Genomic DNA, 251,671 nt, shown 5'->3' with positions numbered 1-251,671 from the left:
GGGGTAGGAGACTGGCCGTGACTCAAAGCCGGGGGGCCCTGTGCCCACCCCCCCCCCGGGGCTGCCCCCCCGCGTCACCCCCCAGCGCGCCCAGTGCAGGCAAAACACCCACAAAGTAAAGTTCTCGAAACTGGAGCGTGGGGGGGGGGGGCTCCTTCGTCAGCCTAATGCAAGGAGAGGGGGGCGCCCGCCTCCCCGCCTCGCGTTCCCCCTAATTGAATGGCGTGGGACTGGCAGCAGCTGCCTCTCAGATGGCGGAGGCCGCGTTATGCTAAGCAGGCGGCTTCAAAGCCGGGCCGAGGCGGCGCGAGCAAATTGGACCCGTCAGGCCGGCGCGGCGCAGGGCCCCGGGGCCCCGGCACCCCCCGATCCGCACCACGCGGCTGCTTCCTTCCATATCTGTCAGCCGGGCGGCAGGAGACAAGATGAAACACGGGCGGGGGGGGGGCACGGCCCGTGCCGGGGCCCCCCCAAGCTGGCGCTACTTGCTGTTGGGCTGCAGCCGATCCCTGGGTTTCCCGGGCAGCTGGGGTGGGACTTTGCAAAGATTCGCTGGGCCGGGAAACTTTCAGTGCCAGGGAGCTGGGGGGGGCGGGGGGCGGGGTCTGGCAACGTGAGCAGCTGGGAGCCCTCGGTGACGCTGGGGCTGGGGTACAGCGCTCTCCTGGAAACCTGAGCACCCCCAGGCCTGCCCGAGTCCCCCAAGCCTGCCAGGCCAGCCACCCACATGGACACGTGCCAATACCCCTCACTCCCGCCCCGCAGCCCCTGCCGGCCCAGCCCTGCCCCCCAGCCCTGCCGGTGCCCCTCACTCCCGCCCCGCAGCCCCTGCCGGCCCAGCCCTGCCCCCCAGCCCTGCCGGTGCCCCTCACTCCCGCCCCGCAGCCCCTGCCGGCCCAGCCCTGCCCCCCAGCCCTGCCGGTGCCCCTCACTCCCGCCCCGCAGCCCCTGCCTGCCCAGCCCTGCCCCCCAGCCCTACCAGTGCCCCTCACTCCTGCCCTGAGCCCCTACCAGCCCAGCCCTGCCCCCCAGCCCTACCGGTGCCCCTCACTCCTGCCCTGAGCCCCTGCCAGCCCAGCCCTGCCCCCCAGCCCTGCCGGTGCCCCTCACTCCTGCCCTGCAGCCCCTGCCTGCCCAGCCCTGCCCCCCAGCCCTGCCGGTGCCCCTCACTCCCGCCCCGCAGCCCCTGCCGGCCCAGCCCTGCCCCCCAGCCCTGCCGGTGCCCCTCACTCCCGCCCCGCAGCCCCTTCCTGCCCAGCCCTGCCCCCCATCCTGCCGGTGCCCCTCACTCCCGCCCCGCAGCCCCTTCCTGCCCAGCCCTGCCCCCCAGCCCTGCCGGTGCCCCTCACTCCCGCCCCGCAGCCCCTGCCTGCCCAGCCCTGCCCCCCAGCCCTACCGGTGCCCCTCACTCCTGCCCTGAGCCCCTGCCGGCCCAGCCCTGCCCCCCAGCCCTGCCGGTGCCCCTCACTCCCGCCCCGCAGCCCCTGCCAGCCCAGCCCTGCCCCCCAGCCCTGCCGGTGCCCCTCACTCCCGCCCCGCAGCCCCTGCCGGCCCAGCCCTGCCCCCCAGCCCTGCCGGTGCCCCTCACTCCCGCCCCGCAGCCCCTTCCTGCCCAGCCCTGCCCCCCAGCCCTGCCGGTGCCCCTCACTCCCGCCCCGCAGCCCCTGCCGGCCCAGCCCTGCCCCCCAGCCCTGCCGGTGCCCCTCACTCCCGCCCCGCAGCCCCTTCCTGCCCAGCCCTGCCCCCCCCTGCCGGTGCCCCTCACTCCCGCCCCGCAGCCCCTTCCTGCCCAGCCCTGCCCCCCAGCCCTGCCGGTGCCCCTCACTGCCCCCCCCCAGCCCCCCCCTGCCGGTGCCCCTCACTCCCGCCCCGCAGCCCCTTCCTGCCCAGCCCTGCCCCCCAGCCCTGCCGGTGCCCCTCACTCCCGCCCCGCAGCCCCTGCCGGCCCAGCCCTGCCCCCCAGCCCTGCCGGTGCCCCTCACTCCCGCCCCACAGTCCCTGCCGGCCCAGCCCTGCCCCCCAGCCCTGCCGGTGCCCCTCACTCCCGCCCCGCAGCCCCTTCCTGCCCAGCCCTGCCCCCCAGCCCTGCCGGTGCCCCTCACTCCCGCCCCGCAGCCCCTGCCGGCCCAGCCCTGCCCCCCAGCCCTGCCGGTGCCCCTCACTCCTGCCCTGCAGCCCCTGCCGGCCCAGCCCTGCCCCCAGCCCTGCCCCCAGCCCTGCCGGTGCCCCTCACTCCCGCCCCGCAGCCCCTGCCGGCCCAGCCCTGCTCACCAGCCCTGCCGGTGCCCCTCACTCCCGCCCTGCAGCCCCTTCCTGCCCAGCCCTGCCCCCCAGCCCTGCCGGTGCCCCTCACTCCCGCCCCGCAGCCCCTGCCGGCCCAGCCCTGCCCCCCAGCCCTGCCGGTGCCCCTCACTCCCGCCCCACAGTCCCTGCCGGCCCAGCCCTGCCCCCCAGCCCTGCCGGTGCCCCTCACTCCCGCCCCGCAGCCCCTGCCAGCCCAGCCCTGCCCCCCAGCCCTGCCGGTGCCCCTCACTCCCGCCCCGCAGCCCCTGCCTGCCCAGCCCTGCCCCCCAGCCCTGCCGGTGCCCCTCACTCCCGCCCCGCAGCCCCTGCCGGCCCAGCCCTGCCCCCCAGCCCTGCCGGTGCCCCTCACTCCTGCCCCGCAGCCCCTGCCGGCCCAGCGCTGGGCCCCCCGCACAGCCAGCTCTGCTCGAGTCCCTGCTGCAGCCCAAGCTACGATATGAGGCAGGGTGAGTCAAGGAGCCCAGTGGGAAACTCCAACCCATCCTGGCTGAGAAGTCTCCAATGATGGGGACCTGGGATGGACAGGCCGAGGCAACAGCCCCACCACACCCCAGCATCAGGGCTGGGTCCTGCTGGACCACAAGCCACCTACGAACGGTCAGATCAGTGGTCCCCAGCGCAGGGCCCGTAGGCGCCAGGGCACCCGCCGGGCCATTGATGTGCCCCGGACGCATGGGACCCCTGCCCAGGGTCGCAGCACATGCCTGGCCCCGCCCCCATACGCGCGACGTGTCAGCGGTCCCGCCCCCAGGCGCCCAGCAACCCCAAAACGTTGGGGACCACTGGGTCAGATGAACACCCAGGAGCACCAAGGGAGGGGCGGACAGACGGCGAGTAGCCGAGGGAGGGCCGGCCGGCCGGGGAGTGGCCAAGGGAGGGCCGGCCGGCCGGGGAGTGGCCGAGGGAGGGCCGGCCGGCCGGGGAGTGGCCGAGGGAGGGCCGGCCGGCCGGGGAGAGGCCGAGGGAGGGCCGGCCGGCCGGGGAGAGGCCGAGGGAGGGCCGGCCGGCCGGGGAGAGGCCGAGGGAGGGCCGGTCGGCCGGGGAGAGGCCGAGGGAGGGCCGGCCGGCCGGGGAGTGGCCGAGGGAGGGCCGGACGGCCGGGAAGTGGCCGAGGGAGGGCCGGCCGGCCGGGGAGTGGCCAAGGGAGGGCCGGCCGGCCGGGGAGAGGCCGAGGGAGGGCCGGCCGGCCGGGGAGTGGCCAAGGGAGGGCCGGCCGGCCGGGGAGAGGCCGAGGGAGGGCCGGCCGGCCGGGGAGTGGCCGAGGGAGGGCCGGCCGGCCGGGGAGTGGCCGAGGGAGGGCCGGTCGGCCGGGGAGTGGCCGAGGGAGGGCCGGCCGGCCGGGGAGTGGCCGAGGGAGGGCCGGTCGGCCGGGGAGAGGCCGAGGGAGGGCCGGTCGGCCGGGGAGTGGCCGAGGGAGGGCCGGCCGGCCGGGGAGAGGCCGAGGGAGGGCCGGCCGGCCGGGGAGTGGCCGAGGGAGGGCCGGTCGGCCGGGGAGAGGCCGAGGGAGGGCCGGCCGGCCGGGGAGTGGCCGAGGGAGGGCCGGCCGGCCGGGGAGAGGCCGAGGGAGGGCCGGCCGGCCGGGGAGTGGCCGAGGGAGGGCCGGCCGGCCGGGGAGAGGCCGAGGGAGGGCCGGCCGGCCGGGGAGTGGCCGAGGGAGGGCCGGCCGGCCGGGGAGTGGCCGAGGGAGGGCCGGCCGGCCGGGGAGTGGCCGAGGGAGGGCCGGCCGGCCGGGGAGAGGCCGAGGGAGGGCCGGTCGGCCGGGGAGAGGCCGAGGGAGGGCCGGCCGGCCGGGGAGTGGCCGAGGGAGGGCCGGCCGGCCGGGGAGAGGCCGAGGGAGGGCCGGCCGGCCGGGGAGTGGCCGAGGGAGGGCCGGCCGGCCGGGGAGAGGCCGAGGGAGGGCCGGCCGGCCGGGGAGTGGCCGAGGGAGGGCCGGCCGGCCGGGGAGTGGCCGAGGGAGGGCCGGCCGGCCGGGGAGTGGCCGAGGGAGGGCCGGCCGGCCGGGGAGAGGCCGAGGGAGGGCCGGCCGGCCGGGGAGTGGCCGAGGGAGGACCGGCCGGCCGGGGAGTGGCCGAGGGAGGGCCGGCCGGCCGGGGAGTGGCCGAGGGAGGGCCGGCCGGCCGGGGAGAGGCCGAGGGAGGGCCGGCCGGCCGGGGAGAGGCCGAGGGAGGGCCGGCCGGCCGGGGAGTGGCCGAGGGAGGGCCGGCCGGCCGGGGAGTGGCCGAGGGAGGGCCGGCCGGCCGGGGAGTGGCCGAGGGAGGGCCGGTCGGCCGGGGAGTGGCCGAGGGAGGGCCGGCCGGCCGGGGAGAGGCCGAGGGAGGGCCGGCCGGCCGGGGAGTGGCCGAGGGAGGGCCGGCCGGCCGGGGAGAGGCCGAGGGAGGGCCGGCCGGCCGGGGAGAGGCCGAGGGAGGGCCGGCCGGCCGGGGAGTGGCCGAGGGAGGGCCGGCCGGCCGGGGAGTGGCCGAGGGAGGGCCGGCCGGCCGGGGAGTGGCCGAGGGAGGGCCGGTCGGCCGGGGAGTGGCCGAGGGAGGACCGGCCGGCCGGGGAGTGGCCGAGGGAGGGCCGGCCGGCTGGAGAGTGGCCGAGGGAGGGCCGGCCGGCTGGAGAGTGGCCGAGGGAGGGCCGGCCGGCTGGAGAGTGGCCGAGGGAGGGCCGGCCGGCTGGAGAGTGGCCGAGGGAGGACCGGCCGGCCGGGGAGTGGCCGAGGGAGGGCCGGTTGGCCGGGGAGTGGCCGAGGGAGGGCCGGCCGGCCGGGGAGAGGCCGAGGGAGGGCCGGCCGGCTGGAGAGTGGCCGAGGCAGGGCCGGCCGGCCGGGGAGTGGCCGAGGCAGGGCCGGTCGGCCGGGGAGAGGCCGAGGGAGGGCCGGCCGGCTGGAGAGTGGCCGAGGCAGGGCCGGCCGGCGCCAGGGGACTGCAGGGCACTAGCGGAGTGCAGTGGATCGGCCCGGTGGCACCTCCCCTTCGAGGCCTGGGCACTGACCACGTACGGAGCGTGTGGGTAAAGGCAGGAGCTGTCAGGCCTGGGCAGCCCCTCTCTCCAGAAGCCCTGAGGCGGGCGAGAGCCCCCGGCACGTCCAGGCACCTGCAAGCGCGGCCGGGGTCTCCCAGCCCAATGCCACAGCATGGCCAGCCGGGAGCCAGCCCTGAGCAGGGAGCCCCGAGGGTGGTGCCCCCCGGCCGGCCCAGCAGGGCGAGCGAGGGGGCTGGGGTGCGGGGGCTGGAGATGGGGGGCAGGAAGATGGGGGGCAGGAAGATGGGGGGCAGGCCACATGGGCTGGGCAGGGGCTGAAGCTTACGCAGGAGGGAGCTGCTCTCCCCTCCCCTGCCCAGGGCACCCTCCCTCCTCCTCTTGTGCCGGGGATGGGGGGGACTTAGCAGTTGTGCCCCCCCCACTGAATGGAGACTCCCCCCCCTTTCCTGCTCCGGCCCTAGTGGCTTGGGGACCTGCCCCCAGCCCAGGCCCAGTGGGCTGCCCATCTCAGACTTGCTCTGGTGGAAATCAAGGACCCGCCAGTGTCAAGGGGCGGGGGAGGAGCCAACAGGTGAGGGGGGCCGGCTGGACAATCCTGCCTGGGTGCTGTTCTGAACCTCTTCCATCGAGGGGAGGGGGCCAGGTGAGGCAGGGGGCAGGGGGCCAGGGGAAGGGGGGCAGGGGGCCAGGTGAAGGGGGGGGGGCAGGGGGCCAGGTGAAGGGGGGGCAGGGGGCCAGGTGAAGGGGGGGCAGGGGGCCAGGGGAAGGGGGGGGGGGCAGGGAGCCAGGTGAAGGGGGGGCAGGGGGCCAGGGGAAGGGGGGCAGGGGGCCAGGGGGGGGGGCCAGGGGAAGGGGGGCAGGGAGCCAGGTGAAGGGGGGCAGGGGGCCAGGTGAAGGGGGGGCAGGGGGGCAGGGGGGGGGGCAGGGGGGGCAGGGGGCCAGGTGAGGCGGGGGGCAGGGAGCCAGGTGAAGGGGGGCAGGGGGCCAGGTGAAGGGGGGGCAGGGGGCCAGGGGAAGGGGGGCAGGGGACCAGGTGAGGCGGGGGGCAGGGGGCCAGGTGAAGGGGGGCAGGGAGCCAGGTGAAGGGGGGGCATATTCACTGGCAAGACCCCCGGGCGGAGGGCAGCAGCAGGCACATGGACAGGGCTAGAGCAGAGACCAGAGTCCTCCGAGGTTTGGCAACCCCGCCCCCCCCTCACTTCGATGGCACCTCCCGCGGGGAGCACGTGGGCCGGGGCAGCCTGAGCCCCCCGGGCCAAAGTCAGGTCCCATCCCGGCTCCGTGACAAGGGGGGCGCGTCTCATGGTCAGAGCTAGGACGGAGCCAGGACTCCCGGGTTCTGTCTCCCTCCGGATAAGATTGGGGGGGGGGCGCTGCTCCTTCCCCCCCCCCCGCCCTGGCATCAGCTGTCCCTGCCCCAGCTGTGGGGGGCCCGGGGTGCGGGGGGGGGTGCGGGCTGGTGCTTTGTTGCAGCAGTTCAAAGCGCCGTGCGGGTTGTTTGCACTTCAAAGGGCGCAGCTGGGCCCGCGTGGGACACAGGAAACCGGCTCGGAGTAATTAACAGCTGGGCTGCCAGGGACCCCCCGAAAGAGCCCGGCCCCTGCCCCCCCCCAGCAACTGCACGTGCCCGCGCGCAAGCACCAATGCACACAGCGGCTGCAACTGCGCACGCACCCGCGCATGCACCCACACCCCTCTGGTGCAATTGCACACACACACCTGCTGCAACTGTGCTCGCACGCACACACCACACTGGTGCAAATGCACACACGCACACACCATTGGTGCAATTGCACCGACATAGACACATACACACACTTCTGGTGCAATTCCACACACTGACTGCTGCAACTGCACACACACAGGCTGCTGCAATTGCAGTCACACACAGCTGGTGCAACTGTGCACACACACACACACACACACACACACCACTGGTGCAACTGACCTATGAAGCCAGGCTTCATGAACTGGGCTTGTTTAGTTTGGAAAAAAGAAGATTAAGGGGGGACATGAGAGCGGTTTTCAAATATCTAAAAGGGTGTCACAAGGAGGAAGGAGAACATTTGTTCCTCTTGGTTTCTGAGGACAGGACAAGGAGTAATGGGCTTAAAGTGCAGCAGGGGAGGTTTAGATTGGACATTAGGAAAAAATTCCTAACTGTCAGGGTGGTCAAATATTGGAATAAATTGCCAAGGGAGGTGGTGGAATCTCCCTCTCTGGAGATATTTAAGAACAGGTTAGATAGACATCTGTCAGGGATGGTGTAGACGGAGCTTGGTCCTGCCTTGAGGGCGGGGGGCTGGACTCGATGACCTCTCGAGGTCCCTTCCAGTCCTATGATTCTATGAACTGCACACACACTGGCTGCTACAATTGCAGTCACACACAGCTTGTGCAATTGTGCACACACACACATGCACCCCACTGGTGCAACTGTGCAAACACACATATGCCACTGGTGCAACTATGCACGCATAGTATCACACACATCTCTGGTGCAACTGCACACACACTGGCTGCTGCAACTGCGCACGCACACACATCTCTGGTGCAACTGCACACACACTGGCTGCTGCAACTGTGCACGCACACACCTTCTGGTGCAATTGCACACACATTGGCTGCTGCAACTGCGCGCGCACACACTTGTTGCAGTTGCGCACTTACACACACTCCACTGGTGCAATTGCACACACACTGACTGCTGCAACTGCAGTCACACACAGCTGGTGTAATTGTGCACACACACACACCTCTGATACAACTGCACACACACACACCGGCTGCTGCAACTGCAGTCACACACAGCCAGTGCAACTGTACACGCACACCCCTGGTACAACTGTGCGTGCACACATGTGCAATAATTCTACAGACACATCCTGCTGCAACTGCACACGCCGACCTGCACATTTGTGAACACAGACACACACACAGCTGTCACTGTACACTCTCTCTCACACACACAAACACTTGCCGCTGCTCACACACAAGCACACCTGCAGCTGCCATCACAAATTCTCCAGGTTGAAGGAGGTGTGTCTTGGACTGACTGCATTTGACAACCACACACACACACACACACACTGTGGCAGAGCTGTGCACACACACTGGTATAGAAAACTCACACACCCCTACCATTGCTACACACACCCCTGCCACTGCTGATACACACACATGTTCATGCCAGCTATTGCCACACGTGCAGTGAACAAACACACACTGCACAAATACACACTGCACACACCTACTGCACATACATGTGCTGCACATGTACTCCACCACTACAGACACTGCACAGACACCCGCCTGTGCACGCACTCCCCCGTGCATGCACACACACACACACACATCCGTGCATGCACACTCATTCAGGCATCGCATATGTGTCACTGGCTTGTACACACACACACACTACCACACCCACCCACTTCTGCCTTGGGTTACTGTCTCTTGGGGGACACGAGGCCCTCTGGCAGCACCCCCCTCCGCCCCGATAGCCCCAGGCGCACTGCCCGGCACGGATGCCAGGCCCCATCTCCATGCGAGGGATGGTTCCCTGCACATGGTGCCCAGGGCCCTGTCACCACCCCGACCACCTGCTGAGCTGCAGGGTCCCCCAGGCTGTAGCTGCCCGAGGCTTTTGCAGAGGGGTGTGGTGCCATTTATGCTAGGGTTGTGTGAACACATTGCACCCAGGCCTTGAGTGACAGTGGGGGGGGAGGAGAGGCCCTGGCACATACCAGAGGGCTGGGGGAGGGGGTCAGATGGCTCAGAACCCGCCCCCCCATGAAACCCACCCTAGTGTTGCAAAGGGCCAAGGGAGGGTGGCTGGCTGGAGGGAGTGGGGAGCCCAGAGCCAGGAGATAAGGCAGCACAATGGGTCATTTGCATACAATGCCCCACACCCAGCGGGGGAGGAGGGCTCATCCCCTGAGCCTGCTGCAAAGGGCAAGGCTGGGCCCAGCTAGTCCCAAAGCCTGGGGGGAGGAGAGCTGGGGGAGGGGCAGGCGAGTGGGGGGAGGAGGATTCTAGTATTGCTGACACAAGTCCCCTCCCCCGCCAGGCTGTGGCCTGCACCTCCTGTCCCCGCTATTTGCTCACCCCATCTCACCCACCGGGCAGCAGGGGCGGGTGCCAGCCCCTGCCTGGCTCCAGCAGCCATAGCCAGGCCCCTGCCAAGCTGGAGACGGGCATGGACACAGCAGGGCTCCACACCCCAGGCCGGACACACGGACGCAGCAGGGCTCCACACCCCAGGCCGGACACACGGACGCAGCAGGGCACCACCCCCAGGCCGGACACACAGACGCAGCAGGGCACCACCCCCAGGCCAGACACACGGATGCAGCAGGGCTCCACACCCCAGGCCGGACACACGGACACAGCAGGGCACCACCCCCAGGCCGGACACACGGACACAGCAGGGCACCACCCCCAGGCCAGACACACGGATGCAGCAGGGCTCCACACCCCAGGCCGGACACACGGACACAGCAGGGCTCCACACCCCAGGCCGGACACACGGACGCAGCAGGGCTCCACACCCCAGGCCGGACACACGGACACAGCAGGGCTCCACACCCCAGGCCGGACACACGGACACAGCAGGGCACCACCCCCAGGCCGGACACACGGACACAGCAGGGCACCACCCCCAGGCCAGACACACGGATGCAGCAGGGCTCCACACCCCAGGCCGGACACACGGACACAGCAGGGCTCCACACCCCAGGCCGGACACACGGACACAGCAGGGCACCACCCCCAGGCCGGACACACGGATGCAGCAGGGCTCCACACCCCAGGCCGGACACACAGACGCAGCAGGGCACCACCCCCAGGCCGGACACACAGACGCAGCAGGGCACCACCCCCAGGCCAGACACACGGATGCAGCAGGGCACCACCCCCAGGCCGGACACACGGACGCAGCAGGGCACCACCCCCAGGCCAGACACACGGATGCAGCAGGGCTCCACACCCCAGGCCGGACACACAGACGCAGCAGGGCACCACCCCCAGGCCAGACACACGGATGCAGCAGGGCTCCACACCCCAGGCCGGACACACGGACACAGCAGGGCTCCACACCCCAGGCCGGACACACGGACGCAGCAGGGCACCACCCCCAGGCCGGACACACGGACGCAGCAGGGCACCACCCCCAGGCCGGACACACGGACGCAGCAGGGCACCACCCCCAGGCCGGACACACGGATGCAGCAGGGCACCACCCCCAGGCCGGACACACGGGACGCAGCAGGGCACCACCCCCAGGCCGGACACACGGACGCAGCAGGGCACCACCCCCAGGCCGGACACACGGACGCAGCAGGGCACCACCCCCAGGCCGGACACACGGGACGCAGCAGGGCACCACCCCCAGGCCAGACACACGGATGCAGCAGGGCACCACCCCCAGGCAAGACACACGGACACAGGCCCCGTCTGCCTGAAGCCAGTTCCGCGTGGAAGGAAGAGGCCGGCTGGCCAGCCGTGGCCAAGCGGCACCTTGGCAGGCTGGGGGGGATGGGGAATGTCCATCTATCCTGCAGTAACTGTTCATCTCACAGGCAGTCTCTCGCTTTCCCCAGGTGCCCATCACCGGGGTATCTGGGAGGAGATGCTAATAATGTCACTGGCACCCAGCAGGGCTCTGACTCCCCCTCCCTTTCCCAGGGGGGAATCTGGGGGGGGGGGTTGGGTGCCCTTCCCTGGGCCTCACTGCAGAGCAGTGGGGGCGTCCCCAGCGTGTCCAAAACACCTGGGTGTGTCCCAGGTGAAGTGAGCGCCCAGCGGCAGTGGGTCCCCAACCACCCAGCAGCCAAACGGGGCCCCCTGACCCTGGGGTGCCAGGCTGTGGGGGTGCATGTGGGCCTCTCCCTGCCAGGTGTCTGGGTGGCCATAAAGCAGGAAGGGGCAGGCTGGGATGGGCACTAGAGAGAGGCAGGATGGCCCAGTGGTTAGAGTCAGGGGAGGTGGGGGCTGGGCCCTTGAACTGGCTGCAGGGGGCCTCCTGGACCAAAACCTCCCTGCCCGGTCCTAGATGCAGCCAGCTCTGGGGTGAGTCCTGCAGGCCAGAGGAACCATTTGCTAAGCTCAGCCCTCCCCCCTCCCCCCGCGCTGTACCTTTAAAGAGATAAAACGAGCAGCCGGGGCGCTTCACACGAGCCCAAGCGGCCCCTTTGCATCCATAACAAGCGGCCCAGCGGGGGAGCCCGGCGCTTAAAGGAGACCCAGCCAGACCCCTTTGAAATCCCTCCATCTATTTTAATGATTGGTTCGCTCCCGCACTTCAAAGGAGGCCTCCCCTCCGCACTCCTGATTGGCTGAGGCGCAGCCCAAAGTTTGCGCGCAGGAGGAAAAGCGAAAAGATGCGGCCGGCGGAGAAGCGGCGGCACCAGGCGCCGGAGACGCGGAGAGACGCTGCGCTCCATAGTGCAGCCCTGAGCTCGCCGTGGCCAACCCGGGCGCAGCGCGCACGGACCCCGGCTCCCGAGCCCTGCTGCAGGTAAGGGGCTTCCCTCCCGGCCGGGAGCTGAGGGGGGTCTTCCGCCCTCCCCCCAGCAGCCGGAGCAGGGGCCCAGCAAGGGACCCCTCCCTCCTTCCCAGCTGGAGCGCGGCGTGCGCTCTTGGAGAGCTGCGCCCTGCGCCGTGGAGAGGCGACCCCGCGGCGGGCGGGGAATCTAATACTCTGGGGGCCCCGATGCTGAGCACGCCTAGCTGGGAGGCAGATCGCTGGCCCGAGCCAGGAGGGGAGGGGCTGGGGGGAGCACAGAGGCGATTCCCCCCGGATGATTCTCTCCTTGCGCTTTGGGTCGCCTCCGCGTAGCTTGTCGCGCGAGCTGCGCCCCAGCCCTGGGCGAACGCCTTGCGCTTTGCCCGTGTGAGACCCACGCCCCTTGGCTTCTTCCTGGCCAGGGAAACCGGGCTGGTGGGAAGCCCCGGCCGGCTGGTGCCAGGGCCCAGCCCCTCCAAGCGCCTGGGATTTGGGATCAGGGCTGGGCCGCACACACGTGCCCAGCTAGTGCGAACCAGACGCCACGGCGGGGCTGCTGGGTCCCTCGGGCTGCAGGGGAAGGGGTGTTTGTGTTACACTTTTTAGACTCCCCCCTCCGCCTTCGCAGCGCAGGGGCCTGGGTCACTTGCAGCCTCCTTGGGGACCTCTCTGCTCCCCTCTGCACTTCCCCCAGGGCAGCTGCAGCCCCTGCCACGCGCTTCTGCCCCCTGGTCCCAGTAGAATGGAGGGGGCTGGCTCACCCCTTGCCCACAGCCACATGCCCTTGTGCACAGCACCTGCCGCGTGCCCCCCCCCCCCCCGCCCACGCCCAGACCACCGGGGAGCCAGGCCACAAGGGAGTCTCTGCCCTCTGGGCCCAACTCTGCCCCTCCATACGGATGGTGGGGGGCAGCGGTACAGCCGGGCATGGCACGAGCTGGGCTCAGCTCGCTCGCACCCCGGGGCAGTGGGCTGCTCTGCTGGCCGGACCCGCTTGGCATGTCGGGGTGTGGGGGCTGAGCCCCGTCCCCTGCGCCAACCTGTGAGCCCGGGCACCAGGCACCCGGAGGGTGGAACAGACGGCAATTGATTCCTGCTCTGAGCCGCTCCAGGCCGGAAGCTGGGAAGAGCATCAGTCCAGGAGCCCGGAATAGGGGCTGGGAGGTGTCAGAGGCTAGTGAGCAGCTGGGCCTCTGGGGTCTGTTCTGTGGGTCCCTGGAACCCCCTGTGGGGAGGACCGGTGGCGTTAGGGGGTGCCCGGCCCAGCCTGACTCTGCCTCTCTCTGTCCCAGGACAGGATCCCGGGCTCCTCTGCCCACCCCTCCTTGGTGTTCCTGGCAGCGGCCAGGGGACCCTCCTCCAGGCCCTTGGCCCTGGCCGCCTATGAGGCCACGGGTGGCGCTGCCGGCATGTTTCAGCTGTGGAGCAACGAGATGCCAGTCAGCTCTGGGCTGGGTGCCCACGCCGCCGCCTTCGGGCTGCCCAAGGCGCCGTACCCCGGGCCCCCGGCATCCGGCTCACATGAGCTGCCCCTGACCCCGCCGGCTGAGCACACCTACTCCTTCGAGCTGTCGCCCCTCAAGGGCCTGGCTTCCCAGGGGCCGCCCGGCGCCTCCTACCCCTTCCCCGAGGCTCAGGACTTCCCCGGCTTCCTGCCGAGCGCCTTGGGCCCCGGCGCCCCCACGGCCACCCCCTCAGGGGGCCCCGCAGAGGAGGCCTCCTGGTGGAGCCTGCAGCCGCAGGCTCCGGGCACCCTGCCCGCCTTCCCGCTGAGCCGGCCTCTCGTGCTGGGGCCGCAGCCCCCGCTCGCCGCCCTGCTGCACGGCGCCCCCAAGGGGCTGCTGGGCCCTGCCCGGCGCTGCCGGCGCTGCAAATGCCCCAACTGCCAGGCGGGCCCCGAGGAGCCGGGCCGGAAGCGGCAGCACCTGTGCCACCTGCCGGGCTGCGGGAAGGTCTACGGGAAGACGTCGCACCTGAAGGCCCATCTGCGGTGGCACGCGGGCGAGCGGCCCTTTGTCTGCACCTGGCTCTACTGCGGGAAGAGCTTCACCCGCTCCGACGAGCTGCAGCGCCACCTGCGGACGCACACGGGCGAGAAGCGCTTCGGCTGCGCGGGCTGCGGCAAGCGCTTCATGCGCAGCGACCATCTGGCCAAGCACCTGAAGACCCACCAGGGCAAGCGGCCCAAGGGCAGCGGGGCTCCGCTCGGCCCCGTCAAGCAGGAGTGAGGAGGCGGCGGGCAGGCGGGGAGGGACCTGCCGTAAGGGGGGGGGGGAAACTGAGGCAGGATGGAACGGGCCCAAATCCGGCTGGCGAGGCCGAGCGAGGAACGTTTCGCCCCCAGCCACGTGCTGAAAGGACCCAGCTGGCCCGGCCCACGCAGCGCGGACCTGGAGCGGGTTTTCCCCGAGCTGCAGCCAGGGCCAAGGAGACGGAGCCCTCGCTCCCCATGGGAAGCCAGGCCGGTCGCTGCGAGATGTTTGGCATTTCCCGGCAGCAAACCCAGCCCTGGGAAAACGTTGCCTCCAAGAGACACCCCCCCCCTGCAATCGCCCTGGGCACCTGCAGAGACAGCCCCTCCGGAGTGCCCCAGAAACACCTGCCAAGGCCCCCTCGGAGCGCCCCGCACAGCCGAGACCCCGCCCTGCCCAGAGCCCGCTGGACGCCTGCGGGGACGCCCCCTGGAGGGTGCCAGATAACCATGGAGAGATCTGTGCCCCCCAAGTACCCTGGACACCTGCAGCAACGACCCCTCCCTCCCCAAGCACCGTGGACACATGCGTAAAGTTTGACCACCCCCCCCCCCGGAGCACTCGGGTACCCACCCCTCCCCCATCAGACTGACTGCCCCGGGGGCTGCTGCCAGGTCCCCCTCCCCCTGCCCTGTGACATCATAGCTGGGCAGGCGAGGTCACGCGCGAGTTTCTGACCTCACTGGGGGGCTCAGGGTCAGCGTGGAGGGGGCCGGGCTGCGGGGGGGCCAGGCTGCCCTTGTGCTCGCCGCCCATTAAACACCTGCCACCGCTCAGCCACTGGTCACATCCATTCTCTGGGGCCCCGGCGGGAGGGCGGGGACCTGGCATGGCCCAGGGGAGCCGGGCGGCCCCAACACGATGCAGCCACTTCTGGGGTGGGGCCCATGTGACCCCCCCACCAGCTCCCACCCTGCCTTGGGGGGATGGAGGGGGCTGAGCCTTCCCCCCCCCCAGAGTTTGGAGGCATATCAGAGCAGAGCCCCTACTTTGTGCCATGGCCCGAGAGGCTGCTCGAGGGAGCAGGGGGCGGGGATCCCTCAGACTCATTCCTGGGGGCACTGTGGAGACTGGCTGGGCCAATCCCCACATTAACCTGGGGGGGCAGCTGGGGGTAATCACCCCCTTCCCCTGCAACCTGGAGAGCTGACCCTCAGGCGGGCTGGCTTACTGACCCCCCCGGGGCCCATATGCAGGAAAGTGCCCCCCCACTCCTGACCCACAGCCCCCGCCCTGCCCCCCAGATCTGCCAACGCTCCATCTCCCCATCCTGCAGCCCCCTGCTAGGACACCCTCCAAGCTAGGCCATGAGCAGGGCCATGAGGCCGTAGCCTGGGCACTCCGGGGTCCCCCCCAAGGCCCTGCTGGGCCCCTGTCCCTCAGGACTCTGCTGCCATGCCGGCTGATGAGCGGGGAGAGGAGAAAGTTGGGGGACAGGGTGCCCCCCCTTCAGCACCAGGCCTGCCCTTCATGGGGTCAACACCCCCAGCAGGGGTGTGAGCTGCCCTGGAGCGGAGCCTCACTCCTACAGATGGGGGGCTGGGGGGTGCAGAGGGGCTGTGGCCCCCTAGAGGCAGCCGGGGAGGGCTCCAAGCTCAGAGGCATTTTCCCTCTTTGATAAATCAAAACCTTTATTATGAAACAAAGGAGTGGTCCCCGCTCCGGGCCGGGCCCAGCATGCATACACGGGCCCCCCGGCGCCTCCCGGGCCAGGAGGGGGCCTGGCCAGGCCAGGTCGCACACCCTGGGGCCAGAGATGGGGGGGCAGGGCCCCGAGAGCCCAGGGCTGGCTGCTTCATGCCCCCAGTGGGGTAAAGGGGGGTCTGGCAGCTGCCCCCCTCCCAAAACAGGAGCCAAGGGGGCAGGGGTCGCAGCTGGGGGGCAGGGCGATGGGTTGGGATGGATCACGGAGTCCAACCCAGCTCTGAGGCCCCATGTGCCCCCTTTCTGGCGCCCACTGCCCGGCCCCAAGGTGGCTCCATGCACTGAAGAGTCCTGGGGGGCAGCCCCCCTCAGTACGAGGGTCCCTTGGGCAGGAGGACGCTATTCAAGGCTGCGTCCACGTTCCCTCCTCCCGCGGGGGGTGCGGGGCCCCACGTCTCCCCGGCTCACTCCAGTTGCTGGGGGGGGGTGCAGGCGTTCCCGAGCTGGGGGCAGGAAGGGTCACAGCTCGTCCTCGTCAAGTCTGGCGAGCCGGGCGCTGGGGGCGAGGGAGCCCAGCTCGGGGGGCAGGCAGCCGGTCCCCCCCAGGGCCTGCCAGGGACAAACACAGCCAGGGTCAGCAGCACCCCCCTGCTCCGTGCCCCCCCTCCAGCCAGACTGGCCCAGCCCCCTCTGACCACCCCAGGATCCCAGCAGGCCTCAGCCACAAACTCCAGGGCCGGGGAACCACCTCCGGTACTGGGTGCGGGGGCTGCAGGTTGGGAGCCAGGGGCACGGGCAGGGCTGGGGGGGGCTGTAGATTGGGACTGGGGCACTGGCTGGGCGGGGGGTGGCAGTGGGAGGCAGGAGTGAGGGGCACCAACAGAGCTGTGGGGTGTAGGACTTGGCTGGGAGGGGTAGGGAGGCAGGAGGGAGGGGCAGGGCTGTGGGGTGGGCCTGGGGCCCAACGGGGGGGGGGAGATTGCGGGGTGCAAGGGAGGGGCGCTGGGGGGGTTGCAGGGCGGGACAGGGGCCCGGCAGGACTTGGGGGAGGCTACCGCAGCAGCATGGGAGTAGGAGAGACAGGCAAAGGACATTCCCATCTACCTTCCCCCCCTCCCCCCCCCGCAGCTCCAGGCCAGGATGCAGCCCTGGGGCTGCCCCCTCCTCACTCACCCCGGAGGGGGGGACCTGGGGCTGGAGGCCGGGGGGGAAGTCCAGGCAGACGCGGGCTGGGGAGGCCGTGCGGGGCGCGGGGGAGCTCTGGCTGCAGGCTGGCTGCAAGGGAAGCGCGAGGAGAGATGGGCCCCAGAGTCCCGGCTCGGGCCCCACCCTGCCCCCCACAGCAGCTGTGCCCCCCCCAGATCTGAGCTCCATGCCCCCCCGGCATTCCCTGCCCCCGTACCTCGGAGGGCGGCGGGCGCGCAGGGCCGCTGGGCAGGTGGAGGGCGGGCAGGGAGGTGTTGCAGGCCCTGAGGCTGGGCCCCCGGCTCGGGTCCGCGGAGGAGAGGGGCCGCAGGGCGCCCGCCCAGCCCAGGCTGTGGGACTTGTTCTCCCGCCGCTGGTACTCGATGGGCGACTGCAGTGCTGGGGGGGGGGAAACCACACACGTGCTCACGCCTCGCACGCCTGCTGCACGAGAGTCCCACGGGCCACTCCCTCCCCCACCCTGAGCATGGCCCTAGGGCAGGGCAGACAATGGAGGGGGGGAAAATCCAGTCCAGGGGGAGGGGCCGGGTCCCAGGGCAGCCCAGGGGGAGGGGGCGGGTCCCAGGGCAGCCCAGGGGGAGGGCAATGGGCCCAGGGGGAGGGGGTGGGTCCCAGGGCAGCCCAGGGGGAGGGGGATGGGCCCAGGGGGAGGGGGTGGGTCCCAGGGCAGCCCAGGGGGAGGGGGAGGGGGATGGGCCCAGGGGGAGGGGGTGGGTCCCAGGGCAGCCCAGGGGGAGGGGGAGGGGGATGGGCCCAGGGGGAGGGGGTGGGTCCCAGGGCAGCCCAGGGGGAGGGGGCGGGTCCCAGGGCAGCCCAGGGGGAGGGGCCCAGGGGGAGGGGGTGGGTCCTAGGGCAGCCCAGGGGGAGGGGGATGGGCCCAGGGGGAGGGGGTGGGTCCCAGGGCAGCCCAGGGGGAGGGGGAGGGGGATGGGCCCAGGGGGAGGGGGTGGGTCCCAGGGCAGCCCAGGGGGAAGGGGATGGGCCCAGGGGGAGGGGGTGGGTCCCAGGGCAGCCCAGGGGGAGGGGCCCAGGGGGAGGGGGCGGGTCCCAGGGCAGCCCAGGGGGAGGGGCCCAGGGGGAGGGGGTGGGTCCCAGGGCAGCCCAGGGGGAGGGGGATGGGCCCAGGGGGAGGGGGAGAATCCCTGGGCAGCCTGGGGGAGGGGCCCCGGGGGAGGGGGTGGGTCCCAGGGCAGGGGTCCCGGGGGGGGGGGGCGCCTACCATTGAGGAAGTTGCGCTGGGTCTCCAGGATGAGGCTGACGTCGGCCGCCCAGGCCCGGGCGATCTCGGGGGCCGCGGCCTGGAGCACGTAGCGGACGCTGCTGCGGTTGGCGCCGCGTGAGGTCAGGGCGAACTTGCAGGGGTCGTTCTCCACCCCCTCCTCCAGCCCCAGGCAGCTGACCTGTGGCAGGGAGCCCGGCCTGAGGGGGGCGCCACCCATGGGCCACAGCCCCCCCCACCGGCTGCAGCCCCCCCACCGGCGGCAGCCCCCCATGGACTGCACCTCACCACTGGCTGCACCAGGGGGCCTTGCTGGAGGGGCAGACAGAGGCATTGCTGGGCGCTCAGTTCCCCTCCAGGGCCCCCCGGCTCCGGTTCCAGCCCCCCCCAGCCCCAGCTCCAGGGGGCGGCGAGCGGCGGACGCCGGCGGGGTAGGGGACATGCAGCTTGGCACCCCTACTCCAAAGCCTGGTCCAGCCCCACTGGTGGCCGGGGGCTGCAGGGGGCGACACTTGGGCATGGGGGGGCGGTGGAGTGGTGAGACGCTCTGTGTGGGCGCCCTGGCTGGGGGCAGGGTGAGATAAAGGAGCCCCCTGGGTGGGGGTAGGGCCTGCTTGAGGTGGGGGATCCCATGCGTCTTGGGGGCGGGGGTCCGTAGCTGGGAGAGGGGGTCTGTTCCTTGGGGGTGGGGCTCCGTAGCTGGGAGAGGGGGTCTGTTCCTTGGGGGCGGGGCTCCATGGCCAGGGTCTGTTCCTTGGGGGCGGGGCTCCGTAGCTGGGAGCGGGGGGGGGGGGTCTGTTCCTTGGGGGCGGGGCTCCGTAGCTGGGAGCGGGGGTCTGTTCCTTGGGGGGGCGGGGCTCCATGGCCAGGGTCTGTTCCTTGGGGGCGGGGCTCCATGGCTGGGGGCGGGGCTCCATGGCCGGGGGCGGGGCTCCATGGCCGGGGGCGGGGCTCCGGCCGGTACCTTGATGCTGCTCTTGAAGAGGTAGGCGGGCGGGGAGAAGGCCTTGCGCCGCTCCAGGGGCTCGCTGAAGATGACGAGCTGCTCGAAGAGGAAGACGCGTCGCTCCCTGGCCCGCGGCAGGAACCCTCCGTCCTGCTCCGTCACCCAGAAGGTGTCCTGCTGCAGCAGCTTCCCCTGCGCCGTCAGCTTGCCCTGGGGGGGCAGAGGGGGGCGCATGGAGGTGAAAAACATCCCCACTCGACCAGTGCCTGCCCCTCCAGCCCCCCACCTTCCATTTGCTCCTTTGCCCACCCCCCCAGCAGCTTCCCTGCCCCACCAGTGCCCCGCCCCCCCAGGGGCCCTCCAGCCCCCCACATTCCATTTGCCGCTTTGCTGGCCCCCCCCAGCCCTTTCCCCACCCCACCAGTGCCCCCATCCCAGCCCCCAATCTTCCTGCCACCCCTCTGCACCCCAACGCCTGCCCCAGCCCCCAATCAGTGCCCACTCTGCACGGCCAATCGGGGAACAGTCACGGCCCCACGGGGTGCTCAGGTTCGGGCCCCAGCTCTAGGGAGCCGTGGGGGGTGAATCGGTGCCCCCTGGTGGCCATTCAGCTCCCCAGAACTCTGGGCAAAGAGCCAAGGGACCCCTTGGCTGCTCCAGCAGGCACAACCCCAACCCCCACATCCCTGGGTCTCACAGTGCTCCCAGGGGGCCGGGCCCAGGCATGGGGGGAGATAGTTGATCGCCCCCCAGGGAGCCTCCCCCCCCCGACTCCTACCTCAAAGCCCTGCAGCCGCCCCACGTTCATCATGTCGTTGCAGCGCTTGGGCACGAAGCACATCACCTCCACGGCTTTCTGTGGGGCACAGCAAGAGCCCTGGGTCCCCGGGCCTCCCGCACCACCCGGGCTGCAGGAGCTGCAGATACCTGGGGCGGGGGGGGGGGTGGCAGGGGCTGTGGGTCAGGAGTATGGGGCACGGGCAGGGCAGGGCTGGGGGAGGGGCTGTGGGTCAGGAGTGTGGGGCACCGCCAGGGCTGGGGGGGCAGAGGCTGTGGGTCAGGAGTGAGGGGCACCGCCAGGGCTGGGGGGGCAGGGGCTGTGGGTCAGGAGTGAGGGGCACCGGCAGGGCTGGGGAGTAATTTTCAGACCCCCCCCCAACCCTTGTGATGACCCAGCTGGTTTCGTTTTCCTAATGGGCACTGAGCCAGCCGCAAGATGAACCCCCAGCTGCCCCCTCCTCCCCCATGTCCCCCACAGTCTCCATGGAGATGCTGCCCTGCGCTCCCCCCCCCCCCGTCCCCATGGAAACATGCAGGCCGGGGCGTCGGCAGGGGGCGACCCCCCAGCCCAGTGGGGCCCCCCAGCTGGCACCGCCCCTACCTCCAGCTGCGCGGTGTCCCTGCCGGCCTTGCTGGAGTACTTCAGGAAGTCCTGGGCCAAGAGAACAGGGCCTGAGCCTGAGGTGATGGGGGATGGTGCCCCCAGCTACGGCCCAGGGACTGGCAAGGGTCCCGGTGCAGCCCCACGCAGAGTGGGTGGCTCCCAGCATGGGGCAGGCCGGAGGGAGAAGCCGACGGCTCATGCCCCTGGCAGGGACCAAGGCAAAACGCCAGGCCTGGGAGTCCGGGTCAGAACCATCCCGTCCCACTCGGCTCGTAGGACGGAGCCCCCGAGACGCTGGGTCCGCCACCTTTCACGCCAAGCCTTCAGCCGCCACTGGCGGGGCTAGCAGGGGGGCGGCACGCCAGAAGAGAGGTGCGAGGGGGGAGAACCCAGGGCTGGGGGGATGTGGGTCGGGGTTGTGGGGCACTGCAGAGCTGTTGGGCTGGCTGTGGGGTGGAGCGTCCCAGCCCTGGCAGAGCAGAGGGCAGCTGGCTCTGGGGTGGAGTGTCCTGGCCCTGGCAGAGCAGAGGGCGGCTGGCTCTGGGGTGGAGCGTCCCAGCCCTGGCAGAGCGGAGGGCGGCTGGCTCTGGGGTGGAGCATCCCGGCCCTGGCAGAGCAGAGGGCAGCTGGCTCTGGGGTGGAGCGTCCCAGCCCTGGCAGAGCAGAGGGCGGCTGGCTCTGGGGTGGAGCGTCCCGGCCCTGGCAGAGCGGAGGGCGGCTGGCTCTGGGGTGGAGCGTCCCGGCCCTGGCAGAGCGGAGGGCGGCTGGCTCTGGGGTGGAGCGTCCCGGCCCTGGCAGAGCGGAGGGCGGCTGGCTCTGGGGTGGAGCGTCCCGGCCCTGGCAGAGCGGAGGGCGGCTGGCTCTGGGGTGGAGTGTCCCGGCCCTGGCAGAGCGGAGGGCGGCTGGCTCTGGGGTGGAGCGTCCCGGCCCTGGCAGAGCGGAGGGCGGCTGGCTCTGGGGTGGAGCGTCCCGGCCCTGGCAGGCCCTTCTCACCTTGAGCAGCAGCTGGTATTTCATGATCCTCTGCACTGGCTTGATGAGCAGATCATTCAGCTGCAGCCTGTGGCCCAGATCCTGCTTGAGCTCCTGGGGCAACAGAGGCAGCGTTCAGCCCCCCGGCTTCCTCACTGCCTGGCCCTGCCTCCCTCCAGCGGGGAGGGGAGGGGAGGGAACAGCCCGAGTCTGGGCTGGGGGGGGCGACAGCTGGAACTGGAGGTCCCACAGGGAGGTCAGACAGGGCAGGTTGTGCAGGGCTAGGAGGTGCAGAGGGGGGGTCGCATGGGGCGAGAGGGGGAAGCCTGGAGCAGGCTGCCCAGGAGAGGGCCGTGGGGGCCCAGCGGGGGGGCTGCAGATGGGCCGGATGGGGAAGCCGGGGGGCCCCTCACCTCAAAATAGGAGTCGATGTACTCGGAGACGATGTGCTCGGATTTGGGCTTGTTCTGGCAGTAAACGACGTACATGTGCAAACGGCGCTCCTGGAAGGGAACGGGGGAGGTGACCATGGTCCCAGGCACACGCCAGTGGCATGCTAATATGCAGCAGGGCACGTTAGTGCATGCCCGCACTCGCCGGTGATCACCCGCACATGCTTGTGCACCTCCGCACATGCCAGTGACAAGCTAATATACAGCAGGGAATGTCAGGGCACACCCGCACGTGACTGTGCAGGTCCGCACACGCCAGTGACATGCTGATGCGCAGCAGGGCACGCCAGTTCATGCCCACACGTGCCCGTGCACATCCGCACATGCGAATGGACACTAGTGCAAGCCCGCACAGACTGGCACACGCCGGCACATGCCAACACACACCCACACATGCCAATGCACACTAGTGCAAGCCTGCACACACTGGTACACACCTGCCCATGCCAGTGCGCACCCCATAGCACGTGCACAGCCCCCAACCTATGCCTGCCATGTGACTATACTCTGGGCCGGGCAGCTAACTCCCGCTAGGACCTGCGGCAGTGCCCGGAGGAGCCGGGGTCCCTACCTCACCACAGGAGAGATGCCAGGGTCCCTGCAGCACCATACGGCAGCCAGCCCTCCCACTGGGGCGCAGCACAAAGCAGGTGTGAAAGGGCGGGGCCCTTGCAGGGCGATGGTAGTAGGGCATGGGGGAGCAGAGGCTTCCTGGCCTGAGGGGCACATGGGTGAGGGGGCAGCCCTCTGGGTGTGACAGGGCAAGACCGAGTGACATGGTGGGACTTGGGGGCAGGGCCCTGGCTGCAGACTGGAATGGGGCCTGGGAGACACAGCAGGATGGGGTGGAGGGGCAGAGCCTGGTGACAGGCCTGGGGGTGCGGCATGGCTGGGAGGTGGGCCCTGGGGGTGGGGGGAGACAGGGGCCGAGCCTGGTGGGATGGCAAGGCCAGGCTGGGGATAAGATATGGCTGAGAGGCGGGTCTGGGGCGGAGCCTGGGGAGGGGGCGGGGCCTGTCAGACTGGCAAGGCAGGGCTGGAGGTGGGGTACAGTTAGGGGACGAGGCCTGGGTCTGGCAGGATAGTGGTGGGATGTGGCTGGGAGGCGGGGACAGGGGCGGGGCCTATGGTGGGGGCGGGGCCTGCTAGGGTAGCAAGGCAGGCCTGAGGGGCAGGGCCTGAGGGTTAGGGGCGGGGGATAAGATACAGTTGGAAGGCGGGCCTGGCAGCATGGCCAGGCTGCGCTGGGGGTGGGGTGCGGCTGGGAGGCGGGCCTGGGGGCGGGGCCTGTGGTGGGCGGGGCCTGGCAGGATGGCAAGGCTGGGATGGGGGTGGGGTGCAGCTGGGAGGCGGGCCTTGGGGCGGGGCCTGTGGTGGGCGGGGCCTGGCAGGATGGCAAGGCTGGGATGGGGGTGGATGCGGCTGGTAGGCGGGCCTGGGGCCGGGGCCTGCAGTAGGGGCGGGGCCTGGCAGGATGGCAAGGCAGGGCACATGCAGCGACGCCCGGGACTCACGTGCTTTATAAAGAGCTGCGCCAGCAGGTCCGGGTGCTGCAGACATTTCTCCAGCTCTTTGAGGAAGTAACTGGGGGGGGGCAGAGAGGGCTGAGAACCCAGGGGGAGACCCCCCAGCCCTCCGCCCCAGCCCCACAGGCAGCTGGTCTCCCAGGGGCTCAGCGCGCCGTGTGGCACCACGTCCGGGGGGAGCAGCGGGGGCTTCTGATGGCTGGGAACCGGGAACTCCCCGGATCCTGCCGGTACCCAGGGGATGCCCCTGCAGCGGGCGAAAAGGGGTCCCGGCAGAGGTGTCCAGGGTCTCCACATTTCTTCAGCCTGACTGCGGGGGGAGGAGCCGGCCTGGCCCAGGCAGCCCAGGGAGGCCCAGCCCAGGACAAAGCACAGCGGGAAGTGGGGGGGGGGTTGTCCCTGTGACCCATAGGGGGACCCGTCCCCTGACTCACTCCTTGTGCCAGTCGTAGATCTGGTGGATGTTCCCGAAGATAATCTTGTCCTTGCCCTCCATGTCCTCAGGGACGCCCCGGGCCCGCATAGCGGCCATGTAGCCCTGGGGGCAGGGGCAGGTCAGTAGGGAGGGGTCCCGGGGGGGGGGCTATGTAGCCCTGGGGGCAGGAGCAGGTCAGTGGGGAGGGGTCCCGGGAGGGTGCTATGTAGCCCTGGGGGCAGGGGCAGGTCAGTGGGGAGGGGTTCCGGGGGGGGTGCTATGTAGCCCTGGGGGCAGGAGCAGGTCAGTAGGGAGGGGTCCCGGGGGGGTGCTATGTAGCCCTGGGGGCAGGGGCAGGTCAGTGGGGAGGGATCCCGGGGGGGTGCTATGTAGCCCTGGGGGCAGGGGCAGGTCAGTGGGGAGGGGTCCCGGGGGGGGTGCTATGTAGCCCTGGGGGCAGGGGCAGGTCAGTGGGGAGGGATCCCGGGGGGGGTGCTATGTAGCCCTGGGGGCAGGGGCAGGTCAGTAGGGAGGGGTCCCGGGGGGGGGGGCTATGTAGCCCTGGGGGCAGGAGCAGGTCAGTGGGGAGGGGTCCCGGGAGGGTGCTATGTAGCCCTGGGGGCAGGGGCAGGTCAGTGGGGAGGGGTTCCGGGGGGGGTGCTATGTAGCCCTGGGGGCAGGAGCAGGTCAGTAGGGAGGGGTCCCGGGGGGGGGGGCTATGTAGCCCTGGGGGCAGGAGCAGGTCAGTGGGGAGGGGTCCCGGGAGGGTGCTATGTAGCCCTGGGGGCAGGGGCAGGTCAGTGGGGAGGGGTTCCGGGGGGGGTGCTATGTAGCCCTGGGGGCAGGAGCAGGTCAGTAGGGAGGGGTCCCGGGGGGGTGCTATGTAGCCCTGGGGGCAGGGGCAGGTCAGTGGGGAGGGATCCCAGGGGGGTGCTATGTAGCCCTGGGGGCAGGGGCAGGTCAGTGGGGAGGGGTCCCGGGGGGGTGCTATGTAGCCCTGGGGGCAGGGGCAGGTCAGTAGGGAGGGGTCCCGGGGGGGGGCTATGTAGCCCTGGGGGCAGGAGCAGGTCAGTAGGGAGGGGTCCCGGGGGGGTGCTATGTAGCCCTGGGGGCAGGGGCAGGTCAGTAGGGAGGGGTCCCGGGGGGGGGGCTATGTAGCCCTGGGGGCAGGGGCAGGTCAGTGGGGAGGGGTCCCGGGGGGGTGCTATGTAGCCCTGGGGGCAGGGGCAGGTCAGTGGGGAGGGGTTCCGGGGGGGGTGCTACGTAGCCCTGGGGGCAGGGGCAGGGGCAGGGGCAGGTCAGTGGGGAGCGACCTGCCAGGGCTGCCAGGCAGGGGAAGGATATCGGGGGGGGGGGATCCCAGGGTGGAGCTGGGTTCCCAGGGCCAGGCTCAGGGCTGGGGGAGCTTGGGGGGGCTCTAGGGCTGGTGTCGCCCTGCAGGGGGGTCTCGGGGCAGGGGGCCGTTGGGGGAGGGGAGCCGGGGTGGTCGGGGGGGGTTCACACCTCCACTATCTGGCCCAGGTCCTCCACGTACATCTTCTCCGTCTCCAGGAGCTCCGCGAGGACAAACCTGCCGGCGGGAGGGAACGGCCGCGTCTGAAAGCGGGGAGGGGACGTGGCCCCTTGTGAGACCCCCCATCCCCCCATCCGGCCCTGGGCTGCCAAGGCCAGACGCCAGGGCCCCCTCTGAGCTTATGGGCCAGGGCCTTAGGTCGCCTGTTTCTGGCCTTGCCGGTCCCTCTGCTCTGCATCCGGGCCCAGGGCCAAGCTGGCTCCCCCCTCAAGGACCCCCAGCACTGCTCCCAGCACCCCTCAGCCAGGAACCCTGCCTCTGCCCCCTGGCAGCCCCTCCAGGACCCCCAGCCCCGCCCCAGGTACCCCTCAGCCAGGAACCCTGCCTCTGCCCCCTGGCCCCCCTCCAGGACCCCCAGCCCCGCCCCAGGTACCCCTCATCCAAGAATCCTGTTGATAACCCCTGGCCCCCCCTCCAGGCCCCCCAACCCCGCCCCTCCCCCTGCCCTGCCCTGTCCTGCGGGCGCGGGGCTCCACTTACATACTCTTTTCTAAGGCACTCTTCCTCTCCTCCTCGCTGGTGGCTTCCTCCAGGGGGGAGCCATGGAGCTCGTCAGAGGGGGCCAGGGCTTGGGGGTCACTGGAGACGTGAGAGGAGCTGGGGCCCTGCCGGGGGGGGACACAGTTAGGAGGTATGGCACAGCCCTGCCACCTCTCACCCGGGCACCAGCACCCGCCTCCAGGCCCCTGGGCACAGAGCTGGGGGAGACCCTGCCAGGGCAGGGCAGGCCCGTAGGGGGGCCCTCGGGGGAGCCATGGAAAACTCCAAGTCCCTCCCCCCAGCAATGCAGCTGCTAAGCCAAGAGGGACAGAAGGTGCACGGAGGGGGGTGTCTGTGCACGCAGGGCATCTGCAATGGGCCGCCCGCAGGAGGTCTCTGCGTGTGCATGGGCGTGTGCGCGGGGCGTGTCTGCATGTGCACGGGCATGTGCTGGCCGGCACATCTGGGAGTGCACTGGCGTGTGTGCGGGGCACGTTGGCATGTGCACTGCTGTATGTGCATATTGCATGTTGGCATGTGCACTGGCGTGTGCCAGGGGCGTGTCTGCAAGTGCACAGGAATGGTGTGAGGAACCAGGGGTTTATTCACCTTGTTACATTACACGTGAGTTCTCCGGGCGTGTGCCTCAGTTTCCCTGGGCACGGCACCGGTGCCTGGCTGGGGAGGGGAGTTTTGGGTGGGACCTACTGAGGGAGCACAGACCCAATCCCCCCCCCCACCGCTCTCTGTAACCTGAGCCTGGGTGGGGGTGTGACGAGGGTGTGACAAAGGCAGGGGCGGGGCTGTCTAGAGGCAGAGATGTGTGTGTGTATGTGAGGGAGTCTCTCTGACAGGGGGGGGGGGGCAGAGATGGGGGGCAGGGCCCTGGCTCTGGGCCCCACTCTCCCCAAGCTGAGCTGCCCTGGCTGCTCCTGGTCCCTGGGGACCAGGAACCCCCCGTGCACCCTTGGCACTGCCCAGAGCACAGCACTAGGCCCCCCCCCGGCCCCCAAAGCTGCGCAGAGCCCTGTGCCCTGGTGGCAATTCCAAGGAGCTTGGGGCTCCGGCAGCTGCACTAGCATCCCTGGCAGCCTGGAGCGCCGGGCCTCTTGGAAACACGCGGCCGTTGCCCCTTCCCCTCCCCGCCATCCACAGCCTGTCCGCCTGCAGGCTGAGTCACGTGGGACTGCTCCTGGGGACTCCCCACCCCTTGGTGACGCGTGTGGGGGGCATGTTTACATGTGCACACACAAGCACGCCCATGCACACACCAGTGCGCACAAGCACACCCCATGCACACACCAGTGCACATACAAGTGTACCCATGCACACACCAGCATTCTGTGTGCTAGCACGTGTGCACAGACATGTCTGCATGTGCACAGGCATGTGCCAAGGGAGTGTCTGCGTGTGCACCGCTGTGCGCGTGGGGCATGTTTTCATATGCACTGGTGTGGGCATGGAGTACATCTGCATGTGCACAGGTGCGAGGGGGAGGGGTCTGCATGTACACTGGTGTGTGCATGGTACTGGCATTTGTGCAGGAGCATGTCTGTGTGTGCACTAGCATGTGCATGGAGACACTGTTGCATGTGCTCTGGTACGTGAGGGCTGTGTCTGCATGTGCACTGGCATGTGCGTGGGGGCATGTCAACATGTGCTCTGGTAGACACACCCATTGCACACACATGTGCATTCGTGGGTGTGCTGGGTGTGCTTGTGTGTGCACTGGTGTGTGCATGGCTGTGCTTGTGTGCATGAGTGTGCTTGTGTGTGCATGTGAATGCTTGTGTGTGCATGGGTGTGCTTGTGTGTGCAGTGGTGTATGCACTGGTGTGTGCATGGGTACGCTTGTGTGCACTGGGGTGTGCGAGGGTGTGCTTGTGTGTGCACTGGTGTGTGCATGGGTGTGCACTGGTGTGTGCATGGGGTGTGCTTGTGCGCACTGGTGTGTGCATGGGTGTGCTTGTGTGTGCACTGGTGTGCGCATGGGTGTGCTTGTGTGCGCACTGGTGTGTGCATGGGTGTGCTTGTGTGCGCACTGGTGTGCGCATGGGTGTGATTGTGTGCGCACTGGTGTGCGCATGGGTGTGCTTGTGTGTGCACTGGTGTGTGCATGGGTGTGCTTGTGTGCGCACTGGTGTGCGCATGCGAGTGCTTGTGTGCACTGGTGTGTGCATGGGTGTGCTTGTGTGTGCACTGGTGTGCGCATGGGTGTGCTTGTGTATGCACTGGCAGGTGCACGGGGTGTGTTTGCACATGGACTGGGGTGTGTTGCCGAGGACACTCCTGTGCTGTGGGGACGCCTGGGGTTTCTCAGGGAATCCCAAATGGCCAGAGATGCGGTTACTATGGAAACTGCAGGCCCTGCGTGGGATGCCCTGGGAATGGAGACTCCACCGATGGGGCCGGAACTCAGCCCCTGGGGGGGCAGCAGCAAAGGCAGCCTGCCAGCGAGTGACCCCCGCAGCCCCCCCTCGGGCCCCGGGCCCCCAGCAGCATCGCCCGGTCCCTGCTCCCACCCCCCAGCACCAAGCAGATCCTGCTAGCTGGGGAAGAGGCCCCCCAGCGTGGGCGGGGGGGGGGGCCCTGCTGGGTCCCAGCCAGCCTGGCAGCACTAAATGCCCCAGGGACCGGCACCTGCTGCCCAAGAACAAGGCCTGGCCTGGCGCCCGCACCAGGAACTCAGCTCTGTTCCAGGCGCTTCCAGAGCATGGGGGTGGGGAGAAGGGAGGGTCCCCCATGGCCCTGTCCCCTCGCTCTGGTGCCCCCGCCACGCCCAACGCCCCCACCTCACCTGTGGGGTTGCCTCCGCAGCGCCCCCCTCCAGCAGGCTGCAGAGCAGAGCCAGGTCCGGCAGCCGCCCGCCCTCCGTGGGGCCCGATTCCTGCACCACACCGGGGCAAGGGGTTAGATGGGGGCTAGGGCCACAGCCCCGCTGGGGGGGGTCAGATGGGGGCTAGGGCCACAGCCCCGCTGGGGGGGGTCAGATGGGGGCTAGGGCCACAGCCCCGCTGGGGGGAGGGTAGCCCACGGCAGACTCTTCCCCATGATCCCCCGCCCGTGTGGTGGGCGCAGGCGTGGGGGGAGGAAAAGGCCTGGGGAGCGAGGGGGACAGGGATTACAGAGGGAGTCGGGGGGCGCATAGGCTGCTTCCCCTCTAGGGCTCAGGCCCCCCCCCCCCCCAGGGCATCGTGAATTCAGGAGGCTGTTTTCCTAGACGCCTGCCAGGACGGGGGTGGGGCAGAAGTGGCCCCAACTGGGGGGCAGATTGTGGCTGCTGGGTGTCCCGGGGCCACCCCTGGATCTGCCAGGCAAGGGCACCCTGGGGGAGCCAGCCCCCACCTTCTTGGCAATGTTAGTCCATCGCCCAGAACCCTCGCCCTGCGGTTCCCCCTCCCCCTGGCACCCCCGCCCTGCGGTACCCGTCCCCCCAGGACCCCCGCCCTGCGGTACCCAGCCCCTCGGGACCCCCACCCTGCGGTACCCATCCCCCCGGGACCCCCGCCCTGCGGTACCCAGCCCCTCGGGACCCCCGCCCTGCGGTACCCGTCCCCCCGGCACCCCCGCCCTGCGGTACCCAGCCCCCCGGGACCCCCGCCCTGCGGTACCCGTCCCCCCGGCACCCCCGCCCTGCGGTACCCAGCCCCCCGGGACCCCCGCCCTGCGGTTCCCCCTCCCCCGGCACCCCCGCCCTGCGGTACCCGTCCCCCGGGACCCCGCCCTGCGGTACCCATCCCCCCGGGACCCCCGCCCTGCGGTACCCGTCCCCCGGCACCCCCGCCCTGCGGTTCCCCCTCCCCCGGCACCCCCGCCCTGCCCCCTCCCCCGGCACCCCCGCCCTGCGGTACCCGTCCCCCCGGGACCCCCGCCCTGCGGTACCCAGCCCCCCGGGACCCCCGCCCTGCGGTACCCAGCCCCCCGGCACCCCCGCCCTGCGGTACCCAGCCCCCCGGCACCCCCGCCCTGCGGTACCCGTCCCCCCGGCACCCCCACCCTGCGGTACCCAGCCCCCCGGGACCCCCGCCCTGCGGTACCCAGCCCCCCGGGACTCCCGCCCTGCGGTACCCATCCCCCATCCCCCATAGCAGTGCCCAGCCCCCCCCCCCCCGTGCTCACCATGGCCTTGGGCTCCCGAGGGGCGGCCAGGGAGTCATCGGCTTTGCCCAGCAGCCCCAGGTCGATGCTCTTCCTCTCCTCCTGCCGGCCGTGCCGCCTGCCCTCCCGCCGGGGCCGCCCCTCCGGCTTGCGCTCGCCCTTGGCCAGGCTGCCCGTGCTCAGCTTCCGCACCGGGTTGGTCAGCCACTTCTTGAGGGTGCTGACGGAGTGGCGGGAGCCGGGCGAGCTGGGCGCCGAGCCGGACGAGGGCTGCGGCTGGATGGAGGCCACCGAGGCGGAGATGCTGCCATCGCTGTCCGCCACGGAGTAGGCCTCTGGGGGAGAGGAGAGGCCGAGGGGTCGGGGCCCTGCGGATCCCAGCCCGGGGCCCTGCTGATGCCTTCCAAAAGGCCCCGCTCCCAGCGCTCGGGGCCCCCAGGGATCGGGGCCTAAAGGGGAGCAGGGGTGCACAAGAGCGTGCGAATGTGGGCACGTGTACATCTGTGCGTGCACTCGTGTCGGTGCACGCTCAGCGGGGGGGCGGGGAGAGAAACGTGCAGAGCAACTAAGTGGCCTTACGGTGTGAGAGAGGCAAAACACCAAAGGCCACCGCCCAAAGCACCACCCAGCAGGGAACCTGAGAGATGGGGGCCAGGGGGCTTCCCCGGGGGGGGGCCAATGCAAACCCTGGGCTGGGGATCATTTGGGGGGAGGGGCGTGGAGAGAAGCCGCAGAGAAAGCTCGAATCAGCAACCCAAAGCGAGAGCTTTTGGGCACAGCGCTGGCTGGGAAGGGGCTTGGGACTGGGCCTCGCTCTGTTCAACTCCAGCTCTACGGGGAGAGGGGGCGAGCTGGCAGTGAGCCCAGCTTGCCCTCCTGCTTCTCACACTGGGGACCCCCTCCCCTCCCTCCACGCGTACCCCAAGATTGGCTCCCACCGCCAGCCCCTGTAGAGCCCCCACATTTCCCAGCCCCATCTCCTGGGAGGGAGGCACCTCCCCAAGGCTGGGGGGAGAACCCACACGTCCGTGTCCAGGGTTCCCAGCAGCACCCCCTGCTGGATGCTTTAGGGAAACTGAGGCATGCATTCCAGAGGCAAGAAGTGTCCCTTCCTGCCATCCCTCGGGGGGGCTGGCCCTGCGGGGTGCCTGCTCTCACCCAGAACCTGCCAGTAGCAAAGCCCTATACCAGGCAGGACAGGGGGAGGGCAGGCCCCCCCCAGAAAGGGCCTGGCGGGGGGGGGGCACGTGGGCTGGACCAGCGCCTGGCAGGAGGTGATAATCCCATGCAGCGAGACGGCACCTTCTCCTGAAATAACCTCGCCTGCCTCGGGAGCCCGGGAGCTGTCAAGCCGCTGCAGCAGGCGCCCCCGCCCACGGCCGTCCCAGCCGTGCTGGGGGTCCATGCAGCCCCCTCGCCAGAGGGCAGGCCTGGGGCGCGCAGCGTCCTGCCCCCAGGAGACCCCCCCCCCAGTGCCAGGACGGAGCTGGGCTGTTCCTGGGGCGGTGGAGCCTGGTGGCTGGGGGGCAGGGGATTAGTTTGGGGTCTTGATCGTTTTTTTTAAAGTGCCTAAGGAAGAGGGGCCTCTGAGCTCATGCAGCAAACCGGCCAGGGCTGGAACACGGGGCCCTATGGGGAGGGCGGGTGCCCCCTTCCCAGCCCCTGGGCCGGAGCGGAGCCGGGTGATGGGGGGCCCCTGCGCCGGCCAGCAGGCCCTTGGATTCCCTGCAGGGTGCTGGCACCGGGGGCAGCCAGGGCAGTGCCCAGGTTTGGGGGCCGCTGGCAGCCGTGGCCGAAGGGGCAGCTCCAGCGCTGGGCCTGAGGCCGGTGCGGAGCGTGGCTGGGCCGGCGGCCAGGCGCCCGAGCTGAGCACAGACAGCTGCGTTCGCTGCATCCCCAGCCCTCCCGCGCCCGGGTTGGCACCGGGCACCATGGGCCGGGCCGGCAGCAGGCGCCAGCCACGCCCCGGGAGGGCCGTGCTCAGCAGGGCTGCGTTGACTGAGCTCCTGAGCCCTGGACGGCAGGCGGGGAGAACCCGGGGTCCTCCTCCCATCCCCTCCCTCCCGCTGTAACCACTACCCCCCACTCTCCCTCCAGAGCCGGGGATAGAACCCCGGGCTCCTGGCTCCCAGCCCCTCTCCCCCTGCCCTCCAACCCAGGGGAGGGCCAGGCACAAGACTGAACCCAGAACAGAGGGTGCTGGGGGTCCTGGGTGGAGAGGGGCCACGTGGGATGGGGGGGCCATCTGGGACCTGCCTCAACGGGAAAACACCGGAGGGGGAGTCAGGTCCCAGCGGGATGGACTGCTGGAGGGAGGGGGCGGCAGGCGTGGAGGGGGGGCTTCTAGGCAGTAGCCAGGGGGTTAAGTGCAGGGCTCCCCCCCCGCCAGTCCAGGGCCCTGCCAACATTTTTCCCATTACGCTCTGTTTATTTGAATGAGGCTGACAAAAAATGTGGCTTTTATTATTGTATAAACAGGCTGTGTTGGGGGGGGGGCAGAGGGCCTGGGAGGAAGGGGAGGAGCAATAAGCTGGGGGAGGGACCAGAAGGCTTGGGAGGTGGCGTGGGGGGGGGTGCACTGGAGAAATCATCAAAGGGACGGACTGAGGGGGGATGTCGGGGGAGATGCAGACAGAGCAGCCCAGCTGCCCGGGGGGGCTGGAGGGGGGCCCCAAGGGGGCTCGGGTCAATGTGCAGGACGGACCTTGACGGACCCCCCCAGCCCCGAGAAGCCAGTGACCCCCCCCGGAGCTCAGTGCAGTTACCCTGGGACCCCCCCTCACCGAGCCATGGGGGAGCCCAGGCCTGACACAACGGAGGGCTGTGGGTGAGGGGCACCGGCAGGGCTGGGGGGGCTGGGCTGGCAGGGGCTGTGGGATGGGGGTGAGGGGCACCGGCAGGGCTGGGGGGGGCTGGGCTGGCAGGGGCTGTGGGATGGGGGCGAGGGGCACCGGCAGGGCTGGGGGGGGCTGGGCTGGCAGGGGCTGTGGGATGGGGGCGAGGGGCACCGGCAGGGCTGGGGGGGGCTGGGCTGGCAGGGGCTGTGGGATGGGGGTGAGGGGCACCGGCAGGGCTGGGGGGGGATGGGCTGGCAGGGGCTGTGGGATGGGGGTGAGGGGCACCGGCAGGGCTGGGGGGGGGATGGGCTGGCAGGGGCTGGGGGCGAGGGGCACAGGCAGCCTGGAACATGCACTCTGCTGGTAGCTCCGCACTGTCACTGGGAAGCCCCCCTCCGCCCCCCCCCCCCCCCCGGGCCGCCGCAGGGAGACGCAGAGCTTGGGAGCAACGCGAGGCTGCTGCTGACTCGGCGGCTTTGCCAGGCCTGGGGGGGGCCCTGTGCGGTGCCCCCCCCCCCATGAGCTCATCCTTCCAAAACACCCCTCCCAGGGCACTGGGAGCTGAGCCCTGCGGGACAGTGGGGGGGATCCCTGGGCTCGGGGTGGGGGCAAGTCCTGTGGGCAACCCAAGGCTGGAGGGGGGGCTGAACCCCAGGGGGACCCAGGGCTGGGGGGCAGCTGGGGTCTGTCCAGCGCGGGGGGAGGTTTCCCTCGCTGGCTGCCCAATGGCTGCATTTCAGGACAGGTCCCATGAGGCAATTGGGGTCCTGCCCCAGGGCTGCCCCCCTTCCTGGCCACCCCCCTCCCAGAGGGCCGCTCAGCTGGTTGAGCCCCTCCCGCCACGGACAGTCAGGCTCCTGCCACACAACAGCATCCGTCAATAACAACCCGGCTGGGCGGGAGACCCTACAATAACAGAACACAGTCCACAGCCCCACACCCTCCGGCAAGCTGCCAACAAAGGATCCCACTTTGCCCTGTCCCGAGCTCCTGGGAGACCCTACAATAACAAAACAGGGTACGCAAGACAGACAACCCTACAATAACAAAACAGGGTACGCAAGACAGACAACCCTACAATAACACCTCGGAGCCAGGTACAGAAAGGCTTCTCAGCAGGGACAGAAATCTCAGGGCCAGGTTTCGGAGGGGGGCTGAGCAGGCACTGAGCCCTGTGGGGGGAGCAAGGGGCTGGGGGGGCAGACTGTAGGTCCCAGGCAAGGGAAAGGCTAGCCATACACCGAGCAGAGCTGTCCCCCAATCTTCCAGAGCTGGGGGTAGAGTCCTGGCTCCCTGCTCTAACCCCTAGACCCCACTCCCCTCCCCAAGCCAGGGAGAGAACCCAGGAGCCCTGGGCTACCAGCTGGCCCCTCTTTGCTCTCATCCAAATTTCTGCCATTGGCTGGGTGAAAGCAGGGCTGGCTCAGCCTGGGGCGGGGGGCGGGGGGCGGGTTGGCAGAGGTCCCTGCCGGGCACCAGCTGGGGCAGGAAGCTGTGGGGCTAGTGACCCTCTGGACTCCGGGAGCCGGCCAGGCCAGTGCCAGCCCAAGGGGGCAGGCGTCAAGGGACATCGGGAGCTTGGCTGGCACCCCCTCCCCCACATTAGGTCCCACACCTGGGCACCCCGGCACTGGGACTCTCCCCCACCCCTGGCACTGAGACCCACAGCGCTGGGGCACCTGCCCCTGCCAGTGACCCGGTCCTGCAGGGAAGGGGCAGAGATCTCGGCAAAGGGGGATGTGGGTCTGCCCTGTGCCCCATTAGCCTGCTCTGCCTTCAGCCCAGCCAGGAGGGGGTGCTGTCCGGAGACTCAGCAGAACCCCAGGGCTCCTGCCTGGGACCACCAGCCTACACGGCCCCCAGACCTGGGGGAAACCCAGGAGTCCTGGCTCCCAGCCCCCATGGGCCCCCAGAACTGGGGGGAACCAGGAGTCCTGGCTCCCAGCCCCCATGGGCCCCCAGAACTGGGGGGAACCAGGAGTCCTGGCTCCCGGCCCCCATGGGCCCCCAGACCTGGGGGAACCAGGAGTCCTGGCTCCCGGCCCCCCCTTCTGACCCAGAGCTGGGGGAAACCAGGAGTCCTGGCTCCCAGCCCACATGGGCCCCCAGAACTGGGGGGAACCAGGAGTCCTGGCTCCCAGCCCCCATGGGCCCCCAGAACTGGGGGGAACCAGGAGTCCTGGCTCCCAGCCCCCATGGGCCCCCAGAACTGGGGGGAACCAGGAGTCCTGGCTCCCAGCCCCCATGGGCCCCCAGAACTGGGGGGAACCAGGAGTCCTGGCTCCCGGCCCCCATGGGCCCCCAGACCTGGGGGAACCAGGAGTCCTGGCTCCCGGCCCCCATGGGCCCCCAGAACTGGGGGGAACCAGGAGTCCTGGCTCCCAGCCCCCATGGGCCCCCAGAACTGGGGGGAACCAGGAGTCCTGGCTCCCAGCCCCCATGGGCCCCCAGAACTGGGGGGAACCAGGAGTCCTGGCTCCCGGCCCCCCCTTCTGACCCAGAGCTGGCAGCGGGACCCAGGAGTTTTACTAACGTGCCCCTCACTCCCGACCCGCAGCCCCTGACAGCCAGGCCTTGGGCTCTGCCCCAGCCCCAGCTCAGCTGGGTGCCCCCCAACACAGAGCGCCCCCCAGGAGACGAGAAGTGGGGATACCAGGAGCCCAGCATGGGCAGAGCTGTGTAACTGAGTGGCTGGGACAGGGCACCCCCTACTGGCCAGTTCTGGGAACTGCAGCGCAGCCTGCCCAGGCCAAAGTGGGGGTCAGGGGCAAACAGGCCCCCAGCCTCACCCCTCCCCCAGCAGATCGCTGAAGCAGGAGCCCAAATCCTCCTGCAGTGTCAGGCAAGACGGCTGGGGCTCAGGATAAGAATGTGGGGGGCACAACAGACATGCTGGGGGGTTCCTCCCTGCCCCCCACCCCAGTGCAGGCATGGGGGGTTCACCCCCCCTCAGGCCAGTAGAAGGGGCAGGCCCCTGTCCCGAGTGTGGGGCTGCAGGCCCCCCAGCCCCCCCTCCGCAGATGGTGACTGTTGGGGTCCAGGCACAGCATGTGCCCCCCAAACTGTGGGGTGCCCCCCAGATTCCCCCTTGGCTGCCCACACACCGCCCACAGGCAGCTGCTGCTCGGTGAGCCGTGCCCCAGAGAGGTGCCCACAGGGTTGGTGCCCCGGAGCTGGGGAGGGCGACACGGCCCCCACCCGGGGGGCAGGGAGGGGAGTCACTGACCTCGCACTTGGGTGTCGCAGCAGCTGCACTTGGCGAGGACTTTGCGGAACAAGTGTTGGCAGGAGCAGCCCCGCTGGTGCCCCCCTTTCATGGTGCTGCCCGGCCGCCCTGGGCACCGGCGCCCGCTGCCCGAGAGGTGCCAGCCATAGACCGGGCAGCGGGGGCCGGCGGGCGGCAGGAATCGGGGCCGGGCGCTGGGGGAAGCCGTGGGGCCCAGGGCTCCTGCCCACAGCACGCTCAGCGCTGGAATAACAGGGCTGGGCGCAGCTGAGCTGCCAGTGGGAGGAGCTTGGGGCTCTCCCTCCCCCCTCCGCCTGCCTCCAGCCTCCCCCCTCCATCCCTCCATCCCTCCCGCTCCGCCTGCCTCCATCCCGGGCTCCCTTGGGTTTTGGATTCTCCAACCCGGCTGCAGCCAGACTGCAGAGGAGGAGGCTGCAGCCGGGCGCGCTGGGCAGCGGGGGCTCCGGGCGGGGCGTGGGGGCAGCCCCGGCTCCCTGCCCCCCTCCCGTGAGGAGGCTGCGGTGGGAGGGGGGACTCAAGGCTTGTGGTCAAATCCCCCCTGGGTGAGATGGGGAGGGAGCTGGCAGTGGGGGGAAGGGTCCTAGGCCCAGAGCAAGGGGGCTGTGTGTGCTGGATCCCCCCCCACTATTAATCACAGCCCCCCAATGCAGTGCGGGGGAGGCGCCATCTGCCCGCTCTGCGATGCCATCTGCTGCCCGGCGCCCCCCAGCCTGGGGCCGGAGCCAGCGCCTGAGTCACGGCCCGGAGCCTGGCACCAGCTCCGCCATTTCCGGGGCTGGAGCTGGGGGGGAAGGAGCCAGCGCTGAGCACATGGGGGGGGGGGCAGGAACCTGGGTCTAGGAGTGTCTCAGCACTGCCCCCCCCAGCACAGGCCCATCCCACAGCACCCTCAAGACAAAGCCCAGGGAATCTCTCTCAGACCTCAGTGGCCTCCCAGCCCCATAGCGCCATGTACCCCAGTCCTGCCCCCCGGGGCAGAAAGTTATTGGGCTGGTGGGGGCTGCAGGTCAGGAGTGAGGGGCAGGGCAGGGCGGGGGGGGGGGGCAGGGCTGGGCTGGCAGGGGCTGCGGGGTGGGAGTGAGGGGCAGGGCAGGGCTGGCAGGGGCTGCAAGGTGGGAGTGAGGGGCAGGGCAGGGCTGTGGGCGGGCAGGGCAGGGCTGGCAGGGGCTGCGGGGTGGGAGTGAGGGGCAGGGCAGGGCTGGAGGGGGGGGCAGGGCTGGCAGGGGGCAGGGCAGGGCAGGGGGGGCAGGGTGGGGGTGGGAGTGGGGAGGGGTGGGGCGGGGCGGGGGGGGCCGGGCAGGGCTGGCAGGGGCTGTGGGGCAGGAGTGAGGGGCCAGGCAGGACTATGGGGGGGCAGGGCCGGGCTGGGGGGCAGAGTGTCCAGGAGAACTGGGTGGTTCCCCAGGGTCAGGCCCGTTTCCCCTCTAGGGGCGCTGGCTCTCCCCTCACCCCTAGGGAAAAGAATTGGGGGGGGCTTGGCTCAGCCTGTGGGGGAGGGACAGGCCCAGCTGGGAAGCAGCAGGCCCCAAGCGGCCCTTGCTGGTGCAGTGGGAGGCCGGGCCCTGAGCGGGTGGGACTGGGGACGGGGGAGGGTCTCGCAGGGTTCCTCCAGCTGGGTCATGACAGAGCCTTGGATGGCTCCCAGCCCCCCAGCATGTCGGGGGGGCATAGTCCGGAGGGGAACCAGGGTTGGCTGTAACCCCTACTCCTGCCCTCCCCCCGCGACCCCCAGAGCCCTGACCCCTTCGTGCCAGCGTGCAGCCCAGGGCCAGTCCAGGGGCGCTACCCTGGGCTCCGGGCTGCTGCAGCCGCATGGGGCAGCTGGGGATGCAGAGCTGCAGGCAGGGGCCCGGCCCATGGGCAGATGGGTTTTTTTTTGGGGGGGGGGCACCAGGATGGACTCACCTTCTTCTGAGGGGCAGGGATCAGGAGCCTGGTCCGTACCGTGGGCCTCTGGGGGGGCTGGGGCCCCGTCCTGGGGGCCCCCGTCATGCTGCTCCCTGTCCCCCGAAGGGGCCTCGGAGCTGCCATGCTCCGGCTGCATCTCGTCCTCCAGACCCTCCAGATCGGGCAGCTGGAAGGGAAAGGGACGGGCTGAGTGGGGAGGGGAGCAGCCCAGCCCTGCCCCACAGCCCTGGCTCCCCGCCCCACAGCTCTCCGTGCCCCCCACTCATGGCGGCTCCAGCTGGAGGCAGAACCCGGCCCCTGGCTTTGCTGACGTTTCCTGGCTCTGCTGGAGCAGCCGGGTGCCGACACTGGCCATGCCCGGCCCGTCCTGCGCCCTCGCCCCCCATCACGCCTCACCCGCTGTCCTGCACAGGCTGGGCCCTGCCCAGGGAGGGGACCCCGCTCTGAACCCCTGGAAGAGGAAAGGGCTTGTTAGGATAGGGGGTGTCAGCACTGGGAGGCATGCTCCGGTTTGCGGGGGGGTGGATCCCGTTTGCGGGGGGGGGGGGTCGTTCTTTGCGTTGGGGCTGCTGATATTCTTCAAAGGAAAAAGTGTTTGGAAGCATCGTGCCCAACCCCCCCCCCCCAAAGGCAGGAGACTGAGAGCCACTTTGATGGGGGGTCCCAGCAGAGGTGCAGGCGGGGCGAGGGCCGTGGGGGGGGGGGCAGACTCCCTGCACTGTGGCCCCCGCCTGCCGCTCCTCCCTCCCTCAGATGTGGCCCCTGGCATGCTGGGGAGGGACAGGCTGGGAGTCCATGACATGGAGGGTCCCTGGCTTGAGATTCCTCACGTGGCACATTTCAGAGCGGCTCATACAACAGGCAGAGAGCTTCCTGCCATGCAGCATGATCGACCCTACAATAACAAACCTGCAGCACAGCCCCGTGCCCCCAAAGACCCTACAATAACAAACCTGCAGCACAGCCCCGTGCCCCCAAAGACCCTACAATAACAAACCCTCAGCACAGCCCTGTGCCCTGAGAGACCCTACAATAACAAACCCGCAGCACAGCCCCATGCCCTGAGAGACCCTACAATAACAAACCCGCAGCACTACCCCGTACCCTGAGACCCTACAATAACAAACCCGCAGCACAGCCCCATGCCCTGAGAGACCCTACAATAACAAACCCGCAGCACAGCCCCGTGCCCTGAGATACCCTACAATAACAAACCCGCAGCACAGCCCTGTGCCCCGAGATACCCTACAATAACAAACCCGCAGCACAGCCCCGTGCCCCGAGAGACCCTACAATAACAAACCCGCAGCACAGCCCCGTGCCCTGAGATACCCTACAATAACAAACCCGCAGCACAGCCCCCTGCCCCGAGAGACCCTACAATAACAAACCCGCAGCACAGCCCCATGCCCTGAGAGACCCTACAATAACAAACACACAGCACAGCCCCATGCCCTGAGAGACCCTACAATAACAAACCCGCAGCACAGCCCCATGCCCTGAGAGACCCTACAATAACAAACACTGTCAAGGGACGCTGCACTAACAAACTAAGCCGTCCGCAGTGCCTCTACAGGGAGGACTTTTACATCCCCCAGCTCTGGTTCTGTACATGCCCCACACCTGGCAGCCCAGCCCCTGGCAGCCTCTTTGCTGGGGGGCAGGTCCCAGCCTCCCCCGGAAGCTCCGCTCTAACCAGTCTCACCCTTTCCCCAGGAATGGAGACTCGGGGCACACACCCAGGGGAAGGGGGGGGATGCTGCTGGAATCCCCCTGCCTCCCCCCCCCCGCACATGGCCCCGCAGGGACCCCCAGCTCCTCTGCCCTGTCCCTGCATAGACCTGGAGGGACCCCCCAGTCGCCTGGCCCAGCCCCCACGTGGCCCCACAGAGCCCCCCAGCCGCCTGGCCCAGCACTCGGCAAGGGCCCCCTCCCTGCCTGGCTAGTGCCGGGGCCCAGCTCCCCAGTCCCCGCCCCACCTGCTCCCCAGAGGTGCCACGTCGCTCCGATACCCCCAGGAGCCACCCCCGCCCTGCCCCCTCGCAGGCCTCACCCACTGCTGGCTGGGGAGGGCCATGGAGGTCAGGATGTCGGCCATGGCCCCCAGCATCTGGTCCGTGCGCCCCGCTGCCCGCTGGGGGGCCTTCATGGCCCCGGGCCGGGGCTGGGGGTCCCGCTCAAGCCTCGCTGCCCCCGACGGCTCCCTGCTCCAGCGCGGCTCTGGAGACGTCTGGAGGCCCCATGGGCGCCGGGCGGAGCCGCGGGCACCCTGCCCGTGTGGCAGCCGAGCGTGGCTGGGATTGCTAAATAGCTTCAGACCCTGCGTGGCTCCGAGCCCAGGCCCCCGCCCCGGCCCCCCGCTCCACCGCAGCTACCATAACTTCCCTGCTACAGGCGGCTGCCCTCTGCCTCCGCCGTCTCTCCCGCCTCCTCCGGGCCCGCGCCCGGCAGGGCAGGGGGCCGAGGGCCCAGGGCAGCCGTGAGAGGAGCCGGGGGGAGCTCGGGGCAGGCCTGTGCTTGGGGTGAAAGAGGGGCCGGGGCCGGAGCAGGGTTTTTGCATTCACATGTGACACGGCGAGGCCAGGGACCGCAGGGGCTAGGAGCCCCCGGGCCCCGCAGTGCCAGCCCTCAGCCCTGCCTCCCCGGAGCTGCCCTGCCCGGCACACATGGGGCAGGGCGGAGGGTGGTCCAGCCCCCCCCAGCCCCAGGTTGGGGGGGGTTCTGGAGGGTTTTCCTTTCTGTGTCTGCAGGGGAGCCGCAGACTCAGCCCCATGGGTGTCCTGGGCTGCAGCGGGGATGGGACAGGGGTGACCCCTAGGAAAAAAGGGGGCTGGTTCCAGGCCAAGGTCAGGAGCCAGTGCCATGGGGCAGGGAGAGGCTCAGGCCATTGAGTGCTCGGGAGAGAAATTCCCTGACTGTCCTGCCAGCCACAGAGACCCTATGGGCTCCACATTCCCCCATAACCCAGTAATTATGGTAGGAGCTCCCCCGCCCCAGAGCGGGGCCACCCCACGGCCCCTCTAGCCCAGTAATTACGGGAGGGGACTGCCCCAGAGCCGGGGCCACCCCCCGGCCCCTCTAGCTCAGTAATTACGGGAGGGGACTGCCCCAGAGCCGGGGCCACCCCGCGGCCCCTCTAGCCCAGTAATTACGGGAGGGGACTGCTCCAGAGCGGGGCCACCCCGCGGCCCCTCTAGCCCAGTAATTATGGGAGGGGACTGCCCCAGAGCCGGGGCCACCCCGCGGCCCCTCTAGCCCAGTAATTACGGGAGGGGACTGCTCCAGAGCCGGGGCCACCCCGCGGCCCCTCTAGCCCAGTAATTACGGGAGGGGACTGCCCCAGAGCCGGGGCCACCCCGCGGCCCCTCTAGCCCAGTAATTACGGGAGGGGATTCCCTTGGGACGTTCCTTTCCTGCCATTTCTCTCCCACTTTCCAAACTCAAAACACATTTCTGCAGCTCGGAGGAGCCGCGTCCAGAGCCTGAGCCAGACCCCGCCCCCTGCCCCGCAGGACCCCCCCCCGATGCCCCGCCCCCCAGCCACGCAGGACCCTCCCCCTGTCCCGCCCCTCCCCCCATTCCGCCACGCAGGACCCTCCCACAGTCTGTCCTGCCCCCCACCATCACTCAAGACCCGCCTCCTCACCCTCTGGCCCCTCCCACCCCTATTCCATTGGGCCACACAGGATCCTGCTCCGCACCCCCCCGCCCCGCCCGTCGGGCCTCAGCGCCCCCACGGCAGGCTCCCGCCCCACCCACGTGTCCATTTTCCTCGGTCCCCCCGCACCCAGCCTCTTGCTACGTCCTCTCCCGCACCCCCATGCTCCCTGCTATCAAACCCAGTCTCACCTGACCCCGGGGCAGCCGCTCAGGCCCCCCTCCCCCAGCCCTTCCCCCAATAAACCTGAGCATCCAGCTCCTGTAGGGACCCCACCAGGGCTCCCTGCGGGTTTGTTATTGTAGGGTCTCCAGGGGGCACTGGGGCCGTGCCTGCGGGTTTGTTACTGTAGGGTCTCCAGGGGGCACTGGGGCCGTGCCTGCGGGTTTGTTATTGTAGGGTCTCCAGGGGGCACTGGGGCGGGGCCTGCGGGTTTGTTATTGTAGGGTCTCCAGGGAGCACGGGCCGTGCCTGCGGGTTTGTTATTGTAGGGTCTCCAGGGGGCACTGGGGCCGTGCCTGCGGGTTTGTTATTGTAGGGTCTCCAGGGGGCGCTGGGGCCGTGCCTGCGGGTTTGTTATTGTAGGGTCTCCAGGGGGCGCTGGGGCCGTGCCTGCGGGTTTGTTATTGTAGGGTCTCCAGGGGGCGCTGGGGCCGTGCCTGCGGGTTTGTTATTGTAGGGTCTCCAGGGAGCGCTGGGGCCGTGCCTGCGGGTTTGTTATTGTAGGGTCTCCAGGGAGCGCTGGGGCCGTGCCTGCGGGTTTGATATTGTAGGGTCTCCAGGGGGCACTGGGGCCGTGCCTGCGGGTTTGTTATTGTAGGGTCTCCTGTGCTGCATTCCCCCCCCCTCCCCAGCTACAGCTGACAAGCTGCTCCTTCCACATGGGGTCTTAGCCCCCTGCCTGCCTCTGCTCTGCCCTGGGCCCTCGCTGGGAGCGCTGGACCCCAAAGAGGGACCCAGGCCCTCAAACTCCCCCGGGAAGTCTCCCAGCTTGCTGCAGCCAAGCCCCGTGCCGGATCCCTGCCAGGCCGCCAGAGCCTGCAGCTTTCCAGCCGGGAACTGCAGCACAGCATGAATAATTCACTGCGCTCCAGCTGGCGCGTCCCAGATGGCCTGTCCTGGGGCAAGTGGGGGGCCGGACCTGCCCACGCTCCCCTGCTCCTGCCCGGCTTGGTGTGCAGAAGCGAGGCGCGCTCAGCCCGGGGAAAGCACCCTCCCCTGACTGAGCCATGGCCACGGGGAAAGGCAAGTGGTGAAAATGCAGCCAGCTCGGGGGTGGAACAGCCCACAGGAACAGGCTAAGGCATGGACCTGGAGCGGTCAAGCCAGGCAAGGAGGCAAGGGTTGATTTTTTCCCCAGGCTAGGTGAAGCCGGAGCCTCACCCCACTGCATGGGGCAGAGGCCGGGCCTGGCTCCCAGGCACGCGCCTGCCCCCATCGCGCAATGTCCCATGTGCTTGTCTGCAGCTTCCCAGCCCAGGAGTCTGTGGGTCTGACCCCACGCAGCCTGCCCGCCGGGCACAAACCTGTCCCGGACCCTCCTAGCCAATCGGCACCCAGCTGATGGGCAGCGCCCCATGCGCAGAAAGCTTTTTATAACCACTGCCGCGGTATTTATAGCGCCGGCTTGTCTGCTGCGGAGCGCTGCCAGCTTCACCCCACTGCCCCCCGGCAGCGCCCTCCCTCGCCTGCCCCATGGCACCGGGGGCCCAGCTGGCCTTGGTTGCGGCCGTTGCTAACCCTCCACACACAGCCCCTTCAGGGCCACTAGCAATGGGGGGTGGGGGAGGAGAAGTAGGGGGTTGGTTGGATGGACAGTGGGGGTCCCCGCCTCGCAGAGCAATTGGGGGGGGAGCAGCCAGTGCTGCCCATGGGGATGGTCTGGATGAGTCCAGCTGGGCCATGGGGAATCTGCCCCCCACTGCCCCCTGACCAAGAGCAGGGCGTGGAGCTGAGCGCGACCTCTCGGCTGCAGGGTGGCGTGCTCAGGCTGCGGGCACAGAGGGGGGCAGGAGGCCAGACGGCCTGGCCTGCATGCTGGGCTTGTCTGTCACACCAGGGCCCTACATCCTCCAGGCCCAGCTGTGCCATCGATAGCCGGAGGCTCAGGGCCGGGCCACCCACAGCCTGGCAAGAAACAAAGGCCCAGCACCCTCCTGCGGAACGTCGTCTTTCCCCAGTGGGGAAATTGAGGCACAGAGCTGGGGTGTGAGGCCAAACGTCCCCCAGCAGCTCAGGACCGGAGAACCCAAGTGGCTGGGCGCCCAGTCCCCCTCCCCCACTCTGGACGACGAAGAAGTTTGCTCTGGGTCCCGCTGTCCCCAGGGGCCCGGCTGGCGCTGGAGCCGAGCCCGTCCTTGAGGCACGGCGGGGAGGAAGTGCCCCGAGGCCCTGGGGCTGCAGCAGGACCAGCATATTTGGCCCCAGTCTCCTCCCAGGGACTCCTCTGCCACCTTCCCATACTTGGCCATTTCCTGGTCACTGGAGCCCAGCGGGGATCCCCTCCTCCCCGGCCAGCTGGCTCCGGCCAGCTCCAGCGTCCAGCTGCAGCTGGATAGGGGAGGGGGTTCTTTGCAGGCGCCCTGGGGGAGGGCGAGGAACGCAGTGAGAGCAATGCTGGGTCTGCCAGACTCCTGGGTTCTGTCCCCAGCTCCGGGAGGGGCGTGGGGTTCGGGGGGTTACAGTGGGGGGGCTCTAGGAGCCAGGACTCCTGGGTTCCACCCTGGCTGTGTCCGACTCTCAAATCCTGTTGCTTCCTTTACGCCCAGTGTAGCCTATGGGGTGGCTGGGTTTTTTCCCTTGGCTCGGTCACTCCCACTGTCCTTTCAGAGCCCCAAGCCACCGGCCCAGCCTTTCCTGGGTGTGTGTGTAGGGGGGAATTCCAACAGAGTCCCCCCGGGATCGCTCAGCCTGAGCTGGTTTCTCTGCATTTTGAGCAAGAAACTGAAGGATGACAGCTCGGCCTAGTGGCTAGAGTGCGAGCCGGGGAGTCAGAACGCCTGGGATTTCCAGCCTGGCTGGACAGGCAACCTCAGCAGCCTTGCTCCCCCCGCTCGGGGAATTGCCGATGCATACACAAGAGTGGCACAGTCCACGCCAGCCTCAGTTTCCCCTCCCAGCCCTCCTGTTTTCAGCCCACGAGCTCTTGGTGGCGGGGCCTGCGTGGTAAGCAGAGGGGAGCTCCTTACGGGTATTGCAGCCCAGCCCGATAAGACCCTGCTCCCTCCCCGAGCCAATGCCAGTGTGAGCAGCCGGCTCCGGGAGGCCCAGACTGGCCTGAGCAGGGGGCCGGGGCTGCTGGGCAGAGCCGCATGGGGGCGACTTAGGAGCACTTAGGGCCCGGCCTGCTGCCAGCCCAGGGGCCTTTCCGGCCCTAGTGCAGTGGGCCGGCACTCAGGTGGGGGCCTGAGGCTACCAGAGCCACCCTACGGCCAGCCGGCGCCAGCACGGCACAGAGGCCCCGGGGGGGAAGTGGAGGGCAAATGAGGGAATCCTGTCCCAGGGCAAGCGGCTCTCGTGCAGCTCGGTCAAGCCGCTGGCCTGGCGCTGGCTGCCCCAGCGGGGCCCAGCAGTGGTCTCATGGGACGGGGCAGGTTCTGTTTGTACAGCACCTAGCTCAGCAGGCTCCCAGCGCTACCGTAACACACCTAATAACGCCCAGCGCCCAGCTCAGCAGGCTGCCAGCGCTACCGTAACACACCTAATAATGCCCAGCGCCCAGCTCAGCAGGGGACAGGCTCCCAGCGCTACCGTAACACACCTAATAACGCCCAGCGCCCAGCTCAGCAGGCTCCCAGCGCTACCGTAACACACCTAATAACGCCCAGCACCCAGCTCAGCAGGGGACAAGCTCCCAGCGCTACCGTAACACACCTAATAACGCCCAGCGCCCAGCTCAGCAGGGGACAGGCTCCCAGCGCTACCGTAACACACCTAATAACGCCCAGCGCCCAGCTCAGCAGGCTCCCAGCGCTACCGTAACACACCTAATAACGCCCAGCACCCAGCTCAGCAGGGGACAAGCTCCCAGCGCTACCGTAACACACCTAATAACGCCCAGCGCCCAGCTCAGCAGGGGACAGGCTTCCAGCGCTACCGTAACACACCTAATAACACGCAGCACCCAGCTCAGCAGGCTCCCAGCACTACCGTAACACACCTAATAACGCCCAGCACCTAGCTCAGCAGGCTCCCAGCGCTACCGTAACACACCTAATAACGCCCAGCGCCCAGCTCAGCAGGCTGCCAGCGCTACCGTAACACACCTAATAATGCCCAGCGCCCAGCTCAGCAGGGGACAGGCTCCCAGCGCTACCGTAACACACCTAATAACGCCCAGCACCCAGCTCAGCAGGCTCCCAGCGCTACCGTAACACACCTAATAACGCCCAGCACCCAGCTCAGCAGGGGACAAGCTCCCAGCGCTACCGTAACACACCTAATAACGCCCAGCGCCCAGCTCAGCAGGGGACAGGCTCCCAGCGCTACCGTAACACACCTAATAACTCCCAGCGCCCAGCTCAGCAGGGGACTGTCTTCCAGCGCTACCGTAACACACCTAATAACACGCAGCACCCAGCTCAGCAGGCTCCCAGCACTACCGTAACACACCTAATAACGCCCAGCACCCAGCTCAGCAGGCTCCCAGCACTACCGTAACACACCTAATAACGCCCAGCACCTAGCTCAGCAGGCTCCCAGCGCTACCGTAACACACCTAATAACGCCCAGCGCCCAGCTCAGCAGGGGATGGGCCATGCTCAGGGGCTCTAGGTGCTACCGTAACACACCTAATAACGCGCAGTGCCTACCTCAGCGGGGGACAAGCCATGCCGGGGGCTCCTGGAAACACAGATAGCAGCAGCCCTGTGACTGCCAGAAACTCTGCCCCGAGCAACCTTATCCCCCCCAGTAGCCTCTTGGTTCCCCTGTGGCTCCTGCCACCAGGCTCGGAGAGGGGGCTGCGGCCGTGTTGCATACTTTTATTCAACCAAAGCTACAGAATCCAAGACAGACAGGTGGGGGAGGGGGGCAGAGCGACTCGGTTTCTCTTTTTAACCAGCAACACCCCCCTCGCCCCTGTGGGAGACGTCGGGCACATCTCCCCAGCCGGCAGCGAGGCGAGGCGCAGGGCAGGGGGTGTTAGCACAGGACAGAGCAGAGTCTGCGCCCAGAGGGCGGCGTATTGTCTCTACCGCACACGGGACACGCTGCACGGCCGCAGCGACATGCTGGGAATAGGCAATAGAAACAGGGCCCTGCGCCGCCCGGAGCCCGCGGGAGAGGCCGGTCGGCACTTGGCAGAGTTCAGTTCCCAACGATGGCGCCGGCTCCGGCGTTGCTGTGCCCAGGATCAGGCCCCGGCAGAGTCTGCGTGGGCTTCGTGGGGGTATGTACAGGAGACGTGGGTCCCAGGCGTTGTCCACAGCCAGGCAGGGGGCCCCCGCGGCGCTGGCTGGCCAAGGCAGGTGTCCGCTGAGGTGACGTGGCAGGCGTCCCGGCGGGGCTGCGCCCTCACGTGGGTCCAGAAAGCAGAGAGGAGGGGGCTGGGGCCGGGGCCAGGCCGGAGGCAACACAGGGCGGTGGGCGCGGGCGGGAGCCAGGCCTCCTCTTACACAAACACACGTCTCATACGGCCCCCCCACTGTAACCCCTCTGCGCGCACAGCCCCGACCCCTCCTGTCCATCCCCCCCACCCCTCTGCGCTCTCAGCCCCGACCCCTCCCGTCCATCCCCCCCACCCCTCTGCGCACTCAGCCCCAACCCCTCCCGTCCATCCCCCCCACCCCTCTGCGCGCACAGCCCCGACCCCTCCCGTCCATCCCCCCCACCCCTCTGCGCACTCAGCCCCGACCCCTCCCGTCCATCCCCCCCACCCCTCTGCGCACTCAGCCCCGACCACTCCAGTCCATCCCCCCCACCCCTCTGCGCACTCAGCCCCGACCCCTCCCGTCCATCCCCCCACCCCTCTGCGCTCTCAGCCCCGACCCCTCCCGTCCATCCCCCCCACCCCTCTGCGCACTCAGCCCCGACCACTCCAGTCCATCCCCCCCACCCCTCTGCGCACTCAGCCCCGACCCCTCCCGTCCATCCCCCCCACCCCTCTGCGCGCACAGCCCCGACCCCTCCCGTCCATCCCCCCCACCCCTCTGCGCACTCAGCCCCGACCCCTCCCGTCCATCCCCCCCACCCCTCTGCGCACTCAGCCCCGACCCCTCCCGTCCATCCCCCCCACCCCTCTGCGCGCACAGCCCCGACCACTCCAGTCCATCCCCCCCACCCCTCTGCGCACTCAGCCCCGACCCCTCCCGTCCATCCCCCCCACCCCTCTGCGCACTCAGCCCCGACCACTCCAGTCCATCCCCCCCACCCCTCTGCGCACTCAGCCCCGACCACTCCAGTCCATCCCCCCCACCCCTCTGCGCACTCAGCTCCGACCCCTCCCGTCCATCCCCCCCACCCCTCTGCGCACTCAGCCCCGACCCCTCCCGTCCATCCCCCCCACCCCTCTGCGCACTCAGCTCCGACCCCTCCCGTCCATCCCCCCCACCCCTCTGCGCACTCAGCCCCGACCCCTCCCGTCCATCCCCCCCACCCCCCCTCTGCGCGCACAGCCCCGACCCCTCCCGTCCATCCCCCCACCCCTCTGCGCGCACAGCCCCGACCACTCCAGTCCATCCCCCCCACCCCTCTGCGCACTCAGCCCCGACCCCTCCCGTCCATCCCCCCACCCCTCTGCCACTCTGCCCATCTGCAGTCTTGACCCTGCCTGCCCCCCCGCACAGCCCGACCCCTCCAGACCAGCCCCCCATCTGTGCAGTCTCAACCCCCCTGCCCACCCAACTCCCCCCCCCGCACAGCCCCGACATCTCCTGCCCAGCATGGCTACACCTTTCTCCCCTTGCTCAACCCCTGCAGACCCCACCCGCCCAGCCAGGCCACACTCCCCCTCATCCCACTGCCCACACAACCCCCGAGACCCCTCCTGCCCTGCCAAACCCCCTTCCCCGGAACACAGCCGCCCAACCCCCCTACCAGGGCCACGCCCTCCCCCCTCTGCGCGCACAGCCCCAATCTCTCACTCACACGCTTGACCCGTCACACACGCACCCCCCACAGCACCGCCCGTGGGGACAGGCTCCGGCGCCGCCAACGCGGGACCCTCGACCGCAATCCGGGGCGGAGCCGGCAGAGCCCCTTGCCTGGACGGACGTGTGGCCACCCCGGGCACAGCTGGACAGTAGACGCTGGGGGGCTCTCCTGGCCCCCCCCCCGGTCGCCCCGGCAACCCAGCAGGAGCCACAGCAGAGAAAGGGTTAATCCTCAGTGAGGCCTTTGGCTCGCAGCTCCTCCTGCACTCGGGCCAGGTAGGTGGGGTCAGGGAACCCGAACCTAGGAGAGACACAGAGGAGACGTCAGCCCCGCCCCCGGCCTGCCCAACTCCTGGCACTGTCCGGCACCGGGGGGGCCCGGCCCCCAGGGTCTGAGGGTGCTCGGCCAGGGCACGGGGCGGGGCATGTCCCCAGCCCCAAAGAAAGGGCCCAGGAGCTGCAAGAGTCAGGAGAATCTTGGCATGCAGCACCGGGCCCAGCTGACTGCTGGGGCAGAGCGCCCCCTGCTGGGCCCCACCGTGCGGCACAGCGCCCCCTAGCGCCACACTGAGGAATCAGGGCCAGTGCGGGATGCAGGGCAGAGCGCCCCCTGCTGGGCCCCACCGTGCGGCACAGCGCCCCCTAGCGCCACACTGAGGAATCAGGGCCAGGGCGGGCTGCAGGGCAGAGCGCCCCCTGCTGGGCCCCACCGTGCAGCACAGCGCCCCCTGCTGGGCCCCACCGTGCGGCACAGCGCCCCCTAGCGCCACACTGAGGAATCAGGGCCAGGGCGGGCTGCAAGCCAGAGCGCCCCCTGCTGGGCCCCACCGTGCGGCACAGCGCCCCCTAGCGCCACACTGAGGAATCAGGGCCAGGGCGGGCTGCAGGGCAGAGCAGAGCGCCCCCTGCTGGGCCCCACCGTGCGGCACAGCGCCCCCTAGCGCCACACTGAGGAATCAGGGCCAGGGCGGGCTGCAGGGCAGAGCAGAGCGCCCCCTGCTGGGCCCCACCGTGCGGCACAGCGCCCCCTAGCGCCACACTGAGGAATCAGGGCCAGGGCGGGCTGCAGGGCAGCGCGCCCCCTGCTGGGCCCCACCGTGCGGCACAGCGCCCCCTAGCGCCATGCTGAGGAATCAGGGCCAGGGCGGGCTGCAGGGCAGAGCGCCCCCTGCTGGCCCCCCCATGTCACAAGTGGGCGCAGGTAGGCCCAGCCCTCCCTTGCGCCCCCGACCCCCCGCGGGCAGCGGCTGCCTACAGCTGGGGCCCCCCGGTGCAGTTGGTTTTGTGGTGGATGTCGTTCCACGTGATGACGTTGGCTCTGCCCGTGGTCATGGAGGTGCCGATGGTGAAGGTGAGGCGCTGGTCGAAGGCCTTGCGGAACAGGGCCAGCACCTTGTTCCCCTCGGGGCAGTCGGGCAGGTAGGCCACCCGCGTGGTGCCCGGGTACCGCACGCCCGGGTTGGGATGCTCCACCTGCAACGGGGGCAGGAGAAGAGACCAGTGAGGCTGCGGAGCCTGGAGTCACCTCCCGCTCTGCACCAGCCCTGGGGCTCCGCCTCGGGGGCCTCACGCCCCAGCAAGAGGCACGGGGGGGACCCCCACTCACTGACACTCACATGCCAACCTGCGTCCGGCCTCCTCTGCCCAGCCGCTCTCAGCCAGAGGGGCCAGGACAAGGCAGGGCTAGACTGGGCTGCCCCTCCCCCCCACCCCACCAGCAGTGCTTCCTCTAGGGCTGTGCCCAGCCCCCTGCCATGCTCCAGGTAGGGGCTGGACATGGATGGGAGGAGTGAGATCTACCCAGGAAAATTAGCAGAGTGCAGGGGGGGGGGACAGGAAAGAGGGGAGGACATCAGAGGGTCAGCACAGCTAGGGTCACGGCACATGAGACTGGGCTGGCAGGGGCTGTGGGGCAGGAGGGAGGGGCACCTTAGCAGGCCTGGGCTGGCAGGGACTGTTAGGGGGTGAGGGGCAAAAGCAGGGCTGGAGGGAGCCCAGGGCTGGGCTGGCAGGGGCCGGGGGTCGGGATTGTGGGGCAGGGCAGGGCTGGCAGGGGCTGTGAGGCAGGAGTGAGGGGCAGGGCAGGGCTGGGGGGAGGGGGGAGCGCAGGGCTGGGGCAGGGCTGGCAGGGGCTGTTAGGGGGTGAGGGGCACTGGCAGGGGGAGGGGCAGGATTGTGGGGCAGGGCAGGGCTGGCAGGGGCTGTGAGGCAGGAGTGAGGGGCACCGGCAGGGCTGGGGGGAGCCCAGGGCTGAGCTAGCAGGGGCCGGGGGTCAGGATTGTGGGGCAGGGCTGGCAGGGGCTGGGCTGGGGGGCAGGGGGGCTGGCAGGGGCCAGGGGTCAGGATTGTGGGGCAGGGCAGGGCTGGCAGGGGCTGTTAGGGGGTGAGGGGCACCGGCAGTGCTGGGGAGGCAGGGAAGCTGAACAGGACACGCCTCCCTCTTGCAGCTGGCTGCCCCACAAGCTCCCTGCAGTAGCCGGGGGGAGGGGGAGGGCGTGTGGCCGTGGCTGCAGGGCCGGGCCGGGGGTGGGGCCGACTCACCCCCTGGATGCCGGGCGGGAAGACGTACTGGATGATGATGGTGCCGTATTTCTCGTAGCCGGGGAGCAGCAGGCTCGAGTCCTTGGACACCAGCATGCGCCCGTTCTCAGGCTGGTTGCCCACCAGCTGCCCGTAGAAGCGCCCGCACATGGGGCAGGCCTTCTTGACCTGCAGCGCCCGCGTGATGCAGGCCTCGCAGAAGGAGTGCCGGCACTTCTCCAGCGTCTTGGCGTTCTGGATCTCGCCCAGGCAGATGGGGCACTGGCTCTCCTGCTCCTCTTCCCGCGAGCCGCCCGCCGCCCCCAGCCCCCCCGCCCTGGCGCCGGAGCTCTGCTGAGCCCGGGAGAGCAGGCTGGCCCCGGGCTTGTCCAGCAGGGCCATGCACCCCACCAGCTCGCTGTGCCGCTGCGCTTTCTTCAGCTCCTTCTCCGTCTCCTTCAGCAAGGCCTTGAGGGCTTTGCGGGCCAGGTAGAGGCCGTTGCCGGCCCCCGGGGCCGGCGTGGAGAGCTGCAGCACATAGATCTCCGAGGTCTCGCCATCGATCAGGATGCTCACCTTGGTCTCTTCCTTCAGCTTGGCCAGCTTGGAGGGGGCTTCCTTGGTCAGGAAGTCCCAGACGGGTTTAGAGACCGTAAGTTTATTTTTAGCAGCGCCCCCGCACGCTGCCATCCTGGATAAAACAAATGACACTGAAGAGAAAAGAACAGTCATCAAAGCCGCCGGCATTGCCTCCCAGGTGGGCTAGAGACAGACAGACAGACAGACCCGGCCGCCGCCCCGCTGGCACCCCCTCCCAGCCTGGGCTCCCGGAAGCACTGGAGAGGTGGACCCCTCCAGGAAGGGGCATTCCTCAGTCGCAAGGGCGCTGTTCTGAGGGGGGGGGCAGCCTGGGCGACCATCATCGTCCTCTCTGGCCTTTACAACTCCAAGCCGGGCCCCGCCCTCCTGCAGGTGGCTCCTGCCGCTTTGTGCGTGGGGGTGAATTAGCGCCCGTCCCTCTCTGAGGGGGGCAGGCGGATTGTGCCCCACAGCGAACGCCCCCTCCCCAAGTTCAGATGACTCCCCCCCTTCCCTGCAACCAATCAGTCGCCCAGCACAAAAACCACGTGCACAAGACAAAGGTTGAATCCATAACACAATTAAACTCATTCCCAGGCGGGGGTGGGGGATAAATGCTTGTTTGGGGGCTGAAAAAAGGGGGGGTGATTGCTGCAAACCCCCCCACTTTGTGAGCCTTAAGGCTGCACACACACACACCCCGGGGGCAGGGACAAGTCTGCAGCTGGGGCAGGGCTATTCCATGGCAGGATGGGGAGGGCAAGACACAGACCTGCCTCCCCCTGGTCATTAAGCTTCTCCCCCTCCAAGAGTTGCTCCGGCAGTGGCCTCCTCTGCCGGTGAAGTGGGGCCAGGCCCTGCCCTGCCCAGCGCTGTGCCACATCTGGGCAGAAGCCCCCTACTTATCCCAAACTGGGCCCCACCCCAGTAAGTGCCAGGAATAGCTCCCCTCCCCCATCTACCCTACTGCAGCCTGCGCCCATGGCTAGGCCCATACATCTTGCTCAGGAAGGATAGACAGGGGAAAATGGGAGGAGGTGTTGCCTTATATATTCAAAATACACACACTTGGGCGGAGGTGGAGATGGACATAGGAGACGGAAGTGCTGAGAGTCTCTGGGTTAGGCTAAAAGGGGTAAAAAACAAGGGTGATGTCATGCTAGGAGTCTACTACAGGCCACCTACCCAGGTGGAAGAAGTGGATGAGGCTTTTTTTAAACAACTAACAAAATCATCCAAAGCCCAAGATTTGGTGCTGATGGGGGACTTCAACTCTCCAGATATATGTTGAGAAAATAACACAGCGGGGCACAGACTATCCAATAAGTTCTTGGACTGCCTTGGAGACAACTTTTTATTTCAGAAGGTTGAAAAAGCTACCGGGGGGAAGCTGTTCTAGATTTGATTTTAACCAATAGAGAGGAACGGGTTGAGAATTTGAAAGCGGAAGGCAGCATGGGTGAAAGTGATCATGAAATCGTAGAGATCACAATTCTAAGGAAGGGTAGAAGGGAGAACAGCAAAATAGAGACTATGGATTTCAGGAAGGCGGCTTTTGGTAAGCTCAGAGAGCTGATAGGTAAGGTCCCATGGGAATCGAGACTGAGGAGAAAAACAACTGAGGAGAGTTGGCAGTTTTTCAAAGGGACATTATTAAGGGCCCAAAAGCAAGCTATTCCGCTGCGTTGGAAAGATAGAAAATATGGCAAAAGACCGCCTTGGCTTAACCACAAGATCTTGCATGATCTAAAAATAAAAAGGAGTCCTATAAAAAAAGGAAAGTAGGACAAATTACACAGGATGAATATAGGCAAACAACACGGGAATGCAGGGGCAAGGTTAGAAAGGCAAAGGCCCAAAATGAGCTCAAACTAGCTACGGGAATAAAGGGAAACTAGAAGACTTTTTATAAATACATTAGAAGCAAGAGGAAGACCAAGGACGGGGTAGGCCCACTGCTCAGTGAGGAGGGTGAAACAGTAACCGGAAATTTGGAAATGGCAGAGGTGCTTAATGACGTCTTTGTTTCGGTCTTCACCAAGAAGTCTGATGTAGGAATGGCCAACATAGTGAATGCTAGTGGGAAGGGGGTAGGTTTAGAAGATAAAATAAAAAAAGAACACGTTAAAAATCACCTAGAAAAGTTAGATGCCTGCAAGTCACCAGGGCCTGATGAAATGCATCCTAGAATACTCAAGGAGCTGGTAGAGGAGGTATCTGAGCCTCCAGATATCATCTTTGGAAAATCATGGGAGACAGGAGAGATTCCAGAGGACTGGAAAAGGGCAAATCTAGCGCCCATCTATAAAAAGGGAAACAAGAACAACCCAGGAAATTGCAGACCAGTTAATTTAACTTCTGCGCCAGGGAAGATAATGGAGCAAGTAATTAAGGAAATCATCTGTAAACACTTGGAAGGTGGTAAGGTGATAGGGACCAGCCAGCATGGATTTGTAAAGAATAAATCATGTCAAACCAATCTGATAGCTTTCTTTGATAGGATAACGAGTCTTGTGGATAAGGGAGAAGCAGTGGACGTGGGATACCTAGACTGTAGTAAGGCATTTGATATGGTCTCACATGATATTCTTATCAATAAACTAGGCAAATACAACTTAGATGGGGCTACTATAAGGTGGGTGCATAACAGGCCGGATAACCGTACTCAGAGAGTAGTTCTTAATGGTTCACAATCCTGCTGGAAAGGTATAACTCAGGCATGTCCAAAGTCCGGCCCGCGGGCCAATTGCGGCCAGTGTTCCGGTTTAATACGGCCCCACAGGTAATTTGCCAATATCTATCTTTTATGGCCCCCAACGAATCCATATGTATTGAGATGAACACATTGTAAAATCTCAGTTAATGTCAGTTGGTCTAAATCAGTTATAAATATATTTGGACACAACATGGATACTTGGTGTTATGTTCCTGTTCATATTTTTTGAACTTAAAAGTTGACAGACAACCTTTATTACCAATAATATGTAATGTACTTTACAATGTTCCTGACATATATTTCAGCTTCCTGGTTTTTTTTTCATCTGGCCTTCAGATATGAAAGGCAGAGTGATTTAACACCTGTTTAGATTTGTCATCCATGTGCCGAAATGAAAAGTATGCCGTTTGCAATAAACTTTGCATAAAATAGTTAATTTGCATTTAATTGTAATGGTTCAAAGAATGTCAGGCAAAATGGTCGGCCCTCACGCATGTTCACTTCATCAAATCTGGCCCTCTTTGAAAAAAGTTTGGACACCCCTGGTACAACTAGTGGGGTTCCTCAGGGGTTTGTTTTGGGACTGGCTCTGTTCAATATCTTCATCAATGATTTAGATATTGACATAGAAAGTACGCTTATTAAGTTTGCAGATAATACCAAGCTGGGAGGGGTTGCGACTGCTCTGGAGGATAGGGTCATAATTCAAAATGATCTGGACAAATTGGAGAACTGGTCTGAGGTAAACAGGATGAAGTTTAATAAAGAAAAATGCAAAGTGCTCCACTTAGGAAGGAACAATCAGTTTCACACATACAGAATGGGAAGTGACTGTCTAGGGAGGAGCCATGCAGAAAGGGATCTAGGGGTATAGTGGACCACAAGCTGAATATGAGTCAGCAGTGTGACGCTGTTGCAAAGAAAGCAAACATGATTCTGGGCTGCATTAACAGGTGTGTTGTGAGCAAGACCCGAGAAGTCATTCTTCCGCTCTACTCTGTACTGGTTCGGCCTCAGTGGAAGGATTGTGTCCAGTTCTGGGCACCGCGTTTCAAGAAAGATGTGGAGAAATTGGAGGGGGTCCAGAGAAGAGCAACAAGAATGAGGAAAGGTCTAGAGAACATGAGCTATGAGGGAAGGCTGAAGGAATTGGGTTTGTTTTGTTTAGAAAAGAGAAGACTGAGGGGGGACACGAGAGGCGTTTTCAGGTATCTACAAGGGTGTCATAAGGAGGAGAGAGAAACATTGTTCATCTTGGCCTCTGAGGATGGAACAAGAAGCAATGGGCTTAAACTGCAGCAGGGGAGGTTTAGGTTGGACATTAGGAAAAAGTTCCTAATTGTCAGGGTGGTCAAACACTGGAATAAATTGCCCAGGGAGGTTGTGGAATCCCCATCCCTGGAGATATTTAAGAGGAGGTTAGATAAATGTCTGTCAGGGATGGTCTAGACAGTATTTGGTCCTGCCATGGGGGCAGGGGGCTGGACTCGATGGCCTCTCGAGGTCCCTTCCCGTCCTAAGTATTCTAGGATCTGCTCCATGGGGTAAGGCACCAGCCAGGGCCCCTGCCAGCCCAAAGCGCAGGGGGCACCCTATGGGGGCAGGGGAGGCCTCTCTCTGTCCCCACCCCCCACTGAGGTGCAGGCTCCCTCTCCCCCAGCCACTTCAGCTAGAGTCAGCCCAGGCCACCCTCTGAGATGTTGGGGGGGGGGGCGTCTAATGCTCCTGTTGGTCCCTCAGTGGGAGATGGGGGAGCTGAAATGGGGGGGGGGATTTTCGCGGGAGGGGGGGTGTTCCCCAGACCAAGGCCACGCCCCCAAGTCCTGGCCCCCTCCGCCCCTCGCAGGGCTGGGAACAGAACCCAGGAGTAGGGACTCCCAGCCCGACCCCCCCCCCCCCAGGAGCAAAGCCGCAGCAGGTGTAGGGAACAGGCTGCTCCCCACGGGGAGCCACACACCTGGAACGGGGGGGCACTGAGAGCCCCCCCGTGGATGCGGGGGGGGGGCCTGTACCGCGAGGGGGCGGGGAGCCGGGCTGTTCCCTACAGGGGGGCCGTGCATTGGGGGGCTCCGGGGGGGTGCAGCGGGGGGGGCCGTGCAGCGGGGGGGGGGGGGGGTGCCGGGGGGGCCGTGCAGCGGGGGGGGGGGGGGGCCGTGCAGCGGGGGGGCCGGGCCGCACTTACCTGGCGAGCCCATGGACCTGCCGGCAGGAAACACCCGGAGCGCGGAGTTCAGCGGAGCCGCGAACCAGGAACTACAAAGACCGGGGGGGGGGGGGGGGGGGGGGGGGGGGGGGGGGGGGTTAAGCGCTGCAGCGGCTGCCCCGCCCCCGCCGATCCTCCCCCCCCCCCCCCCGCCTGCCGGAGTCGCGGCTCCGGGGTGCCCCCTCCCCGTGCGCGGCGACAGCTGATCGGCCCGGCTGGCGTCAGCGCGCCCTCGCTAGCCCAACCCCCCCCCCCAAAGTTCAGGGCTCCCCCTCGCTCAGCGGCCCCCCAAGCTTCAGGACTCTCCCCATGCCCCCCCCCCCGCTAGCTCAGTGCCCCCACTTTCCTCCCAGCTCAGTCCCCTCCCCCCACCTTCCAACCTTCAGCGCTTACCCCCCCAGCTCAGCAAGCCCCCCCCTCCGGAAGTATTGCCCCCCTCCTTCTGTGACCCCCCCCCCAGCGGTTCAAGGCTCCCCTTGTCCAGGCCCCTTCCCGGGGGTCTGCCAGTAGCTGGCCAGGTGGGCGCAGGGCAGGTCCAGTCTGTGTCTGCCCCCCCCCCACTCAGAGTCCATGCCCCCCAGCACCATGTGCTGCAAACACAGCCCCTTTGTGTGGAGGGCGAGGGGGGTGGCCGTGCCCGTGGGGTGGGGGCTTGCGGGACGTGGCAGCCAGCCGGGTCTGCCTCCCACCCGCCCCTCTGCTCGGGCAGCGTGTGGGGGGGGGGCAGAAGGGCCCCGAGGGGTCTCAGGCCCAGCCTGGGGGGCACCTTGCGCCCATCTTACCCAAGGGGCTGCTCCCAGTCGGCCGGATCCCTCGCTAAGGTCAGAGCCCAGCACCCACGGCGGAAGGCGCTGTAGGCGGGGGGCGGGGCTGGCCGGACCTCAGCGTTTCTGGGTCGGGGAAATGTCAGCGTTGGGTTTGGCTCCGATTCAGACAAATCCCAATTTTCCTTTTGACCCCCCCGTACGCCCCATAGTCGCTCCCCGGGCCTGGCAGCCACGGACTGAAACCCACCCTTTGGCAGCTGCTGGGCAGCCAGAGGCCCTTGGCCTGCGGGCAACACACCCTGGAAAACCCAGGACTTCCAGCTCCACAGGGAGGCTGCGGACGGGAGGGGTGTGAACAACCCCCCCCATTGGTTTCCTTTGAAGGGCACAGACTCCCCACCACCACCCGAGGGATCCAGCCCAGTTCCTCCCTGGGGGGTGCTGATGGAGGAAGATTTCTCCTCACCCCAGAGGACTCAGGGTTCGGTCAGTGCCCCGGGATGGGGCAGTTCATGCCCATGTTGTGTTGAGCTGCCTGTGAAGCTGTGCACACCCTCACTGGGCACGGGCCCACCCAGCCAGTTTCTCGTCTCCATACCTGTTCTCGGCCTCAGTAATATCCTGTGGCGGTGAGTTCCGCAGATCTGTGAGCTAAGAATCCTCTAAAAGCTGCTCTGCCAGGCAAGGGTCATCCCTGGAGGATGCGAGGGGGCACTTGGGGAGGCAGCTGGCATACAGAACCGAGAGGGCTCTGGCTCGCTGGGCCCTGGGGGCATGTTCAATTGGTGCAGAGGGTGGAGGGGATGGTGGTTTTGCTCCCAGTCTGCTGGAAGAGACCAGCATCTGGAGGAGGAAGTGCTGAGTCCCACCGGGGGCTGCCTCCAAACAGACCGGCTGGCTCTAGCTGGTTCCAGTAGGCCCCGACCGAGCCCTGGCGTCTCTAGCACCCAGGAGCCCCATGAGTTGTGGGTGCTGCCCTGCGAGGTCGTGTCCCAGCGGGAGTTGGAGGGGTCTGTCACTGCTCAGTCCCGGAGCCTGCAGCCAGAGCCTGGCTTTGCATCGGGGCAGAGACCTCCAAGCTCAGTGCTGCCCCACCCCCACCCCGCGCGACAATGCCATGTCCGCCCCAGGGCTCCTAACTCGACAGCAGGGCCTGGCGATGCCCCCTCAGGCTGAACCCCTGGGTGGTTTGGTGCCTGGTAACTCTTGGCTCTGAGGGGCCCCGGGGTGCAGCCTGCAGCCAGATCCCTGTGTCCTGGGGTCCTGCCTCCACCAGCAAGGTCTGTGCTGGGCTGGGGGGCCCTCCAAGCCCACCCAGACACTGCAGAGGACCTGGAGTGGGGGGCTCGGGGTCAGGGAGGTGTCACTTGGAGGTGGTGTGTGGCAGGGAGCAAGGTGGGTGCTGGAGCTGGTATCTGCCTCCACTCCAGACCCATCCCACGGGCCCGGCCTCAGTGTTGCTCCCTAGCCAGGGTGCCAGTGGGGAAGATGGGGGGCGCCCCCCAGATGCCATTGGCAGTCACAGCACAGCCAGTGTGCACCGCCCCATTCGCTGCGTTCAAGGGCAACAGGGTGTCGTCCCCCCCGCCCCGCCCCAGTGCTACATTGCAATAAACACAGGGCACTGCCCCCAGGAGACCCTACAATAACAAGCCATCCAGTAACCAGCCAGGCTGCTGCAGGAAGGGACCCTCACCTCCCACCCGTCGCTCTTGTGTGGGGCTCCCGGGTAGCAAACCAGCTTGGCCAGCTGCCTGCGTTGGGGTGAGAGGTGCCAGGTTCAGGGGCTCAGCCCTTGAGGCCCCTCTGCAGTGTGCGTGTGGGGGGCAAGAGGCAGGGTGAGGTTTGCTGGCAAAGACCTTGGCGTTCCCAGCCTCGGGCCGGAGCTCCCGATCCCAGCTGGGCCCTGCCAGCCTGGGGGAGATTGGGGGTCCAGCCAGCCTGGCCACATAGACAGCTGGTACCTCTGTCCTGCCCCCAGGGGTCCGACCCAAGTCTGGCCTGTAGCCAATCCCCCTCTCCCCCCAGCATCCCTCTCCAGAAAGGTGCGTCAGGGCTGGCCCCCAGCACCCCAGTTACGGTCTCCCTTCAAGGCAGGCCCCAGGCCCCATCACTGCTGCTGGTGAGGGTGGGGGGAGGGAGGGAGGGATGAGACCCTGCTGCAGCCCAACGCCCCCCCCCCCCTGCAATGGGCTTCCTCCTAGTTCACAGAGGGGTCGGACCAGGCAGGGCATCAGGCCAGCAAGGGAGATGCAGGAACAGGGATTGGGCCCCATCAGGGCACCAGGCCTGGCATGGCGGGGTTGGGCCTAGCTGGGTGCCAGGCCCATGGGGGAAAGGGGTGGAGGGGAAAACAGCCCAGCCAGGGCATCTCGGGCACAGCACAAAGGAGCGGGTGGGATGGGGTGGGGGGGTATGAGCTGTTCTGAGTCTCCCACACAGGCCAAAACCTGACAGCACAATAACCCTTCAGAACCCCCTCCCCCCTCAGCTCAGAGCCCCAATACCCCCTTCCTTCCCCCCTCAACTGAGAGCCCCCCCCTTCCTTCCCCCAACTGAGCGCCCCCATCACCCCTCCTCTCCCCCCTCAGCTCAGAGCCCCAATACCCCCTTCCTTCCCCCCTCAACTGAGAGCCCCCATCACCCCTCCTCTCCCCCCCTCAGCTCAGAGCCCCAATACCCCCTTCCTTCCCCCCTCAACTGAGAGCCCCCATCACCCCTCCTCTCCCCCCCAGCTCAGAGCCCCAATACCCCCTTCCTTCCCCCAACTGAGCGCCCCCATCACCCCTCCTCTCCCCCCCAGCTCAGAGCCCCAATACCCCCTTCCTTCCCCCCTCAACTGAGAGCCCCCATCACCCCTCCTCTCCCCCCCAGCTCAGAGCCCCAATACCCCCTTCCTTCCCCCCTCAACTGAGAGCCCCCATCGCCCCTCCTCTCCCCCCTCAGCTCAGAGCCCCAATACCCCCTTCCTTCCCCCAACTGAGCGCCCCCATCACCCCTCCTCTCCCCCCCAGCTCAGAGCCCCAATACCCCCTTCCTTCCCCCCTCAACTGAGAGCCCCCATCGCCCCTCCTCTCCCCCCTCAGCTCAGAGCCCCAATACCCCCTTCCTTCCCCCAACTGAGCGCCCCCATCACCCCTCCTCTCCCCCCCAGCTCAGAGCCCCAATACCCCCTTCCTTCCCCCAACTGAGCGCCCCCATCACCCCTCCTCTCCCCCCCAGCTCAGAGCCCCAATACCCCCTTCCTTCCCCCCTCAACTGAGAGCCCCCATCACCCCTCCTCTCCCCCCCAGCTCAGAGCCCCAATACCCCCTTCCTTCCCCCCTCAACTGAGAGCCCCCATCGCCCCTCCTCTCCCCCCTCAGCTCAGAGCCCCAATACCCCCTTCCTTCCCCCCTCAACTGAGAGCCCCCATCGCCCCTCCTCTCCCCCCTCAGCTCAGAGCCCCAATACCCCCTTCCTTCCCCCCTCAACTGAGAGCCCCCATCGCCCCTCCTCTCCCCCCTCAGCTCAGAGCCCCAATACCCCCTTCCTTCCCCCCTCAACTGAGAGCCCCCATCGCCCCTCCTCTCCCCCTCCTCTCAGAGCCCCCATCACCCCCTTCCCTCCCCCTCAGCTCAGACCCCCATCGCCCCCTTCCCTCCTCCCCCATCTCAGAACCCCCAGTCTCCCCTCCCCCACCTGCCCTTCCTCCCCCCAGCTCTGCGCATCCGGCAGGACTCACCCTCCCCCCCCGCTCACACTCGGGTGGGTCGCGGACACGGGTGGGAGGCCGTGGCCCCCTCCCCCACCGCCGGGCTCGACCCTCGTCAATCTGCAGCCACAGGCAGGATGCTGCGCGCCCCCTCCCTTGGCCAGGTCTGTTTCGCCCGCCCCCCCGCCCGCCCCCGCACAATGGCCCGCAGCGCCGGGGAAGCTGCTTTTGTGCATCCGGCTGCGCCCCCCGGTGCAGCCAGAGCCGGGGCCACGCAGCCCCCCCCCCCGCCCTGCGCCCCATCTCTGAGTCCCCGCCCCATTTCTGCGGCCCCCCCCGCCCCCTTCTGAGCCCTCCTGCCCCGCCGATCTCGCCCCCCGGCCGCCCCGTACCTGGCCGCGCAGCCCCCGGGCGCCGCGGGGCGGGAGCGATGGTCGAGGCCATGGCGGGCCCGGCGCGGGCGAGGGACCCACCCGCTCCCGGCTCCTCTTCTCGGGGCGGGTGCTGCGAGCGAGGGGGCTGCGGCGGCGCTATGGAAACCGGAGGGGGGGGGGATGGGTCTAGCGGGGGGAGGGGCAGGAGGCGGCCGGGGGGGGGCTTTGTGCCAGTGCCCACGCCTCCCCCTGGAGTCCCCACTGGGTACCCCCCCATCCTGCCCAAAGCCCCACAGAACCTGGGGGGCAGGGGTGCCAGCACGTGGGGGGCACCAGTGCTTGGAGCCCCCCCTGCATTTGTGCCCCTCAGTCCATCAGTCTCTGCACAATCCATGGGGGGGACCCAACCCCTTTGGGCCCCTCAGGGGACACCAGGCCGAGGACCAGGGAAAGACCCCTCCCCCCCATCACAGGCCCCCAGACTCCTGGGGGCTGGGCCGTGGCACAGAAGGGGGGCAGGAAGCACAGCCCAGCGGGACGGTGGCCCCGGCTGCCAGAGCTCAGCCCAGCAGCCGGGGCCGGTGGCTTTGCAAGCAGCTGGGCTGATGCCACAGCTGGGCTAGGCCAGTGCACTGGCTCAGTGCCAGCGCAGACCCCTCCAGGCCCGGGCTGTGGGGCACATACAGGGGTCCCACCCCACAGGCGATGGGGCCGATAGCAGCAGGCACTGCCCAGGTGGAGCTGGAGCCACGCCCCGACCCAAGTTACAGGCAGGCTCCACAGCAGAGGGGGAAACTGAGGCAGGGACAGGCGTTGCCCCAGGACCCAGCAGGCTGGGGGGAGCTCAGCTGTCATGGGTTCCAGCCTGTCCTACCCCAGCCCTTCCAAGGGGCTACAGAGGATGCCAGGCCCTGGGAGCTGCTTGGCCAGGTGGCTGGGGGGTGGGGGGGAGAAATGCCCCCAGTGCTCAGAGGAGGCAGCACCTCAGTCCCTAACAGCACCATGCTGGGTGTGTATGTGCAGGAAGAGGGGGCACCAAAGGTGGGTATTTCAAAAGGCAGCAACCCAGGGCAAGGGGGCTCCCCCCCCCCCACATTATCTCCCACCCCCGAGTGGCAGAAGCAGCTGGAGGAGCCAGTGTAGACACTGGGGTGCCTGAGTCTCCCCCTCCCCCCAAAGGGCAGTAGCCCCAGCTCATGCTCAGGCTGCAGGGGTCAGGAAGGAACCACCTGTCCCTGTTGCTGCCCCCAAGCCTCAGTCTGTCTCCCTCCCCCACCCCACCCAGCAGGGGCTGGGCACTGCCCCACCCCCCATTTCCACCCCTCCCCCTGTCGTGGGCCAGGTGAAGCAGGGAGCCAGGCAACTGTCAGTCAATAATTTATTTCTAGCCAGACCCAGGGACAGGACCACACCCGCGTGTACAAGAACAGAAGGTGCAAGGCAGGCGTGTCCGCAGCGCGGGCCGGGGGCAGGTGTGAGGAGCGGGCCCGGCCCCTGCAGGCTGCCGGCGCACCATGGCGAAGATCCGCATCTGGGGCTGCAGTCACCAGCCTCCCGCCAGGGAGAGGAGCAGCTGCTGTCTGGGGCCTGGCCAGTGCTGCCTGTGGGGCAAGAATCTCAGAGCACCTGCTGGGACCCCCCTGGGATAAAGGGTTCCAGGCCGGGGCGTGGGAGAAATGCCAGCAGCAGGCCCTCCCCCTCCACGTGACCGTGGGAAGCCTGGGCAGGCACAGCCACTATCCAGCACGGGCCCGGACCTGCGCCAGCTGGTCACACGCTGCCCGAGCGAGCGCCTCCTGCTGGCGGAGAGGCAGAGCTGCACTTCGCGGCTGCCGGTGTCATCGGAGCAGGAGGGAGGGGGCTGCTGGAACACGGGGCAGGTCCTGGCCAAAGCAGCCGAGCTGGGGTCCAAAGCCTGGCCCAGCCGTGGGCCCCAGGGATGTAGTGTGAGAAGAGGGGCGGGGAGCCCAGTGCAAGTTAGTGTTAACTCCCCCGCCCCCCCAGCTGGGAGATTTCCCCTAGGAATACATTACACCGTGGGACAGGCCCAGAGAACCACCGCCCTGCGGGGGGGCAGGGCAGATGCACATGGGGGGACTGGATGGGAGAGGGGATCCGCGGCTATCCCCAGGTTCGGGTAAGGGGGTGGGGTTACTCTCATGGGGGAGGAACCTTTCTGCCCCCCCTAAGGCACGGAAGGGTCAAATCTCGTATTGCATATTGCAGGGCCCAGGGGGCCCCTCTGCCTCAGATGGGCAGAGCTCAAAGGCCCCCCCGCCGGCAGCACCCTCCCCCCCCCCAGCGCTGCAGGCAGCAGGGCAGAATAAGTTAAGGCACTTGGTTTGCAACCGAGCCCACCTGGGCCCCGGGCTCCGAGCTCAGCTGAGCGCAGGTCAGCAAACGTGGTGGGGGGGGGGGGGGGGGCGGGAACGGCACGAGACCAAGGGGTGGGGGGCGGGGGACACCTTTGATCATCAGCTCCCACCAGCCAGGACGGGGGCTCTCCAGGCCGCTAGCGACTAAGCGAAGATGTTGGTGACAAAGTCCAGGAAGCGCTTGGCGTACTGCTCGGGGTGGACAGTGGAGATCTCCGCGCCGGCCTGTGTCGGGGTGGGGGGCAAGGAACAGCGTCAGTGCCAACCGCGTGGAGCCGAGATGGGGAGGGGCCCGGGGCCCGAGCAGCAAGTAACGACTCGATCGCATGGCCCTGCCCCCACAGGGCTCTGTGCTGGGGAAGCGCCCCCCTTCCCCCAGGGGAGACCTTCCAGTGCTTGCCAGGAGCAAAATGGCCCCCCCGGGTCCAAAGGACAGCAGTGCCCAGTGGCAGCTGTGCCCCCCAGCTCTGACCCCCCCCTTGGTTTTCTGCTGGTGGACAGGTCAAGGCCACGCCGCCCGGCTGCATTCGATGGGGTTAATTCTGGTGGGGGGCGCACAGCCCCAGCAGCCGCCCTGCCGGCCCCACGGCCGAGCCCCCTCCCCCCCGTGCGGTGTGCGTTGGACCTACCCCGTGTTTGACCGTCTTGGCGGCGTGCGCAGCCTTCTTCTTGGCATCGTACTGCGTGAGGATGTCGATGAGGCCCATGAAGTACACCTCCGGCTGGGGCCCGCCTGGGGGGGAAGGCCATAGCCTGCCGTAAGCGGCTCCCAGACCTGCCATGGAGCCCTCCCCACCCCCTCGCAGGGGCCCACTAGCACTGGAGGAAGGCGTGGACCGACACTCCCCCCTAGCTCCATCGCCGTCCCCATCCTCTGGACCCCAGGCAGGCTGGGACCCCGGCACGGCACACAACCATCCGGCCCCGAACACGAGGGCTGGGGGCTCCCGCTCCAGGACGCGCCAATGACGACGGAGCCAAGCAGCCAGCTCGCTCCCCCCCCCCCCCAGCTCCGCTCACCTTCCGCGCTCCTGATGGCGTAGACGTCCACGTAGGGGTCAAACTCCCCGGGGCCCAGCGGCCTGTGGGAGTTCAGGTAGCCGCCGATCCCCTCGGGGGACGTCCCGTAGGAGCCCACGACCACCTCCTCCCCCTCCTCCTCCTCCTCCTTCAGGTCCTCGTCCTCCTCCTCCTCGGCCCGGTGCACGTCATGGATGCCCAGCAGCAGGCTGTAGTCCATGATCTTCAGCTGGACCAGGAACTGGGGGGCACAGCGGGCAGGGGCTGGAGCGGGCAGCAGGGCAAGGCCTCGCGCCCACCCTGGGGGCCCGGCAGAAGCCACGTTACCTAGTGGTTAGAGCAGAGCCCAGGGCCCTGCTTGGCTGCGCTGCCTCGTCCGTCGGCAGGGGCAGGGACGTCTCACTCCGTCCGGGCTGTCCAATTTCAAGGGGCTTCCCGGCCAGCACAAGCAGCCCCCGGGACCTGCTACCGCGGACGTGGCCCTCGGGGCCGGGCAGAGCCCTCCCCTGCTTGGCTCTTGCTGTGAAGTATCGCCCGGCACGCTGGGCAGCCTGCAGCAAGGTTCCATGGGCAGTGCCCATCCTTCCCCAGAGTCGTCTGCGGCAGGGCAGAGCGGGGTGCCAGCCAGGGCAGGAGGAACCAGCCCTTCCGGCCACAGCTCTGGCTGGTTTCAGTCCCCGCCGGAAGCCTCGAGGGATCCGGCGCAGGCCCGCGGCCGTTTCGCTGCCCCAAGCAGGGCTGGGCTGACCGGCTCCGGGAGGGCCAGACGCCTGCAGCCTCCCCCAACCGCCTGGGACGGCTGCCCCCCTGGCTCGGAGCTCAGGCATGCTAGCGCCTCCCTACCTCCACGTCCCTCTTCAGCCTCTCCATGAAGTCGCTCTTCTCCCCCTCGCCCACATGCACCTTCTGGCTCATGTGCAGGAAGTCGACGTCTTTCAGCGTGGGCAGCTCCTTGACCTGGAAGGAGCCAGGCAGGTTAGTGGGGCGGAGGACGCGGGGGTCCCAGCTCGAGGGGTGCTGCGGCCTCAGGCCCCCCTGAAATCTGCTCGCTGCCCACGGCCCCTTCAAGAGCCCTGGCAGACCGGGGCAGATGCCCATGGGGATGACGGGCTCACAGGCCATGCAATGCCCCCATCTCTTCCGGAAGGGTCCTAGGGCAAGACAGGCTCCACTCCCACTGCCTGGCAAAACCCCGGCCAAATGCCCCCGTTCACCCCCAGGAAGCACTTCGGAGGGCACCTCCCCCCCCGCCCCGGGTAGACCAGGGCACCTGCCGGCGCGGGAATTCCACCGCCTGGCCAGCGAGCGAACGCAGACCCAGGGACAGGACGCTCAGGCCCAGGGGCCGGAGGGACAGCAGCAGCCCAGCCCCCCAGAGGCGGATTCGAAAGGGCTGGAGGCAGCTCAGCCCCCGGCTCAAATCCAATCAAGCCTCCCTCCCAGGGCCCCCAAAGCTCGTTAACTGGATGCTGAGGCCAGGCTGGGCTTTAGGGCAGAGCAGGCCACTAACGAGATCAGGATTATTTGGCTGACTCAGGTCATTCCCCGCTGGAAGGGGGCGGGCAGAGGAAACCCAGCCCAGCTGGTTAGATCAGGCAGCCAGCCAACCGGAGTCCCCTCCCTGCCCGCGCATCGGCCTTGCTACCCCTTCCCACAGGCCCCCCAGAGCCCGCCACGGCTGGAGGGCTGGCACGCCCCCCCGGCCAGCAGAGCGCTGCAGAGCCCCCCCAGACCCGCGCTGGGTCGTAGAGCGGGGCTGGCACGGACGAGCGCATGGATCGGACAAAGACGTCCCTGGGGAAGGGTCTATTAATAGAGACCCTCCGCGTCCCAGTCAGGGGGAGAGGAGGAAGCACGGCTCAGAGCAGATGAGACAGTCCCGCCAGGGAACGGCAGACAGGGAAACGGGGACATTGGAAAGTGAGCCGCGTGGGGATCCTACGCTCCAGTCCCGAGTGGGGGAGTAGACAGCAGCTCTCCCCTCCCCGGGACGGCCCTGCCTCTCCCCCACGCTGAGTTCCTGCTGACTCTCCTTTCGGCAGGGAGAACCCCCTAAGCCGGGCACAAGGATGCCAAGGGGCAGCCTGCTGCTGCCACCCCCAGCATACCCTCCGCCAGGAAAGCCGCTTTCCTCAGCCTGCTGCCCAATGCCAGAGACCCTGCCCCCGCCAAGGGTGAATCCGGGCCCCTTCCCTAACCGGGGTCATGGGGCTGCCTCCCAGCCGCCACCCCCTGCGTCGTCGCTGCTCGCCCGGCTCCCCTCCCGGCGCAGGGCGGCCCAGCCAGACGCAGCCGTGTGTCCGGCAGGGCCGAGATGCAAGGACCTGGCCCGGCAGCGGGGTGGATCCCAGAAGGGCAGAGTCTGGGGAAGTCGGTGCATGGACCCGAACTCCAGGCAGCTTTGGCCCAGTTCTGCCCCAGCAGATGGGCAGGGCCTGGACTCCAACCCAGCCCTGCCGGAAGAGGAGGGTCTCGGATACTTTGAGGAGCATCTGCAGAGATGGAACCAAGGCTCCTGTGCAAGCAGACCCGACTGCCATGGAGCTGTCTGCCAGGCCTAGCCGAGCAGCTGCCCAGGGCGGGGGGAGGAGGGGGCAGTGCCGCCTGCCAATCAGGGGCTGCTGGAACCTGCAGTTCACACCTCCCCATCAGGAGGCAGACCCTGACCTCCACCGCCCCAAGCAGCCCAGAGGTGCAGTGACTAGGAGCCAGCCCCTCACCCCAACAGGCTCCGTTAGCGCCCTGCTGTCGCCCGGCACAACAAGCTCAGCCCCCAGGAGACGGGAAGCCAAATTCCCAGCAGAAAGATCTCTGGGTTAGACACCCTGCTCGCCCCTCCACCCCCACCAGCAGCCATCCCCAGCTACCTTCTCCTTGTCGCTGGCTTCCCGGGACACCAGGGAGCCCTGCAAGAGAAGCAGGCCCATTAGTCACGAGCCCCTGGCCGCAGGAGGGGTCAGAGACACACGGGAGTCCGCAGGGAGGGACACGCCCGTCAGACGGGCCCAGACCTACGAATCAGCCCAGACCTCCAGAGGAGGGCGGCTGCCTCCCCTCTCCCCCCCCCCCAGCTGGAGCGGGAAGGGGCCAGAGGTTCTGCTGCTTTGCCAGCTGTTTGCAGGCCCCACATGCCAGGGAGAGCTCTGCCCACGTGTGGGGTAATGGGTCCCGAAGCTAGGCTGCCACATGGGGCCAGTATGGAGAGCAACAGGAATGGGCTGATCCCGGTGACAGCCTCACAGGAGACTTAGGAGGGAACAGAGAAAAGGGGACACAGAAGCCCCCCCCCCCAGGCTAAACCAGCTGGCAGCAGGAGAAGCTCAAGCTGCTGCAGCAACTCTCTGACCCGTGTCTCCGCAGGGCCGGCGGGGTGCCCGGGAGCCTGGCTCAGGCGAACACCCGGGGCACTGCCTGCAGGTCTGGTTACCTTCAGGTCGTACTTCCTGTGCACAGCGAGCCGGTGGCTGAACACGTTCCTCATGACCAGCATGTAGGTCTCCTCACTGTCCACGCTGAGCCGGTACATCCCTAGGAACTGGGGCAGCAAGGTGTTTCCGTGACACTTCACCACGTACTGCAGGGAGAGGCGACAGTGTCAGACTGGCGGGGCAGGCCAGAGAGCAAGGTCCGGAGACCCCAGCCAGAAGAGGGGGCAGGGATGTGCCTCCGACCAGCAAGCTGGTGGCAGCGCTGGGATTAGAACTCAGCTCCCACCTGTTGGCAGTTTCGCTCCGGCGCCCCCTGGTGGCGAGGCAGGGACCCCTCAGAGCCCCGCCCCCTGGCCCCCCGTACCTGGTGGTAGTGTGAAAGGAGGCTGTGAACGTCAGCCACGTCTTCGCTGGAGATTTCCTTGATCACCAGCGTCCTGTCGTAAGACGTGAGGAAACGCCGGTCGCTCCCCTCCCCTTCGTAGTGGGGAGGGCTGCGCGTCAGGGAGACCTGGGGAGCAGAAGCAAGCGTGAGAACAGCACCCAGGCCGGCCCTGGGACGTAGGCCTCTGCTAACGGCCGCCTGCCCTGCCCTTGCGAAGGGCCCCCCGACCCTGGAAAGGGGGGCCCGCTTACCTGGTAGTCCTGGTCATCGATCCCAAAGCGCTCACGGAGGTTGCGGAAGACCTGCGGGCAGTACTCCTTGAACTTGAAGTGGCTGGGCAGGTTCTCCCTGGCGGGACAAGGGGGGGGGTTGTCAGTGTTTGGAACCAGAGGCACCAGATCAAAGAGTGCAGGCCCCGCTCCCAGGCTGGGGGCGCTCGCCTGGGACGCAGGGCCTAGTCCAAAGAGGGCTCGGGAGGGCACGGCGCATGCTCAGCGGAGGCTGAAAGAGCGGCTGCCATCCCAGGATCCAGGGGAGTCTCCTGCAGTGGACGCGGAGAGGTGCTTGGCACCTGGCTAACCCCTGCCAGAACCCTGTGACCAGCTGGGGCGCCCCAATGCAAGGAGGTTGCTACAGGAAAGGGGCAGAGAAGAGCCCTGCCCTACAAGAGCAGACTGGGCTCCTTAGATCAGCAAGGCGGAGGTTAAGTGAAGGGAAGGTAACACAAGAATGGCCCAGCAGGGTCAGAGCGAAGGGGCCAGGTGCCTCCCAGGGAACCAACACAATGGGGCAATTTAAAGAATGTGCATCCTGGCTTCCGGAGGGTTAGGGATGCCAAGGCACTGGACTGTGGCCCTAGTAGCTATCAATGGACCTTTCTTCCTTGAACCCAGCTCTGCTTTTGGCCGTCACAACATCCCCTGGCAGGGAGTTCCACAGGTTGTGGGACGTACTCCCTTGTTTGTTGCAAACCCGCTGTCTGTTCGGTTTGTGGGCTGACCCCTGGTTCTTGTGCTGCGTGACGGGGTGAATAGCTCTTCCCTAAACCCTTTCCCACACCCTGCCGGATTGTACGGGCTCATCAATTTAATAGCTACGAACGCTGCGCTCTCCTGATGCGCGACACACTGAGCAGGTGTTTCCAGCAAACCTCAGCTTCTAAGTATCCCTGCGGGGAGCAAAGATTTGAGAAGGGGCAGAGGAAGGAGAGCCAGCGGCTGGAAGGCAAAGCTGGGTGAATTCAAAGGGGAAGAAGGCAGACATCTAACAGGGAGGGGAGTTAGCCTCTGAGGGATCCCCCTCCGCTGACCGTCTAACTCCTGACGGGCCATGCGTGGGGATTAGCAATGGGCAGGGTGGCGCAGGTGTGAGCCAGCTCCTTGCTGGAACGGCAGAGGTCCCCAAGCGAGCCTGCTACAGGGACTGTTGGGCCACGTTTGCTGTTCAGTGTCTGCCTGGGCCCAGGTATGGGGCGGTTCAGACCAGCAGGTAAGGTGGGGAGCAGCAGGGAAGAGCTACCCAGCCAGAACTCCACTCCGCAGGCCAGGAGGGAGGCAGCTTCCCGGCTCAGGACAGGGTGCTAGGTCCAGGAGGGGCAGGGCAGACGGCGGCCAATGCCAAACCCAGCAGGTGGGACAGCGACGCCAAGAGGCTGCCCCCTCGAGGGCACTGCCCCTCCCGTGGGCTCTGGTTCTCCCAGCTCCCGCGCTCCTGCCCCACCCCACGGGGGCGCTGGCCATACGCGGTACTGGGCTTCCACCCACACGGCTGTGGGGGAAGCGGGTCCCATTTTGACGCTCATTCTCCGGGGAGACGGCAGCCCCTTTCCAAGCGCCGGCAGAGCCAGCAGAGGACAGCTTGGGTGCTCCTGCCTGGAGGGATTCCTGAGCAAGGTGTGGTGGGAAGGCAGGCAGATAACCGCTTGGGCCGGCCGTGGGAACTTCCCGTAACACGTGGAGGCGTGACCAGCGTGGCAGTGCTGACCAGGCGTGGGACGGCCACACACGGGAGGGTGGGGCAGGGCAGAGGACACATGGGGCGGGGAGGGGCCTGGAATAGCCTGTATCAAGGGAGGATTGGAAACCCCAGGGACAGAAGAAGCCGCTCAAGGGCAGGACACGAACTGGCGCTTCCCAGCTCTGACCTGGGGCTGACGACAGCAGGCCCAGCCGGGCTCTACAGCCGCATGGCTGGGCAGAAACCCGGCACGGCCCGTCTTTTACCCTTTCCGTCTCTCTGCTCACCCAACGGCTTCCCAGGCTGGGCTGCGGACACCCAAGAAAACCTGCCCTGAAACCCACTGCCAGGAGTCGCGGTGGCCAGCGGCGCTGGACCCGAGGGGGCGAATGCGTCTGCCCAGGTGCAACGCGAAGCAGGAGCAGGGGAGCCGAGGAAGCATGGAGGCCGCGGGCCCAGCCCTTAAGGAAGCGTGAGAGGCATTCGGGGGGGGGGGGGGGAACGGGGGCTGGCTCAGGGGTTTAAGCCCTGGGCCGTAGCGTGGCTCCCAGGGCCCTGTGACGTCCCTGCAGCCGGCTGAGACAGATCAATGCTGGAAACATTCTCCCCTGCGAAGAGAGCCTGGTGATCTTTAATGACCCCTCACGGGCAGGGGAAGAGGCGCAGGAATTTACCAGATCCAAGCTCAGCCTTTTAGACAAGCCTTGCCCCCTCCTCCCCCGTCCCCTGCCCGGCAGACAGGCCCAGGCCCGCTGCAGCGCCTCACCTGCTGAAGAGATGATTGTTCACTTTGATTTTAGAGTTGGCTTTGAAGTCGTCCGGTAGCAGCATCACAGGCAGGGGGACCTGGCTGAGCTCAGCGATCTGGCAACGGAACACAGGACGAGCGGGTGACTCCCTGCCCCGCTCCCATTTCCAGCTTCAGAAGGCAGCGTTCAAACCCCAGGCATGCTCAGCCCCGCCGGGTACCCTGCCAACCTCAGCCAGGCGCAGGGGGGCGGGCAGAGCCGACGTCACATGGGACAGCTTCCATTCGGGGCCAAGGGACTGCCTGCTGACAGCGGGGGGGAGGGAGGGGGCCGGGCCGGGCCAGGGCTCCCAGCACCAAAACCCCCTGGCTCAGAGCCCTTTTAGAAGGTTGCTTGGCAGCGTCAAGGGGGCGGGTGTTATCCGGCCAGGCCGTGGGACCAGCGCGACAGGAGCCCAGGAGAACGCCGTAAGCAGCTACAAAGCTAATTCAAGCAGCAGGCTGGCATTGGAGGGCGCCTGGGGATTCATTCCTAGGGGTTCGCACCAAGGTGCATCACAGGAAAGCAGCAGCTAGGACAAGCCAAGCTCCGGCCTGTAACGGCTCAGTCTCCACCCTGAACCCCAGTGGCGGGGAGCCTGTGGGAGGAGCGAGCTGGCTGGGAGAGGACTTCCCACTTCAGATTGCTTCCCAGAGAGCTGCTCCAGGAGACGCTGCAGCCAGGGGAGTCTGGGGTGCCGCTGCCCTGCGGACGGCATGCATGCAGCTGCGCGGCTGCCGAGCGAGGTTTTGGGACTCTCCCAGCAGATGCTAGAAAACGAAACTGTAGCGGTTACTGGGAGGCTACGTAGCGCACCACACTTCAGAGACCCCCGTCCGAATCCCACCTCCGCTACCTTGGGCCAGGTCCCATCCCGGCCTGTGCCTCAGTTTCCCCCTCAATGGGCGCGCTATGTCCCTCTGTGACGTGCTTTGCAGGCTACGGATGAAGGGTACGGGACAAGAGTCATTCACAGCCAGCTGAGCCCCGTTTACGCGCCTCACAGACGGTGCCCGCATGGAGACGGTCAACGTCGCCCTCCGCCAAGGCTCCGTACCGCTCACAGACCCGCTCCTCTGAAGGGAATCACCCATTCCCAGGGCCAAGCCGCAGCCAGAAAAGGTAACCTGCCTTCGAGACGAAGAGCCACACGACGCACCGCGACCACCCATGCGCCCAATCTCTCTGGAGACCGCGAGCGAGAACGAGCTTAGCGACGCCGGTTCGAGAACTCGGGCAACGCCTTACCAGCCGTGTGATTTTTTTTGAAGCCAAGGCACCAGTGAAACACGCCAAATAACGGGGAGCAGATGAAGCAAAGGTATCCCCCAGCACTACTAGCCAGGAAGGGGAGCAGCTGGTCAGGCTAGGATTAAGGGAAAACCACACTCCATTGCACTAGACTCCGTGCTGCAAGGCCCACGTACCATCCACTTTCTACACTGTGGCGTCTTGGCTGCTCTGGGGCCGGTTAAGCAGGACCACGGAGCTCTGGTATTCTAGGGGGCTGGAGTGGACCGTCACTGACAGCCCCTGGAATCAGAAAACGGGTCAATAAAGGGAACGGGTCAAATTTCAGTTTGGTTTCTGGTCTCTGCTGGCTGCTCCCTCGCACGGGTACCCGGGAGCAGGTCCGGGCTGAGACACCTGCTCCAGGTCCAATTAGCACCACGGAGCTGAGACATTCTCCCTTCTGCAGCTTGACACTGGGCCAGGAGGCTGCCCCCCACCTCAGACATGACTCACCAGGTGCTTTTTGCATTCGGGATCTCGCTAGATCTTGCCTACCGGGACGCCTCAAGCGGACTGTATTGCTGAGCAGTTACAGTCAGGCAGCAGGGCTCAGACGCCAGAGGGAGAAATGCCACGCCCATGCCTCCAAAGGCACAGCTCGCCACTCCTAAACGTCTCCGGGCTCTGAGCAGGGAATTGGGACGCCAGCAGCCCCCCGGGGCCTCCCTGTCATAGCTCTGAGCCCGTTCCCAGAGAATCGCCTTGATTAAATCTGCAGCGTGACCTGGTTACCAGACCCCAGGGTTGTAGCTCTAGAGATCAGGCTATTTAAGAAGCACAAGCGTTGGGGGTCATCAGCAGCAGCAAACCGCTCAAAGCTCACACCACTGCCCAAGGGGTCAGAGCCATTTAACTCCTGCAGAACTAGGACTCTGCCCCTCCACTCACCTGGCCCATCCCTCAGGTGAGGGCTGGGGAAAGGGGCAGCTTCTGCGGAACGCACAAGAACTCATGATGGTGTGGGGTGGGGGTGGAGGGGAAGCAGAAGATGAGACGCCCAGCTGGGGTGGCGGGGGAAATAGCGTGGGCTGGCTCTCCTGATCACGGCTACCCCAACCCAGAAAGACAGCGAAGTCCTGCAACAAGTCACTGGACTCTGGGCTGGGGACAGTATGGGGGGTCCAAGTCTCACCCAGTGCTGAACCCACAACTCACCCCAAGAGGCCGTGAGGTCCTGGGGCGTGAAATCACAGGGCCCCAGTCGGGGGGGGGGGGGGGGGTTGCCCAAGGGCACAGTGGGAGGGAGGTATCCTAGAGCCCCCCTCACTCAACACAAGGGTGGCAGGCAGGTCCCAGAAGCTTGGCGTCAAACTGTCCCGAGGGCCCCACGGTGGGGGGGGGGGGGGGGGGGGGGGGGGGAATCAGAGGGGGGTGGAGGCTTTCAGGGGCAGGATCAGGAGGCCCAGAAAAGCAGAGGAGGGGCAGGCTGGGAGCCAGGCTGTCCCGGGGCCGTGAGGGGTCCCCAGGGCAGGGGGGAGGGAGCGGGGGTTCCAGGGAGGGGGGGCCAGGAGGGTTCACCGGGGGAGGGGGGGCTGGGAGAAGAGGCCCAGGGTGGGGTGCTCCCAGGGAGGAAGAATTGCAGGGGGGATTCCCCAAGACAGGGGACCCAAGCCAGCAGACTCCGTGGGTGGGGGGGGCCCGGGAGAGTCCCCCAGGGCAGGGGAGGAGGAAAGAGAGGTCCGGGGGGGAGACCCGAGGAGCAGGGGCCCCAGGCAGGGAGCTCCAGGGAGGAGGGTCCCGGAGAGGGAGCATTGCGGGGGGAGGTTCCCCAGGGTGGGGGGGCAGGAGCCGGGGGGGGGAGGGGGTCGGGGGGAGGGCGGGGGGGGAGGGGGTCCAGGAGGGCCCAGGGGGAGGGGTCCCGCGGGGGGCCCAGGGGGAGGGGCCCCGGGGGGGCAGGAGAGGCCATGGGGGAGGGGTCCAGGGGGGCAGGGGGCCCAGGGGGGGGGTCCGGGGGGGGGAGAGGCGGGGGGGAGGGAGGCGGAGGGGGATGCGGGGGGCAGGAGAGGCCCAGGGGGAGGGGTCAGGGGGGCAATGCGGGGGGGGGCAGGAGGGGCCTGGGGGGTCCGGGGGGGGGGGGGGGGCAGGAGGGGCCCAGGGGGAGGGGTCCGGGGGGTCCCGGGGGGGGGGGAGAGGCCCAGGGGGAGGGGTCCGGGGGGTCCTGGGGGTCCCGGGGGGGGGCAGGAGAGGCCCAGGGGGAGGGGTCCGGGGGGGGCGGGGGGGGCAGGAGAGGCCCAGGGGGAGGGGTCCGGGGGGGGCAGGAGAGGCCCAGTGGGAGGGGCCCAGGGGGGGCGGGGGGGGCAGGAGAGGCCCAGTGGGGGGGCCCAGGGGGGCAATGCGGGGGGGGGGGAGAGGCAGGAGGGGGGGGGCAGGGGGGGGGGGGCAGGAGAGGCCCAGGGGGAGGGGTCCGGGCAGGGGGCCGGGGGGGGCAGGAGGGGCCCAGGGGGAGGGGTCCGGGGGGGTCAATGCGGGGGGGCCAGGAGAGGCCCAGGGGGAGGGACCCGGGGGGGGGCAGGAGGGGCCCAGGGGGAGGGGTCCGGAGGGGTCCCGGGGGGGCAATGCGGGGGGGGTCAGGAGAGGCCCGGGGGGGGCAGGAGAGGCCCAGGGGGAGGGGCCCGGGGGGAGGGGCCCGGGAGGGTCCCGGGGGGGGCGGGAGAGGCCCAGGGGGAGGGGTCCGGGGGGGGCAATGCGGGGGGGCCAGGAGAGGCCCAGGGGGAGGGGCCCGGGGGAGGGGTCCGGGGGGGGCAGGAGAGGCCCAGGGGGAGGGGCCCAGGGGGAGGGGTCCGGGGGGGGGCAGGAGAGGCCCAGGGGGAGGGGTCCGGGGGGGCCCCGGGGGGGCAGGAGGGGCCCGGCCCCGCCCTCACCTGGTGCTGCACGCCCCAGCCCAGCACGCCCAGCAGGGGGTCGGCGGCGCGCGGGGCCTTGACGCGCTGGGGCACGAAGCGCTTCCGCTTGGTCTTGGTGCGCGGCGCGGCGGGCCCGGCGGAGGCGGCCATGTCCCTGCTCGGCGCGCGCCGCCGCGCTTCCGGCTTCCGGCCCGGCTCGCTCCCCCGTCACGTGAGGCGGGCGGGGGGAGGAGCCTGAGCCGTGACCCCGCCCGGGCCCTCGGGCAGCCGGACACGTGGGGGGGCGGGGCCTGCGGGGGCGGGGCAGTGGGGCTGGGGGGGGATTGTTGGCGGGGGCCGGGCAGTGGGGCTGGGGGGGGGGATTGTTGGCGGGGGCGGGGCAGTGGGGCTGGGGGGGGATTGTTGGTGGGGGCCGGGCAGTGGGGCTGGGGGGGGATTGTTGGTGGGGGCGGGGCAGTGGGGCTGGGGGGGGATTGTTGGTGGGGGCCGGGCAGTGGGGCTGGGGGGGGATTGTTGGCGGGGGCGGGGCAGTGGGGCTGGGGGGGGATTGTTGGTGGGGGCCGGGCAGTGGGGCTGGGGGGGGATTGTTGGCGGGGCGGGGCAGTGGGGCTGGGGGGGGATTGTTGGCGGGGGCGGGGCAGTGGGGCTGGGGGGGGATTGTTGGCGGGGGCGGGGCAGTGGGGCGGGGGGGGATTGTTGGCGGGGGCGGGGCAGTGGGGCGGGGGGGGATTGTTGGCGGGGGCGGGGCAGTGGGGCTGGGGGGGGATTGTTGGCGGGGGCGGGGCAGTGGGGCGGGGGGGGATTGTTGGCGGGGGCGGGGCAGTGGGGCTGGGGGGGGATTGTTGGCGGGGGCGGGGCAGTGGGGCTGGGGGGGGGATTGTGGGCGGGGGCGGGGCAGTGGGGCTGGGGGGGGATTGTTGGCGGGGGCGGGGCAGTGGGGCTGGGGGGGGATTGTTGGCGGGGCGGGGCAGTGGGGCTGGGGGGGGATTGTTGGCGGGGCGGGGCAGTGGGGCTGGGGGGGGATTGTTGGCGGGGCGGGGCAGTGGGGCTGGGGGGGGATTGTTGGCGGGGGCGGGGCAGTGGGGCTGGGGGGGGATTGTTGGCGGGGGCGGGGCAGTGGGGCGGGGGGGGATTGTTGGCGGGGGCGGGGCAGTGGGGCGGGGGGGGATTGTTGGCGGGGGCGGGGCAGTGGGGCTGGGGGGGGATTGTTGGCGGGGGCGGGGCAGTGGGGCGGGGGGGGATTGTTGGCGGGGGCGGGGCAGTGGCGGGGGCGGGGGGGGCAGTGGGGCTGGGCGGGGGGGGGAGTGGGGCTGGGCGGGGGGCGGGGGCGGGGGTGGGCTGGGGGGGGGGGCGGGGCGGGGCTGGGGGGGGGGGGCGGGGCGGGGCGGGGCTGGGGGGGGGGGGGATTGTTGGTGGGGGCCGGGCAGTGGGGCTGGGGGGGGATTGTTGGCGGGGCGGGGCAGTGGGGCTGGGGGGGGATTGTTGGCGGGGCGGGGCAGTGGGGCTGGGGGGGGATTGTTGGCGGGGGCGGGGCAGTGGGGCTGGGGGGGGATTGTTGGCGGGGGCGGGGCAGTGGGGCGGGGGGGGATTGTTGGCGGGGGCGGGGCAGTGGGGCGGGGGGGATTGTTGGCGGGGGCGGGGCAGTGGGGCTGGGGGGGGATTGTTGGCGGGGGCGGGGCAGTGGGGCGGGGGGGGATTGTTGGCGGGGGCGGGGCAGTGGGGCTGGGGGGGGATTGTTGGCGGGGGCGGGGCAGTGGGGCTGGGGGGGGGATTGTGGGCGGGGGCGGGGCAGTGGGGCTGGGGGGGGATTGTTGGCGGGGGCGGGGCAGTGGGGCTGGGGGGGGATTGTTGGCGGGGCGGGGCAGTGGGGCTGGGGGGGGATTGTTGGCGGGGCGGGGCAGTGGGGCTGGGGGGGGATTGTTGGCGGGGGCGGGGCAGTGGGGGGGGGGGGATTGTTGGCGGGGGCGGGGCAGTGGGGCTGGGGGGGGATTGTTGGCGGGGGCCAGGCTGGGGGGGGGTCCCTGGACAGCAGTGACTGGAGAGTAACACGGCGCCACCAGTTCCCGGGGCGGCAGGAGAGGGGGTGGGGGGCTCCTCGGGCTGTGGCTTCGGGTGGCCGCTGGGGGCCGGGACTGGGCCCCTTGGGGGCGAGGGTCGTGGGGAGAGAGCAGGGCGGGGGGGCACGGAGGACGGCTGGGAGCGGGAGTGGGGCGAAGTCCCCTGGACAGTAACACAAGCTGGTGACGAGGGGGCTGATTCGCCAGCGCCGGAGTCTCTGTCTCTTGGGGACCCAGGCCCAGGCCGGCGCTTCGGGAAGGGGTCCCCCACATCGGGGTTAGCGGGTCAGAGAGGGGGCGACGTTCAGCGGCTGGTGTTCACGGGTTGGACGCAGCAGCGGGTTTCAAACTCCCCTTCGTGACCAGGTGGCAGAAAATTGTTCATCCCTCCGCCCAACAGAATGTGACTGGAGTGCAGGGTGGGGCTGAGGGTGGGAGCTTTGGGGTGTAGGAGGGGACTCTGGCGGGGTGGCCAGCTCCTGGTCAGCAGTGGGGGGGGGGGGGAGGAGCTGCCTTAGCGCCCCCACTGAGCTCACCCTGCAGCCACGAGACCCAGGGCCCGACGTTCCATGACCCCTAGTTTGAAAACCACGGGACTAGAGGGTTGAATGGCCCCCCAACTCTTCCCTCTGTGACCCTACCCAGCAGGAGCTGTAGGTAAAGGCAGGATGTTAGGGGCCACCGGCTGCAAAACCCCAAGGCGAAGGTCACGATCTCCTGCCCCTCAGGCCCCATGGATCCAGTGGGGGCTGAGGCTGGTCCCACTCCCGCAGCTGTGCCAGATCAGATCCTGCCCCTGGAGATGCCTCTGACCCCTGCCACCGCATCACATCCCAAGTGGCAGCCCCCCCAGTATTCACGTCACCCCTCTGCTGCAGAGCGCTTGGGGTTCTCTCGTGAGAGCCGGGGGAGCAGAAATCAGAGCTCAGGGATGTTGCTGTGGGCTGGGCACTGGCATCACTCCCAGGGCCAAGCCCAAAACGGGCAGAAGGGGCCATGCTTGGAGCCAGGCGAATGTCTCTTCTATGGCCCACGCAGGTAGAGGCGAGCGACCGCTGGATCTGGGGTTCTTGGCAATACAAAGTGAAATGGATGCAAACCGGGTTGGGAGGAGCCAGGCTCAGGGCCGGCTGAGGCAGGGGGAAGGGGTGAGTTTTGTCCTGGCTTTGTCCTTTCAGGCAGCAAGTTCCCCGCCCCCCAACTTCAGGAGGAAGCTTGCGTGCCCCACACTGGGCGTGTGGGGTCATTTCAGCCTGGGATGGGGGTTCGACTTCCCTGCTCTTTGGTCCTCAAAAATCCCCCGCCCGGCTCGCTCCAAGGCAGGGTTAGAGGCCCGCGGGCTGGCAAAGGTGATTCCCACGGAGGAACCCCCGTTACGGACCATGCTGCTGTGCAAGGTGCTGCACACACCTGAGGCCGAAGGACGGCGCCTGCCCACCAGCGTTTCTTGCTCCTGCCTTGTGCCCGCGTCCCCCCTTCCCCCCCGCGCGCGCTCCCCAGACACCAGGGGACTCACTCGGTCTGACGTGTGTTTTATTGATTGCATTTTTTTTTAAATAAACACTTTTTACTCCAACATGCAACGTTTGGTGTGATCTGAGCAGGGGCGGGTGGGGCCTGTGCGTTCCCATCTCTTGGGTGTGAGGCAGGGCGACCGCGCCGCTGGGCCGCTCTGGGGGCTGCGGCTGTGACGCCGTGGGAGGAGGGGGGCAGGATCTGTGCCCTCCCCTGGGACACACACACACGCACGCACACGCACACGCACACACAAGCTAGAGGCGGCTGCCCACAGGCCCAGGGATCCAGAGACATGGGGGGAAACACACCGACACGGGAGTAGCAGCAGCTTCGGTTTGTTCAGACAGTGGCGGGCAGGAGGGCCTCCCGCTATATAATGGGCACAGGGGGGTGCCCCCAAGCAGACTTCATAACAATGGCAGCACCTCCCCCACTTTTAGCCCAGCATCTCTGCCCCAGGTGCCGGCTCCGAAGGGGAGCCCCGTTCCGCCCCCGTGACGCTGGGGAAGGCGTTCAGAGCGCCCGTGCCCCCGGGGGAGGGGGGCAAAGGAGCAGGCAGGCCCCTGGGGCAGGAGAGGGCCCCGGGGGCAGGATGCACCGTGTGGCTCGCGTACAGGGCCCCAGGCGCTGTCCCGGGCACGTCCGGCTTGCCCAGGAACGAGCCCCCCGGTGGGGCGGGCGACAGCCATTGGGGGGGTAGGAAAGGAGGCCCAAGGCATTGACCTCTCCCGCTGCAGCGCCCCTACAGCCCCACGAGGCTGCAGCTGGCACCCAAGGGTGCTCGCCTCTCCCACTGAGAAACCAGGCTCCCTGCAGCTGGCTCTGCACGGGCGCCCCTGGCTGGGGACACTTTCCTCCGCAGGGCCCGGTATCGCAGGGGAGGGGCAGCACCCGAGGGTGCCCCAGCTTCTGGGACCGGGGTGCAGGCTGATTGCACTGAGGGGTGTAAGGGGGGGGTGAGGGGAGTTGGCCTGGGCCCGGTGCCGGCCATTCCTCATGGCGTCTGCTTAAGGCATTTTAAAAGCAGGGCAGAGGGGCCATAACGCCAGCTCCTCCGCCGAGCCCCAACGCCACCGCGGACAGAGAGCGGGAGAGAGCGGGCGCAGCGGCTGGGGAGCGACACAGGAGACGAGAGAGCAGGACAGGCGGACGGACGGACAGACGGGGGTTAGTAGAGAGGCCCCGGGAAGCCAGAGAGCAGCATGCGGAGCAGAGGCCTCAGGCCCAGTTAGAAACTAGAAGAGAAGAGGCAGGAGGTGAAATCTCAGCCTGCCCCGGACCCCAGAGACCCGCCCCGGAGGCCAGCGCTGGGCTGGGCTGGGCAGGGGGGCTGGGGAAGACCGGCTGGCCCCAGGGGTGGGCAGAGGAGAGAGGAAGCCCCCAGCAGTTTCGGGGGTCGACCCCCGGGACAGGGTTAGTGTGGGAGACAGAACAGGCAGGCGCTGGGGCAGTGCCAGCGCGGTCGGGGGGCTGCGGGAAGGTGGCGCACACAGCACTGAACAGCTTGGGGGGGCAGGAGCAGCACAGGGGGGCCCTGCGGCAGATGCCACCAGCGGAGGTCAGCCCCAGCCCGGGGTGGGGCAGTGAGGGTACTGGGGGGCAGGGGGGGATGTGGACTAGGGGTGCAGCCCAAGGTGGGGGCTCCGGGCAGGCCTGGCAGTTCGTGGGCAGCATGACCCATGGATCAGAACACAGGATATGCCCACGGGGGCGGGGGCCTGGGACCTCCCCCCACCCCTGCCCAGCCTGCCCCGTACCAGGCAGCAGCACAGCGGACGCCCAGGGCAGAGCACACGGCCCCTCAGGCTACACAGCCCTCTCGGTGCCCCGGGCACCCCACTCACCAGCAAGTGCCCCCCCCTTCCAGCTGAGCCCTCTCCCAGCCCTCTGCTCTAGCCCCCCCCCCCCCCCGCCCCACCAAACCCCCCACCTGTTTGTGAACCTTTGGAAGCAAAGCTGGGGGGCTCTCCAAGGCATGCAGCAGGGGCTCCCTAACAAGGGGACAGGAGTTTAGGGGCCTGGCAGGGGCATTACCCAGCAGGGTGGGGTGGAGGTGGGGGATGGGCACGGGGCTGTACCCAGCAGGGTGGGGGGGGACGGGGCAGGGGCACAGGGCAGTACTCGGCAGAGGGCAGGGACTCTACCTGGCAGGGCGGGGGAGGGGGGAGGGGCACGGGGCTGTACCCAGCAGGGTGGGGGGGGGACGGGGCAGGGGCACAGGGCAGTACTCGGCAAGGGAGGGGGAGGGCAGAGGCACAGAGCTGTACCTGGCAGTGGGGGGGGGCAGAGGGCCCATGGGGGGGACACTCACCAGCTGCACTATTAGCTGGCTGCTGTTTCCTGGTGGAGGGGGAACAGCTTCGCTTGTTCGTCAGCCTGGCAGCCGCAGGGCAGCTCACTTCTGAGGGCAGAGCGAGAGCTCAGCCCTGCCCCCCCCACTCTGGCCCAGGAGGCCTCCCCCTCCCCACTGCTCCCACCCTAGGGCCTGTACCCACACCTCCCAGGGGCATGGACAACGCCCTCCCTGTGGTGCCCCCTGGCAGGGGGGCAGGGGAGAGATTCCAGCTGGGCTGGCACGGGGGGGGGTCCCTGGCCTCGCCCCAAACCACGCCCCAGCCCCCTGCCTCACCTGTTATCGTTGATGTCTGTAGTGTTCCCTGGAAAGGAAAGGGCTGCATCAGAGGGGTCCATCCTAGCTCCTGGGGCATCTCCGCTGGGCCACCCCCAGCCCAGACACCCCCCAGCCCCTCGGCTCAGCTGAAGCTGCAGCACCCAAAGGCTCCGGGCCCCTGGCTCCCCGGGTCTGCCCATCTGCCCGCCTCTCCCCCCTCCCCCGGACCCCTCTCACCGTTATCCACATTCAGCTTCTGGTAGGGGACCAGGGAGCCGCCAGAGGAGCCGGTGCCGCTGCTGGACGAGGCGTTGGCAAAGCTGAGCAAGGGGAGACCCGGAGAGACGGCGCCGTGAGAACCGCAGCCCGGACAGCTGCCCATGGGAAGGCCACGGCCCAGGGCCCCGCAGCGGGGGAGAGGGGTGAATGGGGGAGCCATGCCCTAAGAGCTGGCAGTGCCGCCCCCTCCGACTGGCACCTGGGGGGCAGCCCCGTCCCTGGCACTTACTAGGCATCCGAGCCCTGCCCGTAGGCCGCCTGGTAGTTCTGGAAGAGGCTGTTGGTGTAGCTGAGGCAGTCGGCGTGGCGGGCACCGTAGGGGTTGGTGGGCGAGGCTGGGTAATGCCCAGACCGCACCGGCTTGGCTGAAAGGGAGAAATCACCGGTCATGGGGCGCCGGGAGGGGGCAGACGCAGCTTTTTCTGGCTGAACCAGGCCGGCTGGGGACAGGGATGTTAAAATGCGGTTGAGTGACTAGTCGAGGGAGTTTCCACCGACTCATCGACAGGCACGTCCGGGTTCCGCCTTTGAAAGGTACAAGAGTCCCGGCCGGACCCCCGCGGGCCTCTGGTCCGTTTCAAAGGGGGAATGTGGAACTCAGCCTGCAGGAGCCAGGGGGAGGTCCCGCTGAGTCCGGGCTGCACTGCACCCGGGTGCCTGTTTTGAAATGCACAAGAGTCCCCAGCGCCCAGGGTCAGCGGAGGACTCAGAGTCCCCAGCTGACCCCGGGCTCCACTGCCCCTTTGAAACCTGCGGAGGCAGCGTTTCAAAGGGGCAGCCATGGAGCCCGGGGTCAGCTGGGAGTCCTCAGCTGACCCCGGGCTCCACAGCCACTGCCCCTTTGAAATGCCAGAGGGGCAGCCGCTGCACAGCTGATCCACAGATCAGCTGTGTGGTGGCTGCCCCTTTAAAACGCCGCCTTGGGGTTTCAAAGCAGCTGCCACTTTGAAGTACCCCTTCCCCCCCCCCCAGCTGCCTCTATCTCATAAAGGCGGGGGGAGGGGGGAGGAGCAGGAAAATCGACTGGTCAACAGACTCTCCAATAAGCAAATGCTTCTGGGATAGTCGGCCAGGTTTTCACATCCCTACTGGGAAGCGCCCGGCCCTCAGACAGCGGGGGAGCGCCCTGCCCTTGGCTCCGGCTGCACTGGCTCAAGGGGCCGGGGGTGCCAGTCCGGAGGGGGGCGAGGGAGCCATTAAAAGGCACCGCATGGGCCCTGTCCGGCCTGCAGGACCATTTCAAAGAGCAGGCCAAAGCCTGAATTGTCGGCAAGCCCCGCCCTCCGCCGTGTGGGGGGGTGTCCGTGCCTGCTCCCATGGGACGGGGGCCCCCCGAGCTGCCCCAGCCCCCGGGCGGCGCTCACCGATCTGCGCCGTGTGGGGGGGTGTCCGTGCCTGCTCCCATGGGACGGGGGCCCCCCGAGCTGCCCCAGGCCCCGGGCGGCGCTCACCGATCTGCGCCGTGTGGGGGGGTGTCCGTGCCTGCTCCCATGGGACGGGGGCCCCCCGAGCTGCCCCAGCCCCCGGGCGGCGCTCACCGATCTGCGCCGTGTGGCCGCGCTTGGTGGAGTTCTTGTACCGCACGGCCTCCTTGATGCGATCCACCTCCTGCTGGTAGCGCCGCTTGTCCTTCATGGCCCCTTCCTTGGCCTCCCTCAGTGCACCCTCCAGGGCCTTAACTCTCTCAGCTGTAGCCCGAAGCCGCTTCTCCAGCTTCGGAAGCTCACAGCGCAGATCTGCATTGTCACGAACCAGCTGGGGGGGCCCGAGAGACAAGGGGGCTGTCGGCGGAGGCCAGAGGAGACCTCCCCCCGCCCTCCGCAGGGAGCCACGGCACGGCTAGCCCCATCTCCTCCCTTCCCCCCAGCAGCAGGCTAAGGAATTACCTGCCCTAGGGGCTGCCCCCACTGGTTTGGGGCAGGGAATGGGGGGTTGCAGCCCCTCGCGTGCCATCCGGATGTGATCCTACCCCCTCTGCTCCCTGGTCCGAAGCCCCCCAAGCTCTCAGCCTCAGCCCCCTCCTGCAGCAGGCAGTTCCACAGATCCATCCAGCCTCACAGCAGGGCAGGGATTCCCATGCAGAGGGCCGCTGACAGGGCAGGGGTGGCCCAAGAAAGGGAGGCCTGTGGAATGCCAGGGGCTCCAGTGTCTGCCACCCTTCTCTCGGCCTCTGCTGCTGCCCCCACCCTGCCAGCACCATGGGGTCACGGGCACCTCCCCCCGGGCTCTCTCTCCTGTGCCCACGGAGACTTGTCCAGGTTCATACCCCCCTCTCCTGCGCCCATACGTGGAGCCAGACCGGAGCCTGCCACGGGACGGACGGGGAGGGGGGCAGGTCTCTCCTTCCCCCAGGCCGACCCCGCACCCCCCAGCTCTGCCAGGCACAAGCCCCCCGCCCCGGCAGGCAGCGCCAGGGGCGTGTGGCATGCAGGTGGCGGCGGTGAGGGGAGAGCGGAAGCCGAGCGCGTGGCCGAGGGGGATGCGGAAGCGGGGAGCAAGCTGCGGCGGGGTGGAGAGGGACAGGCGCCGTCTGATGCAGCCGCCCGGGCCAGAAAACCTTTGAGACCCTGCCGCAGAGGCCGGACCCTCCCCATCCTGGGTGCCAAGCCTCCTGGGGATTGGGAGAAAGGGGCACGGATGCTGCCAGGGGAGGGAAGGTGCCCGGGGTCCTGATGGGCACTGTCCCGGCCACGGAGAGACCGTCCCGCCTGCGGCTGGGGGAGGGGACGTGTTTGGAGGTGGGGGAGAGGTCCTGTCCCGGCTCCACCAGCAAGAGGGAGGGGCCACCTCTCGCCCCCCCAGTGAGCGCCGCAAACATTTCCGGCCAGGCCTGGCCAGCAAGCGAGCAGGCGGGAGGGGGGTACGGTACCTTGGAGACCCAGAGATCCAGCTAGGGAGAGGCAGCGAGAGGGGACACAGAGCAGTGACTCAACACAGCGCCCCCCGGGGGCAGCCCCCGCCCTGTCAGGCTCCCACGGGCCCCCAGGGGAGTGGGGCGATGGGGCAGGCAAGCAGCCCGGTCATGCCCCATCTTCTGCCCTGGCACTGCGCTACCTTCCCAAGGACCCAGCCCCGGAGGCACAGGGGGCCGGGCGGGCGCCCCCTGCTGGGTGACAGGAGCGTGACACCAACTCCGCCATGATGGGGAGACCCCCCCCCCCAGTGAGGGGGGGATACTAAGGCGCAGTGGGAGCTGGAGGCACACTGAGAATGGATGGAGATGGGCACAAGTCAGGGTGGGGGGCAAAGAAGGGGGCTCAGCAGAGCCAGACGGGGCCTGGGAGGGAGAAGAGGGGAGGGGGCTAGGCAGGGCCAGAGGGGGCTTGGGGGCGGGAGGCTTGGCGAGGCAAGATGGGGGGGAGGCAGAGCTGGGGGTGGGAAGCGCGGCCAAAGCCCACAGCAGGGCAAGCAGGCCCCAGAATGCCCCTTGTCCCCACACCCCCCAGTGCCCACTGGCCAGACTCAGCCCCACAGTGCAGCAGGCCATGGTACCTCCTGCCCTCCCAGCAAGGGGCCCCTCAATCAGGGAAGGCAGCGAGGACCAGCGGGGTCCCCCCCCCACCCCCAGGGCAGCCGCAGGGTGGAAGGAGGAGCAGACTCCGTGCTGGGTGCCCCACGCCCGAGGGTGCCAGGAGTCTGGCGCTCTCAGCCCAGGCGCCATGGTGACGGTCGCTCCAAGGGGCCGGGTTGGGGGGGGGCAGAGGAGGCCTCTGCAGATGCCATGGGGCCGGGGTCAGGGCACTGGGCGCTGTGGGGGGGGGCATGGACTGGGCAGCGGGGGAGGGGGGCTCAGGGCGGGCGCGGAGGCTCACGAGCTGCACACGACACGCGCGGATCAGAAAATAAAACCAGCCGATGCCCATGGGGGCGGGGGCCGGAGCCTCCCGACGGCGGGTGCCCCGTCCCTGCCCGTCTGCACGGCCCACCCCAGCCAGTCCCCGGCCCCGCCGGCGTCCTCCCAGTCCCGCCGCCCTACCTGTTTGTGAACCTTCGTAAGCTGCTCCAGGTTGTTCTCAAGAAAGGAAATTTTCTGCTTTTGAGAGTGGGCCCCCCCGCTGTCCTCAGGCTCCATCTCTGCGCTCTGGGGGGGGCACAGGGCATCAGCTGGCAGGGGGGAGCTCTATGTGGGGCCTGGCACCGGCCCGGCGGGCACGGAGCTGGGGTAGCCAGGGCTGGGGGACCCAGCACCCGCTTCGGGGACAGAGGCAGGGCAGAGCTGGGCAGGGAGGGTCGGCGCCAGCTGGAGGTGCGGGGCCGGGGGGGGCGGGCGGCAGGGCAGGGCAGGGCCGGGCTGGGGGGCAGAGGCAGGGCAGAGCTGGGCCGGAGGGGTGGGGGGGGCCGGGCCACGGGGGCAGGGCCAGGCTCACTCACTTTCTTGACTCGAGTTGTGACGTCTTGAACAAAAAGCTTGCGCAGGTTGTGGAGGGTCTGGAGTTCCCGGGCCTGGGGCAGAGACAGACGGACGGACGGAGCTGAGCTCAGGACACCTGCCCCCTCCCTGCGCCCCCCCACAGCCTCCTGGCTCCAGGGAGCTCCCCGAAACTTACCACAGTCTCCTCCAGCCCCTTGAGGTCCTGCTTCGACTGCTCGTGGCGCTCGTACAGAAATCTGGGGGCAGAGACGGGATCAGGCCTCGGCCGGGAGCACAACCCACCGCCTGGGGGGGCTTCGTGTGGGTCCTGTGGGCTGGGCCCTCAGCCCTGGGCCTGGGGAGAGGGGGCCCTGGTGCGGGGGAGGGGAGATCTCGGTCCCGGGGGGGGGGCTCACGTCAGCTCCTGCAGTTTGATGGTTTTCTCCTGCTCCTCGCTCTTGAGTTTCTCGTAGTCGGCCCGGAGTTGCTCCAGCTCCAGCTGCAGCTTCTGGTTCAGGCTGCGGCGGGATGGACAGACAGAGCCGGTCAGTGCCGGGACCCCGTCCGGCCCCTCCCCCACCTAGGACACCCCCTCCCCCATGGGGGGGGGGGCGGGCACGGCTCACTCACTCCTGCAGCTCGTCGATGACTTTCTGCTTCTCGTTGATCTCGTCCCGCAGCCGCGCCAGCTGCTTGTGGTGGGCTTCCCGGTGCCCCTCCAGCTGCAGCTCCAGGGCCTTCTGCATGACAGGCGTTAGCACCAGCCCCGCCCAGGGGCCCCAAACCGCCCCGCCCAGGGGCCCCAGAGCCAGCCGCCGGGCCCCATCCCAGGGGCCCCAAACCGCCACGCCCAGGGGCCCCAAACCGCCACGCCCAGGGGCCCCAAACCGCCACGCCCAGGGGCCCATCCCAGGGGCCCCAAACCGCCCTGCCCAGGGGCCCCAGAGCCAGCCGCCGGGCACCATCCCAGGGGCCCCAAACCGCCCCGCCAGGCCCCAGAGCCAGCCGCCAGCGCCGGGCCCCACCCCAGGGACCCCAAACTGCCCCGCCCAGGGGCCCCAGAGCCAGCCACCGTGCCCCATCCCAGGGACTCCAAACTGCCCCACCCCGGGGCGCATATCTTCTTCTATTGGAATCTCCACCCCAAACCCCTCCCATATCCCACCCACCCAGCCCTAGGGGGCCCGGACCTTCCCCCTCTTCGCTGAGTCCCTGGATTCCTCTCTACAGGCTTCACTCCCCACTGGGCTCCCCACCCGGTTCGGCCCCTCACCCTGCCACCATGCCCCTGCCCCTACCCTAGAGCCCCACGTCCCCCCCATTGGGCTCTACCCCCCCATTCTGGGCTCACTGCACCCCCAGATGGTTATCGCGCTCCTCCAGCGAGTGGGCCATGCATCGGGGGGCGGGGGGCCGGGGGAGGTAGCCCCAGAGAGGGCAGAGAACCACCCTTCCCCTCCCTGCACAGAGCCGGGCTGGGCCCCACCTTGACCTCGTCAGCGTCCTGGATCAGGTTCTGCTCCTTGTCCTTCCGGGCCACCTCGTGCACGGTCTCTGTGGGGCCGGGAGCAGAGGGTCAGGGGAGGCCGCCCCACAGGCCCTGCCCCCCAACGCCCCACACGCACCTTGGGCCTGCAGCTTGGCCAGCTCCTCGCTCAGCGCGTCGTACGACTCCTCCAGGTGCCGCTTCTTCAGCTCCACGCTCTGCATGTACTCGGTGAGCGACCGGATCTTGGCCTCGTGCTGCGGGGAGAGGGGCCCTGAGCTCCCAGGCGGCCCCGGCCCCCCCACGGCCAGCCCAGTCCCCTCGGCCCCGGCCCCCCCACGGCCAGCCCAGTCCCCTCGGCCCCGGCCCCCCCACAGCCAGCCCAGTCCCCTCGGCCCCAGCTCCCCCACGGCCCCAGCCCCCGCACGGCCCCTCGGCCCCCCACGGCCAGCCCAGTCCCCTCGGCCCCAGCCCCATTCCCACAGTTCTGTCACACGTGGTCCCCCCACCCCCAGCCCCCCCACATCCAGCCCCACAGCCCCACCACACCCAGCCTCATCCCCTCAGCCCCACGGCCCCAGCCCCACCACATCCAGGCCCATCCCCATCACACCTGGCCGACCATCCCAGCCCCATTCCCACAGTCTCATCACACCTGGCCCCACAGCCCTAGACCCATCACACCCGGCCTACACCTCTGGCCCTAGACCCTCGGTTCCACCATGCCCCGCCCCACAGTCCCAGCCCCAGCTCCTTGGTCCCACCGTGCCCTGCCCCGCGGCCCCATGACACCCATGTGACGTGGCAGGAGTTGGATTCACTCTGCTCGCTTTGTTCCGTTGTGTGGGATTTCTGCTGTCCTGGGCTGTTCTGCAAAAACCCTGGGCGTGTGCCTCAGTTTCCCTGGGCACTGCACCGGTGCCCAGCTGGGAGGGGGGTGTCCGCTGGGACCCACTGAGGGAGGCTGCCCCAGCCCAGCAGGGACCCAATGGCCCGGCTCTCTGTAACCCTCAGCAACACTCCCAGCCCCTGCTCCGACGCCTGCCCCAGAACCAGCCCCACGGCCTTGGCCCCAGCCCCATCCCACTCAGCCCCCGCCCAGGGGCCAGCCCCACGGCCCCCAGCAAGGCAACCCACAATGCAATGGCCCCCAGCTGCAGCCAGGGCCCCCCACAGCCCGCGCCCCACGAACCTCGGCTCCGCCCCCCCCCGCCTGGCTCCGCCCCCACCTGGGAGATGAGCAGCTGGCAGGCGGCCAGCTCCCGGCCCGTCACGGCCATCTTGCGCTGGCACTCGACCTGCAGCGCCTCCAGCTGGCGGCACCGCTTCACCACCGCCTTCACCTCCGCCTTGATCTTGCTGATGTAGAGCCGGGCGACCGTGAACTCCTCCTCGATGGCCCCGCTGATCTCCACCGGCTGGGGGGAGGGGAGTGAGAGCCGCCCTCCGTCCCCCCCATGTCCCCCTCCGCTGATCTCCACCGGCTGGGGGGAGGGGAGTGAGAGCCGCCCTCCGTCCCCCCCATGTCCCCCCCGCTGATCTCCACCGGCTGGGGGGAGGGGAGTGAGAGCCGCCCTCCGTCCCCCCCATGTCCCCCCCGCTGATCTCCACCGGCTGGGGGGAGGGGAGTGAGAGCCGCCCTCCGTCCCCCCCATGTCCCCCCCCGCTGATCTCCACCGGCTGGGGGGAGGGGAGTGAGAGCCGCCCTCCGTCCCCCCCATGTCCCCCCCCGCTGATCTCCACCGGCTGGGGGGAGGGGAGTGAGAGCCGCCCTCCGTCCCCCCCATGTCCCCCCCCGCTGATCTCCACCGGCTGGGGGGAGGGGAGTGAGAGCCGCCCTCCGTCCCCTGTCCGCCCCCCACCAACCAGTTCATTCCCCCCCACACTGATCCCCACAAACCAGGGGGGAGCAAAGAGCTGCCCTCCATCTGCGTCCTCCCTCCCTCGCCCCACTTCATGCCCCTCCCTTCCCCCACCCCACTGCTCTCCACCAGGCTGAGGGCTAAGAGCTGCCCCCCACCCCCACCCCCACTCACCAGCTTGATCTCCCCGTTGCCCACGATGACGCTGAACTCGCTCAGGTCCTTCATGAGCCCGTTCAGCACCTCGGCCCCCCGCTTCCGCTGCCGGCTGCCCAGCTCCTGCAGCCGCTGCAGCTCCGACTCCAGGGCCAGCAGGGTGCTCTGGGGGGGGTAGGGGGGGAGCAGCTCAGAACCCAGCACAGGCCCCACCCCCCACGTGCCCGGCCCCGCCCTCCCAAGCCAGGCCCCACCCCCCACATGCCCGGCCCCGCCCTCCCAAGCCAGGCCCCACCCCCCACATGCCCGGCCCCGCCCTCCCCCACCCCCCACATGCCCGGCCCCGCCCTCCCAAGCCAGGCCCCACCCCCCACATGCCTGGCCCCACCCCCCCAGCCAGGCCCCACCCCTCCCCCAGGCCCCACCCCCCACATGCCCGGCCCCGCCCTCCCAAGCCAGGCCCCACCCCCCACATGCCTGGCCCCGCCCCCCCAGCCAGGCCCCGCCCCCCACCCCTCCAAGCCAGGCCCCGCCCCCCACATGCCTGGCCCCGCCCCTGCTCACCACTTTCTGGCCCAGCTCATCCACCAGCAGCTGGTTCTGTTGGCCCTTCTCCTCCGCCTCCTGGGCCTTCTGGTCGTAGTTGAGGGCCAGCTCCTCCAGCGCCTGCAGCACCTCCCGCACCTCCTCCTTGGCCGCCTCGTTCTCCGCCTGCAGGCGGCTCAGCTCCCGCTGCACCCGCTCGCTGTCCCCCCGCGTGGACACCAGCAGCTGGGGAGGGCAGAGCCGGTGAGGGGCTGCTGGGGGGCCCACACTTGACCCACCCGCCCCCGGCCAGCCTGCCTCAGCCACCCGCCCCCCTGCCGCCCCCTGCCCCGCCCTCTTACCTCCTCCTGCTCCAGCATCTGCTGGGAGAGCTTCTCCATCAGCTGGCTCTGCTGGTTGATTTCCTCATCCTGGGGCCAGGAGACAGGGGAGGGTCAGCGCCGCCCGTCCCCCCAGCGCAGGGGGCAGGAGAGGGGCTTGCTGGCCTGCTCTGGCTGGAGAGGGTGGCAGTGGGCACTGGGGGGAGAGGGGGGGCGCGCAGCGGCAGGGGGCACTGGCATGGGAGGGGGGTGCAGCAACAGGCAGAGGGGAGGGAAGCAGGGGGTACCGGGGCGGGGCACGTGGCAGCAGGGCGGGGGGGCACTAGACACGGTGGGGGTCACGCAGTGGAAGGGGGCACCGGGCCAGGAGGGGGGAGTGCAGCAGCATGGGGGCACTGGGGTGGGAGGGGGGTGCACGGCGGGCACCAGGGGCACCGGGCCGGGAGGGGGGCACATGGCAGCAGGTGCCACTGGGGCAGGAGGGGTACACAGTGGGCACCAGGGGGCACCGGGGGGAGGGGGGCGGCGGCAGGGGGTACTGGGGCAGGGGGGGGCACAGTGGGCACCAGGGGGCACCGGGCTGGGAGGGGGGGTGCAGCCGGGGGCGGGCTGGGAGGGGGGTGCACGGCAGGCACGGAGGGGGCACTGGGGTGGGAGGGGGGCACATGGTGGCAGGGGGCACCGGGGCGGGAGGGGGGTGCACGGCAGGCACCAGGGGGCACTGGGGGCACTGGGGTGGGAGGGGGGTGCACGGTGGGTGGCGCACGGCGGCAGGGGGCACCGGCGTGGAAGGGGGGCACATGGCGGCAGGGGGCACCGGGGCGGGAGGGGGGTGCACAGCGGGCACCAGGGGGCTGACCTTGTCATCCAGCTGCTTGTACAGCTTGCGGATCTCCTCCTCGTACTTGCGCCGCTCTTCCTCCGAGATGCGGATGACGATGGAGGAGGAGTTGTCGTTGACGGGCGTCTCGTCACGGGCGTCGGGCACCGGCTTCTCCTCCTCGCTCAGCTGCTCCGTCTCCGGCACGTTCTCCCCTGGGGCGGAGGGGGCAGGGTAACCCCCGGAGCCATCTCAGGGACCCCCCCACCGGTCCCCAGGGGCAGCCAGAAACTCAGCCCTGGAGAACCGAGCCCTCTCCCCGCCTGGCAGGCCGAGCTCCCCATCCCCACCCGGACGCCTGGGCCCCCAGCCCGGCCTCACCGTTCCTCCAGCGGCTCAGCTCAGCCTCCAGCTTCCCAATCGTGTCCTTCAGCGTCTTGTTCTTCTCCTTCTCCTTCTCGTACTTCTTCTTCCACTGCTCGGCCGTCAGCTCCAGGTTCACCGACGCCGTGTTCTTGATGGTCTTGGCCCTGGGGAGGGGCGGGGAGCCTTTCACGGGGGCCCCGTGAAACAGCCCCGCCCCCGCCAGCCCAGCCTTCCCCCCCAGTGCGGCACCCCAGGGACAGCGCTCCGGGGAGCTGGATCCTCCGCTGAGGTGCTGCCCCCACACCTCCCCTCCAGTGCTCCCTGGCTCTGCCCCCGCCCTGGATCCAGGCCCCCCCACCGGCCTTGAGAGCCGAGCCGCCCCAGGCCAGCTCTCACCATCTCCCGGCCGGCACCCACCCCCCAGCTCCTGAGCAGGGTCAGGGCCACTTGGGGACCCCATCCGGGACAGGGTGACTAGGACTGGCTGGCGGATCCAGCCTGTTGCTCTGGGCCCATCCTCGGGGGGGGGGGGGGGGGGGAGATTCACAGTGCCAGCACAGTGGGTAGGGGACCCTCGGAGGGGACCCCATGGAGGGACAAGGCAGCGCCATGGAGAGGGGACCCCTGGGGGGGCAGGTAGTGGGTAGCGCCATGGAGAGGGGACCCCTGGGGGGGCAGGTGGGCAGCGCTATGGGGAGGGGACCCCTGGGGGGGGCAGGGAGCAGGCAGCACCATGGGGAGGAGACCCCTGGGGGGGGCAGGTAGCGGGCAGCGCCATGGGGAGGGGACCCCCCGGGGGGGCAGGGAGCGGGCAGCGCCATGGAGAGGGGACCCCCGGGGGGGGCAGGGAGCGCCATGGACAGGGGACCCCCGGGGGGGCAGGGAGCGCCATGGACAGGGGACCCCGGGGGGGCAGGGAGCGGGCAGCGCCATGGGGAGGGGACCCCCTGGGGGGGGCAGGGAGCGGGCAGCGCCATGGAGAGGGGACCCCCGGGGGGGGCAGGGAGCGGGCAGCGCCATGGGAAGGGACCCCCGGGGGGGGCAGGGAGCGGGCAGCGCCATGGAGAGGGGATCCCGGGGGGGGGGCAGGGAGCGGGCAGCGCCATGGAGAGGGGACCCCGGGGGGGGGGCAGGGAGCGGGCAGCGCCATGGAGAGGGGACCCCGGGGGGGGGGCAGGGAGCGGGCAGCGCCATGGAGAAGGGACCCCGGGGGGGGGCAGGGAGCGGGCAGCGCCATGGAGAAGGGACCCCGGGGGGGGGGGCAGGAGCGGGCAGCGCCATGGGGAGGGGATCCCGGGGGGGGGGGGCAGGGAGCGGGCAGCGCCATGGGGAGGGGACCCCGGGGGGGGCAGGGAGCGGGCGTTGCCCCGGTACCTTTGGCCGAACATGAGGGTGGATTTGGTCTCGGCGTCGTTGTAGCTGGAGGGCGAGCAGCAGATGAACATGGTCGTGCGGCAATTCCCCCCCAGCGAGTCCTGCAGGATCCGCGTCATCTTGCTGTCCCGGTAGGGCACGTAGGTCTTCTGCAAGGGGCGCAGGAGGGCGGTTATGAGGCACCGGGACAGAGCGGGGAGGGTCTGTGGCAGGTCTGTGACCACCAGCGTGCCTCAGTTTCCCCTCCACAGCATGGCAGTTCCCCTCCCACAGCGTGCTTTGCTCTCAGGCCTGGCCAGGAGACACGGGGAGGGGAGGCGACAGGCTGGCGGAGCCAGGCCGCGAACAGCGTCTCTGTGGATCCTCCCCAGACAGTCAGGCCTCAATCACGCTCGCCTGTAGCCCTCCGCAGAGACAGACCAGCCCTTCTCCGCCCCCGAGGGGCCAATGCAGCACATGCCCCACAGCCTGGGACCGGAAGGGACCCCGAGAGGGCATCAAGTTCCTTTCCCAGCCCGCACGGCAGCACCAAGCACCATCTGGACCATCCCTGACAGGCGTCCGTCCAACCTGCTCTTAAACATCTCCAGGGCTGGCCATTCCACAAGCCCCGGGGCAATTTATCCTGGTGTTTCATCCCCCGGAAAGGACGTTTTTACTAACGTCCGACCTAAACCCCCCTGGCTGCAGGTTAAGCCCGTTGCTCCTTGGCCTGTCCTCAGGGCCCAAAGAGAACAATTCCCCCTCCTCCATGTGACCCCCTTTTAGATCCTTGAAAGCTGCCGTCATGTCCCCTCCGTCGTCTCTTTTCTAATCGAAACAACCCCGATTCTTTCAGCCTCCCCGCCTAGGCCAGCTCCTGTTCTCTAGACCGTCCATCATTGGTGTTGCTCTTCTCTGGACCCTCTCCAATTTCTCCACATCTTTGCTGAACTGCGGTGCCCAGAACCGGACACACGTTTCCAACGGAGGCCTGACCCGAGCCGAGCCGAGCGGCAGAATCGTCTCTTGTGTCTTGCTCACCACCCTCCTGTTCATGCCGCCCAGAATCACATTTGCTTTTTTGGCAACAGCGTCACCCAGCTGACTCATCTTTAGCTTGTGGTCCACTATGACCCCTAGATCCCTCTCTGCCCGGCTCCTCCCCAGACAGTCGGGTCCCAGTCTGTAAGAGGGTTCCTCTCTACACAGAGCTCTCTGCATTTGTCCTTCTTGAACTGCATCCTGTTTTCCTCAGACCATTTTGAATGTTGACCCTGCCCTCCAAAGTACTTGCCACCCCACCCAGCTTGGTACAAGAAGGTCATGCGGGACCGTACCAAAGGCTTTCCGAAAGATCCCACATCTACTGCTTCCACCTGGGGAAACTGAGGCACGCACAGGGCTGCATACACGTAGCTACAGAAAATTCCCCACTTTGTTTTTAGCAGACACCCAGCTCCAGGCTTGGGCTCTGGGGAGGGGGAAAGCTGGGGGGGTGGACCCAGTCTCCGCAGCTGTGGGACCCTCCAGCCTGTGAGCTGGTGGGAGCCCTTTTCCCTGACACCTCGGGGCAGGTGGGGCCAGTCGGGGTAAAGGGGCCTATAGGGAGAGGGAGGAGGTGCCTGGGGGGGCATCTCTCACCGTTCCCTCCGCCAGGGCTGAGATGACGTTGCCCAGAGCCGAGAGCGACTTGTTGATGTTCTTGGCCTCGTCCAGCACGGCCCCTTCAGCGCCCGTCTTGCTGACCTGCGGCGAGTGGGCGTCGGTTATGGGGGGAGAGGGGCGCCCCACCCATGCCAGGCCCGGCCCCCCAGGGCAGGAGGGACCCCCCAAGGGGGGCCGTGGCACACTTAAGGTTCGCTCCCCCCCAGGGGCGCAGCTGCAGGGATGAGCCAGCGGCCCCCCGGGGGCAGGGCCTTCTCCCCCCAAGCCAGGCATCCGGGCACAGACCCCCACGCAGGATGGGGCGGTGCCTCTGGAGGACCCATAGGGGACGTCCTAGCCCTGCCTGCCCCCCCCCCGCTTGCTTAGCCCCACCCACACACCTGCTCCTCCCCGCCCCTCACTCAGCCCCTCCCATACTCAGCCCCCCCGCACACTCAGCCCCCCCCCGCCCGCCCTGGCACCTTCTCGCTGCCAGCCAGGTCCACCAAGTAGAGCTTCCCGCTCAGCTTCTGCTCCGTCTCCATGTTCTCCTGCTTGATGTTGATGAGGAAGATGCTGTGGCTGCGGGAGCTGTGCTCGTTCATGTCTGGGGGGAGACACGGCGGGTGGGCGGAGGCACCCGGAGCCCCCCTCCTTCCCCCAGCCCCGCCCCACCAGCCCCGCCCACTGCCCGCAGCCCCACCCCCTGCCCTGCTAGCCCCACCCACCACAGCCCCACGGGTTTCACCCCATGGGCCCCCTGCCCCACCCATCCGCACAGCCCCACCCCCAGAGCCTAGTCCCCTGCCTGGCCCACGCAGCCCTGTCCACAGAGGCCCCCCCCCAACACAGAGTCCACCTGCCCCTCCCGTGCACAGAGACCCCCCAACTTTGGGCACAGCGATCCCTGCCCCCCAGGCACAGGGACCCCCACCACGTACAGGCCCCCCATGCCGGCGCCCGAGTCAGCAGGGCCCCAGCCCCTTGCGTTTCCCCCACCCCAGGGGCAGGGGCTGGTCGTGACACCAGGACTGGACCCCGCCTCATGCCAGGGCCGAGCCCCAGGGAACCCCCCCCCCCCCACAGGCTGGTGCCCCCAGCTGCTCACTGGTGACGGCCACGTGCCGGTTGGATTTGCCCTCGTCGATCACGTCCAGGATCTCCTCTGGGCTGGAGACAAAGCGCTCGGTGCAGCCCTGCGGGGGGGGGGGGAAGTCAGCCTCATGTGGGGGGTCCTCACCCCCCACATCCCCTCCCCGGCCCCCCGCCTCCACACCCACCCACTCAGCACCATCTCAACCCTACGCTGCCTAATGGGGGGGCCACCACCCCCCGTAATCCCCCACCCCCCAGCCGCACAGGGCTCCCCTGCTCTGCTCCACCCCCCCCCCCACGCAGCAGGGGATTCTCCTGCCAGCACCCTGGCTGCTCCCTAGGGCCCCTCCCCCAACCTCGCCCCCTCACCTTGACGTAGGGCACCCGGTTCTTGTCCTCGTGCACCGACAGGTTGGTCTTGGTCACTGGGGAAAGAAAGGGCCGAGCTGGAATGGGGGGGGGGGGCAGCGGGGTCCAGGATCTCACGGGACAAACCCCCCACCTGCTTCCCCAGCTCAGCTGCTCCGGATACAGCAATAACAGCCCCCCACCCTCGCAGGCAGCCCCCTCCCCGTACCCCCCTTCGCCGGGGGCAACTCACCATCCAGCAGATCCCGGATTTTGTCCAGGTAAATTTCAAAGTAAGAAACCTGGGAGGGGAGAGAGATGGGGCCATGTAAGCACAGAGCATGTGGGGGGAGGGTGAACGGGGGGACCCCTACAGGGGCTCTGGGCCCCCAGTCTCCAGAAACCTTCCCATCCTGTTCCATCCCAGAGATCCCCAGAGCAGCCCCCCCCCCCCCCCCCAGTCTTGGGCCTCCCTTAAATTCTCCCAGAGCCTGCAAGTTCCCCAGAATCCCCCAGGCCCCCCCCCCCCGCCCCCAGTTCTGACCCCAGACCAGACCCCTTACCACGGCTCCCTCCTTAGGGCTGCCCCCCTGCTGTCAGCTCCCATCCCAGAGCCCCTCCTCCTGGCTCCGATCTCCAGCATCTCGGACCCCAGAGACCCGCCCCCCCGGCCCCACTCGCCTTGATGTGGAACTCCAGGTTCTCGTCCATGGCGTAGATGTGGTTGAAGATGTCGCGGGCGATGCGCGGGATGATGCCCATCAGCTGGGGGTCGTGCAGCTTCCCCTGGGGCAAGGGGGGGGACAGCAGTGGGCACAGTCACCCTGGGGAGGGGGCCGGCTCCAGGCCCCCAAGCCCTCCCTCCCAGCAGCTTTTAGGGGAGGCCAAGGGGCAAATCCCCCAGCCCCTCTCCCCAAGTCCCGCTTCCCATGGGCGCCCCCCATCACCCTGTCCCCCAGCCCCCCATTCCCATGGGCGCCCCCCATCACCCTGTCCCCCAGCCCCCCATTCCCATGGGCGCCCCCCATCTCCCTGTCCCCCAGCCCCCCATTCCCATGGGCGCCCCCCATCACCCTGTCCCCCAGCCCCCCATTCCCATGGGCGCCCCCCATCACCCTGTCCCCCAGCCCCCCATTCCCATGGGGCCCCCCATCACCCTGTCCCCCAGCCCCCCATTCCCATGGGCGCCCCCCATCACCCTGTCCCCCAGCCCCCCATTCCCATGGGCGCCCCCCATCTCCCTGTCCCCCAGCCCCCCATTCCCATGGGCGCCCCCCATCACCCTGTCCCCCAGCCCCCCATTCCCATGGGGGCCCCCCATCTCCCTGTCCCCCAGCCCCCCATTCCCATGGGCGCCCCCCATCACCCTGTCCCCCAGCCCCCCATTCCCATGGGCGCCCCCCCATCACCCTGTCCCCCAGCCCCCCATTCCCATGGGGGCCCCCCATCTCCCTGTCCCCCAGCCCCCCATTCCCATGGGCACCCCCCATCACCCTGTCCCCCAGCCCCCCATTCCCATGGGCGCCCCCCATCACCCTGTCCCCCAGCCCCCCATTCCCATGGGCGCCCCCCCATCACCCTGTCCCCCAGCCCCCCATTCCCATGGGGGCCCCCCCATCACCCTGTCCCCCAGCCCCCCATTCCCATGGGGGCCCCCCATCTCCCTGTCCCCCAGCCCCCCATTCCCATGGGCGCCCCCCATCTCCCTGTCCCCCAGCCCCCCATTCCCATGGGCGCCCTCATCTCCCTGTCCCCCAGCCCCCCATTCCCATGGGCACCCCCCATCACCCTGTCCCCCAGCCCCCCATTCCCATGGGGGCCCCCCATCTCCCTGTCCCCCAGCCCCCCATTCCCATGGGCACCCCCCATCACCCTGTCCCCCAGCCCCCCATTCCCATGGGGGCCCCCCATCTCCCTGTCCCCCAGCCCCCCATTCCCATGGGCGCCCTCATCTCCCTGTCCCCCAGCCCCCCATTCCCATGGGCGCCCCCCGTCTCCCTGTCCCCCAGGCCCTCATTCCCATGGGCGCCCCCCATCTCCCTGTCCCCCAGCCCCCCATTCCCATGGGCGCCCCCGTCTCCCTGTCCCCCAGCTCCCCATTCCCATGGGGGCCCCCTCATTCCCCTGCCAGTCTCACCTCCATGGTGTGAGTCTTCCCCGACGACGTCTGCCCGTAGGCGAAGATGGTGCCGTTGTACCCGGCCAGCACGTCTGCCAGAGACAGGGCAGGTCAGTGAGAGCTCCCCCCCCCGCGACCCCCCAACCACTGCTGCCCCTCCCCCTGCTCCCCCATCCCATCCTGTTCCCTCCCACCGACCCCCACATCCATATAATTGCCCCTCCCCCAGCACCCCCATCCTGTCCCGCTCCTGCCCGCCACACCTCTCCCCCTCCTGCCCCCCACTGCATCCTGCCCCTGCACCCCCCAACTGATCTCCCCTCCCTCCTGGACCACTGCCCCTCCCCACCTTGCAGCCAGCCCCTCCCCACCCCTTCCCCCCAGCTAAACTCGATGTAGCGCCCCCCCCCACTCCGCTCACCCTTGACGATCTGCATGGCGCAGGCATGGTACACCTGCTCCTGGGTGGTATTGGGGGGGAACACGCGGTCAAAGACATAGGGCTTGCCCTGGAGGGGGGAAACAAGTGGGGGGGTCAGTCCCCAGCACCCCCCCCACAACACACAAGTTTGCCCCACGGACCCCCAGCCCAGCCAGGCAGCGTCATGGCCAGTGCTGGGATCCAACCCCCCGCCAGTCCTGCAATGCTGGGGTGTCCCCATCGCCTCAGAACCCTTCGGGTCTCCCTGCTGACTGTGAGCTGCCTCTGGCTGGGGGGGGGGACTCCCCCCCCCCCCGGTGACTGGGTCACAGGCAGGAGCTCAGGGATCCCTGGCCCGGTTCAGCAGCGCGACCCCCCCCCCCCACCTCCTCAGTGCTGGGGGGACGGGGGCAACAAAGAAGCGGAAGACCCAGGAACGGAGCCTGGCCCAGCCACTCGACATCTGATCCCCCGGCCCCCGTCACCAGCCCTTTCCTGGGGGCTGAACCGGCCCCCCCTACAGCCCTGGTTACCTGGGGGGAGCGGGGAGGGTGGTATCAACATTCAGCTCAATAAGAATTACACCCCTCCGCCCTGCCAGCAGGTACATGGGGGGGGTACACTGTGGGGGGGGGAGGGAAATGAGGCGGGGGGGGGTCGTGGCCTCCTGAGACTAGGCCTGGTCTGGGACACACAGAGGTCAGATGGCGCCGGTTCACCCCCCCGTGGAGGCAGGAGGCCAGGCCACAGCCCAGGCCCAGCTCTGCCAGGACAAGATGGCAGCTCCTTGCCCCCCCCCCCCCCCCCGCCAGGGCGTTTAGGGACAGAAGAGCCGAGGGACTGATCGACCCTTGGAGGGGCCAGAGCCTACCCCGATCAAGAGAGACACGGGACAGGCCAGCACCTCCCCTCTGCCCCCCCCCCCCCCCCCCCCGTTCTGCCAGCACCCAGCCAGCACCTCCCCCCTCCCCCTGCCCCCCTGTTCTGCCAGCACCTCCCCCTCCCCCTGCCCCCCCATTCTGCCAGCACCTCACCCCCCCCTGCCCCCCCCCCCCGTTCTGCCAGCACCCCGCCCCCCCCCCCCCCCTGCCCCCCCCGTTCTGCCAGCACCTCCCCCCTCCCCCTGCCCCCCGTTCTGCCAGCACCTCACTCCTCCCCTGCCCCCCCCATTCTGCCAGCACCTCACCCCTCCCCCTGCCCCCCCCATTCTGCCAGCATCTCACCCCTGCCCCCCCCCCCGTTCTGCCAGCACCTCACCCCTCCCCCTGCCCCCCCATTCTGCCAGCACCTCACCCCTGTCCCCCCCCCCTTCTGCCAGCACCTCCCCCCTGCCCCCCCCCCCCCCCCCCCCCCCCCCCCCCCCCCCCGTTCTGCCAGCACCTCACCCCTGCCCCCTGCCCCCCCGTTCTGCCAGCACCTCACCCCTGCCCCCTAGTCCTCTGATAGTCCAATCCCCCCAGCTCTGCCCCTCACTCCTGCCCCCCCCCCCCAGCCTCCTGCTAGCCCAGCCCTGGGCTTCCCCCCGCGCTCCTGGTGCCCCTCGTTCCCGACCCACAGCCCTGCCCCGGGCTCCCCAGCCCTGCCCCACGCCCCTTCTCCCGCAGTCTGGCTCACTCCAGCGCGGTGATATCAACAGAGCCGAGCCCAGAGGGGAAGTGGCAATCCGCCTGAATGGGGCCTTGGCCGAGGCCCAGCAAACTCACCTCACTTGTGCCCTTGGGACGCAGCAGACAGAGCAGCGAGAAGCCCACGAGGGACCCACACCAAACACCCAGCCCAGCCTGTGGGTCCCACTCCCCAGACACTCACCGCCCCCAGCCCCATGGGCACCCCCCTCCTCCCCCCATGGCTAAGAAACCCCTTGTGCCCTGGGGCAGCGGGAAGGGCCTGGGGGGGCCAGTGATGACTGGCAGCTGCCACCGGAAGCCCCCAGCTGTTCTGGAGCCAAACGTCACAGTTCTGGTCCCAGCTCAGAAGCCGGGTCAGGAACCCAGGCACGGCCCAGCTGCCTTTGTCTGAGCCTCAGCGTGGGGCTGCGACCCCCTCCTCTCTGGCCCACGCTAGCCTCTCCCCTGCAGGGGGCACAGAGCAGGCGTGCCATTCTGCAGCCCAGCCACCAGCTCCTGTCGCCCCGGCCTGGGACTCCGTGCGCCCAGGGCTCTCCAAAGCCAGCTGCCCGGGAGCCACAACGAGCCAGGGGACGATTCAAGCAAGGCCAGTGCTGGCAGCTCCCAGCTCACCCTGGCCCTGCCAGGGCTCTGCAAACTACGCAGCATGCAGGCATAGAGCCCTCCTGCCCGCCTGGGGACCCGGGACTAGAACCTGCGACCTTCACTGCCCCATGAGCTCCAAAGCACCCAGCTGTTACTCCCTTACACAGCCTCTAGGGGGCACCAGGGGGCTGGTCCCCAAGGCAGGGCTGGCCAGACTGGTGCCACCTCCCGTCATGCACCAGGCCGGGCACTTTGGGGGTGCAGTAAATCATCACAAATCCACTCAGCCCCTTGCACTGCGTACCCAGCTGCCTTGTTATTGTAGGGTCACTGGCCGGGGCTGGGCTGTTATGGGAGGGTTGCTCCCTGGGGCGGGTTTGGTTTCAGGGTACCCCGCGAGGGCAGCTGAGGATAAAAGCCCCAGGCTCCGACACTGCGGTGGTGGGGGCTGTGAACCAGCTGCCCCCTCCCCTGACACCCCACCCGGCCCCACCCAGAGCCCAGGACTCTGGTCCAACGGGAGCCTCCAGCCTGGCGCTGCGCGGAGGGACCGGCTGCTGCAGGGCCGTCGCCAAACGCATTCGTCTGGGAGCCGCGGCCGGACCCCCGCCCAGGGGAGCAATTCCAACCAGCTGCTCCCCCTCCGCTACCGACTGCAGAGGGGGCTCCCCCCCCAGCCGCACAGGGGGAGGAAGCAGGAGACGGAGGAGGGGGGATCCGTCCTGGCGTCCGCTGGCACAATGGAGGGAGGGGCTGCAGGCTGGCATTGCTGCTGGGCGCGGGGATGGGCAGGGAAGGGCCGTTATGCGGGGAGGGGAAAGTGCAGGCGTCTCCGTTAGCTCAGCCACAACCCCCCCCCCCCCAGCTCCAGTCAGATGGCAAACGAGGGACAAAGCCAGGCAGGGACACCCCCCAGCCAGCGCACAGCCCCCCCCCCTTCCCAGCAACATGGGGGGGGCGGAGCATCTGCTACAGCCACGTTCGGGGATGTTAGTGGGCCCGATTCTCCAGGGATTGTGCTGGGCCCCAGGTGCAAGTGGGCCCCCAGACGGCCCTGCGAGTCACAACAAGGCCTCAGCCAGCACAGGGACGGGTGGGGTGAAGGGGGGGGAATGCTGGCTACAGGAGGCAGTGTCATCTAGTGGCTAGAACCCTCATCTACCACACAGGAGATCTGGGCTCTGGCCCCAGCTCAGCCCCTGCCCTGGGGTCATCCCCCCCATTGGTGACTCAGTTTCCCCTTCACCCTCATCTCCTCAGCCTGGGGAAGAAGGGATGGTCTCTGCTGCACCCACAGGACGGGGACCCCCCAAACCTTGATCAGGCCCTGCCCAGTATGACAGGGGACCCCGAACCCAGCCAGAGCATCTGAAACACCCCCCCCCCCAATACCTGCACCTACGATGCAGCCCGGCCTCAGCACTTGGACCTCACTCCTGGCTAACCCAAAGGGCCGACCCCCAACCCCCGATTCAGCCCTGGCTCAGCCCTCGCCCGGATTACGGCGGCCGCATGGATCTGAGGACAGTGTGCCGGGGCGTGGACACCTTGAAGTAAACAACCGGCGGGCAGGCAGCTCCCTGCGCCACTTGGGTCCCCAGGCCCAGCCAGCCCCCCAGAGGGCACCCCCACAGGGCATCTGCAGGGCACTGGGGCAGGTAGGTGCTGGCAGGCCCCAGGCCTGGCTGCAGGTAGGGCAGCGCCTTCACCTCTCACCTGGCAAGGTCGAGAGCGGATGAGACGGGGCTTGGCAGGCTAGGGAGGGACAGACAGACAGACGGGGGGGGGGTGTCAGCTGGGGACCCCCACCTGTTCCTGTTTTCTATGGGTCACGCTCCAGTAGCCAAATCCCAGCCCGGTTGGCCACACCCAGCTGTCTCCCTGGGATGGAAGCTCTGCAATGCCTCTCCCCCCCACAACAACCTGCCGGCTGATGGAGCCGGGAGGGGGGGAAGGTTGGGGAGCCCCCCCCCACACACACACACACTAGGCAGCCCCAGTTCTTGGCGCGCTGGGCACCGGGCCGTGCCGATGGCGCAGCGGGGGCGAGGGCTGCGGGGGGGGGGGGGGCACTTACCCCGAGGATGACGCTGTCGTCCCCTTGGAAGAGGGGGATGAATTTGTCCCCCCGCAGGATCTCAGCCTGGTTCAGCGGCCGGAATCGGCACAGCACCTTGATGCTGCATTCGGTGCTGGGCTCGGCCATGCTGCGCGCTGGGCTGGGGGCGATGAACCGGCACGGGGGGGCGCTGGGCTGGGGGGGGCGATGAACCGGCACGGGGGGGCGCTGGGCTGGGGGGGGCGATGAACCGGCACGGGGGGGGCGCTGGGCTGGGGGGGGCGATGAACCGGCACGGGGGGGCGCTGGGCTGGGGGGGCGATGAACCGGCACGGGGGGGCGCTGGGCTGGGGGGGCGATGAACCGGCACGGGGGGGCGCTGGGCTGGGGGGCGCTGAACCGGCACGGGGGGGGGGGCGCTGGGCTGGTGGGGCGCTGAACCGGCACGGGGGGGGGCGCTGAACCGGCACGGGGGGGGGCGCTGGGCTGGGGGCGCTGAACCGGCACGGGGGGGCGCTGGGCTGGGGGGGGGCGATGAACCGGCACGGGGGGGCGCTGGGCTGGGGGGCGCAGAACAGGCACGAATGGGTAGCTGGGATAGGGGGGCGCTGGGCAGGGGGGTAGCTGGGCTGGGGGGGCGCTGAACCGGCACGGGGGGGGGCGCTGGGCGGGGGGGTAGCTGTGCTGGAGGGGGCTGGGGACCCTGCTCGGTCTCTGCTGCAGCCCGGGCTGCTCGGGGCGGTGCCGGGGACGCCGCTGCTGCAGACGCTCCCGCTAGTCCGGCCTCGCCGCGCCCGTGTGAGATGCGCCGGGTCCCGCTCCTGCGCCAGCCCCCGGCCCCGGCGCCCGCCGCCAGCACCAGGCTGGGCTTAGCCACGGCGCCAGCGCTTAAGGTGGAGCGGCCCAGATCGCTTAAGGTGGCCGGGCCCGGCTGGGAGCCAGCAGGCAGGGGGAGGGTAATGGAGCCGCGCCTGACACCCCCCCCCCCCGTCCCTGCTCAGCTCCCGACACCCCGCCAGGCTGAGAGGGAGAGTCACCCACTTGCAGCCAGTAAACCCAGGAGTCCTGGCTCCCAGCCCTTTGCTCCGGCCACTAGACCCCACTCTCCTCCCCGAGCCCGGCAAATAACCCAGGAGTCCTGGCTCTCAGCCCTTTGCTCCGGCCACTAGACCCCACTCTCCTCCCCGAGCCCGGCAAATAACCCAGGAGTCCTGGCTCCCAGCCCTTTGCTCCGCCCACTAGACCCCACTCTCCTCCCCGAGCCCGGCAAATAACCCAGGAGTCCTGGCTCCCAGCCCCTTGCTCCGCCCACTAGACCCCACTCCCCTCCCCGAGCCCGGCAAATAACCCAGGAGTCCTGGCTCCCAGCCCCTTGCTCCGCCCACTAGACCCCACTCCCCTCCCCGAGCCAGGCAAATAACCCAGGAGTCCTGGCTCCCAGCCCTTTGCTCCGCCCACTAGACCCCACTCCCCTCCCCGAGCCCGGCAAATAACCCAGGAGTCCTGGCTCCCAGCCCTTTGCTCCGCCCACTAGACCCCACTCCCCTCCCCGAGCCAGGCAAATAACCCAGGAGTCCTGGCTCCCAGCCCTTTGCTCCGGCCACTAGACCCCACTCCCCTCCCCGAGCCAGGCAAATAACCCAGGAGTCCTGGCTCCCAGCCCCTTGCTCCGCCCACTAGACCACACTCCCCTCCAGGAGCCCAGACTCTCCCGGGACTCTAACCAGTCACCTTCCCTAGAGCCCATGAAGTCTCAAGACTGACACCCATGAGGAGGGGGTTCAGCTGGGGGAAGGGCCTGACAGAGTCCAGCCCACAACCGGCTGCACTGCCTGGAGGCACTTAGCTGGGCCGAAACGGCACGTGCCAGAGGGGGCTGAGGCCCAAGGAGCCACACAGCCCTGGTGGGGTCCCTGGGCACCCACTGGCCGCAACCAGCCCTTCCTCTCTGCTCCTGGACAATCCGGCCCGTGCAAAGGGAGCCCATCGGGGGAGAAAATCCAGGCTCCTGCAGGGCTCTTTGAGCAGGTGGCGACAGGCGGAACGGGCCCCTGCTGCTGGCTGGGAGCCAGACACCTGCATGTCGGGTGCAAGGGCCTTGTTTCTACCAATGCAGCCCAGCAATCAGGGAGCCATCCCCAGCTGGGGGCTGGATCATCCAGCTCCTGGTGGCTCCAAGTCCAGCCTGGCAGGGAGGGGTATGAGCCAGGCACGTCCCCGGGCGAGGGCAGAGATCCCCAGGAGATGGACTCCAGACCTGCTGTCTGGGAGCTCAGAGGAGCCAATGGGCCCATGAACCCGGAGAATCCCCACCAGGGCAGCGGCTGGCTTTGCTGGAGCTGTGCTGACCGCCTGACCCCTTTGCACAAGGGTTGAGGAAGCAAGTCCAGGCCCAGGCCAGAGACAGCCCCAGCTCCAGGGGCGGCCTCAGACTTTGGGGCTTCACTTCATCCACTTGAGCCCCTGGCCTCGTCTCGGCATGCATGTGTGCACTTGTGTCTGCACGCATGTCTCTGTGTGCACAGGTGTGTCCATTTATGCCTGAGCGTGCATGCCAGTGTCTCTGCTTGCACGTGAGCCTCTGCGCATTCATCCATGTCCATGGGTGCATCTTGGTGTTCACTTGGGTGTCCGTCCATGTGTGCATTCACCTGTCTGTGTGTGCATGTGGATCTCTGTGTGCACGTCTGTGTGGGCATGTGTGTCTGTGCATTCACATGTCCATGTGTGCATTCACCTGTCTCTGTGTACATGTGTCCCTGTGCATTCACATGTCCATGTGTGCATTCACCTGTCTGTGCGGGCATGTGTGTCTCTGTGTACCCATGTGTCTGTGCATTCACGTGTCCATGTGTGCATTCACCTGTCTCTGTGTACGTGTCTCTGTGCATTCACATGTCCATGTGTGCATGCACCTGTCTGTGTGTGCATGTGGATCTCTGTGTGCACATGTCTGTGTGGGCATATGTGTCTCTGTGTACACGTGTGCCTGTGCATTCATGTGTCCATGTGAGCATTCACCTATCTCTGTGTATATGTGTCCCTGTACATTCACATGTCCATGTGTGCATTCATGTGTCCGTGTGGGCATGTCTGTCGCTGTGTACATGTGGCCGTGTGTATTCATGTGTCTGTGTGCATGTGTGTCTCTGTGTACACATGTGTGCATTCATGTATCAGTGTAAACATGTGTGTCTTTGTACACACATCGGCTCAGCGAAACGACAGGTCTTGCGGCATTCAGAGACGAGCAACAAGGGTGAGTGGAGGCTGGAGAGGTTTGTTTACAGGCAGGGCTCAGAGAAGAGGAACGCAGCTAACTTGGCCAGATGACAGCTAATGGGGCCCATTAGGGAGGAGGGATTAATCGGGGGGCTCAAGAGACCAGGATTCAATTCCCTGCTTCAACACCATCTTCCTGAGTAAGTTGTGTAACCGTTCTGTGCCTCAGTTTCCCCATGGGGTATTAGTCCTGCCCTGTCTCCGAGGGGCATGGAATCAATGCATTCAGGGGGCAGTATCCCTTCCCTATACAAGGCACAAGATAATGCCCCAGGAGGCCAAGGAAACAGGGAGGGAGACCAAGAAATTATTGTTAAGAATAAAGGGGCAGAATTAAGACAGGAAACCTTTGCCCCCTGGAAAACCTTTTAGGCTGCAGGACAGTCCCGCAAGGGGGAGGGGCAGGTGAAAACCCAGTAGTCAGCTGAGACCCTTTATTTGTAGGTGCAATAGCACCTATGGGGCGTCAGCTAGGAGGCAGGGGTCTGCCGGGCTGGGTCCTGTACAGACACAGTCCCTGCCTTGCCAAGGGTGTAATCCAGGAGTGGGGAACCTCAGACCCGGGGGCTGCATCTGGCCCCCGGCTTGCCTGGACCCAGCCCCTGAGGCTCAGCCCCTCCCCATCATTGGGGAGCCCTCTTCTGCCCCACTGTGGGTCTGGAAGCACAAAATCGACTAGCCTGGCTCTGGTGTGCAAAGGGAATGTGGGGAGTATCTTTTTCAGTCCGGGTTGTGGCCTGTGACTGATTTTTCTGTGATCAGCAGCCCCTGACCCAGAAAAGATTCCTCGCCCCTGTGTAATCTAACTAGACACAGCAGGCAAAGGGTGGGAGGGGAAACTGAGGCACGGAGTGGGGACGTGACTTGCTCACGGAGTCTGTGATGAAGCAGGGAATTGAATCCAGGGGTCCTGATCCAGCGCTCTATCCACTAGACCACGCTGCCTCCTATGTAACAGTGCCGCCGGAAGGCCTCCGGCGAGCTCATAGCTCTGTCTCTAAAAGGAAGAGCCAGCCAGCAAAGGGTCTCACCAGCCTGCGGGATACGGGGACCCAGGGAGCTGCACTGGCACCTGGCACCATCCCGATCCGGACCCTCTTCCTGGAAGTCAGCTGGGGAGGCTGCAGAAATCCAGTCATGCTGAAACCTGAGAAGGCAGCAGCGATGCCCGGACACAGGGCAGGCCCTGAGCCAGAGCCCTAAAACCTGCAGGGAAGAGGCACTTCTAGCTGAGCTGCGTGGGGGTTCTGGATCTACGGGCTCCCCCTGTCGATCTGCTGCAGACAGACAGCCCGGGGGTCTGGGTTTGCGTCGCAAGGGCTGTGCCAGGCAAGGGGGGGGGGGGGGGGAAATGCGGGAAGATGCTGAGTCACGTTCCGGCTCTGTCAGTTTCCCGCTGGGGCGACACGGGGGCAGGAAGGGAGGCCGGGATGCGCATGGGAGCAAATAAACGTGGGAAAAGGCAGGGGAGCTGGGCTTTGGCCGCACCCAGCCGCGGGAGCACCCTCGGGGGATCGCGCAGGACGACGGTGGTCTGTGCTCCCGACTCTAGCAGCTGCTGCGTGCCACCTCGGTGCACTGTCTTGGTACAGTCCAGCGCCTGCTGCCCCCACCCCGGACCGCTGACGGGTGGAGAGAGGGGGACCGGGCTGGCCTTTGTTTGCTTTCTAACCGTGCAAGGCCCCCTGCCCGCCCCCCGGACAGTGCCAAATCCTGGAGTGAAAGAGGCAGGGACGTTCCATTTGGGTTCAGAAGGAACCAGCTGGGGGAGCCTCAAAGCAAGAAATGAAATCACCCCGGCCCGGCTTGAGGGACAGGCCCAGAGCAAACAGGCTGGTCGGTGTCACAGTGATGGATAGAGGGAGGAGATGGGGGAGGGGATAGACAGATGCGGGGACAGATTAGATGGATTCTCCCTCACCCCAGCCTGCCAGAGCTAGGGCTGGACTCTCCCTGGAGCACCTCATCTCCTCGGGGGGGCGTCTTTGCCCCCGGGACTGGCAGCAAGAGCTCAGCGTCCCAGTGGCAACCGGAGGGTGAGCGGGTGCAGAGCACAGCTGAGAACGGGGAGCTGAGACCCAGGGTACAATCCAGGCCTCTCCCACGGGCCCAGTTCGAAGGGAGGCTCGTTCCCCCCCCTTCCTCCCTCCTCCAGGCCTGGCCCAGCAGCAGGTGTCTCCGTAGGCGCCAGGCTGGGAGGGGGTGCCAGGACGGGTTGGTTTTGCAGGGGAGGCAGGCGAGGCCGAGGCCTTTGCAGGCGCCCTGGACAACAGCTGCTATTGCGCGGGGGTCACCCCAATAAAGGTCCCCCGGGGACAGTGCTGAGCGTGTGGCTCCAGGCTGCAAATGCAGAAGCATTTTCCTAAGGACCCAACAACCTCCCCAGGCAGTATCCACCCTCAGGCACCCGGCCCTTCCCAACACAGCCCCAACCCCGGCCAGTCACCTTCTCCTGGCCTTCACCTCACAGTCCCTTCTCAGCCCCAGCCCCCACCCCATCTCCCCAGGGTCCACCCCACAGCCCAGCCGTCCTCCCTAGCCCCACCTAACTGCCTCCCCAGCCCGACACCCCAGTCCCAAATCGTGCGCCTGTCACAGCCCCCTCCCCAAATCCACCCGACTATACACTCCCACCAAAGTATCTGCCTCCCCAACCCCTGGCCCAGCCCCTCAGACTCCACCCCCCAGCCCCAGCAGCCCTCCTCCAGATCCACACCCCCACCCAGCCCAGCCCCAGATCTCCCCATCTTCAGCCCCCCCACCCCACCCCACTCACCCCCAGATCTCCCCATCTTCAGCCCCCCCACCCCACCCCACTCACCCCCAGATCTCCCCATCTTCAGCCCCCCCACCCCACCCCACTCACCCCCAGATCTCCCCATCTTCAGCCCCCCCACCCCACCCCACTCACCCCCAGATCTCCCCATCTTCAGCCCCCCCACTCCACCCCATATGCCCCCAGATCTCCCCATCTTCAGCCCCCCCACCCCACCCCACTCACCCCCAGATCTCCTCATCTTCAGCCCCCCCACCCCACCCCACTCACCCCCAGATCTCCCCATCTTCAGCCCCCCCACCCCACCCCACTCACCCCCAGATCTCCCCATCTTCAGCCCCCCCACCCCACCCCACTCACCCCCAGATCTCCCCATCTTCAGCCCCCCCACCCCACCCCACTCACCCCCAGATCTCCCCATCTTCAGCCCCCCCACTCCACCCCACCCCCAGATCTCCCCATCTTCAGCCCCCCCACCCCACCCCACTCACCCCCAGATCTCCCCATCTTCAGCCCCCCCACCCCACCCCACTCACCCCCAGATCTCCCCATCTTCAGCCCCCCCCACCCCACCCCACCCCACATGCCCCCAGATCTCCTCTTCTCCAGCCCCATACACCCCCTAGCGTCCCCCACTCCTTCCCCCCTCCCCCCACATCTCCCCCGCCCCACCCGCACCCGCGGACTACATCTCCCAGGCTGCCCCGCGCGGCCGGGATCTCGTCGGGCCCCACCCTGCCCTGACGCTCTCGCGAGACTGGCGGCTCCTCCCTGAGTCCCGGCGCCGGCGACTCCAGCTCAGGCCCCGTCGCCATGGCCGAGCCCAAGTACGCGGAGCTGCCCGGCATCGTGAGTGCGGGGGGGGGCTGCGGGGGGAGGGGCTGGGGAGGTAACGGGGGGGCTGCGGGGGGAGGGGCTGGGGGAGGTAACGGGGGGGCTGGGGGGGAGGGGCTGGGGAGGTAACGGGGGGGCTGCGGGGGGAGGGGCTGGGGGAGGTAACGGGGGGGCTGGGGGGGAGGGGCTGGGGAGGTAACGGGGGGGCTGCGGGGGGAGGGGCTGGGGAGGTAACGGGGGCTGGGGGGGGGGGGCTGGGGAGGGGCGGGGGGGCTGCGGGGGGAGGGGCTGGGGAGGTAACGGGGGGGCTGGGGGGGAGGGGCTGGGGAGGTAACGGGGGGGCTGCGGGGGGAGGGGCTGGGGAGGTAACGGGGGGGCTGCGGGGGGAGGGGCGGGGGGAGGGGCTGGGGAGGTAACGGGGGGCTGCGGGGGAAGGGGCTGGGGAGGTAACGGGGGGGGGGGGAGGGGGGGGGAGGGGCCGGGGGAGGTAACGGGGGGGCTGCGGGGGGAGGGGCTGGGGAGGTAATGGGGGGCTGGGGGGAGGGGCTGGGGAGGTAACGGGGGGGCTGCGGGGGGAGGGGCTGGGGAGGTAATGGGGGGCTGGGGGGAGGGGCTGGGGAGGTAACGGGGGGGCTGCGGGGGGAGGGGCTGGGGAGGTGGGGAGGGGGGGCTGGGGGGGAGGGGCTGGGGAGGTAACGGGGGGGCTGCGGGGGGAGGGGCTGGGGAGGTAACGGGGGGGCTGCGGGGGGAGGGGCGGGGGGAGGGGCTGGGGAGGTAATGGGGGGCTGCGGGGGAAGGGGCTGGGGAGGTAACGGGGGGGCTGGGGAGGAGGGGCTGGGGGAGGTAACGGGGGGGCTGGGGGAGGAGGGGTCACTTCTGACTGTAGCCCCCCATGCTGTGGGGAGCTCCCCGCTGGCCCCCCCAGATCCCCGGTGTGTGCAGCCGTTCGATGCTAGTGCCAGTCCCTGCCCTCCTTTGCAAAGCGCTTGGAGGTCTCTGGGCGAAAGCGCTGGCTAAGAGCTGGGCCCTGCTGCCCGCAGAGACGGTGCTGGACCGGACGGCGGCTGTGGCTGAGTCTAGCTCTGGGCTGACGTTGCCGGGGGGCGGACGCAGGATGCTGCTGCTAAGATGTTTGTCCTGCGGATCTGCACGTTCTCGTTCTAGGGCGATGGGCCTCTACCGCCGGCCTGGGACGTTCTGCCGTTGGGGTCGCCCACGCTTCAGAACATGCCCCCGTTCATAATTGGCAGTGCCAGGCCCCAGCTGGCACAGTTGAGGCCTTTCCCCAAAATGCTAGGAACAGCTGCCGTTGGTGAAGGAAACCACACGCTCCCTGGATGTTCAGTACCCCCACGGCTCCCCTTTTAAGAGCCATGGGTCCTACCCACGACGGTGTGTGACGTACCTCGCTCAGTGCACCGAACGCCCCAGTAGCAATTATGTGAGAGAAGCGAGACGATCGTTGTGCTCGGGAATGAACTCCCCCAGAAAAACGATAAAAGACCCACCACATCACCCATGAGTGAATGCTTTCCCCAAAGCCGTCCCCCTGAATCTGGCTTCTCCGGCCTCGGCCTGCAAATGAAGTAGCTGGGAGTTTAAACTCGCAACGTTGCTAGACGCTAGTTTATAGAGACGTTGGCTCTATGGCTTATTATAACCGTGTGTCACCCGCTAGCTCCCCTCCCTTCTTCTCTTTCTGAGACAGCGGGGGTCTTAACTGGCCGCTTCGCCTCGCATGGTCCCTTGAAATACGTTCTAACTGCTCACCTTGTGTTCCGCTGTGACACCGAATGCAGAAGAACTCTGAGTTGCTTCTGCTGGCGAGAGAGACGAGCTTTAGAGCTGGTCCAATAAGAGAGACGCCCTCCCTGTCCCGGGAATGTGCTTTCTGGAAGCAGGCGTGTTCCCTGGGCACCTGGCGGGGTGAGGCGAGCACACAGCTGGGATGCTGGTGGGGAGAGCCGTTGGTCCTCACCGTAATGCATTTGTGCTTCTAGGCCCGGAACGAGCCAGATGTTTACGAGACGAGCGATCTCCCAGAAGACGACCAGGCGGAGTTTGATGCGGTAAGCTTGTGTGGAACACAACAGCTCTCTGATTAGCGTGGGGGGGAGGACACTGATAAGTGGGTGTGCCAATCCCAAAGCTGCTTTTGCCCAACTGACTCATGAAACAACCCTGCTGGGGGGGAAACTCCAGCGGGTCTGGCTCGCAGGGCAGGACTGTGGTAGCAGACAGGTCATAAAATGGTACTGTGCCCAGCAAGGAAGGTGTGCCGGTCCTCCTAGAAAAGCTGCCCCCATAAACATCTGTTGAATTCTCCTCCCTCTCCTCTGGCCTTTTCACCATCCCGAAGGAGACCCTGTGGAAGGGAATCTCTGAAGAGGCCCTGTGCTTTTCTTCTGAGCTGGAGTTGGGGCGGGTGGAAACTGGCGATATCTGCTGGACGTATAGCGGAGCTTGGTAGTCAGCAGGGGACTGTTCTCCCCTTGGCTTGAGGTGCTCACCGCATGTGGTGGGGTAAAAGAGCCTGACACGGGGGGGAGGATGGGTGACAAAATCAGATGACCTCTTGGCATTTTACGTTCAGACTTTAAACCTATGTTTGGGGCATCCTGGAACTCTGCCCTTGCGTGTTCCTTGCCAGGCGTAATAGCGGAGAGAGCTCGCTTGCCTCTGTCGCGAGGAAAGGAAATTCAGCTCCCATGCATCCAGCCGTCTGGCTGCCTTTGGGCAAAGCATCAACACACACCACCGCTGTTACTCACACTGGGGAAGCTTTAGTGTAGGCCAGGCTCCTGGGACTGCGGATGCTGCAAGCACCGGATTGCCTTACTGCCCAGAGCCGGGGCTAAGCGGCGCGGTGTGGAACAGGGGGGCAGGCGCTCTCGGAGCTCCTAGTGCTGCTTCCCCAAATGGAGACTGTTCTCTGAATGCCCTTGTGTCGACGAGGCGTTAAGGACTGGAATGACAGCTGTCAAAACCCTGTGCCCATGTGGGCGTGGCTTCCCCACCTGCTGGGTCGAGGGGCAGTGGCCAAGGGCGTAAAAACCCACTCAAAGAGCTCAGTGCTTAAACGATTTGTTGAACCAGTTCCCTGCCGCGCTGCGGTTCTGGCTCACCGTGCTGCGGGCAGGCCCCCGTCGTGCCTGTGGGCGGGGTCCTGTTGGCCGGGCTGTGGAGCTGTTCTGGCTGGCTGTGACGTAGTGCGGGTGCTGTCTGCTTTGGGTTATGGGGCCCGCGGAGGTCTCGCCTCAGCCTATTGAACTCGGGGGGCCAGCCATGAGTCGTTCCCAAACAGTGGGGAGGGGGCTGGGCATTCATTAAGGAGGCTTTTCCCCCACTAGTGTCTCCTGCCCTATTAGGCCCTCCCCCAGGGCCCACCATTGCTGGTGACTCATCTACTTGCAGCAGGCGGTGTCTTGCCCCATATAGTAGCCCCAGGTGGCAAGATGCCCAACACCCAGCTGACCCTGAGAGGCATAGACGGGACCCCATTCAAGGTACCTCTAACCCGGGTGCATCTGAAATGGGGGGCTAAGGAGGACCCCCACTATGTCACACTGGCTGCGGGTGGGATCCGGCCGGCTGAGCCTGTCCTGGGAGGGGGACTGCCCCGGCGGGGCTGGTTAACTGGTTGCCTGGTAAGTAGCACATAAGCCCATCGCGTACCGGTTAAACATCCCTAGCAGTGGTCGATCCAGTGGGGGCCGATTTAGCGTCTCGACAGGCGCTCTCCCGTCCGAAGCGAGACGAGCCGCGGAGTCGGTGGGAGGGCGCCAGCTGCAGACTGGAGCGCGTCGACGTCAGCAGGAGCTGTGTCGCATAGTCGGCAGCTGTGTTAGCGTAGGCCAGGCCTTAGAATGAGCAGCTCTGCTCCTGATAGGAGAGCAGCTCTCACGCTGCAGCCATGTCCCCCCTCGCATGCCCAAGGAGCGCCATGCCCTGCCGCCTGGGAGTGGTGAGGCCGACTGAAAGTGTTCATTCAATTTGCGCTTAGCGTGGCCAGAGCCCAGTGTAAAAGCAAAGGGCCCCGCATCTCCTTGGGGCAGGGAGCACGGGCTGCTCACCTGCTGGGGGGAGGAGGTGCGGGACGGCTGTTGGCCTCCGGCGACTTGCTTTATAAAGTCAGTTTTCAGCTCCTCTCCGCCTCCAAAGGAAACCTCGCCCCGGAAGGGCCGGCCGCCGGCCTGAGGGGAGCAGTCGGGGCTCGGGGTTTCCACGCGCAGGATGGAAAGCAACTCAGAATAGCAGCAGGAACAGGAGTGCGCTGGAGACGGTTGTCAGTGCTGGGAGTTGCAGCGCCGCTTTGAAACGCGACACTCCTCGTGCCCGCTGGGAGCCGCTCCGCTTGCCCCAGCGGCGCACTGCAGGGGAGGGGAGGTGGTGAGAGCATGCGGCGGCTTTGCCCTTCCTGTCCCAGCTGTGGGGACGAGCGCTGAGCTCAACGCACACAGAACAAGGGGCGGGATGGAGCCATCCTGATGCGGATGAGAGGCTGGGATGTGGGGGCAGTGGCTGCCCCTTTCTGGGCCTCGGTTTTCCTATCTGTGAAATGGAATAGCGGTCCCACCCCCCCAGGGTAGCACTGGCCGAGTGTTTTGCAGTCCCGTGGTGATAGGCGCCCTCAAATGCGCTGGCCAGCCTGAGAGGGAAGGGGGTGAATTTCCCCCATGAGCAGTGCATAATGGGGCTTTCTCGTGACATGGCACCAGCTGGGCGTGGGGTGTTCTTTCGCTGCCCTGCCCTGCTTTCAAAGTCCCCTTCCTCCCAGCTGTGAGGCCCCCAAGTCGGAAGCCCTTAGCAGGACCCCACTGAGTCAAAGAGTAGCTGTCCAGGGTTGGGGCGTTTTGGTGCGCCCTGTGACGTGGCCGAGCGCGAGAAGCGTCTGGAATCTCGCTGGCGTTCTCTTTGCAAAGCGGCTGGTTTCAGACCAGGAGCGGGGAGAGAATTGATTGAAAACAAGCTGAAAACAGCAAGACAAGTTGGAGTCGCTTCTGCAACCCACCTGAAAAGCAGGGCAGCGCTTGGGTGTGACGCAGGGCGCTCCGCTGGAATTGGCGCTGGAGTCCGGCTGCTTCCCAGGAGCAGGCAGAGAGGGAATGGCCCAGGATAGAATCCCAAGGAAATGGGGGCTCAGATCCCGCCTCTGCAGCTTGTAGCACCTAAGTGAGGTTACCCCAGGCAGGCAAGTGGAGCTGTGAGGTGTGCGTGCACACAGCGCTCCGTCCATCCACCTCCTGCTTCCGCCATCCGTGTCCCTCCAGCTGTCCTTGAGCTCTGCAGTGAAGGCTTCTTAGGGGCCGGGTCGATTGCATGAAGGGTTCCCCCTTAGCTTCGTGGCTGTCCTCCCGTCTTCTCAGGCTGCCACTCCACCCCTCGGCGCGAGCCCTATTGGAGCCTCTCTTGCTTAGCCTGCCTTTCCATTGCGCTGGGATCTCCTTGAGCCCTGGGGTCCGAGTGGTGAACGGGGGCAGCACGTGGCAGCCAGGCGGATGGAAGCAGGGGGGTGAACCCCAAGGTGCCCCCTCCTTGATTCTGCCACCTGCCTTTGGCGAGAGGGTTTGAGTCACTTGGGCTCGCTGTTGGCAGCGTGTTCTGCAGCGCGGCTCCACCTGGCCGTGCCGTGGCGGGGGGCTGGCTTGGCTTGGCACACTCAGTTCTCAGTGGCCCCCCGTGGGGCGTGGGGCTGTGGCGGCGCTGTGGCAGCCATGTCTGTGTGCGTGGGGCTTGCCGCTCGCGTGTTTGCTCTTTGAGTTGGCGCGTTCAGGAGATAAGGGTCCCGAGGCGGTGAACGCCCCGTGCTTACAGAGGCTGGTCTGAAACCAGGCGAGTGAGAGTGAGCAAGCCTCAGCACCGAGCCGTATCCAGCGGCGGGGTGGGCAGCCCCTCTGCAGTCGACGGCTGCCCAGCCACCACGGGGCCTGTCGCCCAGTCCTGCTCCGGAGCAGGATTCCACCAACGTTCACGGCCCCCTTCCTCCAGTTCCCTCTGCTGGGCCGTGTGCTGCGCTGGTGCCCAAGGGCACGGCTTGGATGCCGCCTCATGCGTGACGGCTGGTTTCCTGCGCCTGCCGCTTCGCACCCTGACCCAAGCTGGGCACGTCCCAGTGGTTGTAAAGAACCCGTAAGAACGGCCACACTGGGTCAGACCAGCCCAGTGTCCTGTCTGATGACCAGCCAATGCCAGGAGCCCCAGAGGGCGGGATCACAGCAGGGAATCCGCACGTGAGTCCTCCCCTGTCGCCCATTTCCAGACACAGAGGCTAGGGACCGTTCCTACCCATGCTGGCTAATCGCCATTGATGGACCTAACCTCCATGATTCTCTCTAGCTCCTTTTTGAACCCTGGTAAAGTCCTAGTCTTCACCACATTCTCCGGCGAGGAGTTCCACAGGTTAACACTGTGCCAAGTGACGAAAAACGTCCTTTGGTTTGTTTTAAACCTGCTGCCTGTTCATTTCATCCGGTGACCCCAGTTCTTATATGGTGGGAATAAGTCAATGACTTTTCCTTATTCACGTTTTCCACACCAGTCATGATTTTATAGACCTCGATCACATCCCCCCTTAGTCTGCTCCACAGAGCTCTGCTCCGTACTCTGAGGTGGGAACTGCCCAAGTGAAAGCCTGGTGGTTCTGTGGGTCCTCTCGCCCCACCTGTGTAGCTGCCTTGCTGGCGTGGCCTTCGGGGGGGGGGGTGAGACTGAGTGGTGTTCTGGTCTCTCTCTAACGGCCTGTCCATAGCTAGTTGTTACCCCGCAGAGGACGCCTGCAATCCTACTATGACCATGTTTGTACTAGTTTTTATGTCTCTAGAAGCTAATATCCAATATGTACTTGGCTTCTGAAATTCATTTTCCTGGCTGCATAATCTAGTCCGGCCTCCACAGTACCCCAGCTGCAGCAGAGAATTGGGGGGGCAATTTGGGATTTTGATGGCTGCGTCGAGGGTCCTTTCCTAAAAGAGGATCCTTCCCAGAACGAGCTACCGGCCTGTGGCTGGCTCGCTGCCGGCCAGGCCTGCCGGGTTGCCGTGGGAATTGCGTGTCTTGCCGTGGCGCTGGCTAGGCGCGGGAGGGCTCTCGGGGGCAGGGTCTGTCGTGTTAATGTCACAGCTGCGTATTCTTCACTCTCGCTGGACCCACGGTCCCCAACGTGCCAGCACCCCTCCCCCGGCCGGGGCTGGCTGCCTCTGGCCCTGAAAACCGCCCCGCTGTTGCTGAGAAGAGCAAAAATCTAGTGCGTCCGTTCAGGGGTTGTATTTCCACCGTCCCTTTAAACCAGGGCCGGCCAGGCTGCTCCAAACCTCATCACTGGGGCGGCATTGCCATTGTCAGGGCTCCTGTGGGGTAGCAGGATCACTCCTGCTGCGGCCTGTCCGGCACATGCTCTTCTCTGCTGGAAGGACCCGAGAGAGTCCGTTTCCCAACCGTCGGCGTCTTGCGCGAGGTGACGCTGCCGCGACGGCGTCTGAACGGGGCCTTTCAGCCCCCTAAGGGATCTTTCCCCCTCCCCTGCCAGCAACAAAATAACGCAAGCGGCAGCCTGCGCCCGCCCCGGACGTTGGTAGCAGCTGCGGACTGCCTGGAACGGCATCTCGGCCTGCTAACCGCAGGGACGCCGCTGCAGCCTGGCTTCTCCGGCGCGCGGTGTGCTCCCGCCACTGGCCACGGGAATAACCATGCGAGGAATTTCCGGTGCCCGGCAGGTGCTGCAGTTAGCGCCGTCACGCCGCTCGTGGGGGGGGCTGCTCGGTCCCGGCCCGGTTGGGGTTCCAGCTAAAACTGCTTTTTTGTGCTGAGTGTTGCGCAGTTGAACTTACCTGAGTTTTCCTAATGCTCTTCCCTCCCCTGCCTTTTCACCACCTTGCCTGGAGTCTAGTTTGCACAAGTAAGACCATTACAACGCTTCTCTCTTGCATGCTTTGGGGCTTGATTTGTGCATGCGGGTAAATCTGCACCTTGCTTTGGTGGAAATGCAGTGAAGGGTTTAAAATGCCAAAAATTAACCCCCCCCCCCCCCGTTTTGTCCAAGTCCCCGGGGCCTGATTTTAAGACGATTGTTGGATTGATCCAGGTGTGGGTTTGAAATGGGCGCGTGGCCGGGGCGGCCCTCTCCCCTCGCGCTAGGCCTGCAATGAGCAGAGGAGAGCCAGGGGCTGGCTGTGGGGTTTCATCGGCGGGGGACTAAGAGAGGAGCCACCGTTGGGCTAGTGCCCCCAGAGGTGCCCTGCTGGCAGCTCGCCAGGTGCCCGCGGGCGACAGAGCCGGAGAGCGAGTCTGCTCCGTTCCAGGCCTAAGGCAAAGGGGGTCTGCAGGTCCCAGAATGCAATGCAGCGTTTCAAAGATGGCACCCTGCCCCTCCACCTTCCTTCCCCAGCCTCCCCTTCTCGAACGCTGAGCACTTCCCCAGGCAGGAGACCCCCCCCATTTCCCGCTGGCCCCTCCTCCTCCCTCGGGAGTTGTCTCTTGCTGCTTTCCTCCTGGCTCCCGGACGAGACTGCCCTCTCGTGTACACCCCGGCTGCTGCCCCATCCCAGGCGTTGGCCCTCGCCCCGGAGCCCCCGCTGCTCCCCCTCAGGCACGCCCCTGAAACACGTTGGCAGGCTGCTCAGGGTGGGGCTCACAGCCGGAGCTGCCCGCAGGTTGACCCACAGCTAACGGCAGAGGCTGCTGCCTGGGCAGCAATGGGGTAGAGAACTAAGAACCCAGCTAGAAATCCCCTCTTCCGCTGAGCCCTCCGCCTGCAGCCTCCGTGGCGGCTCTGCTCGGCAGGGTGCGGCCATGAGGAGCCCGGGGCCACGCCCGGGGCAGGCCGCTGGGTCCTTTGAAAGAAACCCTAAGCTGCCCCTCGGTTTGCGGTCCCTGGGAGTCGGGCCCCTCTGCGGGGGGCGGGTCTTGCGGAGCCGGAGTGACCACTCAAGCGAGTTCATCTGAGTGGCCGGCATTGCTGTCTGTCAGGCGGGCGGCGCAGGGACGTCCCGCCAAGGGGCGCGTTGAGTGTCTGGCCTGTGCACAGAGCAGCGCGATCCTGAGGCCGCTGGAAAGAGAGCGGCCTGCCCGCGGCAGGCTCCCGAATCTGCGGGGCCGTGGCCACGGGTTGTGCCTTCCAGCCGGCTGATGGCGAGGTGGTGTGGCGGGCCGGCCTCTCCCCCGGGAAGTCAGTGCCTGGCTGCAGCCCGGCTCCGGGAGGCGACAGGCCCCCCGGAGCCTTGGGCACTCGCTTGCCCTTGAATTGCCACGTGTGCTCGCCGCGGGGCCAGGAGCGGGGGAGAAACGGGCTTTAACCCCCCGCCCAGAGGAAGGACTCGCTCTCCCCCACGCTGCTCTGCGCCCTCGTGCTTCTCAGCCGCGCTGTCAGCTCGGCCCGCGGCGTCTCCACAGCCCGGCTGGGTGGCTGCCCGGCTTTTGTCTAGGCGGTGGAGGGAGGTTCTTTGCCGTCTGGTCTACTGGTTAGACCAGCCCGGAGCTTGGCTCTGGACCCAGCTCTGGAACTGTAACTAGGCGAGCCCACGCCCCTCTGGTAGCCCCCCTGGGCACACCTCCGCTGGGACGCAGCCCGAGGGCCCCCGGAGAGAGGGGCCGCGGGGGCGTCACACCTGAGCTCGGCATGTTACCTCTGAGAGGGGGGGCTCAGGGCGTCTCTGATTAGCTTGCCGGGAGCTGGAGCCTTTGTTCCCACCTCTCTGGGCCCCGCCCTGCCCAGGGTGCCAGGCGCAGCCGCCCTGTTCTGAGCCCTGGTTAAGTGCTGAGGCTCTTTGAGGGCATCTGATGGTCCCTCCTTTCTCCCTCCTGGGCGCTCGGGGGCGGGTCCAGGCTGGCCCCCGACTCCTTGCGCTGCTCCGCTCGGGCCTTTGGCCTGGAGCCAGCCGGGCGCCCGATCTGGGCAGGGAGATGCCGGGGGGCCGGGGCGGTGTGTCCGGGTCCCTTCAGCCCCGGTGTCTCGGGGTGCCCCCCCCTCGCCCCGGCCCACTTCAGGAGGGGGCCTGGGGCTCCAGCCCCCTGACGCTGCCCCCTGCTGTACAAGGGCAGCATCTCTGCACCCAGCAACCGGGGCTGCCCGGCCTGAGGCTGGCACGTCTGCCGCACAGCGGGGCCTGGCGGGCTCCTGGCCGAGTCCGAGGAGGCGCCTTAGCCCGGAGCGTTGGCCGAGCGCCGGGGCCTCGCCCCAGGGCCGTTTCCTCTCGGCTCCATCCCAGGCCTGGGCCTCGCCGGCTCTCTGGTGGTGGTTTGCGGGGTGCTCCCAAGCTCGGGGGGCGGGAGCCTCTGCAAGCCCCTCCCCCGGCTGCGGGCACTGAATACCTGGCGGGGGAGGGCAGAGTTGCCCACGCCCTATGGAAGGCAGGTGTGAGGGTGCTGGAAAGAGAAGCCCCCCCAGGGGAAGGCTCCTGGCAGCCCCACAAGTGAGGGGCGGGGCTCTGTCTCATGCAGCCTCCCCCTCCTTGGCTGCCCACACACGTGCTGGGGAGGGGATCTCTTTAGGGGTCAGGAAAGCGCGCCCCCTCCCCCGCAGGCTCGGCTGAGGCCCCCTCTTGGCTCCCCGTGGGTCGGCGGAGGTGGAAGGAGGCCAGCGGCTCGGCGCAGGATGGGGCGGGGCCCCCAGATCCCGCAGGGCAGCAGCGACGGCGGAAAGCAGGGGCCGGGCCGGGCCGTCGGCTGCGCTGCGGAGCCTCCGCCGAGGGGCGCAGGGACGCGGACCCCGGGGGCTCCCTGCCTTGCTCTCCGGCGGGGGAGGGCTCTCTCCGCCACCGCTGGGGACCCTGGAGAGCGTCTCGGCTGTGGTCCTGCACCCAGCCTGCCGAGCCCAGGCGCCTGCCCTGGAAATGGGCCTTCCCAGGCGTGGAGAGGCAGGACCCTTCCGCCCTGCCCCCCAGCCCAGGAGCAGCCGGCAGCCCGTGGCGCGGAGCCGTTTGCTGGCCCCGGGCGCGGGTGGGGGCCTAGCTGTAGCCACTAACCCAGATCCTCTGGCTGAACCCTGCTGCTCTGTGCTTGCCCTGCCGTGTCCCCGTCCGTAACCGGCGCTGGCGACTCCCCGGGCCTGGCGGGGGCGGGGGCTGGCGGGTAGTGCATGTGACAACCTTCTAATCCCGTTTTTGTCTCTCTCTCTCCCCCTTCCCTGCCCTCCTAACTTTTCTTTGACTTTCTCATCTGTGGGAAACGCAAGGAGCTGGTAAGGAGCCCGTCTCGCCCGCTGCCATGTGCCGCTGCACTAACAGCTGCTGGGAGCTGCACCTCGATTGCTGGGTCCCCTGTCCGCTCTGGTCCCCTCTAACCACTGGGCACTGCTACCCCCAGCCCTGGACCAGCGGCTCCCAAACTCTCGTCGGGCAGCTACCCGTCCAGCGCGGTGCAGCCGGTAGTTTGGGAGCCCCTGTCTAGCCGGCCAGTGCGCCTGCCGACCCGGCAAAATGCCCCGACCACCCCCTTTCAGCCCTCGGGGTTCGAACAGCCTCGTTCCCGGCCGGGGGGGCAGCGGGTGGGTCGGCGCGGACCCAGGGCCCCGCCCCAGAGAGCTGCCCGCGACAGTAGCAGACCCTCCCATGTTAATAACTTGGCTGCTGCAGATGGTCCGGCGTGGAAGCAGGGCGAGCGGGCCGGGCCGCGTCCCGGGGACGGGTTGGGCTTTAACCCGCCTTGGGGGTCTCCGCTGCCTGCTTAGACCCCTTGTTTACTCGCTGGGGGGTTGAAACCAGGTGGGTTCCGGCGCAGTGGGCAGGGTCCCGGGGGAAGGGGGAAGGGCTCTCCCAGCGCTAAGCCCTGGCGTGGCCGGGGTCTGCCGGGCGCTAACGCTCTGCAGGCCACAGAGGCTCTGCCGCCGCCCGCTGATCCACTGAGCAAATCCAGCTCAGCAGCCCCTGCCCCCCCCGCGGGAGGCCTTTAGCAGCTGGGCTGGCGCAGGAGGGAGACCGTGGGGCAGCCCCAAGCCCGAGCACTGGCCCAGCCGCTAGCCAGGCCGACGGCTCGAGAGGGGCTCGCTCCCCCGGCAGGCTGGGCTCCGTGCCCGAGATCGAGTCCTTAGGGCGGGCGGGGCTCTGCGGCCGGGGGCTCCTCTCCCTCCGTTGCATGGCGATGGAGCCCCCGGTCTGAACGGAGCTGTCCCCGTGCCCCTCTGATCCCTCCCCCTCTGCCGGCTGGTGCTTGGAGCAGCTTAGAGATGGTGGGGGCCGGGGGAATGGGAGGGGACTAACCCCCTGGGGAAGGTTGGGTCCTGGGGGCGGCTCTCACCAGCGCTGCAGCCTGGGCTGCGGTGTGGGGGGGGCACAGAGCCGCCCGCTCCCGCTGCGCTGCCCACACGCGGGCGCCGGTGAGCTGGGCCCGAGGCGTCCGATCCCACCCTGCTGCCGCTGCTCCCTGTAGCCCAGGTCTCCGTGCCGGGCCAGCGGTCGCCGCTCCCCACCGCCAGGCCAGGCTGCCACGTCCCTCGAGGTGCCAGCCCGGGAGATCTGGGCTGAGAGCCCCAGCACGAGGGGGCGCGATGGGCTGGGGTGAGCCGGGGGCAGCTGGGCGCCGGCCCAAGAGGCTCCTCTGTCCCCTGTCCACATCTCTGTGGGTCTGACACCAGGCCGGCCACTCGCCCCCCTTTGCCGGGGGGGGGGTGAGCGCTGGCAGCTCGGAGGCACAAGGTGGGTCCCTGGGCTCCTCCCACGGCGTCTTTGCAAATCAGCCCTCCCCGTGTCTCCTGGTGCCCCCGACGGCCCGGCTGCAGAACACGATTTTCCGTCTGGCGTCCCAGGGCTGCGCGGGCGAGACGCCCCCCGCAGACAGTCCCCTGGGGGCAGCAGAGGGCCTGTCCTTGCAGGGCTTTTGGACTCCCCCGGGAAGTTTGGGCCCGAGTCGGCCGGAGCTGGGGGCTGCAGGCCCTGCGCCATCCTGGCTGGCCCCGGGACGGTTTCGAGGGAGCCCAGCGGGGTCTGGGGCTCCGGGGACCTGGCCAAGTTATTAACATCTGGACTCTGCTACTGCCCGGGCCGAGGCCAGGCAGCCGCGAGGACAGGCTGGGCGGGGGGAGGGGGGTCTGGGGGCCGGGGGAGCCAGTCTCTAAGGCCGGCCTGTCTGCGCAGGAGGAGCTGAGCAGCACCAGCGTGGAGCACATCATCGTCAACCCCAACGCGGCCTACGACAAGTTCAAGGACAAGCGAGTGGGCACCAAAGGACTGGGTAAGGCTGGCAGGGCGCCCTGGGGGCGGGCACGCGGCCTCGTGGGGCAGGCCTGGGGCGCTGCGGGCCAGTCCACGGCTTGCCCCGGATCCGCCAGCGTTGGGGAGGGGGAAGGGCAGTGGCAGTGCGGAGATGAACCAAGGAAATCCCAGCCGGCCCCGGGCCCTGTGGTGTGGCCCCGGCTGGCCGGCCCCGGGCCCTGTGCTGTGGCCCCGGCCGGCCGGCCCCGGGCTGTGCTGTGGCCCCGGCCGGCCGGCCCCGGGCCCTGTGCTGTGGCCCCGGCCGGCCGGCCCCGGGCCCTGTGCTGTGGCCCCGGCCGGCCGGCCCCGGGCTGTGCGATGTGGCATCGTACGTTGCCCGAGCAAACTCCTCTCTGCTCTCGCTGTGCAGACTTCTCTGATCGGATCAGCAAAACCAAGCGGACGGGCTACGAGTCGGGGGAGTTTGAGATTGTAAGTAACTGGCCGGGCGGGGCGGCACTGGGCACTCGGGCGATGGAAGAGCTTAAACTGGTGCGTCTGTCTCGGGCCCCCCTCTGAGGGCAGTTGAACCATTTGCCTGTCCGAGCGTCTGAGCTTTCCTTCCAGCCCCCTCCCCCCGCCCCCCGGGAGGGGTCTTGCTGCTCCCAGTGCGCCCTGTCCCCGGTGCACTGGGCGGGCCCGAATTTGGGCCCAAAGGGAGGGTGATGGGCTGAGGACCCCGCGGCGCTGGGCTTTGGGCTGCATCCCTACAGCGCTTGTCTCTGGCTGGGCTGCCAGGAAAGGCCCCTCGCTTGGAGCAGACCCCCCCACGCCGGCTCCTCTCCCTCTGCCTGAGCGGGCGTGTCCTGCCGAGGGCACATTGCCGGGCCATGGCAGGAGGAGGAGGAGGAGGAGGAGTGGCAGGCTGAAGGAGGACGCTCCAGACCCCGCGTGGCACTGGACGGGAGGCCGTGGTGGCGGCGGGGCCGGGGGGGGGGGGGAGCGTGGCGCCCTCAGGAGGAGCCTTCGTGCGACGTGGGCAGTTCTCGGCCACGCCGGCCTCGTGCTCTGCTCGTCGCGCAGGTCCGGCCCCTTCCACGGCACAGGGAGGGCAGCTTGTGGTCTGTGCAGCCCCCGGCCCCCCCCCCCCGCGTGATTGAAGGCTCTGGGTGGAAGCTGCCTGCAGCCCAGGTGGCCTCCCCGAGGGCCAAGGGGGAAGGGCCAGAGCCCAGCGCCAGCAGCTGGATTCCTGACCCGCCGGAGTGATTCCCCTGCGGTCTGGGCTGCGGCGGCCCCCAAGGGCCTGGCTCGCTCTGCTCCGGCGGGCGCCAAGCAGCCCACAGGGGAGACGCTCCCCACCCCCCACGCCGAGCCAGAGCGGGGGGGCCGGGCGCACTGACCCCCGTGTCCTTAGCTAGGGGAAGGCCTCGGGGTGAGAGAGACGCCCTCGCAGAAGTACCAGCGGCTGCTGCACGAGGTGCACGAGCTGAGCACGGAGGTGGAGAAGATACAGGTAGGAGCCTTCTCGGGGCCGCGGGCTGCCGGCTTCCCCCTGGGGCACCCTCGCATTGCTGGGGGGGGCCTGGTCCAGTCACGCCCCCTCGGGCCTCAGTTTCCCCACGGCTGGGAGGTGCCAAGCGCGATTGCCGCCGGGCCCGGGTAACGGGGCAGCGTCTCCCTCACAGGGCACCGCCAGGGAGGCCGCGGCAGAGGAGAAGCTGAGCCCCGTGGCGCTGGCCAAGCAGGTCGTGGCTCTGAAGCAGCAGCTGGTGTCTACGCACCTGGAGAAGCTCCTGGGGCCGGACGCAGCCGTCAGCCTGACTGACCCCGACGGAGCCCTCGCCAAGTGAGCGGGGGGAGGGCGCCCACCCCGGGGGGAGAACTCAGCCCCGCATCCTGCCAGAAAGGGACCTGCCAAGGCGTGGGGGGCTGGGGGGCCCTATCCCCGGGACCCCAGTGCTGCTGATGGGCGTTCGGAGGCCTGCCTGGCTCACGCCCGGCCCTGGGCGGGTTCTGCTCTCGCCACTTCGGGGGTGGCTGCCTGGCCCCTGTCCACGGGGCTGGTGCGTCTCGGCTCCCGCTGCCCCTCGCAGCGCCGGAAACCAGCGGGGACGCTTCTCTCTCCCAGGCGCCTGCTCATGCAGCTGGAGGCAGCCAAGAGCCCCCCGGGCGCCGCTGGGGCCGGGAAGAGCCCAGCCAAGGGCCCTGTGCCCGCGGGGGATACGGTGACCTACGAGCTGCACTCCAGACCTGACCAAGACAAATTCTCACAGGCTGCCAAGGTGAGGCTGGGGCAGATGTGGGTTTGCCGCAGTGGCCAGGTGGCAGCAGAGCTGTGGGCGGGGCTGGGCCCTGGGAACGCCTAGGATCCTCCCCTGCATCCATTGGCGTGCTCGTCACTGAGTGGGCGTGCCTCAGTTTCCCCCCTGCAATGCTAAGGTCCCTGCCCTCGGCGGGGGGAGGGGGTTTAATATTTGAAAATATCAGCCAAGAGGTGGGCCTGGACACCGGGGCTTCCTGTGCCCAGCTTCCTGGGGGGCTGCTGGGCCAGGCTGGTGTCCCCTGCCCTGGGAGGAGGAATTCGGAGTCTGAGGCAGGGGTGTGGGCAGTGGGAGGGGGGGGGGTGTACAGGGGCTTAGCGCAGGGAGAGCGAGCAGCAGCCCCCAACTGCTGCGCTGTCCTGGGGGCGCATCGCAAAGCGCCAGCGGCACCTTGCTGGGCCCTGGAGTCGCTCGCGCCCAGCTGGCTCGGACAGCTCCCGTCTCGTGCTGGGGGATCGCTGACCTCTCCCCTCCCCGGTTGCTGTAGCTAGCAGAGCTGGAGAAGCGGCTGAGCGAGCTGGAAGCCACCGTGCACTGCGAGCAGGACAGCCAGGTGAGCCAGGCCGGGCCGTGGGGCTGCCCCTCTGCGGGCGGGGGTCGTCCCCAGGGCGGGGCTGCTCGGAGATCCAGGCTCCAGGGTAAGCTCTCTTGCTTTTTCTCTCTAGAATCCCCTGGCCGCTGGGCTGCAGGGAGCCAGCCTCATGGTAAGCAAGGCTGGGGGGGGCTCTCCGGGTTGGTCTGGAGCGGGGGTTGCAACCCATTTCACAAAGAGCCGAAACAGTGGCGGAAAAATGCGAAGAGCTGCACTGGAATTGTCAAAAAAAAAAAAAAAAAAGTGCCCCCCAGAACAGAATTGTCAAGCAAAAACAAAAAATTAAAAGGAGGCTGCCCCTTTAAGACGGCCATCTTGGGCGCCATTTTTAAAACCCCACAGCTCTGACCTGGTAAGGACAGGGAAGCTGGGAGCCGGCGGGGGGCACTTTTGGGGGGCAGAGTTGGCCACGGCTGGTCTGGAAGGTGCAGGGGCCAGGAATGTGCAGCCCACCCAGGAACGCCTGGCTCCCTGCCGGGGGCTTTGCCTGCTGCTGCCAGGGTCCGGAGCATGCGTTGTATTGCCCAGCCAGGGAGGGGGGCGATCACGTGTTCTCCCCCCTCACTCCTGCAGGAAACGGTGGAGATCCTGCAGGCCAAAGTCAGCACGCTGGACCTGGGGGTGCTGGATCAGGTGGAAGCGAGGTTACAGGTGAGCGTGCCAGCTGCCATCTCCCCACTGCCGCCTCCTGGGGCTCCGGGCAGCCCTGCGCTGGCTGGAGCCGGCTCCCTGTAGCCGACGCGCTGGGAGTGCCCGCTGCCCCGGCAGGGCGTCCCTGAGCAGCCAGCTGGGCCCGTGGGCAGCCTGGCACGGGACCGTCGCGTCAGCCCCGGGCAGGAGGGGAGGGGAGGGGCTGGCAGGCAGGCAGGCGGGCCCCTCACTGTCTCCTCTGCCCCAGAGCGTCCTGGGGAAGGTGAACGAAATCGCCAAGCACAAGGTGGCCGTGGAGGACGCAGACGCCCAGAGCAAGGTGAGTCTGGGCCTGGCGCACGGGGCCCTCCTGCCAGGGCTGCAGTAATGCTGCACCCCCCCTCCCCCGGCTCAAGGTGCCCCAGGAAAGCCCCAGACAGCAGCCGGCTTCCCCTGGGCTGGCAAGACGGTGAGTAGCGGAAGCCGGCTGGGGCCCTGGAGCAGCCCCTGCCCTGCCTGGCACTAACCCCCTTCTCGCCAGGTGCACCAGCTCTATGACATGGTGCAGCGCTGGAGCCCCACGGCCACCGCCCTGCCCGCGCTGGTGCAGAGACTGGCCGCCATCAAGCAGCTGCATGAACAAGGTGAGGGTAGGGGGAGGTAGGCGGGGCCAATGGGGGGCGGGGCCCAGGCAGTTCTGAGCTGCTGCCAATGGGCTTTTGTCCCTTCCAGCCATGCAGTTTGGGCAGCTGCTGACCCATCTGGACACCACCCAGCAGATGATCGGCAGCTCCCTGCAGGACAACACGGCGCTGCTGGCTCAGGTGGGCCGGGGGGGGGGGGGGGGGGGGGGGGGTTAGGGGGCTGTTCCTCCCTCAGGCCCAGTTCTGGGCTGTCCCTGCTGTCCGGGTACCAGCCTCCTCTCTGCCCGCAGGTCCAGCAGACCATGAAGGAGAACGTGGCGGCCGTGGAGGAGAACTTCGCCAGCATGGACGCCAGGGTGAAGCAGCTCTGCCAGTGAACCCAGCCGCCCCGGGCACCTCCCCAGGGCTGGGCCCATCCCTCTGCTCTGCCTCTCGTACCCCACCCTGCCCCTGCCCTCCCGGTGGGGGTGGGTGTGCTGCTGCTCCATGGCGGTGGAGGGGGAGAGGGGCGCTCCCAGGGCCTGGCTGGGGGGCCCAGCACCCTGTACAATTATTTACTATTAAACACTATCTGCTTGCAAGCCTGGCCCTGCGCCCTTCTGTGCGGGGGGGGAAGGCCGGGGGGGGCGGGGGCAGCCCAGCACTTGCCACACGGGCCAGGATTTAAATACACATTTTAATAATCGATACAAAACACCCCACGTCCCGCGAGAGCCGGCGCCGCGCGGCCCCAGCCGTTAAGTTAAGTTGCTCCCCTAGAAAAGCGCCGAGTCGCCGGTTCCACGGTTGAGACAAACCCCGCGGAAGCGTCGATGAAAGCAAGGCCGCCGTCGGTGAGGGGGGCAGGGCCCAGCCCCCGCCCCGCCGGGCGCTGCCCCCCGCTTTGCATAATGCACACCAGCCGCCGGGGGCAGGGCGCGTAGTGTGGGTGGCTGGGTGGGGCTGGCGGCGCGGCTGGGCCCCGCCAGCCACCGGACCTGAGTGTTTTCAGAGGAATTAAAAACAAGGGAAAATGAGGCTGGGGCGTAGCCCCCGTGCCCAGCACCTGCCCCGGGCTGCGGTTATTGCTCTGTACCATGCCCCCTGCGCCGGGCGGTGGGCGAGACGCGCCCAAAGCGAACCCCTGAGGCGGTCGGGCCCTGCTGCGATGCCCGCAGGGCTGAGGTAGGGGAGGAGCCCCCCAGCCTGGCGCGCCCTGGCACCTCGCGGCGGGGCAGCGGGGCTGCGAAGTGCTTTGGCGAGACCCGACACGGGGCCCCCAGGAAACGCACTAAGTGCCCATTGCCAGCAACGGCACCGCCGGCCGGGCTGGGCCCCCGAGCTGGCCCCACTGTCCAAGTGCCTGCTGGGGCCAGTGCCCGTTGGCGGGTTGCTGGGTGCGTCGGTCGGCCTCCCGCTGGCACCTCTGGGCCACCGCTACGTCACCAGCTTTGGGCGGCGGTTCTTGGCGGGGCGGCCAGGCCGGGGGCGCCGCCCAGGGGCTCCGGCCTCCTGCAGGGGAGAGAAGGCAGGCTGCTGCTGAGCCAGGCTGTGGGGCAAGGGGCCCCACCAGGCCCTCGGCACAGACAGGCAGGTGGTACTTACAGTGGGGACGGAGCCTGGCTCGGCGCTTGGGCCCCTTGCTCGCGGCGTCTCCAGGCGGGTGCTGGGCCGGGGGGTGCTGCAAAGACAGAACACGTCAGGGCCATGGCCTCCTGTGTCCCACCCTGCTCAGAAGGGCTGGGGGGGCAGGTCCCCCTGCCCCTCACACTCACCTGCCCTTCCTCCTCCGGCCCCGGCGGGACGGGCGCAGCTTCCCAGGGTTCCCCTGCAAGGCCAAGAGCAAGGCTGGGTCAGCCATGGTGCTGGTGGCCCCACAGGACAGCTGAGCCCTAGGGAAGGGGGCGGGGTGAAAGCTGGCTCCACCCCCTGCCCTGGGGACGGGCTCTGCAGCGCCCCCTGCAGGCCACCTGAGCCAGGGATGGTGCCCGTTCCGTACCTTCAGCTCCTCTGCTTTGCCAGGGGCTGGCGGGCTGCCTGTGCCCAGCGCCGCGAGCTCACCATTGCACCTCCAGGCTGGGTGGGGCGGGTGCCCCGAGGGCGTTGCTGGCTCCCCCGCCTGCCCATTGAAGTGTCGCCTGCTTCCCCAGGCCCCACGGCCCCGGCCGGCCCCACGGCGGCCGCTCTTGGTTCTGCGGGCCCCCCCGCACGGGGGGATGTTACCGTTCAGCCCCTCTCCGCCGCGCCGCGCCCGTTTCAGGGCTGTCCTGGAGTAGGGGGCTCCAGTGTCCGGCTGCCCCGCGAGGGAGGCGAAACCCGGCTGGCCCGGCCCGGCCGGCTCCAGGGGGCCTGTGGCCAGGCAGTCCATTGCCCTGGGCACGGAGGGGGAGTCTAAGGCACTTGGCAGGGCAGCGGGGGCAGCGTCCGTGCAGAAGGGGGCGAAGGGGGCCGGCGGCTCCGGGTCCGGGACGCTGGGCGGGTTCGGGGAGGGGCCTTCGCTCGGTGCCGTCGCCAGCTTCTCGGGGAGGCCGAACCCAGGGCTGAGCTGCCAGGGAGGAAAGGGAAGGGCTGTGAGGGGGGCAAGGCTCCCACGTGCACCGCCCTCCCCCCACCGCTGACAGCTGGCTGGGAAACTGCTGTTTGCATATGCAAATTCAATCCAAAATCGTTCCCAAAAGCCTTACCAGAGGGCCCCTCCCCCCGCTCACCTGCAGGAGGCAGGCCAGGGGGCTGGAGTTGCCAAGCAGGCCCTGGAAGGGCTGGAGGCCCAGAGGCGCTGGCAGGGCAGGAGGCAGCAATTGTGGCTGGCTCTGGAGCAGGGGGCTCCCAGCAGCCCCCAGGGGGCTCAGCGCCGACAGGTCTCCTGGGGGAGAGAGAGTCAGTGGGGTGGGTGGGCCCTGCGCCCGTGGGCCGGGCTGCGGTGCCTCAGGGATCATCCCGCCCCCCGCCCGGCGAGAGGGGCGCCACTCACCCAGCAGCGCGGCGCTCAGCAGCGGGCTGGCCAGCGGGGGCAGCAGCGGGTGGAGCCGGCCGCAGGAGCTGGGGGGCGCCGGGGCGCTGCTGAAGGCAGCAGCGGGCTCGGGGGCCTCAGTAGTTGTGGGTGTTGTGCTGGTCGAGGTAGGTGCCATGGGGGAGCTGGCAACGCCAGGCTAGGAGGACAGAAGGTAGCATCAGGCCCTAGAGCGGGGGGGGGGACCCCCCTAGCTGTAGAGCCACAGTGGCCTGCCCCCCCCCCCGAGACAGAGCAGGGAGGGGAGGACCCCCCAGCTGTAAAGCCACAGTGGCCTGCCCCCCCCCCCCCCCCCCGAGACAGAGCAGGGAGGGGAGGACCCCCCAGCTGTAGAGCCACAGTGGCCTGCCCCCCCCCCGAGACAGAGCAGGGAGGGGGGACCCCCCAGCTGTAAAGCCACAGTGGCCTGCCCTCCCCCAGACAGAGCAGGGAGGGGGGGACCCCCCAGCTGTAAAGCCACAGTGGCCTGCCCCCCCCCCGAGACAGAGCAGGGAGGGGAGGACACCCCAGCTGTAGCCACAGTGGCCTGCCTCCCCCCAGACAGAGCAGGGAGGGGGACGCTCCCCTGCTGGCTGCTGAGCCCTTTGCTCTGGATAGGCCCAGAGAAGCAGCCCTCCCGGGCGCCCCGGCCCAGCCTTACCTGGGCGTCGGAGGCTGCCAGGCCAGCTGCCAGCAGAGCCGAGTTTAAAGCTACGACGGCGGGCGAGGCGGACAGCGCCGGGAAGAGCAGAGGCTGCAGGGGCCTGTCCGCGAGGGCCGCAAAGGGCTCCGGCGCCTTGTCCCCCTGGCAGGGCGGGTCGGGCAAGGGCAGCAGGGCGGGGAGGAGGCCGCCAGGCTGTTGCAGCAGGTCCAGGCTGGGCAGGCCGAGGCCACCCAGGGGCAGCAGGGGCGAGTGGGGCTGGCTCTGGAGCAGAGAGGCCATGAGCAGGGTCTGCAGCACCTGCCCCTCGGGCTCGCCCGGCAGGCCCAGGGCCGGGAGCGACACCTCGCTCTGCCCTGGGCAGCCCAGCAGGTGCGGCTGGCTCAGGGCCAGGGAGAACGGCAAGGAGCCCAGGAAGCTGCCCTGGAGGCCGGGGGGCAGGGAGCCGAGGAAGGGCAGCTCCTGCTCCTGCTCCAGGAAGGGGAAGGACTCTGGGCCCGGGGGCAGCGGCCCCCCCAGAGCTCCGCTGCTGCCCTCCCCGGTGCCGCTGCTGGGGCCGGAGGCCGAGGCTGCTTTGGTGGCGGCTGGCGAGACGGTGGCACCTGCGAAGAACAGCTGGGTCAGAGGGGACAGGTGGGGGCACGTGCCTCAGCTTCCCCCTCCCCCGGAGCCCCCCCTCCCACCCGGCTAGTGGCCAGGCCAGGGAGCAGCCGGTTCCTACCTGTGCTGGCGCTGGGGGCAGCAGCTTTTGGCGGAGGGGGGTTCCCTGAGGCTGGCTCGGAGGAGGCGGAGGCCAGCTGGCTGAAGAGGCTGAGGAGCTGGCTGTTGAAGTCCTGGCAGGCGGGCGGGAGGCTGGGGAGACTGTCGCTCAGGGGCAGCGGAGGCAGCGGGGGCAGGCCCGGGGCTTGGGCACCCAGCAGGCTCAGCAGAGACGACAGCGGCTGGCTGGGGGCCAGGGGGCTGCCTTTGGCCTCCGCGGGCGGGGGGACGGCCTGCTCCCTGGGCCGGGCCCTGCGGGCTGGCGCCGGCTCCGGCCTGGCCTGGCCCGGCTGCGAGTCCTTGAGCAGGCGCAGCACGGTGGGCGAGCGGCGCTGGCGCCGGGGCGGCTTGGGCAGCGCCCGCCCGCCCACCACGGAGAGCAGCACGTTGGAGCCCCGCAGGTGCCCGGGTAAAGTGCTAGAGGGGGGCTCGTCGGCGCGCCGCTGGCTGGCCAGCTGGGCCTTGGCGGCCGCGCTCAGCAGGCTGCTGGCGGGGAAGGAGGGGGCGCCCGGCTGCTGCAGGAATTGGCTCAGGGGCAGGGCCAGGAAGCCGGGCGCCCCCTTGCCCTCGGGCATGGCTGCTAAGGGCACTGGTGGGTTACTGCTGCTTTGGTTGGCTAAGGCATTGTGGGGGGGGGCCTCCTCCCTGCAGGGGTGCCTGGGCACCAGAGGGGGCCCTGCAGGCTCCAAAGGGCTGGAGCGCTGGGGGGACAGCTCGGTGCTGCCCTCTGCTGGCGAGACGGAGGGCCTGCCAAGGGAGGCACCTGCAGGCAGGGGGCAGGCGCGGTTCCAGGCAGGGGCCCCCTCCGGGGGTGGCGTGGCAGGGACGGGAGGCTTCCCCAGCAGGCTGGAGGGCATCAGCTCGTCTGGCGGGGGGAAGGGGCCGAGGGGGAAGGGCCGGGGGGCCGTGTCCAGGGGCTCCAGGCCAAAGCTCTGCAGGGGGCAGGTGGGGTGCGCCGGGTAGGCCCCGCGGGGCGAGCTGCTGCAGGGCGCCCTGCCTGGGAAGATGTCCCCGAGGAGGGCGCTGTGGTGGCAGGGGAAGGACGGGGCCTGGCCAGGCCGGGTGCTGGCAGGGCGGGATCCAGGGCAGGCCAGGCAGGGCTCAGCTCGCATCTCGGTGGCCTGCTCCGCGGGCTGGGGTTTGCCGGGTCCCTCGGCCTCCGGGCCTGGCGCTCTGCCCAAGGGGCCTGGCTGCTGGCAGCTGGCGGCATCCGAGTGGCACATCTGGCTCAGCCCAGCTCCTGCAACAAACCCCAGGGGTCTCGGTGTGGAGGTAGGCCCGGCCGGGTCCCCCCACCCTGCCCTGGCAGCTCACGGGCTGGGGGAGGCTGGAGCTACGCTGGCCCAGCCGCCCCGGAGCCTCCTTCCCCAGCAGTGGGCCCTGTGGGGAGAGAGCAGGGCCTGCCGGAGGGTTTGGGGGTAGGGAGCCCGGCCTCAGGTTCTGGGAGAGGCGGGGACCTGTCCCAGGGAGGGGAAAGCCCAGGGCGAGGACGGATTGGCACAAGGAGAGCCTGGGCAGGGAGAAGGATGGGCCACAAGGGAGCCCAGGCGGGCCGGGGGGGGCGATGGGCCCCGAGGGAGCCCAGGCGGGCCGGAGGGGGGGGGGCGATGGGCCCCGAGGGAGCCCAGGCGTCCGGGGGCGGGAGGGGGGGGGGGGGGGGCGCGCGGGCCGTTACCTGGGCCCAGGCGGGCCAGGCCCAGGGGCGTGGTGCTCTCCATGCTGCGATACAGGGTGGCCATGGCGACTGTTTTCCGGCGGTGGTTGCACAACTTGGTCATGTCCTGGTCACCTCGGGCCCCGGCCCCTCCCCGTGGCACCACCACGGCCGCCGGGTCAAAGTTGAAAACCTGCCAGGGGAAGAAGAGCGTCACAGCCACACCGAGCCCTGGGGTTGACCCCCATTGCTCCGCCCCCACCCCCATTGCTCCACCCCCACCCCCCATTGCTCCACCCCCACCCCCCATTGCTCCACCCCCCCGTACCTTGTGCAGGTTGAGCGGACACTCGAGCCCGCACTTGCAGGTCCCGTCCGTCAGGAGGTAGGCGCGGGTCTGCTCCAGCGAGCCGAGGCTTGTGCCACTAGGACTGAGAGAGGCGGGGGTCAGGGCCAGCTGGGGGCCCGCCAGGGCTGGGGGGGCCACGGGGCCACTGCAGGGGAGCCCTACCTGATGTAGCGCACGGTGCCCTCCTCCACCTGCCGCTGCCAGCCCACGGGCACGGCCACCGGGCCCCCACCTGGATCTCCGCCAGCGGGGTCATCGCCGCCATTCATTGTGCCCCCGCCGTGCTGAGACACCTGCCAAAGGGCTGGGTTAGCGGAGGCGGGCAGGCAGAGATGGCAGCAAGGGGAGGGGCGTCCTGGGGGCATGGGGGGCTGGGAGGAAGGGGTTCTGGAATACAGCTGCCCAAAGGCTCGTAGGACCAGAAACCAGACAGTCTGAGCAAGCAGAGGGATCTGTTCCAGGGACACCTTGGGGGCTGCAGGGTGGGGGTGAGGGGCACCAGCAGGGCTAGGAGAGCCCAGGCCTGGGCTGGCAGGGGCTACGGGGTGGGAGTGAGGGGCACTGGCGGGGGGGCCTCAGGGCTGGGACACTAGGGGCTGTGGGTCGGGAGCAAGGGGCAAGGGAAGCCTGCATGTTCTCGGCCTTGCACTTCTGCAGACACAAGGGCCCTGTAGTGCTCCCGCCTTAATCCCAGGCGGTGGCTGACCTACTAACCGCTGCCAGCTCCTTTAATCCCCGCCAGAGCACGGGGGGGGGGGGTCCTACCTGCTCATGGTGGCGAACATGCTGGCGTTACACGCACACACGCTGCCCTCCTGCACTCATGGCCGGGCACCCTCGCCCGGGAAGCACCGGCAGCGTCGCCGTCTGCAGCCGTGCGCTCGCGGCAGCCGATGCTAGCCCACGTCTGGGAGAGAGGGGAGGGAGGCCACGCCTCAGTGGGAATAGCCGGAGAGACCGGCTCCTCCCTGCCAGGGTCTGAGCACGCCTGGTCCCTGGGCACAGGGTGGGCGCTGAGCCCTGGGCACGGGGACCGGCGCTACCCCCCGCTACAGGGGGGTGCAGAAAGGAGAAGGGGTTGGTCGTAAGGCGCACAGGGAGCCAGAGCTGGGAGAGAACCCCGGATCCTGGCTCCAGCCCCACTGGTCCACCCTGGGTGAGCTAAAGAGGCGCCCAGGTCAAAGCAGGGGCCCTGTCTCCTTCCCCTCTCATGTGGCCTCAGGGAGCCGCCCTGGTGCGCTGGGATCCCAGCACCCGCCTCCCGGGGACTCCAGCTCAGCAGCGTTTCTGCTGGGAAATGCACCAGAAGGCACCGAAAGTGGCTCCCACCGGGCGCCGGCCAAGTCTGGCCAGGCAGCTGCAGGCGAGGCGGGGTTTACCCCAGGCTTGCGACGGGGCCGGATCCTCCTGGGACTCCAAATCCGACCCGAGGGGAAGTTGGAAGCCAGGACGCGCCTGCGGCTCTCCCTGCCCAAACGCCGAGGTGAGGGGCCTGCAATGGGAGGACAGCTGCGCCGTTGGGAGTCGGCACAGCCGAACAGACACGGCACGTGCCCGACGGGGGCCAGCAGCTGGACAGGGCCCCCGCGGCGCTGCCACCCATCCCAGCAAACAGAGCCAGCAGCAGGGTCCTGGAAGCCCAATGCTGACCCACAGGACCAAGACATGGGCAGATTCACCTAACAATGCTTGGGGAGTGTTAAAACAGCTGCCACGTCCCACCCCAGAGGTGGCTGCATTTCAGTGTCAGGCCCAGGGTCTCCAGTGCATAGACTGGGCAGTAGGGTTGAAGGAAGCAGCTGGACAGGGGCAGTGTCTAGGTTAGCACCCAACAAGGCCCAGGGAGGGGCACCAGACTCCAGTAACACCAATGCTAAATAACCAGAGCCCCCAAGCTCCTTGGCTGTGGTCCCCGGCTGCAGGACACCAAGCTCCTGGCCCACCCTGAGCCCCAGTCCAGCAGGTGTTCGTGCCATGTGGCAGGACCCTAGCTCACACCAAGCTCCGGCAGCGCCGCCCCGGCCTCGAGACGCCCCAAGACTCGGCAGCCCCCGCGCTAGGCACGGTGCGTGTGCACACACAGATGACACCCAGTTGCCGGGGAGTTTCCAATCTACCTAGGGGGCTGGAGAGAGGATGGGGCTGCGGGGAGCCCGGCTAAGGCAGTGGGGTCGTGGGTTCCTCCTCCCGTTTCGCAGGCAGAGAATGGGGGCGAGTGCTGGTCTGGCCAGGCAGGACAAAGCCAGGCCTGGCAGCCAGGAGCCGGGAGTCCCAGCAGCCAGCTTTGACCTGGGACCCCCACCCTGCCCTCGACAAGCAGGACGCGGTATGGAGCAGACTGTCCCGGTCACACTGGGCCCTTGGCCCCCCAGTCGGGCTGCCCTGGCCTGTAGCAGGCACTAGCACAGTCCCCAGCCAGTCACACCCAGCGCCCCCCCAAGCCCCGTGTGAGCCCCAGAGAGGGAGCTGCCCGGTGCTGTACCGGGAGTGGGACCCACAGGGCCAAGCGCCCCCCACTGCGGGGATGGGCCAAGTCCAGCGCCCCACAAGCCAAGCCCTGCCCTTTGGGGATGGGGGCCCCCCAGAGTGTGTCCCCAGCCCCACAGGGAGGGGGGGCCCAGCGCCCCACACCCCGGCCCGGCCCCACAGGGAGGGGGGGCCCAGCGCCCCACACCCCGGCCCGGCCCCACAGGGAGGGGGGGCCCAGCGCCCCACACCCCGGCCCGGCCTCACAGGGAGGGGGGGCCCAGCGCCCCACACCCCGGCCCGGCCCCACAGGGAGGGGGGGCCCAGCGCCCCACACCCCGGCTCGGCCCCACAGGGAGGGGGGACCCAGCGCCCCACACCCCGGCCCGGCCCCACAGGGAGGGGGGGCCCAGCGCCCCACACCCCGGCCCTGCCCCACAGGGAGGGGGGGCCCAGCGCCCCACACCCCGGCCAGGCCCCACAGGGAGGGGGGGCCCAGCGCCCCACACCCCGGCCCGGCCCCACAGGGAGGGGGGGCCCAGCGCCCCACACCCCGGCCCGGCCCCACAGGGAGGGGGGGCCCAGCGCCCCACACCCCGGCCCGGCCCCACAGGGAGGGGGGGCCCAGCGCCCCACACCCCGGCCCGGCCCCACAGGGAGGGGGGGCCCAGCGCCCCACACCCCGGCCCGGCCCCACAGGGAGGGGGGGCCCAGCGCCCCACACCCCGGCCCGGCCCCACAGGGAGGGGGACCCAGCGCCCCACACCCCGGCCCGGCCCCACTGGGAGGGGGGGCCCAGCGCCCCACACCCCGGCCCGGCCCCACTGGGAGGGGGGGCCCAGCGCCCCACACCCCGGCCCTGCCCCACTGGGAGGGGGGGCCCAGCGCCCCGCACCCCGGCCCGGCCCCACAGGGAGGGGGGGCCCAGCGCCCCGCACCCCGGCCCGGCCCCACAGGGAGGGGGGGCCCAGCGCCCCACACCCCGGCCCTGCCCCACAGGGAGGGGGGCCCAGCGCCCCACACCCCGGCCCGGCCCCACAGGGAGGGGGGCCCAGCGCCCCACACCCCGGCCCGGCCCCACAGGGAGGGGGGCCCAGCGCCCCACACCCCGGCCCTGCCCCACAGGGAGGGGGGACCCAGCGCCCCACACCCCGGCCCTGCCCCACAGGGAGGGGGGGCCCAGCGCCCCACACCCCGGCCCTGCCCCACAGGGAGGGGGGACCCAGCGCCCCACACCCCGGCCCGGCCCCACAGGGAGGGGGGGCCCAGCGCCCCACACCCCGGCCCTGCCCCACAGGGAGGGGGGACCCAGCGCCCCACACCCCGGCTCGGCCCCACAGGGAGGGGGGGCCCAGCGCCCCACACCCCGGCCCTGCCCCACAGGGAGGGGGGCCCAGCGCCCCACACCCCGGCCCTGCCCCACAGGGAGGGGGGACCCAGCGCCCCACACCCCGGCCCTGCCCCACAGGGAGGGGGGGCCCAGCGCCCCACACCCCGGCCCTGCCCCACAGGGAGGGGGGACCCAGCGCCCCACACCCCGGCCCGGCCCCACAGGGAGGGGGGACCCAGCGCCCCACACCCCGGCCCGGCCCCACAGGGGGGGGGGCCCAGCGCCCCGCCCCCGGCCCTACCTGGGCTCATGCTGCGGCGCCGGGCGGGGGTCTCGCGCCCCTCTCGCCTCCCCCCAGCCAGGGCCAGGAAGGGGCGGGGCAGCGCGGGGCGCTTCCTCCCGCGCCTGCGCACTGGGGGCCAGGGGCAGCCCTGGGGATTCCGTTCCCAGCATGCCCCGCGCCCCAGGGCCGAGCGGGGCCGTCCCGGCATGCACCGGGCTCCGGGCAACCCGGCCGGGGGGTCGGGCCGGGATCGGGCCCGGCCCTGTGTGGGGGGGGGGGCAATGGCGCATCTGCACGGGGGGGGGCCCGCTCCGAGGGGGGGCGGGGCGCGCTCCGGGTTTACCCAGGGGCGGGGCTGGCCGTGGGGGGGTCTTTGGGGCGGGCCCTGAGCGGGGGGGTCCGGCCTTTGCCCGGGGCCTGGCCCTTTAAGGGGCTGGCGGGTGAGGCGTGACGTCACGCGGCTCGCTGAGCGCGCGCCCGGGCCCCCGTTGCCAGACGTTGCATCACCCGCCGCGTGACTCACCCTTTTAAGACTCGTGACCCAGCGGGAGCCACTTCCGGGTGCGTCGCGGCGGGCGCGCGCGGCGTCCCCGCCAGGGGGCGGGCTCCGCCCAGGCCGATTGGCCGGCAGCAGACCCGCGTCATCACGGGGGCGCCGCCGATTGGCCCGGGCTGGTGCAAGGGTTGCGTCATGCGGGCTCCTTAAAGGGCGCGCGGCGGCCGAGGCGGCGGTTCCGGACCGGTGGCAGCAGGGAGAAGATGCGGGCGAGGATGAGCGGGAGGCAACGCGGGAGCCGAGTCCAGGGGGAGCAGGGGCCGCGCAGGAAGGTGCGCGAGGGTGGGGGGCGGGGCTTGGGGGGGCACTGTGCCAGCTGGGGGATGGGGAAGAGAACGGGGGGGGGTTCTGTGCCAGCTGGGGGATGGGGAAGAGAACGGGGGGGGGGTTCTGTGCCAGCTGGCGGGGGGGGAAGAGAACGGGGGGGGGGGGGGTTCTGTGCCAGCTGGCGGGGGGGGGGGAAGAGAACGGGGGGGTTCTGTGCCAGCTGCCGGGGGGGGGGGGGAAGAGAACGGGGGGGGGTTCTGTGCCAGCTGCCGGGGGGGGGGGGGAAGAGAACGGGGGGGGTTCTGTGCCAGCTGGCGGGGGGGGGAGAGAACGGGGGGGTGTTCTGTGCTAGCTGGCGGGGTGAAGAACGGGGGGGTTCTGTGCCAGCTGGCGGGGGGGGGGGAAGAATGGGGGGGGTTCTGTGCCAGCTGGCAGGGGATGCCTGGTCCTGTCCCAGTGAGGGGTGGGAGCGAACGGCCTAAGCCAGGACTCCCCAGTTCTGTTCCTAGCTCTCCTCTTGCAGATCCGCCCTGCCCCACGTGGGTTGACATCCAGGGAGCTGCCAGCTCCTGGCCTGAGGCATTGATACATCTGCCGGGAATGAGGGCTGTAAGCCATGAGTCCACTCTCTGATAAGCATATGCTTGTCAGATAGTAGACTAGTGACTCCAGTACTCTCTCTCCCCCCCCCCCCCCTTTGCTACTTCAGAGTGGCAGGAGCCAGTGATGCGGGGAGCTGGCTTAAAAGCTGGTCATCCCCTCCCCAGCATCATCTCCACAGCAGGGGGGGAAGGCTGAAGCATGGAGGGACCAGGTGCTAATCCTGCAGTGGCTCGTCAGTTGTTCCCTCCCCTCCCCTGCCGCCAATCGACTAGTCAATTAGTGGATTAAACACAGTTCAACATCCCTAGTGGGAACCCCACCCCAGTAGCACTTGGAGGCCAGGCTGAGGTTACCTAGGGCAGGCAGTGGGCCCATGGAGTAACGGCTGGGCAGAGCAGGAGATCTGTGGCTGCTTACCTTGAAATGCTGTAAAGGGCTTCGGCCAGTGTTTCTCCATGGATCCACTCAGCTGCCAACAGGCCACTCGGGTCTGTTTATTTTCCAGCGCTGCAGCCATGGTAGCTCCCATTGGTTGTGGTTCCCCATTTGATGCCAAGGGAAGCAGTGTGGCCTAGGCCGCTACTTCCTGCAGCTCCCTTTGATGCAAATGGCAAACCACAGCCAATGGGAGCCACCAGGCTCTGTAGCTGCAGCGCCGGTAAATAAATAAACCTGAGCTGCCTGTTGGCAGCTTAGAGTGGATCCAGGTCACACTTGGAGAAACTGGCTTGGGAGGATCCAGCTTGCTTCCCCTAGCTCTGAGACACCAGGTTTCTCTACGCAGACCATTAATCCTTGGGGACCGTGGCAGCTGCTCCAGGAGCCAGGCCCCGCAGTGGTTCTGGGGCCCCAACTCAGCTGTTGTCTTGCATCAGTTGCCCCAGAAGTACAGTGTGGAACGGCTGATGAAAGCCCGTGGAGTTTCTCTGCGGGTTTCCTAGGAAGCTTGGTTCTGCATTGCTCCTTTAACTGGCCAGAGGGCCCCGCAGGGGGGACACTGGAAGGAGATGAGGGGGGTGTCTTGTCATGCAAGCAATCCAGCTGGAAAGCATTAAGCATTGGGGGCATGTAGCTTTTGAGGTGCCCCTGCTTCATATAGCTTCTCTGCCCAGGCTTCCAGTCCGGCTTGCCCTGAGGCCAGAGCTGATCTAGGACCAAGAGAATCTACCGCGTAGCTTTCGCTGCCAGCAGAAATGCCTGTGGCGTCTGCACTTCCAGCTCTGGGGAGGAGATCCTGGCTCTGCCCCAGCAGTGGGATGGGAGCAGCCAGCTGGGAGAGGGCCTCAGCTGGGTGCGGCAGGGTTGGCTCTTCACTTGGAACTTCCTGTAACTTCAGAGGCTAAAAATGACTGGAGGCGGGAGCAGCAGTTCCTTGAGGGGATGGGTCCTGGGGACACACTGAGCTGGAGAGCAGGCAGCAATCTCACTCCCTCCTCCCCCCATGGGGGGCAGTTCTGGGGTGTCACACTCTGCCCCTGCTCATGCTGCCTGGTTCTGGCTCTAGGGGGGTTGGCTAACCCACTGCCTTCCCTGAGTCCACCTTTGCTTTCCCCCCACAGTATTCTAGAAGGAAGTGCGTCTTCATACATCACCACACGTGAGAGCAGGTAAGACCAGGCCCCTTGCCACTGCATGTGGGGATGGGACCCAGCCAGGATGGGTGCCTGGCCAGAGACAGTCCCCTCCCCACAGCTCCCTCTCCAGGGAAGGGGAGCTTCCCCACTGGCCTGGACAGCCCGCTCTTAGCCTGGCTGCACTATACGCTGGCAGGCTAGATGGGATGCCTGGGAGGCAGCCCTCCCCAGGGTCATGTGCCCTTGCCTGACCACAGCTGGCCCCACCTAGCATGACTGGGGGGGTGGTATCAGCCCTCAAAGCTGCTGGGGTGGCCCCTCAGCTCTTCCCACAGCAGCTGGCTTAGTTCTTGCTGGGCTGCTGCAGGGAGCCTCCTGCTAAGGGGGTTTCTCCCTCTTTTGCCAGGGAGACTTTCTGGCCCAGACGTGACCATGGCAGCGGAGCCCGTGTCCGCCTCCCTGCCCAGCTGGGAGCTGGAGGCCTGGTACGAGGACCTGCAGGAGGTGCTGTCCTCAGATGAGCATGGGGGGCCAGGCCTGCCCCCTGGGGGAGTGGAACAGGTGAGCGAGGGGGCAAGCAGGGCCCACTAGCCCAGCTTGCCCCTTAGCTTCACTGACACAGCCGCTCTCCACAGAAGGACCTTGCCACACTTGATGCCACAGCTCTGCTCTGGGGCCTGGATCCCCCCGGTCCCCTGGTGGAGCCAACGGAGGATGTTCCTGGGAGCTGCGAGTTGGAGAGCAGCTTGACGGCAGAGCTGCTGGAGCTCCTGAGCGGAACAGCCGAGGGGCTGGCTGGGGTCCCCGAGTCTCCAGCCACAGACTCCAGCCACAGCTCTCCGGCTCAGACCTGCACGGAGGACGAGGAGGGGGCGGGCCCGGCCTGGCCGGCGAAGAGGAAGAGGAGCAGCCAGCCCCAGGGGCAGGGCAGGAAGCGGAGCCGGGAAGAGCAGAGCGAGAGGAGGGTGACGGAGCTGCTGGCCGAGAACGAGCGGCTCAAGCAGGAGATCGAGCGGCTGAGTGTGGAGGTGGAGGCCACGCGGGCAGCGCTGATCGAGCGCATGGTGAACCTGCGGAAGGCGTAGGGCTGAACCCAGCCACAGGGGCGACGAGGCCCCGGTGCTGACTGAGCCGGGCCGCTTGCCGAGAGCCAGTGGCTGCCCTGGCCAGACTGAGGGACGGGCCTTGGCTCTATGCCCACTGGTGCTGCAGGTGCAGAGCGGACTCAGGACATGGACCATGGAGCTCCCTGGCCTGGTTGTGCCAGGAGGGTGCTTGGGGCAAGCAGACCCGGCCCGTGCTCTGCCCTGGCCACTGGGATACCCGGGCACATGACAATGGGGGGGGGCAGCTCGTGTTGCCATGGGCCTTACAGCGTGTCTGTCAAACCCTTTATTGTACAGCACATCCCCTATTACACCCTGTACAGCTGAGCGGCTCCTTCTGTGGCGGGGGGGGGGGGCTGCTCCAGGCTATTTCTTCCAGGGGTGGGAGGGGGCAGGTGCATATCTGGGGCAGGGAGAGACCCAGCACTGGCGGCCACTGCAATGAGGCGCTCCAGCTATTTCTTCTTCTTCCCCTTGGCCGCAAGGGGCTCCGGGGTCTTCCCCTCCGCCAGCGCCAGCTGCTGCTTCAGCTCCAGCAGCCTGGCCACTGCAGCGTCGATCTGCCCCTTCTCCTGCTTGCTGGCCTTCAGCTGGCGCACGTGGGCCCCCTGGGCAGAGGGGGCAGCTGTTAGCGGCGTGCACAGCGGGGAAGGGTAAGGGGGGAGCTGTGGGGGCCAGAGCAGCTCCCCACCTGCCATGGACAGCCTAGGGCTGCACCACCCAGAGCCTGAACCAGGCTGCTTGGCTCATCCCAAGCTTGGGGGGGTTCCCCTCCCTGCAGCCAGGAGGAAGGGGGAAGATACCCAGAACCAGCAGGTGCCACTCACCTGTTTGGCCACCTCCTCAGCCAGCTCCTTGGCCTTCTGGGGGTCCCCTGCCAGCCCAGCGCCTTCCCCCGCTCCAGGGGGTGTCTGGTTGGCTGCAGCCACCCGGGCGGCATGGGCCTGTGGAGGGGGAAGGGAAGCCTGAGTCCCAGTGCAGCATAACAGGCTCTGGCCCAGGGAGGGGAGGAGGGAGAGCTTGGCCTGGCATAGTGCCCAGGGGGAGGAGAAATAAGGGCAGTGCCCTCACAGCAGCTGGGCCCCCAGCACCTGCTCCAAGGGCCTGGCCCTTGCCCTGGTGGAGGGGAGGAAAGGCAGGCGCAGGGCCACCGCTCATAACCCCCACCAAGCCCCCCGCATGCCCCCAAGCTGGGCCACCATTACCTTCCGCTGTACAGGGGCCTCTTCAGGCTGGGAAAGGAGAGAGGAGAGCAGGTGAGGACAGAGCAAGAGAGCAAAGCATGCGGCTGGGCAAGGCACGCGAGGGGGGCCCAGCGACTCCCTGCTGGCCAGGGCCCCTCCCTCCGGGCATGGCGCTCACTGCACCCTTGTTCCACCTCTGCTCGCCCAGGCAGGCAGCAGGGGAGCTCCGCAGCACCCCTCCAGGAGGGGCAGGGCCTCCCCCGGGGCAATGACACGCTGTAGAAGCCGGCCCCTGCCATGATCCCCCTGCCTCACCTGCCCTCCACCAAAGCGCTTCTTCAGGGCTTCGATCTGCTCGTTTTCCAGCTTCTGGAACAGGGGGCTCACCTGGCAGACAAGGGGGAGACATTAATGGCCTGTCTCATATCTCTCTCCCCCTCCCCCCCCAGAGCCAAGCCCTCCCCCGCTGTGCATACTGTGCCGATCTGGTGCCCTGGGGGCAGGAGGCAGAGGAAGGCGTCCGGGAGCACGCTGTAGGCCTGCGGCATGCAGAGCTGGCGCTGGATGGTGGCGCTGACGCTGGGCATGTACGGCTGCAGCATGACCGAGATGAGGGAGGCGATGTTGATGGCCACGCCCGTCACTGTGCCCGCCCGAACCCTGGAAAACGGGGCGGCCGCATCAGAACTGGGGACAGCAGCCTGGCACCCAGCCACAAAACCCCACAGGCCAGCCAGGGGCAGGGTGGGAGAGTAGGGGCTGTGGGTCAGGACCGAGCCGTAGCACGGGGCAGGCAGGTGAATTTGGCCCATCCAGCCCAGCAGGGGGACAAGCCCCAATGGACTGGAGACTGCTGGTCCTAGGACGGAGTCCCACAGACGAGGGGAGGGGGGGAATGCCCGCCCGCCCCCCCGGCTAAGCCAGGCAGCACTGTGCCCCTTACCTGTCAGCATCGTCGCCCTTGATCCGTTTCCAGGGCTCGTTAACCTGGATGTACTGGTTGCCGTAGCGAGAGATGCTGAGGATGCAGCGCAGGGCGTCCCGGATCCTGCAGCAAGAAGGAGACTCAGCCGACCTGCACAGCGCCGGCCCCCCAGCCTGGGTTCACCCCACGGCTGCCCGCACAGCGCCGGCCCCCCAGCCTGGGTTCACCCCACGGCTGCCCGCACAGCGCCGGCCCCCCAGCCCGGGTTCACCCCACGGCTACCCGCACAGCGCCGGCCCCCCAGCCCGGGTTCACCCCACGGCTACCCGCACAGCGCCGGCCCCCCAGCCCGGGTTCACCCCACGGCTACCCGCACAGCGCCGGCCCCCCAGCCCGGGTTCACGCCACGGCTACCCGCACAGCGCAGGCCCCCCAGCCTGGGTTCACCCCACGGCTACCTGCACAGCGCCAGCCCCACAGCCTGGGTTCACCCCACGGCTACCCGCACAGCACCGGCCCCACAGCCTGGGTTCACCCCACGGCTACCCGCACAGCACCGGCCCCACAGCCTGGGTTCACCCCACGGCTACCCGCACAGCGCCGGCCCCACAGCCTGGGTTCACCCCACGGCTACCCGCACAGCGCCGGCCCCACAGCCTGGGTTCACCCCACGGCTACCCGCACAGCGCCGGCCCCACAGCCTGGGTTCACCCCATGGCTACCCGCACAGCGCCAGCCCCACAGCCTGGGTTCACCCCACGGCTACCCGCACAGCGCCGGCCCCGCAGCCTGGGTTCACCCCACGGCTACCCGCACAGCGCCGGCCCCGCAGCCTGGGTTCACCCCACGGCTACCCGCACAGCGCCGGCCCCGCAGCCTGGGTTCACCCCACGGCTACCCGCACAGCGCCGGCCCCGCAGCCTGGGTTCACCCCACGGCTACCCGCACAGCGCCGGCCCCCCAGCCTGGGTTCACCCCACGGCTACCCGCACAGCGCCGGCCCCGCAGCCTGGGTTCACCCCACGGCTACCCGCACAGCGCCGACCCCCCAGCCCGGGTTCACCCCACGGCTACCCGCACAGCGCCGACCCCCAGCCCGGGTTCACCCCATGGCTACCCGCACAGCGCCGGCCCCACAGCCCGGGTTCACCCCATGGCTACCCGCACAGCGCCGGCCCCGCAACCTGGGTTCACCCCACGGCTACCCGCACAGCGCCGGCCCCGCAACCTGGGTTCACCCCACGGCTACCCGCACAGCGCCGGCCCCGCAACCTGGGTTCACCCCACGGCTACCCGCACAGCGCCGGCCCCGCAACCTGGGTTCACCCCACGGCTACCCGCACAGCGCCGGCCCCGCAACCTGGGTTCACCCCACGGCTACCCGCACAGCGCCGGCCCCACAGCCCGGGTTCACCCCACGGCTACCCGCACAGCGCCGGCCCCACAGCCTGGGTTCACCCCATGGCTACCCGCACAGCGCCGGCCCCACAGCCTGGGTTCACCCCATGGCTACCCGCACAGCGCCGGCCCCCCCAGCCCGGGTTCACCCCACGGCTACCTGCACAGCACCGGCCCCCCAGCCCGGGTTCACCCCATGGCTACCCGCACAGCGCCGGCCCCGCAGCCTGGGTTCACCCCATGGCTGCCCGCACAGCGCCGGCCCCGCAGCCTGGGTTCACCCCATGGCTGCCCGCACAGCGCCGGCCCCCCAGCCCGGGTTCACCCCATGGCTACCCGCACAGCGCCGGCCCCGCAGCCTGGGTTCACCCCATGGCTACCCGCACAGCGCCGGCCCCGCAGCCTGGGTTCACCCCATGGCTACCCGCACAGCGCCGGCCCCCCAGCCTGGGTTCACCCCATGGCTACCCGCACAGCGCCGGCCCCCCAGCCTGGGTTCACCCCACGGCTACCCGCACAGCGCCGGCCCCGCAGCCTGGGTTCACCCCACGGCTACCCGCACAGCGCCGGCCCCACAGCCTGGGTTCACCCCACGGCTACCCGCACACGCCGGCCCCCCCAGCCTGGGTTCACCCCACGGCTACCTGCACACGCCGGCCCCCCCAGCCTGGGTTCACCCCACGGCTACCTGCACACGCCGGCCCCCCCAGCCTGGGTTCACCCCACGGCTACCCGCACAGCGCCGGCCCCACAGCCTGGGTTCACCCCACGGCTACCCGCACAGCGCCGGCCCCCCCAGCCCGGGTTCACCCCATGGCTACCTGCACAGCGCCGGCCCCGCAGCCCGGGTTCACCCCATGGCTACCTGCACAGCACCGGCCCCGCAGCCTGGGTTCACCCCATGGCTACCTGCACAGCGCCGGCCCCGCAGCCCGGGTTCACCCCATGGCTACCCGCACAGCGCCGGCCCCCCCAGCCCGGGTTCACCCCATGGCTACCTGCACAGCGCCGGCCCCCCAGCCTGGGTTCACCCCATGGCTACCTGCTCAAAGCCCAGACCAAGTTCCCCAACGCCCCACTGGCACTAAGTCAATCCTGGCCCTTGAGGGCCATTGGGGGGGTGGTTCCTTCCCAACCCCCCATTGTTAGACCCTGAGATCTGGGTGACACCTGCCCCCCACCACGCTGGGCTGGGGGGGAATCCCGCCCCCTCACTGGCCCTGGCTGTGCGAGACACCGTTGCCTCCTACTAGCCCCCAAGCCATGTCTTCCAGCACACGCCACTGGGGGACAGGCCCTCTGGACCCCTCCCCCCATCCAGGGCCCCCGGAACGCACCGGACCTTCTCCAGCAGCTGGTTGTACTGCCGCAGCTCCAGGGTGATGTGAGCCAGCAGCCGCTTGTCGTCCGCGCCCAGCTCCATGGAGGGGACACGCCCGGCAAAGAACTTACAGACGAACATGCCGGCCCTGGGCGGGAGAGACGAGCTCTGAGCAGCCTCCCTGGGCCTGCCCACCTCCCGCACCCCACAGGGCTGGCCCACGGCTTCCCTTCCACCCCCAGCTCTCTGCAGCCCAGCCCCGTGCCGCCGCGCACCTGTTGACAAAGTTGCCCAAGTTGTTGAGCAGCTCCGAGTTGTTCTTCAGCAGGAGGTCGTGCCAGGAGAAGGCGCTGTCCTGCCCCTCGGGGCGCAGGAAGAGCAGGTAGAAGCGCCAGATGTCGGCAGGGATCCCCGTGTCCTGGGCCATGTCCCCGAACACCCCCACGCCGCGGCTCTTGGAGAACTTCCCATCCTCGTAGTTCAGGTACTCTGGGGAAAGCCCGAGAGAATGGACTCAGCCTAGGCCCCAGCTCCGCGCCCGGGCCTGCCTGGCGCTGCCCCGAGTGCCCAGCACTGCTCCACAGCCTCTCCCTGCCCCTCAGCACCCACCTTGCTCCTGCCCTACAACCTCTCCCTGCCCGGCCAGCCCAGCACTGCTCCACAGCCTCCCCCAGCACCCACCTTGCTCCTGCCCAGCCTGCCCTACAACCTCTCCCTGCCCGCCCAGCCTGCCCTGCAACCTCTCCCTGCCCGCCCAACACTGCTCCCCAGCAGCCCTCCACCCTATGGCCCGTCTCTGGTCCTCCCCCCGCCCCCTGGCGCACCCGTGGCGATGAGGTGGTTGACCAGCGTGTAGTTCTCCTGGGTGCCGAGCAGCGTGCAGGGGAAGACGACGCTGTGGAAGGGGACGTTGTCCTTGGCCATGAAGTTGTAGAGCTGGACCTAGGAGGGAGGGGCCGTCTCACATTTGCGGCCAGCGTGGCCCCCGGTCCCCACTCGCCTGGAGCCGCGTGGCACTGTGGGCACTGCCCTGTCTCATTGGCACTCCAGGCTCCCAGTCTCAGGTGGGTTCCTGCATTAGCGCCCCCCCTCCCCCATATCACTGATACCGTCTCTGCCTCCTAGACCACTGCTCACCTGGGGCACGGCGGGAGGGGAAGGGCCAGGCCGCAGATCTGTGAGCAGACCCCAGGAGTCCCGAGTCCCACTCCCAGCCAGGGACAGAACCCAGCCCGACGGGGGGGCCAGGTTTGCCGGCACCTCACCTGCTCCGGGTTCTTCCACCATCTCTCCCACTGATCTGTGTAGCTGGCCGTGATGGACAGGTAGCCGATCGGGGCATCGAACCACACGTAGAACACCTGGGGGCACAGGGACGGCATCGCGGGGGTGAGTGGGGAGGGGCAGCGCAGCGGCGGCTCGCTCGGCTTTGGCCATGTCAGTCTGAAAACTGAGCCTGCTGCCTGGCCCGGGGCACCCCTGTGCCAAGGGAGTGCCGACAAGGGCGGGCAATTCCTTGAGACACCTGCCCAGCTCGCGCCACCCGCCGATGCGCCAGGGCGGATGCGCCCAGTGACACAGCGAGCAGCAGGGGGGCCCAGGCTAAGCTGCCTGCCCGCCCCAGGGCACGGCCCGGCTCACCTTGTCGCGGAAGCCGTCCAGCGGCACGGGGGTGCCCCACTGCAGGTCGCGGGTGATGCAGCGCGGCTTGAGGCCATCGCGGATCCAGGAGCGGGTGATGAAGCGGGCGTTGGCTGTCCAGTCGCCCGTGGCCCACGACTGCTCCAGCCACTTCTCCAGCCGCCCCTCCAGCTGCAGGGGGAGGAGAGTCAGGCCGTGCTGACCTGGTGCAGCCAGAACCCACTGCAGGGCAGGCTGGGGGGCGGGGGAGAGGCTCTCTCCTCCTGCTCCAGAGCCCTCCAAGCTCGGGCAGCTGCACTCACCTGGGGCAGGTCCAGGAAGAGGTGCTGCGAGGACTTCACCACCGGGGAGTCTCTGCACACTTTGCACTGAGGTTTCTGGGGGGAGAAGCACAAGGCCGGGGACTCAGGGTCGGCAGCGCGTGGGGCCAGGGCTCCGCCAACAGGTGCAAGGGAAGCGCTGCCCCCCTGGGTCCGGCTGGGCTCAGCGCCGCCCGCCGGGCCACGCCCGTACCTTCAGCTCCACCGCGTTGATGAGCTTGCCGCACTTGTCACACTGGTCGCCCCGGGCCTCCTCGTAGTTGCAGAAGGGGCAGGTGCCCTCCACGAAGCGGTCGGCCAGGAAGCGCTGGCAGCGCTCACAGCGCAGCTGCTCCACCGTGTCCCGCCGCAGGACGTCCTTCTCCAGCAGGCGCCGGAAGATGTCCTGAGCGATCCTGAGATGCCAGGGCAAGGGGAAGGAGAGCTAGGGACCCGCCGGCGGCCAGCCATCAGCTGGGCAGGGAGCCCTCGGGGCACGGGATCAGCTGCACATGCCCACAGAAGCCGCTTCCGGCCAGCCCAGCGCTTGGGATATCCACACCCAAAACCGACCCCCGTGTCCTGCAGGAGCCACAGCAGCCCCACGGGGAGCATCCCCTGCTCTCCCGCTGTGGCCAAGGCGGCTCTCCTCCCTGATACAGCCCCGTTCTCCCAACCCTCTGGGCTTTCCAGCCACAGGCCCTGCCCTGGGGACCCCCCGTGCCGGCGCCACACCTACGTGGTTTGGTGGGCCGTGGTGGTCCGGCCAAAATAGTCAAAGGAGATGTCAAACCACCGGTAGATCTGGGTGTGGACGGTGTTGTACTTGTCACAGATCTGCTGGGGCGTCAGCCCCTCCTCCAGGGCCTTGGTCTCCGTGGCAGTGCCGTACTCGTCCGTGCCGCACACGTACAGGGTGTTCCAGTTCCGCAGGCGGCAGTACCTGGCCGAAGGGGGAGCCTAAGGTCAGCAGTCCCTAAGCGCTGGTCCGCCACAAAGCGCGGGCTGTGGCAGCTGCCAGAGCTGAAGCCGGCAGTTCGCGGCCGCTCTGGACTGCGGTATATATTGTGGCAAACAGGGAACGTTTAATTTGCATATTTGTTATTTTGCATAATGAATATGCAAATAAAAGGATGCAGGCCCGCCCACAGTTTGTGAATGGGTTTGCGGAGCTGCGGTATAAAAAGGTTAGGATCCACTATCCCAGGAGATGGAGCCCCTGCCCTTTAGGCTGCCAAGGCCCGTGGGGCTTGAGAGCTGCGGCACTGGGCCCCGTGGGCAGTGAGGACCTGGGGGGCAGGCTGTGGGAAGCTTGGCGTGGGCCTCCAGGCTGCAGAATGAGAAGTCATCGCCCGCTGGGGCCAGCCCTGGCCCTCCTCCAGGGTAGGACACGGCAGCTCCAGCGGCGGGGTCTGGGGAGATCCTGCCCCCTTCCTCTGGAGGCCAGCGGTGCTGCGCTGGGGGCTGGCGGGGGCCTGGGGAGACCCTGCCCCCTTCCTCTGGAGGCCAGCGGAGCTGCGCTGGGGGCTGGCGGGGGCCTGGGGAGACCCTGCCCCCTTCCTCTGGAGGCCAGCGGTGCTGCGCTGGGGGCTGGCGGGGGCCTGGGGAGACCCTGCCCCCTTCCTCTGGAGGCCAGCGGTGCTGCGCTGGGGGCTGGCGGGGGCCTGGGGAGACCCTGCCCCCTTCCTCTGGAGGCCAGTGGTGCTGCGCTGGGGGCTGGCCGCCGTACCTGGCGAAGACGTCAGCGCTGAGGACGCAGCCGATGATGTTCCCCAGATGGGGCACGTTGTTGACGTAGGGCAAGGCACTGGTGATCAGGACGTTCCTTCTGCCCTCCACCGGCAGCCTGGGGAGAGATGCGCCGTGAGCGAGCCAGGGGCGGCGGGGTTCCACAGAACAAAGGGGGAGGGGGCCTGGCTCGCGAGCCAGTGGGGCTGGGGGCGCTGCCCAGGGAGGGGGCCCCTCCATCGCGCCCCTGGCTGGACCCTGTTTGCTGAAAAGGTAACTGAGCCTCCCCTCCCCCACCCCGGCTCCCTTCTCCTCGCCCCACAGGACTCACACGGGGGGTGACGGCTGCCAGCGTTCGGGCAGGGCCGCCGGGCCTCGGGCCCAGGCCTCCGCAGCACCAGTGATTTCCTCCTCTGACAACGAGCGCTCGGCCAGCTCCTCCTCCTAGGGCGGGGCCCAGGTGAGTGGGGCGGGGCAGCAGCTGGCTCGGGCGCTGCCAGCTGGAGCCCCGCTCGCCGACCTGCGGCTGAAGAGACCCTGCTGGTGCCATCGGGGAACAAGGGCCCGGCTCGGTCGGGGCGGGAGTGTCCTGTGCCTGAGAGTGGCCGGGCTCCGAGCTTTCCTCCCGCCGCGCGGCCCCGCACACCCGCCGTTCGCCTCGCTCTTCTCGGAGGCGGCCCCGTTCGGCTGCCCTGGGCTTTATGACACGTGCTCGGGGCTATGGCTCAGCGGGGTGGGGGTCGCTGGTGGCGTTTCTCTGAGCAGCCGGGGTACAGCCCCTGGGGCCAGTGGCAGCCTGATGCCCTCGGCTGGCTCGGTGAGCCACCTGCCTGGCAGGAAGTGGCGACCTGGCTCTGGGCCCCACGCCAGCCAGTGGCCGGGCGGGGGGGTGGATGTGTCGGAGGGACAGGACTACAGTACCTCTGGCTCGTTAGTTGCTGGCTTCTCCCTGTGCAGGCTGGGCACCGGCTGTTTCTGCAGATAGGCCTTGAACTCCTGGGCTCCCTTGGGCGTGAGCACAGACTCCACGGCGCTTCGGCAGGGCTCCAGGAAGCTCATGGTCTGGAACCAGCCCCTCAGAGCCTGCAGTTCGTCTTTGGCAGAGGAGAAGAGCGTCAGCACCAAGAGGCCAAGACCAGCATCACCCCGCGGGGACGCAGGCGGCCCATCCCGACGGGCCCCAGCACACAGCCCCCGAGGCAGCTCTTACCCAGCTGGCAGACTTCGTCCCGCAACACAGGGAACAGGGTAGCCCACAGGACAATGTCAGCCAGCGACTCGGCCTCCTGGAGGGGAGCAGACAGCACGAGATCGGATGCTGGGGGCGAGGGTCTCACCGCTCAGAAAGGGGGCAGCCCCGGCTGCCTTTGCCCACCCGTTTATTACAGGAGAGCGGCCCGCAGAGACGGTAGGTCCCCGCCTGTGTTCCCTGTAAGCTGAGCGCTTGGGCAGCCGCCCAGGAGAGATTCGGGTGCTGCCCAGCTGCCAGCACGTGCCGGCAGTGCACATCTGCACATGCCCCGGTGCACATCACATTTATTCCGCACGTGGATGGAAAAAAAGAGAGGAACGCTGGTCCCCGCAGCTGCTAGGATTGCATGCTGGGACTTGTCTCCCGGGGCAAGCTCAACTTATCAGCGACAGAAGCTACAAGCTGCTTCCTTCCCGCCCCGGCCAGCTGCCCGCACAGCCATGCGGGGCCAAGTCAGAGCTCCCCTGGGCTAACGATTTCCCTGAGTTCAAAAGCCAGGACTCCTGGGCTCTGCTCCCAACCCAGCCATGCCCCCGCCGGCACCGAGCGTTACTCACCCCGGCGAGGTAGGGAGCAGCCTTGCCGGTCAAGCGTTGATCTATGTAGCTGAGGGTTTTCCCTAGGACCTCTCCTCCTTTCTTTCCTTGCACCACGTGGCGATAGAGGGCCGTGGAGACGGCCGGCTAAGGACACGGAGACACAGGTTAGGCAGGCCGGAGCAGCGCCCAGGAGAGCCCGTGGGTCGGAGCGGCGCGGGCTCCCCCTTAGCGACACGCCACAGTGCTGCCGCCAAATGCCAAGTGGTCGTTTTCCGGGTGACCCACCTGCAGCTCCGTTGCCTCCCATTCGAGCCACTGATTGGTGAGGTCGCTTGGCTCCTTTCCCGCCAGGAGGAAGAAGTACCTGGGGACAGGAAGGAAGGGGAGCGCTGAACCCGCCTCTGAGGAAGAGTTCAAGGGACTTTGCAGCTCGGGGAACTCCAGAGTCTTGGGGCAGCCTGCACCCCAAATCCTTCATCCCCAGCTGCACTCCAGAGCCTGCACCCCCAGTCCCTGCACTCCAACTCTCTGCCCTAGCTCTGAGCCCTGCATCCCAGACCCCACCCCAAATCTGCACCCCCAGCCAGAGCCCTCCCACCCTCTGCCCCAGTCCTGAGCTCCCTCCAACATTTTGAACCCACCTCGCCACAAGAATTTTGTTATGTGCACCAATATGCAGGCCATGTGTGCTGGTGCGCATAACAAAATTCATTCCACACACACGTGGGAAAAGTCAGAGGGAACATTGGCCCCCCACACTCCCTCAAGGTGGGTCACGAACTCATCTTGCTCCTGCACCTTGCGCCCCACCCAGCTCCAGAGGCCGCGTATCCAGGAGCCCCAGAGAGGAAGAGGCAGATACCATGCATGCATAAACATACCCCACCCAGGCTGTCCTGGCTCCTGGAAAAGCCCCTGGTGCCCAGATCCCACGCCAGAGCCCACTCTCCCAGCTGTCACCTCACCTCCCTCCCAGGGCCCCCAAAACTGCAGGAAACAGCTCAACGAAATCGGGGGGCTGCTAAGCACGGGATCCTGGGGCGGGACCGACACTGGGCACTGATTGCCCAAGAACTGGGCAGCAAGAGGTGAGTTCCTCATTCCATGGCAGCAGGAACTGGGCAGCGGGTTGGAGGTGCCCGTTTGCAGGAGCTGCCTTGGCCCAGCAAGGCCTCCAGCCCAGAAACCAGGCGGGGACACTTACTGGCAGATGGCATTCGGGGAGAAGAGGAAAGTGCCGCTGTCCAGGTGCAGGGCTGGCACCCGCGGGTGGGTGAGGAAAGGGACCACGTGACCTGCAGAGGGGAAAGCATGTGGCATTAGGGCTCTAGGGAAGATCCAGACCTAGGGACAGGGGAGGCCTGGGGCGCACAAGCCCTGCAGGAGCTGAGGCACCACGGAGCTGAGGCATCACGTGGAGGAGGGGGCCCGGGGAGGGGGGCTCTGGGGGGTCACGTGGAGGAGGGGGCCCGGGGGAGGGGGAGGCCCGGGGGGCACGTGGAGGAGGGGGCCCGGGGGAGGGAGGCGCTGGGGGTCACGTGAGGACGGGGCCCGGGGAGGGGGGCGCTGGGGGGTCACGTGGAGGAGGGGGCCCGGGGAGGGGGGCGCTGGGGGTCACGTGGAGGAGGGGGCCCGGGGAGGGGGGGCGCTGGGGGGTCACGTGGAGGAGGGGCCCGGGGAGGGGGGCGCTGGGGTCACGTGGAGGAGGGGGCCCGGGGAGGGGGGCGCTGGGGTCACGTGGAAGAGGGGCCCGGGGAGGGGGGGGCGCTGGGGTCACGTGGAAGAGGGGCCCGGGGAGGGGGGGCGCTGGGGTCACGTGGAAGAGGGGCCCGGGGAGGGGGGGCGCTGGGGTCACCTGGAAGAGGGGCCCGGGGAGGGGGGGGCGCTGGGGTCACGTGGAGGAGGGGCCCGGGGAGGGGGGGGCGCTGGGGTCACGTGGAGGAGGGGCCCGGGGAGGGGGGCGCTGGGGTCACGCGGAGGAGGGGCCCGGGGAGGGGGGCGCTGGGGTCACGTGGAGGAGGGGCCCGGGGAGGGGGGGCGCTGGGGTCACGTGGAGGAGGGGCCCGGGGAGGGGGGGCGCTGGGGTCACGTGGAAGAGGGGCCCGGGGAGGGGGGGCGCTGGGGTCACGTGGAAGAGGGGCCCGGGGAGGGGGGGGCGCTGGGGTCACCTGGAAGAGGGGCCCGGGGAGGGGGGGGCGCTGGGGTCACGTGGAAGAGGGGCCCGGGGAGGGGGGGGCGCTGGGGTCACGTGGAAGAGGGGCCCGGGGAGGGGGGGGCGCTGGGGTCACGCGGAAGAGGGGCCCGGGGAGGGGGGGGCGCTGGGGTCACGCGGAAGAGGGGCCCGGGGAGGGGGGGGCGCTGGGGTCACGCGGAAGAGGGGCCCGGGGAGGGGGGGGCGCTGGGGTCACGCGGAAGAGGGGCCCGGGGAGGGGGGCGCTGGGGTCACGCGGAGGAGGGGCCCGGGGAGGGGGGCGCTGGGGTCACGCGGAGGAGGGGCCCGGGGAGGGGGGCGCTGGGGTCACGTGGAGGAGGGGCCCGGGGAGGGGGGCGCTGGGGTCACGTGGAGGAGGGGCCCGGGGAGGGGGGGCGCTGGGGTCACGTGGAGGAGGGGCCCGGGGAGGGGGGGCGCTGGGGTCACGTGGAAGAGGGGCCCGGGGAGGGGGGGCGCTGGGGTCACGTGGAAGAGGGGCCCGGGGAGGGGGGGCGCTGGGGTCACCTGGAAGAGGGGCCCGGGGAGGGGGGGGCGCTGGGGTCACCTGGAAGAGGGGCCCGGGGAGGGGGGGGCGCTGGGGTCACCTGGAAGAGGGGCCCGGGGAGGGGGGGGCGCTGGGGTCACGTGGAAGAGGGGCCCGGGGAGGGGGGGGCGCTGGGGTCACGTGGAGGAGGGGCCGGGGAGGGGGGCGCTGGGGTCACGCGGAGGAGGGGCCGGGGAGGGGGGCGCTGGGGGAGGGGCTCGGGGTGGCCCCGCCCACTCACCGCCCGGGGGGACCCGCTCCAGCCGCACGCGGGCCCCGCTGGCCCCGGCCGCCGCCAGCACCTTGAGGCCCTGGGCGCTGCCCTCGCTCAGGTAGAGCCGCATCGCGCCGCTGATGCAACGGGCCGAGCCGGGCCGCGCGGGGGCGCCTGGGGCCTGTAGTCCCGCCCGCCGGACTGCGAGCCCCGCCATGCACCGCGGCAGCCGGAAGTGGCGTGAACGGAAGTGGGGGCTGGCCGTGCCCGAGGGGGGAGGTTACTATGGTGACCATGGGAGTGGCGGCCGGGCCGGCCGTGGTTGCTATGGTTACCGTAGCATGGGCCGCTCCCCCCCATTCATCTCATCCCCTCCCCCTTATACGTTCCCAAATGGCCACGTGTCATGGAAACGTCACCGCGTTGTGATGTCATCACCACACACCATGACCTCAGAGGGTGTGTGGGTGCCAGGGTGACATCACTGCAGCCGCTCACGTCACACCCCTCCCCCCTGGCCATGTCACGCGTTGCCCACACCTTACCCCTCAGGTGCCAGGGCACCCCCCCCACGCTTCTGATGATGTCATAGGAACATGATGTCATCACCTCCCAGCATTCCCTTGGACGGTGGGCTGATAATCGAACCCTTTTGTGGCCCCCCAGGGGAACTGCCACAAGAGGGAAACTGAGGCACCGAGTGACATGCTTGTAATCAGCTACCAGGGCAGGGCACTGAACCCCGGCCTGCACTGCCCCTCCGCTGGGCCATCCTGCCGCCTGGTGCGGGCGGTGGACTTGGGGGGGGAAATGGGGAGGTTACAGGAAAGTTCAGATTAGAGCTAATGGGGCGTAAGAATGACCAAAGGTCCGTCTAGCTCCGTGTCCTGTCTGCCGACAGTGGCCAAGGCCAGACACCCCAAAGGGAATTAACAGAACAGGAAATCATCAGGTGATCCCTTTCTCTTCATATGGCAGCCGTTCCAAACCCCTAATCATTTTTGCTATGTTGCCTTTTCTGAACATTTTCCAAGGCCAAGATTTTTTTATTTTATTTTTTTTCAGATGAGGCGACTACATCTCTACACAGTATTCAAGATGTGGACATCCCATGGTTTTACAGAGAGCCAATAAGATATTCTCTGTCTTATTCTCGATCCCCTTTGAAATGATTCCTAACATTTTTTGTCTGCCGCTGCACACTGCGTGGATGTTTTCAGGGAATTATCCACAAGGACTCTCTTGAGGGTGACACTTATCTTCATGCCACACGGGACAAGGATGGAGATGCACCAGGCTTAAGCACACCCCAGGGTGCTGAGGTAGTGGAGAGACCAGCATGTGCTCAGGTAACCCTGCTGGTACCACACAGACCAACGAGCACCAGCCAGACTCCACGGCCGCCGTGATGCACTCCTAGCTCATCCTGGCTGTGCCGAAGAGCCTCCCAGATCTGGGAACGGAACCCTGCTCTAACCACTAGACCGTACTCTCCTCCCACCAAGAACCTTGCAGTCTGGAGGCCTCCAACCGACAGCGCAGCTCTGTGCCCAGGGCCAGCCCTAGCTGCCTGTCACATGGCCGGGGAGGTGTCACTAGAGTGGCTGACGTGGGCTGAGCTGTCCCAGGACCCTCCTCCTCTGGCAGCAGCTGCTGAGAAGCTGCCACCAAAGTTGCAGGAGGTCCTGCTCCAGGGAGGGGAGCGACTGGCCAGGTAAGGGGCCCGATGGGGCAGGGAAGGGCTGCTCTGCCCAGCCTCTTAGCTGGGGACAAGGTACCGGCTGCCGGGGGGGCTTGCCAGTCGCAGGCTGCCTGCTGCGCTAGGACTGAAGCGCTGATGAGCTGCAGCTCAGAGCAATGGGTCTCCCTAGAAAGATACCTGGGGGGGGGGGTATGTCTGTAAAGCCCCCTCCCCCGAATAGCACAAGCTGGCACGAAAAACCCTCAGAGTCACATGGGCACTACTGCCTGGGCATCCCGTACAGATAGAGAGGGCTACCGCCGGGCTGGGGCTACCCACCGCCACCATCGGGCTGGAGCCATGCACAGCCGCCACCGGGTCGGGGCCACGCACCGCCGGCAAGGGCCGGGTGCAGGAGGTGGTGGGAGGCAAAGGCGCTGAGCCGGCGATTCCAGCCACATGTCGTGTGTCGCCAGCCCAGCCCCAGTGCACAAGCTTTCAAAACAGCGTCTGGGGGAGCCAGCAAGGCTGCCCAGGATGGAGGAAAAACAGAGAGGTGGTAGCTGGGACTCTCAACTCTTGGGAAGGCTGGACTGTCTGCGTTTTCCCACCATGGGCCTGCTCTGCGGGTGCCTGTCCCAGGAAGTCTTGTGTGGCACACGCTGCCAGCTGGCCTGTTTCAGGGGCTCAGGACCACCCCGCCTGTCCCAGATATTCACGCCCCCGAAGTGTCAGCTGTAGGACAAGGTGCCAGGGTTCCCAATGCCCATCAGCAAACAAGGGGCTGTGCAACTGGCTGGGTAGAGAAGACGGGAAGGTTGGCGGCTTTGTTTGTGGGAGGCACAGGACGGGTCAGCACCCATGGGTGCCATCTCTGGAGGGTTTGGTTTCCCTTTGGGAAGGTTTGCAGCAGTGAAGCCTGGCCCGGAGAGTCACATCGGGTCTTCCTCCCTGCTCTTCAGCCTCGGGCTCCTCTGATCTCTTTAGCAAGCAGCCGCCAACTCTCCCCTACCCCACGGCAGGCCTGTTTGGCTTTCCTCCAGAGGCAGGGGAGCCCAGCTTCGGGGCTGCTGCATAGGTGGATTCCGGTAGCACAACCAGGGCCCCACTGGGCTGGGCACTGCTCAGACACAGCGACAGACAATCTCTGTCATGCTGAATTGATCACACAGACCAAGGCAGGATTGTCATCCCCATTTTGCAGATGGGGAAACTGAGGCCAGGGCTAGCGAAAATGACATGGCCACGGTCACCAGTGAGTTAGTGGCAGAGTAACCCTGATCTCTTAACCCTGCAGCCCCCTTCCCTCTCAGTGGGGGCAGCCTCTGGTTGTCCGAGGCATCCTGCCTCCCCGCAGTGCCCATTGGGTCCGGCTGCCGTTGGCTCAGCATCTCAGCTGCAGGATCTGCATTTTCCATGGGTTGCCGCTGGTTTCGCACGTAAGCCAAGGGGCCTGTTTAACCAGAGACCAGCCAAGGACAGTCCACTGCAGAACCAGCAGCGTGGGGGCGAGGGCCAGCGATAGAACTGAACGGAGGCGGGGGATTGACAAAGGCCTGGCTTTCAGACATGCTCCCCCAAAGTGACAAGATTGAAGGGTCCCTGGGGACTAGCCGCCCGGTGGGAGAGCTGGCATATTTTGCAATCAGTGGCAAGCAAGCAGAGAGGGCTTGGGGGATGCAGCGTCTTGAAGGGCTGTTAATCCATGTTGTCCCCCATCGCTGGCTACTGTGTAGAGGCACCACCCAGAGCTAGCTGCATCCTATCAAATCGAGGCTTGGCCTGGGGGTGCAGTGGAAGTGGTGTGGTATGGAGGATGGACTCTTCTCTCACGCCAGTTTTATTCTACATGGGGCTGTTCTCCCCGGGCCCTTCCCGCCCGTACTGAGCGGGGGCAGCGCCCCAGGGCGCGGGAGACAGAGAGGCGCGCTCGGCTTGCGCCGCAGCTCGGTGCACAGGAAGCCGGTGCCCCTCGTGGAGCGGAAATGCGGTACCTGCGCTCTCTATGTGGCGGGGGTGTGTGTGTGACTTGTAGGAAAACAATTCAAACCAGGTCCTTTGTGCTGCTCCAGGACGGGAAGGGGGAGGAGGGGGGGGCAGGCTGGGCCAGCAGCTGCCTTTTCAGGGTCCCTGACCCCACGCCCACTCCTCAACCCAGCCCCCCACTCCTGGTAGAGCCAGAGCACCAACAGGCTCCAAGCACCCCCACAACCCAGCCCCTGGCTAGTCGCTCCAGGCCTTAACTCCCTCCCTGGTACGGAGGGTTGCCCTGGTTCTTGGCTGCAGCGGAGGGTGTGGACTGGCTGCCCGTGCCCATGCTCACACGCAGAATGGGCAGTCAAAGGCACCATGGCCCGGGGCAGGGGCAGGAGTCAGGACTCCTGGGTTCAATCCCTCGTTGTGCTGGTAATTCTACCGGGGCGGGGGTATCCTTCCTCCTGTGTCCCAGCTTCCTGCTCTGTCAGTGGGGCGAGGGAGAGCAGACGACCGGGCTTAGATCCTGGGCTGGCAGGGGCATCAGCTTTCCAAGCGCAGCTCTGGCCCTCAGCCCTTGGTGACAGAGGCACCCGCTTCAGCCCCGGGTGCGGTAATAATGCAGGTTCCTGCGGGGGCACCGCTGAGAGTCAAGTCAGGACGAATTGCTCAGAACCAGGGCTACGTACTGGGGGGGTCCTCCTCTCTAAGGCACCAAACCAGCCATGCAGAGCTGCCTCCCTGGCCAGCACAAAGCTTCACAAGCAAATCCCCTTAGACACCCCCACATTCCCTGGGCCACAGCCAGCCCCGCGCCGTACACAGCTGAGAGGTTCTGAAAACCAGTCTCACCAACTCCAAACAGGTTCTCCCAGTCCCAAAGGGCCAGCCACCTCCCAGGTCAATTTACACCTCAGTTCTTACCCAACGGCGCGCGCTGTGCCAATCCTTTGGACTCTTAACATCTCACGGCTTATTCATAAAAAGGAAGAAAGTGTGAGAGTTAACATTGCTAAATTACATGCACCGAATGCAAAGTTCTTGGTGCACGCTTGTGGCAGCGGTGGGATACTGTGGCTGGCTTAAATCAAGTCTCTGGAGAAAATGGCATTTGTCAGGAGGAAGTCACCTGTCCATGCAAAATTCAGGCCTTTACAAGCCGACGCCTGGGCCCACCTGCCGGATTGCAGGTTTGCAGAGAAGTCCAACTGGTGCTTCATGTTTCTTGACTGTTCCTGGATGGGCCAATCAACCAGAGGCGACCCCCAGACACCCGGGCTGGCTCTTGTGTGGGTTACTCCAGGGCCTGCTGTTTGGAATAGAGACACACAGCCAGCGTTCCTATCGTCCTGTACAAGAATGAGACCCGCCCCCAAAGGGTACGGCCGCAGCCAGAGAGCTGTAAGCTTCGCATAGCTCACCCTGTCTGTGCAAGGTTTGTTGCGGACACGTAACCCTGATCGCCATCACAGGAGCCCAGAGCGCATTAACCCTGCAGTGACTGCTTTTCTCCCTCCGTCCCCAGGTCCTGCGGGCCAGCCCCATGGCAGTGCCACGGCCGTGGTGAGTCCTCCTGCCTCGTGCGTCGCACCAATGCACCCAGTCCAGTTGGTCCCGGCGCCTGAGCCCTTCCTGGACTCACTCTGGGCTCAGCTGGTCCCCTCCTTAGCCCAGCCCCACACAGATGTCCCCCTTTGCTCTGGGCATGTGGAACAAGCCTGCAGGCACAGACCATGGGTTGGCCCCGGTGCCACGCCAGGCCCTGGCTTCGGCTCCATCCCCACAGCCAGGGGGGATACAGGGTGGAAGGGCCCGGAAGATGCCTCCCCTAGAGGGCTCTGAGTCCCAGCGTCCTGCCCCTAGGGGCCATATTGGGGTCACCTAGGGGAGAAGCGGGTAGAATGGGGGGATCGCACCATACAGCCCCTGGCTCTGGCCCAGGAGGAGAGCTGCTTGGTCCGGAGAGGAGGGACATGTGGGGGCCCTGCCCCCCTCCCCAGCCGTGCGTGGCTGCCTCCGATGAGCCACAGGCTGAAAAGCCGCAGAGCTGGCTGGCTTCCTGTTGTAGCAGATCTAGGCTTCCTGTAGCCACGTGGCCTCACCCTCCGGCCACTACCAGGGTGCTGGGGCCTGGCTCGGACACGTCCTTCGGGGAGGGCAGGCAGCCACGTCCCATCCTCTGGGGGGTGCCCTGCCTGTCCAGTGGTGGGCCTGAGACTGGGTCTGGGGTGAGAGCGGGCTGGTCCGCCTGGGCACATGCACCAGGGGATGGACACGCTCCCCCGGGCAGGGCCCACACCGGTTCCACGCTCCCCAGAGGGGAAAGGCCCCGTCCCCGGCCCTCGAGCCAGCTGGCCCCCTTTCCCTGTGCTGTTGCTGTCTCGGGGGCCTTCGGGGCTAGCACCCCGGGTCTCAGCCTGGTCCCCTGCCTTCTCCTTGCAGATGACAGTGCTGGGCCCTGGCCGGTCTGGGCTTGCAGCGCACACAGGGGGGCCGGCCGCTCGTCCCCTCGCAGAGATGCTGTCCGGGCGGTGGCGGCTGGAAGGCCGGTCCTGGCGCCGGGCTGGCCCCTCGCCGGACTCCTCCCCGGCCGTGGCGCTGCGGGCACTCTACGACTACCAGTACGAGGCGGAGGACGGGCGCCAGGTCTCCATCACCGAGGGCGAGTGCTTCCTGCTGCTGCACAAGTCCAATGAGGACTGGTGGCAGGTGCGCCGGCAGAGCGACCCCCGCAGGGCCCGGCCCATCTTCGTGCCGGCCACCTACGTGGCAGAGGTGGGCCCTGGCATGGAGAGTGGCCCGTGGCTGAGTGCCACGCTGCCCGCAGCTGTGGGCACCCTGCAGCACCCGGCCCAGGGTGAGTGTCTGGCAGGGAGCGAGCTGGGGGGGTCACGGACCACAGGATCAGGGCTACAGACCCACTTTGGACCCTCGTCTCTGGGGTCTCACGCGCCCTCCAGGGCCTCCCACACGGCTTCTCCGCTGCCTTAGACTGGACCCCTGGGCCGTCAGATCCCTGTGTCCCACCGGAGCGTCACCCCAGAGTCCCCCAAGACAGACCCTGGGCTAGCGCGGAGCCCCCAGGCAGCCCCCTTGTCCCAGCGCTGACTCTCCGGCCTCCGGAGCTCCGTGGTCAGGGCAGCCCTGAGCCCCCAACCAGCTCCCCCACCTGGCCCCGCTGAGAGCTACGCTCAGCCCCCTCTGTCCTCGGTCACTCACTGCCAGTGGCCATTGTCTTCTCGGCTGCTCCACCGAGAGGCGGCAAGGCCCAGCCGGCCTGGCGCCAGGCACCCCTCTGCCTCTGCTCCTGCCCTGGGAGCAAGCAGCCCCTGGGGAACGGCAGCACAGGAGGAAATGGAGGCACGGCCATTGAAGTGTTACAAGGGGGCTCAGCAGGGGGCGCTAGGCTGGAGGGAGTGCGGGGCTCAGGGGGCGCTGGGTTGCAGGGAGTGGGGGACGCTGGGCTGGAGGAAGAGAGGGGCTCAGGAGGCGCTGGGCTGGGGGGAGCCGGTGGCGCTGGGCTGCAGGAGATGGGGGGCTTAGGGGGCGCTGAGCTGGGGGAAAAGGGGGGCTCTAGGGGGTATCTGTGGGGTGAGCTGTCAAGCTAGGAGGCGAGTGGGGTCACGCTGGGAGGGGGGAGGGGGGCGGTGTCCCCAGCTGTGTGCTGAGCCGGGGGGTGCCCTCTGTCAGCCCCACGTGTTGTGCAGGGGCCGGGAGTCTCCCTCTGCTGCCCCCCTCCCCGCACCCCCGGGGCTCTGACTCCGCTGTTCTCTCCCCGTGCCAGGCCTGCAGCCGCGGTACCGATCCCTCCAGGACCTGTCTAGCCCCCTGGCCCCGCCCAGCCACCACGCCTGCCACCGCCGGAGCCTGCCAGCCTGGGACCCCGGCCTCCCGCTCAGCCCAGAGCAGCCCGTCAGCAGGAGCCTCAGCGCCACCCGCCTGGCCCAGAGCCAGCCGCAGCCGTGCCTGCCCCCGAGGGATCTGGTGGGGCAGGGAGCCAGCCCCCCCGGAGTGAGTATGGCCTGCTGGGAGTGGGGTGGGGCAGCACCCACGGCACTAGCAGCCCTGCCCCTCTGCCCCCCAGCCCTGCCGGTGCCCCCCGCTCCCGACCCACAGCCTCTGCCAGCCCAGCCCTGCCCCCCAGCCCTGCTGGTGCCCCCTGCTCCCGACCCACAGCCCCTGCCGGCCCAGCCTGGCCCCCCCAACCCTGCTGGTGCCCCCCGCTCCCGACCCACAGCCCCTGCCGGCCCAGCCTGGCCCCCCCAACCCTGCTGGTGCCCCCCGCTCCCGACCCCCAGCCCCTGCCGGCCCAGTCCTGGGTCCTTCCACCCACCTCTTAGCTCTGCCGCTGCCCTTCACTGCAGATGCTGACCCAGGCCTGGTCTCCCTGGTACCCGGCCCTGCTTCTGGGCTCATTTAGGAGTCTCACCCCCCACCCCCGTCTTCCTCTTTTTCTCTTTCTCTGACCGCAGGGAGGGAAGTGTAGGAGGGGGCGGGGGGGGGCAGCTGTGCTAATCCACAGGATGTGGGGTGAGTTGGGGGAGGGGCTTGCCCCCTGGGGTGCGGTCTGGTGCAAGGAGCCACGGGCCCCTGACCCAGTTCCCCGGTGCCGGGGCTGAGGGATCAGCTGCCCCCAGTGGGGGGGGGGGGGTGCGACTGACAGGCTGAGCCCAGCGCCAGGTGGTGAGTGTTTGCCTGGGACACCGGGGCGTGGGCCGAGGGGGGCCGAGGGGCGGCCAGGGGGCAGGGCACTGTGTGCAGAGAGCGGAGGGGCTGAGCAGGGGCGAGGGGACGCAGGGGGTCCAGGTGGGAGAGGCATAGGGATCATGAGGGGGAGGTGTACAGGAAGGGGGCGCAGGCGGGGGAAGGGAGGGAGTGCAGGGGGTCATGGAGGAGGGAGGGGGCAGTCGGAATGGGGGGGGCACCAGCTGACGGGCGGCTCACGGCCCCTGGCGCGGTTCCAAGCGGCTCTGGGGAAGCCGTTACCAGTCGTGACTAAAGCAAACGTTTCTCTGCTTCATCCGGAGTGGGAGAGGCGGGGAGGGGGGGGGCGTGCAGCAGCCTCCCCACAGGGCTCCGGCCCCTCCCGGGTCTGCGTTCAGCCCCCCGGGGAGCCTGACAGCCCCGGGCCCAGCCCGGCCTGCAGCCAGCCGGGACTCCCAGCCGGTGGGTGCCCCACAAGGGAGCCAGTGGGAGCCCAGCACAGACAGCAGGAACTCCAGGCAAAGTCCTCACCGGGCCCCCCGGGCCCAGAGCAGACTGGCCCTTCAGTCACCCGGCCACACTCCCCCCGCCCGGCCTCCGGGCTGCCTCTGTCCCCAGCCAGCAGGTCCCTGCTCCCCGTTCTCCAGCACCCGGCTGGCTCCTTGCAGAGGAGGGGCCCGGCCCTGAGATGCCAGGCTGCAGAGCGCTGGCCGTTCTCTGTGCCTGGGCAGCCCGCCGGCGCCCCGCCTGCCCCGTAGGGGTCGCTGCAAAAGCACACCCTGGTCCCACCCCAAAGATGCCTGAGTTACAGAAGGGAAACTGAGGCACGCCCCCAGTGTTCAGAGAAAACATGAAGCATCTCTCTTTGTTGCACGGCCGAGGGGTGAAGGGGGCTGTGGGGTCGGGTAGGGGCACCGCCCCCTTCTCGTTCAAAGTCCAAGTTGTTCCATCCCCGGGCTCCCTCACCTGCACATCTCTGCTGATGTCGCTCACTCCCAACCCGCAGGCCCTGCCAGTCCAGCCCTGCCCCCCCAGGTCTGCCAGTGCCCCTCACCCCCGCCTGGCAGCCCCTGCCAGCCCAGCCCCCCCCCCCAAGCTCTGCTGGTCCCCTCACCCCCACCCCACAGCCCCTGCCAGCCCAGCCCCCCCAAGCTCTGCTGGTCCCCTCACCCCCACCCCACAGCCCCTGCCAGCCCAGCCTTGCCCCCCCCAAGGTCTGCCGGTGCCCCTCACCCCCAGCCCACAGCCCCTGCCAGCCCAGCCCTGGGCTCCCCACACAGATCTCTGCCGGTGATCCTGACCTGCAGCCCCTGTTAGTGGAGGACCCTTGGAGCTCTGTCAAGAATTTGGGGCCCTCTGTCCCCAAGCTAGCTGGTTTCTCTCTGTGTACCCCAAACTCTGACATTGGGGTGGGGAGTGCCCAGGAGGCAGCGGCCCTGACAGTAACCAGCCCCCGTCCATGCCCGGTAGGTGCCACCCCCTGGAGTCACCATGGAGGAGTCCCCGATTTACTGCAACCTGGAGGAGATAAAACAGCTACGGGGGGAGCCCCCCGACCCCAGCGGCCCCCCGCAGCAGGTGCTGGACACCTGGGAGCGCCACCTTGACCCCAGCACTGGCCGCAGCTACTTCTACAACCGGGAGACGGGCGACAAGTCTTGGAAACCTCCCCGGCGCCACCGGGAGATGGTAAGGAGGGGAGAGGGAGCATGTGTGTGCGTGTGCGTGTGTGTGTGTGTGTGCATGAGTGTGCGTGTGTGCGCATGAGTGTGTGCATGTGTGCGCATGAGTGTGTGCATGTCCCCAAAGTGTGGGGGAAGCCTCCAAACTTGCACCCCCATCCACAGCCAGGCGTGACTCTCAGCTGGCAGGGAAACTGAGGCACGCACACTAGGTCACTATAGGACAGGAGAACTCATGTGCACCATGTGCCATGGAGTGTGAGACCACTTCCAGGGAGAACAAGGAGTTTCCCCTGCAGCTGGAGCTGGGAGCCAGCTGGCTTTTAGTTCACGCTTTAGGCTCATGCACTGAGCTCTGGAAGTCCCGGGTTTGGTTCTGTCTGTTGGTGTGACACAGGCGTGTGCGTGCGTGTGCGCTTGCACAAGCTTGTCAGTGCCAGTGTGTGAGCGTGCGTGCCCCAGTGAGTGTGTGCACATCCGTGTGCTGCTGTTCTCCCCATGGGTCCCTGGCAGGGCGTATCTGGGGATCTGGGGCCAAGCTGGCTCTGGGCCTCCCCCTGCTCCCCCTGGGGCCCTCCCTGGGCGGGCTGTGCTGCCTGGCCTCCTGTGCCATGTCCAGGCTGAGCCAAGCACCCGGGCTGCCCGCCAGGTGCCTGAGAAAGCCGAGCACTAATTGCTGTTATGGGAGGGAGCCGGTGGAGGGGGGCTTGAGCAAACCCCGGACTCTCCTGCCGAGACAGCCCACCCAGAGCAGAGCTAGGAGCTGTGTGGGGCGGGACTGAGGGGCACCGGCAGGGCTGGGCTGGCAGGGGCTGTGGGTCGGGACTCGGGGGGGGAACCGGCAGGGCTGGGCTGGCAGGGGCTGTGGGTCAGGACTGAGGGGCACTGGCAGGGCTGGGCTGGCAGGGGCTGTGGGTTGGGACTGAGGGGCACTGGCAGGGCTGGGCTGGCGGGGGCTGTGGGTCGGGAGGGAGGGGCACTGCCAGGGCTGGGCTGGCGGGGGCTGTGGGTCGGGAGGGAGGGGCACTGCCAGGGCTGGGCTGGCGGGGGCTGTGGGTCGGGACTGAGGGGCACTGGCAGGGCTGGGCTGGCGGGAGCTGTGGGTCGGGACTGAGGGGCACTGGCAGGGCTGGGCTGGCGGGGGCTGTGGGTCGGGACTGAGGGGCACTGGCAGGGCTGGGCTGGCGGGAGCTGTGGGTCGGGAGGGAGGGGCACTGGCAGGGCTGGGCTGGCGGGAGCTGTGGGTCGGGAGGGAGGGGTTATGGGGGACACTCCCTGACTCATTGCTCTGTCCCGTCAGAGTTTGCTCCCCATGGAGGCCCTGGGCGCTGAGTCCCTGGCAGAGGCCAGCCTGGGCGAGACGCTGGCGCAGGGCAAGGGCGGTGCCCGGGCCGGCCGGCTTGGCTACACCAAATCCATGATGCTGCCGGAGTCCTGCGCGCCCAAGGTGAGGAGCCTGTGGGGCTGGGCCCGTGCTGTTCCGCTGGGGGTCAGTTGCAGGGGCAGGGACATCTTGGGGGGGCCACAGGGCACTGGGGTGGGTCCTGAGCTCTGCAGGGACAAGAGGGTGTCTGGGCCGCAGCCCCATGTGCTTCCTCAGGGAGCCAGTGTTTGGGGCTTGGGCCCGCATGTTGGGGGCAGCCCCAGCGAGCTCCACATCCTCTTGCAGGGGGCAGGGTGTTGTGCTGGGTCTATTCAGGGGGCATGGTGAGGGGCAGGGTGTTGGGGCAGGGTACTGGGGTATTCGGGGGCATGGGGAGGGCAGGGCGCTGGGGTATTCGGGGGCATTGGGGGCAGGGCGCTGGGATATTCAGTGGGGGGGACAGGGTACTGGGGTATTCGAGGGCGTGGGGAGGGCAGGGCGCTGGGGTATTTGAGGGCATGGGGGGCAGGGTGATGGGATATTGGGGGCGGGAGCGTGGGGGCAGGGTACTGGGGGGCAGGGCACGGGGTATTTGGGGGCGTAGGGGACAGGGTGCTGGGGTATTCGGGGGAGTGGGGGGGCAGGGTACTGGGGTATTTGGGGGTACAGGTGGCAGGGCGCTGGGGTATTTGGGGTGTGGGGGGCAGGGCTCTGGGGTATTCGGCGGGGGGGCAGGGCGCAGGGGTATTGGCGGGGGGCAGGACGCTGGGGTATTCAGGCGGTGGGGGACAGGGCGCTGGGGTATTTGGGAGCGTGGGGGGCAGGGCGCTGGGGTATTCGGTGGTGGGGGGCAGGGCGCTGGGGCATTCGGGGCCATGGGGGGGGCAGGGCGCTGGGGTATTCGGCGGTGGGGGGCAGGGCACTGGGGTATTTGGGGGCGTGGGGGGCAGGGCGCTGGGTTATTCGGCGGTGGGGGGCAGGGCTCTGGGGTATTCGGGGGCGTGGGTGGCAGGGCGCAGGGGTATTTGGGGGTGTGGGGGGGACAGGGCGCAGGGGTATTCGGGGGCATGAGGGGGCAGGGCGCAGGGGTATTCAGGTGGTGGGGGACAGGGCGCTGGGGTATTCGGGGGCGTGGGTGGCAGGGCGCAGGGGTATTCGGGGGCGTGGGTGGCAGGGCGCAGGGGTATTTGGGGGTGTGGGGGGCAGGGCGCTGGGGTATTCGGAGGCGTGGGGGCAGGGCGCTGGGGTATTCGGTGGGGGGGCAGGGCTCTGGGGTATTCGGGGGCGTGGGTGGCAGGGCGCAGGGGTATTCAGGTGGTGGGGGGCAGGGCACAGGGGTATTCAGGTGGTGGGGGGCAGGGCGCTGGGGTATTCGGGGGCGTGGGTGGCAGGGCGCAGGGGTATTCGGGGGTGTGGGGGGCAGGGCGCTGGGGTATTCGGCGGGGGGGGGCAGGGCGCTGGGGTATTCGGCGGGGGGGGGGCAGGGCGCTGGCTACTGGACCCATCAACCTGACTCTCACTCTGCAGGTGTCTCACCGCAGGAATCGCTCCCAGCACATCTTTGACGACTGGGCGGGGACCAGCTCCCCCTCCCCGTCCTTCTCCCTCTCGCCCTCCCCTGGGGGCTCCCCCCCTCACCCCTCCGACTTGCCCCATGTGAGTTACACCCCAGGCCCCTCCCCCTCCCCTGGGCTCCCGCAGTCTGACTGCTCCCGCTGGGGAGGAGGGCGAATGGGCCCTGCCCCCATCCCCTTGGTCGCCCCCAATTGATCCAGTGCCCAAGGGTTGGCTGGAGCCTGGGGTCCCCGCTGGGTGGTTCAGGTGGGGGGTGGGGGGACTGGTCTGGGCAGGTGGTGGAGGGGGAGGGATGGGGGCAGGAGCTGGGGGGGTGAGGGGCAGGAGTTCAGCTGAGCAGGGGGTTGTGGGGGAGGGGGCAGGGGGAGGCAGGGCAGTGGGGGGAGGGAGGGGGAGGCTGTGAAGTGGGGCTGCGGGGGGCTGACAGTTCTCCCCGTGGCAGGAGGTGGAGAAGGCCGGGCACCTGAACAAAACCAAGATTGCAGAGGGTGGTCGGAAACTCAGGTATGGGGGGGCGGGCCCAGGGGCGGGAGGGATCCCTGGGGCAGGGGCAGGAGGGATCCCCAGGGAGGGGGCAGGAGGGATCCCGGGGGTGGGGGCAGGAGGGATCCCCGGGGAGGGGGTAGGAGGGATCCCGGGGGTGGGGGCAGGAGGGATCCCCGGGGAGGGGGTAGGAGGGATCCCGGGGGTGGGGGCAGGAGGAGGGGGTAGGGGGGATCCCCGGGGAGGGGACAGGGGGGATCCTGGGGGCAGAGGCAGGAGGGATCCCCAGGGAGGGGGCAGGAGGGATCCCGGGGGTGGGGGCAGGAGGAGGGGGTAGGGGGGATCCCCGGGGAGGGGACAGGGGGGATCCTGGGGCAGGGCTGGGAGGGATCCCGGGGAGGGGGCAGTCCCTGGGCGGGGGGCTGGCCGTGGCTCCCCCTCTCTGGCAGGGCGCAGGGAGCCGCTCGGTCTCTCCCGGCCCGGGGGGTTGGCAGAGGGGCGTCCCCTGGGCATGAATGGACAAAGGGGCCTTTCTCTGCCACCCAGAGCAAGGGGGGAGCTGGGGCCCGGGGAGGGGGCAGCTCAGAGCCAGGGCAGGGGAGGGGGAGCTCTAGGGCAGCAGGGGGGAGCTGAGGGGGCCAGTTGGGGGCTGCCCCCGCTGGGCTCAGCCCCTCTCTCTGGCAGGAAGAGCTGGGGCGTCTCGTGGGTGGTGCTGGCCGGGAACAGCCTCGTCTTCTACAAGGATCAAAAGGGCCCGGCGCCCGCCAGCTGGGTGAGTGGGGGCTGGGGGGGCTGGGAGGGGAGGGAGGAATTGGGTGGGGAGTGTGGGGGAGGGGGTCACACCGTCCTACACCCCAGGAGACAGGAGCTGTCGGGGGAGGGGGCACCCAGTCCCCCCCCCATGCCAGCCCTGACGCCCCCTCCCCCCCCAGAGACCTGCCAGCAGCAGACCCGAGAGCAGCGTGGACCTGCGGGGGGCCATACTGGAGCGGGCACGCGACATGTCCAGCAAGAAGAACGTCATCCACGTGAGTGTGGGGGGAGCCCCCCCCAGCACCCTCCACCCCCCGGGACCCAGCAGACCCTCCCAGGACCTAGTAACACCCGCTGGGCACCCAGCACCCGCCCCCAGACCCAACCCTCCATGGGACCCAGCACCCTGCCCCTAGGACCCAGCAACACCCCCTGGGAACTCAGCACCACCCCCATGAAATCCAGCACCCCCCCGCGGGACCCAGCAACCCCTCCCTCCACAGGGCCCAGCAATGCCCCCTGGGAACCCAGCACTGCCCCCATGAGACCCAGCACCCCCCTCTAGGGACCCCACAACACCCCCTGGGAACCCAGAGCCCCTCTGCTCCCAGGAAACCCACCCCCTGGGATCCAGTAACCTCCTGCCCTGGCAGCACTGCCAGGCTGCGGGGCTCTTGGACCCCTGCGCCAGCAACCCCCCATCTCTTCTCCACCCGTGTGCAGAATCAGTTTTGCGGTGTGCACCGGTGCAGATGTGCACCGCCCATAGAAACACAGACCTGGCTGGGGGAACGCTGCTCATCAGCTGGGCATTGAAAACCCACCTGAGCGCCCCCCCATGCGCCTGGCTCTCAGGGACGCTACCCTGCCCCCCACGGTCCCTGCCCCCAGGCTCCCCTCAGCTGCCCTTGGGCGACCCTGCAGGGAGCTGCCCCTGCCAGGCCCCCTGACCTGCTCCTGCCCCGGCAGCTCCGCACCGTGACCGGCAACGAATTCCTGCTGCAGTCCGACAGCGAGGCCACCATCCAGGACTGGCACCAGACCATCAAGGGCGTCATCCGGAGGCTGGTGAGTGCTGGTGGGCAAAGGGTTACCGTTATTGGGTGCCCCACGCCAAGGGGAACGCCGAGGACACACGGGGATAAGGGGGCTGCCCCCCCGCCCAGCCAGTGCCCCTCACTCCCGCCCCACAGCCCCTGATAACCCAGCCCTGCCCCCCCGCCCAGCCAGTGCCCCTCACTCCCGCCCCACAGCCCCTGATAACCCAGCCCTGCCCCCCCGCCCAGCCAGTGTCCCTCACTCCCGCCCCACAGCCCCTGATAATCCAGCCCTGCCCCCCCGCCCAGCCAGTGTCCCTCACTCCCGCCCCACAGCCCCTGATAACCCAGCCCTGCCCCCCGGCCCAGCCAGTGTCCCTCACTCCCGCCCCACAGCCCCTGATAACCCAGCCCTGCCCCCCCCCCAGCCAGTGCCCCTCACTCCCGCCCCACAGCCCCTGATAATCCAGCCCTGCCCCCCCGCCCAGCCAGTGCCCCTCACTCCCGCCCCACAGCCCCTGATAATCCAGCCCTGCCCCCCCGCCCAGCCAGTGCCCCTCACTCCCGCCCCACAACCCCTGCCAGCCCAGCCCTGGGCTCCCCCAGCCCTGCCGGTGCCCCTGTATTATTGGAGTCCAGGGGGACTCAGCTGAGAGTTTTAATTCCGGGTGAATTGCTGAGGAATAAGGCTACTTGCAGCCCCAAACCGGGGGTCCTCCACTGTAAGGGTATGCCTCGTGGAACGGCTCCCCTTGTCGGCCGATCCGTGGCTAGGCTGGGCCGGATCAGCTGATTGTCGGCACAGCGCGGCGGCCATTTTTATTTTAACGAAGCCGGGATCATTTAAATCCCCGCTTCATTGACTATGTCGGGTAAACTAGTCTGTGAGTCTCTGAGTTTCCCTGGCGGCGTTGATGGAGCCGTGTCGTCTAGACACACCCGAAGGCACCACACCAATCACAAAAGGCACCTTCCTTCACCGCACCGGTCAGCAAGGCCCCCAAACACGCCAGTTCTCTTGTGCTCAGGGCCGGCTGGAGGCATGGGCGAGCTGGGCAGCGGCCCTGGGTGTCCCCCCATACGTTGGTGCCTCAGGCGGCTGCCCGGCTAGGCCCCCCCCATAATCCGGCCCTGCACACGAGGGCCTGGCAAAGCACCCCCACCGGAACGGTTCCGTCTCTGGGATTCGCTCCCCACCCTGCCCCGCCGTCCGCAGCCAGACGTGACTCAGGCAGGCCGTAGAATAGAAGGGTTATTTGCTTCTCAGAGAGACATGGCAGCACAGGCTCGACATGGACACAGGAGCCGGGGCAGAGCCTAGTCCTCTCGGGGGAAGGGGGCCCCCCTGTCCTGGACTTGGTCTGTTTTCTTCATCTTCCCTCCGCTAAGACACCCCAGCCCCCAACAACTGGTCCCTCAGCACCCAGGCAGCTACACCCTTTGCTTTGTTCAGATTCCACCGCCTAGCGCAGGTGTCAGGAGGCTGGGCTGTGCCTACCTGCCTTCCCTCAGGGACCATCCCCCGCTGGCCCTGCACACACACACACACACACACACACACACACACACACACACACACACACACACACACACACACACAGAGTCCCTGCAGACCAGCACAGGACAGTAGGGGTCACACCCAGCACAACGCAGCAACCAGTAAATGCAAAACCAGAGGGAGCCCGGGGCCACAAGAGTGTACAGCACACCCACTACATCACAACTGCCTGCCTGCTTCACACACCCGGAGACTGGTCCTCCGGGAGCAGGCCCACGCCGTCAGCCCAGCAACCAGGTCCCTCATCCCAGCACGCATGGCGGTTCCCACACCCTTGGCAATGTCCACACGGCACAGCCGTCTCGCCAGCCCTCCCCAGCAGCAGCAGCCGGCCCACCACTGGGTTCCTAGCTGGGCAGAACAGGAGCACCCCAATGGTTTGCTCGTTGTTCGTTCCCCAAATGGAGCCACTCACTCAGCTGTCAGACACTTCCTGGGAAAGGAGGGGTGCGGGCTTGCAGGGCAGCAGAGATCACACAACGCTGAGCACAACCAGCAGGGCAGGGATTGTGGGATACTGGCGGAAGCCAGGTCTCTCTGCAGACCACACAGCAGAGTCCAACCCTGGTTCTTTGTCGACAATAAAGGGAGGGGAAAAGAGAAAAGTTTCTCTTGGGGGTGGCAGTTTTTTGTCCCCCAGACTGGGTGTTTTTCCCCACAAAAGCTCCATGGCAGTGCAAGGTTTTGGCCACACAACATACCAGCGTAGACAAGGCCTCACGCTCCACTAACCTTCGGCCCACAAGGCTGCGCAGGCTCCTCTGAATTTCCTGTGCCTTCCCCTCCCCTGTCCTGGCACCCAGGCCTGTTTCCTGGGAGAGCGGGGTGGCTTCCAGGCCTTCAGAACCCCTCACCCATACAGGGGGGAACCCCTCCCCTTGGCCACAGGCCCTCACTCCCAACCCGCAACCGAGCCCTGGGCTCTGCCCCCGGCCTCCTTCCTTCCCCACCGGCTGACCTAGCGCCCCCCCCCCCCCGCTGCCCCACCCCCTTTGTGGGGCCGGGAATGGTTCCCACCCCCTCCCGTTGGCTGCTCCCAGGCCTGACGTGTCCCTTGCACCCCAGGACCTGGAGAACCCCCTGGAGGAGCTGAGCTACGCGCTGCACCGGGCCGGCAGCTCCGAGCTGCTGGACCTGAGCGGGGACGAGGAAGACGACGGGCTGAGGCCGAAGGAGGGCAGGAAATCCTCAGGTAAGTGCCCTACTGTGACGTAGGGGGGGTGCCTTGCTAGGGCTGTGGCGACCTCTGCTGTCTGGTCATTATGCAAAGGGGGCTCCAAACCTGTCTGACCAGCTACCCCCCATGGGGAGAAACAAAGGAAGGTGGATGCTACCCTGGCTGGGGGGCAGGGCTGGAGGAGAGTGAGTTAGTTGCTGTCTGGGAGCATGGAGGAAGCAGCCTCAGCAACAGGCTGGGGGGTTTAGAAGCCGAGACCCCCCCCCATATCAAGGAGGGCTGAGGCATCCTAGGCCTGCCCTGTAACCTGGTGACATCTGTGCTGTGCTGTATCCTGGAGAGGCAATAAACCACCTCTATTCTACTGGCTGGCGGAGTCTGTTCCTGCCATTTCGGGGGTGCAGGAGGCGGGGGACCCCCAACGCGCCATCACACCTACCCATTGCAGGGAGCAGGAAGGGGAGGGGCGACCGGCTTCACCCCCTCTGCCCCCCTCCAGGCTCCCTCCGCAGCCCTGAAAACACGGAGAAGAAACGAGTCAAGAGCAAACTGAGGCGCTTCATCGTCAAACGGCCCCCGCTGCAGAGCCTGCAGGAGAAGGGGCTCATCCGAGGTGGGGCCCCTCCCCCCTGCTCCCGTCCCCTCCTCCTGCCCCCCCCCCCCGCATCCCATCCCCCTTCCCCCCAGAGCCTGCAGGAGAAGGGGCTCAGTCAAGGTGCAGACCCCCCCGTACCTCGCAGGCCCCGCACCCCCCCGATACAGAACAACATGGCCTGGGAGGGACGGGGGGCGTTTGATGCCAATAAGGCAACTTTCACCCTGCCCGCTGGGCCCAGTTCTCAGCCCCCTCCTGAACTCCCCCCCCCCCCCCGAAGCTTGGTGCCCACAGCACCCCCGGTGGCCAGAGGCTGGGACTGCAGGGGACAGGCTGGGCAGCCCGTGGGGGGGAGCAGCCCCCCACCCCAGCGTGGTGCCCACCACTGCCCTCTCTGCAGACCAGGTCTTCGGCTGCCGGCTGGAGGCCCTGTGCCAGCGGGACAGCGACCCGGTGCCGCGCTTCGTCCGGCTCTGCATCCAGGCTGTGGAGGAGAGAGGTAGGAGCCCTGCGGGCGGGTGCCTGGCGTCCTAGCCCTCCCCCCCACGGAGCCCCTGGGGGCATCCCAGAGCCCTCTCGCACCTGCCCAGCCAGCGCCACTGGCACCTGGGACGGGGAGAGGCCTCGACAGGGAGCAGACATGCTCCCCTCTGGGACCGCCGAGCAGGGGTGAGGAGTAGGCAGGGGGCACATGTGGGCAGGGGTAGGGAGATGGGGGGCACAGGGGGCTCCATGGGAGGGGGAGGTGGCACAGGGCTCTGAGCAGAGGCAGGGAGATGGGGGGCAGAGGGGGCTCAGAGCGGGGGAGGGGACGGTGGCACATGGAGCTCTGGGCAGAGGCAGGGAGATGGGGGGCAGAGGGGGCTCAGAGCGGGGGAGGGGCAGGGGGCAGAGGGGGCTCAGAGCGGGGGAGGGGCAGGGGGCTCCATGGGAGGGGACGGTGGCACATGGAGCTCTGGGCAGAGGCAGGGAGCTGGGGGGCAGAGGGGGCTCAGAGCGGGGGAGGGGCAGGGGGCAGAGGGGGCTCAGAGCGGGGGAGGGGCAGGGGGCTCCGTGGGGGTTCTACCTGCCCGAGCTGGGTCTCACCGCCCCCCCCAGGGCTGGACGTGGACGGGATTTACCGGGTGAGCGGGAACCTGGCCGTGATCCAGAAGCTGCGCTTTGCTGTGGACCGGGGTGAGTGTCTGTGCCCAGGGGAAGGGCTGGGGGGCAGCTGGCCTGGGCGCTGCTCCCTGCAGGACTGTGTACGCCCCTCACCCTGGCCCTTGGCCTTTGCCCCGCGGTGGCTCAGCCAGTCGGCTCCCCCGTAGCCCCCGGCCTGCAGCCAGAGCGGCCCCGTGACGGCTGTTGTTTTGCAGAGCGGGCGGTGACCTCGGACGGGCGCTACGTCTTCCCGGAGCAGCCGTGCCAAGGTAGAGCAGTGCTGGGTGGGCAGCATGGGCGCAGGGCCCTCCCGCTGTACCCACTGCTGAGCTGCATGGGTGCACGGCAGTGGGCATTCTGTGCCCAGGGGGCGGGACCCTCACAGCTGGGGGCAGGTGACATGGGGTGCAATGTGAGGGGGTCTGAGGGGTGCAGTGGGGGGCTAGGGTTCAATGTGGGGGGGTGCAGCATCAGGTCTGGGGGCTGGGTGCAGGGGGATGCAGTGTGGGCGGCTGGAGTGTGCAGTGGGGCTGCCCACGGCAGTGTGGAGGCTGGGGGTGCAGTATAGGGGCTGGGGGTGCAGCGTGGGGGCTGAGGGTGCAGTGGGGCTGCCCATGACAGCGTGGGGGCTGGGGGTGCAGTGTGGAGTTTGGGGGTGTAGTGTGGGGGCTGGAAGGAGCAGTGGGGCTGCCCACGACAGCGTGGGGCCTGGGGGTGCAGTGTGAGGTTTGGAGGTGCAGTGTTGGGGGCTGGGGTGCAGCGTGGGGGCTGAGTGCGCACACCCCGGCGCTCGGTGCCCACGGGGTGGCTCGGTGTCTCTGGCCCGGCCTGCCCGGTGCCCCCGCCCGCGGCTGACCTGCCCCATCCCCAGAGGAGCGGCTGTCGCTGGCTGACCCCGAGTGGGACGACGTCCACGTGGTGACCGGCGCCCTCAAGCTCTTCTTCCGCGAGCTGCCCGAGCCCCTCGTGCCCTTCGCCCTCTTCGACGCCTTCGTGGCTGCCGTCAGTAAGGACCCGGCGCCCCGGCGTCCCGCCCCCACAGCTCCCCAGCGCCCCGCCCCCACGGCTCCCACAGCCCCCCGGCGCCCCGCCCCCACAACCCCCCAGCGCCCCGCCCCCACGGCTCCCACAGCCCCCCAGCTCCCTGCCCTACGGCTCCCACAGCCCCCCAGCGCCCCGCCCCCACGGCTCCCACAGCCCCCCAGCGCCCCGCCCCCACATCCCCCCAGCGCCCCGCCCTACGGCTCCCACAGCCCCCCAGCGCCCCGCCCCCACAGCGCCCCCCGCCCCCACATCCCCCAGCGCCCCGCCCCCACGGCTCCCACAGCCCCCCAGCGCCCTGCCCTACGGCTCCCACAGCCCCCCAGCGCCCCGCCCCCACGGCTCCCACAGCCCCCCAGCGCCCCGCCCTCCCAGCGCCCCCCCCCCCACACCCCGCCCCCACGGCCCCCCACATCTCGCCAGGCTACCTCAGTCCCTGGCAGCCCACGAGGCCAGTGCCCATGGCCGCCGGGGGCAGCCCCCATCTCGCCCAGCTGCGGAGCCGCCTTGCTTCTCCCCACAGAGCTCCCGGCCTATGCTGAGCGGGTGCAGCGGCTGGCAGAGCTGGTCCAGAGCCTGCCCCCGCCCAACTACACCACCCTGCGCTACCTCCTGGCCCATCTCTGCAAGTAAGGGGGGTTCAAATCCCCAGTCTGGGGAACAGAGCCAGGGACTGTGGGGCAGGATAAGGGGGCACTGGGAGGGCTGCCAGGGGGGCTGGGGGTGGGGCGGGGGGGGGTGAGGGGGGGCTGCCGGGGGGGGGGCTGTGGGGCAGGAGCAGGGGGGGCTGGGGGGGCTGCCAGGGGGGCTGTGGGTGGGACTGAGGGGCACCGTGGGGGCTGTGGGACAGGACCAGGGGGTGCTGGGGGGGCTGCCAGGGGGGCTGTGGGTGGGACTGAGGGGCACCGTGGGGGCTGTGGGACAGGACCAGGGGGGGGGGGGCTGAGGGGGGGGGCTGTGGGACAGGACCAGGGGGGCTGCGGGTGGGACTGAGGGGCACCGTGGGGGCTGTGGGACAGGACTGGGGGGCGGGGGGGGGCTGTGGGACAGGGGGGGCTGCGGGTGGGACTGAGGGGCACCGTGGGGGCTGTGGGACAGGACCGGGGGGGCTGCGGGTGGGACTGAGGGGCACCGTGGGGGCTGTGGGACAGGACCGGGGGGGCTGTGGGTGGGACTGAGGGGCACCGTGGGGGCTGTGGGACAGGACCGGGGGGCTGCGGGTGGGACTGAGGGGCACCGTGGGGGCTGTGGGACAGGACCGGGGGGCTGCGGGTGGGACTGAGGGGCACCGTGGGGGCTGTGGGACAGGACCGGGGGGCTGCGGGTGGGACTGAGGGGCACCGTGGGGGCTGTGGGACAGGACCAGGGGGGCTGCGGGTGGGACTGAGGGGCACCGTGGGGGCTGTGGGACAGGACCAGGGGGGCTGCGGGTGGGACTGAGGGGCACCGTGGGGGCTGTGGGACAGGACCGGGGGGCTGCGGGTGGGACTGAGGGGCACCGTGGGGGCTGTGGGACAGGACCGGGTGGGACTGAGGGGCACCGTGGGGGCTGTGGGACAGGACCGGGGGGCTGCGGGTGGGACTGAGGGGCACCGTGGGGGCTGTGGGACAGGACCGGGGGGCTGCGGGTGGGACTGAGGGGCACCGTGGGGGCTGCAGGTCGGACGGCTGTCTCGCCCCAGGGTGATGGATCACGCCGACACCAACCGCATGACGCGGCAGAACATCGGCATCGTCTTCGGGCCGACGCTGCTGCGGCCGGAGCGGGAGCTGCTCAGCATGGCTGTGGACATGGTGCACCAGAACCAGGCTGTGGAGCTGCTGCTCAGCGAATTCCAGCTCATCTTCCCGGCCCCCGGCGCCCACTGAGTCCCCAGCACGGCCGCCTGGGCCCCCCGCCAGCCACGGACATTGGCCTGGGTCCCGGCCCGGCCCCGGCAGCCAGCGGGGCTCCCTGCCGCACGCCGGGGAGCTGCCCCCTCTGGCAGGGAAGGCCCCCGGCTGGGCCGGACGCGCCACCGAGACCACGTAGCCCGGAGGAGCCGCTGGCCATCTGCCGGCTTGCTGGAGACCTGGCTGCTCGTCCCATGAGCCCCTGGCCGGGGGCCCGCCCTGCCTCTGCACCGTGATTCGCTGCAGGGAGGGGGGTGTCGCCCGTTACTGTGACCTGGCATCTCTAGAGGCCGTGGGAGGGGGCTCAGGAAGGCTGCTAGCCCCTCCCCTGGTCCCCGCCCCAACCACTAGCCCTCACTGCCCTTTCCCAGGGCACCAGCCCCACATCCCCTCATGCTGTTCCACCACCCATCTCCCCATTGTTCTCAGCCTGCACTAGGGAAGTGAAGGTTTAGCCGGTGGGATTGGAGCCGCTCCTGGCCTGCTGATGGGGATGCCGGTGCAGCCCCTGACGGCAGCAGGGTTGGGGGGTGCAGGCAGGGACTGCTCTGGCGTGGAGCACAGCATTCCTGCCCAGCAGAGTCTGCCACCCCCTCCTCCCCCCCTGGTTTCATCCCCCCCCTTTATTCAGTTTATCCAGTTAGCCAATTAAACGGGATTTTCCATTCCTGCTGAGCGCTGTACCTGGCCCTGCCGGGGTGGGGAGAGTTGGCACCGGTCATGTGTTTATTTATTGCTCATTTTGCAATCAGTACACCCCCCCCGAGCCACAGGTGGGGCCCCATGGGGCCACGCCAGGCATCTTGCCATCTCTGCCTGGCTAGCAGAGGAGGAATCCCATGACGCCCTGCGAATGGGGCATGTGGGGGGGGGCGTGGCAGGACTCATTCTGGGGCCCTGAAACGGGGCCGGGGGGTGTGGCAGGACGCACTCTGGGAGCCCGGGAACAGCACCGTCTGCTGAGGGTAGCGAATGTGACGCCCATCTTGAAAAAGGGCTCAAGCGGTGACCCTGGCAATCACAGCCCAGCACGACGAACGGCGTGTCGGGGCACATAGGTTGAAACGGCAGTAAAAGAACAGAACTGTGAGCCACGCAGATGAATGTCGTTTGTGGGGACGCTTCGGCGGGGGGAGTTACTCTGTCACTGGGAAAACGTCAGAAACAATCAACAGTCTAGCAGCACCGTAACTCACAAAACCTGTCGACGGGATCAGGAGTTTTTGTTGGGGAAAGTCAATATGGTATCGATCCAGGGAAATCCTGCTTCACCAATCTATTAGAGGGGGGCAGCCAGCATGTGGACACGGGGGATCCAGTGGAGATAGTGACCTTAGGGTTCCAGAAAGCCTTTGACAAGGTTCTTCACCAAAAGCTCTTAAGCAAAGGAAGCTGTCATGGGGTAAGAAGGACTGAGAACTGGTTAAAAGACAGGAAACCAAGGGTAGGAATCAATGGTCAGTTTTCAGAATGGAGAGAGGTAACTAGTGGTGTCCCCCAAGGTCTGTCCTGGGACCCCTCCTACTCAACACACTCTTAAGTGATCTGGAAAAAGGGGTAAAGAGGGAGGTGGCAAAATCTGCAGATGATTCCAAACTGCTCAAGATAGTCCGGACCAAAGCAGCCTGCGAAGAGCTTCCAAAGGATCTGTGACTGCGTATCGGGGAGCCCCCTGACCGTGCACCCCCGTCCTCGGCCAGTGGTGACGCTCCGCCAGCCAGGATAGTAACAATGGGTTTATTGATTCTTCAAGATTCCTTTTTTTAAGAGGAATAAGGGATCTTTCGGAAAAGGCTTTATTTTCCGAAAGATCCCCGTCTAGACTGGCGCTTTTTCCCAGCAAAGCTCCGAGCTGGAAAAAAGCGGCAGCCATTTTTATGCAAATGAAGTGGGGGAGATTTAAATCCTCGCTTCATTTGCAATAGCGATGTGTCTAATTTGCATCCCTTTTCCGGAAAAGGGATGCAGTCTAGACACAGCTCATAGGTTTGATGTAGGCATAGGATAGGCCAACAGATCTACTTCCCTACTGGCCCCTGAACCCCCATATTGCTTTGTAGTCTCCTTGCTGCCCCATACGCCGACTGCCCTGCCCCCCAGCCAGGTGTCTGTCTCCACCTCCCTTCCTTTGTCTCTCCCTCTGGGAAGAGCCCTGGTATCTGCTCAGGCTGGGACTAGGTGTCTGGGCCAATCCACATGTGGGTGAGTCAATGGGAATCACACAGACCAGCCAGGTGGGGACCCCGGGTTACAGAGCAGACAGCCCCCCCACTATGTCACAGGATCTCACCAAACTAAGTGGCGGCGCAACAAAACGGCAGATGAATTTTAATGTTGATCAATGCAACGTAATGCACATTGGAAACTACCGGTAGAAAACGATGGGGACTAAATTAGCCACCACTGCTCGAGAGAGAGATCTCGAAGTCACGGTGGAGTGCGGAGAGTTCTCTGAGAACATCCACGCCGGGCGCAGCGGCCGTCACAAAACAAAGAGAACGTTAGGAATCGTTAAAAGAGGGACAGTGAATAAGAATATCTTATTGCCTCTGGATAAATCCATGGTTTGTCCACATCTGGAACACGGCGTCCAGATGTGGTCGCCTCCTCTCCAAAAAGGTCTCTTGGCATTGGAAAAGGTTCGGAAAAGGGCAACGAAAAGGAGGAGGGGTTCGGGACGGGTCCCACGGGAAGAGAAATGACAAAGACGTGGCCTTTCCAGCTTTGAAAAAGAGGAGACTGAGGGGGGAGATGCCTGAGATCTATGCAATGGTGACAGGCGTGGAGAAAGTGAATAAGGAAAAGTTATTTCCCTGTTGCTAGAACGAGGGGTCGCCCCATGCAGTGAACAGGTGGCAGGTTTAAAACAAACCAAAGGACATTTTTCTTCCCACAGCGCACAACCTGTGGAACTCCTTGCTGGGGGATGTGGTGAAGGCCAGGACTCTAACGGGGTTCAAGAGACCTAGATACATTCGTGGAGGTTAGGTCCATCAGTGGCTCTTAGCCGGGATGGACCATTGGTCTGACCCCGTCTGGCCGTTCTTATGTTCTGGGCACTACCTGCCCTAGGAACACCCTGCGCCCCCAGCAAGGGGATCCGTGCTCTCTGCCAGGCATTGGGGCCCCACACAGGGGATGCCCCCCACACCGTGCACCACTGCCCTGCCAGGCCCCTTTGGCTGCAGGCTAACTCCCCTCATTGCCTGGCCGTGCTGGAGGTGGGCAGAGGCCCAGGGGAGATGCCCCATTGGCTGGGGCTGCCTGTGCCCTCTCCCTGGTCCCCCACCCCCCGTAGCCTCTGGGCCTGCTGGCAGAGCTGTGGGATGTGCCCCGTCACCCTGGGTTCCAGACAGCTGGGGGAGTCACAGGGGGTGGGAGGTGGAGTCTTCCTGATGTCCTGGTGCCCACAGGGGGTAGGTGTCTGGGGGGCCCTGGAGCAGGAGCAGTTAGAGGGTGGGGGTCTCCCTGCAGGGGGCAGGGCTGGGGACTGGAATCTTCCCCTGCAGTTTGGAGGCCAAAGTCTCCCCATTGAGGGCAGGGGCCGGGGTCTCCCCCTGGAGGCTAGGGGGCAGGGTGCTGTCCTGGTGACAGGGGGCGGGGGTCCCCTCAGGGGTGGGGGCCGGGGGGTCCCCGGAGGGGGCGGGGGCGCCCCAGGGCCGGCAGCCCTGGCGATGGTTGACGTGCTGCGAGTAGGAGCCGGAGTGGGAGAAGCGGCGGGCGCAGCGGGCGCACTGGAAGGGGCGCTCGCCCGAGTGCAGCCGGGCGTGTTCGGCCAGGTGGTGCTTGTGCTTGAAGGCCTTGGCGCAGAGCGGGCAGCGGTGCGGGCGCCTCCCTGTGGGGACGGGCACCTCAGCGCGATGCCCCTTGGCCTGCCCCGGCTCCCCCCACCCCTGCCCCCCTTCTACCCTCCCCCTTCGCCTGCCCCGGCCCCTGCTGGGGTCCCCCCTGCCCCCCTTCTACCCTCCCCCTTGGCCTGCCCCGGCTCTTCCCACCCCCCCCCCCTTCCCTGTTCCCATCCCCCCACCCCCCCCCCCGCCCCCCTGCTTCCCCCCCCTGCCCCCCCCCCCTCCCCCTTTGCCCTCTCCCACTGCTGGGATCCCCCCATTACCTGCCTCCCTGCTAGGATCCCCCTTCACCCTGCCCCTGGGCCCCTACTGGGCTCCCCCACCCCCACTGCCCCCCTACTCACCTGTGTGCTCGTACTGGTGCCGCAGCAGGGAGCTGCTCTTGCGGAAGGTTTTGGGGCAGAGTTCACACAGATACAGCCCCTCGGGCGTCCTCCGCAGCCGCCTCCGGCCCCCCGGCTCCCCGCCCGCCTGCAGGGGGGGCCGCCCTGCCCCACTGGCCGCCTGGGGGCATCAACGGGGCTGTCAGCGGGGCCCCTGGACAGAGCAGCCACCAGCTCCTCTGTCCCCGAGCCCAACCGGGGAACAGTGCATCTGCCAGCAATGCCCCCCCCAGCCCCTCGCTCCCACCCCGCAGCCCCTGCCCCCCCAGCCCTGCCCTGCCCCTCACTCCCACCCCGCAGCCCCTGCCCCCCCAGCCCTGCCCTGCCCCTCGCTCCCACCCCGCAGCCCCTGCCCCCCCAGCCCTGCCCTGCCCCTCGCTCCCACCCCGCAGCCCCTGCCCCCCCAGCCCTGCCCTGCCCCCCCCCTGCCTTGCCCCTCGCTCCTACCCCGCAGCCCCTGCCCCCCCAGCCCTGCCCTGCCCCTCACTCCCACCCCGCAGCTCTTCTTTCGCAGGGCAGTTGCTCACCAGAGGCCCGTGACGCTCCCAGGGGCCCGCGGCCTGGGCTGGCTTCGGCGCCGCTCCGTACGGGTAGAGCAGGAGGGGCAGGAAGTGGGGGGCTGGCAGCGCGGGGGTGCCGTGCAGCCGAGGGACCCCGGCCGGGAGGAGGTGGCTGAGGGTGCTGGGCAGGACGGCTGGGAAGAGGGGGCAGAGGGGGGTGGGGGGGCAGAAGGGCTCGTAGCGGAACTGGGGGGGCCGGGCCTCCTTCGCCGGCTTGGGCAGAGACAGGTCCAAGGGCTCTCCATCGGAGACCCCGGGTCCCTCCGTTCCCAGGCGGGGGGGGCACAGAGGGGGCCGTGCCGTGCCGGGGCCGGGCAGGGGGCGGGTGTCTCTGCTGTAGGCCCCGTGCTCCCCCACGTGGCCCCCCCAGGGCCTGGCAGCCGCCGGGCGGCTCTGGCACGGAGCCGGGGCGCTGGGGGGGGGCAGCGGGCGGCGGTGGGCGCTGAGGTGGGAGCTGTAGGAGCCGGAGTGGGAGAAACGCTTCTGGCAGGCGGCGCATTCGTAGGGTTTCTCGCCTGGGGGGAGGGAGACAGGACTCAGTGCCCGGGGGTGGGGACAGACGCACGGACACGGGGGGGGGGGGGGGGGCGCACGGACATGGGGGAGCGCACAAGAGCTGGGTGAGAAAAAGAGGCGTGCTCGGAGGGCTCCTCTCCCCCCCGAAATCCCCACCCTTGTGCTGACCCTGAGTGCGGGGCCGTGGGGGGCAAGGGTTGTGGGGGGGCCCCCGGCACTGGGGGTGCACTGGCAGCAGTGTGGGGTATTGGTGGGGTGGAGCAGAAGGGTGTCTGGGCCAGAGGGGATGGAACTCAGGAGGGCAGTGGGGAGGGGAACCGTGGGGGGCGGGAGCAGGGGGGAGCCAGGGCTGTGGGGACAGTGGGGAAGGGAGCCATGGGGGGCGGGAGGGGGGGTGGGGGGGCAGGAGCCAGGGCAGGGAGTGGGGGGGCAGGGGGTGGGGGGGGGAGCAGGGGGGGGGGGGCAGGAGGGAGGGGAGGGGAGCCATGGGGGGCGGGAGCAGGGAGGTGGGGGGGGAGTGGGAGGGGGGGGGGTGGGGGGGTGGTGGGGAGGGGAGCCATGGGGGGCGGGAGCAGGGGGGAGTGTAGGGGAGAGGGAGAGGGGGGGGGGGGGAAGTAGGGAGGGGAGGGGAGCCATGGGGGGCGGGAGCAGGGGGAAGTCGGGGGGGAAGTAGGGAGGGGAGGGGAGGGGAGCCATGGGGGGCGGGAGCAGGGGGAAGTCGGGGGGGAAGTCGGGGGGGAGGGGAGGGGAGCCATGGGGGTGGGAGCAGGGGGAAGTCGGGGGGGAAGTCGGGGGGGGGGGGAGGGGAGCCATGGGGGGCGGGAGCAGGGGGTCCGGGCCAGGGAGGGGTGTCTCACCGCTGTGGATCCGCTCGTGCTCCTGCAGGTGATGTTTGTGTTTGAAGCCCTTCCCGCAGGCCGGGCACCTGAACCGGCGCGTCTCCTCCTGCCCCACAGAAACCCCCAGCATCAGGGGCTGGACAAGCCCCGCCCCCCACCTCCAGCCCCCCACTTCCCTGGGCTCCCTCTGCCCCCGCACCTCAGGCTCGGCCTCCCCCACCTCTCCTGGGCCGCCCCCGCAGGCTGGGCCGTACCTGGCTGGGTGCGGGGCGGGCGGGGGGCCGGCAGTGTGTGGCCACGTGGGGGCTGAGCCGGGCCCCCTGGCGATGGAGCTGGGCACACGGGCTCAGGCAGGCGAAGCCACAAGAGCCGCACCTGCAGGGCGGGGCAGCCGGCCACCACGCGGGCGCTTCGGGGGGCTCCAGTGTCCGACCTGGGGAGAAAGAGCAGCGTCGCCCGCCACAGCCCCCCGACCCAGCATGCCCCTCAGTTCCCTCCTCAGGAGTGAGGGGCACTGGCAGGGCTGGGGGGGGGGCTGGGCGGGCAGGGGCTGTGGGGCGGGAGTGAGGGGCACTGGCAGGGCTAGGGGGGCAGGGGCTGTGGGGCAGGAGTGAGGGGCACTGGCAGGGCTGGGGGGGCAGGGGCTGTGGGGCAGGAGTGAGGGGCACTGGCAGGGCTGGGGGCAGGGCTGGGCTGGCAGGGGCTGTGGGGTGGGAGTGAAGGGCAGGGCCATGGGGCAGGGGTGAGGGGCACTGGCAGGGCTGGGCTGGCAGAGGCTGTGGGGCGGGAGTGAGGGGCACTGGCAGGGCAGGGGGGGCTGGGCTGGCAGGGGCTGTGGGGCGGGAGTGAGGGGCACCGGCAGGGCAGGGGGGCTGGGCTGGCAGGGGCTGTGGGGCAGGAGTGAGGGGCACTGGCAGGGCTGGGGGGGCAGGGGCTGTGGGGCAGGAGTGAGGGGCACTGGCAGGGCTGGGGGCAGGGCTGGGCTGGCAGGGGCTGTGGGGCGGGAGTGAAGGGCAGGGCCATGGGGCAGGGGTGAGGGGCACTGGCAGGGCTGGGGGGGCAGGTGCTGTGGGGCGGGAGTGAGGGGCACCGGCAGGGTGGGGGGGGCCCAGGGGCGGGCCGGGCGCCGGAGGGCTTCGCTGCTGCGACTCACTGCGGTGGGGCTCCGGGTGGCTGCGTATCTGCTGCATTTGGCTCCGGGTGCCCCCTGGACTCCGGGCGCGGGCGGGGGGGGGCCGTGGGCCCGGGGCTCTGGCTCAAAGCTGCAGCAGGAAGGAGGGGAGCGGGTCAGGGGTGGGGAGAGAACTCGGGGAACCCCCCAGGGCCTGCGCCCCGAAACCACCCAGCCCCCAACATCGCCCGCCCGGCTCTGCGGCTCCAGCCCGCCCAGGGCAGGTCCTGGGGGAACCGGCTCCCCACCCATGGCCCAGCAGAGCAGGCAGCCTGGGTGGAGCTGCCCTTGCACATCCGGCCCCTGCCTCAGCCGGGCGCTGCAGCAGCAAGTGTGAAAACACCCAAGGCCCCGGCTCAGGCCCTGCGCCGAGGCCAAGCAGCCACAGGGCCGGGACTCAGCCCCACCCGGGTGCCGCCTGGCCCCAGCGGGGGGTGTGGTCTCCCTGCCCGCTGGCCCCACAGGGTCGTGGGGGCTCCGGGCCGCCCCTCCATCCCCATGTCCAGCTCCGAGAGCCCTCCCAGGGCCGGGGCGAGAAGCAGCTGGAGGGGCCCTGGCTGGGAACCCCGGGAATTCCCTGGCCGGGGGCCGTCAGCCTTGGGGGTTCTGCTCCACCCCTCGGGCACCATGCCAGGGCCTGGGGCACCGGCGAGCGCACGCCCCCAGGATAGGGCCGGGCACCGCCGCAGGAGAGAGAAAGCCGGGTCTGCCAGGGTCAGTCCGGTCCCGCAGTGCAGACAGACTCGCAGCGCCCCGGCCCCCCTTCCCGTGCACGCTCGCCCCTCGTGACACACGCGCGCGTGCGCTGCACCCTCGCTGGGGCCCGGAGATCCCGCCGCGGTGCGCAGACCCCCACGGATCAGCAGCCGTGCGGCCTGAAACGGCCCCTTTCCCCAGCCACCCGGGAGCTCCAGCCCCACGCAGGGAGACCCCCAGGGCCAGGAGAGGGGGCCTGAGCTCACTAGAGGGGGGCCTGGGGGCTGCTCGCCGGGACAGGGACAGGAGCGGGCAAGGCCTGTTCTGTTCTGAGCCAGAGTCACCGTAGAGGAGACCCACAGGCGGGGGCGGGGAGAATGAAGTCTGCAAACTCCCTGGGGGGCAGCCAGGCAGGGAGTGTGGGGGGCAGGAAGGCAGCTGGGGGCGGTGTTAGCAGAGTTAGCCACACCCCCTCGCCAGCACGTGCTCCGCCCCCTCACCCAGCCTGGGCACTGCCACTGCACCGGCCACCCGTAGCACGCACAGGCATCGGGGCAGATGGAAGGGGACCAAGGGGGCTGTGGGGCGGGGGTGAGGGGCGCAGCAGGGCTGGGGCCAGAGCTGGGCCACGGGGGCTGTGGGGCGGGAGTGAGGGGCGCAGCAGGGCTGTGGGGCGGAAGTGAGGGGCGCAGCAGGGCTGGGGGGCCAGGACTGGACCAAGGGGGCTGTGGGGCGGGAGTGAGGGGTGCAGCAGGGCTGGGGGGCTGGGGCCAGGGCTGGGCCATGGGGGCTGTGGGGCGGGAGTGAGGGGCGCAGCAGGGCTGGGGGGCTGGGCCAAGGGGGCTGTGGGGCGGAAGTGAGGGGCGCAGCAGGGCTGGGGGGCCAGGACTGGACCAAGGGGGCTGTGGGGCAGGAGTGAGGGGCGCAGCAGGGCTGGGGGGCTGGGCCAAGGGGGCTGTGGGGCGGGAGTGAGGGGCGCAGCAGGGCTGGGGGGCTGGGCCAAGGGGGCTGTGGGGCAGGAGTGAGGGGCGCAGCAGGGCTGGGGGGCTGGGCCAAGGGGGCTGTGGGGCAGGAGTGAGGGGCGCAGCAGGACTGGGGGGCTGGGCCAAGGGGGCTGTGGGGCGGAAGTGAGGGGCGCAGCAGGGCTGGGGGGCCAGGACTGGACCAAGGGGGCTGTGGGGCAGGAGTGAGGGGCAGCAGCAGGGCTGGGGGCAGCAGGGCTGGGGGGCTGGGAGGGGGCTGTGGGGCAGGAGTGAGGGGCGCAGCAGGACTGGGGGGCTGGGCCAAGGGGGCTGTGGGGCAGGAGTGAGGGGCGCAGCAGGGCTGGGGGGCTGGGCCAAGGGGGCTGTGGGGTGGGAGTGAGGGGCGCAGCAGGGCTGGGGGGCTGGGCCAAGGGGGCTGTGGGGCAGGAGTGAGGGGCAGCAGCAGGGCTGGCAGGGGCTGGGCCAAGGGGGCTGTGGGGTGGGAGTGAGAGGCGCAGCAGGGCTGGGGGGCCCGGGCTGGGCCAGTCCTTGCCCTTTGGGTTCTTTGCATTTGGATCCCAGCAGAGCCCCAAGTCGGCCCCTGGGGCCCAGCCAGTCCTGGTGCCAGGGGGGGCTGAGGGCAGGTGGGTCCAAGCCCCCATTCCTAGGTCCTCAGCTGGAGCCGTGAGGGCAGCGCCCCCGGCTGGCAGGCCACCCCCCGCCATTTCCTCCCCCCCTCGCTGACTCAGTTTCCTCCCCAGCCCCGTCCCGGAGAGCCCGCCTGGGGTGGGCGGCCGGGGGGCCTCTGAGCGCCGGGGAGATCCCCAGGGCCCGTGGGTTCCCAGGCCTGGCCCGTGAGGCAGCCGGGGCGGGGGGAGGGGGGATCCCCGCCCCACGTCAGTGCCAGGGGAGGGGGGATCAGGCCGACTCGTGCCCTGGGGCGGAGGGCGAACAGGCCGGGGAACAGGCCGACCCTGCAGCCCACTCTGGTCGCTCAGGCAACCATGGCCGGGGGGGGGGGAGTGAGGGTACATATCCCCCATCACCCCCCCTGAGCCCCTGAGCCCGGGCACTGCCTGCCCCGCGGGGGGGGGGGGTTAGGGGCTTTCTGGTGCCCCCAGGCCGGGCAGCCAGAGCTGGAGGGGAGCCCAGAGCCAGAGCCAGGGGATGTCCTGGTCCGGCCCTGGGGGCCCAGCTATGGAGCGGGGCCTCGCAGGGTTGGTCCCAGCCACCGGCCCCTGGGCCTGCGGCTCCGGCTCTCCCAGCAATGGGGGGGCACGTGAGGAGCAGCTGGGGGGGACTGGGATGGGCACAGCATGAGGGAGGAGCTGGAGAAGGGGAGGAGACACAGGGTCCAGCAGCCGCACAATCAGTCACCCACACACTGAGGCACAATCACACACACACAATCACACCCCTCCTAATGCACAATCACACATGCACAGCCACACACACACACAGTCACACCCCTCCTAATGCACAATCACACATGCACAGCCACACACACTCAATGCACAGTAATACACAGTCACATCCATGCGTGCACACACACCGATGCACAACAAACTCGCACAGTCACACACACTGATGCACAATCACACACGTGCCACCACACATGCACACACTGGTGCACAATCACGCACACAGTCCCTAGTGCAGTCACACTCAGCCCCCTACTGACACACTACCGCACGCTCTGCAAGGTTCCTCCTTCCCCCCTCCCCAAACTCTGCTGAGCGCCACACTGACATGATGTCATAGGCTCCGTGCTGATGACATCGCGCCACTATGGAAACAGCCATGATGTCATGGACTCCACCTGGTGCCCAGGGGCAGGGGAAACTGAGTCAGCTCATGGGCCGGAGCAAACAGCCCAGCACTGCACATCGAGCTGAGGGGGTGGGGAGAGGCCAGAGCGGGCCGGTGGTTTCACACCCTTGCACGGGGCCGGGGGAGGGGGGGAAATCAAAGGCGGCCGTGAAACCGAGGGACCCACCCAGCTCTCCGGCTCAACCACAGCCAGTCCTGCCGGGGCCCTGCCGGTCCCCCAACTCCCGCCCCACAGCCCCTGCCGGTCCCCCAACTCCCGCCCCACAGCCCCCCGCCCCAACTCCTGCCCCCGCCCCCCAGCCCTGTCGGGCCCCCAGCTCCCGCCCCCCAGCCCTGCCAGCCCCCCAACTCCCGCCCCCCAGCCCCTGCCGGCCCCCAACTCCCGCCCCACAGCCCCTGCCGGCCCAGCCCTGGGCTCCCCCAGCCCCGCCGGGCCCCCAACTCCCGCCCCACAGCTCCTGCCGGCCCAGCCCTGGGCTTCCCCAGCCCTGCCGGCCCCCCAACTCCCGCCCCACAGCCCCTGCCGGCCCAACCCTGGGCTCCCCCAGCCCTGCCGGGCCCCCAACTCCCGCCCTGCAGCCCCTGCCGGCCCAACCCTGGGCTCCCCCAGCCCTGCCGGGCCCCCAACTCCCACCCCACAGCTCCTGCCGGCCCAGCCCTGGGCTCCCCCAGCCCTGCCGGGCCCCCAACTCCCGCCCCGCAGCCCCTGCCGGCCCAGCCCTGGGCTCCCCCAGCCCTGCCGGGCCCCCAACTCCCGCCCCGCAGCCCCTGCCGGCCCAGCCCTGGGCTCCCCCAGCCCTGCCGGCCCCCCAACTCCCGCCCCACAGCCTCTGCCAGCCCAGGCCCAGGGGGCAGCATGTGCTGGGGGCAGTGCACGGTGGGCAAAGCCCGGCCAGGCTGCCCCTGCCCCAAGGACACAGGGAGACCACATCCCCATTGGCCGTCAAGCCAGGGCGTTGCCCGACCTGTAGCTCAGCCCCAGCCCTGGGGACAGGAAGGGAGCCCAGGGGGGACCCTGTGTCCCTCCCTCCCCAGGCCCCCTGGGTCCTGCTGCCAGGGCTCCCAGTGCCCTTACCGCAGGGCCCTGCACGAGTCCTGCTGCCCTCCAGAGCCAGATGCCTGGGGCAACCGCGTAGCAGGGCTCCTGGGCACGGAGCCTGGCCTGCCAGCCCCGCCCGACCAGGTGCCTTTGAAGATGGGTGCGGGGTGGTTCCTGCTCCAGGCAGGTACCAGCCGAGATACCGGCCGCAGCCTCCGCACCTGGGAGATTAACAGCCCAGCCCCATCCATCAGCGCAGGCCGGGCACCCCCAGCTTCGTGTGCCAGGGCCCCCTTTCCCCCCGCCAGGCCGCCACGGGGACTGAGCAGCATGTTAAATGTCACGCAAGAAACGAGTGGGGCTGGCCCTGGTCTGGGTCTGTCCCCAGCTCTGTCCCTGACTCGCTGTGTGACCCCTTTCTGTGCCTCAGTTTCCCTACGTGTAGGGGGCCAGCAGGGTGGGGCTGGGAGGCGGCGGCTGCAGTGAGCTCTAATGGCCCAGCCACTGCACAAACCCCAAGTCCCAGTCAGAACCCTCGGAACGCCTGGGGGCAGGAGCTGGGTCCCACTATGCTGCCCTGCCTCCGCCCCACCTGCAAGGGGGTGAGCAGCTGGTTACCCCTGGACCCAGGGACGGGAACTCGCACCTGGATCAGGCCCCACCCCCCTGCCAGGAAACTCCCAGCAAACAGCAACTGCCGAGGAGTGCACGGATAGCTGCCTGACATGCCTTGCACAGCCGCCTGACATGTCTCGCACACCATGCACAATCCTGACACGGCCACCTAACCTGCCTTGCACAGCCGCCTGACACGCCTCGCACACCATGCACAATCCTGACACACAGCCACCTAACCTGCCTTGCACAGCCGCCTGACACGTCTCGCACACCATGCACAATCCTCACACAGCCACCTAACCTGCCTTGCACAGCCGCCTGACACGTCTCGCACACCATGCACAATCCTGACACAGCCACCTAACCTGCCTTGCACAGCCGCCTGACACGCCTCGCACACCATGCACAGCTCTGACATGCCTCGCACAACTGCCTGACACGCCTTGCACACCATGTGGAGCCTTGCACAGCTGCCTGACACTCCTCGCACACCATGCACAGCCCTGACACGCCTTGCACAGCCACCTGACCTGCCTCACACACCATGCACAGCCCTGACACACCTCACACAGCTGCCTGACCTGCCTCGCACAATTGCCTGATACACCTAGCACAACTGCATAACATGCCTCGCACACCATGCATAGCCCTGACACGCCTCACACAACTGCTTGACACGCCTCGCAAACCATGCACAGCCCTGACATGCCTCGCACAGTTTCTTGACACGCCTCGCACAACTGCCTGACACACACCATGCACAACCTTGCCACACTCACTAGGCACAACCCTGAGGTGCACACACCACACAACTCTGCCACGCACACCCCTTGCACAACTGCACGACACACACCTGCCTCCCTCCCAAACAGGCACCTGTCGGGGACCCCCCCCCACTCCGCGACTGACCCCCCCCCCCCCCGCCCGCGCCCCACAGCAGCGGCGACCGCCCCCTGGAACGGCGAACCCGACTCTGCGCTAATGAGTTTCCTAATTAACAAACACAATCAGCAAACCCCCCCCCCCCCGTCCAGCCCTCCGGTGCCCCGCTCCCCCCGAGCCCCGCCCGGCCCCTCACCGCGTCTCCTGCGCTGCCCGCGGCGCTCACGGAGCGAGGTGCGGAGCCGCCGCGGAGTGCGGGGCGCCCCGGGCCGCTGCCCTGACCCGCCCCGACGGCGGGGGGCGGGGCTGGGCGGGGAGGGAGCAGCCGGGGGTGTCCCGTGGGGGGCAGGCAGTGGGGGGAGGGGCTGGGGCACGCCAAGGTGCAGGCAGCAGAGGAGGGGCTGGAGCACCCTAGGGTGCCGGCAGCTGGGGAAAAGGCTGGGGCACCCTAGGGTGCTGGTAGTGGGGAACGCCTGGGGCACCCAGGGGGCAGGAGCAGGGGCACCCCAGGGTGCCAGAGGGAGGGGCTGGGGCACCCCAGAGTGCCAGTCGGGGTCACCCTAGGGGTACAGGCAGCAGGGGAGGGGCTAAGGCACTCTAGGGGTACAGGCAGCAAGGGGAGGGACTGGGGCACCCTAGGGTGCAGGCAGTGGGGGATGAGGTTGGGAGTACACCAGAGTGGGGGGCCAGGGTGCAGGAAGTGGGGTGGGGTGCACCTCAGGCAGGGGCTGGGGGCCCCAGGGTGCAGGCAGCAGGAGACAGGGGCGTCGCAGACCATGGCATGCGGGTGCAGCCCCTCCCCCCGTTAGCGGGATGGATGCGGTCCCAGCCGTTTCCTCCCTGGTTACTCACGTCTGGAGTCGGGCGCCGGGGAGAGGACCCAGCGCTCGGCAGGGCTGGGGGCTTGGGGCAGGTGAGGGCCAGACGGGGAGGCGGGTCGGCAAACCCCAGGGAGCCAGGGCCAGTTCCATGTGGGGCCTGGCTCCCGCAGGGGGGCTGCTGGCGGGGCCTGGTACCGGTCACCGGCCATTCCCATGGGGCCAGACCCTGACACCCTCAGCCCCACCCCAGGCACCCCCCCGCTGGCGACATGACCAGCAGCTGCCGCTCGCCTCAGCCCGCTCACCCGGGAGTGGCCTCGCACGTGGCTTTCCGCTGCACAGTGCAAAGATCTCACGTGCTGTAGAACAGGAAGGTCAGGTCCTGCGGCCCCTCGCCAGCGCAGTCCCCTGGCTGCTCCCGGAGCGCCTGGCAGGGCAGCCGTGCGGGGCCGAACGGGTTAATACACACGCGTGTGTGCTCACACGTGCACCCTCCCCCCGGGTTCCGCAGCCTTAGGGAGGTCGGAGGGTAAGAAATGAAGAGCGGGGGAAACTCCCCTCTTAGTGCTGGGCAGCTTGTTCTATGTCTGGGCCGGCACCGCCCCCGTGCCTCAGTTTCCTCCTGCAGTGGCGTGGAGGCAGGCCAGAGCTCCAGGCCCAGCCTGGCCTGCAACCCGCCTCGCTCACCGGGGCAGAGGGGTTCCCAGGCTCGGGAGTAGCGCACACCCGGGGGTGGTGACATCATGGCCAGAGCGATGACCTCATTGCCTCCTGTGACATCACAGCGGGAGCCCCAATTGCGCTCAGCTGGTAGCTCACCCAGAAGCCCCCCCAGGAGCTGCTCTCCCCACATGCAGCCCAGGGGCTGGGCGTGGGGGGAGGAAGGACCCCCCTGGGACTCAGGCTCTTCCTTCGGACAGTTTTTCCAACGGGGACTTTGGGTAACGCCTCCTCCGGCAGCACCCCTCACTTGGCCCCCTTTGCCCTCCTGCAGGTGGGGCCTGGCCCCACCCCACCCAGCCTGGGGAGGTCCCGGACGCCTGGGTTCTGTCCCTCCCTCTGCCGCTGGCTCCCCGGGTGACCCACGGTGTGTGGCTCTGCTCTCTGGGGGACAGGATGGGGCTTTCCTGCCAGCCCCCTTCTTCCCCTTCCCCTTCCCCGGGGCCAGCTTCTCGGCAGAGCATCCTCCCACATCCAGTCCTAGAGCCCCCCCCCCGCACCCCAGTTCAGAGTCCTCCCCCGGTGCCTTATCCTGGCCCTGTCCTAAATCCCCACCCCTGACCCCCTGACCCCATCCCCTCCCCAAGCCAGGGACAGAACCCAGGAGTCCTGGCTCCCACCCTCCCTGTGCTAACCACAGAAAGCATCATCGCTACCATCTGCTTTGCTCCACTCCCCGGCGTCCCGCTCGCTCCCCACATCCTGCCCCACAGCCGCGGGCCGGGACTGTGGGAGCAGCGAGGGCGAATTGCAGCTGCCGGGGCTGACTAATCCCCCGTCACAGCTTCCCTGGGGGGGGGGGGCACCGAGCTCAGCCCCCAAACCTCCCCGTCGGGCTCAAAAAAGCCCCCCCCCACCAGTCCCAGATGGGGGGGCTGAGCTGGACAATCGTTTCCCCTTCTCCCCTGTCCCCCCGGGCCTGGGGAAGGAAACCCCCCAAAGGCTCCCCCAGCAAAGGGCTGCCCCCCACCCGGCACCCGGATCCGCAGGCTGAGCTGGGCCCTGGATAGAGGGGCTGGTGGGGGGGGTTGGCTCGTCTGAGCGGTGCCTTGGCTTGGATGGCTCTATGCAAAGGGGGGAGCAGCCTCCCGCCCGCCCTCCAATGGCCCCAGCTCCTCTCCTTGTGTCCCAGGGCCCCCCTAAGGCTGCCCCATGCCAAGTCGGCTTTGCTGCCCGAGGAAGGGGGGCAGGGAGAGGAGGCCGGAGCTGAAATCTGGGAGATTCTGGCCTGCGCCCCAGTGAGCACGTGCCCAGGGGCCGAGGGTCAGACCATGCTCCTCCGAGGGGCTGGGACCCAGCTGGGGAGGGGCCGGGATGGGGTTTATAAAGGGCCTGCCCCCTCCCCCGCTCCAAGTGCTCCAGAAGGGTATAGGGAGCCTGGCTGGGGGGGGGGTGGGATCTGCAGCAAGCCCCCCCCTGCCCACATGGGGCACGCCAGGCACACCCCCCCACGCCAGCTGGGCCTGGGGCACACGCACCCCCCCACCGGGAGACACGCGTGTGCATGGACCCCCACATCACCCCACATGCCAGGGTGTCAGTGGGGCCACAAGGTGTGGGGCAGGGGTGGCTGTGGGGCTGCCCCTGGGACTCTAGCTGGCTGTTGCCAACACCCCTGAACGGAGACATGAGCTCCCTTCCCCCCACGGCCCTGTCTGCCCCAGAGGGTGCGTCCCTGCCTGTCCTTCGGCCCCCCAGGGACAGGGGTCGCTCCGTAGCTGCCCAGCCCGGGGCAGCAGGGTTGCAGCCAGGCCCAGCCCCCCCTGGCAGCAGCCCCGATGCCAGCGGGTTTGCCCAGCAAAGCCGGGGCCTGTCCGGCAGCCATCACCCAGCAGAGCTCCACCTGCCCCAAGCCCCCAGGGCACCTCCCCATTGCGCTGGGGGCAGGCAGAGCCACAGTGGGGAGGCTTAGGGGTTAGCAACACGTCTGGCGTGGCCCCTCCCTCCTCCTGGGCCCTATATGTCGGGGATGTGGGATTCCCTCCTCCCCCCACTGAGACAGAGAATCTCCCCTCAAGTTTCCTCCTGACCCCGGCCCTGAAACCCAGCAACAGAGATCCTGGTTGGGGTCTGGGTGGCGCCTGGCCCGATGGGGCCGTGATCCCAGCGGGGGTGTGAGCAGCGCCCGGTATGGTGAGGCCCTGATCCTTTGTCTTCCAGCTGCTGTGGGAGCAGAGCTCAACAATGCGCCCGGAGGAATTTAGTGGGGAATTCTTAGGAGCTCCTGTTGGATTTGTTCGTTGCTAGCAAACCGACCGACCCAGCAAGGTACAGGGAGCCCCCTCCCCGAGACACACCACACACACTGCACAGAACCCCCCCCCCCCCCAGCCCGTCTAGCTAACCTCCTTCCCCGGCCGGCAGGGCAGCTGGGACGCGGCGGCCGCTCAGCCTGGACACAGACACAGAGACAGACACGCCAGGTTTTTAGGCAAGTTCGGCTTTTTTTTTTTAATGAGTTTTCTTTGGTTTTTCAGTTTTAAGTTAAGGCCTTGCTGAGAGCCCCTCCCCCGCTGGGCCGGGGGGTAGAGTGGGGGTGGATGAGACCGACCCTGGTCCTGAGACGGGGCAGCGGGGTGGGGGTGGGGGCTCTGGATGGGACACGTTGCACGTGACAGCAAACACGGCCCTGGCATGGGGGGAGCAGGCAGGTGGGACACAGGAGCCACCCCTCAGGGCCCCGCGCCAACCCAGGGCAGTGCCAGGGCGTTCAGTGGACTACGGATGCCACTTGGCCCTGTCCTAGAGGCTTCCCTACGCCAGTGCCTGGGGATCATGCAGCTGCCTCTGGGGTGGGGCGCAGCGGCTGTGTATAACGTGGGTCCCCTCTGCCTTGTGCCCTAGAAAGGCTCCAGGCCCCCTGGCCAGGCGATGGGGGTGGGGGTGAACGTCTGCCAGGGTGGACCCCTAAGGGCGTTGGGAGGGAGGCTGCATGTTTGATGAAGGCCGATCGCTTAGGCCCCTCCCTTCCACAGGCCCCGTCGCCCAGCGGAGTCCGGAGGCAGCCCGGAGGGTGGGGGGGGGGGGGCGCAAAGGACTCCAGCTACCTAAGGCTGGCTGAGCTGCACCGCCCTGCCCAGGGCACATGCGGCCAGAGAGGAGGGGGGCCACAGGGGCAGATCCCTGCGGGGGGCAGAGGCTGGTTCCATACGGACAAGGACCATCAGAGTCCCTGGAGGGAGGGACAGGTGGACGGACGGACGGGAGGGTGGACGATGGCAGGGAGGGTGGCCAGAGGGACGGCTGGATACCAAAGCTGGGGCGTCCCATCCCCACGCTGGCTCCCAGGCGGCCTGCCGGGCTGTCCCTCCGCAGAGGCCCCAGGCAGCGGGTGTTGGACACTGGCCAGCCCGGGACCCCTTCTCCCCACTTTGGGGCGCCCCGTCGAGGGGGAAGGGCGCAGGGCCCGCCGGGGCGAGCGCCTCACGAGAGGGTGTTGAGGAAATGGCTCTCCCCGGCCAGCGAGCTCAGCATGGAGCTCATGTCCCCGACGGCCATGTTGGGGGGCCCGTGGGGGGGCAGCTGGGTGGGGCTCAGGGACGGGGGCTCCGGCTCGTCCAGGATGGCCACGAAGTCCAGGTGCGTGTTCTCCAGGTCCAGCGAGTCCAGGCTGTTGGAGACCTGCCCCTCCGGCGCCAGGTAGGAGAAGGAGTCGGGCCTGAGGCCCTCCAGGCCGGGGGCGTACGGCCTGCCGGGATCCTGGGCCCCGCAGTTGGCTGGCGGGGGCCCCTGGGGGCCCTTCCCCGGGTAGTACAGCATGGCAGCCTCGGGCGGGGCGTGGAGGGGGGGCAGCCGCAGCAGCCTGCCGGGACTGGTCTCGGGGGGCTCGCAGGGGGGGCTGGGCTGGCTGGGGCTGCTCAGGTAGCCCCGGCTGTTCTGCCTGCTCAGGGGCTTGGCCCCCGTGGGTGGGTGCGGCACCAGCTCGGGGGCATATCCCGGGCTGGCCAGGGCCTGGCTCTCGGGGGGGCCCAGGGGGGGCCCTGGCTTGGCTGGGTAGCCAGCGTACTTGGGGCTGAGGTACGGCTGGGGCGCCGGGGGGTGCCGCAGGGGCTGGCTGTGCCCGGGCAGCCCGCCCAGCCCCATCATGGCCTCCCCGGCTTTCGGCGGGGGCTGGGGCTGCTCCCCCCACATCAGCGCCTGCTGCGACTGCACGTAATTCCGCACCATCAGCTCCTTGACCTGCAGCATGGGGATGTGGGGCCGCTGGCCCGGCAGGGCTTGGGGCCCCACGGCGAAGCAGGAGCCCTGCTGGGGCTCGGCCTGGTACCCGTCGCCGGGCGCTGCCCCCATGGCCCTGGGCGAGCCGAACGGGGCTGCCGGCGGCTGCAGGGCGGCTGCCGGGAGCGCCCCGTTCTGGCAGGGGGCGGGCACTGGCGCCTGGAACCGCTGCTCGGCTTTGATTGGCAGCTGGCTGAGCTCACCCGCCTGCTGCCCGCCGGCGAACTGGCACATGCCCATGTGCTTGGGCTGCGGCTCGCAGGCGCCGGGAGCCGGGTACTGGTGGTGGCAATGCCGGCCGGCCATCGCGCCGGGCACCATGGGGTTCATCTCCAGGCTCCCTGGGGCGGCCTCCTCCCAGGGTGCTGGGAGGCCGGCGTCTGGTGGGCACATGCCCTGGAACGGTTGGTTCACCTGGCACTGGGGGAGAGAGTAACTGGGCAGCGCCAGGCCCCCCTCCAGTTCCCGGTGAGCAGCTGGGCTCAGCTGCATGCCCCCCATGGTCCTGTGGGCACCGCCGTAGGTGGGCTCAGCCTGCAGCTCCATGCCCGGCCCCTGGCACGGGATGCCTTGCTCAGGGTAGCCCAGGTACGGCTCCATCTCCAGCAGGCCAGCCGGGCCGGGCCGCTCCAGGCTCATGCTCTCCAGGAAGGCGTTCTCGCTGATGCTGGGCGGGCGCGGGGCGAAGAGGTGGCCCTGCAAGCGGGTGTCGGTGCCCCGGAGGGGCTGCCGGCCGGCCCTGCCCGTGGCCGCCGTGCTCACGTTGCCCACGCTCTTGAAGCGCGGCACCCTGGGTGCGGCGGGCGGGGCGGCTCCCGGGCGGGCGGGGTCGCTGGCTCGCCGGGCGCCGTTCCCGGGTGCCAGGTGCAGGGGGAGGCCGTAGCCGGGGCACTCGTTGGCGCTGTGCCGCCGCAGCGCGCCGTTGGCCAGGAAGGAGGGCCCGGCGGGGCCCAGGGAGTCCCCAGGGCAGCCCGTCCTGCCGCTCAGGGCCGCCCGCTCCGTGCTGGGCAGCGGGGTGGGCGGGGGGCCGCCGGTGGCCGCGGCGTACTTGGCCTTGAGGTGGTACTGCTGGGCGGGCGTCAGGCCCGGCAGCCCCCCGCCATGGCTGGCCGTGCTGGCCTGCCGGGAGGCGTCGGGAGAGACAGGGGCGTAGCCGTCGGCCAGGCCCAGGCTGCTGGCGAGGCCCCCCGGCCCCTCGGCGGCCCGGGGGTACGGCGAGGCCAGCGAGGAGCGGCGGCTGACGGTGTAGGCCGAGCTGACGGTGCTGGTGGTGCTGCCGCGGCGCTCGCCCAGCGGAGGCAGGGAGGCCAGGTCGCTGGTGGAGAGCTCCAGGACGCGGCGGTGGGAGGCCGTGGGGGGCGGGCTGCACAGGCCGGGCATCTCCCCAGGGGGGCCTGCAAAGGGGGGGTTACTGCACGGGTGGGAGGGGGCATCTCCCTGGCAGGGGGTGGCTGGGAGTGGCAGCGTGGGGGGGGGGTGTGTCCAAGAGGCTGTTCAGGATCGATTCTTGGTTTGTAGCTGAGCTGGCTCCTTTAATCCCCAGGGCAGGGGGCTGAACCCCTGTGCCCTGGGGCCAGTCCCAGCTCAGAGACCCCTAGAGCCCCTCTGAGAGCCTGGAACCACCTCCTGCATCCCCCTACTCTGCCAGATGCACAAGCCCCAGCGCCCGCCTGGCCCCACTCAGTGGAACCTCTCTGAGGCTAGGATGCGGCCACCTCTGGGGGGTGGCATGGCAGCGGTTTAGACAGGGATCCTTCACCCGGACCTGAGATTCAGCCACCTCTGGGGTGGAGCAGGCAGCTGTTTACACAGGGATCCCTCGTCCAGGCCCGAGATGCGTCCACCTCTGGGGTGGAGCAGGCAGCTGTTTACACAGGGATCTCTCGTCCAGGCCCGAGATGCAGCAGCGTCTGGGGCCGGGGGCAGAGGAGGATTGTATCCCTGTGGCAGGGGAGTGGGGAGGGAGATGCGGGGAGCAGAGCAGTTACCAAGCCCTGGGGGTCTTGGCCCAAGGGCTCTGTTTTTTGCCCACCGGACCATTAGGAGCACAGCGCCCCCTGGTGCCACGCGAGGGCACTGGGGCCAACACAGACTGCAGGGGGGGGACACAGAGTACCCCTGCTGAGCCCCCTGCCCCAACCCCTCCTTCCCACCCAGGGAGGCCTCCGGGCCCTGCCCAGCCCAGGGCTCACCGCTGCTGCCGGGGATGGCTGGCAGCGTCAGGCCTTTGCCAGACAGGGGCTTCCTCAGCTGCCTGAGCTTGTCGATGCGGAGGCTCTCCAGGCGGCGCAGGGCGGCGAGCCCCGAGGCGCCCATGGGCTCCCCCGACGGGGCGTCCTCCAGCGTGGACAGGTCCTCGAAGCTGCCGCCCGGGTTGGCGTTCATCTCCACCCCGCTGTCGTTGTTGTTGGCGCTGCCCAGGGGCGAGCGCTCGCTGCTGCAGGACGACTGCCCGCCCGGACTGGGCTGGGGCTTCTGGGGAGACGGAAGGGGGAAGCCCCTCGTTAGCCACAGCCTCTGGGGTCGCCTCCCCGCACGGGCCCCCAAACACTCCCCGCTCGGGCGGTGAGGAATCCCCTTCCGCCGCAGCCCAGAGTCCGGCCCCACCGCAGGGCAGCCCAGAGCCCCTGTGCCCCCCACCCGGCTCCGTACCAAGGTGGCCTCGGGCACCATCAGCTTCCCCTCGGCCTTCCTGCCGTCGCTGGGGCAGCCCCCTTCCGTCTCCCGCTTCATGTCAGCGGGGCCCCCGGGGGCGGCCAGCGCCCGGCTCAGCAGCGCCTCGCCTCGGTGCTTCTTGGTGACGTGGGCGTCGGGGCCGTGCACCGTCTTGACGTGCTTGCGCAGGGAGCTGGGGTCCGTGTAGCGCTTGGTGCAGCCGGGGAGCTTGCAGACGTACGGCTTCTGTGTGGGGAGATGGGGGGTGAGGCCTGGCCCCGCGGTCACCTCCGGGCCTGGTGAGCTGCCCACTGGGCACCTGCCCACCTGGGGGAGCCTCGTGGCACAAGGGGGTACATTTTGGAACCTCTGGAGGGGCTGACCGTGAGCTCCCGGGGTCTCTGCTCTGGGCCCAGTAGGCTTAGGCCAGGATGGGGCTCCAAAGCGCCACCTCATTCCCAAGCAATGATAATACCCCCCCCCTGGTGAGAGCCACCCCCGTGGGAGGTGGGGACAGCAAGGTCCAGTGGCAGGGAGTTCCACTGGCTCCTGTGCCTGGTGGGACATGGCTCTGTGCATGGCCTTTGAATTTGCTGCCTTTCTGCCCCGTGCAAGGGCCCCTTGCTCCTGGGCTGGCGGGGGGGGGGGGGGCAGACAGGGGTTTATAGGCCAGCTGTGCCCTCTGGGGGACCCGGCCCGGCCTGCTCCCTCTGCACAAGGGAGAGTTCCCAGACCCCGTCACGGAGCCACTCGCGCTCTGGGGGGGGGGGGGGAATCTCCCAGACTCCTTCACGGAGCCCCTCGTACTGGGGGGGTCATGCCTCCTTGGCAGGGGGCTGATGTGGGGTGCAACCTGTTGGCCTGGGGAAAGCAGGCTGTACCATGATGGAGCGGGGGTGGGAGTGTAACTCCTTGGCGTGGGAGTGGGGGGGGGGGCAGGCTGTACCATTTCAAAGATGAGGAATGTACCTCATGGGGTAAGAGGTACCATGTCAGGTAAGGGATGTACCTCTTTGGAGTGGGGGGGAACGGGCTGTACCATGCTGGGTGTGGCCATGGGTGTGGACCTCTTTGGAGTGGGAGGAGTGGGCTGTACCATGTTAGATGGCGGCATGTACCTCATTAAAGTGGGGTGAGTGGGTTGTACCATGTCATGTGTAGGGGTGTATCTCATGTACCTTGTAGGGTGTGGGTGAGGGGTGTAACTCATTGGAGTGGAAGGCATGGGCTATACAATGTCAGGTACCTTGCTGGAGGTGGGGGGGAATGGGCTGTACCATGTAGTGTGGGATGTGTACCTTGTAGGAGTGGGGGAGCAGGGTGTGAGTGGGGGGAGCAGGTTGTACCATGTCAGGTGTGGGGATGTACCTCGTTGGAGTGTGGGAAGTGGGCGGTACCATGTCGGGTGAGGGGGGGAGCGGGCGGTTGGAGTTTGGGGAGCGGGCGGTACCATGTCGGGTGAGGGGGGGAGCGGGCGGTTGGAGTGTGGTGAGCAGGCGGTACCATGTCAGGTGAGGGGGGAAGCGGGCGGCTGGACTGTGGGGAGCGGGCGGTACCATGTCAGGTGAGGGGGGGAGTGGGCGGTTGGAGTGTGGGGAGCAGGCGGTACCATGTCAGGTGAGGGGGGGAGCGGGCGGTACCATGTCAGGTGAGGGGGGGAGCAGGCAATTGGAGTGTGGGGAGTGGGCGGTACCATGTCAGGTGAGGGGGGGAGTGGGCGGTACCATGTCGGGTGAGGGGGGGAGCGGGCGGTTGGAGTGTGGGGAGTGGGCGGTACCATGTCAGGTGAGGGGGGGAGTGGGCGGTTGGAGTGTGGGGAGCAGGCGGTACCATGTCAGGTGAGGGGGGAAGCGGGTGGTTGGACTGTGGGGAGCGGGTGGTACCATGTCAGGTGAGGGGGGGAGTGGGCGGTTGGAGTGTGGGGAGCAGGCGGTACCATGTCAGGTGAGGGGGGGAGTGGGCGGTTGGAGTGTGGGGAGCAGGCGGTACCATGTCAGGTGAGGGGGGGAGCGGGCGGTACCATGTCAGGTGAGGGGGGGAGCGGGCAATTGGAGTGTGGGGAGTGGGCGGTACCATGTCAGGTGAGGGGGGGAGTGGGCGGTACCATGTCGGGTGAGGGGGGGAGCGGGCGGTTGGAGTGTGGGGAGTGGGCGGTACCATGTCAGGTGAGGGGGGGAGTGGGCGGTACCATGTCGGGTGAGGGGGGGGAGCGGGCGGTTGGAGTGTGGGGAGTGGGCGGTACCATGTCAGGTGAGGGGGGAAGCGGGTGGTTGGACTGTGGGGAGCGGGTGGTACCATGTCAGGTGAGGGGGGGAGTGGGCGGTTGGAGTGTGGGGAGCAGGCGGTACCATGTCAGGTGAGGGGGGGAGCGGGCGGTACCATGTCGGGTTAGGGGGGGAGTGGGCGGTACCATGTCGGGTGCGGGGCTGTACCTCGTTGGAGTGGGTGCGGTTCTGGTGCTTGGCGCGGTCTGAGGCGTTGGAGAAGGCCTTGTTGCAGCCCTCGTGCTCGCAGACGTACGGCTTCTCGCCCGTGTGCGACCGCAGATGGGTCTTGAGGTTCTCCAGGCGCGAGTAGGCCTTGTGACAACCCTCGAACTGCAGGGCGAGGCGTGAGAGAGACGCCCACCCCCTGCGTCCCCGGGGCGCCCTGTGACCCCTGCTGCACCCCTGCCTGGGGCAGATCCCCCAGGACGTGTATTCCCACCCCCTTGAGCAAAAAGCCTCCCCCCCCCGAGCAGTCACGCACCCCTACCCCTACCTGGTCTGCACCCGGAGCCCCTGCCTGGTGCAGGAGGCAGGGCTGTGCCCAGACGCACACACACACACCGGCTCGAGAGCCCTCGGAGGAGGGGGTGGGGAATGGCACCCACCCAGCTGTCGGAGGGGAGAGGGCACAGGGCAGGAATGGGCTCTGGGGCTCTGCCCCTCCCGGGGGCGCTGGCAGGCACAGGGCAGAGCTCTGGGTGCCGTGGGGTCGTACCCCTCCCCCCGGCCGGCTGGCACTCGCCCGGCTCACACTCACCGTGCACTTGTGAGGCTTCTCCCCCGTGTGCCGCCGCATGTGCACCACCAGCATGTACTGCGCCTTGAAGGGCCGCTGCTCCCGCGAGCAGTCCAGCCAGTGGCACACAAACTCCTTCTTCTCGCCGTGGATGTGCTCGTTGTTAATGTGCTGCGGGGATGGAGCGGGGCCCGGGTGAGGGGGGTGCCAGCCAGGGGCCCCCAGGCCCCTGCATAGATGGCTTCCGAGGCTGGCTCAGGGCATGGGTGGTGATAGGTGGGGGCTGTGGGTCGGGAGTAAGGGGCGCCGGCAAGGCTGGGGGGCAGGGCTGGGGGGCAGGGGCTGCAGGTCGGGAGTGAGGGGCAGTGGCAGGGCTGGGGGGCAGGGGCTGCAGGCTGGGGCTGAGCACGGGGCCCACGGCAGGCTGGGAAGAGCTGCGGCCGTGGGGTGGGGGGGGGAATGATACTGCCACTCACGTGCACCAGCTGCTCCTGGGTGTCGAACTCTTTGCTGCAGCCCTCCCAGTGGCAGTTGGTCTCGTACACGGCCTCCGCCTCCTGCCTCCCGTCCTCCTTCTCCAGCTCCTCCCGGGGCTCCAGCATCCCCAGCAGGGGGTCCTACGGCAGGGCAGGGGGTGCAGCTGGGTCAGCTGCCCCAGCCCCCGCCCCTGCCCGCTGAGCCCCCCATGCGTGCGGCTGCGCCGGGGGGCAGCCCCCAGCCTCGTGCCAGCAGCGCCCCCTAGGGGCGAGGGGCACCTGGGCCCTGCGGGGTAGTGGGGACTCGCTCGCCCAGGGCCCGCGGCCGACACTGAGCGGGGCTCCGGGCCCGGCCGATGGAAGCAGGAGTCGGACCCTGCTGGCCCCAGGCCCCGCGGGCCGGGCGTTACCTGCGTCCCCGTGGAAGCTGGGCTGGAGACATCTCCCTCCGATCGCTCCTCCAGGCCCGTGGCGCCCAGGACGTCGCTCAGGCTGGGCTCCGACTTCAGCTGCCGCGGAGGGGGGGAAATGCGATGAGGGGGGGGCACGGCAGCCTCGCCCACCCCCAGGGCTCGGTGCCGCTGCCCGGAGGAGGCGCTGGGGGCAGCTCCCCCACACCCTGGGCACTGGGGCTGGCAGGCGGGGCGGGGGCCTGTCTCTTTAAACCCCGCTGGCTGCACTGGGCGTGGGGCTCAGCGCCGCCCCCGTGGCCATTGTGGGCCCATGCGCCGGGCGGGGTGCTTACCTGGCACTGCTTCGGCGTCCCGCGGGGCGGGGGATGGTGCAGGAGCCCCGGCCGGCCAGGCAAGTGCTCATGGGAGCCGCAGGAGGGCATGGGGGGGCCGAACAATGCCCCTTGGCCCTTCGGGTGAGCCATGGGGCTTTGGAAGCCGAGGGAAGGGCTGGAAATCAGAAGGCGAGTGAATGCGACCTCCCCCTGGAGGTGCCCCCCATCCGAGCCTGGGCTGAGGGGGCCCATCGCACCGGGCCTCGGGCTTCCTGCCGTGCGCACATCGAGGCAGAGGGGGCTCAGCCTGCCCCAGGCCCCCTCCTCGTCAGCCACTAACCTGGCCCCCTTGTCCCTCTGTGGCATCAGGCTCGCAGCCCCCGCCTGACATGGGGGAAACTGAGGCACAGAGCGGCAAAGGGACTTGGCAAAGGTCACACAGGGGGTGAGAGACAGAACCGGGAAGGGAGCCCAGGAGTCCTGCCTCCCAGCCCCTGCTGCTCTAACCACTAGACTCCACTCCCAGAGCCAGGGAGGGAACCCAGGAGTCCTGCTTCCCAGCCCCTGCTGCTCTAACCACTAGACTCCACTCCCAGAGCCAGGGAGGGAACCCAGGAATCCTGCCTCCCAGCCCCTGCTGCTCTAACCACTAGACTCCACTCCCAGAGCCAGGGAGGGAACCCAGGAGTCCTGCCTCCCAGCCCCTGCTGCTCTAACCACTAGATGCCACTCCCAGAGCCAGGGAGGGAACCCAGGAGTCCTGCCTCCCAGCCCGTGCTGCTCTAGGCCTCACCCAAGAGCTGGGGAGGGAACTCGGGAGTCTTGCCCACCCAATCTCCTGCTCTAACCACTAGGCCCCACTCCCAGAGCTGGGGAGGGGACCAGGCTGCTCTAGCCGCTGGGAGCTGCACTGGTCCAGCTGACAAATTCCTGTTTCCGCCCCTCGGCTCCGGCCCGGCGCCCACCTGATGGTGCCGATGGAGAGGTGCCCGTAGGAGCCGCTGGCGGAGGCGCAGCGGGAGTTGATGAAGGCGACCAGGGAGCTGGGCGAGGTGCGGATCACGGCCTGCAGGTCGATGCTGGCGTCGGACAGCGGCGAGATGGACAGCGCCCGCTTCTTGGTCAGCTTGGCCGCGCTGCGGGGCGTGGAGAACCGGGACTCTGGGCCAGGCAATGGAGAACTGGGGCTGAGTGTGCGCCCCGCCCTGGTCCCCATGCCCATCTCCCCCAGTGGGCGAGGCTGGCACACAGGGGTTGGGGCATCTGCTGGGAATCCCTCCCCTTTGCCCACCCCTAAGCCTGGCCCCCGGGCACCGACCTACCATCGGCATGTCCGGCATGTTCGCTGCCCGGCACCAGCCCGTACCCACGGGGGTTGCCCACCAGGCTGGCCTGGTGGCACATAGGGAAGTCGCTCAGCCCTGGAATGAAGCAGGGAAGAGAAGGGGGGTCGTGAATCCTGGGTAGACCGCACCCCAGCAGCGTCGCTAACCAGTGAGACACCCGAGGTCTGTGCCCGAGCCACCCGGTTTAGGGGTGTCAGGACAAATGGGGCCATGTTCTTCAGTTGCTGGTTTCGGGTCCATCCGCATCATGCCAGGGGGGGATGGAGGGACGGTTAGCTCGAGCCACAGAGAGGGGGACGGACACACAGACAGAGGGGGTACGAGACAGGGGATGGATAGATGGGAGTGTGGGGCAGGTGAGGGATGGGTGAAGGGTAGGATGGGCAGAGAGTAGGTGGGGGTGGATAGATAGATGCAGAAGAGGTATAGGTGGGGGGGGGATAGACGGACAGGTGCAGGGTGTGGGGCAGGGGAGGGATGGAGGAGTGGAGGCTGGGACAGGTAAGGGGGCACAGAGAGGCGTGGGGACCGCAGCTGGCAGCCAGCCCCCCACAGACCCCCATGCCGATGCTCCGGGCTGCTGGGGCTGCCCCATGGAACTCACCGTCTGCCAGGCCGGGGCCAGGCGCGTGCAGGGGCCGCAGGTAGCAGTGTTCCATGTAGCTTCCCCCGGGGGGGTTCATGGGGTTGAACATGGTCCTTTGGGCCCCGGGCGTGCTCAGGGGCACATCCGCTCCGGGCGGGCGGGGGGAGCCGCGGAGCCCGCGGGGGGCCAGGCCTGGGAGAGAGGAGGGCGAGCGTTGGTACCCCGGCCAGCTTGCCACGGCACCCAGCTCCCCCGGAGCCCAGTCCCAAATCCATTTACACCAGCCCAGCCCCTGCTCCCAGTTCTACCCCCGACATCCCCAGGGATTCTCAACAGCCCCCAGCCCCTGCTCAAATATCCTCCCCCCTCCCGTTGCCAAGTTAAGGCAGTCTGGGTTGGAGAAATGGACGGTACGGTGGATAGAAAGCTGGCTAGACTGTCGGGCCCAGCGGGTAGTGATCAACGGCTCCATGTCAGGATGGCGCTCGGTTTCTAGCGGAGTGCCCCAAGGATCCGTTCTAGGGCCGGTTTTGTTCAACGTCATTATTAACAACCTGGATGAGGGGATGGATTGCACCCTCAGCAAGTTTGCGGCTGACACTAATCTCGGGGGAGAGGTAGATACGCTGGAGGGCAGGGAGCGGGTCCAGAGGGACCTAGACAGATTAGAGGATTGGGCCACAAGAAATCTGACAAGGTCAAGTGTAGAGTCCTGCCCGTGGGATGGAAGAATCCCAAGTATTGGTACAGACTGGGGACCGACTGGCTAAGTAGCAGTTCTGCAGAGAAGGACCTGGGGGTTACAGTGGATGAGAAGCTGGATATGAGTCAACAGGGCGCCCTTGTAGCCAAGAAGGCTAATGGCATATTAGGGAGCATTAGGTGGAGCATTGCCAGCAGATCCAGAGAAGTGATTATTCCCCTTTATTTGGCTCTCTAGAAAGGATGTGGACGCATTGGAGAGGGTCCAGTTGAGGGCAACTCAAATGATTCGGGGGCTGGAGCACATGACCTAGGAGGAGCGGCTGAGGGAGTTGGGTCTGTTCAGTCTGCAGAAGAGAAGAGTGAGGGGGGATTTGAGAGCAGCCTGCAACTCCCTGATGGGACGTTCCCAAGAGGCTGGAGAGGGGCTGTTCTCAGTGGGGACGGGTGGCAGAACGAGGAGCCATGGTCTCAAGTTGCAGTGGGGGAGATCTAGGTTGGAGATTAGGAAAAACGATTTCCCTAGGCGGGTGGGAAGCGCTGGGCTGGGTTCCCTAGGGAGGGGGTGGAGTCTCCATCCCTAGAGGTGTTTAAGTCCTGGCTTGCCACAGCCCTGGCTGGGTTGATTTAGTTGGGATTGGTCCTGCTTCGGGCAGGAGCTGCAATATTTACCCAATTTCCACCCACATGACAGCACTTTTAATGAGCAATGACAGTCCAGGTATTTGACGACTAAGACGTGTATCAACAGACCGTTCGATTGACGACTTTTTTGTTTTGGTTTCACAACCGTCCAGGAATGTAACGACTAAAACCCATCGCAACCCAAACCGCACCGTAAACCCAGACTGCACCGCGAGCCACAAACAAACCAGCCGCGGGCTGCATGTGGCCCATCGGCCGCGTGTTGAGTAGCCCGGGTTTTATTCATGGTCATCTAAGCATCCTTCCATGACGGGAATGCCCAGCCTTTTGTTGTGTTAATCGCCCGGCCCCCTTCTGCTGATAAACAACCTCTCTGCCCCAGGGGCAAAGCTGGATCTGGGCATGGGCTCTAAGCAGACCTTGTGTGAAATTCAGGGGTTCAAATATGGGGGGGCTGTGGATCCTTTAGTCCCCCCATGACTGGTGCCCTTAGGAACTCTGTCTCAAACAATTCTGTGTCTCCTCTCTTTTGCAGGCAGGGTGACCTGAGAGAGGGCTGGAATGTGTGTGTGTGTCGGGGCACCTGGCTCTTGTGCACCCCCCATGACAGCAGTGGGGGGGGGGCTGGAGGGAAAAGTGAGGGGCGTGTTACAGGGACTGTGGACGGTGTTTGTTGACTTTGCTCCAGAAGGCTCGATTTGGGCCTGGGATACTTACAAAGAAATACACGACTCCTGCCAGGCCAAGAGTTTGAAAATGCATCACTTGCCAAGGCTGTAACCTCATATCCTTGCTATTGTGAGAGGTCGCTATCTTGGGGCGTCCCTGTGCTCAACATTTTATTATAATAATTCATTTCCCCATCAGAGCAGCCAGACTTTGTTGAACGCTGTTGAGGTCCGTCTACACTAGCTCATCAGTTCGAGCTAGTGTAGATGTACCCTTAGAGGTTTCGCTGTCACAGCATCATCCGGCGAGGAGTTCCACAGACCCACTGTGCGCTGCATGAGGAACAACTCCCTTTGGTTTGTTTTATATCTGCTCCCTCTCCATTTCATTGGGGGCCCCGGTGCTTGTGCTATGAGAGGCAATAAATAACTTTTTCTTATTCACTTTCTCCACATTAATCAAGGTTTTCTAGACCGCGAACACATCCCCCCTTAATCATCTCTATTCCAAGCTGGAAAATCCCCGTCAATTTACTCTCTCCTCCAGTTGCTGATGCCTAACCGTTGTAGTGCCCTTCTCATGCCTTTTCCAACTCTCCTATAGCTATTCTGTGGGATGCCCAGACTGCATGTTGTATTCACGAGGTGAGCAAACAGTGGGTTTATATGGCGGCTTTGTGATAGTTTCTGTCTTATCTATCTATCTATCTATCTATCTATCTATCTATCTATCTATCTATCTATCTATCTATCCCCACACACCCCCTCTATCTATCTATCTATCTACGCCCTTTCTTTCTTTCTTTCTTTCTTTCTTTCTTTCTTTCTTTCTTTCTTTCTTTCTTTCTTTCTTTCTTTCTTTCTTTCTTTCTTTCTTTCTTTCTTTCTTTCTTTCTTTCTTTCTTTCTTTCTTTTTCTTCACACATACCCTCTATCTCTCTATCTCCACCCAACCCCCCATCTATCTGTCTATCTATTTATCCCCATCCACCCCATCTATCTATCTATCTATCTATCTATCTATCTATCTATCTCCACACAATCTCTTTCTCTGTCTGTCTGTCTGTCTGTCTGTCTATTCATCCATCCCTTCCTCCCGGTTCGGAAGGCCCTGGGAGCTGTCCGGCAGCCTCTGCGCGCTGATGGGGGTTGTCAGAGAACTCCCCCCAGGCCTGGGAGAGCTCTCCGGAGAGATCCGCACCCTTCCACACACAGAGGTGCGACTGATACATGCAAAGCAGGGCCCGTTGGGAAACACAGGCCGCCTTCAGCCTCACCGTCTCACCCTGCCTTGGCCCTGGCATCCCTCCCCCCATTTCAGTGCCTGGGGAAACATTGGGCTGAGCCTCCCCTGACAGCTGGCATGGGGCAGACAGGGAGCCACACGCAGTATCCGCAACGCCGCTCATCTCCAGCAGAGGGAGCCCCAGCTGCAGAGCTGGGGCCCTTTCTGGGCTGCCCATCCCCACGGCCTCTGGCTCCAGCGGGGCATGCCCAGCCCTGGGCTCACCCATCACCGCAGCCTGTGGTGGGAGAGGCCTCTCCCCAGCCTCATCTGCACCTAACCTGGGAGCCCCCTCCTCCCAGGTAAGTGCTGAGTCCATCACAGGCTCTGTGGAGGGACCCCGGGGGAGGGGGGAGCCTCCACCCAGCTGGGCCAGCTGCAAAGGGCCCATCCCCAGAGGGGGGCAGGGAGAGAGGTGGGGGGGGGGCTTCGAGCTCCCTGGGCCTGGGGGAGAAGATGCTGTGGGGGGTCAGGAGGGCCGAGGCTGCCAGGGCCCCGCGCACCTGCCAGGGGCTAAGCCTTTGGGGAGGGGGGGGCCTGGAGCCCATTGTGTGTGTGGGACCCCCAGCGCCTCTGGCTTGGGATTAACCCCACCCCCTCCCACGGGATTCAAGGGCAGCAATTCAAGGGTGGGGGGAGCGAGAGGGGAGTGGGGGGGCCCAGGTGGGGGTCAGCCCCTCGACACTGGGGCAGGCCAATGCCAGCCGCCCGGTCCAGCGCAGCCTGAGGGCGCCCGAGGGACTCACACTGGCTCAGCTGCTCCAGGAGGTCAGGCCAGGGCGACCCCCGAGTCCGGGCCCAGGGCTCTGCCACTTGGGCCTGGCACGTAACCCCCCCCCCCCCCCCCCCCCCCCCCCCCCCCCCCCCCCCCCCCCCCCCGGAGGAGCAGGGCCAGGGCCGGCGCTTGTCCCTCCACGGAGCTCTGGACACGGCCCGTGACTCGGGAGGAGGCGTGGAACGTCCCCCCGGCCTCTTCCAGCCCCATCCCTCCGCCACAAGGCGTCTCCCGCCAGCCCCCCGCGCTGCGCCCCTCCGTCATGCCAGGCCCTGCCCGGCCCCTCTGCGGAGCTCGGCCGCCCTCACAGGGGGTCCTGCCACGGCACGGGCCCACCTGAGACCAGGAAGCAGCCAGAGTCCTGTTTGTGCGTCACATGCAGATCCACACAGACACATGCACACAGACACGCACACATACACACAGACACATGCACACACAGACGTGCACACACACACACACATAGACACGTACACACAGACACACGCACGGGCACAGACACATGCACACAGACACCCAGACATGCGCGCACACACACACACACACACACACACACAGACACCTGCACACACAGACACACATAGACACGTATACACAGACACACTCACATACAGACACGCACAGACATGCGCACATACACAGAAACACGCACAGACAGTCGCACACGCACACAGAGATACACCCACCCACAGACACCCCCATGCACAGACACCCGCATACACAGATCCACATGCAGACACGCACAGAGCTATACGCATAGACGCACACATGCAGTTCCACACGCACAGACGCACAACCCGCCCCTCGGCCCAGGGTAGCCCCAGATACACTCAGGTACTAACAAGCAGCGCACAGCCACGCCACACACGTATGCAAATGCAGAGCCACACACCTGCCCGTGGAGACATTGGCCAAGTACACGCCCATGACGAGATGCACACGCATGACAACCCCCCCCCCACACACACAGCCCACATCTCCGCCCCCTCTCCTCTGTGCTGGTGCTGAGTTCCCCGTGGTGCTGGGCCCAGCATGGTCCGGAGGGGCTCCCGGACCACCTGGCCATGGTACCAGGCCCGCGAGCTCCTGGCCGCTGCCCCCGGGACCCCGGGCTTTGCAGCACGTCTGAGAGGCCCACGCAGGCCCGGGCCCCCTCTCTGCCTCCCCAGGGGAGAGCCAGGAGCGGGCAGGGGAGCAGCCCCAGGGCACCCCAGAGACAGGGCCGGCCACGGCCCCAGGCCCAGCCAGGCGAGGGAGAGGCCGGCAGCGGCTCAGCCAGGCCGCGCCGGGGGCTGCAGGCTCCGGGTCCCACGCCCAGCCCCGGGTTCCTGCTTTCCCAGCCAGCCGGGGCCGTCCGGCGAGGTGGGTGTTCTGGGCGTTTGTTATGACTTGGAAGCCGATAATGGCCGAGCGGCAGGCCAGCCCGCTCCCAGGGCCGCGCCGGCTGCGAGCGGGTTTGTTTTGACATCACGCAGCGCGGGGTTTGCGTTGGGGCCGGGCCAGGGGTGGCACAGCAAGGCGGGCACGCCAGCCCCCGTGCCAGGGCTGCGGCGTGGGGCAACGACCAGGCATTTCTGCTGACGGGCGCGTCTGCCCAGGGGATACGTCTGGGCCAGCTGCTCCGGGGCGGGGACTCCCCTCCAGTCTGGCACAGAGAGATTTCCCCAGCCTCCTTGTTCCCCTGAACCCGCGCCAGACCCCTGATGAGCCCTCACGCCCTAGAGGGGAATCTCCCCTCTGGTGCTAGCTGTGCAGGGGCTAGGACACATGGCTTGACCTACAAAGGAATCCCAAAGGGCGAGGGTGGCAGTGCCGCCTTGGTGGACCCTGGAGCACCTGGCTGTGTTCACGGGGCGTCAACGCATCTGCCCAGGCCCCACTGCCCCAGACAGGCCTGGAGGGTGAAACTTGGGTGCTTTCCTTGACCCCCACTGACCCCAGTGCACAAGCACGGGGCAGATAAGCCAGCCAAGCCGAGGCAGTGAGGGAGGCCAGGGCCTGATCCTGCCTGGCCCAAGGCCTGGAGCTGAGCTGGTCCACTGCCCGGGAGGGGGCACCCGCTCCCCAAACCTGCCTGGACCCCCCCCCCACCTTCTCCCTGCCTCCTCCTCTCCCAGCAGCCCGTGTGGGGCGAATACACAGTTTCTCCTCTGCTGGCCGGGCCTTCACAGCATCCCCAGCCCCAGCCTTTCAAGCGCATCCGAGAAAGGGACAGGGCCACCCTGGGGGGTGTGGGGGGGGTGTGGCTACGAGGGAGTGGGGGGAAGCAGGCGGGGGAGGGGAAGGGACTCTGCAGCTGGCAGCCAGCTGGTGACAGGAAAGAGCAACTTCTCTGCTGCACAATAACCCAGGTTGTGTGATGGGGGTGGGGGGGGGTGGGGGGGTTCCCCCCCCATCTCTTCCCCAGACACTCCCATGGGTCAGCGTCAGACAGGCAAAGGAGCCCGTCCGTGTCCCGTTCCCATCGTTGGCTCCTTCTCTGTTCATCCTGCTGCTTCATCCGGCCTCCTCCCAGGCCCCCCTCATGTCCCTCTCGACAGGCCCCTCCCTGTGCTGCCCCCCGCCCCCCCCTTGCCACACTCTGCAGACAGCCCCCTCTGCGTGCCCCCTGCAGGGCAGCGTCCCCTAGTGCCCCCTGGTGTCACACCCCGCACACAGCACCCTCTGTACGCCCCCTGCAGGGCAGCGCCCCCTAGTGTCACACCCCGCACACAGCACCCTCTGTACGCCCCCTGCAGGGCAGTGCCCCCTAGTGCCCCCTGGTGTCACACCCCGCACACAGCACCCTCTGTACGCCCCCTGCAGGGCAGCGCCCCCTAGTGTCACACCCCGCACACAGCACCCTCTGTACGCCCCCTGCAGGGCAGCGCCCCCTGGTGTCACACCCCGCACACAGCACCCTCTGTACGCCCCCTGCAGGGCAGTGCCCCCTAGTGCCCCCTGGTGCCACACCCCGCACACAGCACCCTCTGTACGCCCCCTGCAGGGCAGCGCCCCCTAGTGCCCCCTGGAGCCACACCCCGCACACAGCACCCTCTGTATGCCCCCTGCAAGACAGCGCCCCCTAGTGCCCCCTGGTGCCACACCCCGCACACAGCACTCTCTGTACGCCCCCTGCAGGGCAGCACCCCCTAGTGCCCCCTGGTGCCACACCCCGCACACTGCACCCTCTGTACGCCCCCTGCAGGGCAGCGCCCCCTAGTGCCCCCTGGTGCCACACCCCGCACACTGCACCCTCTGTACGCCCCCTGCAGGGCAGCGCCCCCTAGTGCACCCTGATGCCACATCCCGCACAGAGACCCCACTGTGTGCCCCCCGCAGGGCAGAGTGCCCTCTAGTGCCCACTTGTTGCTGCTGGGAGCACACCCCCGCCTCAGGAAGCCCCATCCACGCCCACCGGGCACCCGCCCTGTCCCATCTGAGCCTGCCAAGCCCTTGACCTGGAGCCAGATGGGCCTCAGCGCCCCTACAGGGGAAAGGCCTCGTGTCCCACTCCCTGCCCCCCCCAGCCAGGCCCCCACTCTGGGCTGGATCAGAACTAACACCTGTGGGGCAAAAGGCTCAGACCCAGCCTGGCACCCCCCAGCTCCTGCCAGTCGTAGTGGTGGGTGAGACACCAGCAGGTTCGGGGGGCTTGGAAAGCCACGAAGCTTCCTCCACAGCCACTAGCATCGTGGGGAACCCGGCCGGTGCCTGTCGGGCGTCAGGACCAGCTGACCCCCCAGAGAGCAGGGGCAGTCCAGAGGCCCCGGCTGCTACCCTGGGCCCAGCTGGGCACCTGATGCATGGCTGCAGCGATGAAAAACAAAGGGCATCACCAGAACGGCCCCCACACCCCTGCCCACTGCCAGGGAAACCGAGGCAGAGCAGGGTCACCCCAGTCCCCGTGCGGCGTCTGACCCAGGGCCGGGTTCGCGCTGCTTCCCAGCAATTCATGGCGCGGCCGCAGGGGCATGGGCGGGCCGCCAGACAATTGCACGTGCGCACAGCCAGCAGCGCGCACGGCCCCTTCAAAAGGGGGGAAACTGAGGCAGAGCAGGGGCCCTTCCTAGGCAGCGGGGCCCTGGTCCTGGGCAGCCCCTTCCCCGCAGCCAGCCCACCCGGAGGCTGAGCCCTGCCTGGGAGCAGGAGCCAGGGCTGAGCCAGGCTGCGAGGCGGCGAAATGAGAAACAAGCTGGGTGGATCGTGGGGGCGGTGGGGGGGGGCCTGTCTGTGTGTGGCATTCGGCGGCGCCCTCAGCTCCTTCCAGCCTCTCCCTGGAGTGCGGGGGGGGGGGGGGCTGGCCCCAGGAAGGGTTTGGTTTGCAAGGGGGGCGGAGCCTCACGGCTCAGTTCCCCCTTTGAGAGCTCGTCTGGGGGCTTTGTCCGCGTGTCACTGGGGAAGAATGGGGTGGGGGAGGGCAGGGAAGGAACCAGAGGGGGGGGGAGCATGGGCAGTGGGAAAAGAGGGGCCTTCTGGGGGCGGGAAAGGTTTTGGGGGGAGGCCAAGGCAGGGAGCGGGGGAAGGGACCACGGTGTGTCCAGAGATGGGGGGCACAACATGAGCGGGGGGGGGGAAGTAACACGGCCTGTTGGGGGGGATGGGAGAGAGAAAGGGTCAGGCACCGCCCAGCGAGGGGGGACACGTCAGGTCACTGCTAGGAGCCCTGGGGAATCCAGCCCCCTCCCCCGGCCAAAAAGGGCCCAGGAGTTTGCAGGCCACTCACAAAAGTTTGCAAAAGTTTGTCTAGTAATTGAGTCAATTGCTCCCCCCCCCCCCCCCCCGCCCTATTGTCTGGTACAATGTAAAATGGGGGGGGGGAGCGCTCCGACCTGCAGTTAGCGACAATCAGCTGGGGTCCAGGCATGTGACAACCCCCCCCCACACACACCCCAGAAAGAACAGGACCCCCCTTCCTTCGCCGGGTCCACATCTGGCTACACAGTGCCCCTGGCACACCTGAAACGGCCGCAGGGAGCCAGCGAGAGCGAACCCTGGTGTCTGGACCCCTGCTCTGACCACTAGACCCCACTGCCCTCCTGGAACTGGGACCATAGCCCAGGCGTCCTAGATCCTAACATCCCCCCAAAGCAGCTGACTCCGCCCTGGGTGTGCTAGCGACTGACCCTGGGGGTCCTGCCCCCGTCCTGCCACCAGCCCCCCAGATCCCCGTCCCGGCGGGGGAGCCAGGAGTGCTCACCCCAGACCTTGTGACCCCCATCCGCAGCCTTTAGAGCCAGACGGGCTCCTGGGATCATCTGCCCCCTGCCATGGACCAGGGCAGAACGGCTCCCCACAGTCCGGCACGGCCAGTCCCTGGCCAGGGCAGTGCCCTGGGCCTGGCCCAGCGTCTGTGCCCGGCCCAGCTGGAGAGAGGTTGCGTGGAAGTGGCGAGAAGGGCCTTGCCCACCGCGTGAGAACACAGCGGGGCCGGGGGTTCCTGAGAGCCCTGCTGCCTGCACCCCCCCCCTGCAGACTGCCCCCTGCTGGCCGCCGGTGCCAGTGCAGGTTCCAGGGGCTGCTGCTAGCCGGCCACAAGAGCTGGGCAGAGGTGGCCGGGGACGCTCCTTATCAGCGGGGAGGGGACCGGTCCGAGCACTGCAGGTGTGTGGGGGCATCGATGCGGCCCCCATTGCCAGGAGCACCTGGAATATACAGGTGGGGAAACTGAGGCACGGAGCCTCTCCGGGCACAAAGTAGAGCAGACAGGGGGATTGGGGTTAGGAGCGGCCCACTGGGCCATCCTTCCCTCCGGCCCCATACCCACCTTTATGCCTGGGGGGGGCGGTTTCTGGGCTGCAGGGAAGGCTGATGTGCCTCTGGGTGACCCCTCCAGTGCTGGTTGGGTCCCCCCCCCGACTCCTGCCAGTTCCCCCCCTCTCCAGCTCCAGGCTTGTGTGCTCAGTGCATCTCATCAGCCTGAATCATTCCCCCTCCCCCGCCTTCAGCTGCAGAGCCCCATGGATCCGCACATGGGGAGCTGGGACAGGGCACGGAGGGCCAGGGACCCAGGGCCTGGGGAGGAGAGGGCCCCATGGCCTCCTGGCATGTTGCCGGCCAAGGTGCGAGTGGGAGCATGGTGCAGGCACCCCGCTGTGCCAGGGGGAATGAGGCGCAGCCAAGCCGGGCTGCTGGGGGGCCCTGCCAGGCAGAGGGCTGGAGATATGGGGAGGGGGGAGCAGTGGCGGGGAAGCTGCCCGGAGCCTGGGGGCATCCCGAAGCCAGGCAGGGGTCACATTTCCCGGCTGCCTGCTCTCAGTCACCAGGCCTCAGAGCGGCCCGCCGTGCTGGGTGCCCCCTGTGCCAGGCGCCCAATAGAGCTCGGGGCTGGGTGCTCTGCTGGGCTGGCAAGGCGGGTGTCTGAGGGCATGACAGGCCAGGACGGGCACCTGTGTGCCGGAGCTGGGGGTGCTCCTTTGCGGTTGGGGGGCTGGGCACTGGGCAAGGGAGGGAGCTGTGGGATAGAGGCATGGCAGGAAGGAGGGGGGGCTGGTAGGTGTCTCCCCCACCACAATCAGGGATTAAATGAGCCCCCCCCATTTCTCCCCAACCCCCCCTTCAAAGCACCTTGCGGTGAGCGCCCAGATGCCAGGGGGATGGGCACCGCGTGAGAGCCGGGGGCAGCCTGACTCGTCTCTCACAGGCTTTGCTACAACCTGCATCCCTGTCCTGGCGTGTCGGCCCAGGCAAGTCCCCCGGGGCGGAGCCCGAGACCGGCGCCCTCCCAGCTCTGCTGTGGAGCCCAGCGCCCTGGCCCCATCCTGCACCAGGAACATCGGGGAAAAGCCAAGCCCCGGCTGTGCCCATCCTGCCAGGGCAGCACCAGGGGCAGCAGCCGTGCCCCCTGCTCGCGGGCAGAGACGGGAACCGAGCAGCTGAGTCGGGCTGCGGGCCCCCGGCCACCTCGCGCTGTCTGCGCCCGCCCCATGGACTCAGCACGTGATTTCTGTGCAGGGCACAAGGTGGGGGCAGCTCTCACGAACAGGCATTGCTCAGGCCCATGCTGTGCCCAGGGAGTGTGGGGCACAGGCACGCAGAGGGGTGCCGGCCCCACGAGTCCCCAGCCCTGCCCCCAGGATCCCATCCCAAGGGGGTGCCCATGCTGTGCCGGGCACCACACGCCACGGGCCCTGCCTCGCCAAAAGAGAACTATTCCCCCGAGGCAGGTGGGGAAACTGAGGCACGGAGCGAGGCGGTGTGCCAGAATCAGGAATAAAAGTTAGGTTCCCCCACGTGGGGGCCGTGGGGGGAGGAGAGGCCTTTGAGAGTGCCCCTGAGGGTCTCGGCAGAGCGAGAGGGGCAGCTGCTGCGTGCCAGTGAGTCTGGGTACCTGGGTGCGAGCGGCCTCGTGCCCCGGGTCTCTGCAGCCTGGGCGCCCCCTCGGCCTGAAATGGCCTTTTCCCTCCGAAGCGCCGGCTGGGGATGAAATCCGGACGCCAGAGTCCGACACTCCCTGCTGGCCCAGGGGACCCAGGAACTGCCTTGGACCGTGGCGAGATCACACCCCGAGACCGCAGAGCCTCTCTCAATGGCCTCTCCTCCCCCCACGGCCCCCAGCAGGCCCCCACAAACTCAGCGCTGCTCTCGCTCCCGGAGGCCCAACACCAAGTCGCTCACCGCGGCCATTTCCTTTCTGTTATTGTAGGGTCTCCGCGAAGTATTGAGCTGTGAGTACAACCGTTTGTTTTTTGCAGGGTCTCTGGGTAGTGCTGGGGCTGTGTGCACAACAGCTTGTTATTGTAGGGTTGCTGGGGCCCTGTGCACACTGGTTTGTTATTGTAGGGTTTCTGGGGCCCTGTGCGCACTGATTTGTTATTGTAGGGTTGCTGGGGCCCTGTGCACACTGGTTTGTTATTGTAGGGTTGCTGGGGCCCTGTGCACACTGGTTTGTTATTGTAGGGTTGCTGGGGCCCTGTGCACACTGGTTTGTTATTGTAGGGTTTCTGGGGCCCTGTGCGCACTGATTTGTTATTGTAGGGTTGCTGGGGCCCTGTGCGCACTGGTTTGTTGTTGTAGGGTTGCTGGGGCCCTGTGCACACTGGTTTGTTATTGTAGGGTTGCTGGGGCCCTGTGCACACTGGTTTGTTATTGTAGGGTTGCTGGGGCCCTGTGCACACTGGTTTGTTATTGTAGGGTTGCTGGAGCCCTGTGCACACTGGTTTGTTATTGTAGGGTTGCTGGGGCCCTGTGCACACTGGTTTGTTATTGTAGGGTTGCTGGGGCCCAGTGCACACTGGTTTGTTATTGTAGGGCTGCTGGGGCCCTGCGCACACTGGTTTGTTATTGTAGGGTTGCTGGGGTCCTGTGCACACTGGTTTGTTATTGTAGGGTTGCTGGGGCCCTGTGCACACTGGTTTGTTATTGTAGGGCTGCTGGGGCCCTGCGCACACTGGTTTGTTATTGTAGGGTTGCTGGGGCCCTGTGCACACTGGTTTGTTATTGTAGGGTTGCTGGGGCCCTGTGCACACTGGTTTCTAATTGTAGGGTTGCTGGAGCCCTGTGCACACTGGTTTGTTATTGTAGGGTTGCTGGGGCCCTGTGCACACTGGTTTGTTATTGTAGGGTTGCTGGGGCCCTGTGCACACTGGTTTCTAATTGTAGGGTTGCTGGGGCCCTGCGCACTGGTTTGTTATTGTAGGGTTGCTGGGGCCCTGTGCACACTGGTTTCTAATTGTAGGGTTGCTGGGGCCCTGTGCACACTGGTTTGTTATTATAGGGTTTCTGGGGCCCTGTGCACACTAGTTTGTTATTATAGGGTTTCTGGGGACCTGTGCACACTGGTTTGTTATTGTAGGGTTGCTGGGGCCCTGCGCACACTACCCTCCAGCAGCCGGTACCTCTGGCCCACGTGAAAGCGGCTGCTGGTACCACTGACCAGGGGAGCTAGGCCGACTGGCATCTCCCTTTCCCTCCCCGCCACGCACTGCTGGGCACCAGCCGCGAGTCCGGTGGGCGAGACGCCCAGGCCTGTTCCGTTGCCTGGGACCGGGCAGCAGGCGAGTGGGTCACACCCAGCCCCGCAACTGCCTGGCCCCTGCGCTGCGCCGCCCAAGGCCTTTTGTGCCACGGCAGAACGCCCGGCCTGGCTCCGTGGCCCTGTGCTCTCGCCTGCTGGTCCGTGGCCCAGCCCTGCCTCTATTCCACAGCCCTGACTGCTCCCGGTCCTGGAGCCCCCTGCTACCCCACGGACAGACCCCCCTGCGGCGCTGCAGCTCCCCCCCCCGCCCGCGGGGAGACAGGAGAGATGCCAGCACCGCTGCAGATGCCGTGGACACGAGACAGCGGTGCACACGGGCTGCAAGGAGCAGAGATGGGTGCAGGGAGCCCAGGGCTGGGCTGGCAGGGGCTGTGGGTCAGGGGTGAGGGGCAGGGCTGCGGGGGAGCCCAGGGCACAGCAGGGTGGCACAGTGGGGCACTGGCAGGAGGGTGACAGCCTGGGCCCATGGACTCGGGGCAACTGGCCGTGACCTCCCAGCCACACTCCAGAGCCCCCCCTCGACTTGCTGCGCTGGGGGCTTCTCTGGCTCCCCCCAGGGCAGGGCAGTGGGGAGCAGTTTGGTGGCCTCCTGCTCAGCCTCTTGTCCATGGTCTCTGGCGGCTTCTAGTCCTGAGCCAGCCCCCCCATCTCCACCCACTGGCAGCACCGGGCCAGCCTCTGGATGGGAGGGGCCCCCGCAACGCGGTGGAAACACCCAGCTTGGGGGGACAGCACGACCCTGCTTCACACCATCCTCAGCTGCCTCCCCCGGGGACACGCATGCACCACCCGCCAGCACACCACACGGACTGTATGAATAGCACCCATGGCCACACGCACTGTACGTACAACACTTGCGGTCACATGCATGCCACATGGACTGTACATACAACACCTGCAGCCACATGCATGCCACACGGACCATACATACAACAGCCATTGCAACATGCATGCCACATGGACCATACATACAACAGCCATTGCAACATGCATGCCACACGGACCATACACACAACAGCCATTGCAACATGCATGCCACACGGACCGTACATACAACACCTGCAGCCACAGGCATGCCCCACAAATTGTAAATACAACACACATGCTGCTATATGCATCCCATACAGACTGTAAACCAAACATACATTGTCACATGCACATGGACTGTACATACAACATATATGGCCTCACACATGCACTGCATGCACAACACACACCCAGCCACATGCCTGCCATATGGATCATACACACAACACAAGGCCACATGCCTGCCACACGGACTGTGCACAGAACATGCACATGAGGCTCCATGCACACATGCAGAGCACAGACACAAGCACCCCCTGCTACATACATGGTACATGCATGCATGCCACATACACTACACTCCCATGCACACTCGCAGCCCGCAGATGGCCACAACATGTCTGCAGCTCACCCCTGCCCCCTACACACCCAGCACGTGTCTGTGGGCACGCCCGGCCACCCACTCATGCGCTGGTGTCACGCTCCAGCACACCAGGGAGACACGGGGCCATGCTGCCTTCCCCTCCCCCAGCCAGGGTCCAGGCGTCTCCGTGGGCCTGGGCTGGGGGCCTGGCTTTACTCGGCGCTTCTCCCAGAACCCTATGGGGGACCCCAGCTCCCGGCTGTGCCCCCTCTGCCCTCCCGAGGTGCCCACCCGTGTCAGCAGGGGGGCCCAGCGCATAGCCTGGAGGTTTGAACCAGCCGGGGGCTGCAGATTACAGGGGGTGAGTTGCCAATCCCCACCCCCCAGCAGGAAGAGTTTGGGGCAGGAGGGGGAGCAGGAGATGCGCTCCCGTCCCAGCAGCCAATGGGAACGACAAGCCAGCTCCCCCCCTCCGCCCAGCCGGCCCCGGCCCACCCAAGTAGCAGCCTATGGGCATAAATTTGAGAGCCAAGTGCAGGCTGGATTGCAGGGAGCTCTCCCTGCCAAGAAACTCAAACTGACACGCATTCCTCCCCCGCCTGCCAGCAACATGGGCCGCGGCCAGCGGCTGCAGCGCCCGGCGTGCAGGCCGCGCACCGGGCATGGGGGACAGCGGCCTCGGCCTGAGAGTCCCCGGGAGCCGGGAGGGAGGGAAAGAAAGAAAGAAAGAAAGAAAGAAAGAAAGAAAGAAAGAAAGAAAGAAAGAAAGAAAGATGTATTGAGATAGATGGTTAGATGTGGACTGTATGGGGATAGATAGAGGGGGTGTGTAGGGATAGATAGATAGATAGATAGATAGATAGATAGATAGATAGATAGATAGATAGATAGATAGATAGATAGATGGGGTGTGTGGGGATAGATAGATAGATAGATAGATAGATAGATAGATAGATAGATAGATAGATAGATAGATAGATAGATGGGGTGGGTGGGGATAGATAGATAGATAGATAGATAGATAGATAGATAGATAGATAGAGGGGGTGTATGGGGATAGATAGATAGATAGAGGGGGTGTGCGGAGATAGATAGATAGATAGATAGATAGATAGATAGATAGATAGATGGGGTGTGCGGAGATAGATAGATAGATAGATAGATAGATAGATAGATAGATAGATAGATTAGATGGGGTGTGTGGGGATAGATAGATAGATAGATAGATAGATAGATAGATAGATAGATAGAGGGGGTGTGCGGAGATAGATAGATAGATAGATAGAGGGGGTGTGCGGAGATAGATAGATAGATAGATAGATAGATAGATAGATAGATAGATAGATAGATAGATAGATAGATGGGGTGTGCGGAGATAGATAGATAGATAGATAGATAGATAGATAGATAGATAGATAGATAGATAGATGGGGTGTGTGGGGATAGATAGATAGATAGATAGATAGATAGATAGATAGATAGATAGATAGAGGGGGGGTGTGGGGATAGATAGATAGATAGATAGATAGATAGATAGATAGATAGATAGATAGATAGATGGGGGATGTATGAGGATGGATACATAGATAGACCGACAGACATATAGCTAGGTGGACAGACAAACGGACAGGACCCTGTGTCCATCTGCCCCCCAATACCTGGGGGGATCAACCCACCCCCCCATATCTTGCTGCCCCTCGAGGGAAGCTGATGCTTCTCCCCATGCAAGTAGCTTCTGGGCCGGATGCTTGGAGGTCCCAGTGGCGGGAACCTGCCGCCCCCTGTTCTAACCGGAAGGGCGTGTGGGGCCGACGCAGCATCCCCCTGCCGGCCCGGCACGGAGCCCCCAGCCCTGTCCCCAGAGCATGGGCAGGAGGGGCCATTCTCAGAGCTTGGTCCCTCCTGGGAGCCGGCAGGGGAAATACCAGCCCCGCCAGCCCTGCCCTGCCCCTCACGCCTGCCCCCCAGCCCCGCCAGCCCTGCCCTGCCCCTCACGCCTGCCCCTCAGCCCCGCCAGCCCTGCCCTGCCCCTCACGCCTGCCCCTCAGCCCCGCCAGCCCTGCCCTGCCCCTTAGCCCCGTCCCTCTTCTCCCAGCTGGTGCAACCCGGCTCCCGCAGGTTTAACGGCCCCCAGCCCCGGGCGGGGAACCTGACGTCAGGGCTGGGTTAGGCCGTGATCCCAGGCCCAGCGAAGAGGCAGCTCCTCGTGTGTGGGAAATACACCCCGGCCGGGAGCCAAGCCGCTGCCCTGCGAACCCCGGGGCCCTCCCCGGCCAAGCTGCTCCCCAGCGCCCCCCAGTGCCCCCCCGCCAGCTCCCCAGTGACCCCTCAGGGAGCTCCCCAGATCACTGTGTGTCCTGGCCCGGCATGAGACTTACCCCTCCTCCGTCCACCCCATCCACCCCCCAGCTAACTGTGCTCTTCTGCGTAGGCCCCCACCCTAGGCTGCCCCTGCTGGGGGCTTGGCCCAGGGGACTGGGGAGCTGCCGGGGGGGCGGATGTTATGGTGGGGGGGTTGGGTGTTGGAGTGAGGGGCTGGGTGTTATGGGGGGCTGGGTGTTGGGGTGAGGGGCTGAGTGTTATGGGGGATTGGGTGAGGGGCTAGGTGTTATGGGGGGTTGGGGTAAAGGGCTGGGTGTTGGGGTGAGGGGCTGGGTGTTATATGGGGGGGGGTGTTGGGGTGAAGGGCTGGGTGTTATAGGAGTGTTGGGGTGAGGGGCTGGGTGTTGGGGTGAGGGGCTGGGGGGGGGCTGGGTGTTGGGGTGAGGGGCTGGGTGTTATGGGGGGCTGGGTGTTGGGGTGAGGGGGGGGTGGGGGGCTGGGTGTTGGGGTGAGGGGCTGGATGTTATGGGTGTTGGGTGTTGGGGTGAGGGGCTGGGTGTTATAGGGTGTTGGGGTGAGGGGCTGGGTGTTGTGGGGGGTTGGCTGTTGGGGTGAGGGGCTGGATGTTATGGGTGTTGGGTGTTGGGGTGAGGGGCCGGGGGGGGCTGGCACCCCCTCCGATGCCCAGACACTGGCAGGGGCAAGTTGGGGCCTGGCTTCTGGGGGAGTTTGGCCAACCCAGCCCAGCCCAGCCACAGATCAGCCGCCATCCCCCCCCCCCCCCCCCCCCCGTGGCCCCGAGGTCAGCCCAGGGCTGCATTGCTTGAACGCTGCACGGCCCCAGGCAAACACTGCGCCGCCCAACGCCCCTCGCCCATGCCCACCACAGGGCCTGCCCCCTGCACTGCCCGGGCCACGTCCTGGCCACGCTGGGGGCAGCCCCTGGAGAGCCAGCTCCCCAGGGCCCCCGTGGGCTTCCGGTGCTCAGCAGGACCCTCCAGCTGGGCCGCTGGGTCCCTTCAGCCCCAGGGCTCGCGGGGGGCCCACAAGTCACGGAATGCCCAGCCGGGGGCCGGTCCTGCTGCCCCAGGAGCGCCAGGCCGGCCCCTGCTCGCCCTGTCCGGGACGGGGCCGCGTCTCTCCATCCCAGCCCCCCACTGCGCCTGACCCCTCCCGTGGGCCGCCTGCCTCATTCAGACCCCGCTGCTAATCTGCGGGGCCAGACAGCTGCCTCAAAGCCCATCGCTTCAGGTTCAGGGGCTCTGAAAGGAGGCTGATCCCAGCGTGGGGAGGGCGGGGGACCAGTTCCAAGGTGGTCCGCAGCCCGGGGGTTGGGAGAGCCGAGGCCGGGGACGGGGCTGGGTCAGCCAGGCCAGTGCCGGGTCTCCAGGCTCCCCTCCATCGAGCGCCCCAGGGGCTCCCCATAGCTTCCCTAGGAGACGCCCCCCCATTAGCTCCTCTGTGCCGCCCTGCAGAGCCGGGGGCTGCCAGGGGCCACATGCCGGCCGGGGGGGAGACCTACTGCACCGGGGTCCTGCTCCAGAGACCCCAGTTCAGACCCTGGGCAGTGGCCAAGCCCCGCAGTGCCCTGTTCTGGGGGGGGGGTTCCCCCAGCTCTCCGTTAGCCTCCTGGGCAAGCTGGTAAATCCACATGGGGCTGTCCAGCAGAGTGCCCCACAGCGCCTGTGAGCTCACACACGTGTGCACTCGCACACACAAATACACGTACATGCACCATGCACACGTGCGCACACACATACAAACACATGCACACACACACACATACGTGCACACACATGCACGTGGACACACGCACCCATACACATATCCGCACGCGCATGCACACACACACGTACGTACACATGCACACACACACATGCACGTACACATGTACACACACACATGCGCACACACGCACCTGCACACACACACACGCCTTGCTGAAAGCAGGACATCCAGGTAGGATCTCACAATGGCCTATCAGCTCAGGAGGATGGCCAAGGGGCCGGTGCCTCCCCCCAGGGAAGCAAAGGGGGAGGGGAACAAATCCCAAAATCTCCACCCCCCATGATGGATGACCTTAACTCCCCCCCTTTCTCTGTGCTCAGGAAGTCCCGCCTGCCCCGGGCTGAGCAGACAATCCCGCCCAGTCCTGGGCAGCAGAGCCATCCCCACCCCCGCTCGCCGGCCCCGTCACCCCCAGAGAGTGGGGCGGGGGAGGAGTTATGGGGGAGACACGCTTGGCGTTTGTGGTGTGTGAGACCCGTCCACAGTGTCCCGCTTCTCGTCCCCAGCTAGGACCCAGCCAGTCCCCGGCTAGCCTGCGGAACTCCTGGCCACCAGACAGTGCAGCGGGGCTGCCGCGGAGGATGGGGAAGGACCGTGTGGTGCTGGGCAGATGCGAGCCTGGGAAAGGGATCAAACCCCTCCGACTTTGGGGCAGGATGCTCCCCTGTCGGCAGTTCCCCCCTCAGCCGCTGCAGAAGGGGACAAGAAATAGAAAACACCTCGCCTGGAGCCCAGCCTCCCGGCCATACCCCAAGCCACTCACCGCGTAGCAGCGAGCCTGCAGAAAACTGGCCCCACCCGCACAGCTCGGCTCCAGCACGCCCCATAACTGGGCGGTGTGTTGAGATCCAGGGGACAGAGGGGCAGCCCCAAACTCCCCCTAACTCCTCATCCCCAGCTGTTTCTGCCTCTTCCTGCTCCCGGCAGCTGCACCCTGGTTTCTCTGCAGCTTTGGCAGGGTGGGAGGGGCTGCTGGGAGGCAAAGCGGAGACACAACTTCACTGGGAGCCCTACGGGGGGGGGGGGCTCTGCAGCCCCTCGCCTTCCCCACGGAGCCTCGCCAGCCGTCTGGCGCCATCGCTGCAGCCTGCCGGCACTGGGGAAACTGAGGCAGGGCGAGGTGGTGGTTTTGGACCCACAGACACGCTGCGCGTCCGAGTGAGCAGCAGAACCCGGGCGTCCCGGCTGCCCCAACGGGGGCTGGGCGAAGACACCCATAAAGCCAGCTGGGCGGTGGCACAGGCCGGGGGAGACGCGGCAGGCGGGGGGGCCGGGTGAGGCCTCGTGTGAGCAGAACAGGGCAGGCGAGGGGCTGAGGGGGGCTGTAAGCTAGCAGCCCACAGCACAATGGAGCTGGCCCCCTTTGAATGCAAAAGGTCACCCAGGTGCCACCAGGTGCGGGGTGTCCCCCCCCCCCCAGCGGGCCTCGAGTTACGGGAGTCTCCAGCTGTGGGCTCGGCTCCAGCTTCCAGCCTCGCCCTCCCCACCCCAGGGCCCCGACATGTTGCAAGGTGTCCGATGACTCACTGCATGGGACGGAGGCTTCTCTGCAGCGGGCAGCCTCGCCCGGCTCCCTGTGCCGCACTGCAGCCAAGCTCCAGCCAGCTGTGCCGGAGCCCCTCACCTGCAGCCTCTGCCAGCCCCCCAGCCCGGCCCCCTAGCCTGGCCGGTGCCCCTCACTGCCGACCTGCAGCCCCCCAGCCCTGCCGGCACCCCTCACCCCCAACCTCCAGCCCCTGACCCCCCAGCCCTGCCGGTGCCCCTCACCCCTGATCCACAGCCCCCAAGTGGGGGACTGAAATCCCCCACCCACATGACCCATAGACCAGAAGCCACGCTGAGAGCGGGCGAGCGTCCGGGACGGGCCCGAGAAAAGCCGGGATGCGAGGCAGCCTCCCCCGCAGCTTTAGAGCTGCGGCCCCCGTCTGGCCGGGGGTACCGTGCCCAGCTGCCCCGGAGCCGACAGGAGCCGGCGCTGGGCGGGGACCGAGCGTCACATGGAGTCAGTCGCACAAATCAACAAACAGGCGGAAGGGCTGTACCCCTCACCGAGGCCACTTGTATCCCAGGGCCTGCCCTGCGTCCGCCCCGACCCCTGCCCTGCCGCCTGCTCACCCTGCCTCTCCGCCAGTCCTGGCACTGCCTCACCCAGCCCCTGCCCCTCCGCCCTGGCCTGGCACCCGCTGCTTTGGCAGCCAGAGACGCCCAACAATTTACAGCCTGGGAGACAGGGAGTCGTAGCTGCAATGTCACCACCCCAGAGCCGCAGAGGGGCCAAGGGACCCAGCCGGAATCAGCGGTGAAGGCAGGAACAGGGCCCTGGCTCCCGGCCCCTGGCCACCCAGCAGTCCCAGAACAGCCCTGGGGGGCCCAGGGGCAAACAATGCGCTTGATGTAAATTGATATTTAACCTTCAAAACCAGCCCCTGTCCAGCGACCCCGGAGCCTCGCACGGCCCCGGCGCTGCAGAGCTGGGCCAGGCCCCGCTGGCTCCTGGCACCATAGGATGCACCCTTCGGGCCACGGGGCGTGGCCGAGTGCAGGGCCCATGTGTGGCCCCTGAAAATGGGGCCCAGAGAGCGACGGAGACGCCCAGGGAGCCGGGCCGAGCGGGGCGCAGGGGGTATTCAGGGACGCGAATGCACGCTCTCCCTGGGAGCAAACCGCTTCTCAGGGCTGCAGCTCGGAGCCCGCGCGCTGGCTGAACCGGGGCTTTGTCTACAGGGCTGAATTTCAAGCTGTTTCCAAGCCGATGCGGTGCCCCCGCGTCAGCACCCGGCTTTGGGCCTCAGCCGCGGCCCAGGGATGTGAGCAGAACTGGCTGCCCTCCTGCACTGCGCCCGCTGGGCCCCTGTGGCTCCTAACGGGGGGTCTGCTTGGAAAAGCCACTCGCACCCCGGGCACCGAGCCGGCAGGCTCAGCGGAGGCCGAGGGCTCAATGGGCCGTGGTGCGTGAGCCCCCGAAAGGCCGAGACTCTCGGGCAGAGTTTGTAGGTAGAGATCTGGGGTCCATGCAGCCTGGCGGGCCCTGCTCTCAGGTCGGGTCCATGATTTCGAGTCGGGTCCATGCAGCCGGGCAGGGCCCTGATCTGGGGTCGGGTCTTTGCAGCACCCGGCCCGTCGGCACCTCCAGGTGTTATCACCAGGCACCTCCTGCCGAGCCCCCCGCCATGGAGGGGCTCTCCCTTCCCACCCAGCCCTGAACATCTCTGTGGCAAGCCCAGGAACTGCTGACGCGGCAGCGTGCAGCTCAGGGCCCCTGGGCTGGGCCGAGGATTCCCCGGGTGGGGCAGCCACTGGCCTCTCCCGGCCCCCGGGTTTGATTCCCGGTGGCTTCTGGGACGCTCCTCTGGGGAGTGTGAAAGCTGCAGCCTCGCCCTGAACGGGCCCTGCCAACGCTGCCCGGCAGCCGGCCAAGGGACCAGGGGTGCGGCGGGACCGCGCCCGGGCCGGCTCCGGCTCCCTCTGCCCGGCGAGGTCAGGCCCCGGCCGCCGCGCTGGAGATGGGCCTGGCACCGCGGAGGGGCAGGGGCTGGCCCAGGTGTTCCTGGCACGGCCGGGGGCTCTGGGGGGCGGGGGGGGGCAGCCGGCACGCCGGGGATTCCCAGCAGCCACGGACGGGCTGCTCCAGGTGCCCACTTATCACCCAGCCCCATCGCCTCCTTCCCCCCAGATCCACAACCCCGGCTGGGGGGCATCCCCTGCTCTCGGGGCCTCAGCAGCATCCGCCCCCCAGCTCCCTCCTCCTGGCCTGCGGGGCCCTCCCCGCCCCTGCACAGATACCCCAAGGGAGCAGCCCGCTCTTTGCATTCACCTTGAGGCTGCACCTGTCCCTGGAGTCTCCACCCTCCCTCTCCTCCACCTGGTCTGTCCCGGTACCGGCGTCCACCCCGCCCGCCCGCCCCAGGCTCTGCCTCGCACCAGCCGGCCGCATCTCCTTGGGCGATCGCGGCCCAGCCACCAGGCCTGCGTGTGTCTCCGCAGCCCAGGAAAGCACCCCCGCAAATTCCAGTTTGGCAAAGTAATTGGCCGTGCCCCCCACCCCACACACACACTCCCGGCTGGGTTCATTGGACCTGATCTGAGTCCAGACGTCGGGAGCCTCCTGGATTGCATTGCCAAAAGGAGAGGAAGGGAGAGGAGAAAAAAGCGACTTGGAAACTTTGCAAATTAAACTTGGACGAAGGGAAATTTACTGTCAAGTCAGCTGGGTTTTGTTGGCCATGGGGCACATAGGAATTCGAAGCCAACTAGCTACAGTTGCGCTTTGCCTGTGGGCACCGAAGTCTGGAGTCACGGAATAGCTACTTACGCATCTCGCCGCGGCCAAAAAGGATCAAGCCTTTCGCAAGGTTTGTGTGGTTGAAAAAAAACCCCAAAATTAAAATCCTTCCGGCAGGTCCTGCGACAAAGTGTCCTAAAAGCAAAACAATCCCCTGGAACCAGAAACCACAATACTGGGCAAAATTCCTGCTCCCCTCAGAATTGTAGTTAACATTTTATAAAAGAAAAAGTGATTCTAAAAAAATGAATCGTACCTTTGGGAGCTGGAACGGGCTAGTGACTCACGATCCAAAGGAAGGACCCTTTTCTTTTCCTTTTCGGTGTTTTCTCCCCCAAAATCGCTCGCTTTGGTGCCTTGAGGCTGGAACTCCACTTTTCGGGGGACTTGGCTTCTTTCCCGGAGAAAAATGTAACATCCAGCGAAAGGATTAAACCAGCAAACCCAAACCGGCAGCCACGGAGCCTGCGAGCCTTCCCCGTCACAAAACTTTCCCCATCTTTCGTTTCTGTCTTTTCCCTGGAAATCCACTCGAAGGAAAAAAAATGGTTAAAAAATGTGCTTTTTGTCCCATCTGCCCGACGCAGGCCGGGTTATAAATATTCCATTCTCAGACTGCAGCCCGGGACCACCTTGGAGAAGGAAGTTTTGTTTTTCTTTAAGAAACTTTCCTGATGATTTCTTGAGTCTTTCCACATGGGAGAGCGACTCAGCGTTACGCTGCTCGGCTTTGATGCTGCGCTGGGGCTTTGGGGGAAGTGTCAGGAAAGACACAAAAAAATTTTTTTCTCCTTCTTGCCCCTTTCAAGTTGTGGAGCAGTTTTTCGAAGCTTTTTTTTTTTTTTTTTTTTTAAGAAAAACTTTGAAGGCTGAGGGTGGAGGAGGGTTGTGCACTGTGTGAGGCGGTGTGAGGGAAGACCCTACAACTGAATTCACACAGCATGCTGTCTACAATTTCAGAGACACTTTGAAAACCTGGGATGGATCAGTGCACACACTAACACACATGCACACACAGAGCCTGCAAAGACACACACACTGAGCGTGCGCGCACACACATACACACACACAGAGCGTGCAAACACACGCACAGTACGTATACACACACGCACGCGCACAGTACGTATACACACATAAACACACGCACGCGCACACAGTATGTACGCGCACACATGTATACACACACACACACTCACACCAACAGGCAGCCAAATCCGGCTGCAAACTCCCAACTTGCCCCATCCAGGCATCATTTCAGGTGGGCGCTTTTTCATGCTCTCTGCCTGCTCGGCCTCCGTTTGTGGCCCTTGGGGCTGTGGTCTGGACCCATCCGGCTCTCAGGGGCTGTACAAGAGGGGAGGAGTTCACATCGAAGTTCTGGGCCTGGAGGGGCCGGGGTGGGAGGCAGGGCCACCGATGCAGAGTCACGGCGAGGGACTGGGGGGGCAGGCAGGACGAACGTGGGTGGTACCGCGATCTTGGGCAGCTGCTTGCAAGGGCGCTGCCTCCGAGTCCACGGGGCTGGGGCAAACGGGGTGGGGGACTTCTCCCCACTCCGGAGCCCTGGGGGGAGTTAGCAGGAGCCGTGGCTTGGAGCCAGCTCTCCAAGGACTGGGTGCTCTCAAACGACCCCCCAAATGTCGCGGCTCAGGGTGTGGGGTGAGCGTAAGAGGGGCCTGCGTCCCCAGCGAGGGGGTCTCAAGCTCAGGGCCTGGAAGGAAACATCTCCAGGGGATGAGGTTTTCCAAAGAGATGGCAAATTTTCGGGAGGTGCGGGGAGGCATTCCCGGTGTGGGAGCAACACATGGGATTTTCCCTGCCCACCCCCAGCAGTGCCAATGAGTTGTCATCCGCAGGCCCCTTCGCCGGGAGCCCTTCCCTCACTGGGGCTGCTGGCAAGGGGGTGTCTTTGGGGAGTCTCGGGGGGGGGAGAATCCCCTTTTCTCGGCTGTCAGTCTGACAGATGTGAGCCGGCTCCGGGTTGTGCCCGGCAGGGCTCCGAGCGCCCGTGCGTGGCAGAGCCACGAATCCTCCCTGGGTCGCAGGGTGCTGACCTCACAGGGCCCCCATGATGTCAGAGCCCCTGAGCTGTGATGTCACACGGCGAGGGGGCGTGGCCAAGGCAGCACATCATGATGTCATGCCGGCAAGGTCGTGTTACGGTGCCAGACTGTGACCGTGCCAGGCCGCCATGATGTCTCACTGCTGCCACCTCCCCCCGTGATGTCACACTGGGGCGATGCCACCTCATGGCCCGTGGGGGGGGGCAGATGCGCAGAGCCGAGGGGGCCCCACCTGCCACTCTGGGCTCTGGTACAGCTGGGCCAGGCTGGCCTCCCTTCCCCATGGAGCCCAGTTCTCCCCCAGAACTCACCCCCCCTTCTCATGGTTCAACCCCAGCTCCCAACAGCCCCCCCATAGGGTTCCCCTGAGTTCCCCACACCCCCCCCAGGGTTCTTCTGCCCCTCACTCTCCCAGCTCCCCCCGCCCACCTTCCCTCTCAGCACCCAGCAGGAGGTGCTGGATTCCTACTGGGGGACATCTACGGGTGCTGGGGGGGCAGAGGATGCTGTGGGGGCGATCTGCCCCAGCACCCGTCTGGGGGTTCGGGTCCCCAGCCGGGGGGTGATGGACTGGACATGGCCCCTCAGGGCCTGTGCTGGGACCAGGAGCCTCCGAGCCCTGGTACAAGCGGAACGGCCGGGAGGGGGGCGGACAGGCTGGGAATAGAACCCAGGAGTCCTGGCTCCCCTCCTGCCCCTGCTCCGCCCACCAGACCCCTCGCCCTCCCGGAGTGGGGAGACTCTCCCCTGCCAGGCCCAGGTTCAGGCTGATGCAGGTTTCCAGGCACATGGCACCACCCAGTTATCTCCCACCTCCCACATGGCACCTCTCCTGGCTCTGGGAGGAGAGTGGGGTGTAGTGGTCAGAGCAGGGGGGCTGGGAGCCAGGACTGGAAGGGGAGTGGGGACCCTGAGCACACACCTGGCCCCCCGGGCGCCCCATAGCAGGGATCCCCAGCCCCCCCTCTCCACGGCCTGGGGTTTAACAGCACAAGCCTGCTGGGAACAGGGTTGAAAGGGCTTGAGATACCTGGTGCAGAGTGGCCCCAGCCCTGCTCCTCTCCTGGCCTTGCTCCATGCCCATGCAGCTACCTCTGGGGTGGGGCCAGGCAGCCGCTAAACTGCCACAGGGCAGTCGCATTGTGAAAGAATCCCACCCTGGCTTGGCACTACAGAGGGAAACTGAGGCAGGCGCCTCCCACACAGCAAGCAGCCCTGGGGAATCTTAGGGGCTGCCTAGCCAACCCCACTCGCTTCCATCGGTGGGGCAGAAGCTGCAGCAAGCCCGGGCCTTGCACCCGGTTGGTTCCCTGGATTGGGCCAGATGGTCGCTCAGTCAGGGAATGAGGCCAGGTCCCGTCTACACTCCACATTGCAACTGGGCAGAAGCGGTTCTGTCTATCAGGCCAGGTGGGGCCTGAGAGCTCAGTGACGTGGGACATTTCTGTCCTAGATTCTAGCTGCTCATCCAGGGCTGGGCTTGGCCCAAACAGCCCTGCAGGGAACCCAGACCCCAGGCCCCACCCCGCTTGCTCCCACGTGGGGGGAGAAGCCCCAGGCCTTGGGGGGGGGGAGGGTTGTGCCCACGTCAGCTCACCCAGCAGAGCCGGCTGCTCCCAGCTCTGCCACGGGTGGGCGGGGGCCCCTTGTGGCTCCATGCCTCAGTTTCCTCCCCTGGAGGATGGCCACTGCCTCTCGTGTGTGTGTGTGTGTGTGTGTGTGTGTGTGTGTGTGTGAATTAGCTGTCTCCTCCTCCCATGCATCTGGACAAGCCCTGTGCTCTCCGCTTGGGCCAGACAGCTGGGCTGGGCTGCGGGAGCTTGTTTCCGTGGCTGTAAAATGGCATTGGGCTGCCCTTCACCTGCTCCTCGTGTCACCGGCTCTGAAGACTGGGGCACTGACTCTCCATTGGGGCCCACCCTCCTCCGTGCCTCAGTTTCCCCATCTCCTGGCCGGCTGCTGCAAGTGTGGGGAGGAGTCTTCCTCGCTGGTCCGGAGAAGAGAGCCCGGCCCACTGGTGGCGGTTTCGCCAGCGCGAGGAGCTTGGGGCCGGGAGGTTGGAGGGGGAACACGTGCCCACAGCCTGTCTCGGGGCGTTTCCCTGTGGGGGGGGCCCTGGGTTGGGGGGAAGCATGGAAGCTCCAGTTCAGCTCCTCCCCCCCCAACCTCACCCCCAGTTTTGCTGCCTGCGAAATCCCCCCACCCCAAATTCTGCTGTCCCCCAAATCCCGCCCCCGAATCCGAGTCTTGCTTGCTCGCTGCCCTCTGGGAAGGCCGTGGGGTGAATCTGGGGGGGGGGGGGGGCTGATTCCTGAGGCACCAGACCTGCCAACGTCCCCGCGTCCAGAGCTTGCACCCGGGAGGAGCTAGGAGCCCTTGGGGGTCAGCCGGCCCCAGGGCATGTGACAGGGCTGGGGCGCTGCGGCTTTGGGGGTCGGGCTGCTAGCGGCTGCTCCGGGGCCATGGGGCCTGCCCAGGTTTGCAGCCGGACACAGGGCCCTGCCGCAGCCTGGCCCCACATGGCAAGCAAACAGGCACCGGGGCCAGGCTCCCAGTGCTGGGGGGATCCGGGGCCAGCTGCCGCTTGGGTAACTCCGGCAGGCGGTTGCATTTCCCGTCACCTCCAGACCTGCCCCGTGGCCAAGGCCGAACTGGCTGTTCCCAGCAACAGGGCCATGCCCCATCCGGCCCCCCCCCCCCCCATGGCAGCGGGAGCACCTCACTCCCTCGTGGGGCCAGACCCGCTGCCAGGCGAGTGGGCTGGCCTGAGGCAGGTACGAGTGGGGAAACCGAGGCAGGACGAGGCCACGCAAGGCAGAGTCTGCGTCAGAGCTGGGCCGGCCTGTGCGATCCCCCCCCCCCCCCCCCCCCGGCAGGGCTGGGAAGAGAACTCAGGAGTCGGGCACCAGGGTAACGACCCGCCCTCGCGGGGTTTATTTTTAGCCCAAGGTGGCCCCGCCCCACCCGCCATCCCATTGGAGTGTTGCCGTGCCGACCGAATGCGGGGCAAAGGGCTGGCCGGGGGGGGGGGGGGGAGCGTGGCCTTTGCCCAGTGGGTGACATCATGGGCCAGAGCCAGACCCCCCCCAACTCGCCTGCCCCCTCCCAACCCCGCTGCCTGGGCCGGACCCCCCCTCACTCGCCCCCTCCCAGCCCCGCTGCCTGGGCCGGACCCCCCCCCACTCGCCCCTTCCAACCCCGCTGCCTGGGCCGGACCCCGCCTCACTCGCCCCCTCCCAGCCCCGCTGTCTGGGCCGGACCCCCCCCACTCGCCCCTTCCAACCCCGCTGCCTGGGCCAGACCCCCCTCCACTCACCCTCCCCCTTCCCCTCCCAGCCCCACTGCCTGGGCCGGACCCCCCCCCCCACTCGCCCCCTCCCAACCCCGCTGCCTGGGCCAGACCCCCCTCCACTCACCCTCCCCCTTCCCCTCCCAGCCCCTCTGCCTGGGCCAGACCCCCCCCCACTTGCCCTCCCCCTCCCAGCCCCGCTGCCTGGGCCGGACCCTCCAGCCGAGCGGGACCAAGGGGGACACAAACTCCTGGGACAGGAGCGCTTGCTGCATTTGGGGTCTGTTTGCAGCAAATCCCTGTGGATCCCCCGCTCTGCCTGCAGCCCCAGCCGGCCTGGCCGGTGCCCCCCAGCCCCGCCTTGCAGCCCCGGCCAGCCCGGCCCTGGGCTCCCCCACCCCGGCCTGTCCCCCTCCCAGCTCTACCCCGGCTGACAGGGAGTGATGTGCAGACGCCCCCTCGTGGTCACCAGTGAAATGAGCACTGGGTGGGGGGGGATTTGGATCCCAGCGCCCATCTGTCCTGGGGGTGGAAGGCATCAGGACTGGGCAAATGTGACCCTGCAGGGGGCACTAATGCAAACACCCTCCCCCCCCACACACCCCACACTGCCTATGGGGGGGCGTTGGTGCACACACCATACACACGTGCACACACACACACACACACACACACACACTGCTGTGAGCCATGGAGCTTGTGGGCCCAATCCTGCCCCCCAAGGTGACACCTGGGCGCTGCCAGGAGCTGGGGGGGGGGAGCCACAGGGCAGCAGCTGCACACGGCCAATGTCCAAGCTCTCCATGGGTGACGGGGGCTGCCTGGGGCCAGCTGGACCCAGGAGCAGACCCCCCCCCCTCCTGCCAGGCTTGGCCCAGAATCTGGCTCAGCCTCCCCCCCCCCCCCCCGCAATGCAGGGCAGCAGCAGGGAGGGGGCAGAACCGAGCTTCCCTCCCCACAAAAGCTCAACCACTTCCATCAGTGACCCCCCCCACCCCCCGCCCCGGCAAAAACCGTGTCTCCTGTCCCCTGTCCCCTGGGTCCTGCTGGCTCAGGCAGCTGGCAGAGCCCAGCGCACAGTAGGACATCCCCCCCCCCCCGGGAGAGGGGTGCAGTGCCCCAGCCCCCCCCCCCAGTCAGCACCCGGCTCCCCAGCCGAGCGCCCAGCGTTTGCCTCGGGCACCGCTGGCTCCTGCTCCGTCCTTGGCGCTCGCCCCCTCTGACTGCAGCTCCATGCGCACCTGAGGGCTCCGCCCCCAAGGGCCCAGGTCCTGCGGGGCTGGGGGGCTGGAAGACGTCCTGGGGCCCCTGGTGCATGGGGCTCCCGGGGGCGGGGGGCTCCTTGCTCCTGTGAATGCCCCAGAACTGGTCCCCGCCCCACGGCCTCCTGCTGCGTCCAGGCTGGGCTCGGGCAGAGCGAGACCCGACCAGACGGCAGGAGGGACAGACGGACGGACACGCACACACCCAGCATCCTGCTCCTTCGCCCCCCCCCCCCCAGCTCGGGCTGTGCCTTTAAGAAAGTGAAAGCAGGTGACAAGGTGGATTAAAGTCTTAAGGGCAGGACGCCCCCCCCAGCTGCACACACCAGGCTGGGTGGGTTAGTGTGTCAGCGTGTCGCTGAGCCGCTGAGCCGCACGCAGGCAGCCGGGCACCTCCAGGCCTGTGCTACTGAACACCAGGGGTTCCAGCAGGGCTGGGGGGGGCAGGGGCTGTGGGGCGGGAGTGAGGGGCACCAGCAGGGCTGGGAGGGCGGGGGCTGCGGGGCGGGAGTGAGGGGCCCGGCAGGGCTGGGGGGGGCAGGGGCTGCGGGGCGGGAGTGAGGGGCCCGGCAGGGCTGGGGGGGGCAGGGGCTGCGGGGTGGGAGTGAGGGGCCCGGCAGGGCTGGGGGGCAAGGCTGGGGGGGCGGGGGCTGTGGGGCGGGAGTGAGGGGCCCGGCAGGGCTGGGGGGGCGGGGGCTGCGGGGCGGGAGTGAGGGGCCCGGCAGGGCTGGGGGGGGCAGGGCTGGGGGGGCGGGGGCCGCGGGGCAGGAGTGCGGGAGGCTCTGGGGATAACACTCCAGAGCAGCTTGGCCTTTCCCCCCCAGGCAGGGTGGGGGAGGGGAAGGCGGCTCCATCCCCAGCTGATCCCCGCATGTTCGGCGGGCGCTGGGCTGCCCGGCTGACGAAAGCCGCCCTTTGCCCGCGGCGCTGGGCACGAGGCCGTGAGAGCGATCAGGGTTCGGCCCCAGATAACGCGGCCCTGAGCGGACGCTTGCACAATGAGATCGGGGGGGGGGGCACGGGGGGGGAGCCCAGCAGGGAACAGACACGGCCAGGTGGAGAGTGGGGGAGACCTGACTGATCCTACGCAGCCCCCCGACCCCCAGCTCCCCTGACCCCCAGCTCCCCTGACCCTCAGCCCCCCTGACCCCCAGCTTCTCTGAGCCCCTCTGACCCCCAGCTCCCCCGACCCCCATCTTCTCTGAGCCCCAACCCACAGCTCCCCCGACTCCCAGCTCCCCTGACCCCCAGCTTCCCTGACCCTCAGCCCCCCGACTCCTGAGCCCCAGTTCCCCCATCCCCCAGCTTCCCTGACTCCCAGCTTCCCCGACCCCCAGCTTCTCTGAGCCCCGACCCCCAGTTCCCCCAACCCCCAGCTTCCCCGACCCCCAGCTTCTCTGAGCCCTGACCCCCAGTTCCCCTGACCCCCAGCTTCCCCGACCCCCAGCCCCCCCGACTCCCAGCTTCTCTGAGCCCCGACCCCCAGCTCCCTGACCCCCAGCTTCCTTTACTCCCAGCTCCCTCGACCCTGCCATGGAGAGACTCTTGGTCATAGAATCATAGAATAATAGGACTGGAAGGGACCTCGAGAGGTCATCGAGTCCAGCCCCCCGCCCTCAAGGCAGGACCAAGCTCCGTCTACACCATCCCTGACAGATGTCTATCTAACCTGTTCTTAAATATCTCCAGAGAGGGAGATTCCACCACCTCCCTTGACAATTTATTGGGCCGGCTCCGGTTTCAGCCTCTGCAGGGGCAGGTGGCGCAGGGGGACTTGCTGGGCTGGGGGACCTGCCCTGGGAGCTGGGCTGAGGCCTGACAAACTCGGTCTGTGCACAGGCTGCCGAACTAGCCCCTGCTGAGAGCGACAGAGTGCTGCCACCCTGGGGGCTGGGACCCAGAGCAGGCATGTAGGGCAGGGCCCACTCCCTGTGCCCCCTGCCCCCGAAGGCCCTGCCCTCCCCATAGCCACGGGGCTCCTGCTGCAGATTTGGGGGGGGGGGCTGGAAAACGGGGAGCGGGGCTGCTTGAGTCACTGGGAATCGGCCCTGAACCCCTCACCTCAGGCCACCTGTGTGATGCTAAAGCTGTTGATCCGAGCTGGCTAGACTGGGGCTGCAGGGGGGGGAGTGAGGGGGGGGGCATCTACCGAACCGCTGTGGGTCGGGAGTGAGGGGCACCGGCAGGGCCGGGGGGCAGGACTGGGGGGCAGGGCCGGGGAGAAGGGCAGCATATTTCAGGACAAAGCCATGTCTCTGCTCCATGTTTTCACCTGTTTATTGGCAAAGTTTCTCAAAATAACAAAACCAAATAAAATAAAATAAAATAACTTTGTACAGAACCACGAAACGAAAATACAAACCGGCAAACTCGGTCCCAGGCTCCTGAGCAGGGCGGGGCAGGGAGCCGGAGGCGGCTTCCCCTTCCCTGGGCACCCTGCTCGGACCCCGGAGCAGTCCCGAGATGCCGTACAGTAAACACTGCCCGATGCATTGAACGCGTCTGTCCCACGGCAGCCGAACGGCCACAGTGACACGAATCGGCCCCGTGGATGCGGCCAGACCGCAGCGTAAACCCAGCTGGGTCGCCGATGGCTGCTCCCGAGCGGGTCACAACTCCGTCAGCAGGCCCAGTGGCCGGTGCCCGGCCTAGAGGTGAGGCCAGACTCCGGCCAGAAACCAGCGATTTTCTCCTCTCCTCCCGCCTCGGTGAACTGACCAGACCCTCAAGACCATATTCCACGGGAAACTTGGGGGATGCAAAATCAGAGCTGCACAAGGCGCCAGAGTTCTCAGGGCCGGTCCCAGCTGTGCCGTCAAGTCCGGCTCCCTCCCACCCGTGAGATCCCCAGACTCACTCCCTGGAGGATCGCAAGAACCCAGCTGGCTCGGTTGGAAAAGTGCTGGGTTTTGGGGCACCCACCAGGGCCCCTGGGAAGGGCCCCGGGAACCGGCCAGTGGGGAAAAGGAAAACTCCACCCTGGGCATTTGGGGCCAAAGGTTCCTTTTCTGGGCTGGAAATGGCAGGTTCTCTGACACCCCCCCCCCCCCCCCAGCAATTGAAGTGTTTTGGGTGAGAACAACCCACTCTTTTGTTGGCAAAATTTTCCACCCGGCTCTGGAACGGCCCCGCTGCGGTGGCCGCGCCGTGTGCTGCGGGACGTTGGCCTCTGGCCAGCCCGGACACCTTTCCCCCAGTTGGCACCCGGCCTGGTTTCCTCTTTGCACACTTGTGCAGCCGGTAGGTGCGTGCGCACGGGGAGGGGGGAGCCAGCCGCTTCCCCCCCCAGACCAAGAGATGTGCTGAGCATCTTCCCGGACCCAAACCCTGCCCTGGCATCTACCGAACCGCAGCCTAGGGCAGGGGGGCAGAGCCAGGAGCAGACCCCCACCCATCTCTGGGGCAGCTGGTCCCCCGCCCCACGCTGCCCCCTAGCTGCACCCGCAGGCCTCCACCACCATGTCCGGGATGTCGGTCTTGACGATGTTGCTGTTGCGGTCGAAGTAGAGGATGGAGAGGGGCCGGCGGCGGGTGGGCACGCAGCAGGACGTCCCGTCCGCCCGGTGGCTGTGGGCCCGGATCAGGCTGAGGACGGCCGTGTGCGAGGAGGAGGCCATGCCGGGGCTGCCGGCCACGTGCGCCGGGCAGTGGCCCACGCAGTAATTGATCTGGTAGCCGTCTGGCTTGATGATCCAGTCGTCCCAGCCGATGTCCCGGAAGTCCACGTAATAGTCCTGGCGGCAGCACAGCTTGGCGTTCTGGTCGCAAGCCAGGCTGCGCTTGGCCACCCGCCGCCCCGGCTCCTGCACCGTGGCCACCAGGAAGGGCTGGGGGGCGGCGGCGGCGTGGCTCCCGGCCGGGCACCCGTGGCACTCCAGCTCCAGCCTCAGCGTGGGCTCCGGCCCGCGGAAGAAGGCCTGCAGCGTGGGCCGGAGGGCGAAGGGGCGCCAGCCCCCCGTCTGGGCCTCCAGCTGCTGCTCGCTCAGCAGCGCCCCGGCCAGGGACAGCCGCAGTGTGGCGGGGGGCCGCCCGCACCGGGGGGCCGGGAGGTAAAGCCACAGCTCGGCCTGCAGGATGTGGACGTCCCGGCCCGGGTCCCGGCTGAACTGGAAACGCAGCCCCGTCCGGGAGGGGGAGGGGAAGTCTGTGGGGAGAGTGAGGCTGTGAGTGGGGGGGACCCTGGCTCCCCGGGGGCTCCTGCCCCTTCCCAGCCAAGCCTCCAGTGCGCAGATTGGCTCCGCCCCTTCCCAAGAGCACCCATCCACTGGGGGGCGCTCTCTCTCTCTGCCCCCCCCCCCTCCGGCAGCACCAACCTCTAGCGCCCCCCGCAGGAGAACCCAGCAGGGACAGCAAAGCCAAGCCCCCTTCCCCCAGCTCTGTGCTGGGCCCTCCTGTGGGGGGATGGGCAACAGTGGCTTGGGGGGGGGTGACACCCTCGGAAATAGAGTCCAGTGGGGGCCGCTTGTCCTCCACCCCCCCGCCTCTCACTAGCAGTTCTGCCTGCACTGGTGCAGGGGGGGTCCCAGTGCCCGGCTCTCCTCCTCGCGCCCCCCCCAACTGCGGGGCCCCTTGAGTGGCCATGACACCCCCTGGTCCAGAAACCGCAGCCCCCCAAAGATCCATGGACCAGCCCGGCTGGGTAAAGTGACTCACTGAAGATCCAGAGACAGAACCCAGGAGTCCTGGCTCCCAGCCACACCTCCCGTGCCGTGCTCTAACCACTAGACACCGCTCCCCTCCCAGAGCTGGGGACAGAACCCAGTTCTAGTTCCCAGCCCTTCCCCTGTGCTCTAATCATTAGGAACCTGTCCCCTACCACAGCTGGGGACAGAACCCAGGATTCTTAGTTCCCAGCCCTCACCCCATCCCGTGCTCTAACCACTAGACACCACTCCCCTCCCGGAGCTGGGGACAGAACCCAGTTCTAGTTCCCAGCCCTTCCCCTGTGCTCTAATCATTAGGAACCTGTCCCCTACCACAGCTGGGGACAGAACCCAGGATTCTTAGTTCCCAGCCCTCACTCCATCCCGTGCTCTAACCACTAGACACCACTCCCCTCCCGGAGCTGGGGACAGAACCCAGGAGTCCTGGTGATGCTGCTGCACCACCCAGTCCTTCCCACCCCTGGGTTGCCTTTGCTGGTGTGAAGCCGCTGGCTCTGTCCCGCTCCCCGTCCCAGCTGTGCCTCCCCCCCGCTGTCCCCCTGCAGCACCCACCTGTCTCGGCGAAGCTGATCATCTCGTAGCTCTGCTCCTCGGCCTCAGCCTCCGGCTGCCTGTCCCGCCAGCCTTTGCCCATGTGCAGGCGCCGCAGGGCGTTGGCGACGGCCCCCCGGGGCACCGGCTGTGTGATGTTGGGTCTCTCGCTCAGGTGCAGCTTCTCCAGGATCTGCCGCTTGGCCAGCTCGGCCAGGAAGGGCCTCTCCATGCCCGGCTCCAGGGGCGGCATCCCGCACGAGGGGCACCCCGGCTTCCCGCCTCCCTGGGCCGAGCAGCCCCACAGGAGAGCCGAGGCGGCAAGGGCCAGCCAAACCCTGGGACGCTGCCCGCTCCTCTCCAGCCGGGCGCCGGAGCCAGGCGCCATCTAGAGCCGAGTCCCGGAGAGGGGTGGGCACAGTGGGGCAGGGACGGAGCCAGGCGCTCAGGGTCCGTCTCTGCACGCTGCCCAGCCAGCCTGCGTCCTGACGTCACGCCCGGGCGGCCCCGCGCAGACCTGCCATGCAAGGAGTCGCTCGCCAGGCGCCGGGGTGCTAGGAGCTGAGACCGGTGTGGCTCACCCGAGGGAGCCCGACTCATGGTTCTGCTCCAGGTGCTGCCCGGCCAGGCTCCAGGCACCTGTCAGTCACAGAGGGAGGCCCTCCCTTCCCGCTGGCTGCAATTGGCCAGGACCTGGGGCCCCGGGGAGGCTGCTGGGCTGGGGAGGGGCAGGGATGGGGGGGGTCCTGCTGGGAATCGGGAAGGTGCATGATGCAAGAAGGGAGGAAGCTGTGCTACCCCGGTGGGGGGCACGTGCCAGCCCTGTTCTGATAGATCCAGCGTCCTGAGCTCACTTCCCCCCCCCCCCCCGACACCGCAGGAGGCTGCGGGAAACCGTGGTCTTGGTGCTTCCCCCAGGACGTAGCCTGGTGCCCAAACTGGTGCTGGGGGCAGAGGGCATGGGGATGGGCCACCGGGCTTGTCTTTCCCTGTCCGCCCCTTGCAGCCTGCAGAGGCCACTGCTCACTAGACCCCCCCATCCACAGCCGCCCCACAGCAGTTGCCGAGGTGGGGGGCACAGGGTGGGGAGGGGTGGAGCTGGGGCTCGTGCCCAGCTCCCGCAGGGTTCCCTGCCTCCCGGCGCCCTGCTCCCCAGAGGTCTCTCGGCCCCGGATAAGCCAAGGAGCAGCCGTCGGCTGCTTTCCCTCTCTGGGCAGTGATGCCGGCACCCGCTGCGTTATCATCGTGCTGGGCCCAGGGACGGCAGGCCAGAGCCGTGTCCGGCAGCCAGACTGGCATGGGGCCTTTCCGGGGGCATGGGGCTGTGGGGAGCGGGGGGACAGGAGTAGGGGGGCAGCCAGGGGTGGGGACTGCAGGGGCTGGGATGCCGCCTTACTGCCCGGCACACGACTCCCACTCAGCCCCACTGGGCTCGGCCGGGGAGGGGAGGGAGTCACGGCCCAGCCCAGCCCAGCCCGGCACAGCTGGGTTTGGGGTCCATTTCTGCTCCCCTGCTCCGGCTGGGAAGTAACCAGTCAGCCCAGCGCCCCCTTCTGGCCAGGGGGGGTGGGGCGGTCCCAGCACGTCCCAGAGGGGGCGCTGCAGTGCAAGGCATGTCCTCCCCTTGCCCCCCTTGCCCATGGGGGGGGCAGGCGGTGAGGAGAGCGGTTGGCCCGGCAGGGGCTGGAGCACTAACCCGGACTGGTTCCCGCCGGTCGGGATGCGCTGGCAGCGCCACGCCTCGGAGCAGAGCCCTGGCTACTTGGAGCCGGGGCCGGGGGCAGCGGCAACGCGGCAGGTTCATCAGGCCGTCTGGGAAAAAGCACCCACGTGGCATGATGCAAGCGCGGGGCAAGGGCCGAAGTCTGCAGCCGGCTGGGCCCGCTGGCAGCCCCGGCTCCCAGAATAGCCCAGGAATGTCAACAATGAGTAATGGGCCTGGCACGGCGCTGCCCCGGGGCATGCGGGCTGCGCTGGGCGCTGGGCGGCCCTGGGGGGCCTTGTGACTGGTGCATCTCGCATGGCACAGCCCCCCGCAGGCATATGGGGACACACCCGCCCTGTGCACATGAGGACATGCACTTGTGCACAGGGGTACATACCCCCCCACACGCACACGTCCTTGAGCACAGGGGGGCATGCCCACACACACGCCCAGGAGTACAGAGAGGCACACCCATGCACAAGGATACACATACCCATGCATATATGGCACACACATGCCCATCTGCACACACAATCACGCACATGCCCATGCTCACACAGACCCCCATGCACACACACGCCCATGCACACACCGACAACCATGGACACACATGCCCATCTGCACACACGCCCAGGCATACACCCTTGCGCACACGGACACCCATGCACATGCATGCCCACCCCAAGGTGGGGTTCTACGTATGGGCACATGCGGCTGGCTCTGGGCCTGGCCCGGTCTGGGGAAGGAGGACCAGGGAGGTTCCCGGTGAGGTCTCAGGCCAGCTCCGGCCCAGGTTGCAGGCTGACCCGGGGGCGTTGCACCCTCTGCTCACCAGAGAACCCCACCTGCCCCTCTGGCAGGCTGGGAGCGGGGTCCTGTGGCCGGGCGGGGGAGAGGCTGGCGCCGGGCTGGTCTCCCTCTCGCTGCCCCCCCTGCGGCTGAGGCTGAGACGGCCGCGCTCTGCCAGGCTGCGCCAGGCCCCACTGGCCTTGGGCCGGGCCAGCGGGCTCCGGGGCGCCCCAGCCACGCGGCCCGGCCCTGCCAAAGGGCAGGGGAGAAAGTAGGCCAAGGGTCGGTACAGTATTTTGAGAGCCCCGGCGCGTTGCATAAGGGCGGTTGTTTATTAAACTGTTCCAAGAAAGCAAAGCTCGCGGCCCCGCCTGGCACCGCAGCGGGCCGGGCACTGGGCGCCCCTGCCCGCGGCACCTCGCTCGGCGGGCCCCGGAGGCAAGGAGTGGCTAAAACTCTCCCCGGCGCCCCCCGCGACGCTGCCTGGCCCTGCGCCACTCCTCCGACGGCCGCCTGGGCGCGCTGATGTGCCCGTCACCGTGGCATCGTGGCGCCGAGCGCAGCAGGGCGCTGAGCCACCCCCAGCCCTGCAAGATGCTCCAGACCCCCCCTTTTCCCCAGGGGTCCCTCGGAGCAGGGGTCCTCCCCCATTGCTGCTGAGCTGGGAGGAGCCGATGCCCCAGGGCTGGCGGTTGGTAAATGCATTGCGGGTGCTGCTGACTGCAGGGCCCTGAACCGGCCACACACCGGCTGCGGCTCCCCCAGATCCCAGGCCTGTCCCAGGCTTGGTCCAGCCGCCACCCCCTCTCGCCCCATGGAGCGGTGTGGGGCAGCAGCACGCACAAGAGACCGACCCCCCCCCCCGGCCTGCCTGGCTCCCCCCCGATGAGCCACGCGGGGTCCCCCTGAGCCCCTTGTCTGCCGGGACACCCCCGCTGTGCACCATGCAAGGCCCAGCCCCCTCTCCCTCCTGCCCCCCGTCCTCCGGGGCGGTCTCTCCTGGAGCACTAGCGCCATCTAGCAGCAGTGCAGGGTGCAGCAGGCGCTGTGACTCCCGGCCTGGTTTTGCCCCCAGAGGGGCCAAGTTACAGCCCCAGCTGCAGCCGCTCCTGCCTCTAGCTCTGCCAAGGCCCGGGGGCAATCCCCCGCCTGTGCCCGGCCGTGGGGAAACCGCTGCCCTCCGCACCCCCTGGTGCAACACCCGCCCTCGAGCTGGCCCCCATCACGGCAGCGTCCGTGCCCCCCCAGGGCTGCTGTCCCCCTGCTGTGTGTTGGGGTTCTGGGATGACGGGGGGCAGTCTCCAGCCGGGCCGCTTTGCCCCAGGGGGCGGTGATCCCCCTAGCAGCAGGGCTGGGCGGGGAGGGACCACATGGGAGTGAGTCTTGCCCAGTGTGAGAGGCAAGGTAGTGGCCTAGGGGCTTATCTGCCCCCGGGATCCGCCCTAGCCCTGAGCAAAGCTCTCGGCTCTGGGGCTTTACGGGCTGCCTCTCCCTCCGCTGGGCTTCCTGGCAGCCCCTCCTATCAACAGGAGTGTGGTGAGCAAGACACGAGAAATCATCCTTCTACTCTGCGCTGATTAGTCCTCACTTGGAGTGAAACATACGAACGGCCGCACTGGGTCAGACCAAAGGTCCATCTAGCCCAGTATCCTGTCTGCCCACAGTGGCCAGCACCAGTGCCCCAGAGAGGGTGGACCGAAGACAAGGATCAAGCGATTTGTCTCCTGCCATCCCTCTCCAGCCTCTGACAGACAGAGGCCAGGGACACCATTTCTATCCCCGGCTAATAGCCTTTTATGGACCTAACCGCCAGGAAATTATCCAGCTTCTCTTTAAACTCTGTCATAGTTCTAGCCTTCACAGCCTCCTCTGGCAAGGAGTTCCACAGGTTGACTACACGCTGTGTGAAGAAGAACTTTCTTTTATTCGTTTTAAACCTGCTACCCGTTCATTTCATTTGGTGTCTGTGACAGGGCGCTCGCCCTGCACTGGCCCTTTAAGGGCAGACCCCGGCCTGAACCAGGGCCGGGGAATTTAGCCCAGCTGAGGCTGTACTAGCCCATTAGGGCCCAGCTGGGCGCTATAATAGAGGATGGGCTGCTGCTGTGAGAGGGGAAGCAGTGAGACTCTGGCTGCTGAGGGAGGAGGAGGCGGCTCCCTGGAGCTGGGGCAGGGCTGGGGAGGCCAGGCAGGGCTAGGGGAGCTCTGGCCAGCAAATCCTCAGACCAGGGCTTGAAAGAAGGCCCGATGGAGGAACATCGACCCTGGAAGGGGGGCTCAGAGACAGACTTGGGCACTGCCGGAGGGCAGTGTGGCGAAGAGGACGCCGCAGCCGGGAGTAAAGAGGGGAGACACCACCCCAGAGAAGGCACCCTACCCGCCGAGGGAGCCAATTCCTGAGGACAGACGGCAGGGGGCTACGGTGGTGAGTGCGCCCCCCCTCACAGATGGTGGAGAATGTGGGTACATGCGGTCCCCCCCTGATACAAGGGGGCTACTTTGGTGAACTCGGGCCATTGAGCCTGCTGCCCTGCGACCAAGGGGGCTGGTTTGGACCCGGGACATTACAAAACAAGATGGACGTTTATTGGAGGCCGTGGGTGGCCCAGCCTGCTGAGCAGCAGAAGAGGCTGGTCAGGCCGCTGCAAGGGTGGGCACCCAGACTCCAGGGACTGAGGCGTCCCCAATTAGCTTTTATCCCAGAAGCAGGTTGGCCGCAGAACGCGGTCCCCTCTACAGCTGGAGCAGGCCAGAGAGGGTTGTGGGGAAACTGAGGCAGGACCCGCCCCCGTCTGTCATGCAAAGGGGGCTCCTGGCTTTCAAAGCACCAACCAAACTCCTGGGCTGCCCCGATCTCGCCCATGTGTGGCGCCCCCAACGCAGGGTGGGCCGGAGCAGAGGAGGGGAGATTTTGGCTGAGAACGGCGCCCCCCTTTGGAAAAGCCGCCCGGGACCTGGCCTGTCCCTGCAAGCAGAGGGGACGGCGTCCAGAAGGGGGAGATTGGCTCAGCCTCTGGGCCTTTCCTCACTGTGCCTGGCGACTATCCCCGCTGGGTAGAACAGCTCCAGGCCCCGGTCGTGGCTGCCCCTCAGGCCCTGTGCACGGGAGGCCGGGGCCGGGGCCAGGCCAGACACCCCCCGCTGGCGGTGAGCAATAGCCACGTCACCAAGCCAGAACCCAGCTTTTTCCAGCTAGAAACCGGCGCCGTGCAGGATTCCCACCCTGCCCCCGACTCCGGGCTGTGCGGAGACCCTGCGCCAGCCGCCGGCACCAGCCCCTTGGACCTTGGCAGCGAGCGGGGCTGTTGATCTTGGCCCAGGGAGCGTCTAGAAGCACCGAGCAGCGCCCAGTCCCAGCCGGTGGCAGCCACACGGAGCCAAGCACAGAGTCCAGGGCAGCATCTGGCCCAGCCTGGCTTATTCTCCACCCCAACCCCAGGGCCACGCTGGCCTGGCGGCCTCCCCTGCGTCTGGCTCCTGGGTCTGCAAAGCCCCTGGGAGCGTGTGACAAAGCGGGGTTTGTGTAGCGGAGACGGGACGTGGCGGGGTTTGTGTAGCGGAGAGGAGACGGGACGTGGCGGGGATTGTGTAGCGGAGATGGGACGTGGCGGGGTTTGTGTAGCGGAGATGAGATGGGACGTGGCGGGGATTGTGTAGCGGAGATGAGATGGGACGTGGCGGGGATTGTGTAGCGGAGATGAGATGGGACATGGCGGGGTTTGTGTAGCGGAGATGAGATGGGACGTGGCGGGGATTGTGTTGCGGAGATGAGATGGGACGTGGCGGGGTTTGTGTAGCGGAGATGGGACGTGGCGGGGATTGTGTTGCGGAGATGAGATGGGACGTGGCGGGGATTGTGTAGCGGAGATGAGATGGGACGTGGCGGGGATTGTGTTGCTTTGTTGTGCTGTGTGTGGTTCCTACTCTCCAGGGCACGGGGACACTGTCTGGAGGAGGGGGGTGACTCACTCCGGAAGTGTATTCGGCCTCTCACACCGGAGGGCCAGACACAGAGATAACAACTCCAGCCAGGAAGGGAGACAAAGGGTCAGAGGTGTGTGTGTGTGTGTGGGGGGGGGGGCTGGGCGGGGGGCTCAGCTGGGCTAGGAGGGGAGAAGGGGCTTAGAGCAGGAAAGGGGCCCGGGGCCCTTCTCGGCGAGAGGAAGGACACTGGCTGCTCTGGGTCCCGGCGCCAACACGGATCCGGTGCTGTCCTGTGTCCCCGTGATCCAATAAACCTTCCGTTCTCCCTGCCGCCTGAGAGTCCCGTCTGGCTGCGGAGGGGGGTGCAGGCCCGGGGGCTCCCCCACGCTCCGTGACAGAGTGAGAAGTGCTGGAGCGAAGGGACAGCAGAGCGTCTCGACGCAGAACGGTTGCGGGCGCGTTGGCTCCGGGCTGGGCCAGGCCAGGTGTTCCCCCAGGGCTGGCCTGCAGGAGCCATGCTGAGCCAAGCCAATCCAGGTTGCGTGCAGGCAGCACACTGAGATCGGCCTCTGCCCTCCACAGCTGGGAGAAAGCTCCTGTTTGAAGCCCTACTCATCTGCCCCACAGAGCCGCGGGTGGGGGGCTGCTGCAGCTGGGCCGGGCTCTGCTTACGGAGTCACCGGTTAGCCCTTTACCTCCCCACTGCATTCCAACAGCGAGCGGAACCATCCTTCTACAAACAGCTGCCATGCCCCACCCCAGAGATATGGGGGGGGGGGGGTATCCCGGCTGGTAAAACCCCTCCGGAACACGGACACGGTGATGGCGGCTGCTCCTGGCTCTGCCCACGCCCCCCCAAGCCGCCGTGTCCTTTGGCTTCCGTTATAGCCTCCTCGTTGGCCTGGACAGCAAAACGCAGCCCCCTTGGGTCTGACTCAGCCGGCACGGGAAGCGCGTGAGGGCTATAAATACCCCGGCCATATGCCTCGCCGGCTGGCCGCGGGGGCCTGCGCCGCACACCAGGGCCCCCCCCCTTTGGGTAGAGACACTGGGGCTGGGAGAGGGAAGGTTGCTGAGTCCTCTGCCCCCCTCTCTTGCAAGGTCCAGGCACTTCCCACTGTCTCTTCCAGTGCACCCTGGCTGGCCGCCGGGCACGGCTCTTCTCACCCCGAGCACTTCCCCAGAGAAAGGCCAGGATGGGGAAACTGAGGCACAGGCAAGGCACTGATTTGGCTGAGGTCAGCAGCAAAGCCAGGGATAAAATTCGGGCGGCCTGATTCCCAGCCCGCTGACTCCCGGAAGGGAAGAGGCGATCGAACGCTGGTGGCAACGGGGGCTGGACTGGCTGCCTCCAGGGAGTGAGGCTGGGGTTGGCTGGAAGGGAGGAGGGTGAACTCTCCCCTGGAGGGCTGGAAAGGGCGTTAGAAGCCTAGAATCCCAGGGCAGGCAGAGATCTCAGGTGGCAACGAGCCCAGCACCCTGCTAAGAGCAAGGCCAGCCCCAACTCAATCAGCCCAGCCGGGAGGTAAAAACCTCTGGAGATGGAGAATCGACCCCTAGGGACCCACCCCACTGCTGCACCCTCCTAGGGAAAGAATGAAGCTGCTATTGGAGAATGCAGGTATCGAGCCCACGCCTTCGCGCACGCTACCCTTGGAGCTAATTCCCCATGTCTAACACCAGTGCTGCTGAGCCGAAGTCTATCTCCCACCCCCCCCCCCCAGCTGGGGTGGCTGACTATTCAGGAATCTCTCAGCCCACACTGAGATGCGGCCACCTCTGGGGTGGGGCCCAGCGGCGACATACACAGGGCTCTGCGTCACCGAGGAGCCGTGGACGATTCGGGTCTTGGTCCCTCTGGCTGATGCTGCCCCAGCGCCCTCGAGGCTGTGTTGCGCAATGGCGAGTGCGCTTGGCCACGGGGAGAGCCGGGATTCGAGGTTAGGCCCACGAGCCTCTCCCAGCACCGGGGGCGCAGCGGTGGGGTGGGGTTGTTTGGTGTGTGAGACGGTGACACCGGGCTGCCGAGATCTGCGCTGAGCCCTCCTCAGGGGCCTGGGAGGGACTGTCTGATAGGAGCAATACCGGGGGCGCTGAACCTGGGTCTGCAGGACCCTGGCTGGGGGGGGGGCTTGGTGTTTCCAAAAGCTGGCGCTGCGGTGGGTCTCCCCAGTGTCTCTGATGGGGCGTTCACCCCACACCTAGCCCACCCCCTCACCTGAGGTTCCCCTGTGCTGCTGGGCTGGAAGCTCTGGCCTCCCCCGGCCAAGGCGCAGAGTTGGGGTCACAGCCCCGTGCAGAGCTGCACAGACACAGAGGGCTCAGCTGCTGGCCCTCGACGGCCCCCAGGAGCCCAGCCTGCGAAGGGGACCACCTAACCCCAGATCAATCCCTCTTCCTCTGCCTTACGCTGAGAAAGTACAGAGTGCTCCCCCTTTCTTAGCGAAAGAGAGAGGTGCGCAGCGGAGCCTCTCCCCAGGTAACAATGATCTGCACTGGGTTTGAGAACCCACAAAAGTGTTTTCATTAAGTATCCAAAGCAGGATTTAAGTGATCACAAGGGAAACCAGACAGATCAAAGCAACTTACTAGCCTAAAATAAACAAAACAAGCCAGCTCAGCCTTATATACTAAGAGAGATAATTACAGAGCGTATGTCTCACTCTAGTCCTGATTTCAGGTAAAACCTTTCAAGTCTGAGCTGATCTTTTCTCAGGCCTGAGTCTACCAGCTCCTTGTGGGTCCTCTTAGGGTGGGGAAGCAGTTTCAAAGTGCAGCTGAAGACGATCATTGATTGCTTCCCATCCCTTAAATAACATTTCCCCAGGGTGGGAAGTCTGTTCCATTCGCCCCATCCCAATGGAAAAATACAGAATTCAAGATGGATGCCAGCCCCACATGGCATGGTCACATGGCTTTGTCAGACCAACCACAGTTTGGGCTCACAGGACAAACCAAACCAATGACAGCTTGTTGTCTTGAGCACTGGGCCATTAAGTCCCTTAAGTCCCACTAATGGCTTTCACTAGAAGCCCTAGAATTAATCAAAAAGGGTTACACGTCCTGTTTCTAATGTCACATACACACAAACAGAATCCACACACCCTGGGGATCACGGGCTTTTGTCCTGCTTGACATAAAGCATATTTGAGTGATGCATATTCCTATTCCAAAGTAGATTTCCATAAACATATGAGGACAAAGCATTACAGGGGACTTGGTAAACCTGTCTCAGATCCCAGGGTTTTGGCAGTGTAGACACAGCCGGTGGGAGGGGAGATGTGACCTGTCCGTGGCCTTCACGGGTCGCCAGTGTCTCATGGGCTGCGTCCGTTTCTCTAGTGCGTGGGGCCAGGATCTCAGAGGCTCTGTGAATCCTGTAGCTGGTAACCTGGAAAGCTAACCTTGGAAGCTTTCAAACGGGACCTGGTTCGCTCTCTTAAAGCGCCTCTCTGGCTCAGCCAGGCTGCACTGGCCTAGCCACTCTCTGCCACTGAGCTGCTGCAGAACCCTGGGCAAGTCCCTGATCCCTTCCCTGCCTCAGTTTCCCCTCCTAATCTTTGCTGAGCCGGCAAACCCTTTGGTGCCCGGCCAATGGGGGCCAGAGGTGCTCCTGCAGTAATAATCAATCGGCAGTCAGGTGAAATGCTCGTAACGCGCCAGCCCGGCCCTTAACTGTATGGACCTTGTGCCTCACGGGGCCACTTCCCAGAGGAGGCAGGATCGAGGGCCCATGTTGTCCACCCACAGGGCCCTGGGTGGCTTGGCATGGGATCCCCCCCAGCATCCCTGGCCCAAAGAGGCTGTTTGTTGAACAAACACAGACAGGGCGGGATGAATAAAAACACATCCCCTTGGCTGTGCGCAAACACGGCCTTGGGCCCCAGATGGCATTGATCTGCTGCGCGGTTTGTGCTTTGCCTATTCAGGGCTTCGGCGAAAGCCAGCTTGGCCCAGCTTTGCCCCCTGGGGGTCTTACCCGGGGTGCTGGCTGGTTGGGGTGCAAGTCCAGTCATGCCCCTTCTTGCCCTGCCCCCTGCAAGGGGGTTGCTGGAGGCACAGGGGGACACTTGTTCCCTGGCACCTTTGCACCAGGTCAGCTGCAGCCTGGAGAGCCCAGGCCAGGGGCCGTTGTGACAGGTGTCAGAGAGAGCCAAGCCGCGCGCCCGTCGGATTACATAACGGGCCCGGTGCGTCGGCCCAGCCAGAGGAACCTTTGCCCCTCTGCAGCCACCACACACAGACATGCCCCCCCCCCCCCCCCCCGGCCCAGCCAGATAAGGGGCCATCCCTGTGGAATCTGCCTTCGATTTGCTGCCGCGGGGTGCAGCTCTCAGTGGGGGGAGCTTTGGCACCGGGGGCTGGCGGGCAGCAGGGATGAGGCCTGTGTGCACGGAGCTGGGGGGGGGCAGGGATGGGCTAGGAAACACCCCCACCCGGAATGAGGTGGCAGCACGAGTCGGGGTGAAGAGAGGAAACTCCCAGGGAATGGGAATTCAGGGGGAAAGCGCGGGGCTCGCCGGAGGGAACGCTCCCCTTCGGAAGTGTCTCGTCCGGACAACGCGGCTTTTCCCCGAGCCAGCTGGGCCGCTGAAATGTCCCCTCTTCAGAGCCCCGCAGAGACCCCGGCCCGCTTGCCGGCCGCAGCTGGGAACTCAGCACAACGGGGGGCCCTGGGGATGGCTCTCCCCACCCACAGAAGGTGGGTGACGTGTTGTGGACCTTCCACGTTTTACAAAGCTGAGCCATGCAGCTTCACCGCCCTCCAATGGGGCCCTTGCACCCACGTTTCCCAGGCCCTGGGGGGGCCAG

General features: G+C 67.6%; 13 protein-coding genes and 1 non-coding gene across 40 annotated transcripts; 4 read left to right on the top strand and 10 right to left on the bottom strand.

The window, feature by feature from the left end:
• The first annotated feature begins 11,294 nt into the window (after nucleotides 1-11,294).
• LOC142818919 (transcription factor Sp5-like) lies at nucleotides 11,295-14,803 on the top strand. The gene is made up of 2 exons (XM_075901760.2): nucleotides 11,295-11,788; nucleotides 13,069-14,803. Exon 2 carries the CDS (start codon nucleotides 13,186-13,188, stop codon nucleotides 14,002-14,004), a length of 819 nt encoding a protein of 272 aa, XP_075757875.2. The 5' UTR covers nucleotides 11,295-11,788; nucleotides 13,069-13,185; the 3' UTR covers nucleotides 14,005-14,803.
• An 817-nt stretch (nucleotides 14,804-15,620) lies between these two features.
• ARHGEF25 (Rho guanine nucleotide exchange factor 25) lies at nucleotides 15,621-40,323 on the bottom strand. Of its 4 annotated transcripts, XM_075901758.2 has the most exons (17): nucleotides 39,989-40,323; nucleotides 37,933-38,101; nucleotides 29,965-30,278; nucleotides 28,643-28,732; nucleotides 25,846-25,970; nucleotides 25,296-25,362; nucleotides 23,812-23,915; nucleotides 23,366-23,435; nucleotides 21,813-21,902; nucleotides 21,421-21,513; nucleotides 20,425-20,475; nucleotides 19,822-19,899; nucleotides 19,062-19,253; nucleotides 18,098-18,278; nucleotides 17,075-17,256; nucleotides 16,846-16,947; nucleotides 15,623-16,281 (listed from the first exon to the last, which is right to left on the bottom strand). In XM_075901758.2, exons 1-17 carry the CDS (start codon nucleotides 40,082-40,084, stop codon nucleotides 16,192-16,194), a joined length of 2,094 nt encoding a protein of 697 aa, XP_075757873.2. In that variant the 5' UTR covers nucleotides 40,085-40,323; the 3' UTR covers nucleotides 15,623-16,191. The 4 variants fall into 4 exon arrangements, with proteins under 4 accessions (XP_089630773.1, XP_075757873.2, XP_075757871.2 ...); XM_075901756.2 differs by lacking the exons at nucleotides 37,933-38,101; nucleotides 39,989-40,323 and adding an exon at nucleotides 36,007-36,320; XM_075901757.2 differs by lacking the exons at nucleotides 16,846-16,947; nucleotides 37,933-38,101; nucleotides 39,989-40,323 and adding an exon at nucleotides 36,007-36,319.
• An 8,272-nt stretch (nucleotides 40,324-48,595) lies between these two features.
• On the bottom strand, nucleotides 48,596-61,704 carry DTX3 (deltex E3 ubiquitin ligase 3). 4 transcript variants are annotated; one of them, XM_089774885.1, is made up of 7 exons: nucleotides 61,556-61,664; nucleotides 58,068-58,163; nucleotides 57,485-57,592; nucleotides 56,682-56,752; nucleotides 51,226-51,914; nucleotides 49,940-50,157; nucleotides 48,596-48,985 (listed from the first exon to the last, which is right to left on the bottom strand). In XM_089774885.1, exons 4-7 carry the CDS (start codon nucleotides 56,692-56,694, stop codon nucleotides 48,910-48,912), a joined length of 996 nt encoding a protein of 331 aa, XP_089631011.1. In that variant the 5' UTR covers nucleotides 56,695-56,752; nucleotides 57,485-57,592; nucleotides 58,068-58,163; nucleotides 61,556-61,664; the 3' UTR covers nucleotides 48,596-48,909. The 4 variants fall into 4 exon arrangements, with proteins under 4 accessions (XP_089631011.1, XP_075757877.1, XP_075757879.1 ...); XM_075901762.2 differs by lacking the exon at nucleotides 58,068-58,163 and having other exon boundaries at nucleotides 61,556-61,704; XM_075901764.2 differs by lacking the exons at nucleotides 57,485-57,592; nucleotides 58,068-58,163 and having other exon boundaries at nucleotides 61,556-61,703.
• Nucleotides 61,705-62,901: 1,197 nt separating this feature from the next.
• PIP4K2C (phosphatidylinositol-5-phosphate 4-kinase type 2 gamma) lies at nucleotides 62,902-75,835 on the bottom strand. Of its 2 annotated transcripts, none has more exons than XM_075901766.2 (10): nucleotides 75,644-75,835; nucleotides 71,468-71,565; nucleotides 68,997-69,093; nucleotides 68,725-68,871; nucleotides 68,360-68,506; nucleotides 67,800-67,838; nucleotides 65,776-65,889; nucleotides 64,933-65,173; nucleotides 64,542-64,645; nucleotides 62,902-64,137 (listed from the first exon to the last, which is right to left on the bottom strand). In XM_075901766.2, exons 1-10 carry the CDS (start codon nucleotides 75,773-75,775, stop codon nucleotides 64,057-64,059), a joined length of 1,200 nt encoding a protein of 399 aa, XP_075757881.2. In that variant the 5' UTR covers nucleotides 75,776-75,835; the 3' UTR covers nucleotides 62,902-64,056. The 2 variants fall into 2 exon arrangements, with proteins under 2 accessions (XP_075757881.2, XP_075757882.2); XM_075901767.2 differs by lacking the exon at nucleotides 75,644-75,835 and adding an exon at nucleotides 72,917-73,022.
• A 3,363-nt stretch (nucleotides 75,836-79,198) lies between these two features.
• On the bottom strand, nucleotides 79,199-103,471 carry KIF5A (kinesin family member 5A). 5 transcript variants are annotated; one of them, XM_075901769.2, is made up of 29 exons: nucleotides 103,271-103,471; nucleotides 98,981-99,068; nucleotides 98,578-98,651; nucleotides 97,122-97,226; nucleotides 96,694-96,742; nucleotides 96,462-96,517; nucleotides 96,106-96,193; nucleotides 95,480-95,604; nucleotides 94,995-95,099; nucleotides 93,372-93,520; nucleotides 92,013-92,161; nucleotides 91,671-91,846; nucleotides 90,833-90,901; nucleotides 90,510-90,716; nucleotides 89,964-90,110; nucleotides 89,157-89,345; nucleotides 88,067-88,184; nucleotides 87,928-87,995; nucleotides 87,072-87,181; nucleotides 86,858-86,959; nucleotides 86,638-86,698; nucleotides 86,462-86,533; nucleotides 86,067-86,171; nucleotides 83,629-83,845; nucleotides 82,320-82,455; nucleotides 82,049-82,131; nucleotides 81,830-81,857; nucleotides 81,512-81,601; nucleotides 79,199-80,435 (listed from the first exon to the last, which is right to left on the bottom strand). In XM_075901769.2, exons 1-28 carry the CDS (start codon nucleotides 103,397-103,399, stop codon nucleotides 81,523-81,525), a joined length of 3,084 nt encoding a protein of 1,027 aa, XP_075757884.2. In that variant the 5' UTR covers nucleotides 103,400-103,471; the 3' UTR covers nucleotides 79,199-80,435; nucleotides 81,512-81,522. The 5 variants fall into 5 exon arrangements, with proteins under 5 accessions (XP_075757884.2, XP_089631007.1, XP_089631006.1 ...); XM_089774881.1 differs by having other exon boundaries at nucleotides 81,512-81,598; nucleotides 103,271-103,464; XM_089774880.1 differs by having other exon boundaries at nucleotides 87,072-87,178; nucleotides 103,271-103,464.
• Nucleotides 103,472-110,022: 6,551 nt separating this feature from the next.
• DCTN2 (dynactin subunit 2) lies at nucleotides 110,023-128,033 on the top strand. Its single transcript, XM_075901785.2, has 14 exons — nucleotides 110,023-110,159; nucleotides 112,145-112,213; nucleotides 123,209-123,305; nucleotides 123,696-123,757; nucleotides 124,680-124,778; nucleotides 124,951-125,111; nucleotides 125,394-125,547; nucleotides 126,074-126,139; nucleotides 126,252-126,290; nucleotides 126,752-126,829; nucleotides 127,077-127,148; nucleotides 127,350-127,452; nucleotides 127,541-127,632; nucleotides 127,743-128,033. The coding sequence occupies exons 1-14, from the start codon at nucleotides 110,124-110,126 to the stop codon at nucleotides 127,827-127,829; spliced, it is 1,215 nt and encodes a 404-aa protein (XP_075757900.2). The 5' UTR covers nucleotides 110,023-110,123; the 3' UTR covers nucleotides 127,830-128,033.
• Nucleotides 113,372-113,591, bottom strand: LOC149520923 (Nuclear RNase P). The gene has a single exon (XR_016348188.1).
• Nucleotides 128,034-128,109: 76 nt separating the features above from the next.
• MBD6 (methyl-CpG binding domain protein 6) lies at nucleotides 128,110-138,577 on the bottom strand. 6 transcript variants are annotated; one of them, XM_075901772.2, is made up of 14 exons: nucleotides 137,941-138,098; nucleotides 135,223-135,335; nucleotides 134,609-134,750; nucleotides 134,006-134,136; nucleotides 133,823-133,925; nucleotides 133,516-133,687; nucleotides 131,803-133,080; nucleotides 131,082-131,683; nucleotides 130,403-130,580; nucleotides 130,116-130,294; nucleotides 129,431-129,976; nucleotides 129,207-129,259; nucleotides 129,037-129,112; nucleotides 128,110-128,943 (listed from the first exon to the last, which is right to left on the bottom strand). In XM_075901772.2, the coding sequence occupies exons 4-14, from the start codon at nucleotides 134,110-134,112 to the stop codon at nucleotides 128,869-128,871; spliced, it is 3,369 nt and encodes a 1,122-aa protein (XP_075757887.2). In that variant the 5' UTR covers nucleotides 134,113-134,136; nucleotides 134,609-134,750; nucleotides 135,223-135,335; nucleotides 137,941-138,098; the 3' UTR covers nucleotides 128,110-128,868. The 6 variants fall into 6 exon arrangements, with proteins under 6 accessions (XP_075757887.2, XP_075757888.2, XP_075757885.2 ...); XM_075901773.2 differs by lacking the exons at nucleotides 135,223-135,335; nucleotides 137,941-138,098 and adding an exon at nucleotides 138,446-138,577; XM_075901770.2 differs by lacking the exon at nucleotides 135,223-135,335.
• A 36-nt stretch (nucleotides 138,578-138,613) lies between these two features.
• DDIT3 (DNA damage inducible transcript 3) lies at nucleotides 138,614-142,748 on the top strand. 2 transcript variants are annotated; one of them, XM_075901788.2, is made up of 4 exons: nucleotides 138,614-138,750; nucleotides 140,908-140,955; nucleotides 141,333-141,483; nucleotides 141,558-142,748. In XM_075901788.2, the coding sequence occupies exons 3-4, from the start codon at nucleotides 141,355-141,357 to the stop codon at nucleotides 142,005-142,007; spliced, it is 579 nt and encodes a 192-aa protein (XP_075757903.2). In that variant the 5' UTR covers nucleotides 138,614-138,750; nucleotides 140,908-140,955; nucleotides 141,333-141,354; the 3' UTR covers nucleotides 142,008-142,748. The 2 variants fall into 2 exon arrangements, with proteins under 2 accessions (XP_075757903.2, XP_075757902.2); XM_075901787.2 differs by having other exon boundaries at nucleotides 141,329-141,483.
• MARS1 (methionyl-tRNA synthetase 1) lies at nucleotides 142,302-155,575 on the bottom strand. 5 transcript variants are annotated; one of them, XM_075901775.2, is made up of 22 exons: nucleotides 155,353-155,575; nucleotides 153,520-153,610; nucleotides 152,601-152,679; nucleotides 152,334-152,459; nucleotides 151,735-151,810; nucleotides 151,446-151,618; nucleotides 150,856-150,968; nucleotides 150,526-150,642; nucleotides 149,536-149,739; nucleotides 149,011-149,212; nucleotides 148,800-148,874; nucleotides 148,498-148,668; nucleotides 148,122-148,217; nucleotides 147,681-147,798; nucleotides 147,132-147,345; nucleotides 146,873-147,004; nucleotides 144,156-144,260; nucleotides 143,689-143,872; nucleotides 143,528-143,599; nucleotides 143,234-143,260; nucleotides 142,856-142,972; nucleotides 142,302-142,636 (listed from the first exon to the last, which is right to left on the bottom strand). In XM_075901775.2, exons 1-22 carry the CDS (start codon nucleotides 155,558-155,560, stop codon nucleotides 142,484-142,486), a joined length of 2,853 nt encoding a protein of 950 aa, XP_075757890.2. In that variant the 5' UTR covers nucleotides 155,561-155,575; the 3' UTR covers nucleotides 142,302-142,483. The 5 variants fall into 5 exon arrangements, with proteins under 5 accessions (XP_075757890.2, XP_075757892.2, XP_075757891.2 ...); XM_075901777.2 differs by having other exon boundaries at nucleotides 155,292-155,462; XM_075901776.2 differs by lacking the exon at nucleotides 143,234-143,260.
• A 778-nt stretch (nucleotides 155,576-156,353) lies between these two features.
• On the top strand, nucleotides 156,354-179,959 carry ARHGAP9 (Rho GTPase activating protein 9). 5 transcript variants are annotated; one of them, XM_075901781.2, is made up of 19 exons: nucleotides 156,354-156,978; nucleotides 160,445-160,482; nucleotides 161,362-161,776; nucleotides 162,704-162,930; nucleotides 165,094-165,312; nucleotides 166,606-166,752; nucleotides 168,196-168,324; nucleotides 168,686-168,747; nucleotides 169,411-169,498; nucleotides 169,659-169,754; nucleotides 170,449-170,547; nucleotides 173,140-173,266; nucleotides 173,751-173,864; nucleotides 174,247-174,345; nucleotides 174,945-175,022; nucleotides 175,205-175,258; nucleotides 175,861-175,995; nucleotides 176,554-176,659; nucleotides 177,713-179,959. In XM_075901781.2, exons 3-19 carry the CDS (start codon nucleotides 161,362-161,364, stop codon nucleotides 177,897-177,899), a joined length of 2,382 nt encoding a protein of 793 aa, XP_075757896.2. In that variant the 5' UTR covers nucleotides 156,354-156,978; nucleotides 160,445-160,482; the 3' UTR covers nucleotides 177,900-179,959. The 5 variants fall into 5 exon arrangements, with proteins under 5 accessions (XP_075757896.2, XP_075757895.2, XP_075757894.2 ...); XM_075901780.2 differs by having other exon boundaries at nucleotides 160,445-161,776; XM_075901779.2 differs by having other exon boundaries at nucleotides 156,354-161,776.
• A 165-nt stretch (nucleotides 179,960-180,124) lies between these two features.
• Nucleotides 180,125-192,746, bottom strand: LOC142818923 (uncharacterized). Of its 2 annotated transcripts, none has more exons than XM_075901786.2 (7): nucleotides 192,394-192,746; nucleotides 185,223-185,331; nucleotides 184,324-184,502; nucleotides 184,088-184,175; nucleotides 182,682-183,229; nucleotides 182,116-182,275; nucleotides 180,125-181,758 (listed from the first exon to the last, which is right to left on the bottom strand). In XM_075901786.2, the coding sequence occupies exons 2-7, from the start codon at nucleotides 185,257-185,259 to the stop codon at nucleotides 181,373-181,375; spliced, it is 1,398 nt and encodes a 465-aa protein (XP_075757901.2). In that variant the 5' UTR covers nucleotides 185,260-185,331; nucleotides 192,394-192,746; the 3' UTR covers nucleotides 180,125-181,372. The 2 variants fall into 2 exon arrangements, with proteins under 2 accessions (XP_075757901.2, XP_089630867.1); XM_089774741.1 differs by lacking the exon at nucleotides 192,394-192,746 and adding an exon at nucleotides 192,120-192,384 and having other exon boundaries at nucleotides 180,126-181,758.
• Nucleotides 192,747-195,239: 2,493 nt separating this feature from the next.
• On the bottom strand, nucleotides 195,240-229,820 carry GLI1 (GLI family zinc finger 1). The gene is made up of 12 exons (XM_075901789.2): nucleotides 228,889-229,820; nucleotides 205,838-206,011; nucleotides 205,210-205,308; nucleotides 204,853-205,048; nucleotides 203,906-204,062; nucleotides 203,571-203,669; nucleotides 203,161-203,301; nucleotides 202,706-202,855; nucleotides 202,114-202,278; nucleotides 199,679-199,927; nucleotides 199,219-199,501; nucleotides 195,240-198,420 (listed from the first exon to the last, which is right to left on the bottom strand). The coding sequence occupies exons 2-12, from the start codon at nucleotides 205,926-205,928 to the stop codon at nucleotides 196,232-196,234; spliced, it is 3,819 nt and encodes a 1,272-aa protein (XP_075757904.2). The 5' UTR covers nucleotides 205,929-206,011; nucleotides 228,889-229,820; the 3' UTR covers nucleotides 195,240-196,231.
• Nucleotides 229,821-237,506: 7,686 nt separating this feature from the next.
• On the bottom strand, nucleotides 237,507-241,686 carry LOC142818924 (inhibin beta C chain-like). The gene is made up of 2 exons (XM_075901791.2): nucleotides 240,463-241,686; nucleotides 237,507-239,390 (listed from the first exon to the last, which is right to left on the bottom strand). The coding sequence occupies exons 1-2, from the start codon at nucleotides 240,827-240,829 to the stop codon at nucleotides 238,678-238,680; spliced, it is 1,080 nt and encodes a 359-aa protein (XP_075757906.2). The 5' UTR covers nucleotides 240,830-241,686; the 3' UTR covers nucleotides 237,507-238,677.
• Nucleotides 241,687-251,671: the final 9,985 nt, after the last annotated feature.

Source organism: Pelodiscus sinensis, chromosome 31 (assembly GCF_052426305.1).
Source record: "Pelodiscus sinensis isolate ZL-2025 chromosome 31, ASM5242630v1, whole genome shotgun sequence".
Classification (NCBI taxonomy): Eukaryota; Metazoa; Chordata; order Testudines; family Trionychidae; genus Pelodiscus; species Pelodiscus sinensis.
The sequence above is the reverse complement of the archived record's forward strand: the minus strand, read 5'-3'. Positions and strand labels throughout refer to the sequence as shown.

Coding starts and splice junctions, on each gene's coding strand:
- LOC142818919 (XM_075901760.2), top strand. CDS start 13,186: ATGTTTCAGCTGTGGAGCAACGAGATGCCAGTCAGCTCTGGGCTGGGT.
- ARHGEF25 (XM_075901758.2), bottom strand. CDS start 40,084: ATGAAGGCCCCCCAGCGGGCAGCGGGGCGCACGGACCAGATGCTGGGG. Junction 38,102..39,988: donor CCCTCCCCAGCCAGCAGTGG/GTGAGGCCTGCG, acceptor TTTCCCTTCCAG/CTGCCCGATCTGGAGGGTCT. Junction 19,900..20,424: donor GGGACACCGCGCAGCTGGAG/GTAGGGGCGGTG, acceptor TGTGCCCCACAG/AAAGCCGTGGAGGTGATGTG.
- DTX3 (XM_089774884.1), bottom strand. CDS start 51,951: ATGCCGGCGGCTTTGATGACTGTTCTTTTCTCTTCAGTGTCATTTGTT. Junction 50,158..51,225: donor TCCCGCCCGGCATCCAGGGG/GTGAGTCGGCCC, acceptor CCCCCGTTGCAG/GTGGAGCATCCCAACCCGGG. Junction 48,986..49,939: donor TGCACCGGGGGGCCCCAGCT/GTAGGCAGCCGC, acceptor TGTCTCTCCTAG/GTTCGGGTTCCCTGACCCCA.
- PIP4K2C (XM_075901766.2), bottom strand. CDS start 75,775: ATGGCCGCCTCCGCCGGGCCCGCCGCGCCGCGCACCAAGACCAAGCGG. Junction 68,872..68,996: donor TCGATGACCAGGACTACCAG/GTAAGCGGGCCC, acceptor TCTGCTCCCCAG/GTCTCCCTGACGCGCAGCCC. Junction 67,839..68,359: donor ACAGGAAGTACGACCTGAAG/GTAACCAGACCT, acceptor CTTCTCTTGCAG/GGCTCCCTGGTGTCCCGGGA.
- KIF5A (XM_075901769.2), bottom strand. CDS start 103,399: ATGGCCGAGCCCAGCACCGAATGCAGCATCAAGGTGCTGTGCCGATTC. Junction 90,717..90,832: donor AGATGCTGGAGCAGGAGGAG/GTAAGAGGGCGG, acceptor TGCCCTCCCCAG/CTGCTGGTGTCCACGCGGGG. Junction 83,846..86,066: donor TTACGAAGGTTCACAAACAG/GTAGGGCGGCGG, acceptor GGGCCCCCCCAG/CTGGTTCGTGACAATGCAGA.
- DCTN2 (XM_075901785.2), top strand. CDS start 110,124: ATGGCCGAGCCCAAGTACGCGGAGCTGCCCGGCATC. Junction 110,160..112,144: donor ACGCGGAGCTGCCCGGCATC/GTGAGTGCGGGG, acceptor TTGTGCTTCTAG/GCCCGGAACGAGCCAGATGT. Junction 127,453..127,540: donor CAAGCAGCTGCATGAACAAG/GTGAGGGTAGGG, acceptor TGTCCCTTCCAG/CCATGCAGTTTGGGCAGCTG.
- MBD6 (XM_075901773.2), bottom strand. CDS start 134,112: ATGAATGGCGGCGATGACCCCGCTGGCGGAGATCCAGGTGGGGGCCCG. Junction 133,926..134,005: donor GGCACCGTGCGCTACATCAG/GTAGGGCTCCCC, acceptor CGCCTCTCTCAG/TCCTAGTGGCACAAGCCTCG. Junction 129,260..129,430: donor GCAAAGCAGAGGAGCTGAAG/GTACGGAACGGG, acceptor TTGGCCTTGCAG/GGGAACCCTGGGAAGCTGCG.
- DDIT3 (XM_075901788.2), top strand. CDS start 141,355: ATGGCAGCGGAGCCCGTGTCCGCCTCCCTGCCCAGCTGGGAGCTGGAG. Junction 141,484..141,557: donor CCCCTGGGGGAGTGGAACAG/GTGAGCGAGGGG, acceptor CGCTCTCCACAG/AAGGACCTTGCCACACTTGA.
- MARS1 (XM_075901775.2), bottom strand. CDS start 155,560: ATGGTCACCATAGTAACCTCCCCCCTCGGGCACGGCCAGCCCCCACTT. Junction 152,460..152,600: donor GGGAGGCAACGGAGCTGCAG/GTGGGTCACCCG, acceptor CCGTGTCCTTAG/CCGGCCGTCTCCACGGCCCT. Junction 143,261..143,527: donor AGCGCTTTGGTGGAGGGCAG/GTGAGGCAGGGG, acceptor CTCCTTTCCCAG/CCTGAAGAGGCCCCTGTACA.
- ARHGAP9 (XM_075901780.2), top strand. CDS start 161,176: ATGCACCAGGGGATGGACACGCTCCCCCGGGCAGGGCCCACACCGGTT. Junction 173,267..173,750: donor GGAGGGCAGGAAATCCTCAG/GTAAGTGCCCTA, acceptor GCCCCCCTCCAG/GCTCCCTCCGCAGCCCTGAA. Junction 174,346..174,944: donor CCAGGCTGTGGAGGAGAGAG/GTAGGAGCCCTG, acceptor CGCCCCCCCCAG/GGCTGGACGTGGACGGGATT.
- LOC142818923 (XM_075901786.2), bottom strand. CDS start 185,259: ATGCAGCAGATACGCAGCCACCCGGAGCCCCACCGCA. Junction 184,176..184,323: donor CCCGCCCCGCACCCAGCCAG/GTACGGCCCAGC, acceptor TCTGTGGGGCAG/GAGGAGACGCGCCGGTTCAG. Junction 181,759..182,115: donor GCACCAGTACGAGCACACAG/GTGAGTAGGGGG, acceptor CCGTCCCCACAG/GGAGGCGCCCGCACCGCTGC.
- GLI1 (XM_075901789.2), bottom strand. CDS start 205,928: ATGTTCAACCCCATGAACCCCCCCGGGGGAAGCTACATGGAACACTGC. Junction 205,309..205,837: donor TGGCCCCGGCCTGGCAGACG/GTGAGTTCCATG, acceptor GCTTCATTCCAG/GGCTGAGCGACTTCCCTATG. Junction 199,502..199,678: donor TGGTGCCCGAGGCCACCTTG/GTACGGAGCCGG, acceptor CCGTCTCCCCAG/AAGCCCCAGCCCAGTCCGGG.
- LOC142818924 (XM_075901791.2), bottom strand. CDS start 240,829: ATGGCGCCTGGCTCCGGCGCCCGGCTGGAGAGGAGCGGGCAGCGTCCC. Junction 239,391..240,462: donor GATCAGCTTCGCCGAGACAG/GTGGGTGCTGCA, acceptor CTCTCCCCACAG/ACTTCCCCTCCCCCTCCCGG.